The sequence below is a fragment of the Podarcis raffonei genome, chromosome 6, assembly GCF_027172205.1.
Source record: "Podarcis raffonei isolate rPodRaf1 chromosome 6, rPodRaf1.pri, whole genome shotgun sequence".
In the NCBI taxonomy this organism is placed as follows: domain Eukaryota; kingdom Metazoa; phylum Chordata; class Lepidosauria; order Squamata; family Lacertidae; genus Podarcis; species Podarcis raffonei.
Window position 1 is genome coordinate 6,090,529 of NC_070607.1, and position 241,667 is coordinate 6,332,195.

At 46.2% G+C, this 241,667-nt stretch overlaps 2 protein-coding genes and 1 long non-coding RNA gene across 7 annotated transcripts; 1 reads left to right on the top strand and 2 right to left on the bottom strand.

Moving 5' to 3' along the window:
- The first annotated feature begins 39,147 nt into the window (after positions 1-39,147).
- Positions 39,148-157,170, top strand: FAM163A (family with sequence similarity 163 member A). Its single transcript, XM_053391294.1, has 5 exons — positions 39,148-40,262; positions 136,349-136,443; positions 138,570-138,592; positions 147,262-147,376; positions 155,563-157,170. The coding sequence occupies exons 4-5, from the start codon at positions 147,284-147,286 to the stop codon at positions 155,968-155,970; spliced, it is 501 nt and encodes a 166-aa protein (XP_053247269.1). The 5' UTR covers positions 39,148-40,262; positions 136,349-136,443; positions 138,570-138,592; positions 147,262-147,283; the 3' UTR covers positions 155,971-157,170.
- On the bottom strand, positions 75,672-113,132 carry LOC128415275 (uncharacterized). The gene is made up of 2 exons (XR_008330905.1): positions 112,770-113,132; positions 75,672-75,831 (listed from the first exon to the last, which is right to left on the bottom strand). It is a non-coding gene; the product is annotated as an uncharacterized LOC128415275 (long non-coding RNA).
- Positions 157,171-167,429: 10,259 nt separating the features above from the next.
- On the bottom strand, positions 167,430-208,822 carry LOC128415276 (ADAMTS-like protein 2). Of its 5 annotated transcripts, none has more exons than XM_053391298.1 (18): positions 208,485-208,820; positions 203,339-203,481; positions 201,073-201,148; positions 197,326-197,428; positions 195,705-195,850; positions 193,843-193,966; positions 188,336-188,416; positions 186,643-186,818; positions 182,813-183,194; positions 181,282-181,705; positions 180,064-180,170; positions 178,412-178,538; positions 175,905-176,118; positions 173,395-173,550; positions 172,147-172,317; positions 169,927-170,103; positions 168,484-168,628; positions 167,430-167,918 (listed from the first exon to the last, which is right to left on the bottom strand). In XM_053391298.1, the coding sequence occupies exons 1-18, from the start codon at positions 208,569-208,571 to the stop codon at positions 167,800-167,802; spliced, it is 2,958 nt and encodes a 985-aa protein (XP_053247273.1). In that variant the 5' UTR covers positions 208,572-208,820; the 3' UTR covers positions 167,430-167,799. The 5 variants fall into 5 exon arrangements, with proteins under 5 accessions (XP_053247273.1, XP_053247272.1, XP_053247275.1 ...); XM_053391297.1 differs by having other exon boundaries at positions 182,783-183,194; XM_053391300.1 differs by lacking the exon at positions 201,073-201,148 and having other exon boundaries at positions 182,783-183,194; positions 208,485-208,573.
- Between the last annotated feature and the right edge of the window lie 32,845 nt (positions 208,823-241,667).

Genomic DNA, 241,667 nt, shown 5'->3' on the forward strand with positions numbered 1-241,667 from the left:
GAAGCTCTTGCAACCAATTGGAAGCTGCACCTCTGTTGTCGAAAATTTCAGAAGTCGAATGGGCTTCCAGAACGAATTACATTCGACAACCGAGGTTTGGCTGTATAAGCGCAGAGTCCAGCAGCAACCAGGACAGTCAGAAGTTACAGTTTTACCCGCCAAGTGTCAGGCCAGGTTCCTTGTTATGAGCCTGATACCATTGATTAGGGGCCTATGGAAAATAAAAACAAACAAAAAAATGTTGTGGGTGTGTTTGCTGCTCTGGAGTCCTTTGGGAGGAAGGGTGGGATATAAATTCAGTAAATAAATAAATGCCAGGTGGTGTTGGGTGGGACTTTAAAGGAGGAATTGGGAGCTTAAAGTGGGCTCCAGGTTGTTCCTTTGCTAGAGAAAGGCACACTCCCAACTGCCCATCAGTTGATGTGGGGTAGGAACATGCCTTGCTTGAGGAGTGGGGGGAGTGGTTTACATTCACAGGAAGCCACTTCGCCACCCCCACGATACTCCTTAAGCCTCCAATTTTTTGGGTTTTAAGGGAGCGGTGTGGGGCGCCTCATGATCATAGTGTTTATGGCTTCCAATCAAATGCAGAGGAAAAATTCCTAACATCCTTCACCTGGGGGCAGTGTTTACCATCTTTAGGGATAGCTTACATGGCCTCTGGAGCAAATTTGAAACCTGCTCATCCTCTTTCTCCCTGTGTCAGAAAAGTTACCTGAGCATCTAGATCAAGGGAAGTAATAGTGCCACTGTATTCTGCTCTGGTCAGACCTCACCTGGAGTACTGTGTCCAGTTCTGGGCACCACAGTTCAAGAAGGACACTGACAAACTGGAACGTGTCCAGAGGAGGGCAACCAAAATGGTCAAAGGCCTGGAAACGATGCCTTATGAGGAACGGCTAAGGGAGCTGGGCATGTTTAGCCTGGAGAAGAGGAGGCTAAGGGGTGATATGATAGCCATGTTCAAATATATAAAAGGATGTCACATAGAGGAGGGAGAAAGGTTGTTTTCTGCTGCTCCAGAGAAGCGGACACGGAGCAATGGATCCAAACTACAAGAAAGAAGATTCCACCTAAACATTAGGAAGAACTTCCTGACAGTAAGAGCTGTTTGACAGTGGAATTTGCTGCCAAGGAGTGTGGTGGAGTCTCCTTCTTTGGAGGTCTTTAAGCAGAGGCTTGACAACCATATGTCAGGAGTGCTCTGATGGTGTTTCCTGCTTGGCAGGGGGTTGGACTCGATGGCCCTTGTGGTCTATTCCAATTCTATGATTCTATGATCTTGAGCATGTATGACTGTGTGCTTTGTCTGTGTGCATAAGCATACTACAAGTAAACAGTGGGATAATCCCATGCATGACACTCAGATTTAAGCTATTTGGATGAATACAGATAGGATGAGAGAGAACCTAAGAGAATTCTGGTAGCTGAGATGGAAAAGCCAAAAAGTTTCCCTCAGTGTGATAAAATTATCCTTAAAAATTGTCAGTTTGCTGCCTGTTAATCTTGTCCGAGGCAGGCCATGGACACTGCCCCTCTCCCCTCTCCCAACTACCACAACCATTCTTCGGCCTGCGTTTTCACTTGGAGCCAAATTACATTAACTTTGTAGGGGCAGTTTCTGCCTCTATATAGAAGCTTGGAGTCCCATGGGGTTAGGCTCAAGGCTTTTTTTCAGCTGGAACTCACCTGCATCTCTCAGGTGGGTTCTGGCACCTCTCAGGTAGGTACCACTGACATTCGAATAAAACAAGGGAGGCGATCAGGGGGAGTTTCGGCACCTTTTTTCTAGAAAGATAGCACTGGGTAAGCGGATTACATACATGTTAACATGTCGGCACCCGTTGCCATGGTAATGTCCCACGTGATGCACCCATCACACATGATTACCAGATTTAGACATAGCTACTGCTGTGGTGTGGATCCATGCAACAGGTAATATATAAATTGGCTGACAGGTTCCTTTTAGATTTTGGAATCTGAGCCTTTAAATAGGGCTGTTGCCATGACCTTGCCAAATGCTGGCCACAGTTGGAGGCAGAACATGGGACAACATGGACTTCTATGCTGATCAGACAGGACTACTTGTGCTCCAGCTTCTGGCAACTAGATGGCACTCAAGTACAGGTTATCAGCCACAGGTGTGATGATCTCCTCTTTATACAGCTGTCCTAAGGTTTCTGAAGGATATGCTAAAATGTTTAACCTAAAAAATCTTAATTCGGGGAAGAACTGAATTCTTTACTTTGGCATATTGATGTTCCAAGTAGTAATAAGACCAGGAGCTAGACCTGTAAGGATTGCATGGAGGGTGTTCAGTGCTGTTTTGTGGTTTCCACCTGTGGTTTTAGTTGTCCCGTTCTGGAAGATGGGAAACAAATGGTTGGGTATTTTTCAGATGGCGAAAGCAGTTGACTTCACATTATAAGCAAGTCAGGAAAATTGTGTTTAGAACTGTTTCATTCTTTCATAGTTTAGCTCATATGAGGCAGATGTTACAAATCTCTGTGTTAATCATCTTCTTATGGAATATCCTGCCTGCAGGTTAGGGCTTAATCAAACATGGATGGATGCTGAACAATTAGCTTGATGTCCAATGGCTGAATGTGTAACCCGACTTCTCTGAGAGGCATTGTGTTAAATTAAGATGGGATAAAGTTCCATCTAAGGGATGCAGGTGGCGCTGTGGGTTAAACCACAGAGCCTAGGACTTGCCGATGAGAAGGTCAGCGGTTCGAATCCCTGTGACGGGGTGAGCTCCCGTTGCTCGGTCCCTGCTCCTGCCAACCTAGCAGTTCGAAAGCATGTCAAAGTGCAAGTAGATAAATAGGTACCGCTCCAGCGGGAAGGTAAACAGCGTTTCCGTGCGCTGCTCTGGTTCGCCAGAAGCGGCTTAGTCATGCTGGCCACATGACCCGGAAGCTGTACGCCGGCTCCCTCGGCCAATAAAGCGAGATGAGCGCCGCAACCCCAGAGTCGGTCATGACTGGACCTAATGGTCAGGGGTCCCTTTACCTTTACCTTTAAAGTTCCATCTGCTCTGTGCTTAGAGGTGCCTCATACGTGTTTGATGTGTGAAACAGACCATGTAGGGAAGGACTATAGCTTAGCCGTTGGCCGTATGCTTAACATACAAAAGAGTCGTTGTAGGTCTGGGAAGGACTCCTCTCTGAAACTGGAGACATACTGCAAGTCAGTATAGGCCAGAGATGGGGAGTCTGTGGCCCTCCAGATGTTACTGGGCTTCAACTCCCAGCCAGCAATGGCCAGTAGTCAAGGATGATGGGAGTCCTGGCCAAACAAACATCTGGAGGTCACACATTCCCCACCCTTGCTGTAGGCAGTACTGAGCTAGATGGACTAGTGGCTTGACATGGGAATGGAGGAAGCTGCCTTATACCAACTTGTCAAGATTGGACCAGAAGATCCACATTCCAACTTTCGCTCATCCATGAACCAGAGCAGGAGACTGTTTGTACATTGTGTTTTCTGAGCCTAGACTACCTCTCTAGGTTGTTAAGACAATAACAAAATGTGCAGCCTTGACTTGCTAGAGGAAGGGATGAAAACGTAATAGGGTTGTGGCCATCCAGTCTTGCACATGTGTAAAAGCAGCCTTTAGAATCTGAATATCAATCCTAAAACTCTTCAGAAGCAGATCCCACCTGAGATAAATGAAGCATACTCAGAAGCTTATAAAGGTGCCTTGTAAATACAGTGCAACAACTTTTTGGAAGACCCATTTTTTCATGGGGAAACACCAGTTGGAAGACGGTTTTTCAGTGCTAGTGATAAAGTAGTAGGCTTAAGTGCCCTAAACCCTCGTTTCCTCCTTCTTCATTTCCCTGTCTCTTCTTTCTGTCTCTAAGGTTGTGCACACATTACAGTTTACTCTGGCTCCAGTGTGCTTTCACTGCTGGTGTTTGGAGCTGTTTACACATGCTCTTAGCCATAATCCATATGTACTCTGTAGTTTCTTAAGAAAAACTCTACTTGATGTGTTTTGCCTGAAACCAGCTTCCACCTGAATTGAAAATTTAATACATACTCACTTCACAGTAAAGCCGTGGTGTGTACATTTAAGATTGCACATATGCATATGACAGCTTCGTGAACAAGAGTGTGTGTGAAGGCATCCCTCCTCCCTCCCTCGCTCTCTGGTGCGTACAGGTTTTGGGTTTAGGTACAATTGCAGTCCACACTTGCTCATACATGGATATTATCTCCCTGCCACTTCAGGAGATAAGGTGAAAAGATGGCCCAGTTGGGAAGTGTCCTCCTAACATTTAATACAAACAAACTTTTTTCTCATTAGGGTTGAGAGAAGCTTGTATTTTGTTTTGTTTTTCATAGGGGAGGGGACCTAAAGGCAGCTACAGAGAGTGTTGATGGATGTGTGATCTTATTTATTATTGAATTTATATACCGCCCTATACCCAGAGGTCTCAGGGCGGTTCACAGAACAATATCAACATAAAACGACAATATATATATATATATATATATATATATATATATATATATATATATAATTAAAGTAAAAACAACAACCCAATAACACCCCCTCTTCAAAAAAGAGCCACATTTTAAAAGGAAGGGTGTGGCCGACGCCATCATTGGGCATGATGGGGTATACATCTTGCCATGTCGGGCTGTAGCACCATGGATGAAAACCCCAGTGACTTCTCTATAATTACCATGTTGGTTTTTGCCAAAGACAAGGTGCTGCGTGTTGGTGGCTCACTGGCCTATAATCCAAACCTATCTTCTCAGCTCATGGGCTAAAATATTATAGTGCCTCCTAGCGCAGCCGTTGTCAAGCTGGTGCCCTCCAGATATTTTGGACTAGAGTTCTCGTTGGCCCCAGTCAGCATTGGGTGGGGTTCATGGGAGTTTTAGTCCAAAGTACCTAGTGAAGACTTAGGTTGGTGAAGGTCAGACTTACTTTGTACTCATTCCACAGTGTTGCTTGCACTTTGTGCTGAAGTGTGTTTAATTGTTGCCTCCCTTGTCCTGCTGCTGTTTCAACCAATCCGCAACTTGCACCCATTACGCCTTTCCAGAATGCCTATCCGCCTTCCTAGCATGGCTGCATCCTATATTTCAAACAGGGCAGCTTCACATTTTAGCCAAGCTCTCGCTCTCCAAAGGTTATCAGCAGCTTATTGACAGATTTGAGATAACATGCACTGTAGCCTTTGGTGAATGGAATTTAATTAAGTTGAGCAGTCTGCCAAGTTCTTTAAAAACACAGACGAAACCCCTAAAGCTTTCAGAATCGGCAGAGAGTATCTTTCCAAGAAAAGCATGGGCAGTTTCTCTGCATCCATCCTACCACCTCCTTGGAACTGTTGTTGATGCCAAAACTTCTCTGAATACAGCTAATCCTCATTTTAAAACGTGCACAGGGTAGTATGGCTTATGGACACCTACCTGACACTCTTGAGCAGAGGTGGCGAACCTTTTCCAAGGTCATCTTCCCTTCTGGGTGACCTTTGCAGAGTTGGAAGGGACCACAATGGTCATCTAGTCCAGCCCCTTGCAGTGCAGGTAGATTTTGCCAAACCTGGGGTTCGAACCCATGGCCCTGAGATTAAGAGTCTTACGCTCTGTCAACTGAGCACACATGTTACTTTTGTACAGTAGGTTAGCACACATGCACCTTTCCCTAGGCATCAGTGGCACAGGCACAGGTGGTAGAGGCAGTGGCACTGGTGGTAGAGGCACAGTGGCAGCGGTAAAGGCACAGGTGGTAGAAGCACAGGCGGTGGAAGCACAAACGGGCAGCAGCACAGGCGGTAGAGGCACCGGCAGTGGAGGCATCAGCAGCAGAGGCACAGGCTCAGGTGGTAGAGGCAGCGGCACAGGTGGTAGAGGCAAAGGTGGTGATAGCACAAGAGGCAGGGGCAGGGGCAAAAGCGGTCGAGGTATCAAGAGACTGTGGCAGCAGTATAGGCACAGGAGGCAGAGGCATCAGCTGCAGCCGCAGCGGCATAGGCACAGGCGGAAGAGGCAGCAGTGGCAACTGCAGAGGCGGTAGAGGCACAGATGGTAGAGGCAACAGGCGGTGGAATCACAAACGGTAGAGGTAACAGGCACAGCAGCAGTGGCAGCACCTCAGGCGGAACAAGCATAGGTGGCAGCGCCTTGTGGTAGAGGCACAGGCAGCAACAGCACAGGCGGTGCAAGAATAAGCAGCAGAAGTCCAGGTGGCAGCGGAAGCGGCACAGGGGGCAGCGGCATAGGCAGTAGAGGCACAGGCGATGGAGGCATCAGCAGCAGAGGCACAGGCACAGGTGGTAGAGACAGCGGCAAAGGTGGTAGAGGCACAGGCGGTAGCGGACAGGCGGTAAAGGGACAGGTCATAGAGGCACAGGAGGTGGAAGCACAAGCGGCAGTGGCAGAGGCATCAGCGGCAAAGGCACAGGCGGCAGTGGCAGCAGCACAGGCAGAAGAGGCATAGGCGGCAGACGCACCGGCGGTAGAGGCACAGGCAGTGGAGGCATCAATGGCAGTGGCAGAGGCATAGGCGCAGAGGCACAGGCGGCAATAGCACCTCAGGCGGTAGACGCACAGGCAGCAGCGGCACAAGCAGAGGTGGCAGAGGTGCAGTGGCAGCGGCACAGGCTGCAGCGAAACAGGCAGTAGAAGCACAGGCGGCCAAGGCATCAATGCTGCCACTGCCGCCTGTGCCTCTGCGGCTGATGCCTCTACCGCCTTTCCGCTACCCCTGCCGCCTGTGCCTCTACCATCTGTGCCGCTGCCTCTAACACCTTTGCTTGTGCCTCTGCTGCTGATGCCTCCACCGCCTGTGCCTCGACTGCCTGTGCCACTGCCGCCTCTGCCACTTTCTCTGCCGCCTGGACCTCTACCGCCTATTCCTGTACCACCTGTGCCTCTACCGCCTGTGCCGCTGCCACCTCTGCCTCTGCCACTGTCGCTTGTGCTTCCACTGTGGGTGCCTCTATCACCTGTGCCTCTACCATCTGTCTGCTACCGCTGCCGCCTGTGCCTCTACCACCTGTGCCACTGCCTCTAACACTTGTGCCTGTGCCTCTGCCCCTGATGCCTCCACCATGTGTGCCTCTACTGCCACTGCCACCTTTGTTGCTTCCACTGCCGCCTGTACCTCTACCGGCTATGCCTCTAATGCCTGAGCCTCTACCACCTGTGCTGCCTCCACTGCTGCTTGTACCTCTATCGCCTCTGCCTCTGCCACTGCCATTGACGCCTCCACCGCCTGTTCCTCTACCACATGTGCCTCTACCGCCTGTGCCACTGCTTCTAACACCTGTGCCTGTGCCTCTGCTGCTGATGCCTCCACCGGCTGTGCCTCTGCTGCCGCTGCCGCCTTTGTTGCTTCCAGTGCCGCCTGTAGCTCTACCACCTATGCTGCTGCCCCTGCCTCTTGTGCTTCCACCGCCTGTGCCTCTGCTGCCTGTGTCGCTTCCACTGCCGCCTTTACCTCTACCGCCATTGCCACTGATCCTCCACTGCCTGTGCCTCTATCGCCTGTGCCGCTGCTGCCTATGCCCCTTCTGCCTGTGCTGCTGCCACTGGTTCCCTGTAACTTGGCTTCTCGCAGCGAGGGAACTACCAGAAGGTCCTCAGCACTGGACCTCAGTGTCCGGGCAGAATGATGGGGGTGGAGACACTTCTTCAGGCAAACTTACTTAATTTGCACTTTCTTAAAACAATATATGGATTGCCACACAGGCATATTTTAAAAGTCACAGTTTTGTACTACAGTTCTGCAGCTAGTGATGTGTTCAGAAATGCATAGAGTTTTACCAGCATAAAGTGTGCATAAAAACAGTGTGTATGGGTGAAAATAACATACAAAAACAGTTTATTCTAGGGGGAAGTGCTTTGCAAAATTGGGAGTGGAATTCAGTGTCGCATTAAGTTGGGTATTCATGAGTGGAATGAGTGCCTCTCCCCAAAGCTGCTCTGGGGATTGTCCCAACCCTTCAGAGCAGTTTTAGGGGGCATGTGGGGCACAGAAGGATGAGAGGGGGGGGAAGCCCTGTACCTCGTTCTGTGTACAGACATCTCTCTACTTAACTTGCGCTCTACTGTGTATCTGCGCGACACTGGGAAATAATTAAATACATTAGTTTAAACTGCAAAAATGGCACAAAAAGAGCAGGAAAACAGTAGCAATCCCAGGAGGCCTTTGAGGCCTGTGAAGAGTTGGAGTTTGGGAAAGAAGGTTTGGAAAGAGCGATTGTGGGGGAGTTTGGCAGGCTTTTGTGGATTTGGGGCATAGTTTGACTTTTTAGATGGTGTTCCCTGCTATATGCGATTGCACGTACAGGCGGCGGCCGTTTTGCGTGTGTTCGATTGGCGCACAACTGCTGACACACACGACATTTCCGACACCGGAAGGGAGTGGACCAGGCTCTCATGCACTCTGCTGATGTGTGCAGTGACATGGAATACAACCCCTGCGCAAATGGCAAGTTGCCAGTATACGTGGGGTACCCGGGAACGTAACTGAAATATACTTGGAGTCGAGAGTGGATTTCATGCTCTTTATTAAGCTCATAGTGGTGAGGAGGAATGGAAGTTCCCCCAGAATGTCTGCTTTATATACATTATTTACACAATGGGCCCCACGTGATTGGCTAATTCCGGGATTCTCCTGTAGGCCAATCAGGTTGCGGATTCCCTTCCACCTCGAGCTGGATTGGGTGGCTCCTGTGGACCAATCAGACTGCTGCATTCTGGATCCCATTCTTCTAGGACCAATCAGACTGCTGCCTTTTGGATCCTATTCAACTCAGTACATAACAGTAACCCCGGGTAAGTGGGGAGCTGCCTGTAAGGCAAAATTGAGTACAAAAATGTGTGTATTGGGAGAAATTGGCGCTAAAATGCTGGTAAATTTCCACAAAGTGCTTTTTCTTTTTTTTAATCGCAAACTGATGTGGAAATGTGCAGAGCCGAACTTAGGATTGGACAAATGATAAACTTAAACTGAAATTTGGCATATTCACCCATCCTCAGTCACTGTATGCTTTGAATCCACTTGGGCCCCCAGCTTGGAACTGGCACCACTAAAGAGAGGAGAGTGGGAATGCCCTCCATCTTTGGCCTTGGCCAACAGAAGTGGTGCTGAATCTCTTCTACGGTAGACCATTTGGGGTTATGGTCTCCTACGCCAGCACTGATGCTCAGAACTCACTGTGGTGCATTGTGAGAACAATCAGCTGTGGGCAAAACTTGCAGCAAGTTAGTGCTGTAGCTGGTAACAGGTGCTATTTTAGCAAGCAGGATTATTGCATGGGCATTCCCTACGGGGGAAACAAAAATGTTTAAAGTGAATTAAAAATTGAACTTCAATAGAGTGTTCCCTCTCACTCCAGCTGTTCCTGAAAGCCAGGGCCTGGTAACCCCTAGTGAGGTGTGTTCTCCAGGGGAGCTTCTAATGGAATCCAGTGATGTGTGGGGTCATAGTTCACTACATTTATATTGATGTAGCCTTAGAACAGAGGTGCTCAGTGAACAGCCCATCCCGGGCTCCTCTGAGGCTACGTGTGGGGAAAGGATTTTGAGGGTGTTAGAGAAGCCGGTTTTGCTTCCTCCTGTCCGTGGTTTTTCACTTTGCTTTTTCTAGGGAAGTCTGTTGTTCCTTTCACACTTCTCAGAATGCCCTGAGGGAGAAGACTGGTGGACAAGTTTCTAGAGAGGAGGCGCTGTGGGTTAAACCACAGAGCCTAGGGCTTGCCAATCAGAAGGTCGGCGGTTCGAATCCCCATGACGGGGTGAGCTCCCGTTGCTCGGTCCCTGCTCCTGCCAACCTAGCAGTACAAAAGCACGTCAAAGTGCAAGGAGATAAATAGGTACCCCTCTGGCGGGAAGGTAAACGGCGTTTCCGTGCGCTGCTCTGGTTCGCCAGAAGCGGCTTAGTCATGCTGGCCACGTGACCCGGAAGCTGTACGCCGGCTCCCTCGGCCAATAAAGCGAGATGAGCGCCGCAACCCCAGAGTCGGCCACGACTGGACCTAATGGTCAGGGGTCCCTTTACCTTTACCCCCCCACACACACACAGAGAGAGACATTCATGTGCAACCCAGTCATGGTGAGCGTTCTCTATGGTGTGTTTTCAGGCCAGCAGTGAAACCCAGTGGATTTGTCTCCACTAAGCTGGCTCTCTGCACCCCTAGACCCCAGGTAGAATCAGTGGTCCAAATAGAAGAGGCAATGGAGATTTGTGAAATACCCAGCAAGGGACAGGAAGACTAGTTAATAAGGACTTAATAGTAATCTATTTCTTATACCCCGCCCATCTGGCTGGGTTGCTGCAGTCAATCTGGGTGGCTTCCAACAAAAATACAAATAAAAATGCAAATAAAACAAAGCAAATCATCATCATCAAATACAGTGGTACCTCTGGATGTGAACGAGATCCGTTCCGGAGCCCCGTTCGCATCTTGAAGCGAACGCAACCCGCGTCTGCACATGTGCGGGTCGCAATTCGCCGCTCCCACGCATGCCCGTGACGTCATTTTGAGCGTCTGCGCATGCGCGAGTGGCTAAACCCAGAAGTAATGCATTCACCGCGGAGCGCAACCCGAAAACACTCAACCCGAAGCTACTTGAACCCGAGGCATGACTGTATTAAAAGCTTCCTTAAACAGAGCTGCCTTCAGTATCTGAATAAGTGTGCATGCACACGAAAGCTCATACCAAGAACAAACTTGGTCTCTAAGATCAGATCAACATGGCTACCTACCTGAATCTGCCTTCAGATGTCTACGAAAAATTATATAATTGTTTAACTCTTTGACATCTGCCGGGAGGCCATTTCACAAAGCAGGCACCGCTACCGAGAAGGCCCTCTGCCTGGTTCCCTGTAACTTCACTTCTCACAGTGAGGGAACAGCCAGAAGGCCCTCCAGCCTAGCTGGACCTCAGTGTCTGGGCTGAATGATGGGGGTGGAGACGCTCCTTCAGGTATACAGGGCCAAAGCCATTTAGGGCTTTAAAGGTCAGCGCCAACACTTTGAACTGTGTTTGGAAACATACTGGAAGCCAATGTAGGTCTTTTAGGCCAGGTGTTATATGGTCCCAGTGGCTGCTCCGAGCTTTAGCATTCGTATTATGGATTACTTGTAGTTCTGAGTCACCCTCAAAGGTAGCCCCACGTAGAGCTCATTGCAGTAGTCCAAGTGGGAGATAACCTGAATGTGTACCACTCTGGTGAGACAGTGGCCAGGAAGGCAGGGTCTCAGCCGGCCTACCAGATGGAGCTGGTAGACAGCGATCCTGGACACAGAGGTTACCTGTGCCTCCATGAACAAGAAGAGACTTGCAGAATCAGGCCAATGGCCCATCAAACCCAGATCCAGTGGATGGCTCTGGCTGTCAGTTTTCTCCCCAGCCTCAGTATTGCCCTTTGTAGAACTCCGCAGGGAGGAAGACGCGGACAAAATCAGAATTAGTTGTCTCTGGCTGTTCTGTGCCCTGGCTCCATCTCCTGCTGGCCTCCCTGTCTTTCTGCCTTACCAATCTTCTTGGGCACCTGTCACCACTGGGCAGGGGCAAGTGCTGTGTGCTTTGGGTGCTGGTGGGGCCATGTCAATTTCTTTATGTCATCATCTTAGGGCACGGGAGTTGCATGTGTGCAGTGGTGATTGACTTTACATGGGGGACTGAGGTCCCTGCTGGGTGAATGTGCTCTGGTTGGCTGGTGGCATTGGGCTTGCTCTGGGTGTGTGTTTTGGGCTACTGCAAGGTTTGCTGTGGCCTTTCTGAGATGCCACAGAATGGAGTTCAGGTGATCCGATTTTTGTGCTGGTGGGTCTCCAGTGGCTGCGTCTTGTAGTCCATAGTTTGGATTGCTGTGTCCATCACTAGTTAGTCCCCTTACATCCTCCTGGACTGCAATTGACTAACAGCTCCATTTTAGGGTCCATGGAAGTCAGTAGGCTTTGATACATCTAGCTGGGATAAGGCCACCTGCAGCCACCACCTAACAAGGAGAGCAGTGTGCTGAAGCCCACTTCAGCTCAATGGGCTTCTGCAGCACCACAAATCCAACTCAATGGTGTAAGGTTGGAAAATGTTGATCACTTCTCCTCCCTGGGCAGTTATCTTTCCACAAGGGCTGACATTGGTGCCGAAATCCAGCATCGCCTGAGCTCTGCGAGTGCAGCTTTCTCCCGATTGAAGTGCAGAGTGTTTGAGGACCGCGACATTCGCAGGGAAACCAAAATGCTTGTTTACAAAGCTATTGTACTACCAACCTTACTGTATGCTTGTGAAACACGGATCCTTTATAAACACCATCTCCAACTTCTCGAAAGATTCCATCAACGGTGTCTCTGAAAAATTTTACACAACACTTGGGAAGATAGGCGAACTAATGCCAGTGTACTGGAAGAAGCAAAGATCCCCAGTGTTGAAACAATGATTCTTCAACATCAGCTTTGTTGGACTGGTCATGTTGTTTGGATGCCTGATGGTCGTCTTCCAAAGCAACTACTCTATTCCGAACTTAAAAATGGAAAGCGTAATGCTGGTGGTCAACAAAAGAGGTTTAAAGACACTGGCCTGTGAGTGCTCCAATTGCAGAACAGCCTCTACCAAAGGAGTCATGGGCTTTGAAGACACTCAAACTCAGGACGCAAGGGAGAAACGTGCCAAGAGGAAGGCACGCTTGGCAAATCCACACCGTGATCAACTCCCGCCCGGAAACCTATGTCCCCACTGTGGAAGGACTTGTGGATCCAGAAATGGCCTCCACAGTCACTTACGGACTCACTGTTAAGACCGTGTTTATGGAAGACAATCTTACTCAGCTATGAGTGATCGCCAAAGAAGAAGAAGAAGAAGAAGAAGAAGAAGAAGAAGAAGAAGGAAGAAGCCTGTCTCTGTGCTTGCCATCTTTAGCATCTTGAGGGAGGGAGAAAGATGGCAATTGGGACAGCAGCGCAAGGGGAAGGTCCTGGCTATCTGGAGTTGGGTGTACTGGCAACAGCATGAGAAGACTGTATGAGGACTTGGCAAGGTAGCAGACACGTTGAGAGATTGGGGGTGGGCGGATGTAGTGAAGCGGCTGAATCTTTGGTGCCAGGTGTCTTGGGAAAGGATAGAGGCCTTCGTACCATCTAACTCGTTTCTTCCTCTGCTGTTGCAGTCAGCAGTTATATTGCAGATATTGTAAATGGAAGTGCTTTGAGTTTTAAATGGGCTGTCAGAAAGCATTTGGCAGCGGCAGAAAGAGGCTGGGAAATGACAGCTCATTCCAGTTTTAACAAAGTGCTGCTGTTGCTGCCAAATTCTGAGTGCTGAGCGCTGGAGGCCACTCAGCGCATCCTTTTGCTCCTGTGGGAAGTCTGGGCTCCCCTTACTTGGCTTGTGGGGAAGATTGTGGTGGTGGTGGGGTGTGATCCCCTGATTCAAACAATTCAGTTTGGGGTCCCTAGTTTCTAAGGGTCTAAGCTCTTGTCTTGAGTTGGTCAGGTACATTTTGCTATATCAGATTTTAAGACAGAATAAAATAAAAGACCCAGTTTGCTGGCAGCTGCCTCATGTAATCCATGGATGCAAAACTTGTGGCATTCCAGACACTGGACTACAACTCCCATTATCCCTGACCATTGGCCATGCCGGCTGTGGATGATGGGAGTTTGAGTCCAACAAGATCAGGCTGGTCACATGTTCCCCATCCCTGATGTAATTCGGACCTGAAATCGTTTTTATGTACGGAATTGTCTTAGTTGCTTTAATTGCCGATGCTATCGTTAAATCACTCTGAGATGTTTTATAGGAAGTGATGTAAAAAATGGAATGGAATTATAAATAGATACCTTGTGATGTCTTCAGTTGCTCACCTCAGGAAAAGCTACTATTTTTGGTTTCCTGCCTTGCCACTTGAATGAGAGATTTTATGTAGCCTTAAAAAAACCCCTTCCTTTATAAAGATTAAAGCAAGTCCATCAGAAAGGACACATATCCTGGCATTCAATGGAAAAGTGGGATATCAATGGCTTTGGCAAATGAGGATGAAATAAAAAAGTCATCTGGAATGACTCCTTATTCCTCAAACAATGTCTTCTGGCTGATAGATTAAGCTCCCTCCCCCCCAACTGGTGTTTTATTGTGGGTATATTCTGCAGCACATTATTGACACAATGATACTGGTGGGTTTATTCTGCTTTTGTTCGTTCTGCAATGCTTCCCCAATGCTGCCACATTATTGCTGTCTGAAGGAGTTATAGCGCAACAGAAGTGGGACAAAAATAAATCAGAACATTAGTGGCATGCAAAGTTACGGGATTTCAGCAGGAAATTGCGGGATATGCACTGATTGAGAATGAAGCAGTGTGACTGCCCCAAAACCTTTGCACACACCAACAGTACTGGAAACGGGTTGTCCCAACAGCATTATGAGCAGAAATCATCATGACTGCTCAATAAAAATAGGGGCCCCAGGTAATGCTTCAGTGGTGCTTGAGACAATTCTCCCATCCCCCCACCCACATGCGCCAGGTTCGACCCATGTGAGAGCAAATTAAGTTCCACCTCTATTTCAGGCGTACAGTGGGGCCTCGACTTATGTACACCTCTGTTGTTGTTGTTGTTTAGTCGTTTAGTTGTGTCCGACTCTTCGTGACCCCATGGACCAGAGAACGCCAGGCACTCCTGTCTTCCACTGCCTCCTGCAGTTTGGTCAAACTCATGCTGGTAGCTTCAAGAACACTGTCCCACCATCTCGTCCTCTGTTGTCCCCTTCTCCTTGTGCCCTCCATCTTTCCCAACATCAGGGTCTTTTCCAGGGAGTCTTCTCTTCTCCTGAGGTGGCCAAAGTATTGGAGCCTCAGCTTCAGGATCTGTCCTTCCAGTGAGCACTCAGGGCTGATTTCCTTAAGAATGGATAGGTTTGATCTTCTTGCAGTCCATGGGACTCTCAAGAGTCTCCTCCAGCACCAGAATTCAAAAGCATCAATTCTTCGGCGATCAGCCTTCTATGTACACCTCTACTTACGTACAATTCCAGTTACGACCTTCAGTAGGTGCTTCGACTTATGAACTTTCCTCTAGATATGAATGGAGGCCTTGCCAGCAGCCCGGAGCTTGCCTGGCCAGCTGCAGATCAGCGCTGGGACCTCAGCCGCCGGGGAGAGGGCCCCCATCCCACCCCCGAAGCTGTGGAAGAGGTGCCGCCTGCAACAGGCACAGCAGGGCACACTGCAGCCCCAAACCCCACCGAGGAACTAACCTGAGGAAGTCCATTGAAGAACACGGCCCGGCAAGAAAAAAAAGTGACCCTGGCCAAAGTGAACCAGCTCTTTACTGACCCTTGCCCCCCCACCCCCAGCTTGTAGCCAGGTAAGCCCACCCACCTTCAGTGCCTGTAAGAAAATAAATAAATGTTAATTTTTTTCATCTACAATACTGTCTTATTTATTTTATAGTACAGTACATTGATTATTGCCTTCATTTTATGGATCTGTGGTCTCGTTAGACAGTAAAATCTGTGTTAAATTGCTGTTTTAGGGGGTGTTTTTCATCGTCTAGAATGGCTCAATTCACTTTTCTATTACAATGGTAAGGTAAAGGTAAAGGTACCCCTGCCCATACGGGCCAGTCTTGCCAGACTCTAGGGTTGTGCGCTCATCTCACTCTATAGGCCGGGAGCCAGCGCTGTCCGCAGAAACTTCCGGGTCACGTGGCCAGCGTGACAAGCTGCATCTGGCGAGCCAGCGCAGCACACGGAACGCCGTTTACCTTCCCGCTGGTAAGCGGTCCCTATTTATCTACTTGCACCCGGAGGAGCTTTCAAACTGCTAGGTTGGCAGGTGCTGGGACCGAACGACGGGAGCGCACCCCGCCGCAGGGATTCGAACCGCCGACCATGCGATCGGCAAGTCCTAGGCGCTGAGGTTTTACCCACAGCGCCACCCACTTCCCGCTACACGGGTTAAGTACTTAATTCGTTCTGGAGGTCCGTTCTTAACCTGAAACTGTTCTTAGCCTGAAGCACCACTTTAGCTAATGGGGCCTCCCGCTGCTGCTGTGCCGCAGCTGCACGATTTCTGTTCTCATCCTGAAGCAAAGTTCTTAACCTGAGGTACTATTTCTGGGTTACCGGAGTCTGTAACCTGAAGCATATGTAACCCGAGGTACCACAGTGCGCCTCTACTTATGTACGTTTCTAGTTATGACCGGACCTCCGGAACAGATTATGGTTGTAAGTAGAGGTTCCACTGTATTGGGGGCATGCGAGTTTGATGAGGCCGAAGACCCCTGCTACGTGTGCCAGGCAGTGAACCGCAAGTACACTTCTGTTTCTGAGCTTCTCTATGCCAGGAAGGTTTCTAACATCCAGTTTATACCTGGGGACGTATCTCCTCTGTCTGTACAACCCTCGGCATGTTTATTGAGAGATATGCCCTGCTGTGCCCTTCTCATGTTTACTCAGAAGTAGCCCCAGTTTGTTAAAGTGGGGCTTGGTCACTTAGTAAGTGCATTTCGGAGCACAGCCTGTATGTTGTTTCTGAAGGCAAAGACATCTTTAAAGACCTTTAAAGCCCTTCACGGCCTAGGACCCTTGTACCTACGGGACCGCCTCTCCCGGTATGCCCCACAGAGAGCCTCAAGGTCCATAAATAGCAACACCCTAGTGGTCCCGGGCCCTAAGGAAGTTAGATTAGCCTCAACCAGAGCCAGGGCCTTTTCAACACTGGTGGAATGCTCTGCCCCATGAGACCAGGGCCCTGCAGGATCTGATTTCTTTCCGCAGGGCCTGTAAGACAGAGATGTTCCGCCTGGCCTTTGGCTTGGAATCAACTTGATCCCCTCCCCCTCTTTCTTTTTTTCCTTTGTCCTTCTGTGATCCAAGTCCTATTTGGGGACTTCCCTTGTTTTTTTCTGGCCCATGTAGGACCAGTTTGGATAGTTAGTGTCAGGGAACTGCCATCGGAGCCAAGAGTGGAGGTAAGGCTCCCCAACGATGCAGGAGAAGTGTCCAGCAGGGAGAGAGAGAACACCTCCTTTGGGGAAGGAAATCGGCGTGACACCAGGAAGAAAGGGGAGCAGGGAAGGACTTCGGAGAGATGGCTCCAAGACTCTTCCACAGAGACCAGCGGGGAGAGCCCAGGACCTCCGTTGGGCACGCCCACTCTGCGCAGAAGACTTCCGCGCAGGGAGGCTAGGCGGAGACTTGGCGTCAAAGAGCTTTTATGTTGGAAGAAGTTCAGGAAACGCCCACTGGCGGATTCTGCCAGTGACTGAGACAGACGTGGAATCAGGACTGTCCAGCCAGGGAAAGGTTTAGCCAGACAACGTTGCCTAGAGCAGCAGCCCCCTTACGCACGAGCAACCCCAATTCCCTTTACAGTTAGCCTTGGTGAAGACTTGACGTTTTCATCCCCAATAAAGTTTTTGATTTGAGTTTCTACTGAAAGGAGGCTGCATTTCAATGTTTTATTTTAATCTTGTTTTTTAAGTTGTATGTCAGTCAATTGTTTTTATATCTGGTGTTAGCCGCCCTGAGCCCAGTCTTGAATGGGGAGGGTGGGGTATAAATAAATTATTATTATTATTATTATTTATTTATTTATTTATTTATTTATTTATTTAGCTAGCTAGCTAGCTAGCTAGCTAGCTAGCTAGCTAGCTAGCAAGGCAATAAATTTAACTTCTGACCTATACCTGTGATAGACCAGCAGGTGTTGAGGTGGTGGTGGGAGGAGGCAGGGACTGTGGGGGGGGGGAGAATGGGGCAGAAGGCTACACTGAACCAAATATGCTAGTTAGTTACATTGAGCAAGTATTTAGAAAAAGGGTTTTGGGGTGACATTTAAAAAATGTCCTTTCACTTACAGTGCTACTGACTTTGGCCTGCCCACTGTGTAATGGCTCATAGGAACCATCTATGACATGGGAAGAAGCAGGAAATTTGGAGGCCAAGTATGTATAGGGGAGCAACTACTGCAATGGCCAGGCCTCTAACTGATTTTTTAAAAGACTGAGGCAAATTCCTGGAAGATATGAACACCAGCAGCTTTTATCTAGGATGCTCAAGGCACCTGCCCTAATGCATTGAGTGTCCCAAATACCTTAAAATGCTGGAGGCTAGAGGTGGGCAGCAGAGAAATGAGGATTCTACCAGTACTATGCACTGTTAAAACCTCCTGATGCATTTACATTACAGGAGGAGTCTAGGGCTACATAGGGGTATAAACTAGTAGAGCTCTTCTACTAGTAGTGTGACGCGGCAGCTAAAAAAGCCAATGCAATTCTGGGCTGCATCAATAGGAGTATAGCATCTAGATCAAGGGAAGTAATAGTGCCACTGTATTCTGCTCTGGTCAGACCTCACCTGGAGTACTGTGTCCAGTTCTGGGCACCACAGTTCAAGAAGGACACTGACAAACTGGAACGTGTCCAGAGGAGGGCAACCAAAATGGTCAAAGGCCTGGAAACGATGCCTTATGAGGAACGGCTAAGGGAGCTGGGCATGTTTAGCCTGGAGAAGAGGAGGTTAAGGGGTGATATGATAGCCATGTTCAAATATATAAAAGGATGTCACATAGAGGAGGGAGAAAGGTTGTTTTCTGCTGCTCCAGAGAAGCGGACACGGAGCAATGGATCCAAACTACAAGAAAGAAGATTCCACCTAAACATTAGGAAGAACTTCCTGACAGTAAGAGCTGTTCGACAGTGGAGTTTGCTGCCAAGTAGTGTGGTGGAGTCTCCTTCTTTGGAGGTCTTTAAGCAGAGGCTTGACAACCATATGTCAGGAGTGCTCTGATGGTGTTTCCTGCTTGGCAGGGGGTTGGATTCGATGGCCCTTGTGGTCTCTTCCAACTCTATGATTCTATGATTCTTCTAGACTAGAGGGGACCATCTTTTCTAGACTACCTTGGGAAGCAACCACTGGGGAGGGGGGGGCTCTCCTATGGAGACCTCATAATCATGCTCAGAGGCCATGCTTTCTCCAACATCCACCACCAGAAGTGTCTCCCACTGATGTCCCCTGACGCTAGCAGCAACTCTTCAAAAATCGCCCTACTTAGTTCCTGGCGTCCCATATTTTTTGCCAGACTAGTCCCAAAGATTGCAGTACTTATGCATGGAGACTTATACAGGAGTCACCAGTGTCCACATCTCTGAATTAGAGTGGTTACCCCTTGCTGTGGATGTTCATCTTCTCAAGGAAGGCCGAGTCAGCATGCCACACTTTTCTGCAACAGCTTTTCCAACCATCTAGGCTCAGTTTTTAAAATTACACTGAAGTAGCAAGAAGAACTTTACCTCTGCATCATTGCACATTCCTCCATCTCATTCAAACCAGGTCTCATTGTCCTTACATACAACGTGAATAAGCCAGGGATCCTTGGCCTAAGATGTACGGTCAGTCAGCTTGGTGACCAAAATTAAAACTTGGTTCTGGGTGTATGCTGTGCCACTAAAGTAAGTGTTTCACAATATTTGCATGCAGTCAAGTAGTGGTATTTAGGATTTACCCATTGGTAGTTTGTGACCTTTGATGTCTGCCAGAGTGAAAACAAGAAATGCTAATGAGCCTCAAGCCCTTGAGTTTGGAGAATTGTTGACACAGTGGTGCCCCGCAAGACAAATGCCTTGCAAGACGAAAAACTCGCTAGACGAAAGGGTTTTCCGTTTTTTGAGTCGTTCCGCAAGACGAATTTCCCTATGGGCTTGCTTCGCAAGACGAAACGTCTTGCGAGTTCTTGCGAGTTTGTTTCCTTTTTCTTAAAGCCGCTAAGCCGTTAATAGCCGCTAAGCCGCTAAGCCGTTAATAGCCGCTAAGCCGTTAATAGCCACTAAGCCGCTAAGCCGCTAATAGCCGTGCTTCGCAAGACGAAAAAACCGCAAGACGAAGAGACTCGCGGAATGGATTAATTTCGTCTTGCGAGGCACCACTGTATCTCCCATTCTACTTTCAAAATACGCGTTTCATAATTGGAGCGCTGGAACACCTGATTAATTGCCAATACTCCCCCTCCAGCTCCATTTTGCATTACGGTGTCAAGCCCATTACAGTGGACACTCAGGTTGCGAACGTGATCCGTGCGGGAAGCACGTTCACAACCCGCAGCGTCCGCAACCTGCAACGCCGCGTCTGCTCATGCGCGGGTTGTGACTCAGTGCTTCTGCACATGCGCAAAGGCGTTTTAGTGCTTCTGCGCATGCGCAAGCGCCGAAACCCGGAAGTAACCCGTTCTGGTACTTCTGGGTTCTGCGCTTTGCGCAACCCAAAATCATGCAACCCGAAGCATCTGTAACCCGAGGTATGACTGTATTTTAAACTGAATCGTATGGGGCGATGAGTCTCTACTCTCTAATTCATTTGAGTCTTACCTGTGCCAGGTGTGTCTTTCTGTGCATCTTTGGGGAGGAGACCACTAACACATTTTGGCAAGGGCGAAGTCTCCTCTTTTCGTTCTTCTGCTCTCTTTCGCTTTTCAGCAGAGAAACATACTCCCTTTCGAACCCCCCACAAAGTCCTCTTTAATCATTCTGTTGGCTCCCCCATCCCCTGCCTATCTCAAGCAAGAGGTTTATTTTATGGTTCAGCTCTTTAAAGAAAGAGACTGATTGCTGGCTGATGAGATCTTACTCACTACTTTCTGGGCAGTGCGCTTGTGCTTTTAATCCCACTGCTGTCAAGCTCCATTAGGAGATTTGGGCATCATCCTTCTACCTCTGGGGCTCAGCCTACCACTAGCCGGGCTTGAAATGAGGACAGTGCTTTGGCCAGGAGAGTGATGGACAGATGCAGAAAGAGGTCTTAAAGCAACAGCACCCTGCCTCTTGTCTGCTAGGGGCACAGCTGGAGCTTTGGTAATTGCCCAGCTTCTGGCTTCTGAGACAAAAACGAACCAACTTAAGCATCCATGACAGATGGCCACCCAACCTCCACTTATAAACCTCCAAGGAAGGAGAGTGCACCACCTCTAGTGGGAATCTGTTCCACCGTCTAACAGCTCTTACTGTCAGAAAGTTCTTTCTGATTTTGAGCCAGAAACTCCCTTATTGTAATTTGAAGCCATTGGTTTGAGTCCTACCCTCCGGAGCAGGAGAAAACAAGCTTGCTCCATCTTCCTTGAGATATTTGAAGATGGCTATCTCCTCTTTTCCAGGATAAACATCCCAGCTCCTTCAAGCGCTCCTCGTAAGAATTGGTTTCCAGACCCTTGATCATCTTGGTTGCCCTCCTCTGCCCACGCTCCAGCTTGTCAACATCCTTCTTAAATTGTGGTGCTCAGAACTGGATACGTTATTCCAGTTATGGTCTGACCAAGGCAGAATAGAGTGGTACTATTACTACCCTTGATCTGGACACTAGACTGCATCACACTGTTGACTCATGTTAAGCTTGTGGTTCACCTCTAGATCCTTTTCACATGTACTACTAGTAAGCCGGGTGTCCCCCATCTTATATTTGTGCACCTGGTTCTTCCTGCCTAAGTGCAGAAGCTTACATTTGTCCCTGCTGAAATTCATTATGTTAGCTTGGGCCCGGTTTTCCAATCTGTTATGATCATTTTGAATTCTGATTCTGCCTTCTGTGACATTAGTTACCCCTCCCAGTTTGGTGTCATCTGCAAATCTGATGACTTTTAGGTGCCTCTGTTACGATGCGAGAGCTGACTTCATCCCAGGTGAGGCCGGTACTTCTGTAGAGCTTAGGTGGAATGCTAGGCAAGGCTGGATTTATTTCTTAAAAATATTTATGTACTCCCAACTCATAAAATATTGAGGTGGTGCACAGCAATATATACAATCACAATTTTATTTTATTTTAAAAAACACACCCACAAATCACCAGAAACCAGTAATTTTACAAAGCTTTGAAGTTTTGAGCCTTAGACTGAGTAGTCCTTTCTCTGCCTTTCCTGAAAGGTGCCTTTTCTGTTACAGGGTTCTTTTAAAGTCAGCCAAAGCAAGGTTAGCCTCTCCTTGTACCAAGGCTCCTGTGCTGGAATCCTCTGGGTCAGCAATGTGACAGCCTTGGGTTGGAAGGGCATCAGTGGCCCAAGACACTTCAGCGCCCAAGGCAAAATGCCTTGCTGCTGCTGCTGCCCCCATGACTGGAGGAGCGGTGTGAGGCTCTGCAAGGACTTCCCCTCAAGAAAGTGCCCTCGCAAAGCTTTGCTGCTGGGTGCAGGCAAACTCAAGAGGAAGCCTTTAGTCTCCTTACCCACCTGGTGGGTTGGTTATGCTTTGCAAGGGCTTCTCCCTAAGTAGTATCACTTATAAAGCCTCATCATCCCACCTGGAAGGGGGAGGAGATTCAGAAAGTTCTCCCTGCCTAGTAGCAGAGTTAGGGGGCAGAATACTCTGCTGCTGTGCCACTGCCCAAACCTCCCTTACCTGGGTTGCTTCTCCAGCAGTGGTGGGGTTTTCACCACCTGAGACGGCTGTTTCACCCCGGCTCATGGGCGGTCCGGTTTTGTCTTGCAAGCTCACCTGGCAGGCTTGCTTCTGGGGCCAGGCTGGCCTTGCCGACAGTTTCCCTTCTGTTGTTGTTTAGTCGTTTAGTCGTGACCCCCTGGACCAGAGCACGCCAGGCACTCCTGTCTTCCACTGCCTCCCGCAGTTTGGTCAAACTCATGCTGGTAGCTTCGAGAACACTGTCCAACCATCTCGTCCTCTGTCGTCCCCTTCTCCTAGTGCCCTCCATCTTTCCCAACATCAGGGTCTTTTCCAGGGAGTCTTCTCTTCTCATGAGGTGACCAAAGTATGGGAGCCTCAGCTTCACAATCTGTCCTTCCAGTGAGCACTCAGGGCTGATTTCCTTGAGCACTCAGGGCTGATTTCCCTTCTAAGAGTCCACAATCTCACCCCCTAGCAAATGGGAATCTGATCCCAGGGTCATGGCGGTGTCTAGAACCCAGTTTGAGAACCACCTGATAGAATGCATACAGACTTCCCCGAATGTGGCAAAATCCATCAGACATAAACACTTGCCCCCTTTTACAGCCCCCATTGAGTGCAAATGTTGGAGCCTCTACTTGACCCACCAGTGTGGTACATAACAGTATTGGACCCTGTTGCTCTGCTGTACCTTCTGAGGGCACCTCTGCCCCAGCATCGCCCCAGTCCTGAAGAGGTAGCAGAATAACCTCCATTTTGTGACCTACAGTGATCCTTGTTCCCTCTTCCTGCACACTTTCCGTTGAACATGGGAGTCCCCACAGCTTACTGGTTGAGCACATGGATTTGCCGACAGCTTCTCCAGTTGCAAGGGTCTTGGATAGCAAAGAGAGGGAACTCTTTGGGGTCACCTGTTTTACCCTCCTGCAGCCCCACATATTTCACTGTCTTTGAAAGATAGGGAAAGAACAGGCACCACGAGCTTCGCTAGTCAGCTTCCTATGTTTGTACATTTCCTGGGTTTGGCTTGAAGCAGTCGCTCATGGGATCTGGCTGGACATTTCATTAAAAGCTTGGAGCTGGAGTCCTGGTTGGCATGAAGTCTCTGTTTGTGACATAAGCTCCACCTCAGCCAAAGGATTTTGCATTAGTGGAAGGTTTGCTTTGTAACACAATTTGATGCCTTCCCCTTCCTGCCAACGGTTTCCAAAAGTTGCGCAGGAATTGGCTGAAAAGTAACTGATGAGCCATGGTCATTTTGGAGGTGACCTGCAATCAATAAAATAAGATTAAAAAAACAACAAAAGGACCAACATGACATTGGCGTTAGGAGCCAAACCTTTCCAATAGCTGAGATTACGCAGATAGTAGAGCTGTTCAAAGGTTTTCCTCCTTTCAAGGCAATGGCAAGCAGTTTGCAAAACTACTAGAAGACAAGTAAAATATTCACAGGCACTGGGTGGAAGCCAGAATTCTGGGCCTCCTCTGCAATGTTTACACTTGTCAGCTATGTAAACTAAGGGTTTAAATTAGGTGTATTGGGGTGGACTGATGGGGATGATTTAAAGGGTATGTGTGAAGAAACATTGGAGGAAGAGGCCCAAAAGTATTGGGAGAGAAATATGAGGGAGCAATAAGGGGTTTGCAGCTGTGGCTTAAACCACAGAGCCTAGGACTTGCTGATCAGAAGGTCGGCGGTTCGAATCCCCGTGACGGGGTGAGCTCCCATTGCTCGGTCCCTGCTCCTGCCAACCTGCCACTGGGTGAGCCAGTGTGGTGTAGTGGTTAAGAGCGGTAGTCTCTTAATCTGGGGAACCGGGTTCGCGTCTCCGCTCCTCCACATGCAGCTGCTGGGTGACCTTGGGCCCGTCACACTTCTCTGAAGTCTCTCAGCCTCACTCACCTCACAGAGTGTTTGTTGTGGGGGAGGAAGGGAAAGGAGAATGTTAGCCGCTTGGAGACTCCTTAAAGGGAGTGAAAGGCGGGATATCAAATCCAAACCTAGCAGTTCAAAAGCATGTCAAAGTGCAAGTAGATAAATAGGTACCGCTCTGACGGGAAGGTAAACGGCGTTTCCGTGTGCTGCTCTGGTTCGCCGGAAGCGGCTTAGTCATGCTGGCCACATGACCTGGAAGCTGTATGCCGGCTCCCTCAGCCAATAAAGCGAGATGAGCGCCACAACCCCAGAGTCGGTCACGACTGGACCTAATGGTCAGGGGTCCCTTTACCTTTAATAATAGAAGGAAACCTCTTCCAAAGACAGTGAAATATATGGGGCTGCAGGAGGGTAAAAGAGGTGAACCCAAAATTGTGTGTGTGTAGTGTAGTGTATTAATCGGTGGGAGGGAAAGTTCTTCCAAAGATGGGGTGGGTTGTGTAGGAAACTGCCTTATGTTTTTATAAACCCCTGAACTTCTACAAGTCCTGTTCCATGCACAACAAATTAGCTAGAGTGCTGTAAGAGACTATCCTAAATTGGGTTTGATTTTGCAAATAGAGATATTTCGTTTCACAAATGGATTACTGTCTTCATGCCATATCTGGTATCATGTGTGTAGTTCAAGTTTTTTTCTGAAATTAAGTTGTTGTCTTTGAAATTGGTTTCCATGAAACAAACTGGGAACAATGTGTGTGTGTGTGTTAGGGTTGCCATATGTCTGGGAAAACGCAGACATGTCCTCTTTTGGAGGCCAACATGTCTGTCCAGGCTGATTTTTACATTTTAAAGGAAATATCTGGGTTGTGGGGTAGGGCTTGGGCTCAGGCTGTTTTGCATGCCACTGCTGCTGCTGCCAGCCCGAGTTGGGGGAAAGAGGCGTACTGTCTCAGGCTGGCAGCAGCTCTCTTTTTTTGCTCTTCAAGATACAGCAACCCTAGTGTGTGTAATATTTATACGCACATTTTAAAAGCTTAGAAGAGAAAGCTTCGTGAACTGTAGCCTGCTGTGAAAAAGGCCCAGGACAATCTGAAGCTACAGTGACAGCCTGGAGCACTCAACTTGGAACTCCTTAATTTCTCTGAGTCACAGCCTTGCACACTCTCTATTCCCCATGCTTTTCAGTAAAGGCTGTGTTTGTCCTTGACAGTGTACAATGCAGCGCTTCTTCTGCACCCTGGGTCAGTCCCAGATGTCTGGCGGCCCCCTCCCTCCAACAATTTCTGTGACTCCTGCTTGCCCTCCAGTACCATATTCGGTAGTGCATTCTGGGATGTGAGCAGAGACTGAAGCCATATTAAACCACATGTCCCAGAGGGCTTGTTGCCTGAAGTTACTGATTTAAGCTACTGTGCCCACAAGTTTCTCAATGCTGATAGATGAGAATCTGCCAAGCCAAATAACATCTGTGGCTTGGCAGGCACAGGGAAAGAAAGTGCCGTACCCAAGGGCCTGTTCCTGTCTGATCAGCGTTGACCTTACTGAGACAGCCCTTCTCTCTTGTTTAGTCATGACTTCCCCTCCGTCTCTTTGTAGAGTTGTGAGCCAGCCACCTGAGTCTGGCCAAAGGTAAGGCAAACATGTTGGTCCTGATTGTCCTGGGATAGAGCAAGGCTGACACCGATCAGCTTAGGCACCAAAGAATTGCATGGCACCTTGGGTTTCATGTGAATAATGTATCTTAGTTCTCCCTTTGCCCCGATTCCAAAGCGGGTGTTTTGTTCTTAATGTGTAAAGGTAAAGGGACCCCTGACCATTAGGTCCAGTCGTGACCGACTCTGGGGTTGCAGACTCATCTCGCTGTAATGGCCGAGGGAGCTGGTGTACAGCTTCCAGGTCATGTGGCCAGCAGGACTAAGCCGCTTCTGGCAAACCAGAGCAGCGCATGGAAACCTTCCCGCCGGAGCGGTACCTATTTATCTACTTGCACTTTGATGTGCTTTCAAACTGCTAGGTTGGCAGAAGCAGGGACCGAGTAATGGGAGCTCACCCCGTCGCACGGATTCGAACCGCCGACCTTCTGATCGGCAAGTCCTAGGCTCTGTGGTTTAACCCACAGCACCACCTGCATTCTTAACGTGAGGGATAGTCTATTCATTTAGGTACCAGCTCTTTGGCTGCATATACAAAGTGACATCTTGCCCTCATAACTCAGCACTGATTTGATTAATTCTGCTTTTGGTACGAAGTGGCATGATGGGGAAGGGACTGTGCAGAGGGTCAATTATTCCAACCCCTCTGCTATCCTCATCGGACATTTGGGGATGTCAACAAGTTTAAGCAAACAAACAAGCAAAAACTTGCAAGAAACAGCAGTGAGATGGGAAGCAGAGCAGTTCTGTATCAATTAATCGAGGAAGTCCACAGCTTCCATGTTGCAAGTGGTACACTTTCCCTACATTATACTAAAGATGGAAGAATGTCTCCTGTTGAGACAGGCCAATTAGGGAATGGAGGAGGTAAGAGAGGCAATTTGTCCAAGGCTGCCAAATGAATGGCAGATTCATCTGAAATTTGGGCGTGGGTCACCCAGGTTACTGACTTAGCTTAGAACATGGGTAGGCAAACTTGTTGGGATACTGCCAGGGAGATAAAGTCCATCTGAGCCCCCAAGCTCCTCCCGGACGATCCATCGATCTCCCGTAGTCACGCAGTATCAACAAATAGCAACACGAAGCCTCAGAATAGATTGCCACATTCTTAGACTGGTGCACACTCTATCAGCAGAATTCACACAGCAAAAGATGCACAGCAGGAGAGCATATTTACAGTTTATTCAGCGTTGGTCAGAACAAAGAAACCATGACTGTCTGCTTCGGTCTGCTCAGACAACAAGAAGAAAACGAAAGGAACTGACAACATAAACATAAACATAAACATCCTGTGAGACAGGAAACACGCAGGCTGTGACACAAACATCCTGCTCCCTTTTAAGGTGGAACGGAAATATCCTAACAGGGGGGATCTGACCCAATTACCTTCTAAATCTGGCCTACGGATGGTCCAGGAATCAGTGTGTTTTTACATGAGTAGAATGTGTGCTTTTATTTAAAATGCATCTCTGGCTTATTTGTGGGGCATAGGAATTCGTTCATTTTATTCCCCCCCCCCAAATATAGTCTGGCCCCCCACAAGGTCCAGTGGACTGGCCCCCTGCTAAAAAAGTTTGCTGACCCCTGTATAGTCCAAAGGCTGTTCATCAGGAAATAAGGATTTGTTTTAAGGTGTTTTTTTAATTGTTTAACCACATCACTTAACATATACATATGCTATAATGTTATTGTTTTAGTTAAATAAATTGTTTAAATTTTTATTATGGAAATGATTATTTTCCTCCTTTACAATAAAGTACAGCAGAAAAGTTGTCGAAATATAAACAAGTGGACCGGCCCCCTGCTGGAAAAGTTTACTGACCCCTGGCTTAGAAGATTGTGTATTGCATTTTTTACTAGGCCAAACAGTTACTTCTAAAGAAAAATCAGCCAATATCTCTTCCTCTTCAGAACCTTTCTGTGGGACAATCTAAATGTGACACTTTTGTGCTTTCCAGAGAGGGGGTGCGTTTATGAATTCTGAAATAAACACACAGAGTTTTAGGAAAGGGCTTGCTATTTATTTCCTATGATGCAGGAGGAAGAGAGTGGGGGGAAAATCATGGACAAGAGGGGGAAGAAAGGGTGACTTGGCAAATTTCCAGTGATGCTTGTTAGGTCGAGAGAGGAGTTTCTGGCGGGGAGAAGAGGGAGATGACTTAGCAGCGAAGTGGGTGATTAGAAATCAATATTTGATTTCACCCCAGTAACCAAGAGTCGAGAAGAGATCCTGACAAGATGCAGACCAGTTCATGAATGAGCAACTTCTTCTTTTAGAGAGAGAGAAAAGGAATTCTATTTGTTCTCAGGTAAGCATTTTTCAAGAGAAGTAAAGGTACTTTGAAACAGGGGCTGCTGTTTGATGTGGATGAGCAGGACTCCCTGTTTCAGGCTCCCTTCAGCCTTACCTGTCTCCATCCTGAAAGACTGAGAAGGAATTGGGTTATCTGGGGTTAGTGATGGGGGATAAATCTGATTCAGTTCTCACTTAAAGGCAGATTTATCTCATTTGCATTTTCCAAAAGCATATCAAAGCGTGGCCATCCTGCCGAATTTGCGCTTTTCTGAATTTTGCAGTGCATTTCTCCAGCCAAGTAATCTGTCCAAAAAATGCAAATACCTAGGATGAAAGTGTGCATGTGAATGCATATAGTAAGGAAATCAACATATAAAATGCATTATATTACAGGAAATTGCTTTGCAAAAATATTAGGAAAATTACATTAACATGCACACCTCCTCGAGCTCCTTTGAGGATAAGGTGCTATATATGTATAATAAACAAAGAATAAAATGCCGATGAATTTTAATAATAATAAAAATAAATAATAATAATAAATTATTTATACCCCACCCTCCCCTACCCTGGAGGTGGAATGGGTGCCAGCTTGGGCTCAGATTTACTCCCAGCTGCCTCTTTTGAAAGTGGGGGCTCCTGTGTAACAGAAAGGCACCAGAGGCAGCTCTATGGCTGAAAAAGCTGAGGGGAGTGTCTGGAAGTGGGGAAATGGGTGGCATTGCTGAGAGTTTGCCTGAGTCTCCTTCAGAGGGTGGCTGGAAGCCTCCCTGGGATCGGACATCTCTTGGGGTTTGCAGAGTCTAGGACTTGCCGATCAGAAGGTTGGCGGTTCGAATCCCCGCGACGGGGTGAGCTCCTGTTGCTCGGTCCCAGCTCCTGCCAACCTAGCAGTTCAAAAGCACATCAAAGTGCAAGTAGATAAATAGGTACCACTCCAGTGGGAAGGTAAATGGCGTTTCCATGCGCTGCTCTGGTTCGCCAGAAGTGGTTTAGTCATGCTGGCCACATGACCCGGAAGCTGTACGCCGGCTCCCTCGGCCAATAAAGCAAGATGAGCGCTGCAACCCCAGAGTCGCCCGCGACTGGACCTAAAGGGGTCCCTTTACCTTTACCTTACCCCCACCAAACTGGGACCCTCCCAGACTGCATGCAATAAAACTGCTAGCATATTTGCAAAGCTAAGCAGGGTCCAGTATGGTATCAGATTGGACGGTGGATGGCATGTTGAGATTCCTGCATTACAGGGGTTTGGACCAGATGACCCACAGGGTCTGTCCAACTCTACGATTCCACGTTTCTATGGTTCCTCAGGGTCCAACCAACCCTTCCATGGCACCTCCAAGGGACTCATGGCATTATGTTCAAATGGAGTTGAGAGCAGTGCAATTATCCTTTCCCCCCTTTTTGACTACTGGTGACCCTGGAATGAAGGTGGAACTATAAACAGTGAGAAGTGAAGCCTCTCTTAAAAACATTGACTGTGGGAAGTGGGGAGGTGTTTTGAGAACAATTATGCTTTACTGATTTAGGGTCCCCATCTCTTTGGTTGGTGCATCCCTGAATTCCAGGCCATTCTGCTTGAGGATGCCTCTGTTGTTCTGTTGGCAGCTACACACCATTAAGAGAGGCTGCTTTGCCATCCCTCTGGCAAAGACACTTCTATAACCTAACCTCATCCTTCTAAGATCTGGAAAGAGCTTCTTCGTTCATCAAATATTAAGGCCTGTGTTCGTTAGCGGGGGAAAGAAACACACGTTTCCCTCTCAAGGTATACGTGACGCATGAGAATCAAGAGGGGATCGGAGGTCCCCCACCCCAGGAAAAAAGCACCAACTCAACTTTATTGTAAGTGGTCAGGTCTAGATCAAACCAGTTACTTAAGGCTCTTCATTCTATGCCTCCACCCTAAGTATTTGTAGCTTTATATTGAAAGCCATGGAGAAGAGAGGTTGCCTTGGAAGAATCAGCACCCAGGCCTTAAAACTCTTGACTCCACTTGCCTGTGTATCTCATTCACGTCTTACTGAGAAGAAGAAGAAGAAGAGTTTGGATTTGATATCCCACTTTATCACTACCCTAAGGAGTCTCAAAGCGGCTAACAATCTCCTTTCCCTTCCTCCCCCACAACAAACACTCTGTGAGGTGAGTGGGGCTGAGAGACTTCAGAGAAGTGTGACTGGCCCAAGGTCACCCAGCAGCAGCATGTGGAAGAGCGGAGACGCAAACCCGGTTCCCCAGATTACGAGACTACCGCTCTTAACCACTACACCACACTGGCTCTCTGTAGGTGGAAGGTAGTGAATAGACTTTGACGGTAAAGAATTGTGGATAGGACAACGCAAGAGCTGAAGGGAAGGGAATACTTGAAGGTACGGTGGTACCTCTTGGTTATGTACTTAATTCGTTCTGGAGGTCCGTTCTTAACCTGAAACTGTTCTTAACCTGAAGCACCACTTTAGCTAATGGGGCCTCCCGCCGCTGCCACACGATTTCTGTTCTCATCCTGAAGCAAAGTTCTTAACTCGAGATAATATTTCTGGGTTAGTGGAGTCTGTCACCTGAAGCATATGTAACCTGAAGCGTATGTAACCCGAGGTACCACTGTATATCTCTCAACCGGTGATTTGTTGTCCCTTAGCAGGCAGGAAAGGTCCCAGCCCACTAGACAGGTATGCACATTTTTAGTCCCGTTAGAACCAAAGGGGGTTTGGGATGCATAACTCTGAGCTGGATCATGGCCAGCATGTGCCTAAAACTCTGGGTGAGAAACTCCTGTTAATATTTGCATTACACTTGAATATGTTTGAGACTTTCAAAGCAACAGAGGAAATCTCCCCCCAGCTGCCTCACCTTTGCAGAGCTCCAAATGTGTGTTTATGAACGGAAATGCACATACAATCTAAAATTGGGTGGGAGGATCTGGATTGGTGGAGGTATTTTGGGGGAGAATCACTGGGCACGGGAAGGGTTAAACAGCCCTTTCTGATGTGAAATACTCCCTGCATTTTCTGCTGGCCAGCAAATACTTGTCTGCCAAAGACCTGTTGGTTGACATGAGGTCCAGTTGCACCCTGAGATAATTTTCACCCACAGGGAGGGTCCAGGGCCTCCTTCAACCAGTTTGTTAGATTTGGCATTATGGTTTTGTCCTTGTTTCCCCAAAGTTGTGCAGTGCAGATCTTGGCAGAGCTGAAGAGAAAATAAGGAAGATCTAATGTGGTGTCGTGTTGGGTTAGGACCTGGGACATCAGGTTTCAAATCCCTGCTCAGCCATGAAACTCACTAGGTAACCTTGGGTAAGTCACAAGCTTTACTTACCTCACAGGGTTGCTGCGAGAGGAAAATGGGGAGGAATAGAACGACACACACCGCCTTGAGCTCCTTGAAGTAAAGGTGGGATATAAATGCAATAAAGAGATACTAAATGAAACCATACAGCAATTTAACAATTAAATCTACTTTCTAGCCCAAATGAAGGATAACAATTCCTTCAAACAAACAAACAAACAAAATTAAAATGGTTTGTGTTAAGTTGTGGGTGAACATATCAGACGGCACAGCGATTCTTCAAACAGCTCTTGTTTATTCACAGGCCAGAACAGAACTGAACTGAAAGGTTCAGCCAGCCTGCTTATATAGAGCTCCACTAGAATGCAACAGTAACCATTTTCTGTAACTATCCAATCACTGAACGTCACTTTCGATCCCTTATTTGCATATGTGGACCTGAACTATCTACAGTATCCCCCTGCTGGCCCAGGGTGAGAACTTCAGTACATAACAGTTTGAGGGTGGAAATACTCTGTTTGCATTGCAGCCTAATCCTGTGCATGTTTACGCAGAAGTAAGTCCCACTGGGTCCAGTCTTAGATGGTTATTCAGCAGGATAAAGAAAGCATTTCAAGGGTACTGTTGTCAACCACACACTGCTAGCAGGCGGCTTCCATTTATTGCCATGAAGCTCTTATGCTAAGGAGGAAGGTTGCACTGCATCCTTCCACCTTCATCTTTATAAGATTACACTGAAGGACATTTCAGTGAGACTTTCTCCCTAGTAGGTGTGTGTGGATCCCAGCAGCTTCGATTCCCCCACCCCACCCCTTCCAGCAGCTGTTCTAGGCTGCAGAAAATCTTATATCGGGTTGCTGTCCTGCAGCAGGATTCTTAAGATGAAGTAGATAAACAACTAATGGAAATAAATGCCTGTCAATAAACAAAAGCCCAAATTATTTTATTTATTGTTTAGGATATTGCTAGCAGAATGAAATGCAGAATATGATATAACCAGCTACCTTGAAAACTTCAGAGATCCGTAGAGAGACTGGCAGCTTCTGGGAGAATAATTTAAACATTCCATTCTGGTAACGTATTAACATTTTAGCTAATGAGCACATTGACTCATGCATTTATTTAGGGGAACCTGTGAACCTCCTGATGTTCCTGGACTCCAGCCTCCACCAGCTTCAGCCAGCATGGCCAGTGGTCTGGGGTGATGAGAAGATGACCTTTGATGTGGGACCTTTGATGAGAAGATGACCTTTGATGCAGGGCCTGAGCCAGCCAATGGTTCAAGCACCTTGCAGTTCAGTCTTAACCATGTTTGCTCAGAAATAAGTGACTGGGGGGGGGGTCTACTTTCCCCAATATCAGCTATGCACAGAATTGCAGCCTTTATCTGAATGCAGAATTAAAGCATTCTAAAATTTATACAGATATGAAATGTGCCAATAGCCCACCATAAGCGACCAAAAAGCTGGCTGGCTATTGGCAGCTGTTGTGTCTATGTAAGTCAGATTTTGTTATGTTGTCTGCAGTTATTCCATTATTTCTCTGGTCTTCTGTGTGTATGTGTGTTTGTGTGTGCATGTGCAAAATCTCAGATGAACACACTCCTCCTTTCCTGTTCTTAAAAGAAATCTCTCTACAAGTACACGGAATGCCAGCCAATTTTTAAAAGACAGCAACCCCCAAAACCTTTAGTTCTTCTAATTCTTTATTACCCTGCATTTTCTGTAGTTCTTCACACCAGCACAAAGCAGCTATGAACTGCTGTCATCCTGATTTAGTAGTTCTCTGTGTTTTTCTGGCACTCGCTTTGACTGGTAGGAAATATCTCTGCAAGTGCCTGAGTAGCTGAGAATGAGATCCTATGGCTTTTAGGAGTAAAAATGATGAAATATGTCCTGGTTATCATCATGTGCTTCCTCCCCCCCCCCCCGCACGCACAGACTGCCTTCTTGGCAGTAGAAGATACAAGTGTTAGCTAAACCATTTGAAACTGCGAAGGAGAAGAGGATAGAGAATGCTAAACTGTGAGGAACTACAACTAGACAGCATTTTTAAACATATCTAGAGGTGCCAAATGGCATGAAAGGCTAGCAAAATATTAGGAATGGATTATGCTGCCAACATATGCCCATTCATCACTCCCGAGATGACTCAGCCTTATGAAAGGTGCATTTTAAATATGGCTGTAGGCTTTAAATGAGATCAGTCAACAAATGTAACGTAAAGTCTCAGCCTCACTGAATGAAACTGGGGTGGCGCTGTGGGTTAAACAACAGAGCCTAGGACTTGCCAATCAGAAGGTCAGCGGTTCGAATCCCTGCGACGGGGTGAGCTCCCGTTGCTCGGTCCCTGCTCCTGCCAACCTAGCAGTTTGAAAGCACGTCAAAGTGCAAGTAGATAAATAGGTACCACTCCAGCGGGAAGGTAAACGGCGTTTTCGTGCGCTGCTCTGGTTCGCCAGAAGCGGCTTAGTCATGTGGGCCACATGACGCGGAAGCTGTACGCCGGTTCCCTCAGCCGATAAAGTGAGATGAGCGCCACAACCCCACAGTCAGCCACAACTGGACCTAATGGTCAGGGGTCCCTTTACCTTTACTTTACCTACCCAATCAACTAAGGTTATACAGTGGTACCTCGGGTTAAGAACTTCATTCGTTCTGGAGGTCCGTTCTTAACCTGAAACTGTTCTTAACCCGAGGTACCACTTTAGCTAATGGGGCCTCCTGACGCCGCCATGCTGCTGCCACGTGATTTCTGTTCTCATCCTGAAGCAAACTTCTTAACCCAAGGTACTATTTCTGGGTTAGTGGAGTCTGTAACCTGAAGTGTTTGTAACCTGAAGCGCCTGTAACCCGAGGTACCACTGTAGTTGATTGGTTGTGGACCAATTTCATTTAGTGATGCTGAGAGTTTAGGTCAATCATAGGCAAACTCGGCCCTCCAGAAGTTTTGGGACTTCAACTCCCATCATCCCTGACCACTGGTCCTGCTAGCTAGGGATGATGGGAGTTGTAGTCCAAAAACATCTGGAGGGCCGAGTTTGCCTATGCCTGGTTTAGGTTACACTTGCTTGGGTTTGGGGGATATCGTGGTTCCATTAGGATAACAGGGGTTATGATTATATGTGGGTGTCCCAGATAGTGGCTCAGGTGTTTTATCCTGCCCTTCTAGAAATGTGCTGCTTCTCCCCATACACAATTATTTAGGCAGAGGTTTTCAACCTTTTTGAGTCCATGGCCCCCTTGATCAACTACATTCTTTCTGCAGCACCCCTGTGGGGCTCAGGAGCCCGGTTATGTCACCCCTTGCCTGCAGAGCTGGCAGCCTCTCTCTTTTTTTATATATAAAATTTTTTATTGGTTTTTCAACATATAGTATAAGACAATACAAACAACAAACACTAACAAACAAACATATAAACAGGTATAATTTCATAATTTTTTTCATATACCCAATTTCAGCGACTTCCCCATGCCTCCCTTTTCTGCATCCCTGTTTTAAACTTTTTTCAGCAACCCCTAGTCTAAATTACTTATAAATTCCTTTCTATAACCCTTTTCTTTCCTCTTTTCCAATCATATCGCTGCAAATCTGCTATTCTTTACCCATGACATTTTAACACTCAATAATTTTACAAGAATTTTTAAGATAAAGTTTAAATTTCTTCCAATCTTCCTCCACCGTCTCTTTCCCTTGGTCACGGATTCTGCTCGTCATCTCTGCTAGTCCCATATATTCAATCACCTTTGTCTGCCACTCTTCCAACGTGGGTAGTTCTTGTGTCTTCCAATACTTTGCTAGTAGCACTCTTGCTGCTGTTGTAGCATACATAAAGAACGTCCTATCTTTCTTTGACACCACTTGGCCTACTATGCCCAGGAGAAAAGCCTCTGGTTTTTTGTGAAAGGTACACTTAAGCACCTTCTTAATTTCATTATATATCGTTTCCCAAGAGCTGGCAGCCTCTCACCCTTTTTCAAACACCCTTCCTTGTAGAGTGTTCCCTCAGCCTCCTCTCCTCTCTCCTTGAGAGTCATCTGTGCAGCTGCTGCCCCGGTCTCTGAGCTGCCCCCTTCTGCCCCAAAGAGAGGTGCTTCCTCACACTGCCCCAGAGGGGCCTGGGACTTGTCTGTCCATTCCCAACAACAAGGACTGGTGGACTGGCTGGCTGGGTTCCATCACCCGCTAGCATGCTTGCTCCAAGGTGGCCTCAGTTTCTGGCAACCAGCACCCCCTGGCCAGCCCCAGAGACACCATTCGCCTGCGGAGCTTGTAGCCAGGGCTGCTGCAACGAACAGCCATGCAAGCCTTTGGGAGGAAGAGATGGGAGAGTGCATCAGAGAAGGGAGGAAAGGAAAGAGAGACAGAGGCCAGTGTTGCCCACGGCACCTCTGATCATCATTCAAGGCACCCCAAGGTGCCTTGGTATACTGGTTGAAAACCACTGATTTAAGAATGTATAAAACCAGTTCAAATATGTGTTGGAAATGTAAAGAAAAAGAAGGGACCTTCAATCATATGTGGTGGGACTGTAGTAAAATTTAAAAAATTTTGGGAAATGATATATAATGAGTTGAAGAAAATGTTCCAACTAACATATGTCAAAAAACCTGAAGCATTTTTGTTAGGGATTGTAGGAAAGGACCTGCCAAGGAAACTGAAAAATATCTTTATGTATGTGACAACGGCAGCAAGAGTCTTAATAGCACAAGGATGGAAGAACGAGGAAATCCCGACCAAAGAACTGTGGCAAGAAAAATTGATGGACTACGCAGAACTGGCAAAACTGACACACAAACTACATGACAAGGATAACTGTGATTTTAAAGATGAATGGGAACCCTTTACAAAGAACTTAAAGAAACAACAAAATGAACTGGACTCCTTGGCAGGTTTTGAATAAACATTCACAAACTTTTTATTGATAATATCTAGATAGATAAATTAAGGATCTGTACAGTTTTGTAACATGCAGAAAATAACATATGTTGATAAACCAGAGAGGAGCTGAGGGAAGTCCGGGGGGAGGGGAGGGGGGATATATTTGGGGGAAGAGGGAGGGGGAAAATAGGGGATTTTTTTTTAAGGATGAAATGTTTTTTGATAAAATGTTATGTTGAAATTACTATTATATATATATATATATTAAAGAAAACCACTGATTTAGGGGATCATGGCTTCCCATTTTTCCTGCCTTGCCAAAGAGCTGGCAGGGGCAGGCCTTGGTCTTTCACATTTCAGTGGCACTGTGTGAGCCCAAAATTTGGTGCCCTCCCGCCTCTGGCCTTCCATTCTGCTCAATTCACTATGTGATAGTTGCAATGTTCTGCGGTCGCTGGAAGGAGGGTTAGCCTCTCTGCTTCCACTGCCTCCAAACAAATTAAAAGATGCTAGTGAATGAGGCAGACATAATTCAGGTTAAAGTAACTCTTCCTAGTTAGCTGGTTGTCAGTTATGTGCAGGCTGGGCTTCTAGCTATGATGTCAAATGGACGGTGGTCGTTCCTGGAATGTCTCTGGAGAGGCTCCTTTCCCACTCTGCCTTAGCAAAAGGGCAGAGTTAATGAGGCAGTACCCAGCAACTATTTATCATTCCTCTGGCATGATTTCAGTCTCAGCCAGAAGAATTGCCCAGCTGCCCAACTTAATGTGCAGCATTGCCTTTGTATCAAGGAAAGAAGCGATGGTGCTGCCAGCTCTCTTTTGGTGATCTTGAGCTACAATCTGGCATGGCCGGTGCTTTTTCCATTTTGCGTGCCTGTTTTAGGAGCCTTCAAGCTTTATGATGGTCTTTCAGAATTATAGGCCTAAAAGTGGCTGGAAGGCTGTTTAGAAGGGTCACAAGCACTATAGATTCTTGGCGTACGGACATTAAACTGCTGGCACCTCACATTGTAGGGGTAGGAAAGTATATTGCTTGAGACCTGGGAAAACTACTACCAATCAAAATAGACCAGGCTTGCACTTTATGGCACGCTGAGCCAAACTTAGCCCACTAGGGACAATTGAGCCCACTAGAAGCTAAATTAAAAAATACCTGTTTTTGCTCCCTTTTAGGAACTGTAGAAACAGGCTGCTATCAAACACCTGGAAAACCACCAGCACATAATAATAATAATATTTTTTATTTATACCCCGCCCTCTCCAGCCAAGGCCGGGCTCAGGGCAGCTAACAAGCAATAATAAAAACAAGTTGAATGATTACAACTTAAAACAAAATGAAAATACAACATTAAAATATTGAAGCATTAAAATATTAAAATGTAGCCTCATTGCAGGAGGAGAAGGAAAAGAAAAAAGAAAGAGAGGGAGGGAGGGAATCAAATTGGCTCCAAGCCAAAGGCCAGGCAGAACAACTCTGTTTTACAGGCCCTGCGGAAAGAAATCAGATCCTGCAGGGCCCTGGTCTCATGAGGCAGAGCGTTCTACCAGGCCGGAGCCAGAGTTGAAAAGGCCCTGGCTCTGGTTGAAGCCAGTCTAACTTCCTTAGGGCCTGGGACCACTAGGGTGTTGCTATTTATGGACCTTGAGGCTCTCTGTGGGGCATACCGGGAGAGGCGGTCCCATAGGTACGAGGGTCCTAGGCCGTGAAGGGTTTTAAAGGTCAAAAGCAGCACCTTAAATCTGACCCTGTACTCTACCGGTAGCCAGTGCAGTTTGAAAAGCACTGGGTGAATATGCTCCCATGGCAGAGACCCCGTGAGGAGCCTCGCTGCAGCATTCTGCACCCGCTGGAGTTTCTGGGACAGCTTCAAGGGCAGCCCCACGTAGAGCGAATTACAGCGAATTACATGACTGTTGGGCTCACTTCAGCCCACTGTGTTTCAAGGAATGCCTAAAGTAGGCAGTGCTGAGCTAGACTTGGAACCAGTGCTCTGGGTCCCTTTACTGGCCTGGACTGGGGAATTGAGAAGAGGCCAGTATTAGATGGCTTTAGATGCCACAGTGGTACTGTGGGGATAAAGCCCAATTTTACCAGCCCCAAACTCTTTGGATAGTGTCAGCCACTACTAGAAAGGAAGGAATAAACAAAGGAGATTTGTAGCCATGCTCTTTCACCCTGCCTCTTTGGGGAATCAAAGCATTCTGATTGGATGGGGCTTTTCACAGCACGAGGGACCTTTGAAGGGATACCAGGGATGTAGTCTATTCCATAGATAGAGATTTAAGCAGAAAATAGCAGGCTTTGGTGTGCAGATTTAATATGCTCAAAAAGTCTGATATATTTGGCAAGAGGATAATAGAGTTGCGAGTGCACGTACTAATCTCTCTCTTTTAATACTATGACAAGTTTTCATTTGTTCGCTTAATCTTTCCTATTTCATCCTTTTGGGAACGTTCCATGGTACCTGAGCCAAACGGCAGGCACTGGGTCACTGCTTCCCTCTGCTTTTCCTCCGCCGCCCCCTGAAAAAAGATACTTGACGCACACTAGTGACCCGCTGTTGGGTGTGCAGCCAGAAAAATATGGGGCATTTTGATTTCAAAGAAACATGCGCGATCCTATAGGCACGTAGCGGATGCACAGACTCAAAGCAGCCAGCTTTTCTTTCGCTTTCTCGCATTGTCTTTATCCTGTTAATAAGAGAATCCGTTTATTTTGGTCCAGGCAAAAGGTCAAAAAAATAATAATTAAAACCCGGCCAAGCGGACGTAAAGCTTCATTTGCGATGATTGAGGCGAAGGATCAGGATGCGCGCCGCTGATGAGCGCCGACTAATGAGGTTAGAAAAGGATTTTATCCCCAATAACGAGCTACTGGAGAGCTTTCAGCACCACGGACAGCAGCCAAACGGAGGGCCGGAGCTGCCTGCTTAATCGCATTCAGCTGGCGCTCGCAGCAACTCCTCAGTTAGCATCTTTTGAAACGGACTCCAGAGGGGAGTTGGCAACCTGCAACCTGTTGGGCCAAATGGGCTCGTAGCTCCCGCTCTCTTTCCTTTTGAGCTCTGCAGCTCAAGCGAAATCTCTCGGGGCCTCCTTCCCTCCAGAGGCTCCACCCTTCGGATGCTTCTCAGTCACCGAGTCGGAGCAGAACTCGAAGTTTCCGTGTGTGTTTGTGTGTGTGTTTAAGCAGATGCTGCAGCTTTTTGGAGGTGGAAGATGCTCTGCAGCGCCTTCTGCCCTCTTTGCCCAGCTGAGCTGTGCTCAAACAAGGCGGCTGGCAGTTCTTAGCAGGGGCTCGCGAGGTCCCTGAAACCCAACCTGGGAAAACGCAAACCGCTTAGCTTTCTTTCCTTCCTTCCTTTTCAAAACGTCTTTTTAAACGTTGCATTGTTTCGGCGAACTTCAGTGATTTTGCTCTCCGCGCATCACAGTCTCTTAAACGGGACTGTTTGGAGCTGGCTGAAAACTCGGGGAGTCATCCCAGCAGATTGAGATTGTGGCTTCGGGCTCCCGCTGATCGCACCCCACATTTACCCCCCCCCCCACACACATTCGCATGCTCGTCTCTCCGCCTGGCATCTCGCAGTGCGCGTGGGCGGAGGAAGGGGGGTCCCACTCCCCTCGGCAGAGCATGAAGCATCGGCGCCCCCTGCAGAAGGGGGGGATCCAGCACACGCTTTTGGAGAGCCCGGCCAGGAAGCACGCCAGACGCGCCTCGGCGAGAGCTTGAGGGCGCGTGGTGCGCCACCTCCCTCCTGCCCGCGCCGCTGCGCTCCCGCCGCCTCTGCTGCCAGTCTACACACTTTCCATCCGCCACTGCCTTGCCTGCTGGAACCAGGGGTGCTCAGACCCTCGCAGGATAGGCAATCGGCCCATCCAGCCAAAACAGAGACGCCTCCCAGGTAAGTTGCTCTGGAATCCACGTTCGCCTGGGTGCATGTGTGTGTGTGTGTGTGTGTGTGTGTGTGTGTGTGTGTATTTTTCCTCTGTTGCGCCCCTGCCTCTCTGAAAGATCTGTTGGAGGGAATCTGCAGCGAAGTGGCGGCACTGTGGGCTTTGTGACACGAGGGGAAGGGAAGTCCGAAGGGCATTTCCCTGTAAAACGGCGCGAAGGGCTTGCACAGTGTGTGTTTGTGTGGTGTGTTTGTGTAGTGATAGGGTTGGGGGACCGACCCGTCCTCGCTCCCTCCCTTTTGCGTGGAGACTCGCGGCGCTTTTCCACCTATCTCCAGCTGCCATGGTCTTTCGTTTTGTCGGCTGGAGTGACACTCCACCGCCACCCCCCTCCCTATGGAGAATGGTCACTCGGTTTCCCCTAACATCCCGCCCCTTCTGAAGACAGCTTGCTTGTTCTGGGATCCACGGATCTGGCGCGATCGCGCCTTGAAAAACAAACCTGTGCGGCTCGGAGACGCCTTGAGGCTGCTTAGCATTCAGAGGGGTCTTCGCAGACCGAAGCTTTCTTCTGCTCTCTGCGCCCTTCCAGTCAGTTCCTGAAATATATATATGGATTTGTGTGTTTTGCTTTCCTTCCCTCTGGCTTTCCTTTGTTGGAGAAGGGTGTCTTTGTGCTGGAATTCTGCCAGTTGGGGGGGATGCAATGCAAATAAACACAAGATTGCTGAGTTATGCTAGGGCTGGTTCCTACCCGCTCCCTTTGACAGACCTCCAAGGCGTTTGGGCTAATTGAACTCTGTTACATTTCAGGTTTCTCTCTCTCTCTCTGTAAAAATTAGAAGGATCCTAAAATTGGGAGAAAAGAGGGTAACTCTTTGTAGCAGTCTCTGTAAACGAAGCTGGTCCTTTTGCTTGTGAGTTTATGGGTGGTGGTGGAATGAAATCCAGGCATCACATATAACTACAGAGGGGAGCAATTCAGTATTTTGTTTTTGAGTTACACTCAGGGGTTCCTTTGCCCTGAAGGGGGGCAGGCAGAGTGGGATTTCACCCACGAGGCACACTTCCTTAAGAAGTTTTCATTGAACATTCATTACAAAGGGGCTTGTACAATCTACTTCTTGGTGGATTGTATGTGATGCTGATGAGCAAGAGCAGAGCACACTCTCTGTGTTTTTATTTTCTTCCTCAGGCAGCAAAGTATCTCAGCTCAGCCCCGAGTCTGTTTTTATGTTGAATCCAGTTAAGTTGTTGGTGTGTTGTAGTCACTAAAGAGACCACATTTAACAGCTCTGCACACAAACTAAACCGCACCTGATTCTATCCCAGTAGTCATTACTATGGGATGTTAGGGGGGACAGTCTTCGTCTTTTGCGATCCCTCGTAGCCAAGTAAGATGGTCTTCCATGAACACGGTCTTAACAGTGAGTCCGTAAGTGACTGGGGAGGCCAGTTCTGGATCCACACATCCTTCCACGGTTCGGACATAGGTTTCCAGGGTGGGAGTTGATCATGGTGAGGGTTTGACAAACATGCCTTCCTCTTAGCACGTTTCTCCCTTTTGTCCTGAGTTTGAGTGTCTTCAAAGTCCATGACACCTTTGGTAGAGGCTATTCTCCAGTTGGAGCACTCGCAGGCCAGTGTTTCCCAGTTGTTGGTGTTTCTCAAGGCAAATCTAAAAAAAGTCTTTAAGCCTCTTTTGTTGACCTCTGGTGGGGGACATGTCATGCCCCTTCTGGGGGTAGTTTGTTCACATTTGGTTCCCACCTTGCACTCAGGTCTCACCTGTGGCTCCTAGAAGCATGTGACAGAGGCCACACCCTGAGAACGGCTCCAACAGGCCAGCTAAACCACCTGAGGGTAGCTGATGTGTCTCAGACCCTCAGTGAGTTAGGGACTTCTTCTGCATGCAAAGGCAGGCTCCAGCAGATTGAGTGGACAAGACCAGTCATGGGTCCAATGGTCAAGAAAGTGGTTTCTGCATGTGAGAAGAGGGAAGTGAGTTGGCAGATGGGGCTTGCCAACCTGGGAAGGGAGCCCATCTAGGGGAAGGAAAACTCTGATCCTAACCTCCACTGCCTTGCAGGATATCATCGAGAGAAGAAAAGGTTAAGGAGCAGGGCTTTCTCCCCCCTGTTCAGTTCCAGCACCTCTCAGGTGGGTAATGCCAACTTTCAGGTGGGTACCATAGGTGCCAACTCCCTGGGGCCCTGGGTGCCCAAGCACCCACAAAATTCCACATGAAGGCACTGTGCACCCACAGATTTCGATGCCAGGGCCACGCATGCTGCATGGCACCCACGACGGCCCAGGCACCCATGGTCGCGGGGCCAAGTTGGCACTCCTGGTGGGCGCCACTGCCATTCTAAGGAAATGAGGGAGGTGTCTGTGGTGAGTTCCAGCACCTCTTTTTCTAGAAGAATAGGAGTGAACCCTCCACAAATTCAGGGTCCCTAAGTTGTATGCCTCCTTCTGGCAACTCTTTCAAGCCAAGATCGTGCAAATGTATTGCTCTGTGTGGATGCACCCACAAGTAAGATAAGAGGTCTGAAGAAAGAAAGCTTTCTTTGGGTTTAAATGGTGGGATGCCTGAATCGCAGCAAACATGAGCATCTTAGGTGAGGCAATCCCTCCTGTCTGAAAGGAGAGGAAGGAGAGAGGCCTCTTCTTAGAAAGCACAGGCTTGCAAAAAATCCCAAACATCTTTTATTATTATTATTATTTGCTTGTTGAAGAACCGAGGACACACTTCTAAGTCAGTTAATAGATTCTGTAAATGTATTTATATTTCAGGGTTTTATACCACAACATGGATACAAAAGAAGGTAAAGCCATTAAAAACAGGACTGGCTACTCAAAGTTTTTAAAAGTCAACCTCTTTCATAGAGCAGCTCTGTGTGAAGTGTTGCCTGTGGATAAGCAGTTTTCACGGCTCAGTCTATCCTTAAAGGAAATGTATACCATAACTTTCTTTTGAAAGGAATGTCTGCGAATTAAAACTCATTATCTTGCTGAACAGAGATCTTGGGTTGCTGTCACCATTCAGCAGCCTGTAACTCGTTCTGGCGAATGTACCCTTCAGTCCTGAAAATTGGAAGGGGTGAGAGTTAAATGATTATATCTCTTAATAGTGTTTATAGCGGGGAGGGCTCAAGCTGGCAGGGGGAAGGTTTCCCTGGAAATATTTTATTTGTTTCCTTCTCCACATCCGTAACAGAAAAGCACACTCTGTACTGCATCGTGCTCTGCCTAGCCTGGTCATTTATATCACTCCAGTGCACAACTCCATATAATAATCTCTGTCTTAGGCTTATCATGGAATTCTAAATGCTGATTCTTGCAAAAGAGCACCTCTTCTTTCTTCTTCTTTCTTTGGCGATCACTTGTAGCCGATTAAGATTGTCTTCCATAAACACGGTTTTAACAATGAGTCCATAAGGGACGGTGGAGGCTAGTTCTGGATCCACACGTCCTCCCACAGTGGGGACTTTGGACCTATGAAAACATTCACCATATATTCTGGCTGCTATTTCTCTCCACAGTATTCATTGTGCATGATTCTGATTGTGTGTGTGTGTGTGTGTGAGAGAGAGAGAGAGAGAGAGAGAGAGAGAGAGAGGGGACTTTCAAGCATATTTTAGAATATTCTCTGTCTGCTGAGATAGACAACTTTATCTGGAGAGAGGGGTTTTTTTTTTAGCTGTAGTGTGATGCCAGTTGTAGGGCTTCTGTTATAGAACAGCATTCGGGTTTGCTCTGCAGCCAGGCAGCTGCTGTGATTAATATAGCAACAGAAAGCTTAGGTTGTGGTTCTTTGACTGAACATCTTTACTAGCAGTTTAAGGATTGTAATATACTTTGTAGGTAATTAGGAAAGAGCTTCACTTTGCAATAAAGCTAAAGGTTAATGATCAAACGGATTAAACAAATGCCGATGACACCTAAGGAGTATACCTGCTTTCACTGTGCGTAATAATAATCTGTAGTTACACAGGTCTTCACTTTAGCCAGAGATCAGTTTCAAAATACTGTTTGTTTGACTAGTAGCCTGCAGCCAAAGAGCTGACTAGTTGGTTCAAATCAAAACATAAAATGTATTCTCTGTGACATATAAAAGTGGTGGTGGCAGTGGCTTCTCTTGAGACTTCATGCTGCTTCTCCTTACTTCTCAGTCATCCGGAGCAGATCACAGGTGGAGCAGCCATAGCAATGCCACTGCTTGGAGTCTGCCGCCTAAGGCAGCTGCCACAGGTCACCTCATGTGTGGGCCGGCCCTGGCTATATAGCATTACACAACTAGCTGACTGTAGGTGACTCCTGTGCAAAAGTCAATTACCTAGGGTTGCCATATTTCAAACAGTGAAAATCCAGACAGAAAAGTATTCCAGATATGTTTGGGAAATTCTTGGCATATGGCAACCCTACAATTATCTTTTGGAACTTTTCTGGGCAGCCATTTGTGGTGTGTTGAACAAGGAGTAGCACGGGCTGTTTCTATGCGACCGGTGTTGATTCATTCCATTGTATTTCTAACTGGCTGCATTTAAAATCTGAATAAGAAGCGAAGGTCAGGGAGAGGAAAGGTTACATTTCTTTGTTTTTCTTTCCCCCCTTCCCCCTTCCTATTTATTTTTGCCCACAGGGTCAAAATCCTCCCAGGTAGGGACAGCATAATTCAATCCACGGTCACCTTCCCTTAGCAGGCATGAGTAAATTATGGCCTTAATAAAAAACTGTTCCTGGGCAAGATAATTTAATATCGGGATGTTGCTCTTGTCAATTTGCTGTTGACTCTTATGTGACTAACTGTTGGACTTCAACCAGCGTTCATTTAGAAGAATAGGAAGCAATAGGCAATCTCTTCACTGCAGTCTGATTTTTTTCTTTCTCTCTGTGTGTGCTTGTGTCAAATTTGACAGTGGAACAGTCTCCAACGAGAGGTAGTGGAGGATTTTAAGCAGAGGTTGAATCATAGAACTGTGTCATTGGAAGGCACTCTGGTCCAAACCCCTACGGATCCAGCCACTTGTCATGTATGATCCAGCTGAGATCCCTACATTTCAGGGGGTTGGACTAGATGACCATCAGGGTCCCTTCCAACTCTACAATTCTATGATTTCTTCCCCAAGCAATTTCACAATTTGAAGGTCAGAATCCTCAACATTAATGGGTTTGCTCCTGAAATGAAATATTTAACTTGGCTCCGTTACTGCCTCTTCCTTGAAAGTATGTTTCATGCTTCATTTGCCAGTGATGTTAAGAGATTTCATGCCATATTTTTTCTTTCCTCTCAGCTGGAAATCTGTAAAGAGTGTGTGCACACACTCATGAGACATGCAGAGGTGTGTGTGAGTGTATGTACAAATATGTTCAGTGACCATATGATGCATTCATCTGTGTGTACTTGAATCTTGCTGTACATTTTTTCACCTGTTTAATCTGCTTCAATGTGATACTATTTCACTGCAGAACTCCCCCCCCTCCCTGTATAAATGTGAATCTCCTGGGCAGTATCAGTGCCTAGTTTTAACAGAGGCCAAGGAAACAGTCATTTGGCGTGTACCTGTCAGTTGACTACTTTTTTTTACTATGGTCAGGTATTTCAATAATAGGTACTGCTGCGGCAGGAAGGTAAACGGTGTTCCCATGTGCTCTGGCTTCCGTTACGGTGTTCTGTTGCAGAACAGCAGTGGCATACACTGAGAGGAAGAAAGTGGTGGTTGGTTCAAAACAACAGCAGAAATTTCAGAGGAAGACAGTGATTTTAAACAATGGTAGAGGTTTGAGTAAAGTGCTGTGGAATCCTTGATGACTCCACATCCTTTCTGTCACATGAGGTAGCTGAAGAATGGAAGTGAGAGAAGTTTGAGTACAGTAAGACAGGGGAAAAGGCTGAAAGGGGGGGAAGTGGATGGTTTAAACCACAGTTGAGGTTTGAATGAAGCTTGTATGGAATAATACTGAGTGGCCATGTCAAACAACAGAGGTTTGGATAAAGCAGGAGTGGAGAGACACTGAAGGGAAAGTGCCATTTAAAACAATGGCAGACAGAGGGTTGAGTAGTAGTAGTAGTAGTAGTAGAAGTAATAATAATAATAATAATTAATAATAATAATTTATTATTTATACCCCGCCCATCTGGCTGGGTTTCCCCAGCCACTCTGGGCGGCTTCCAACCGAATCTTAAAATACAATGGTCTGTTAAACAATAAAAGCTTCCCTAAACAGGGCTGCCTTCAGATGTCTTCTAAAAGTCTGGTAGTTGTTTTTCTCTTTGACATCTGGTGGGAGGGCGTTCCACAGGGCGGGTGCCACTACCGAGAAGGCCCTCTGTCTGGGTCCCTGTAACTTGGCTTCTTGCAGAACAAGCAGAGAGTGACACTGGGGAGAGTGGCAGTTTAAAATAAGGTTTGAGTACAGCAAGAAGGGATTTTGGAAAGCCTCTGATCTGCCAGCTGTTTAGTGTTGGCTTCTGTGTGGCACCCATCTCTGCTATTTATCTTTGTTAAAAAACAGTTTTAAAAAATGACAACAACCTGTCTGTGACTCTCCATCCCAGCTTTACTCAAACCTCTGCTGTGCTTTAAAATTGCCATTTTCCTCTCAGTAATATTCCGCTCCTACTTTACTGAAACTGCTGCTGCTGTTTAAAACAGCCACATTTTTCCGTTCAGTGTCTTTCCCTTCTCACTCTACTCAAACTTCTGCCTCTTTCATTCCTCAGCTGCCTCATACATGTGAGAGAAAATATGAAGAGCCCTCAAATATTCCACAGAACCTTCACACAATGTATTTAACTCGTGGCACAGTGCTTCAACATGAAGTTCCAGATTCAATGTACAGTGGCACCTCGGGTTACATACGCTTCAGATTACATATGCTTCAGGTTACAGACTCTGCAAACCCAGAAATAGTGCTTCAGGTTAAGAACTTTGCTTCAGGATGAGAACAGAAATCGTGCTCCGGCGGTGTGACAGCAGCAGGAGGCCCCATTAGCTAAAGTGGTGCTTCAGGTTAAGAACAGTTTCAGGTTAAGAACAGACCTCCGGAACGAATTAAGTACTTAACCTGAGGTACCACTGTAGTAATTTAGAAGATATATTTTATTAACAAGCAAACACCCATATATGTACAACATTCGTAACTGAACTAGCTGCATAACGGAACAAGCTGACAGCTTGGCTCTTCAGATACAACAACATATATAATCATGGGTAAAGGTAAAGGTAAAGGTACCCCTGCCCGTACGGGCCAGTCTTGACAGACTCTGGGGTTGTGCGCCCATCTCACTCAAGAGGCCGGGGGCCAGCACTGTCCGGAGACACTTCCTGGTCACGTGGCCAGCGTGACAAGCTGCATCTGGCGAGCCAGCGCAGCACACGGAAACGCCGTTTACCTTCCCACCAGTAAGCGGTCCCTATTTATCTACTTGCACCCGGGGGTGCTTTCGAACTGCTAGGTTGGCAGGCGCTGGGACCGAGCAACGGGAGCGCACCCCGCCAAGGGGATTCGAACCGTTGACCTTTTGATCGGCAAGCCCTAGGCGCTGAGGCTTTTACCCACAGCGCCACCCGCGTCCCTTTTAACCTGAGGTACCACTGTAGTAATTTAGAAGATATATTTTATTAACAAGCAAACACCCATATATGTACAACATTCGTAACTGAACTAGCTGCATAACGGAACAAGCTGACAGCTTGGCTCTTCAGATACAACAACGTATAAAATCATGGGGTGTGGGCCCAAAAGAGGCTGCATAATAAGAGAGAGGATGAGCCATGGGCGTGGAGAGGTCTGTGTTCAAGGGAGAGTCGAGAAAAGCAAGGAGCAGATAATGAGTGGAAGTAAAAATGGAGGTGCAAAAAAGGAGGGAGTGGGAGGCATAAAGATGAAAGCGGAGGCATGAAAATGTCTGCAGAATTGAAGGGATGGTGTATTTATAACTGGGCAGAAGGTAAAAAGAGGGCTTAGTAGCTGCAGTGTGTGGGACAAAGAGGATGCAAGCCGTCTGTGTGCAAGGAGGGGTTGCACAAAAGGAGGGCGAGGAGGCATGGGAGTGAGAGAGATAACCGGTACAAAGTGGGGCTTCAGAATAGAAGGAAGAAGTGGCTTCAGAAGTGAGGTTGGGCTGTCAAAAAGTGAGCTTAGGTAGTTGGAAGGGGTGGGGAAAAGAAGCTCTAGAGGGTTAATGTGAAGGGAATAGCAGGGGATGGATGAGGCATAATAAATGATGTCATGGCTACAAAATTAAATAAATGACCTAACGGCTGCAATATCCAACTTAATTGTTTTGTTTTTCTTCATCCTCCCATCCCTTGCTTTGTGTAACATCCAGCCTGATGAAGAATTCTAGAGAGCGCAAAAGCTTTTCCTCTATTTTGTGATGGTTTGTTCAAATGGAAGTATTGACTAGCTATAGATTTTTGAGGGTTTCCCCTTTATGGACCAACATGCTTGCTTTTTGCTTTTCCTGTTCCTGAAGGTGTTTTGTCACTCTGTGTAATGTATAATATGTAATACGTACTGATGCTATACAACTTAGCTGTGATTGCTAACACATTCCTGTGTGTTTTATTCAGAAGTAAGTTCTACTGTGTTAATTGGGTTTACTCTCAAGTAGGTGTGCCTTGAAATACCCAGACTACCATCAGCTCTCTCTGTTGTTGCCCTGGGCTCTGCCTACCGTTAACTATGCTGTTGTCAACTCTGCCCCTCCAGCAACAAGAGGCACCAGCTGCCACAGATCCTGTGAACACAGCTCCAGAAGTTCTGGTTTGCGTCTCCCTCCGTGTGAATGGAAAAACAAACCATGAAGCGGTAGCTTAGCATTCTATCCAAACTCTGGATCGTGGGCTTTTTTGCCTTAACAAACCATGGTTGCTAGGCCTGCAACAAATGCTGGCTCCCCTTTGTGGTTTGTTGATCTACTTCCATGAACAGAAAAGTGAAGCAGAAGGGCTTGTCTGGATGCGGTCTTGTATGGTACAGTAAACCAAGGCTTTGCATTACGTACGACTGTGGCCAATGTGTTAAGTCATTTGGCAGTGATTTCCAGAACTGAACTTACCTGGCATTAAAAGGAGATAAGGCAAATTCCTCCATTGACATATCTCCCAACACCTGGTAGCTAAGTCTGCTCTATTCCGGTTTCTGCCAACCTAGCAATTCGAAAGCACACCAGTGCGAGTAGATAAATAGATACCACTATGGCAGGAAGGTAAATGGTGTTTCCGTGCACTCTGGCACTCGTCACAGTGTCCCGTTGTGCCAGAAGCAGTTTAGCTGTCTGTGGACAAACACTGTCTCCCTCTGCCTGAAAGCAAGATGAGCGCTGCACCCCATAGCTGCCTTTGACTGGACTCAACTGTCCAGAGGTCATTTACCTTTTTATTTTATTTTTTACCAGCTTCCAGGTACACTGATGCAGCAAAATAGCCCAGGTTTCCCACCATAACTTTCTGTGATGCAATATGGATATAACCAATTTGTTCATTGTTGGCAGGGCAGAAGTACTACATCTTATGTGTGTGCCTATTAATATGTAAAACGTGGCCTTTACGCAGGGCGTGGCCTTTACGCAGGGGGATTGGGACTGGATATTTAAGGGCAAAGACGTGCTGAAGTAGAGACAGCCTCTGCAAATGCTTTATGGAAGCCAGAAAGGTGTTGTAAGGATCATCAACCAATAGAAAGGCTTTGTTGATATCATGAGAAAACTCACTGGATATATGAGGCCACTTTGAAAGGGAGATTGCGTAGCTTCCTGGACTGCCTGAAATGACCAGAAAGTTGTACGTTTTCCGTGTGGAAAGTGGTACCTATTATATTTTTAGTTACCGTATTTTTTGCTCTATAAGACTCACTTTTTCCCTCCTAAAAAGTAAGGGGAAATGTTTGTGCGTCTTATGGAGCGAATGCAGGCTGCGCAGCTATCCCAGAAGCCAGAACAGCAAGAGGGATTGCTGCTTTCACTGCGCAGCGATCCCTCTTGCTGTCCTGGCTTCTGAGATTCAGAATAGTTTTTTTCTTGTTTTCCTCCTCCAAAAACTAGGTGCGTCTTGTGGTCTGGTGCGTCTTATAGAGCGAAAAATACGGTATTTATTGAATTTATATCTTTCCCTTTCTCTTGAAGGAGCCCAGGGTGACATACAACCATAGATAAATGGAGGTGAACGACAGCTGATTTTTATATTTTCTTTACAAATGGCACTGGTAGTCAATGTCAAATTTTTGGCGTCATGAATTAGCAAATGTTTTAGAATTCAAAGGACAGAAGTGTACCGTAGTTGTATGATGGATGGTGTTGCTGGGGGTGATGATTGATAGTTTTGACTGTAATCTTCTGAAGTGTCCTTCTCATCATTCTTAATAACAAATGTTCCTGATCATCCTCTGGAAGTGTATCTAACCAGTGATGAAGAAAGATTTGGAAATGTGGAGTTTGAAATATAATAATAATAATATTTTATTTAAAAATGTTATTTATGCCCTGCCCTCCCTGGCCAGAGCTGGGCTCAGGGTGGCTAACACTAGTAAAATTACAATAAAAACATAATGGGGTGTGTGGAACCAATTTAAAATACAGGTTAAAATACAATTTAAAATGCAGCCTCATTTTAATAGTAGCCCATAGATCAAAACCATAAGGGGAGGGAAACATAAGGGTCAGACTAAGTCCAAACCAAAGGCCAGGCAGAACAGCTCTGTCTTGCAGGCCCTGTGGAAAGATGTCAAGTCCTGCAGGGCCCTAGTTTCTTGTGACAGAGCATTCCACCAAGTCGGGGCCAGTACTGAAAAGGCCCTGGCCCTATTTGAGACCAATCTAACCACCTTGCAACTTGGAACCTCCAAAGTGTTGTCATTTGTGGACCTTAAGGTCCTCCACGGGGCATACCAGGAGACGCGGTCCTGTAGGTATGAGGGTCCTAGGCTGCATAGGGCTTTAAAGGTCAAAACCAGCACCTTAAACCTGACCCTGTACTCCACCGTGAGCCAGTGCAGTTGGTAAAGCACTGGATGAATGTCCTTCAGTTCAATGAACTCCTTCAGTTCAGATTTTGATGCTGCATTGCAAGCCAAGCTCAGATCTCTTCAGGCCCAGTTCATAAGAGGGTCTTCTCCTGTCATTGACAGTTTCCTCCATGGGCAAGCAAGCTCGTTTTGGCAAAGGGGGACAGGAAATGAAGGGCCGGCTGTTGCCAGTTTTCCCAGCACAAGACCTTCCTGCTGGTGCCATGATCAGTGGAGAAGGAAGGCAAGCAGGCAAATTTCGGGGTCTGTGGGAATTAACAGATTGGGAAAAGTTCAGAAAAGGGCAACTGAAATGTTCAAGAGGACGGAGCAGCTGCTCTATGCAGAAAGGTTACAGCATTTGGGCCTTTTTAGTTTGGAGAAAAGGTGAGTAAAAGGAGACATGATGGGCAAGAGTATTGTTAGCTCAGAAATGGAAACAAGAAGAAATACCAACGAAAGAAGAATGGCAGACAAAATTAATGGACTATGCAGAATTGGATAAAATGACAGGAAGGATTCGAAACCTGCAGGACCAGAGATTTACAGAAGATTGGAAGAAATATACGAATTATTTGAAGAGCAACTGTAATCAACAAATTATGCTAGTAGGACTACAATAGTTTTGTAAGGAGAAATATATGAAATATTGCAATGAAGAGAAAGAAGAGAGATATTAGTTATGAGACTTAAATGTAATAGTGAAAGTAAGAAATGTAAATTAAGTGAAAAGATTGGAAAATTTCTAGATGTGATTGATGGAAGTCATAAAAAAATTGTATAAGATATAAAAGTATGTTTAATTATTCTTGAAAATGATATGTTAAAAAACTAATAAAAATATTTAAAAAAGGAGACATGATGGACTTCTATAAAACTATGCATGGCATGGGGAAAGGAGCTAGAGAAAAATTGTTGTTTTTCCTGTCTCTCTCATAGAAGTTGTGGATGCCCAATGTAGCTGAATGTTGGAAGATTCAAGGCAAAAAAAAAGAAAATGCTTTCTCCACACAGTTAAAGCAGTGTCTCCTTGCTTGTGGAACTGTCAGGGTTGGAGTCAGGCGTAGCACAGCAACCAAAACAACAAATCACCCAAGGCCAGTGCAGTTGGATCTTTATTCAATTAAACAAAGCACAGCTCAGGCCTAGTGGTCTCTGCAGTTCTTTCTAGGAGGTCTTGCCCCACTGAAGCACCTGCCAGGACTGGCGGTCCCTGCCTTCCCAGTGCCCATCGAATCCATCATCGTGTTCTCATCATGGCAAAACAGTTGCCTGTAGAAGACCAGAACTCAGGATATGAACTCATGAGCCGTCTCATCTCCTGTGGTTTTCAGAAATTGGCCTTGCTGCCTCCAACTGCAGAGGCATAGCCATTATGGCAAGTGGCCTCCGTGAATTTGTCTGTTCCTCTTTGAAAGCCATCCATGTTGGTCGCCCATCCCTGCCCCCTGGAGCAGTAAGCTCCATAGTTTCACTATACCCTGTGTAAAGAAGCACTTTCTTTTATCCATCTTGATTTCCCCAGGATTCAGCTTTATTGGATGTCTAGTGTAATGAGGGAGGAAAACTTTTCTCCATTCATTTTCTCTGTGCTGTGCATTTTTTAAAATAACGATACGATAATCTTTATTGGCATTATCCCATACAGAACAACAAAATTGGAAAATCTACACCAGACATTCAGAAACCAACAAGCCTGCTATCCCAGCCTGGTTAGCCCCCTAAAAACTGTGATACCCCATAATTAAATACAATATACTCCCATAGAGACTCCTACACTGTGTTTAAAACCAAAATCGCATTTGAATAGAAACTGTTTCTCAGGCAGCTAGTCCTAGTCTTTATAACCCTGTACCTTCTTCCAGAAGGCAGAAGCTGGAAGAGATCATTTCCTGGGTGTGCACTATCCTGCGCTATCTCTGCAGCTTTCTTATGGCACCTGGTAGCATAGATTTGATCTAAGGTAGGGTTGGACTTCAGTCATGTCTCCTTTTCCTCACCTTGTTGTTGTTTAGTTGTGTCCGACTCTTTCTGACCCCATGGACCAGAGCAGGCCAGGCACTCCTGTCTTCCACTGCCTCCTGCAGTTTGGTCAAACTCATGCTGGTAGCTTCAAGAACACTGTCCAACCATCTCATCCTCTGTCGTCCTCTTCTCCTTGTGCCCTCCATCTTTCCCAACATCAGGGTCTTTTCCAGGGAGTCTTCTCTTCTCATGAGATGGCCAAAGTCTTGGAGCCTCAGCTTCAGGATCTGTCCTTCCAGTGAGCACTCAGAGCTGATTTCCTTAAGAATGGAGAGGTTTGATCTTCTTACAGTCCATGGGACTCTCAAGAGTCTCCTCCAGCACCATAATTCAAAAGCATCAATTCTTCGGCGATCAGCCTTCTTTATGGTCCAGCTCTCACTTCCATACATCACTACATCACTACTCACCTTATCTTATACTAAAAAGTTCAAAATGTTGCAACCTTTCTTCATAGGGGAGTTGCTCCACCCCTTTGGGTCATTTCAGCTGCTCTTTTCTATCTCTACAATATCCTTTTTGAGGTGTGGTGCCCAGAACTGAACACAGCATTCTGAATGTGGTCGCACTGAAGATTTATATAATTACATCAGTTTTATTTTCAATTCCTCTCCTAATGATCCCTTGCATGGAAGTTACCTTGGCACACACTGGGTCAACATGTTCATTGAGCTTAACAGGACTTAGCTTCCTCCTCTCCCAGACCCTGTTTCCCCCCTAAATCTGCTCTGGAGAGTTTGGGGAACCCCCCAAATACTTTTAGGGAGGTGTGAGGGGAGGAGGGGGAAATTCCTGTTGCACAAGTGGACCTCATCTCCCCCCCCAAATACCCCACATTTCTATATTGAATTCCAACTAACATCTGCAGGTAAAGTTGCACAAGAGCAGAGGCTGGTTAAAAACTACCAGTGCCCCAGCTGAGCTGCAGGATGAGTATTTTTTTCCATTAGATGACAGCATTCAGCTTCCACCTGGAGTGTAGAGAAGAAGAGGAAGAGTTTGGATTTGATATCCCGCTTTATCACTACCCGAAGGAGTCTCAAAATGGCTAACAATCTCCTTTCCCCTTTCTCCCCCACAACAAACACCCTGTGAGGTGAGTGAGGCTGAGAGACTTCAGAGATGTGTGACTAGCCCAAGGTCACCAACAGCTGCATGTGGAGGAGCGGGGAATCGAACCCGGTTCACCAGATTACAAGTCAACTGCTCTTAACCACTACACCACATGGCCCCTGAGACACTCCTGAAAGAGGCTTGTGTCTCTGGGCAGACATGCTAAGGTTGTTTGGTTACCTCCTCATTTAATATGGAAGTGCAGTTTCATCCAGAATATGGAACTGAGATCAGCACCTTTGAATAATGAACCAAGGACCGCATAATTAAGGGACTCGAAACCATTTCCTCCAGCTCATAGGCCCTATTTTGATTTACAAGTTCTTCAGGAATTAGCCTTGCTCTTTTCAAAGGTTTATCTCCCCCTCTGGCGCAGTGCACATGCACAATTAATATAAACTATCATTGGGTGCCACTGAAAGAGCCGCAATTACAAAACTTCAAACAGAAATATTACCACCCAAAAAGGTGACAGTTAAATATGGAGCCATATCAAAAAAATATTTCACAGCCGTCTAGACATCCGCGACTGCATCCCTTTAATTTGATCACCTACTATTTTAGGGTAATGCCGCTTCTTCACTAATGGAAAAGTAACTGGGGCAAAAAAAAGACCCCCCAAAACCTCCTGCTAAGGCCAAAGTGCACATTATATATTACAGTATAGACAAGCAGGTGTATTGAGTTATAAATGGCTAATGGCAGATTCAGTGTAGAGCACAGTAAAGGTAAAGGTAAAGGGACCCCTGACCATTAGGTCCAGTCGTGACCGACTCTGGGGTTGCAGCGCTCATCTTGCTTTATTGGCCGAGGGAGCTGGCGTACAGCTTCCAGGTCACGTGGCCAGCAGGACTAAGCCGCTTCTGGCGAACCAGAGCAGCGCACGGAAACCTTTCCGCCAGAGCGGTACCTATTTATCTACTTGCACTTCGTGCTTTCGAACTGCTAGGTTGGCAGGAGCTGGGACCGAGCAACGGGAACTCACCCCGTTGCAGGGATTCGACCCGCAACCTTCTGATTAGCAAGTCCTAGGCTCTGTGGTTTAACCCACAGCGCCACCCGCATCCCGTAGTGCACAGTATACTTAGACAAATGCTGGAGATGCCTTCAAAATGGAACTGCCTTGGATGTTCCTGGGCAAGGCACAAAGGCGTACAGTACTTCCCCTGCTGAGCTGAGGCTTCCTTTAGTTAAGCAAGAAGAAGAAGAAGCAGCAAATAACAAAGATGGACCACGCAGCCACCTCAACCTACAGTAAGAACTCTCTCGTCTGCACTTCTAGTAAAACCGAATGCTGCATCTGATGTTATGGGACATTTGGGGAAACTGGATACCACCCTGGGCAGCACTTGCAATACCAGTTTGTCTGGTGCAAAAGGGGACACTGGGCGCCCCTAGGGTCCAACCACACAGCGGTGGCGCTCCTGTCAGTGCCGCTGGATGGCTGCCACTTCCGGTAAGCATGCGGGGAAGTCTCACTGGGTGTTAGAAGCCCACGATGAGCACTTTCCCCAAGGCACGTTCAAATCTGGAGCTGTCCTTGGCTGCTTCTTCTAGGGAAGCATCCTTTTGATAGGGGTGAGGCAGAGGGCTATTTTCAGTTGAGAAGTGACAGATTGGAGGACAGCGTTCCGGTTGCCCTCTCCAACTCCAACAGAGTCATTTCCCTTCTATTGAGATCCAAGCAAATTTACCCTTGCAAGCACGCATCTGGCTTCCCTTGGATGGGAAAGCAGTTGGGTGGGGGGCTCTGAGTGGCAAAGCACAAAATGGGGGACAGTGACGCACCCCACAATCTACGCTTGTCAGCTGAAACTCTCCTCTCAAAGCTGCGTTTCCCTAGAAGCAGCAGCTGTTGGAGTCTTAATGAGCACGTTGGCATGCAACTGGTGTGTCCTCTGGCCCTAAGCCAGGGTTGCTGTAATTTGATATTGGCACCTAGGAATTTGAAAAATGTTTTTGGGATTAGTCTAAGCCGTGCAATGAGGTACAAATTAGATAAAGTGATACCACCCCTTCTGAGCAGGGCTTATGTTGCTGTATGAGTTGGCAAGGTTGTGTGTGATGTAAAGGTCACTGATATTTAAAACAGTATTTCTCACATGTCTGATACTTTCAGAGTCAGAATTACCAACCCTTGGAGACGCTTACACCCTGGGCCTGTGACTTACCTGTGCTTCTTTACCTGAAGGAAATATGCCTACAGCAGTGACTTAGGCAGGTGTACAAAGGGCAGAATCATGTATGATTGGTTCGCACTCAGCAGAAATCACCTGCCTCTAGCAGAGGCTGATTGGCTGCCCCCTGTCTAGTTTGGTATTTTGGATTCATTAAAGTCCAAAATTCATTAAGGGGACATCCATTGCTCAGCAGTAGATCACCTGCAATACAGTGGTACCTCTGGTAACGTACTTAATTCGTTCCGGAGGTCCGTTTTTAACCTGAAACTGTTCTTAACCTGAAGCACCACTTTAGCTAATGGGGCCTCCCGCTGCTGCCGGAGCACAATTTCTGTTCTCATCCTGAAGCAACGTTCTTAACTCGAGGTACTATTTCTGGGTTAGCGGAGTCTGTAACTTGAAGCATATGTAAACCGAGGTACCACTGTACACACAAAACGTCACTAGTTCAATCTCTCTCTGGCATCTCCAAGTTAGGCCTGGAGAACTTTTGTGTGCAACCCTAGACAACCTTTGCCAGTCAAGGGGAAACTTTAAAACTGTAGTTGTTGTTGTTTTGGAGGTAAAGAAGCCAACCAGCAGCTGTTTCTCATCCCATCCTCATCTGCAGCAGAGTCTGGAAAAGAGGGGTGCAGTGGGATCCCCAGCCAGGAAGCCTTCTGGAACCACCTTGGCAATGCCATCTTCTCTGAGCTTTGCTGCGTGGGGCGGGGTATCCTTTACTGGGCCAAGCAGAGGGAGTGGGGAGGGGCGGCTGTACTTGCTGGCTCACATGGCTTTAAGCAGGGAAAGGTCCGCCTGAGTTCAGAGGGGCTTACTGCCAAGTGAGTGTGTCTATGGTCCCTTCCCGTTTAATCCAGATTGTCCCTTTCTGATGTTAAATCCAGCAAGTAAAACAAACGGTTGCCAACGACTCGTTTGGTAATCTCAATGGACGATGTTCAAATTAAACCCCAGTCTGGAAGCAGCCAAAATCCCTTCACCTGAAACCTGGCTGTCTATCTGCCTAGCTCCCTACCCAGTTTAAAAACATCTCTTGGTGAAGCGACAGCGGTCTTGTGATAGCAAAGTATACAAGGAAATAAACAAATGCCAAAGAGAAGCAGACCCACATGGTGGTGTATTTGGCCACAGATTCTATTCCTGATTATACAGCAGCTCTGGTTCTAGCAATTTATTAGTGCCTTGTGGTTTAGTAACAGTAGTAGTAGTAGTAGTAGTAGTAGTAGTAGTAGTAATTGTTGTTGTTGTTATTTATATGCCACACATCAGTAAGCAGTAGACTCGTAATCTGGTGAACTGGGTTCGCGTCTCCCCTCCTCCACATGCAGCTGCTGGGTGATCTTGGGCTAGTCACACTTCTCTGAAGTCTCTCAGCCTCACTCACCTCACAGAGTGTTTGTTGTGGGAGAGGAAGGGAAAGGAGATTGTTAGCCGCTTTGAGACTCCTTAAAGGGAGTGAAAGGCGGGATATCAAATCCAAACTACATCTGACTGGGTTGCCCCAGCTACTCTGAGCAGCTTCCAGCAAAATATAAAAACACCGCCCCATTTCAAACATTAAAAACTTCCCTATACAGGGCTGCCATGTCTCTTGGTCCTACAAACAGCACTCTGGGCCTCCCCTTCAAAACACCCTCACCCAAGAGTCCTGCTTACAAGTCCTGCTCATGGTTTTAGAGCAAGAGGCTGGTTGACAGAATAAGCAAGGGTCGTTGTTATGTACTGAGTTGAATAGGATCCAAAATGCAGCAGTCTGATTGGTCCTAGAACAATAGGATCCAAAATGCAGCAGTCTGATTGGTCCTAGAACAATAGGATCCAAAATGCAGCAGTCTGATTGGTCCTAGAACAATAGGATCCAAAAGGCAGCAGTCTGATTGGTCCTAGAACAATAGGATCCAAAATGCAGCAGTCTGATTGGTCCTAGAACAATAGGATCCAAAATGCAGCAGTCTGATTGGTCCTAGAACAATAGGATCCAAAATGCAGCAGTCTGATTGGTCCTAGAACAATGCAGCTGTATGACTGGTCCGCAGGAGCCACCCAATCCAGCTCTAGGTGGAAGTGAATCCACAACCTGATTGGCCTACAGGAGAACCCCGGAATTAGCCAATCACGTGCAGCCCATTGTGTAATTAATGTATATAAAGCAGATATTGTGGGGGAACTTCCATTCCTCCTCACCACTATGAGCTGAGTAAAGAGCATGAAATCCACTCTCGACTCCGAGTATATTTCAGTCGTCTAGATCAGGGCCAGGTTTCGGGGGGGCCTTGGGCACAGGATATCCATGGGCACCTTGTCCCCTTGTTTTTCTCCTTGAAGCACCCCCTTCCCCCTTTGTCTCACCCCTTTGAAATCAAATCAAATCTTGACTAATATGGCAACCCCCTATTTGCAGGGAAGGTTATATCAGTGGTTTTTTAAAAAGCAAAAAAAGGTGCTGGCACTCACCATGAAGTTGTTACAGTAAGTGCCACACTTTTAACACTTTGGGAGGAAAGGTGCTGGTAATGTGCACCCCTGAATGCCCCCAGAAAAAAAAGCACTGGTTATAATCCATTTTGTGCCAATAATGCACTTTCTCGGGTCACATCCTGTTGGGGTACACTGCAGGGCTTTGCCAGTCTCCCTCACCAGGTTTAACTTGTATGTGAGTGAAATTTGTAAAGTAGAAAGCAGTATAGTAACTTAATTGCCTCTGGGTCCTAATATACTCTCGGCCCAGTATACCGGAAGGAGCGTCTCCACCCCCATCATCCAGCCCAGACGCTGAGGTCCCGCACCGAGGGCCTTCTGGTGGTTCCCTCACTGTGAGAAGTGAAGTTACAGGGAACCAGGCAGAGGGCCTTCTCAGTGGTGGCACCTGCCCTTTGGAACGCCCTCCCACCAGATGTCAAAGAGAACAACAACTACCAGACTTTTGGAAGACATCTGAAGGCAGTCCTATTTAGGAAAGCTTTTAATACTGGATGAATCATTATATTTTAATATTCGGTTGGGAGCCACCCAGAGTGGCTGGGGAAACGCAGCCAGAAGGGCATGGTATAAATAATATCTTAAATTGTTATTATTATTATTTATACCAACACACCAGTTTCCAGCCCCTCTCTTTCAGAAGCCTGCAAATAGTATTTTTTTTAAAAAAATTAAGTCTGTGGAAACACCAACTGAGAAGGAAAAAGAGAGCAACATTGCACACTAATTCAAAAACATGCCTACCTGTGTGTGTACACAGCTGTCACTTTAGATTACGTTATCACTCAAAGGTGTGTACGATTGCAAATGGCTGTGTACAAAAGGGCACTCTGCAAAAATGACCCCTGTCCATTTCAAATGCTACGTGTGCACAGAGCCTTGATGTTAGCCAAAAGACCATCCTGTACATCTTCAATAAGATGGAGTGACTAAAAAAAAAAAAGCCTTTCACAGAATCTTTCCAAAAACAAAACAAAACCTGTCCATTGATCCAGGTCTCAGGTCCTATGCCCGATGCCATGTGAGTGTAGAACCACACGAAGTAGCACTGTTTTCAAACATCTGGTTTAAGGATCATATTGCCTTATCAAGGATGGGAAAGTTTTCTAAACTGCTAGTTTCTCCAACTGCACAGTAAAAACAAAGCTTCCTGGGTAGAGATGTTTCTTTAGAGCAATTTCCCTCTTAGGGGCAAAGGCTAGGCTTTATTGCAGATGTCTAATCTTACACCCAGATCTTCTATTACTCTTTGTTTGTCCCTGTCCTTGTTCTTGTCGTGTTCCCATCAGCTTTTACTTAATTGCATTCGCTTGGAAATGTGAATTGTCATAGCTTTCCTCTGCATCACCATATCTGGAAAGGACAGGAAATTATCCGTGGTTTGAGAGAACTGAGTTGGTCAAGCTGTGATGAGGTTAGATAAGGAAATGGCATTAGAGATCTTCATTTGTGGGCTGATTGAACTTGCAGAGCAAACGGCTCCCTTGTAGTGGCCCAGGCCTCGAGCTTGGGGCGAGAGGGGAAGGATGAGCAATCTAAGGCTGGATCTAGACGCATCAGAAATGGGTTTCAGGAAAATGCGTTGTAAACCTCAAAGAGGGAAATCAATTTGGCGAAAGACAGGACTCCACTTTGGCCATCTGGTGTTGCAATGTTATAACGCATGTTGTTGTTGTTTAGTTGTTTAGTCGTGTCCGCCTCTTCGTGACCCCCTGGACCAGAGCACGCCATGCACTCCTGTCTTCCACTGCCTCCCGCAGTTTGGTCAAACTCATGCTGGTAGCTTCGAGAACACTATCCAACCATCTCGTCCTCTGTCATCCCCTTCTTTCCCAACATCAGGGTCTTTTCCAGGGAGTCTTCTCTTCTCATGAGGTGGCCAAAGTCTTAGAGCCTCAGCTTCAGGATCTGTCCTTCCAGTGAGCAGTCAGGGCTGATTTCCTTCAGAATGGATAGGTTTGATCTTCTTGCAGTCCATGGGACTCTCAAGAGTCTCCTCCAGCACCATAATTCAAAAGCATCAATTCTTCGGCGATCAGCCTTCTTTCTAGTCCAGCTCTCACTTCCATATAACACATATAAAATGCTTTTTCTTTGCTAATGTAGCTGAGTCCTAAGTCAGAAGCTGCTATGCTGATGGCTGAGGAACAGGCTCCTAACATGAAGGTGGTGCCCAGGAACCAGCTAAGTGAGGAGTTTGTGGTCAGAACTGGGGCTAGGACCCTGATGAACCTCTTCTCCCAAGCCTGAGGAGGTACCAGGAAAGTGCCCATCTTCAGGCCAGGGGTTTGGCTGTTAAGAATCCCCATTATTTTAGCAAGGGGGTGGAGCTTAAGAGAGGTAGACTGGTGGCAGGAGGTTTTAAGGCCTTTAGTCCAATCAGCTGCATAATTTGAGCCAATATGTGTTGGACTTTACGCATGTACTCTGTATATGCAAACATAATGATGATGATGATGATGATGATGATGATAATATATTATTTATACCCCACCCATCTGGCTGGGCTTCCCCAGCCACTCTGGGTGGCTTCCAACAAAACACTAAAATACAATAACCTATTAAACATTAAAAGCTTCCCTAAACAGGGCTGCCTTTAGATGTCTTCTAAAAGTTTGGTAGTTGTTTTTCTCTTTGACATCTGGTGGGAGGGCGTTCAACAGGGCCCTGCCAAGAAGGCCTCTGCCTTGTTCCCTGTAACTTGGCCTCTCGCAGGGAGGGAACCACCAGAAGGCCCTCGGCGCTGGACCTCAGTGTCCGGGCAGAACAATGGGGGTGGAGACGCTCCTTCAGGTATACTGGACCGAGGCCGTTTAGGGCTTTAAAGGTCAGCACCAATTCTTTGAATTGTGCTCAGAAATGTAGTGGGAGCCAATGTACTGGTAGGTCTTTCAGGACCAGTGTTATGTGGTCTTGGCGGCCGCTCCCAGTCACCAGTCTAGCTGCCACATTCTGGATTAGTTGTAGTTTCTGGGTCATCTTCAAAGGTAATATGGATGCCTTGCAGGCTAGAAGATGGGATAGTCATACTTGGTGGAGTGGGGTCAGAAAGCAGGATTTTATTTCCCTATCCCATGTAAGGAGAAAATGGTTCAAACAAGACCAAGTTTTGCCTTTGTACCGTTGCATTTAAGACAGAAAATTGCAAATGCTTTGTGTGACTCAGGAACTTGCATACTTCAGAGGCTGGTATTTTGTATCTCTGTTGTTAGACTAAGCAACTGAGGGCTCATCCACACATCCTTTTGTGTTGCATTTCTAGTCACAGATCTGGGCTTTCCAAGTCTGTTGTGTTTTTTTGGTCTGGCACTTTCCCCAAGGAAACCTGCGTTTTGCAGCTAAATCAGATCAAATGGCGATCGAGCGTGGTTTTGTTTTGTTTTGCTGTGGATTGCAAAGGTAAGTGTGGCTGAACCCTGAAGTACTCTTGACCTGTTTGAGCTCTGCAGAGACACTGTTTTGGATAGAGAATTAGGAAAGAGCACAATCACTTAGGCCCAAACATAGGATGTGACTTAAATAGATATTTTGGTCTAGGGTCATTTTAAACAGTTGGACTTCATGCTGGAGTTATGCAATGTCAAATCCTTTTGCCATCCTGCTTCAGTTTTCCAGATGGTCAGCAGGCAGATGGTTCTCGTGGGTCCGGTTATCTTCCCTCTCTTTCTCTTTCAGTTCTTCCTTTGTGCTGTAAAGTTTCCATTCAGACAATTTCCTAAACACACACATACATTTTATAAAAGTTTCAGTTCCATCTGTTAATAGCAGCTAATAATAAATACCTCTTGCCCAAGGGAGCTCTGAAACTTAATTAAAAAGTTTGTTTCAGTGTTTGAAGATCTCTGAATGAAATATTGCATACATGTACCTACTGCTTCGCTCAGGTGGCAAATGGTATTTCTCTATCTTATGGGAGTTGCTATCTACAAACAGCAGGAGAAAACGAACTGGCCATAATCATTTTTAAATGAATTTTAAATATTCTGATTTTCTTTGATGGCTGTAGATTTTGGCTTGGAGCAAGCTCCAGTGGCACCGTCTGTAGTGTCTCGTGTTCTTCCCCTTTGGACTTAAAAGGACCTCTTTGGTTAGAGGACTGGTCAGCAACTCATTTGAAACTGACTTATATGGAGTCAGATCGTAGGTCCATCTATCTCAGCATTGTCTGAACTGACTGGCAGTGGCTCTTCAGGATTTTAGGCAGGGTCTCATCCTAGCCCTACCTGGAGATGCCCAGGATTGAACCTTCCGCATGCCAAGTCACTGTTCTTCCACTGAGCTACAGCCCTTCTCTGTGCAGTTTTGAAGCCCAATTGTTTTGAACCACCAGGCAGAGGGCCTTCTCAGTAGTGGCGCGCACCCTGTGGAACACCCTCCCACCAGATGTCAAAGAGAAAAATAACTACCAAACTTTTAGAAGACATCTGAAGGCAGCTCTGTTTAGGGAAGCTTTTAATGTTTAATAGGTTATTGTATTTTAGTATTTTGTTGGAAGCTGCCCAGAGTGGCTGGGGAAACCCAGCCAGATGGGCAGGGTATAAATAATAAATTATTATTATTATTATTATTATTATTATTATTATTATTATTATCTCTTCAGAAATGAGCCCTCCACACTGTCTCTGCTTGCATGTTGCTTTTCCCCATGAGCCAAAAGCCTGAAGAGGAGGGCAGTGCCTAGGTGTCAGAAGCTGCTAAACCAGGGGTTGGCAATCTGTGGCCCATGGGGGTCGTTTAAACGGCCCCTGAGCCGCGCCGCCCACTTGATGAGTCCCCGCGTGCTGCGCTAAACAGGCACAACATGGAGCAGGGGCTCGCTTCCGCGGCACTGGAAATCGCGTCTGCGCAGACACAGACGCGATCCACAGAGCGATCTCTGTGGGAGTGAACCGGCCCAGGCGAGGTAAACCTTGCTGCCCCCTGTGCTAAACCCTGTCGCATGAGGTGTGTCACATAACTGCAGCCTCTCAGAAGAGTCTTTTAGGCTGACCATTGGCTCCTCCTGGCCAGGAAGGAGCAGGGCAGGCCCAAGACATTTTGGCACCTGAGGCGAACCACAAAATGGTGCCTTCCCCACCAGGGAAGAAGGGGTGAGAGGGGTGGCCCAATGGAGGTGGTGGAACCAACAGCAGCTCGCTGTGTCTTGTTTGCAAAGCGTCATGAGGATAAGATCCTGACTCCGCTGTTATAGCAGATGAGTATCATTGGGTGTCTAGAGCACTGTCTAGTCCTGTTGTCTTGGATCAGTTTCAGTTAGTAAGGCTGGAGGATGTGGTCATGGCAGTGGCGCAGCCTGGGGTGTGTGTGTCAGAGGGGCTGTTGTCCCAGGCGCAATTTTTGAGGGGGTGCAAACTAGGCACCCTCACAAAGGTGCCCCCAGCCCAGCCCTCCTCTCTGCCGATGTTGGGAGGAGTCACTCACCATGTTGGCCGCCGGGGCTTCCCCTTGGGCGGGTGGACAGGGGGCTCTGCATGGCCCCATTTTACTGGGGTGGGGTCATGTCTGGGCTTGCCGGAGCCCTCGGGGGGTGTGCACTGCCTGGGTGCCCCCGAAACAGGCTCTCTCACTAAGCCAGAGCTGTGGAGATGCAATCCGCTCCTGGCCGGGCCTTTGGGGCTAGGGTGGCGGTGGTGCCTCCTCTCTCCTTGTGGTCAGCTAAGGGATGCCCATGCAACGAGGGAGGGAGGGAGAATGCTTGGTGCAGCTCCCTGTCAGCAGTTAAGAGGTGAAGCGTGACCAGTCGCGGCAGCAGCAGCAGCCCATCCACGCACCCAGGCTGCTGTAGCCACTGTGCATGTACACTCCTTCACCCGCCAAGCCACCTCTGCCTCCCTGCGTACCAGTATGGACTCGGGCAGCCCCTCCCCCCACAACAGTCAAGGAGTGTGACTAGGCAATGGCTGAGGGGAGGGCAGGGGAGAAGGTGGCTCACCAACCCCCCACCATCCTGCTGCCACCATTGCAGAAAATGGTACAGGGTGTTAATGGAGAAATCTGAGGGCAAAAAAACAAGGACGCCGGCCAGGAATACCAGAGCAAAACAGCAGCCAGTAGGCTTGGTCTTTATTGAAGACTGTCGTGACAGGACTCCCACCTGCCACAAGGTGGAACAAGATGGAAGCCCCCAACAAAAGAGCCCCCAAACTTTTATTAGCTGCTAATCCCCATGTTAAAGGTAAAGGTACCCCTGCCTGTACGGGCCAGTCGTGACCAACTCTGGGGTTGCGTGCTCATCTCGCTTAAGAGGCCGGGAGCCAGCGCTGTCCGAAGACACTTCCGGGTCACGTGGGCAGCGTGACGAAGCTGCAGCTGGCGAGCCAGCGCAGCGCACGGAAACACTGTTACCTTCCCGCTATAAAGCGGTACCTATTTATCTACTTGCACTTAGGTGTGCTTTCGAACTGCTAGGTGGGCAGGAGCTGGGACCGAACGACGGGAGCTCACCCCCACCGCGGGGATTCGAACCGCCGACCATACAATCGGCAAGTCCTAGGCACTGAGGTTTTACCCACAGCGCCACCTGCGTCCCTATATAATCCCCATGTTACAGCCCCCCCCCCAAATTACACCACTCATACATCACGGTTACATCACGAAAGGGGAGGTCTGGTGGCAGTAATCTGAGCATCTTGGAGCCTGCCCCATGGTTCCCCTTGCCCTCCACCAAACACCCATCAAGTATAACAAAAAAGATATTTACATGTCCCTGTTTCCCAGCCAAGTTAATCACACCCTTTTGTCTTCTTCTGGGTTTGTTATTTCTGGAATGGCTACCTGTCTGGCACTCAGGTATCAGGAGGCCAGGGATTATCACTCAGGCAGAGGGGCTGCTGAGGAGCTGAGCTCACATGTCTGTATGAATTTCTGAAGTTTTCCCAGTGAGCCAGTACACAGAGACATTTATCAGTGAATTGTTATATTTGGTATCGTGCAGCAAAGGCCCTTTGAATAGATAGGAAGAAACTGTGATGAAGTGTTTTGTGGGGACAAATCACAAAAGTCACAAAAATGGTTGTTCTGATTTTGCTAGTGGGCTGCATGTGCATGATATCTGCTGGAGGGGCAACCCCCCAAACCTATACATAAATTCCTGCAACAAGGGCCAAAAAATGTGCAGTGTATGTTATGATGTTCTCCATGTTCCTGTGGAGGCGCATAGATCTTGTATGTGTAGCAGTTGATGTAATGCTAGACTCAGTTTTCCTGTCCAGTTTATGAGAAATGCAGTGATGCCTACGACTGTTCTTCAGGGACTGAAATGCTAATCTCTGTCTTTTAGAATGAACTGGGAAAGAACAGCTTTAGACAGAAGGTTCATGAGGTTGAGACTAGAGCTGGAAGACTTATGACACTCCCATAGAGCAGAATACCTAATATGCTGGAGGCTGTTCTTCTCTCACACTTCCCCCTGTGCTTTAGTACACTTCTCTCAACACCAGTTGCCGAGGCCTGGTTGGCACATCTTTATTTGGTTTTTTAAAATGTTGCTTCAAAAGTGGTTCATGCTGAAAGAGAAAAAACAAATGAAGAAAAAATAAACGAGTACAGCTCAAAATAGAAGCGCATTTAGGACACTTTAGGCAGCTGAGTTAAGACTGCAAATGCACATAATAAAAAACTAAAGTTAGGGGCAAACAGTGAGGTAGACAAGTTTGCTGATGATGCTGTTGTTTAGTCGTTTAGTCGTGTCCGACTCTTCGTGACCCCATGGACCAGAGCACGCCAGGCCCTCCTGTCTTCCACTGCCTCCCACAGTTTGGTCAAACTCATGCTGGTAGCTTCAAGAACAGTATCCAACCATCTCGTCCTCTGTCGTCCCCTTCTCCTTGTGCCCTCCATCTTTCCCAACATCAGGGTCTTTTCCAGGGAGTCTTCTCTTCTCATGAAGTGGCCAAAGTCTTGGAGCCTCAGCTTCAGGATCTGTCCTTCCAGTGAGCACTCAGAGCTGATTTCCTTCAGAATGGAGAGGTTTGATCTTCTTGCAGTCCATGGGACTCTCAAGAGTCTCCTCCAGCACCATAATTCAAAAGCACCAATTCTTCGGCAATCAGCCTTCTTTATGGTCCAGCTTTCACTTCCATACATCACTACTGGGAAAACCATGGCTTTTACTATACGGGTTTTCCCAGTAGTGATGTATAGAAGTGAAAGCTGGACCACATTGCTGATGATACCACATTGTTAAGGGCAGTTAAAATAAAAAGAGATGGTAAGGAGTAATAAAAGGATCTCTCAAGACTGTGTGAATGGGCAGCCATTGGCAAGTGTTATTCAGTGTAAGGAAGTGAAAAGAGATGCATGCTGGCACATTTTCTCTCTCCTAACTTTACATATGCATTCATGGGGTCTGAACCAATGACTGACTAGGGATGAAAGCTTGGGGTCGAAGTGGATAGCTCCATGAAGATGTCAACTCAGTGTGTGGCAGCTGTGGAAAAGGTGAATGCCATGCTAGGGATAATTAGGAAAGGAGTTGAAAATAAAACTGCCAGCGTCATAATGGCATTGTGAAAATCTATGGTGTAAATGCGCTTGGCACACGGTGTACAGTTCTAGTTGCCTCAACTCAAACAGGATATTGGAGAGGAAATGGTTTAGAAAATGATGACCCAAATTATTAAGGAGTTGGGGCAACAGCCCTAAGAAGAAAGGTTACGATATTTGGGAGCTTTTAGTGTAGGAAAAAGGTAAGATGGAGGTGCATTTAAAATCATGCATATTATGGAGAATGTGGATAAGGGAGAACAAGGGCTGTCTACCTCTCTCCCAGCACCAGAGCTTGACGCCATCCAAGGAGGCTGAATATTGGAGTTTCAGGATAGGCAAAGCGCTTCTTCTCAAAGCACACAAAGGGCACATAAACGGGAATCTGATACTGCAAAATCCACCAGCTTAGATGGCTTTAAAAGAGGATTAGGCAAATTCGTGGAAAACAACGGACTGTTCCGCCTCCACTGGTGGAAGCACTGTGCTCTGAATACCAATACCTAGGAATCACAAGCGTGGAGGTTGCTGCTGTGGTCAGGTCCTTTTTGCGTGCTTTCCAGAGGGTTGACCCCCCTGAGAGCAGAGTGCTAAGCTAGAATGGGCCTTTGGGTTGAACAGCAGGGCTCTTCTTACATTCTTGATGCCCTGTCACCCTTTGCCTTCCATTTTGCTTTCCTCTCAACTCATATTTCAAAGATTCCTGTACAGTGATACCTCGGGTTACATACGCTTCAGGTTACAGACCCTGCTAACCCAGAAATAGTGCTTCAGGTTAAGAACTTTGCTTCAGGATGAGAACAGAAATTGTGCTCCGGCGGCATGGCGGCACCAGGAGGCCCCATTAGCTAAAGTGGTGCTTCAGGTTAAGAACTTTGCTTCAGGATGAGAACAGAAATTGTGCTCCTGCGGCGCGGCGGCAGCAGGAGGCCCCATTAGCTAAAGTGGTGCTTCAGGTTAAGAACAGTTTCAGGTTAAGTACAGACCTCCAGAACGAATTAAGTACTTAACCCGAGGTACCACTGTATTGCAGAGGTTGGTTCTTCATGGTCCCTTCCAACTGTACGGTTCCATGATTCTGTGTCTCAGCTACTCTCAACCATTGGCTTAAATGGTTGTACCTACACAGTTTCACCCAAGTATCTGCATCCTTGACTCTTCCTGCCCCAGGGGAGGAAAAGTGAGAGCTGCCAAAAGAAAACAATGTTAGGAATCCAGGATTTTTGCCTAGCTGTGATTTGGAAGGGAACAAACAAATGATTTGTGTAAACAGAAGGGGATAGCGAAAAGGGGAGATCCTGCTCTCACTGATATTTAGTTTAGTGTGAACCTGGAAGTTCCAGACAGCAGAGTGAGTTATTCTAGAATTTCTAAATCTAGATCTATTCTAGAATTTCTAAATCAACTGTCACCAACTTTCTATAAGTCTTGGGGAATCACAGGTCCTTGTTCAGCAGTTTTGGAGTTTTCCTTTACAATTTGCAAATGTGTACATTTCCATGTGCTCAGGAGAGTCCTGCACAGGGGTGCCAACTTGAATAAAATATTGTGGGGGCACAGGTAAGCCACGCCCTGCATAATCGATGCAGTGCACACACACACCATTTGAGTGGGAAGGTTTGCCAACTTTCTGGGGTCTGCCCCCAATCTTTTATTGTGGGGAGTGAAGCCCCCACGCCCCCTAGGAGTTGGTTCCAGTGGTCCCGCAGGTGTGCAGAAATCACTGCCTTATGTTTTGGTTGCCCCATTTCACTTGCAAATGTACTCAACCATCACAATTATCTTTAGATGGAAGGAAGATGGTGGTGATGATAAGCATTCAACTATCACCCAGTTTGAAAAAAATTCCACACTTTCACTGAATCGTATGCCAGCTTTAGCCCTCTGGCTGTTTACAGGTCGCTACTTTTATATAGCATTTCCCCTAATTGCTCAAAACAGGACAGACACACAATACAACTTCCCCCTATGTAAAAGGCAACACCTCCTGCAAGAATCCATGCTCTCCTAATTCCCCCACATGTCTGGAGAGTGTAGTACACATTTGTATCTGTCACATCCTATCCTCACGCACTGCTGGCTTCTCCTCATGGCTCTTCCCTCCCTACCCAACCGGAACCCTCTCTTGGGATGGCCCATCACTAATTCATTTCTTTCTCTGTCTTTTTTTTTCTTTTCTTCCCTCCTTCCTTCTTTCTCCCTGCCTTTTAAATAAGTTGCTTGCCCTCTACCTGTCTGCGCTGCCTCCTAGAATAAAAGCATCAGCACTTCTCTGCTTAGGAAGAAAGAAGAAAGCATCAAATATTGAACAGGTTCAGCAAGGTGCAATCGCACCAGCTCCAAGGAGATGGGCTGTTTAGCTCAGTCATTGCAGGCTTCTGACATACTCATTGCTCTATCGCTACCTGAAGATACCAATCTGGACTTAGAATGGAAACAATTATCAATACAACAACCCCTTATTTTATCCTATCATGCACTGTCCAAATTTTCTGTCTTCAGCAAACCAATTAATGGTCTGATAGCGCTGGATGAGCTGCAAAGTTTTCATCCAGAGCCAACACAGAATTATAAGTCCCTTGTGATCTTCAAGCTGCCCATGTTTTGCAGCCTGGGCTTAATCTTGCTTTCTGAAGGATGCATCTGAAAATACCTTTGGGTTCTGGCAAAGGAGCACAGGTGACTTAACAGAGTGAATTCATCTAAATGTCTTTCTAAGAGCTTCTAACAACAGCACCATGCCAGAGGCAGAAATGGCACTTTTCAAAGGGGAAAAAGAGGCACCCAAGTTTGGAAGAGGGTTTCAGAACTTTGTGGGCTAGGTCTGGTGCACAGCTTCACTACTACTGATTTATAGCCTTGATGAGACGGATTGGAATCCCAATAATGGCAACTCTACTGCACTCTTCCAGACACTGACTTAGAAGCCCCTTCCCATCTCTCCACAACAGGTGCAAAACAGTGGCATCAGTGCACCAGGGCAAGTATCGGAATCAATAGTTCACATGTTCCCAAGCTCAGTTTGGTAATCTGCCAGGGGCAGAGGCAGACAAGCCTGGCATCAAAAGTGGCTGGGGCATTTCTTCCCTCCACCCCCTTTCAGACACCTCCTCCTTTCCCTCTTCCTCCCTGGGCAGTAGTCTGCCAGGAGAAGGACAGATCACTCTTTCCAGAAGTCTGAACTGATAAATTGCGGAGGGCTTTTGCAGACCTAAGGGATGTGGGTGGTGCTGTGGTCTAAACCACAAAGCCTTGCCGATCAGAAGGTCGGCGGTTCGAATCCCCGCGACGGGGTGAGCTCCCGTTGTTCAGTCCCTGCTCCTGCCAACCTAGCAGTTCGAAAGCACATCAAAGTGCAAGTAGATAAATAGGTACTGCTCCAGCGGGAAGGTAAACGGTGTTTCCGTGCGCTGCTCTGGTTCGCCAGAAGCGGCTTAGTCATGCTGGCCTCATGACCTGGAAGCTGTACGCCGGCTCCCTCGGCCAGTAAAGCGAGATGAGCGCCGCAACCCCAGAGTCGGCCATGACTGGACCTAATGGTCAGGGGTCCCTTTACCTTTACCTTTGCAGACCTAGGGCTCCAGGTTGTCCTTTCAGGCTCTAAAATGAGTGGTTTGGGTCAACTCATGCTGCTATTATTTCCCCCCCCAAAGTTAATCAGCTGCTGGAGAAAGTGATGCCATGATTATGGAGAGAGCTGCATATATAACCTAGAATTGTAAGGTTGGGAGGAACACTGAGAGCCATCTAGTCCAACCCCCTACAATGCAGGAATCTCAACTGTTTTGAGCCTTCTAACTGTCAGGCAAACTATGGTTTGCATTTGCTCTCCAAACCAAAATTGGAAACCCTAGTTTGAACAGGATTTATACTAAGCCAGCCAAACACTGCCGTAAACAAAAGCTGCTGGCTCTTTCTCTTATTGAAGTATGTCCGTATGTTTGAGAAGTTGCACAGTTGGTAAATATGCCTAAAGTAAGCAGGCCTAGTCTCCAAATAAAACATAGGTCCAACATAGTAAAAAATTTAAAGACATGGGAAAGCAGGCTGCTCCTCTGCTGTCTGCGGGCTGCTGTCCAAGACACAGAAGCCCTGCTGGTTGACAACCTTACACATATCTTTTCGGAATCCGTTCCTCCCGGGATAGTGCGGAATAAAGGGGGAAATTTGGTAGCCTGCTTGGCCCTTAAAACAAGGGCAGAAGCACGTTACCTTTATTTATTCTACATTTGATTCCTAAGGAAAACACAGGTAGCTATGAAAGGAGAGAGCTGCACAGAAAAAAGGGATTTAGCTAAGCTGTGTAAGTGATTAACTGATCCTGCCAGGCGCTGTGGCTTGGAATGTCTGAATCCCATCTGGCGGCTCTTTCGGCTAAATGAGGTATGAATTAAATTAGCTGCTCAAGGAAAGGTTTCATGAACCTGGCACGTTTCAATGCAAATACTCTGCTTCATCATTGGGGTGCTGTAGCCATCACCATACAGAGTTGTGCTGATTTAGAGGGAGGTGTAATCCTGACTCACTGGGATAAAAGCACCTGCAGCCTGTTCTGAGTCTGAGAAGTAGATGGTGCTGGAAACGGAAAAATGGAAGCCAGCTGGGAGGTGGAGAAGGGATTAAGCAATCACCATGCAGACGAATCCTCTGAAGGTTTATTAGGAATTTAAGTCCTCCTGTCTTGCACAGGGCTTCCTTCAAGGAAAGTATGCAGCCAGTCAGGACCCACAACTTGTAACCCCCTGGCCTGCATTCATGCTGAACAGATTTTGGCTGCTTTCATCCAATTTCCAGTATGCTCTTAACTGCTAGCTTTGGCACTGTCACTTCTCAAGGACTTGAATGGATTAGTTGCCCGTTTTGTTAGAAGGTGGTGCTCATAATGCCAAGGTTGCAGGTTTGAGCGCAGCTGCATATTCCTACATTGCTGGGGGTTGGACTAGATGATCCTTAGCGTCCCTTCCAACTCTATGATTCTGTGATAGGAGCATGCAGAATGATCAGGACTTCTTGGGAATCTGTGTTGACAGAAATGACACGTATTCTGGGTCATAATCTCCTACTGGTAACATATATTTGCAGGGCATTATACCTGACGACTGGGGAATAACAGTTTGTCTACTTATGATTGCTCAGGAATCTGTCAGAAACCAGAAAAATCCCACGGCACCCAGAGCCGTCTTTAGCATATGTGCCACCGGGGTGCAAAGATCTGCCCAGTGCCCCCAAATTTAGTTTAGCCCCCAAATTAACTTTTTTATGCTTATGTCACTATTATCATTTGATAAATAGCGCTCATGCCTGCACAGCTCCAAAAGGAGTTTTTTGTTTGTTTAAAACCAGCTTTTCTAAAGAAGACAAAGAACACATTGGGAGTCAGTGTAAAGACACCACGCATGCGCTTACGGTCGTAGGGAGGTGTCTGAAAGATGAGACAGGTGGGCATTGTGCTTGGGAGAACCATCACAGGCAGCCTTTCATTGTGGGAGCAACCTTATTTCTAGAGGAGTTGGCAAGGCCCTTGCGAGCGCGCATATATGAGTTCTTCTTGGGAAGGTTCTGGAGCCTGCGCACGCTCCCATCGCTAGATAGGCACGTTCTCTTTCTGTCTGCCTCTTCCCTGTCACTCCCTCTCTTCCCGGCTTTGGTGAGCGAGACTTTCCAGAGAGCTCTCCCTGCAGCAACATTAGCTTAGGCAGCGGTTTCAGTGGTGGGCGCCTGGCGCCCCCCAGAATTTGGCGCCTGGGTGGCCCACACCCATAGCATCCATGTGTAAAGACGGCCCTGGCACCACCATCTTTTGATTCCTCTTAAAGTTTGGGAAATGGCTTATATCTATGTCTAACTTTTATTACAGAAGGCAGACACAAAAGACAATAAATCTCTATAAAAATGTGTCCAACATATATAAAAACATAATAAAACATTAAACATTAAAAAGCTTCCCTAAACAGAACTGCATTCACATGGTTCAGGGTTGGATAACTCCATACACTCCAACATCTCTCCAATGAAAACAGACCCTCCAAGTGTCCGTATTTTCCTGATTTAGAGAAGCTGTCCTGGTCTGATTTGATTTCTGAGGATGTCCCTATTTTCACTGGAGAAATGTTGGAGGGTATGGAGTTATCCAACCCCTGAGCCATCTGAAGGCAATGCTGTACAGGGAAGTTTTCTTCATGTTTAATTATGTTTTTATATATGTTGTAAGCCTTCCAGAGTGACTGGGGCAACCCAGTAAGATGTGTGGGGTATAAATAGTAAAATTATCATTATGCAAGGGGACATCCCTATTTTCATTGGAGAAATATTGGAGGGTATGTGAAAATAGGGATGTCCAAAGGAAAGGGGGGGCATTCCAGGATCAAATTAGAAACTGGGACGGCTTCTGTAAATCTGGGACTGTCCCTGGAAAATAGGGACACCTGGAAGGTCTGAAGTATACATATACAGAAATTTGCTTCCACACAGTGTCGCTAGGTGGATCTGAGTGTACGCATACCCAACTTTTTTCCCAGTGGCCTCCACACAGCTGTTACTGCAGTTAAATTGGTCCATACTTTTACATCAGTTGTGGTTCAATTAAGCCAGCCCACCATGAAGACAGAGCAAACAGGCATGGTAATTTAGTATATACAGTAAACTATGTAGTAAAACCATACCCCCCCCCAAGAAGTGAAAATAGAGGGGCACATGCAAAATATACCCATTGCTTATGGACCAAGATTTATTCTTCTCCACTCTCACATGTTGCTGTCTTAACCACTAAGCTGCTGCTACAGCTGTTGAATAGTGGGTAGACATGGCAGACGACACAGCGATTTCTCCAAAGCAGCTCTTTATTTTGTAAGCTGGAACAGAAACTGAACAGCAAACAGCTCAGCCGGCCTGCTTTTATAGGCAGCCAGCTGTTAACATTGTAGCAACAACAACCCAGGGTTTCCCGCCTAAAATAACTGACGTGGACCTGAGTGAAAACTATCTACAGTATCCCCCTGCTGGCCCAGGGTGAGAACTTCAGTACATAACACCCCTCCCCACCGAGATAAGGCGTTAGTTACAATCGTAATGGTTTCCTTATATACAGCACTACACGTAATGGTTCAATTAGGCACAAAAGCATATCGGTTACATTTCCCATACTTAGACCAACAGTGATACATGTCCAACAACATAGTCCTTTAAATAAGTTGGGCACTTGGAAACTCTGCCAGACCGCCGGGGACTGGTAGCCAAGTCCGGGGGGCCACACAATTCTTGCTGAGGCTGTGGTGCGACCCTAGGTGGCGTTGAAACCAAATCCCCTGGATCCGCTGCTGTGGGTGGAGCCTCCGCAAGTGGAGTGGTCTGAGTCTGCGGTAAGTCTGGCAGACCCTCTGAAGCGGCTTGGTTCGGCTCCATGCTGGCAGTTTGCGAGGGAGGTGTAGGTGGAGCCTCGCCATCTGTAAGTGTCTCTTCTGGAGCCACAAGCGCAGTTGGGGGCACCACGGTAGTGTCCAAGTCCCCAACCCTGCGCCTAAGCTGGTCTATGTGCCGGCGCCACAAGCGTCCGTCTTCGAGTGCCACCTGGTACGAGCGAGGTCCAGTGACTCCCTCTCTGCCTGGTTCCGGTGGTAAAACGCATGGCGGGCAGCAATCTTGGACGGCTTTGGTGCGTAGTGGTTGCGGAGCTTCTCTTGGATCGTGTCCCATGGTGTTGCCTGGACTGCTTCAGGCGCAACCAATGTTCGGGCCGTCTCAAACACCTCAGGCCCACAGAGGCTGAGGAATAGGCCCTGCTTCCGTTCCTCTGATACTGCTGTCAGCTCGTTGGCTTGGAGGTAGCAGTCGAACCGAGCGAGGTAGGAGTCCCATGATTCAGAGGCTGGCGCAAACGGCGGTAGAGGCACAAGTGAAGCCATGATTCCGATGCCGGAGAGAAGGGCGATGGATGGAACACAGTGCTCTAGCCAGAACAGTCAGCTCTGAATTGGTTCTGTCCAGTGATTTCGCTCAGTGATTTCGCTCTGTGATTCAGCTCAGTTCAGAGGATGGCCGCATCTGGCTGTGCTCTGATGTCCACCGATCCCACCTTCGTCGCCAGTGTTGAATAGTGGGTAGACATGGCAGACGACACAGCGATTTCTCCAAGCAGCTCTTTATTTTGTAAGCTGGAACAGAAACTGAACAGCAAACAGCTCAGCCGGCCTGCTTTTATAGGCAGCCAGCTTTCAACATTGTAGCAACAACAACCCAGGGTTTCCCGCCTAAAATAACTGACGTGGACCTGAGTGAAAACTATCTACAGTATCCCCCTGCTGGCCCAGGGTGAGAACTTCAGTACATAACAACAGCAGCCATCAAAATTGACTTCACTGGTTTTTATGAACGTTCCCTCTGGTAGGTTTTTGTGTTGAGATGACAAGTTGCGGATGAATGAAAGCAACTCTTTGAGATCTGTTTAGGGCTCAGGCCGTAGGGCATGCTTGGGTGCTTGAACTTGTTCTGAACTTGCTGTGCTCTGCTCTTGTCAAGATGCCTGGAGCCCTCAATGTGTTAAACGAATTGTGGCCTCGAAGCTACAAAACCAAACAAAAACACCCACACAACAATGAACCCTAGGTCCTGTCAGCATTTAAATAGCCGTTTCCTGCTAGTTCCCCCTCAGGCTGCACATCTGTGAGTCTGGCAATGCCTCTCCTCAGAGATTCCCGCCATATTGTCTCCTTGGAACTCTTTGTACCTGTCACAGAAAACATGTCTTTAAAAAGCCTAGGATGGAGCAGTCTAGTGGAAAATGAAACAGCACACCTCCCCTCAGCCCAGGGATCCAAGAATTGTTTTGTGTGGCTTCCTGACAGCCTCACTGGCCTGGAGGTGACTTCACTAAAAAAATAAAAATAAAAATGGCTTCCCTTTTGAGGGCTTCAATTATAGGCCTAAATAAAGGTTGTGGTACTGGTCACTTCTTTCCAAGCTCCCTCGAGATTACAGATGAAAGGCGCTGTATAACTTCTCAGAGGTAAAGGTACCCCTGCCCGTACGGGCCAGTCGTGTCCGACTCTAGGGTTGTGAGCTCATCTCGCTCTAGAGGCCGGGAGCCGGCGCTGTCCGAAGACACTTCCGGGTCACGTGGCCAGCGTGACGAAGCTGCACTGGCGAGCCAGCACCAGCGCCGTGCATGGAAACGCCGTTTACCTTCCTGCCAAGTAAGCGGTCCCTATTTATCTACTTGCACTTAGGGGTGCTTTCGAACTGCTAGGTGGGCAGGAGCTGGGACCGAACGGCGGGAGCTCACCCCGCCGCGAGGATTCGAACCGCCGACCTTATGATCAGCAAGTCCTAGGCGCTGAGGTTTTACCCACAGCGCCACCCGCGTCCCTTTAACTTGTCAGAACTGGATGTCAAAGGAAGCTGCAAACACACAAGATTTAGTACAGTCTGTTTCCATTTTCTGTTGTCAGTTTCTCATTTTCAATTATCTGGGAAATGGGAATAAATTAGCAGCCCCTGGGAATTTAGAACATCCACAGCAAGGGGGGGAGAGAGAACAGCCTTGGGAGAAGTCATCACCTCAGCGCTTCCTCAATAGCTCATTTTATTCTCCCTCTGCTATACATCTCCAGATGTGTGTTTACTATTTGCTTTAATTTTGTCTGCCATAGTGCATAGGACCAGCAGCTTTTCCTCACTGGTGCTTTTTCCAGTATTGTTTATACTGTTTAACTGCCATAGTGTTTGATAGTTTTAATTGTGAATTGTCTTGATGGACTTCGGTTAAGCTGAAAAGTGCAGAATAAATAGATTTAAAAGACCTAAAATTCTAAGTTGTTGGGAATTCCCAGAAGAGAGCCTTTTGACAGGGAGACCATTGCTTTCTATGTGGGAAGAACACCTTTACCTCAGCAAAAACATGGATTTCTAAAAATGTGATTACTGCTATAACAGTGTTATAAGGCAAACATGAGTTTGGAATTCCTCTTTTTTGAGGTGGGGGAAGTTCTGGCTGGTATTTGATTATGAGAATTAAGCCAACTGTGTGATATTACAACAGCATTTTTCATTTTTCTGTTTTCTCTCTTTTTTTAAAAAGTGTTACCTTGCTTAAGTGTTATAACAATCAATACATCTATCTTTCTGGGGAAAATATTTGTAGGGATGGTGTTTGGGGAGCAGCCCAAAGCTTGCTAAATTGTAAACCCTTGTTTAATTCCTACACTGAAGGTCCTTGTTTAATCCGCAAAATTCTTCAGGATGAACAGATGTCTTTTCTGTGCTAGGCAAACTGGAATCGATTATGCACCTTAAAGTCCACAGTATCTTCTCCTGGAGAACACATTCTTGGAATCCACCATGACTTTAAAAATGTGTCTGAGCACCAGCTGAAATATAAATAGCAGAGGAAAAGCTGAGGGGAGAATTATAATACATCAACGCTGACATTAAGAACAGAAGGTTTAGCATCCAAGAGAGGCATTAATGACCCCCCCTCCCAATGTTAGGACTTCATGGGCATCCATTTAAAGCTTTCTGGAAGAAATCACCTCTGTTTGTCCTTACGAAGTAGATTCATGCACTGGATTACGGCCAAAGCTAAGAGAAGGATGCCAAATGGTTCCTTGAGGTCTCCCAACTGGGCATAAGGTTAGCAAAGGCACCATTCCACTAATGGAGATGAGGATGTAACCATTTTAGAGAGAGGGGAGCTATTCTGTAAGTACCCTCAAAGCAACCAGTCTTGGGTAGGAGATGGTAAAACATGGACTTCAGCCGTACCTGATATGCCTTTGTTTATAGGACACCAAACTAGTGTAGGATTATTGGCGATATAGAAGTTAAAAGGCCCTTCTTAATGACAGTCATTCAAACTGTTTCACATACTGCAATATCATCCTATTGTACCAACACAGCCTTGTAGGGTGGATCAGTATTATTATCTTCCGTGCTCCAGATACAGAGGCAAGACTAGGAGGGTACGACTTTACTCAGGTCGCCAAGTGAGTTCACAGCAGAGGCAAAATTTCAGCTGTGGTCTCCAAGACCCTGTGCTATATCGGCAATGTGTGATTTCATCTCGAATTTAGCAACCAAATCGCAAGCTTCCCCTTCTTTCTTTTCAAATGTAGGGCTTGGAATGGGAGGCCGCGAGGCAGCAGCAGCAGCAGCTTTTACCACCTGTTTTTCACAGAGTCCTTCTGATCACCACCCCTTCCTTGCCTTCTGTAACAAATAGGACTTTGAGTGTGCCGTACGGCAAGTTTAGGGAACGGGATGGACAGAAAGACTAGGAGGGTTGGAAGAGAATCGGCGCAACCCCCCCCCCCGCAGCTGCCTCTTCTCCAAATTTAGCAGCTTGTTTTAAAAGGCAAGGGTGGCACTGTAGGTTAAACCACAGAGCCTAGGACTTGCCGATCAGAAGGTCGATGGTTCGAATCCCCATGACGGGGTGAGCTCCTGTTGCTCGGTCCCTGCTCCTGCCAACCTAGCAGTTCGAAAGCACCTCAAAGTGCAAGTAGATAAATAGGTACCGCTCTGGCGGGATGGTAAACGGCATTTCCGTGTGCTGCTCTGGTTCGCCAGAAGCGGCTTAGTCATGCTGGCCACATGACCCGGAAGCTGTACGCCGGCTCCCTCGGCCAATAAAGCGAGATGAGCGCCGCAACCCCAGAGTTGGTCACGACTGGACCTAATGGTCAGGGGTCCCTTTACCTTTACCTTTAAAGGGCAGCGAGTGAGATGGCGTACTAGAGCCTGTACTTCAGTCATAAGAACTGGCAAGTCCTGGGAACTGCGAAACGAGCAGCCTTCCAGGTGCATTGAAAGGCCATCAAGAGGGAGAGTGGGGGCAAGTCAGATGGGAAGTTCATGCATGGGAGACTTGATGAATTCCCTTCTCCTTGCTGTGTGGAGCATGAAGAAGTTGCCTTGGAGCGATGGAGCAGGGACAGCAGCATGTGGCCTGGCAAGCTTTTCTTCCGTGCTGCCTTGTGAGCCGATGACTTTTACAAGTGAGAACTGGGCCTCCGGTTCTGACATTTGCTACAAGCAGGAGAAACTGAGTGGGGAAGAGAGAGAGAGAGAGAGACAGATATCCATCGAACAAATGCCTCTGAGTTTATATATATATAACTATATGCGCAGCTGCCCTCATGTTAAACTTTTCCCTGACAGATTGAATTCTCATCTGGACACCATAATGCATTTCCTGTCCATCATGAAAAGACCGAGAGTTTGGAAGTGGGAGGGAAGAAGTATCTGTAAGGAAGAATAATAAGCTTTATTGAGGGAAATCTGATTATTCATTTCAGAGAAATGTTGTGCAGAGAGTTGCAGCTGTGCCTGTTTACTAGGGATGAACAGACAACCCCCTTTTCCTGGTATCTATTCCTTATAAATCTTTGCATCTACTGGATATTTTGAAGAGCTTTTTTCAGACGCCTTATTACTTTTTGTTTGTGTGAGTGGTTTAAGTGGCCATGCCTCAGGTTTAGCTCCCGTGCCATAAAGGTATTTCTGTGTTTCCTCCAACAAGAGCAAATAGCACATAGATGGGGGGGAAAAAGGGTTTGAAAAATAAGGTAATGTTACAAGCTGTAATGCTTTAAATGAAGGATTTGCTGAACAAATAATCTTAATTGGGATACAAGAAGAAGTACGAGGAGGTCTGAGAAATGTGTTATTTAAAAGTACGGTTTATGAAATTTATGCTTTTGCTTAATGTTTCTGTTTGTTTTGTTTGTTTGTTTGCTTAAAAAATTGGAAAACTTAGTAAATATTCTTTAAAAAAACACAAAACAAAAAAAAACAAGAGCAAATAGCAGTGGGGGGGGGGAGTAAATAGCAGTCATGGGTGGGGCTTGGCTGGGGAATCTTCACCCAAAGGGATCATAACATGTAAAAAAATGGTGTGAGGGTGGGTTACAGACCCAGTCTAGGGCTTTGAGGGGATGATTTGAACATGCATGTTCAACAGTTGATAACTGCAGCAATAGATGGTGTTTTGAATATGGCAATGAACCCTCGCAGACCATATATTCAACTTTCATATACAGTGGTACCTCGGGTTACATACGCTTCAGGTTACAGATTCCGCTAACCCAGAAATAGTACCTCCGGTTAAGAACTTTGCTTCAGGATGAGAACAGAAATCGGGCTCTGGCAGCGCGGCGGCAGCAGAAGGCCCCATTAGCTAAAGTGGTGGTTCAGGTTAAGAACAGTTTCAGGTTAAAAACGGACCTCCGGAACGAATTAAGTACTTAACCCGAGGTACCACTGTAGCCACAAATGACCTATTCAGACAGTCTAAATCATGGGTAGGCAAACTAAGGCCCGGGGGCCGGATCCGGCCCAAACACCTTCTAAATCTGGCCTGTGTTCGGTCCGAGAATCAACATGTTTTTACATGAGTAGAATGTGTCCTTTTATTTAAAACGCATCTCTGGGTTATTTGTGGGGCATAGGGATTCATTATTATTTTTTCAAAACGTAGTCTGGCCCCCAACAAGGTCTAAGGGATTGTGGACCGGCCCCCCTGCTGAAAAAGTTTTCTGACCCCTGGTCTAAATCCCTCAGACACAGATCTGCCTCCTGTCTCCCTCTGCCTCCATGAATTGGAGGACACCTTCTGCAGCAAGGAAGCATTTTGTACTTATATAGGTTCCCCATGTGGTGTGCAATCCTGATTCAGAAATCATCTGTCTAATGCTGTGCTTTCAAACTTGGGTACCCAGCTGTTATTAGACTACAACTCCCATCACCCCTAGCTAGCAGGACCAGTGATCAAGGATGTTGGGATTTGTAGTTCAACAAAAGCTGGGGACCCAAGTTTGAGAAACACTGCACTCATCCTGCTCCCCACAGGGCCAGCATCATCATCATCATCATCATCATCATCATCATCATCATCTGTCCTGGAGTGTCAACACAAGGGGCTTGTGAAGAAGGCGCAGCAGAGACTGTACTTTTTGAGAATTCTAAGGAAAAACCATCTTCCGCAGAAACTGCTGCTTGCCTTCTATCACTGTGCCATTGAGAGCGTGCTCACTTAGGGCTTATGTGTGTGGTACGGAAGCTGTACTACCCAGGACAGGATGGGGTTGTGCAGAGTTGTTAAGGCAGCAGAGAGCATTGTTGGCTGCCCACTCTCCACCTTAGAGCAGATTTATGCCACAAGGTGCCATAGGAAGGCACTGGACATAGTAAAAGGTCCATCGCATCCTGGTCACTGTCTCTTCGAGCTCCTGCCGTCGGGACGGAGATACAGGATGATGAAGACAAGAACGAGCTGTCTTAAGAACAGCTTCTTCTCCAGAGCGATCTCGGCCCTGAATGGGAAGCCTGGACTTTGAAAGTCATCTAATCTTCCTTGCTGTACTATACTGTATTGTTTTAATTAGTGTGTTTATGGAGCAGTCAAGTAATTTCGTTGTCCCCGAGAGGGGGCAATGACAATAAAGATCTAATAATAATAATAATAATAATAATAATAATAATAATAATAATAATAATTTATTTATACCCCGCCCATATGGCTGGGTTTCCCCAGCAACTCTGGGCGGCTCCCAACCGAATATTAAAAACACAATACAGAATCAAACATTAAAAACTTCCCTTCAGATGTTTTCTAAAAATCAGAAAGTTGCTTATTTCCTTGACATCTGACGGGAGGGCGTTCCACAGGGCGGGCGCCACCACCAAGAAGGCCCTCTGCCTGGTTCCCTGTAACCTCACTTCTCGCAGTGAGGGAACTGCCAGAAGGCCCTTGGAGCTGGATATCAGTGTCCGGGCTGAACGATGGGGGTGGAGATGCTCCTTCGGGTACACATTAGAAAGAGTGGGGCAACAATCTCAGGTAGCAGATGTTTACAGGGGGCATGTAGCACCTGCAGCTTTGGTTGCCCCCTACTGTAAAGGTAAAGGTAAAGGGACCCCTGACCATTAGGTCCGGTTGTGGCCGACTCTAGGGTTGCGGCGCTCATCTCACTTTACTGGCCGAGGGAGCCGGCGTACAGCTTCCGGGTCATGGGGCCAGCATGACTAAGCCGCTTCTGGCGAACCAGAGCAGTGCACAGAAATGCCGTTTACCTTCCCGCCGGAGTGGTACCTATTTATCTACTTGCACTGTGTGCTTTCGAACTGCTAGGTTGGCAGGAGCAGGGACCGAGCAACAGGAGCTCACCCCGTCGCGGGGATTCGAACCACCGACCTTCTGATCGGCAAGTCCTAGGCTCTGTGGTTTAACCCACCACGCCACCCGCGTCCTACCCCCCTGCTGTACCCTTTGGTCAAAGAACTGAGTTCTCTGTGCCATTACATACAGCCTGCAGTGCACCCGAATAACTAGCTCACTGCCCTCAGTTGCGCTGCCATCCAGTTTTCCTTCTTGCCAGTACTGAAATCAGATTCTGCTGCCAGTCCATTTGGCTTCTATACATGGAATGGTGGGCAAAGCCTCTTATCCTTTGCCTCAAGCAGCAAAATGTCTTGGGCTGGTCCTGACTGTCATCGCATGAAGGATTTAAAACAACATGCAGTCCTTACAATTCATTCACAGAATCAAATATCGGGTGATAAGATATAATGTGGTAAGAAATCGAGCGAAGAGCATTTTGCATGTGCACCAGCCCTGAGAATCTTGGCCTACCATACCATGGCAGGGGCCGCCTGGCTAATATCACATAGCGGCCTAAGTGCCAAAATAATCTCAGTCTCATTTAAGTCATCCAGATCAGGGAGGGCTTAGACCTTTCCCTACTGTTTGTCAATGCAATCCGTTTTGAAAAGGTAGCCCCTCTTGCTATTTTTTCCAATTAGGCCTTTTAGAAGATTCTGGTAAGGCTGAAAGTGGTTTAATTTGACAGACAGACACTTCATTGAATTAAGAAAACACAATGGAGAGTGAAGCTGGAGCTGGGCAGAATGCAGACCTGTGGAAGAACAGAGGGGAGGGAGGTTTGGATGACGTGGGCTCGACTGTTCATCTAATATTCTTTATTACTGCCAATTTGCAATAAAAAGAGGTTAGTAGAGTTGGAAAACAAACAGCTCTCAGCGTTGTTTGCCAGCTGCAGTCCTTCAGTTTTGCCTCTGAAATGAGAGATCTCTGCCTCTGGGGAAATAAAACCTGTTTGCTTTCCGGAGTGGTCTTCATATGGAAGCAAGGGTGGATCAACTGTCCCAGCCAAATCCAAGATCCCCAAATGGAGGGAAAGTGTCCAGGTTCCCAGCACTGGGAAGACTAAATATTATTGGAATCTTGGGCAATGTGAGCAGCAGAATGCATTTTTGTCACAATTCATCAGCGACCCCAGGCAGCAGCATTCACAAACCTGGTGCGCTCCAGTTTGTTGTTGGACTACAATATTATTATTATTATTATTATTATTATTATTATTATTATTATTATTTGTATAACTGTGTTGGCTGGGGCTGTTGGGAATTGTAGTTCAACAGCATCTGGAGGGCTCCAGGGTTATGAAGGCTGCCATGTAGTTTTCCTTCAGAAGTTCAGGTCTTTTGTTACAGCCCTGAGCCACATAATCCACTGGGAAGTTCTTCTGTGGTTAAGATGCATCAGTAGCAGCACGAGAGAGAGAGAGAGAGAGAGAGAGAGAGAGAGAGAGAGAGAGAGAGAGAGAGAGAAAGAAAGAAAGAAAGGGAAGGGGTGCAGGGACAAGCTTTCTTCTCTCTCTCTCTCTCTCTCTCTTTTGCAATTCATCTTTATTGGTTTTTAACAAGATAAATGCTTTCTAAACATAAAATCACAGTATAACGTTTCCGTTTCTTGTTGATGTACATGTATTTCTAAATCATAATAAAGAAAAACAAAGACATATTCTTAATCATTCGACTCCTTAATATTCTAATTTCTTCTGACTTCTCTCCCCTTCTGACTTGGATCCTTTAGAGTTCTTGGCTGAATGCATATCATAATAGATATAGTTTATGGGCAACCAATTTTTTGCTACTTTTTGATGTTTCTCATTACAAGAGTTAGTCTAAACCAGTCAAAAAATTTAATTTTCCGCAGTGGTCTTTCAGGTATTGTTTAAATATATTCCAATCTTTACTAAATTTCTGTTTCACTTGATCTCTTATCTATCCTGTCAGTGTATCCATTCAAGCTTTGTTTTCACAGCACTTTACAAGGCATTAGAAGCAGAATACATTTCCGTTTGAGGAGTCCCTCCCTGCAGTCTTGCAATCTAATAGTCAACAATAAAATAACTCAATGTGCCGCAAGAGCCACAGCAAAAACAACCAAGCCTACATGTAGCACGTCTGACTGAAACAGTTGTGTTTTTCTTCCCTGATTACTTCTGCCATCTGCTTCCTCAGTTGCTTCCCATGTTAATTTTTCGATTGTAAGCTCCTCGGGGCATGAATCTGCAAAGCACCAATTGTGCTATATAAATAATTAGGTACCTGGGGCAGCATTTAACTCATGAGTCCTGAAGGAAGAAGCCATGTACAAGGACTTCCATTTGCTTCTTCAGACCCAAAAACCTCCACCCTAAATAAATTCACACATGACTCAAATATTGGTTGTGGTTTTTGGCAGAATTTAGGCCACAACTTTATTGATTACAGAAAGTGACTGGTTGCATAGGCTCTGGTTCGACTAGCTCCCTGCCATGCAGGTAGCGCTGACCCAGGGTTCCAGCATAGTTCAGCCAAGGGTGAACACCTGGATAAGCGGAAAGCCGGGAATGGGCTAACTCCGCCACCCAACTGTCCCCCTGGACTCAGGCACAGGCACAACCCCCTCTCAGGGGTTGACCAAACCACTGAGTCCCTGGATTCCTTTAATGGATGTGGTGGGAGTTTCCCAATTTAAGTTTCCAATTTAAGCACCAATTACTAATGTGAGAGTCCCACATTATGGTGGATTCATGGATGGTGGTTGTTTTTCAGATTGAATAACATGAATTTCTGAGGTGGGAGAAATATAGATGAGCGGTCTAAGAAAGGGAAGAAGGAAATGTACAGAGGAAAATAGGGAGGGAGTAAAATTATAAAAAGAACCAAGATGAAAACAGACATGACACAGCTAAGAATAAAGGGAAATGAAATAAGGCATTGGCAGCTAGAATATAGTAGAAAAGGTGTTTGAGTTCAAAGAGCAGCAATTGCTTAAAGTTAGAAAGATTGTAGGAGCTTAAGGAGAAAAGAAAGGCAACGACTGCAAAAACAAATTTTGTGAGGGGGAGAAAAGACTGTTGACGGCAGCGACTATGTTGAAGAAACGGAACAACTAGCAATTTAGGAAGTTAATAGAATAAACTCAGTGAAAGGAGGGAAGAAAACCTGTAACGAAAAGCTTAAAGGGTGTTTACGTTTCTGAAAAGTGACTCACATAGAACGGAGACATTGAGAAAGGGGAAAACAATGCTTGTAGATTACCAGATACTAATAATAAACCAATGAAGTTGGGGGAGGATTATGAATGTTTCTAAAACAGGCTACAAAATTGTAAATATATAATCAGAATGTGGCAGAAGTTCTACGATGCACGTAGCCCCAGAACGGCTGTCGTGCGGAACATCTGTAGCAATGAGCCTCAATGTGCAGCCCCCACAACACTTTTTGCCACAGTTGCCCCGTTCATGATGTGAGTACTGCCTGAAAAGAGCTCACCTGGAAACCAGAATTATAAAGAACACAGCAAAGGGCTCAGTTTTGTTGTTTAGTCATTTGGTCGTGTCCAACTCTTCGTGACCCCATGGACCAGAGCACGCCAGGCACTCCTGTCTTCCACTGCCTCCCGCAGTTTGGTCAAACTCATGCTGGTAGCTTCAAGAACACTGTCCAACCACCTCGTCCTCTGTCATCCCCTTCTCCTTGTGCCCTCAATCTTCTGAGTCTTTTCCAGAGAGTCTTCTCTTCTCATGAGGTAGCCAAAGTATTGGAGCCTCAGCTTCACGATCTGTCCTTCCAGTGAGCACTCAGGGCTGATTTCCTTCAGAATGGATAGGTCTGATCTTCTTGCAGTCCATGGGACTCTCAAGAGTCTCCTCCAGCACCATAATTCAAAAGCATCAATTCTTCGGTCTGTGAAAACTCATAGAACAAGTAGAATGTAGAAGCATTGTAAAAAAAAATGTCAGATTGACTGCAGACATGAGAACAGCAAAGGGAAAATAGCTTAACATAAATGCATTCGTTAAGAAAAAAATAAGCTGCAAAGATGTAGAAAATGGCAGTGTGGCAAAGTTTAATGAAAATGTTGCTAGTGTACAAATAGATGACTTTACTTGCTGAAAATCCCAGCGCCCATCACAGTGCCAGAGAAGCCATCAGGAGCCCTGCTGGATGAGGCCAGAGGCCCCTTCTAAGCCAACATCCTGTTCCCACAGTGGCCAGTGGGAAGCCTGCAAGTGGAACTGAGTACAACAGCACCTTCTCCATCTGTGATTCCCGGCAACCAGTCTTGAATGCCATCCTGCCTCAACGTCAGGGACTGGTTGGACACAGAGGAATGGTGGGAGGAAGCTGCTTGGGAAACCCCAGGGGAAGACGGCTCAGAGCCCATGGACTGGTGGAGAGACAATGAAGAGGGAGAAGGCATCCATTGGAAGCTGGAGAGGCAACAGGGCTTATTGAGCTGGGAGAGTCTGTAGCAGAGAGAAGTCCAGAATTAGAGGCAGAAGCTGGAGGAGGAGAGTGGGAAGAGGGAGACCAAGAGGCAGAGATGGGTCAACCTTGTGAAGAATCATGGGCGTCTCCGCTTCCTGTGTGACAAGCTCCCCACCCCACTTGTCTCCCAGAACCAGAAGGGGCGTGAAAAGGGTGGAGGAGAGGTTAACTGCATGCACCCGCAGTCTCCAATTGCTTGGGAGAAAACCCTGAAGAGGAAGGGAGGGGCAGCTGGGGGAAAGCAGGGACCTTCAGCCTTAGCAGCTGCTTCATGGAGACAAGACCTACCAGAGATGTGTTGCAGTGTTCATCCTTTTTTTGCTAACAAAGAGTTAGTTTCGACTTGCTCAGTGTGATTTACTGCTGGCTCATTCCTGTCACTCCACTACTAGAGTTAGTACAGCCATCATGGCTATTAACTATTGGTAGCCTTATTCTCCTGAGACATGGGTGGCGCTGTGGGTTAAACCACAGAGCCTAGGACTTGCCAATCAGAAGCTCAGCGGTTCGAATCCCCGCGACGGGGTGAGCTCCCGTTGCTCGGTCCCTGCTCCTGCCAACCTAGCAGTTCGAAAGCACGTCAAAGTGCAAGTAGATAAATAGGTGGGAAGGTAAACGGCGTTTCCGTGCGCTGCTCTGGTTCGCCAGAAGCGGCTTAGTCATGCTGGCCACATGACCCAGAAGCTGTACGCCGGCTCCCTCAGCCAGTAAAGCGAGATGAGCGCCGCAACCCCAGAGTCGGTCACGACTGGATCTAACGGTTAGGGGTCCCTTACCTTTAAACGCCCCATCTAGTTTTGCCTGCACATATCCCAGTCCTATTACAGGCCATAAACCACAGAGCCTAGGACTTGCCAATCAGAAGGTCGCCGGTTCGACTCCCTGCGGCGGGGTGAGCTCCCGTTGCTCGGTCCCTGCTCCTGCCAACCTAGCAGTTCAAAAGCACGTCAAAGTGCAAGTAGATAAATAGGTACCACTCCAGCAGGAAGGTAAACGGCGTTTCTGTGCGCTGCTCTGGTTCGCCAGAAGCGGCTTAGTCATGCTGGCCACATGACCCGGAAGCTGTACGCCGGCTCCCTCGGCCAATAAAGCGAAATGAGTGCCGCAACCCCAGAGTCGGGCACGACTGGACCTAATGGTCAGGGGTCCCTTTACTAGCCTTGTTCTCCATGAATAACCCCCCTTTGAAAGCCATCCTGGTTGGTGGCCATCACTATAAGAACATAAAAATGTACCCCAGGTGAGAGCTGGGGTGGGTCTTGTGTCTGAAATGTTTATGCTGTAAGTTTCTCTCAGTCTGATGTCCTTTGACATTGATTGGCACAAGATCTACAGTGGTACCTCAGGTTAAGTACTTAATTTGTTCTGGAGGTCTGTTCTTAACCTGAAACTGTTCTTAACCTGAAGCACCACTTTCACTAATGGGGCCTCCTGCTGCTGCCGTGCCACCGGAGCACGATTTCTGTTCTTATCCTGAAGCAAAGTTCTTAACCTGAAGCACTATTTCTGGGTTAGCGGAGTCTGTAACCTGAAGCGTATGTAACCTGAAGCGTATGTAACCCGAGGTACCACTGTATTGGCATTATTTTTGTTGTTGTTATCATATAGCTGTCTGTGTGTGGAGTGTCTTTGTGCTTTCGAAATGTGTCTGGAACGTGTTGTTTTTGACAAGACTGGGGGTGCCCTTTCTATCCCAGGGACTGTGGGCCAGCGAAGGTACAGCCTGGGAATGAGAGGATTATGTAAAAGGGGGGGGGGCTCAGCTGCTTGCACTGGATCCCTTTTCTTTTCTTCCCGCAAACACACTCTCTGGAGTGAAGTGGTAGACGGAGACTGACAATGAGGAGGAGCAAGAGGATTATATGATAGTGGGGAGTTCGAAACAAGGGATGCGGCTGCAAATCACCTTGGGACATATATGTGCTGGGCCCGGAGGTAACCCGTGAAACGTGGTCCAGGACCAGTCCAGAATCTGAAGGTTCTGCTAGGAGTCAGTCCGACAGGGCCAAGGCAGGACACCAGGCAAGGGCAGGTACAGGATCTCAGGCAGGATCTAGCATACAGCAATGTTGCTCCTGCAATCTGGGGCGGGGTCCGATGGCCTTTTATCTTTGTTGGGGTAGCGGCCGGTCCTGACGACTCACCTCCCTGTTTTGCCCAAAGGCGAGCACTCCTCCTGCGAGTACTCAGGTCTCTCCTTCTCTCAGACCTTAGTCTCTGCAGCTCGGAAGACATCGGTGGGTTACTAGACCCAGGGGCCACCTTAGCCTCTCCTGACCCAACCAGTAGTGGAGCAGCTGTAAGTGATGGCCCAGCTGAAGGCAACGAGGTAATCCCTGCATCTGGAGCCAGGGCAGGCTCAGGCCCCTGACTCGGCCCAGCTGGTGTTTGTTGCAGTGGAACCTGTGCAGACTGGGACTCTTCAGGATCAAGCCCCAGACTTGGTTCAGATGATGCCTGAGGCAAAGGATCCGGTGCGGACTGAGATTCCTCTGGTTCTGAGTCTGAGTCCCAGGCCATCACAATATATGTGGAAGGTGATTCACAAATCACCAAGGTTGTGTTCTACAGGGAGCAAGTTTCAGGTTTTCCTTTGTCAGTATCTGCAGCCACAGCAGGCACTGTAACCTTCCAATAGTTGGACTTCACCCCTGAAGGCGACATCCTCCATTGTCTTCTGAGTCAGATGCCAACCAATCTACAACAACAACAAAGCCCTGCTGGATAATAATAATAATAATAATAATAATAATAATAATAATAATATATTTATACCCTACCCATCTGGCTGGGCTTCCCCAGCCACTCTGGGCGGCTTCCAACAAAATATTAAAATACAATAGTCTATTAAATATTAAAAGCTTCCCTAAAGAGGGCTGCCTTCAGGTGTCTTCTCAAAGTCTGGTAGTTGTTCTTCTCTTTGACATCTGGTGAGAGGGCGTTCCACAGGGAGGGTGCCACTACTGAGAAGGCCCTCTGCCTGGTTCCCTGTAACTTGGCTTCTCGCAGTGAGGGAACCGCCAGAAGACCCTCGGCGCTGGACCTCCGTGTCCGGGCTGATCGATGGGGATGGAGATGCTCCTTCAGATATACAGTGGTACCTCGGGTTAAGTACTTAATTTGTTCCGGAGGTCCGTTCTTAACCTGAAAGTGTTCTTAACCTGAAGCACCACTTTAGCTAATGGGGCCTCCTGCTGCTGCCGCACCGCCGGAGCACGATTTCTGTTCTCATCCTGAAGGAAAGTTCTTAACCTGAGGTACTATTTCTGGGTTAGCAGAGTCTGTAACCTGAAGCGTATGTAACCTGAAGCGTATGTAACCTGAAGCGTATGTAACCCGAGTTACCACTGTACTGGACCGAGGCCGTTTAGGGCTTTAAAGGTCAGCACCAACACTTTGAATTGTGCTCGGAATCGTATTCCAGGCCCATCCATTCATACCAAAGACATATCTTTTTTGATATAGGCATTTTGATACATATTGTGACAATATTGAAAGTTTCAGGTGCACACAATGTGATGGTCATTGCAAAGCCTGCTGTCACAATGAAGGTCACTGCTGCAAGGTGGTTTTTTTACAAAATCTCTTAGCTGGCAAGCATTTTCTTTCGCAGCAATATATTAAGGCACAATTTGTTTTGTCCCTATGAGAGTCAATTTAAAAATTCCACCGAGATAGCGGATATTGTTTCGAATACTGTATATCATAACAGAACAAACCTATAGCCGGAGTGAAAAATCTCTGCCTGCCTAATCATATTTTTTTGATGGTGGGGAGATGGAATACAGCAAAAAAAAAAAAAAAACAAGTGCATGCAAAATACAGAAACAGTGAACTTTAAATTCACACTTGTAAAAATAATAGGTATCTTACATGTTTAGGTATTCTTGGTTGATTCAGGGGGTGGGGGCGGAATATGACTGCCAAGCAGTTATGTGAAATGACTGGACTGGTCATAACTTCGGATGGCTGGGGCAGGCCATTGGCTGCTTGCTGCTGCTGCCTGCAACCTTTATATAGCTTTCAAATCATCTAACATTTATTATCTCTATAATGTGACCTTATCACTTCCCCACAACCAACCCACAATACCAGACGTCTTTGCTGCACGCCCCCCCCCCTTCTGAAGTCACCTTGGCAAGGGCAGGAACATGAAAGAGTGAAAAATTCTATACCTGGGCAGCAGTGTCCATGGACACTAAGGATAATGGGAAGTGTAGTTCCTATTATTCCTTTTTTTACATTTTATTTATAGTTTTCAGTATTTATTAAAATCATCTCATTATCCCCAACTTCCCTTCCCTATCTTCTGTGGTTCATTAAAATACCCCCTATTTGACTGCATATCCAAAATGCTACTTCACTCTTTTATTTTCACCTTCAGTCTTATTTCATTTTATTAAACTTTCTCTGCTCTGATTATTCTAGTACTGCTAGTGTTTTAAGATGTTTACAATAATTCTTTTTTTAAAAATATATTTATTAAGATTTTTGAATTTAATACAATACAAAAAAAAAGTCAAAAAGAAAAAAAGAACAAAAAGCAGAAAAAATTAAAAACACATAAAGTTCACAAAATCTATTTTTCAATAACGTATTTCCCAGACCTCCTCATACCCCCCTTTCTTGTATTCCAATTCAAATTGTTAATTCAGCAAATCCTTATCCATAATTTTTAACCTATTTCTATGCTTAATTTAACATATTATTATTTCACTTTTTCTCTTTCATTCATTTCCTCTATTTATTTTTGCTAACCTTATTTTCCTTTAATTTAGTCCGTTTTAAAACAAACCAATTTTACCTTATCCAAACTTCAACATCAACACTTGTACCTCAATACACATTCTTAAAACATTCTTTCTAAAGTCGACCCAAATTCCCTTCCACGAATTTCCCAAATTTCATACACATTACCAAAACAAAATAAAAGTAAAAACACATTATAATTATGTACCCTTTGGATTCCCAAGCCCCACACCCCCCTTTCCCGGTTTCAGTCCCCCACAAATATCCACCAGTCTTAATCTAGTATTAGCCTGGAGACCTCACATCCGAGGCTCTTAATTCTCTCTCAATTCCTCTCTGCTGGTTTTTCTGATAGTCCTTAAAATTAAACACCAAATCTCGGAAAAGCTCTGGCCCTTCAGGATCCATATTTCTTCCAACCAGTCCTCCATACTTAAAGGTGGGGCCCAAATCTTGTTTCTTACTCCTTTCAAAACCAAATGTCCCCAAGGCTCCAACCTCCACCTTAAGCAAATTTGTAATCCTTAGGTCTTCAGATCTCCACATAAGGAAATCTCTCCTTTTTTCCATCTCCAATTCAGGCCAGATTTTCCACATCAAGTTCTTATTTTCCTTCATTGCCATCATGTCAAACCTCAAGTCCTCTTTCATCATCTGCAGAATTACAGTTCCTCCTTCCTTTTCTTCGGGGACAACATATGTCTCCTTCTCCAAGTTCTCAATGTTGTCAAGTTTCTCTTTCTGTTCAGTTGGATAAACTTCCTGATTCAAATCCTTATCAGGTTCCATGATATTGTTTACAGTTGAGTCCAGAGTTGTAACATTTATAGCCAAAACATCAATTTGGCCTTGTAACTTTCCCAAGAGAACAAAGACTCTGTCCAATTCAGCCTGAACTCTCCCTCCTCCAGCCATTCTTGTAATGTCCCAAAACCCCCTCTAGAGGGATTTTGGTTTCTTAATGTTCATTCCAGTTCAAATCCAAAAATCCAGTTAGTTTGTATCGGTTCTTCCTTGTTTTCAACAAATTGTAACAAAAATTGTAACAGATATAACCAGCAGAAGCAGCAGAGACAAAGTTCTCTTTTTCTGTCTTGACAGCTAATTTGACAGCTGTCAAGCTCTTTAGTACCTCATCAACAGGCTCTCTCGCGGAACACTCCCGGGTCCGGGAGGGTGACCCTTCAGCTCCCAAAATTAGCTCTTTTATCCTCCAGTAAGATTTCTTATACTGCCAAACCGTGAAATTAAAGTATTTTACCAAAGAAGGAAAAAATAGGTTCTCTCGACCTTAGTTAGCAGGTCTTTGCTTTAACTTGTTTACAAGACGAGGAGGCAGACTTCCTTTTTACACCTTCCCCGATCGTGCCTAATTCTTAAAAAAAAAAAAAATTTCCTTTACGATACCAATTTTCGTAGTACTCACAGGTTGTTACTTTTAGAGTCCAATTGTTCCAAAGAAGAAGTCAGCGCTCTCCGACCATGGCAATGCGGCTTCACTCTGCAGGAGAAGCAGTCGACTCTCAGCACCGCACCGCTCACCCCGTCCCCCGTTCCGAAGCCTTTAAAAAGGCTCCTTCGCAGGTCGGGGGGGCGCAAATGGTGCCCGCCGAGTCACCAGGTTCACAGGCTTCAGCGCCTGTGATTTCTGAGGGTCCCCGCGTCGCCGCAGCGGCAAGACCCGATCCTGCAGAGCCGATTCCCTCCGGAGCTCAGAGGGAATCCGCCATTAGTCGATGGCGCTAACCCGGAAGTCCAAGATGTTTACAATAATTCTTCATGTATTCCATAAATTTCACCCATTCTTTCTAAATAATCTCCTTCTCTTGGTCTCAAATTCTGCTTCTGAACTCAGCCAGTTCAGCGTATTCCCACAGTTTCACCTGTCATTCCGTTTTTGTCGGTGTTACTCCTTCCTTCCATTTCTGGGCATATAACATCCGTGCCGATGTCGTAGCACACATAAATAAGTTCTTTTGATCTTTTGGAATCTTCTCCCCCCTTATTCCTAAAAGAAAGGCTTCTGGCTTCTTCTTAAAAAATACTTTCATCCTTTTTTTTCATTTCATTATATATCATTTCCCAGAAGTCCTTTACTAATTTGCAAGTCCACCACATATGATTAAAAAGTTCCTCCTTTTTCTTTACATTTCCAACAAATATCTATTTAGCACTTACACATTTTCGCTACAGATAGGTAGCCGTGTTGGTCTGCCATAGTCAAAACAAAAAAAAAATTTTTTTTTCTTTCCAGTAGCACCTTAAAGATCAACTAAGTTAGTTCTTGGTATGAGCTTTCGTGTGCATGCACACTTCTTCAGATACACTGAAACAGAAGTTGCCAGATCCTTCTATATAGTGAGAAGGTGGGGAGGGGTATTCCTCAGAAGGGTGGTGGGAATGGGTGATTGGCAGATAGCTGTGATGAGCCTGTTGACGACTCTAACGACTGCAATAGGTCTTACAGGAAAAAGCAAGGGGTGAGAAGGTGAAAAATGGCTTTGTCATGTATAATGAGATAAGAATCCAATGTCTTTGTTCAGACCAGGTCTCTCCATGGTTCATGGAACATATATATATATATATATATAGATAGATAGATAGATAGATAGAACATTTTTGCTAGTTTACTAGGTGTTAAATACCACCGATACATCATTTTCATATAGTTCTCCTTTAGGCTGTGAATTTCAAATCTCTTTTCCACAGTCTTTCCCATAACAGCAATTCGATATTATGCCCAATATCTCTTGCCCAGTGTATCATCGCTGACTTTACCAGCTCATCTCTTGTTTCCCATTCTAATAGTATCTTATATACTTTAGAAATTTTCCTTTCTGTACTTCCTATCACTTCTCTTTCAAATTGTGAACACCATGGCAGAAATCCTATTCTTTTATCTGCTTTGAAAAGTTCATTAATTTAGTAATATTGGAGCCAGTGTATTACCACCTATTTCCTATGCTTCCTGGTTTTGTTGGTCACTTCTGTGTATGTTCTCAGCAGGATCCAGACCTCAACACTGAAGCCTTTCCTTAGGAAGTTTGAAGGCTGAAAAATCAAGTGCTGTTGGAAAGGCCCTGAGACAAATCTATTTCAAATTGTGTCTTTGATTCAGTGTGATCTAGGCAGGGTCTCAAAGAGATGAAATGGAGCCTGGGGTAAAACACAAGACTTGTTCACATGTTCCACAGAACTCAGGCTGAAAAACCTATGCCAAAAAAATGGGCAAAGTCATGCCAATGTGGCATTTTGGTCTGCCATCTTGATTCCAAATGGCACTTGGCATCCAACAGCTGCCTGCACTTCAGGAATCCTTGTGCTGAGTTTGAAGATGGTATCTCAAGAGGCAACCAAATCATGCCAAAAAAACAGGTGAAGTCAGCCAACCGGCAGCCAAACGCCAATGAAGACCTCCACTGTGGGAATCCTTGTGCCACGTTTGGTGGTGATATTTTGAGAGACAGCAGAACCCATGTCAAAAAACAGGTGAAGTCACACTGCACCCAAGTAGCATTTTGGTCTGCCATCTTGATTCAAAATAGCACCCAGTGTCCAAATGGCAAAGGAGTTTGCTGCCCTGCCTTGGGAACCCTTGTGCCAAATTTGGTGATTATATCAGTCAAATCTATGCCAAAAAAAGGTGAAGTCACACCAAAGTCATGTTTTGATCTTCCATCTTGGTTCAAAACAGTGCCTAGTGTCTAAATGGTGACTGAGCCTTGCACTCCCACCTCAGGAACCCTCATGCAGAATTTGGCGGTGATATCTCGAGAGGCAACCAAACCCATGCCAAAAAACAGGCAAAGTCATGCCAAAGCAACGTTTTGATCCACCATCTTGATTCAAAATGGTGACTGGCATCCAGATGTCAAAAAAATGTGCTTCCCCCACCTCAGGGATCCTCATGCTTGGTCTGGTGACAATATCCAGAGAGATACGCAAAGCCACAGAGAACAAAGAAAGAAACGGCCAAGCCGACAAACCACTTTCCGAAATATGTAGTAGATTTATTTATTTATTAAGAACATGGAATATTGAAATCATAAATATGTTATAGAGTTCAGTATGTAGCATTTAATTACGGCTATTTCATTGCTACTTATAATATCAATTATTATTTATTTCATTTATTAGTTTTTCTTACAAAAAAAGATTCAAAGCAACGGTAGAGAGAGGAAAAAGGACCATACGATCCAATTCAAGGAACTATAACATCAAAATCAATAATGGCAAACTAAAAGCAATCAGTAGTAAACAGCAAAAAGACTCTCTCCATCCTATAATACAAGATGACAATGAAAAATGCAAGTAAAAATAGCTGCAAAGACCACAGCAGCATTCTCACTCAAGTGCCTGGGAGAATAAGGAACTTCTTCACCTTGTGCCAAAAAGATGTCAAGGTCAAACCGGGGGGGGGGGGGATTCCACAAAGAGGAGGGGGCTGCTACTGAAAAAGCCTGTTCTGTTGTTACCACCCACCCAACTTCTCTTGAAAGGGCCATGTAGAAAAGGGTCTGACTGTGATCTCAGGGTCTGGGTAGGTCATAGCTGTCAACTTACAGATTTGAAAATAAGGAACCAGCAGCCTCAAAAATAAGGGATCAGCAGCCAAAATAATGGATTTTGGTCAACCAGCAGCCAAACGAAGCCTCAAGCGGTGGTTCCCACAGCGCAGCAACCCGGCAAAGGGGACGCAGCAAGGAAAACCACCATCACCTCTCTGCTGGGAAGCGCTGAGCAAAGGCGAGTCCCCAGGCAATGCAGCCGATTTGATCGGCACAAGGCATGCAAACTCCACCCCCTAGTCGTTCTTAGACTCCTTATTGGCTGAGCAATGCATCCAAGCAACACAGTTGGAGCCTCCCTCCTCCCTGGCCGGCAGTGAGGGAGGGAGAGGAGCTGCTTCCTTTGAAACCCGGGAAATTTAAGGGACATCATCAATAAGGGACAGCAGCAAGACACGGAGCTGGGATAAGGGACTTTCCCGCCAAATAAGGGACAGTTGACAGCTATGGGGTAGGTTCATAGCAGGGAAGGCAGTCTGCAGAACCGGTTTAAGGGAAGTGTGACTGGTTGCACTGGGCGCTAAGCCTTTGGGCCACCTCAGGAGAAGCTGCTGCTATGAATTAGAATGGAAGGCTGAATTTTGGCATCGATGAAGTTTTGAGACCCCAAGCTCTGCCACTGCGGTCTGTGAAGCACTGGGGTCCCAAGCCATGTAAAGATTTATATGGTTTATTATTGGGGGGAGATATTCAGGAGAGAAGGAAAATATCCTCTAAAGCAGGGGTCGGCAAACTAAGGTCCGTGGGCCGGATCAGGCCCAATTGCCTTCAGGATCTGGCCCGTGGATGGGCGTGGGAATTCTGTTTGTTCAGGCTGCACCATTCCATTTCCCCCCCTCTCCCTCACACACACCGCAACGGCGCCTCCTCCCTCCCTCCTCCTGGCTTCTCCCTGCCCTGCCTAGAGGAGGAAGGGGGCAGGGCTGAGCTGGCTGAACGCCATTTTACGCAGCCCCTCTCCAGAGCCAGCCCTTTCACACCGCTCATCTTCCCTCTGCCACCGCCCTGGTGCTCCTGTGGGCCAGAGAGCGGAGTGGATGATCTCGCTCTGCTTACCCACGAGAAGCAGCGGCAGTGGCAGTGGTGGTGGCAGCCCCAGGGAAGGTAATTGCAGCATCTGGGGCTGGGGCTGGGAGGTGGGGAGGAGGACTACCTGCCCCCCTCACCTCTTCTTCCAGCTCCCCCCCCCGCAAGTGCTCATTCTCCGGCCTGCCACAAGGTCTGAGGGACGATGAACCAGCCCACAGCTAAAAAAATTTGCCACCCCTGCTCTAAAGTGACCTGGACCCTATAACCCTTCTGGTTATGGCCTGTAATAAGACTGGGATATGTGCAGGCAAAACTAGATGGGGCGTTTAAAGGTAAGGGACCCCTAACCGTTAGATCCAGTCGTGACCGACTCTGGGGTTGCGGCGCTCATCTCGCTTTACTGGCCGAGGGAGCCGGCGTACAGCTTCTGGGTCATGTGGCCAGCATGACTAAGCTGCTTCTGGCGAACCAGAGCAGCGCACGGAAACGCTGTTTACCTTCCCACCTATTTATCTACTTGCACTTTGACATGCTTCCGAACTGCTAGGTTGGCAGGAGCAGGGACCGAGCAGCGGGAGCTCACCCCGTCGCGGGGATTCGAACCGCCAACCTTCTGATCGGCAAGTCCTAGGCTCTGTAGTTTAACCCACAGCGCCACCCGCGTCCCAGGATTGGGATACATGCAGGCAAAACTAGAAGGGGCATGGGAGACTTTCAAATAGGATCTCTATATGTATGGTGTTATGTACTGAGTTGAATAGGATCCAAAAGGGAGCAGTCTGATTGGTCCTAGAACAATAGGATTCAGAATGCAGCAGTCTGATTGGTCCACAGGAGCCACCCAATCCAGCTCCAGGTGGAAGGGAATCCGCAATCTGATTGGCTTACAGGAGAATCCCGAAATTAGCCAATCACGTGGGGCCCATTGTGTAAATAATGTATATAAGGCAGAAATTCTGGGGGGACTTCCATTCCTCCTCACCACTATGAGCTGAATAAAGAGCATTGAATCCACACTCGACTCCCAGTATATTTCATAGAGTATAAACAGCAACTGGGGCAGGGGCTACCGGTTCAGGCGGAGACCATGGTGCTACGGCAGCAAAGGAATAACCATTTCTCAACATTTCCTGGTTAAAATTGCTTCTCCCTTGAAACTACATCTCTGCCTGCAAGGCAAAACACACAGAGATATTAAGGCATCTCTCTATTTCACCTCCCCATCACTGTGAACTTAATCCATCCCACTCCTATCGCTTTAACGCTTGAAAATGAAAGAAAAAAGACAAGAAGCTCTGTTTTCAGGTCTCCCACACGTTGAGCCAAGTTCTTTGAATGGCAGGAAATGGAATGTTTAACACATAATGGTAAAACAGAGGTAGTTGCGTGTTTAGCAAGGAGCCTTTTGTTGCCCATATCTTTGAGCAAACAGGAGCAATTAATTCCATACTCATCCTTTTACCAAAAAGAACTGAAGAGAACAGGTGTTTATCAGCACTATGGAAGCCAAGAGCATGGAGCAATGGGTTCAACTCGTACCAAGACAGGTGCATGCTAGATATCCAGGAACGCTCCTTCATGGCTGAAAACAGTCATATTGTGGGAAGCGATAGCAGAATACTGCTTTCTATAGGGTTTTTGTTTTTTTTTAAGCAGTCCAAGCTACTCTGCTATTGCAGGAAGGATCAGGATGTCCAGAGGTCAATCATTTCTCCTAGCAATGGCCAGAATGTGATGTTACAGAGGAGTGCTAATAAATTTTAAAATGTCACTATTGTTGTCTGTTGCAACAAAGACAAGACGGATGGGGGAAGCTGGTAAGAGATGGCTTGAACCTGCCACTCCATGGAGAAGGGGAAGAGGCGACAAGAGCCTTTATGAAAGGTGACAGAAGTCGTGTGTGGCTGTAACTCAATTTGACCCAGCTTTTACAGACCAGGGACTGCTGCAGATAAAACTTTTTAAGTGTGTTGCAAAGTGCATTATGGAGGGACGCAGGTGGCGCTGATCAGGACTTGCTGATCAGAAGGTCGGCGGTTCGAATCCCTGCGATGGGGTGAGCTCCCGTTGCTCGGTCCCTGCTCCTGCCAACCTAGCAGTTCAAAAGCACATCAAAAGTGCAAGTAGATAAATAGGTACCGCTCTGGCAGGAAGGTAAACGGCGTTTCCGTGCGCTGCTCTGGTTCGCCAGAAGTGGCTTAGTCATGCTGGCCACATGACCCGGAAGCTGTACGCCGGCTCCCCCGGCCAATAAAGCGAGATGAGCGCCGCAACCCCAGAGTCGGCCACGACTGGACCTAATGGTCAGGGGTCCCTTTACCTTTTAAAGTGCATTATACAAATGTGGCGCTAGATGGCGATGGTGAGCTACAGCAAATTCAATATATATTTCCAAACTTTTTTTAAAAAAGTATTTTCACATTGAAAAAGCATTTTTATATGTGTGTAGATTCCACCCAAGTCAAAGAGAGTAGTGGCAGACCTCACTGCTCTTAGGAGACCTGTCCACCACTCCTTTGCCACACTGACCCTTCTGGTGCACATGAAGCCAAGGGAACTAACAAATATTTCTTAAGTATATTGTGCAGACTAGTGATCCTTTTTATATCCCTGAACCAAAAAAACCCCTGAACTTTCCCCCCGCTACTACCACCAAACTTAAACAATAAAAAGCTATTTTAATTTTTTTGAAAAATAATTTGCACACAAACACACACCATCAGTCCAAAGCCAGTTCAATGTTACAGAGACAACTGGCTCAAAGAGCTGTAGCCAGATTGTTGTTGTTTTTTATAAGATATTTATTAAAGTTTTCAATTTTTTATGCAAACAAAAAACAAACAAAAAGATTAAAAAAGACATATAGTTCATAATACAAACTTTTCAATAACATATTTCTCTGACCTCCTCATACCTCCCCTTCTTGTATTCCATTTCAAATTATTTGTTCAGCAAATCCTTAACTTAAAGCATTACAGCTTATAATACCACCTTATTTTCTATCCAAACTTTTTTTTTTCATATTCCTTTATATCATTACAGCTAGAAACCACTCAATTTCAATCCAACATCATTCAGCATTCCTTAATTTTACAATATTTCTGTAAGTAGTCCTTAAATTTTTTCCAATCTTCTTCTGCCGACTCTTCTCCCTGGTCACGGATTCTGCTAGTCATTTCTGCCAATCCCATACAGTCAATCAGTTTCATCTGCCATTCTTCCAGAGTGGGTAAATCTTGCGTCTTCCAATACTTTGCGATGAGTATTCTTGCTGCTGTTGTAGCATACATAAAAAACGTTCTGTCCTTCTTTAACACCAATTGGCCGACCATGCCCAAGAGAAAGGCCTCTGGTTTCTTCAAGAAGGTATATTTAAATACCTTTTTCAATTCATTATATATCATTTCCCAGAAAGCCTTAATCCTAGGGCACGTCCACCAAAGGTGAAAGAATGTACCTTCAGTTTCCTTACATTTCCAGCATAAGCTGTAGCCAGATTGTTGACCAGGGCTGGTTCTAGGGAACAGATGACCCCCTTGCTAGAAAAAATCCACCAGCTACTGGTCAGTTTCAAAGTGCTGGTTATCACCTACATGACTTAGTTCCAAGCCACCTGAAATACCATATTCCTTTATATGAACCTGCCCAGGTTTTGAAATCTTCATGCCTGGGGACCTGTCTCTCAGTTCCACCATCATCACAGCCATGGGGATGCAGGACAGGTCCTTCTCTGCGGCTGCTCCCAGACTCTGGAACTCCCTCCCAACAGCAGCCGGACAGGCTCCCTCCTTGCTGTTCTCTCTGCCAGTCTGTTGGAACAGACTTTCTTGTTCCAATAGGCTTTTGGGAGTCGGCTGCTTTTAATGAAAGGGCTGGTGCCATGCTGTGTTTATTGTAATTATTGGTATGTTTTGAACATAATTTATATATGTATACAGTCATACCTCTTGTTACGTTCGGTTCAGGTTACATCTTTTCAGGTTGCGTCCTGCGGTGACCCGGAAGTACTGGAAAGGGTTACTTCTGGGTTTCACTGCTTGCGCACGCACAGATGCACAAAATGACGTCACGCGCATACGCAGACATGGGTTGCATTCCTTTCAGGTAGCGAACGGGGCTCCAGAACGGATCCCGTTTGCAACCAGAGGTACCACTGTATAGTTTTAATTCTGCCAATGTTTAATTGCATTTTAATGATTGCTTTTGCTATGTTTTTAGCAGTTCTTGTTTTTATCTTTAAAGCCACCCTGAGTCCCATGGGGGGGGGAAGCGGGGGGCATGAAAAATAATAACTAAAACAACGAGTAAAAGTTAGGACAAAAGATTTCTGTTGGGGGGGGCTAAGGTTGCACTCCATTGTAAATAAACAGAGCAAATTGAAAACATGTTATATATTTAATATTGAATGATCTAGTCCTTTTTATCTGATGCTTCATTGTACTTATGGTTTATGTCTTAGTTACACCATTAGACCCATTAACTTGCCCTGAGCCAGTGTGGTGTAGTGGTTAAGAGCGGTAGTCTCGTAATCTGGGGAACCGGGTTCGCGTCTCCGCTCCTCCACATGCAGCTGCTGGGTGACCTTGGGCCAGTCACACTTCTTTGAAGTCTCTCAGCCCCACTCACCTCACAGAGTGTTTGTTGTGGGGGAGGAAGGGAAAGGAGAATGTTAGCCGCTTGGAGACTCCTTAAAGGGAGTGAAAGGCGGGATATCAAATCCAAACTCTTCTTCTTCTTCTTTGCAATTCAGCACTATCAGTGCAGATGTTTAAAGGCTTCCCAGGTGGATTGGAACTGATCTGGTCCTGGAGGTGAGCTGAAGAGATTACCAAACTTTTATAGGCTAGGGCTGGAGCCAGCCTGGCACAACTTCAAACACAGCTGAATCTGAATCTGAACTAAAATATTTAATGGGTTAATTTCCAGCTAGTCCTCACTGAATAATTGAAATATAGGAGTCATTAAAACATAGGACTCAAGTAGTATCCTATAAATATTACAAAATGGCCTTGTTCACTTAATTACTTAACATAAGAACATAGGAAGAGCCGGCTGGATCAGACCAGTAGCCCATCTAGTCTAGCATCCTTTATTCACAGCGGCCAACCAGATTCCTGTAGGAAACCAGGAAGCAGGATTTGAACACAGGAGCACTCTCTCCTGCTTGGGCTTTCAGCAAGTGGTATTGGGAAGTGTTCCTGCCTCTGACCATGAAGGCACAGCATAGCCATCCATGCTGTTGTTGTTGTTTAGTCGTTTAGTCGTGTCCGACTCTTCGTGACCCCATGGACCAGAGCACGCCAGGCACCTCTGTCCTCCACTACCTCCCGCAGTTTGGTCAAACTCATGCTGGTAGCTTCGAGAACGCTGTCCAACCATCTCGTCCTCTGTCGCCCCCTTCTCCTTGTGCCCTCCATCTTTCCCAACATCAGGGTCTTTTCCAGGGAGTCTTCTCTTCTCATGAGATGGCCAAAGTATTGGAGCCTCAGCTTCACGATCTGTCTGTCCTTCCAGTGAGCACTCAGGGCTGATTTCCTTCAGAATGGATACGTTTGATCTTCTTGCAGTCCAGGGGACTCTCAAGAGTCTCCTCCAGCACCATAATTCAAAAGCATCAATTCTTCGGCGATCAGCCTTCTTTATGGTCCAGCTCTCACTTCCATACATCACTACTGGGAAAACCATGGCTTTTCCCATCCATGCTAGTAGCTGCTAATTGCGTTGATATCAGGGGCTGGTCTGAGGAGGAATGGTGAGAGACCTGCCCCTTCTCCTGAACCTTCCCAAGGGTGGGAGGACAGTATTCAGGGACGTCTTTACCCGGGGGTGCAAGGGGTGTGGTCACCCGGACGCCGAATTATGGGGGGCACCAGATGTATACCTACTGTATACTGGTCCCTTTCGATCGGTGGCAGTGAAAAGCAATGGAGCGAAAGTCCCTGCCCCTCTTCTCCATTGCTCTGTTACTCCATAGCATCAAATATTCCCGCCGAGGCAGGAAACAAAAGCAGTTACTTCTGCTGCGTCATTGTTTCAGGTGAGCGATTTCAGGTCAACAACTTTGGCTCCCCCCCCCCAAAAAAAAAATAAAGGTCAACAACTTTTGTTCCTCATCCCCCCAAAAAATCTGGGAGCGGCTAAACTAAATTTGGGGGCACTGGGCAGATCTTTGCACCCCTGCAGTGCATATGCTAAAGACGGCCCTGACAGTATTGATTTAGAACAGTGGTTTGCAGAAGGGCATAGTCCAGAGAGGAAAAGCTGGGAAATAGTGGTTGAGGAACAGCTCGAAGAGGAAACACCAGGAGAGAGACAGCTGGCAGAGTCAGTGTCCTTGGACAGCGTTCCTGACCCCCCCCCCACTTTCGCCTAAGACTAGACAGGCTTTGAGAGTGATAAAACAGAAAGTTCAGTGGTAACAAACTCAGATTACCTGATGTAGGAGTGATGTAGATTAATGGGGACAGAGGGGGTAAACCTTTACTGGGAGCAACGCCATTTCTAGAGAGATATGCATTCCTTTGTCTCTCGCTCTGATTATTAAAGAAACTAACTGGTAAGAACACTCCTTTCATTTGATCTGCTTATTTACTGCCACCAGGGGAGGGATCTGATTCCCCAAAGCCTGACAGTTATCCTCCCTGAATTTGTCTAATCCATGTGGTGCATGGAAAAAGTCCTTTATTTTATTTGTCCTGAAACTTCCAACCTTCAGTTTCAATGGATGTCCACAAGTTCTAGAGTCAGAGCGAGAGAGAGAAACTTTTCTCTATCCACCTTATAATTTTATGAACTTCTATCACGTCCCCTGTTACCTTTTCTCCAAACTGAACAAGTCTCAAATGCAGCAGTATTTCATGGCAGGGAAAAATCGAATGTTCTGGCACATGCTGCAGTTCCTTCCCATAAAACTCTGGCAACTTGGAGGCACCCTGAGTCTTAATTTGTAATTTAATTTGTGACTGTGTGTGTTTGATTCCCATATCCCTCTTCCGGTTCAGAGATGCCTGCAGCTGTAGCACATGACCGGGAAAAGATGGTAGGCCCATTGACTTGGGGCTTGTCCACACTTACCTATCCTCCATGCTTTCCAGGCCCAGTCCACACTTTAAAGCTCCATGTCCAATCTCCCTTTATTTTGCCCAGTGAAAAGCTGCTCTTTAAAGCTCAGTCGAAATAAAGAGCAGTATGTAGAAAACCTGAGATGCCATTTGGTCCGGTTCAGCTTTAAAGAGCAGGTTTCCATAGGAAAACCTTGGGGCGGTGGGAGCTCGGACGTGGCCCTAAAAACGCAGGCCTGTACTTGGAAAGAGCTGGGCAAAACAGCAAGGCTCTTCAACATAAAGGAGGGAAGGCAAAACAAGCTCTTGTGAGAGACCTGGGTTTGTCTGGCCCTACAAGAAGATCCTGAGAAGCAAAGGGACCTTCCCTCTTGCCACTGCTGTTAGACGCCCCCATAATGCAATTAAGAAGACGGGCTGCCAATTACACAAGGACGTTCTTGACTACATACAGAGTAATTAGCAATATTTGACCACACTCCAGTAATAACTGTTCAGTTGCCAATATTTAACCGATCAAGTAACCAGCCTTCCAAATAGATTGTTTCTGGGTCTTGCTGGGACTTTTAGTGTAATGAAAGAGCAGAGCAGGCCCTAATGTCTTAAAACTATTGTGGGTTATGCTGTCTGTGCCATGACTGTTGGCAAAAGCTCATATTGACTTGCATAGTGTGCACATTTTGGCATAGACGTCATTGGAGGAGAATAAATATAGAACATCACTGTGTTATTAATTTACAGAGTCACTTTTCGGAGCATAACTCCACATTAGAGTGCAGCATCAATTAAAGCAAATGTATCTCTGCACCAACTGGCCCCAGTGGACTTTAACACCATTTCCATTCTCTGCCATGGATTGCCTGCTCTCCCTCCCTCCCTCACCCCCTCCCTCCCTCCTTTTAACTCCTTGTGTGCTATCTGTTTCATTATTTCTGAAACCCCCAACGTAAAAATGCAGATAAATAAAGGTAAAGGCACCCCTGCCCGTACGGGCCAGTCTTGACAGACTCTAGGGTTGTGCGCCCATCTCACTCAAGAGGCCGGGGGCCAGCGCTGTCCGCAGACACTTCCGGGTCACGTGGCCAGCGTGACATCACTGCTCTGGCGAGCCAGAGCCGCACACGGAAACGCCGTTTACCTTCCCGCTAGTAAGCGGTCCCTATTTATCTACTTGAACCGGGAGTGCTTTCGAACTGCTAGGTTGGCAGGCGCTGGGACCGAACAACGGGAGCGCACCCCGCCGCAGGGATTCGAACCGCCGACCTTTCGATCGGCAAGCCCTAGGCGCTGAGGCTTTTACCCACAGCGCCACCCGCGTCCCTAAATAGCCATCTTTAAATCAAATATGAACACGGTGACCTTTCTGAATTGCAAACAGCAAAAATGTTTTTACAGACACGTGAGCTTTCCTTCTGGCAGGGCTTCCCCCCCCCCCAGGGGGAACTCACAACCACTCAGTTCCATCACCTCTCAGGTGGTTTCCAGAACCTCTCAGGTGGATGCCATTGCCATTCTAAGAGAAGGAGGGAAGCATCCATGATGACTTCCAGCACCTCTTTTTGTAGAAAAATAGTACTGCCTTCTGGATCAGGGCAAGGGCTATGGGGTATAATTCCCTATATGCCTAGGACCCTCGTACCTACAGGACCACCTCTCCTGGTATGTCCCATGGAGGACCTTACGGTCCTCAAATAAAAACATCTTGGAGATCCCAGGCCACAGGAAGGTTAGGCTGGCCTCAACCAGAGCCAGGGCTTTTTCGGCTGTGGCCCCAACGTGGTAGAACGCTCTGTCACAAGAGACTAGGGCCCTGCAGGACTTGACATCTTTCCGCAGGGCCTGCAAGACAGAGCTGGTCCACCAGGCCTTTGGCCAAGGCACAGTCTGACCCCCTCTCTCCTTCTGTAATCTTCATAGAACTCTAGCCCATTGGTTGCCATTAATTTGATTCTGGACTGATTTTAGAATGTATTTCAATTAACTGACTGTGATTTTATGTAAACTGTGCTATTTTTACTGTTGTTAGCTGCTCTAAGCCCAGCTTTGGCTGGGGAGGGTGGGATATAAATAAATAAATGATTATTATTATTTTTATCTCTGGACATTGACCACACTGGCTGGAGCTGATGGAAGTTGGAGTCCATTGACAACTGGAAGGCAACACAGATTCCTCATTCCTTATTTGTTTCCTACAACAGCCAACCATATGCCTCAAGAAACTCACAAGCACAGGGGCATAGAGGTGAAGTTTTCCACCCGGCAGCATCTGGTATTCAGAGGTTTACTGCCTGTGCACATGGAGGTTCGTTTAGTTCTCATGGCTGTTAGCTACTGCAAAACCAATCCTTAAAAAAAAAAGAAAAAGCAATCAAAAGCTAGAGGCCATTAACTATGTCTTGTAGTGTTGAATTCATAATTAGAAAAATAGAATTGTAGAGTTGGAAGGGAACTTGAGGTCATCCAGCCCAACCCCCCTACAATCCATGAATATACGAGGACTGAACCTGTGCCCTTGGCGTGATCAGCACCACACACTAACCAACTGAGCTAACTTCTATTCACCAACTGAGCTAACCTATTTTGTACAGTTTCTGAAGAAGTACTTATTTTGCCCTTCCTGGATATTTTGCCAGCGTGCATCGCTGGAAGATTCTGATTTCTAATATGAAAGGAGGATAACTGTTTTCCTTTTGGTACAAGAACTCAGAGCTGCTAAATGAAATTGATGAGCGCTAGTTTAAAAACATGGGATGCGGGTGGCGCTGTGGGTTAAACCACAGAGCCTAGGACTTGCCAATCAGAAGGTCGGCGGTTCGAATCCCCGCGACGGGGTGAGCTCCCGTTGCTCGGTCCCTGCTCCTGCCAACCTAGCAGTTCAAAAGCACGTCAAAGTGCAAGTAGATAAATAGGTACCGCTCCAGCGGGAAGGTAAACGGCGTTTCCTTGCGCTGCTCTGGTTCGCCAGAAGTGGCTTAGTCATGCTGGCCACATGACCAAGAAGCTGTACGCCGGCTCCCTTGGCCAATAAAGCGAGATGAGCGCCGCAACCCCAGAGTTGGTCACGACTGGACCTAATGGTCAGGATTCCCTTTACATTTACTAGTTTAAAAACAGACGAGCACTGAGCTTGTCCTAGCCAGCTGCCAGTTGGACTTGGATCGATAGGCTCTGGGCTGAGACTTGGCACTGAGAATCAGAGGGCATAGCTTGGGAATTACCCCTTCTAAGGAAGTGACTTCCAGTGCTAGGTCACTGCTTTCTCTCCCGTGTGTTAACAGCATATTGTTGTGGCTGGCCAGTTTCTTGATACAAAGAGCTCTTTTGAATGTTTTGAATGTGAGACGGTTCTGCATTTGGGAACATGAACCCCCTCGCTAAGGAGATGGTGCATGTCAGACACAAACACTTTGGGAGTAAACCCTGAGGAGCAATCTGTACTCGCTGCCTTGCAGGACATCTTTGGGAGAAGACAAGGCTAAGAAGTAAACCCTACACAAATCTGGAGTCCCTAAGGGGATTGGTTGTCACCCTGTACGCCTCCTTCCAGCAACTCCTGTTGCCAGATTTGTTGTTGCTGTTGTTTAGTCGTTTAGTCATGTCCAACTCTTCGTGACCCCATGGACCAGAGCACGCCAGGCACTCCTGTCTTCCACTGCCTCCCACAGTTTGGTCAAACTCATGCTGGTAGCTTTGAGAACACTGTCCAACCATCTCGCCCTCTGTCGTCCCCTTCTCCTTGTGCCCTCCATCTTTCCCAACATCAGGGTCTTTTCCAGGGGGTCTTCTCTTCTCATGAGGTGGCCAAAGTATTGGAGCCTCAGCTTCAGGATCTGTCCTTCCAGTGAGCACTCAGGGCTGATTTCCTTCAGAATGGAGAGGTTTGATCTTCTTGCAGTCCATGGGACTCCCAAGAGTCTCCTCCAGCACCAGAATTCAAAAGCATCAATTCTTCAGCGATCAGCCTTCTTGATGGTCCAGCTCTGACTTCCATACATCACTACTGGGAAAACCATGGCTTTAACGATACGGGCCTTTGCTGACAAGGTGATGTCTCTACTTTTTAAGATGCTGTCTAGGTTTGTCATTGCTTTTCTCCCAAGAAGCAGGTGTCTTTTAATTTTGTTGCTGCTGTCACCATCTGCAGTGATCATGGAGCCCAAGAAAGTAAAATCTCTCACTGCCTCCATTTCTTCCCCTTCTATTTGCCAGGAGGTGATGGGACCAGTGGCCATGATCTTCGTTTTTTTGATGTTGAGCTTCAAACCATATTTTGCGCTCTTCTCTTTCACCCTCATTAAAAGGTTCTTTAATTCCTCCTCACTTTCTGCCATCAAGGTTGTGTCATCTGCATATCTGAGGTTGTTGATATTTCTTCCGGCAATCTTAATTCCAGCTAGGGATTCATCCAGCCTATCGCATGATGAATTCTGCATGTAAGTTAAATAAGCAGGAAAAAATATACAGCCTTGTTGTACTCCTTTCCCAAATTTGAACTGCTCTGCTTTCCTTTGAACCACATCAGTAAGGCTGAGAGGGGGGTCTGGGCAGTCCAGGACCTCCAGACACTCTGCCCAGGTTTGCGCCCCAGGGAGGTCACATTGGTGTGTTTGTAGAAACACCGTTTTGGCGGGGATGGAAACTGTGGCAGAGTGTGTTGAGCGAAGGCACCACGTGGGGATCACAATTGAAAACAGAGAACTGCCCTTGGCTGGAAGTGCACACTGCTTGCTTCCGCTTCTGCTTCTGCTTCTGCTCAACCTGTATTTTTGTAAATAAAGTAAATATTACAAAAGCACCATACGTCTCTCTTTGTTGGTGCTGGCCCTTGAACTTTTTTACCACTCGCAGCGAGCAGTAGGCAATAACAAATCTGTTGTATCTGCATTTGCATCTTCCCGACCGTCGCTTCTGCAGAAAGAGAGAAAAATAGGCTGTGTACACACTTAGGTCTTCAAAGCACACTCAGAGAATATTCTTTCCCTGTAAGGCTCATGGGAGCTGAAGTTTGCCAAGGGCTGCTGGGAATAGCAATTCTGCCAGGGGGAATTATTTGAGGAAAAGAACGTCCTTCGAATTTGCTATCAAGTTGCTGTCAGAATTTTATGTTGTGAACTGCCCTGTGATCTTCGGATATAGGGATATAGCATCAGTATACAAATTTAATAAATAATAATAATAATAATAATAACAACAACAACAACAACAACAACAACAACATGCCAGGAAAACTTCCCCTATCTTTCATCTCCCTCTGTGCTCTTCCCAAATCTGATCTGGAGGGTCCAGGGTTCAGAATCGATTCGGGGGGCACATCCAGGGAGGAGATGGTGGGGAAATTGCATCACACAAGTGGAATTCCTTGGGTGAAATGGGATGACTTTGTAGGATACAACCCTGTTGAAATAGTCGTCTTGTGGGTAATGGCTGTTTTCAGAATCCCTTCCCCCCCACACCCTGGCCACCCCTTTCTCAAACACATGTTTTAGTAATAGAAAACCAGACCATATGGGACTTGCCAGGACATAAAACCCATTTTCTACTTATCATGGATCAAGCTTCTGAAGTCAACTGATTTACATCTTCTTCTTATGCTTTTGTATCATTCCTGATGCATTACAGCAGCAGTCCAGGCCAGCAGATTGGCTATGTCAGGTGCAGAAGGGAGAAGGAAACAGTGGTTTTGCAGCTGCTAAAAATGCTACCCAGTTTGGGGAAAAGGAGGCCTCTCCAATGGTTGCTAGTTAGTCACTGGGTGTCTCATGCCACATAACAGGCAAAGCTGATGCTCAGGACTGAAGCACAGTGGAAACTCGATAAGTAAGAGGATGTAAGTCATGGGTAGGCAAACTAAGACCTGGGGGCAGAATCCGGCCCAATCGCCTTCTAAATCCGGCCCACAGACGATTCAGGAATCAGCGTGTTTTTACATGAGTAGAATGTGTCCTTTTATTTAAAATGCATCTCTGGGTTATTTGTGGGGCATAGGAATTTGTTCATTCCCCCCCCCTTCAAAATATAGTCCGGCCCCCCACAAGGTCTGAGGGACAGTGGACCGGCCCCTTGCTGAAAAAGTTTGCTGACCCCTGATGTAAGTATAGTGGTACCTCAGGTTAAGTACTTAATTCATTCCGGAGGTCCGTTCTTAACCTGAAACTGTTCTTAACCTGAAGCACCACTTTAGCTAATGGGGCCTCCCTCTGCCGCTGCTCTCATCCTGAAGCAAAGTTCTTAGCCCAACGTAAAATTTCTGGGTTAGCGGAGTCTGTAACCTGAAGCATATGTAACCTGAAGCGTATGTAACCCAAGGTACCACTGTAAATGACATTTTAGAACTGAAAATCTGGGTTGTTCTTACGCTTTTGTTTTCTCATGTTGTTTATTTTAATGTGGAAGTACATCGCTAATGGCAAAGTTGTGCTGTATGTTGTTAATCAAAAAATCAACTAAGAATTTGGGGGGGCAGGGAGAGAAACAAAATAATAAGCTAGATAGATTCACAGTTCAATATTTAGGTTGTGTAGACATTGCTGTTCTGCGTTTTAAGCTGCTCATGTGTATGTAGCCTTAGAGGTTCCACTGTGTTAAATACGTCTGTGAAAATGTAGCTGGGACACTCATTCTCTCATGAAGCAGGGATGAAAAATAGCGTCTGGAGGGCCAGAACAAATTGGGCCCCCTAATCTGCCAGCCAAATGCTCAGTTTCTTTTTCATCCACAGACATTTGTGTTTCCTTTAATGGTTTCCAATGGTGACATGACGTTTTGTTTACTTTGATTAGAGCAAAGTTAGATCAAAGCATATGATGGAATCCAATCTCAATATGTGATATTTTAACGGCATCTGTTAAAGACGAGAGTGTCTGGGGCATTAGGGAAAGCATAGGTCATGCTCCCACCTGTGGCTCCCAGAAGCTGTCAGCATGCAACAGGAGAGGATATATTGTTTATTAATATCCTTCCTAACTTGCGCTAGCAAGTTCTTTTACATAGCAGAGTTTTACATTCCCTTTTAAACGCACAACGGGTAGCTGGTTGCAGGCTTGTGTAAGCCTCTCGCTATCATACAATTCAGTATTGAATTGTATGTTCCTGGTGAGTTCCCTTTTATCCCTCTTAAAAGAATAAACACACGGCAATCTTATTTAAAGTCAAGAAAAAAAGTTTACTCACAGCATCAGTTCACAGTTGGATCCCTGAAGACAGACAGTTACAGATATGTGCGCGCGGATCTACCCCATAGGGAGGAATGATCCCAGTGCCTCTGCTGGTTAGCAGAGCACTCCTAGCTAAAAAGCTGGTCCAACGATGGATGGAGTCAAAAAGAGAGAGAGTGTGCTGCGTGTCCTGTCCTTTTGTGTTACCTGGACAGGTAAGGTCACGCCCACCTCTAGTCACATGCAAAGGAAGTATGTCCCAGCCAGGAGGAAACAGGAAGTTTTCGGCTGGCTGGACCAAACATTCCCCTGCATGTCCACTCTAGGAAAGCAAGGAATGTTGTACTTGACTGCTACTTATGTATCACATCCCACAGGGACTCCCCCTGCATGTCAAGACAGGCTCCAGGGGATTGAACAAACAAGACCAATAGTTGACCACCACTGGTCAAGAAGGCAGTTTCTGCACATGCTGTAGAGGGAAACGAGGGGCACCTTGAAACAGACAAATGCCAACAAATATTAAAGATAACAGGCAAAAGAGAGTTTTTTTTAAAAAAAACAAACCATGTTCCAATGCATCACCTAAATCAAAACAATTGTTTCCCACAATGCTATCACTTCTAAATGTTTTGCTCCTACTAAAATCGAAATATGAATCCACATTTTAATCCACAACCAACCCATGCACTAGTATATTGACTGCACAAATAAAGCTTTTATCTAATGACCCAGAGCGGTTCATTTGTTTATTTCTATGCAAGTCAATGGACTGAAAGTTCTAGTCTTGGAATAAAATGTTCAAATGTTAATAACATCATTGCCCTCCCCACCTCACAAATGCAAAAAAACCCCACTGCAGCCAACCATAGATAACCAACTACACCCTGCTCCCCAATACCTCTCACTACCAAGGAAATGTAATAAACATTTATTAAAGAGAACATACCCAGTTGACGCTGACACAAACCCCACATGTACACTATATAAAAGAAAATAAGCCTCACCCCCCCTCTCCCACTGTCTTCTTCCCCAATCTTATACTGTAAAGGTAAAGGTAAAGGTACCCCTGCCCGTACGGGCCAGTCTTGACAGACTCTGGGGTTGTGCGCTCATCTCACTCTATAGGCCGGGAGCCAGCGCTGTCCGCAGACACTTCCGGGTCACATGGCCAGCGTGACGAAGCTGCTCTGGCGAGCCAGAGCCGCACACGGAAACGCTGTTTACCTTCCCGCTAGTAAGCGGTCCCTATTTATCTACTTGCACCCGGGGGTGCTTTCGAACTGCTAGGTTGGCAGGCGCTGGGACTGAGCAGCGGGAGCGCACCCCGCCGCGGGGATTCGAACCGCCGACCATGCGATCGGCAAGTCCTAGGCGCTGAGGTTTTACCCACAGCGCCACCCGCGTCCCTTTATACTGTACTCAACACTAATGCCTCACAACAAAAGTAACTGATCTGTAAGAAAGACTGTAAAAGGTAAAGGGACCCCTGGCCATTAGGTCCAGTCGTGGTCGACTCTGGGGTTGCGGCGCTCATCTCGCTTTACTGACCGAGGGAGCCGGCGTACAGCTTCCAGGTCATGTGGGCAGCATGACTAAGCCGCTTCTGGCGAACCAGAGCAGCGCACGGAAACACCGTTTACCTTCCCGCCGGAGCGGTACCTATTTATCTACTTGCACTTTTTGGTGTGCTTTCGAACTGCTAGGTTGGCAGGAGCAGGGACCGAGCAACGGGAGCTCACCCCGTCACGGGGATTCGAACAGCCAACCTTCTGATCAGCAAATCCTAGGCTCTGTGGTTTAACCCACAGCGCCACCCGCATCCCAAGAAAGACTGTACAAACTGCAAAAAGAGACAAGGCATGTACTTTTGTAAACCAAGAAAATCTTTAATAAAAATACTAACATCAATGGTGGTAGAAGATGGGAAAGTAGCTTTCCCTTGAAGTTACTAAGGCTGCAGTCCTATCCATGTTTACTTGGGAGTGAGGTGAACTGAACCTAGGCATCGGATTTAACTGTTAGTCCTTTTTGAAAATTTGCTTTGCAAATACATAATCAGTACTTTTGAAAGCAGGTGAACTGACACTGTACATTTGCAGAGTAAGAGGTGGGTAAAATGTTAAGTGGGTTAAACCACAGAGCCTAGGACTTGCTGATCAGAAGGTTGGCGGTTCGAATCCCCATGGCGTGGTGAGCTCCTGTTGTTTGGTCCCTGCTCCTGCCCACCTAGCAGTTTGAAACCCCGAAGTGCTAGTAGATAAATAGGTACCACTCCGGCGGGAAGGTAAACAGCGTTTCCGTGCACTGCTCTGGTTTCACCAGAAGCGGCTTAGTCATGCTGGCCATATGACCTGGAAGCTCTACATCGGCTCCCTCGGCCAATAAAGCGAGATGAGCGCCGCAACCGCAGAGTCGGTCACGACTGGACCTAACGGTCAGGGGTCCCTTTACCTTTACTTTAACCTCTGGATAGCCAGAGGTTCCACACTATTGCACTGGAAGGCAACAGAATAAGTGGAACAGAATGTTGGGAACTGGCTTTTGTATAAAGAGCAATATGTTTTTATGCGATGATGATGATGATGATTGCAATGATGATGATTTCAGTTGTTGTAGACTGCCACGGAAACCTGCAAACAGGCTAGGAGATGGGGACATATAATTTAAAACAACATGAAAATAAATAATGAGCACGTTTCCTATACAAAACTGAAATTAATGAGCACCATACGAAAGCCTAGCTCCATGAATTTCAGTAGATCTGTCATGTGGCGGCAGCTCCCAATGAGTTGCGCTAATTATCTCCAATCCAAAGACAGCATCTTTGAAGCATCTATATGGAATATTGACTGATGTAGCCTAGTATCCTTCCTATCGGAAAGTTATGTAATTCTAAAGTGCTCATCTCATTACTGCTGTGTGCCACTCAGTGAGCATTATCCCATCCCTCTTATTGCAAACATTATTTGACATTTCACCCTCGTCTTTTTTTTTCCAGTGAAGGGGAAAAAAAGCCACCCACACCGACATTTATACTTCATAGATTATTTTCACATGTACCCAAGTATAAATTTGAATTGTGTGGACATTGGCCTGCCTTGAATGACCAGCTGGTGGGGTGGATCTGCCTGGGATAGGGTCCTGTAGAAGAAAGACAGTCATGGAACCAAGAAATTACACAAAACAAATGAAATACCGTGAAAATCCCTGAAACGAGAAGTAATCAGCTAGAAATATTATCTTATAGAATTAAACCAAATAACAAAAATCAAAAAGTTTAAGGAAAAAATTAGAAAAACATAGAATTGAACAAAGCCTTAATGGGATGCCGGTGACAAACCTCGTTGCACTGAACTATTCAGTTTCCTCAGAAGGAAATAGAAAAATCATAAACCTTAAATGACCAAATTCAAAGAAAGGGGATAAAACTCCCAAAAATTCTGAAGCATTATAATCCTAGCTCGACCTAGGTGAAGCGCAGTAATAAAGGACTGAGGACTCAAAGGTACAGTTTCTAAAACTGAGTTTACAAAAAAGGTTTGAAAACCTAAATGGCAAGTTTTAGACACAGCCCAACTTGAAGAAAGCCAAACACAGTAATAAAGAGTTGAGGACTCAGCTGTGAAAATTTTAGTATTGCCTTTACAAAAAGCTTTAAAAAACCTAAATAGCGCAAATTCAAAGAAAGGAATATAAGATAAAGCTGTTTTAGATTTTAAACAACCTCAAGAACAGGTCTAGATGTTACTGCCCATGGTCTAGATATTACTGCTGATGTTAAAGACTGATGAGTGGAGTGAGGTCAGTATGGTGCAAAAGCACCACCAGGAGCTCCAGATTGGCTCCACCACGAGAGCCAGTGTGGTGTAGTGGTTAAGAGCAGTAGACTCGTAATCTGGTGAACCGGGTTCGCTTCCCCACTGCTCCACATGCAGCTGCTGGGTGACCTTGGGCCAGTCACACTTCTCTGAAGTCTCTCAGCCCCACTCACCTCACAGAGTGTTTGTTTTGGGGGAGGAAGGGAAAGGAGATTGCTAGCCGCTTTGAGACTCCTTAGTGTAGTGATAAAGCGGGATATCAAATCCAAACTCTTCTTCTTCTTCTTCACCATCAGTGTGTTGGATCTCCGCACTGCCTCCCCTTTCCCTCCCAGTAAGCAGCAGTGACCCTCCTGCTGGGAAGTTAGAGTTGTGCCTCTGCCTCACCCAGCAAGCCATTTCTAGATGCACATGCATGCAAGAGTCCTTATCGCTACAAAGTGGAAGAGTGATGAAATCCCCACTACCCATGAATGGATCCAAAAGCTAACAGATTATGCGGAGCTAGATTATCAGAAAAAATAAAGAACAAACCAAAACAGGAATTTATTTCAAAATGGGAAGTCTTCAAAGTTAATTTGAAAAACAACTGCAATAGTTTAAACTCTGTCACAGCATTTGAACAACTTTAGTAGTAGATTTAAGAAAGATATGAAATTTAATATAAACCAATAACTAGTTAATTTAAGATAAAAATGTGTTTTTGGCAACAAACAATAGATAATTGAAACAAGGGATGGATGGGAGGTCAGGTCTGTAGTTTAAGGACTGCTTTTTGCTTTATTGATTTGTAACTAATACTGTCTTTATTACTGTTCTGTTTGTATTCTTGTCTTGTTTTTTCTTTTTTTGAGTATCATTTAAAAAAAAAGATACACATGCATGCAACACAGGCTGTTGATATCTATATCTGTATTCTACAGACCAATATCCTGATTCATTTTCCTTCTGTATCTAACGTTCCAGGAGTGGGCCAATTTCCCTAACCTAGTTTGCTTGCTTTGTTAACGGCCAGATGCCATGGACCACAACACTCTGTTCCTGTGCAAACATAGTAGGGTTTACCACCATACCATTGTGTTACCCACTTCTTGCCACCACCCACTTATTTGCTACCTAGAGGAAGGACTGCAGGATTCCCAGTGCCTTACAGTCTATTCAGGAATAGGAGGGCTGCCAAATTCCAAATCTGCCTGGCATTTTCAGCCAGAGACCTTCCTAATGTCCCATCCAGCATTGGCTAAAAAATAGTACCAAAAATAGTCAATGTCAGGTGGTACCTAACACCAAGAAAACTAGCGCTAATATGCCCAGGAACCTCACCAAAATGCTGGAGAGGGTGCACCTCCACAGGCACATACCTCCACATGTGGTGGGAGTGTCCCAAAATCCAACTATTCTGGACAACAGCCATACGAGAAATATGTAAAATAACTAAGCAAGTATGAGAAATCACCCCAGAATTGGCCCTACTAAACATCTTCCAAGACAACAATGCCCGTTTACACCACAAAGAACTCATAACCCACCTACTTTCAGCAGCCAGAAACATCATAACCAGACACTGGAGAGACCTGTCAGGAGTAAGCATGGACCAATGGTACCAAATAGTATGGGAAACAGCCCAACTAGAAAAATTAAGCAATAAACTGAAACTGACACGGGGACAATTAGAAGAAGATGTCTTCACCCCAGTATGGCTCCCCTTTATCACATACACAGCCCAACAAGACAATGACAAAAATCCACCAACAACATACAAATCAATATGGCTATCCTGATCCAAAACACCCACCTACCCCAGTCACACATGAAAACAAAGATTAACACAGCCAATCACAAACAAACAACCACACCCTAGGCCAACCCCAACCTCTCTCTCATCACCAAAGAAACACAAGTGAATAGCAGAGAACCTGCACAAGTGACGCTGACACAAAAACCCACATATATTAAGTAAAATAGAAACAGTGCAACCCGACCCCACCCCCACTCACCTTTCCCCCCCACCTCTTTCCCCCTTTTCTTCCTAATGTCTCAACAAATGAAACTGATCTGTAAAAAATGTTACTTGAAAAAAAGAGAGAGAGAGACATTGCACATACTTTTGTAAACCAAGAAAATCTTTAATAAAAATACATTTTTTTAAAATAGTCAATCTTCCGTTGGCTCTCTCGGCTCCAACAAAGAACTTACTCCGTGTTCTCGTGGGACCAACACATGCTCTGCCTTATGGGCAGGGATACCTTGCTTGCGACATCATGATATTGTGCCTTTCCCAGACCTGTCAGTCATAGCCAATAATACTGAGTGGGACGGTAGGGAAACAAACAACATTGCGTGATGACACACCCTTTTCTCCAGAGGGCAAAGCAGTTCATGGAACAATTCATCCCAGCCAGATAGTCACCGTGCAGCAGTAGGAGCTGCCCCCAAAGGCTGTGCCATAATGTAAACGATGTTTGCAGCTGCAATTGCTGCTGCCCAGGCTACTTCCTGTGGCCTGGCATTCTGCTGCTTCCCTCTCCCCAGCCTCCCTGTGTGCTTTCTCCGCTGCCTGCCTGCCTGCCTGTTTGCTTGCTTGCTCTGAACCTTGGGATAATTGCATGCTGTTCTCAGAACTCTAAATCAAATCATGGCTCCTGTGAAATGAAGTTTTCTGGATGCAAAGAGCTCCTGGCTCCATAAATCATAGCCTGTTCTTGGACATTGCTCACTCGAGGGAAGTCACCAAAGGTCACTCTCTGCTGCTGCCTCCCAACGGCTTGCAATTACCCTTCCTTACTATCAAAGCCATTTGAAAGCTGCTAATCTAATGGGCATCTCTTCTCCCCTGTGCTCTTTCAAAAACAGAAGGGCACAGCTTGGCCATCAAAACATGTTTGTCCCAGCCTCCCCACCGTAGCTCGTTCTTCGTCCTACCCTGCTTTTTCTTTATTAATGTAATGTTTTTAGGAGACGTGTTTCTTACAGTCCTTGACTACTGTTTTCTCCCAGCCGTCTTGTCACATAGACAAATGACAGTGGCTCCCATTTCACAGATGACAGGGGGAAGAGGGATGAATTGAAGGTTCAGAGTACCAACTGCTCAAGGTACAGATGCACAAAGTGCATCCAAACGATTCTGTGGGTTGTATCTCCATCTTGCTTAAAAGCTGCATCACATGTTCAAGAAACCTCTCCTCAAAAATAGATAGGCAGTTTCTGATAAAGTAGTGTTTTCCCAATTCTTACTAGTTCACATGCCAGCATGATTCATTTAGCATTGCTCTTCATCCAAATGTGCAGAGACTCATTTTATTTGCTTATGGTTCCTGACGGAACAGCATAAAAACAGCTGCTGTGCATCCATTTGGTCTAAGTGATGCTCACCACAGACTCCCATTCAAAGCAAGAAGTAGTCAGTTATTGTACATGCATCCAGTCTAACTAGTGTTCATTATAGCTCCCTCTAAAATTGCTGACTGACTTCTTATTGGGCAAAGTGCAAGTCTAGTGGTCATCCGAGGGCCAAACTAGACTTGATATTAAGCATTTGACTTACCCTTGTGTGTTTGAGGCCAGTTTGCTAAGGGCACTTCCAGACTCTGGCTATTTTCATGTAGGACTCAATCACATACCAGGAAATTCAGGTTACACAATTATAGTCGACTGGGAGCTCTTACGCAACAAACCCACTTCCCCAAAATATGAGACTTCCTGAGATAAGGAACCTGATAGGGAGATGCAGTGGGAAGTGTGGGTTGACACTGGCCTTGACACAAATGTTATCTAACTTTGCTGCAAGGAAATCAGAAGGAAAGCTCCTTACATAGCCAGCATCATCTAGTCTGCCTGCAAACGTATATCAGGACAAATGCTCAATAAACAGGTTGCCTGGAAGTGCTCTAAATAGCAGTCATTGCCCAAAGGAGGCTGATCTGGAACAAGGCCATTTGGGGAAAGAGGATTTAACCCTTTGCCTGCAATGTGGTCCCGATTCAGATCACCTCACCCTCTTCAGCTGCTATTTGCCCCCAAATAAAGCTGGACTGAGTGCCATGCAGTTTTCTTCTGAGCACAAATAACAGCAGTGGGGTGGGGTGAAGTGGGAGGGAATCCAGATTGAAACCTGGTAGAAAAGGGTTAAAATCCTGCTCCCCACAAGCTATGGTCCTGGTTGAAAGTGACTTCCGTATCCAGTGCTTTTTTCCCAAACATTTAGTGAATCTAAGTTTGGCCTCATTGAGGGGCAGTATTTCAATATGAGTAGGAAAATGAGAGTACCCCTAAACAGTTTTTTAGAGAGAAAAAAGCACTGGCTGCTAATTAGCAAACAAAACTCAAGTGTGAAAGACTTGACACCATCCCTATTTTGGCACGTAGTTCCAAACTACTCAGTAATAGGCCAGGGCCCTTTCCAGGTGCACGTGTTGCACAAGTCGCTGTCTCCCATCTTTCCTGCCCCCCCCCCGACTCCTCTTTGGCAGACCCATTGTAACTTCTGGTTGCTATATGTGGGACACTTATTCATAGCAAATATTTTCAAGCACATGGCTGATGCATGGAATTGCACCAGTGTCCTTAAAATGTAACATGAGCTTTGAGATGCAATTATAACCTGCATAGATTGGATATATGCTATGGAGTCAGATATGCAGGAAAACGTGTTGAAGAACTCACCTTACCCATTTACTGCTGATGTTGACACAAGAAAACTCTTTAAAATCTTCTGACGAAATGCAACGTGACAGAAAAGGCAAAGGGTCATGGACCAGTTTCCAAAGAGCACTGATAAGATGCTTTTACCTTTTTTCCAGGTGTCTACATAGCCAGATCCTCCTCTTAACACTGTTCAAAGTGGGTCCAGTAGTTCCACCCATCTCTGTGTAATATACCTTGCCATAGTAGCTTTTCATCTTTCCATTTCATCAGCTTCCTCTAACAAGAGGGAAAGCTCAGAACAAAGCACACCTGATGAAGTTTGACTTCCTCTGGCAGCTGGTCCCACCATAAATCCTTTTGTGCAAATGCTTCTCAGAGACCTCTTTTAACGAAATGGAAAAGGAAAAGAGGAAACTCACTTGGGGATTCAGCGAATTGCAAAATGTCTCGAGGCAAGAGTGGATTTACTTACAGAACTGGCAGTAAATCCATTTGTTCACTTTCATCTGAAAGAGAGAGCAGGAGCGAGCTCTTCTGCCTTTCCTTGTCAAAAGGAAAAGATCTGGGGGCAGATGTAAATGCCTTCCGACTCTTGTTTTAAGTAAGGAAATCTTTGAAAAAAGCAATGCCAAGCTACATTTAGTGGAGAATTTGAAGTGTTTTAATTCACCTGCAAAATTTTAATCTCCTAATCGCATTCTGAAAAAGGAACTTCAACTTCCAAGGTCACCTATGTCTTTTGGAAAATGTTATTCTGAATAAAATGTTCATTTGTGTCTTTTCCATTCCCTCTTGCACTGGGCTTGCCATCTAGATCGCTAAGTGGCCAATTTGGCCCAGTTGATTGGGCCCTGTGGGTCTCCCCAGCATCGGTGTAGCCAGGACTTTTGTTGGGGGGTTCCTAACAATTGGAGTATCTTTATATTGACCATTCAGAAAGCTACCATGGGGGAACTCTAAAGCCTGCTCCGGTTAGATGACTTCCAGCAGTAAACTTGTGCTTAATTATTGGTGCAAATGCAGCCAATCGCGCTGAGTCTACATCTATTTGAAGAGCAGGTTGTTGTTTTTAATGTGAGCCATTTCACCCCTAGCATTGCAAAGCTTGTTTTAGAACAGAGCATGACTTGCTGCTCCATGATGGTGCTGTCACACTTTTGCTAAGGGCTGAGAGCTGGACTTGTTGCAGGTGTTTTGAATGCGGAGGCCTTGGGCGCGATGACTCCAAATCTGTCCTTGACTCATTCTAGCCAGAATAATCTCTTCCCCTTAGGTTGCAGAGAAGAGGAGGAAGGCATTCAGATAAGTGCTTTTAAAAAGAGAAAGGGAGAGGTAATGAAAGCACTGGCTGCAGCCCAAGGCCTCAGCCTTTTGGCTGGGCAGCTGTGAGTGCCTATGAGGGACTCTTGCCTTAATGCAATCCAGCTCAGACTGGATCTGAATGGGTCCAGCTGCAACCGAGTCATCTTCTGCAGAGCATGCCACAGGGCCAAGGTTTCAGTCTATTTAACCAAAGGGATGATTTGGCACCTTCTCACCCCACGGGAGTCTCACCTGATGCCTTTGCTTTCCTTGCCACAGATATCCTTTCAGATTTGCCTAGTGGATTAAATTAAATTAGGCATCAGGAGACTGGCTTAGCCATGCCTAGTGTGGCACAATCATAGGCTGGAAGCAACTTGCGAATCTGGGCTCAGACCACCACAGAAGGATGCTGGCCAGAAGCACCAAAGGATTAGGAGGACCACGCCATGTGTGTGAGGTTGGGAGGTGCCAGGGGTGGAGCCAAACGCGGCTGGGAGGCTGCTTTTGCCCTCAGGGATGCAGGAGAGGATATATTGTTTGATTATATCCTTTCCAACTTATGTTAACAAGTTCTACAATTTAGCAGAGTAACATCCCCCCTTTTAAACTTGCATAGCGGATGCGTTTGCTCAGGCTTGCTAAAGCCTCTATAATAGGTTTCATTGGTAATTTCCCCTTTAAAAGGTAAAGGTACCCCTGCCCGTACGGGCCAGTCTTGCCAGACTCTGGGGTTGTGCGCCCATCTCACTCAAGAGGCCGGGGGCCAGCGCTGTCCAGAGACACTTCCGGGTCACATGGCCAGTGTAACATCGCTGCTCTGGCGAGCCAGAGCCGCACACGGAAACGCCGTTTACCTTCCCGCTATAAAGCGGTACCTATTTATCTACTTGCACCCGGGGGTGCTTTCGAATTGCTAGGTTGGCAGGCGCTGGGACCGAGCAACGGGAGCGCACCCCGCTGCGGGGATTCGAACCGCCGACCTTTTGATCGGCAAGCCCTAGGCACTGAGGCTTTTACCCACAAATTTCCCCTTTAGTCCCTCATAAAAAGATAGACACGACACAGTCTTCTATAAAAGTATAAAAAGAGTTTACTCACTCACATTCTGTTCACAAATGGATCCCAGAAGGCAGACTTAAGTTAGAAAAGTAATATACCTGGAAACTATCCCATAAGGAAACAGTCCCTTTAGCATCTTAGGCTAAGCAGATGTTGCTCCTTTGACGAATGTGGTCAGAGAGAGAGAGATGGCTGACCGGTCCTGCTCTTTTGTTACCTGGGCAGGTGAGGCCACGCCCACCTCTAGTCACATGCAGAGGAAGTCTGTCCCAGCTTAGGAGAAACAGGAAGTTCTGACTGGCTGGTCCAGACATCCCCTTTTATGTCCATTCTAGGGATGTTGTACTTGAATGCTCTTGTGTTTCACATCCCACAGACCCTCCTTCCCCTCCATGTCAGGAGGAGAAGGAGTTGGCCACAGGAGCCACAGCACACCATGTTAGGCCTCCAGCACCTACCATGGGTAAAAGGACTCAGCCTCCAGGAACCACACCAGCAGTAACACAAAGGCACTTCAGGAATTTTGTGTATCTTTGCAGGACGGCCTGAGGGAAGAGGAGAAGGACCATTGAGAGCAGACACCCCCATCAAGCCCTGCACTTTCTCATTCATGGGTTATTCCACTTAAGAACTTCATTCCTTCTTCTGCATCAGATGAAAGGGACTTGTAGCATAATGTTGCTACTATTGCTTGTAGGCTCTGGCAACGGCCTTTTGTAAAACTGCCCGTTTACATTGAGAAGGCTGGTTTGTTTTTATTTTATGTATAAAATATCAAGGTATTCATCACAGCGGTTTACGACGATACAAAAACAATGTGTGCCGTTGGATATTCCTGGTCAATTAAAAAAAATAAAAATTGCTAGTTGAAGCTGTATAGTCTGGAAAACATTGTTATCGTACAATTAGAAAACCAGCCCCAACATAATCTATCTGCACAGGAACCAGACTGTTTATAAGTGGCAGAAAAGCCAACCTCTCACTGGCGTTCTACAGAATGAACAGATGATTACTTCTCAGCATGGACAGACTCAGTATAATGAGAAGGCTTTACCTACATACGCATTTGGCAGAAACATGATCGTTTACAGCAGGGGCTGGGAACCTGTCACCCTCAAATGTTATTAGACTACAGCGCCCATAATCCCTGACCGTTAGCCATGTCCACAATGTCTGGAGGGCCGCATGTTCCTCATCCTTCAATTTTAAAAAGCATCCTTACGTAGGAGAGAATTGCAGGTGGACTTGGGAGGTGGGAGAGTTGGGTGGAACATCAATGACAGGAACTGGAGTGAAACAAGTAGATGTCCTGGCAAGAAGCATGAAAATGGAGCTGGGAGTAAGCTTTTGAGTACCACCAGTTTTGATGGTCACCAACATTCACCAGGCTGGCCCATTTAAAAACAAGTTGCACAGCAATTTGCCCAAGATGTAGGAGTTGGAAGGGAGGGGAGAAACATGCAATATATGGCAATAATAGTTCACCTGGAATCTTTTAACCTTTGCTAGAGTATTACTGGCAAAGATCTGGGAAAATAAACACTCACCAGAAGAGTGAGGCTGTCTTACAAGAGTTTGGGGCATCATAAATGTTTCAACCCATCACATACAGATTTGGTTTAAGACGTTTTAACTTATGCTTGGAGTTTATTGTTTTTTGTTCTTCATGGAATGCCTGTATTGTCAAGGCAAACTTTGTATTCATCTAGTTACCTGTGGCATGTTGAGAGTTGCTTACAGGTGAGCAGACAGAGAAGCTTTGGTAGATAAGAAGACAGCTGGTTCTCTACGTAGTTTTTTCAGGCCATTGACGTGTTACCTAACAGGTATATGGGAAACAGGCAAAGTAGTTAAGAAAGAAGAGTGTGTTAATACGTTTTGTGGGGTTATTTGCAAGAATGGTGGCAAGAGCATATGGGTGGGTTTTTTGGAAAAATCAATTAAAAGATGAAAGAATGCTTTGATTCTCATAGATTCTGCATCCTGTCTTAAATACCTACTTAATATTCTTTGAATGTCATGTGTACAGAATAATGGCCCAGCTAATTCCATAACTGTTCAATCGTCTATATCAATAATCTCCTACATTTGTACCAATAAACTGCTCAAAAGTGATGTTGTCAATTCAGAAGGGCAGGGTGGATATGTTCGTATTCTCACACCTCCTTCTGTGACATCACTGGCTAGAAAGGTCTGTCCTGAGGAAAGGGAATTCTCTTGGGGGCAGGACTTTCCATTCTGGAGGTCAGCTCTGCGAGAGAATCCAAGACTGCAAAAACGGAAAAAGAGAAATTAAAAAGGCACTGACTCTACTCTCTGAATAAATCTTCTCCTGCAGCAAAACATACAGGTCACCTCCTTGCTCAGAAGGGAGGATAAGAATAGAATTGTACTGTGATACCTGGGCTCTGGTTTCTTGAAGGAAGTGGCCTCTCGTACACTGGGAGCTAATTTTGGGACTTAAACTTTGCAAGAGAGATGGGGACTTGAGTTCCCATGGCAACCAAAGGAGGGGCACCCTAATTGCTCCTCTTTCTGCCGGTTCCAGTATTACTGATTGGGACAGGAGGATTGGTAAAATGAAAGGACAGTCTTCCAAGGTTGCAAATTATGTGTTGATGCTGGTGAATAGGGGGTGCAGCTAACTATATCGCAGTGACGCAAGTTGTGGGAGTCCCAGTGCATTACTGTCAGAGATTTGGGGAGGGGGGCGGTCAGAGAACACCTCCAGGGAGTTGCTGTTCAATCTATGCCACAAAACTGGCATAAACCTGATATCAATAACTGTCATGTCTTCCCCCCCAAAGGACCCTGGGAACTGAGATTTCTATTTAAAACCACAAATGTTAGGGATGCTTGGGGAGAAGGAAATATCATTAAACTAATTCATGAAATCCCCTTCATGGATCACTGCCTTGCCGTGGCGAAGGGGCTTGAAGAACTCAGAGAAGCTATGAACTACGCCGAGCAGGGCACACAAGATGAACAGGTCATAGTGGAGAGTTTTGACCAAACGTGATCCACCTGGAGGAGGAACCGGCAAGCCACTCCAGTATCCTTGCCAAGAAAACTCCATGGACAATAATACATCATGCGAAAGGCTGGGCTGGATGAATCCCAAACTGGAATTAAGATTGCCGGAAGAAATATCAACAACCTCAGATATGCAGATGACACAACCTTGATGGCAGAAAGTGAGGAGGAATTAAAGAACCTTTTAATGAGGGTGAAAGAGGAGAGCGCAAAATATGGTCTGAGGCTCAACATCAAAAAAACAAAGATCATGGCCACTGGTCCCATCACCTCCTGGCAAATAGAAGGGGAAGAAATGGAGGCAGTGAGAGATTTTACTTTCTTGGGCTCCATGATCACTGCAGATGGTGACAGCAGCCACGAAATTAAAAGACGCCTGCTTCTTGGGAGAAGGGCAATGACAGGCCTAGACAGCATCTTGAGAAGTAGAGACGTCACCTTGCCAACAAAGGTCCGTATAGTTAAAGCCATGGTTTTCCCAGTAGTGATGTATGGAAGTGAGAGCTGGACCATAAAGAAGGCTGATCGCCGAAGAATTGATGCTTTTGAATTATGGTGCTGGAGAATGGTCCCATGGACTGCAAGAAGATCAAACGCATCCATTCTTAATGAAATCAGCCCTGAGTGCTCACTGGAAGGACAGATCGTGAAGCTGAGGCTCCAGTACTTTGGCCACCTCATGAGAAGAGAAGACTCCCTGGAGAAGACACTGATGCTGGGAAAGATGGAGGGCACAAGGAGAAGGGGGCGACAGAGGATGAGATGGTTGGATAGTGTTCTCGAAGCCACAAACATGAGTCTGACCAAACTGCGGGAGGTAGTGGAGGACAGAGGTGCCTGGCGTGCTCTGGTCCATGGGGTCACGAAGAGTCGGACACGACTAAACGACTAAACAACAACAACAATTCATGAAATAGAATCGGAATAAAAACAGACAACTGTCTCTCTGAAAATCAGGGGTCCAGATTTTTGCGGAAACGGCTCCGAAACTCTATGGTGGTGGCAAAAGCACATGAGCAGTATTTGGGATGTGCCCCGAACATAAGATTTGGTTCAGGAAAACAGCCTGAGTTACCTCTCACAAGTTGAGAGACCGCTTCAACTGCCATCCTTGGGGGAGCATAGCACTGCTCCCTTATTTGCACAATATCCAACTCACTTAGGGAACTCTTTACCACAAGATGTAAGTATCAGACAGATTCATGGAGGACTAATCTACCAGTGATCATTAACCATATAGCTTAATACATTTTCCAGACTTAGTGTGCCTCTCTGAGTAGCAGCTGCTGGAGACCAGCAACACGAAGTATTGTTCCTCATCCTTTACGATGCCCTGTTTTGTGAGTTTGCTGAGGCAACTCTATGGCCAGAGGAGGATGCAGGTATCACCTAGGCCATGGGGGCCAGATTTGGCCCAATCGCCTTCTAAATCCGGCCTGCGGATGGTCTGGGAATCAGTGTGTTTTTACATGAGTAGAAAGTGTCCTTTTATTTAAAATGCATCTCTGGGTTATTTGTGGGGCATAGGAATTCGTTCATTCCCCCCCCAAAAAAAATATAGTCTGGCCCCCCTCAAGGTCTGAGGTCCAGTGGACCGGCCCCCTGCTGAAAAAGTTTGCTGACCCCTGATGTAAGTATAGTGGTACCTCAGGTTAAGTACTTAATTCATTCCGGAGGTCCGTTCTTAACCTGAAACTGTTCTTAACCTGAAGCACCACTTTAGCTAATGGGGCCTCCCGCTGCCGCTGCTCTCATCCTGAAGCAAAGTTCTTAGCCCAACGTAAAATTTCTGGGTTAGCGGAGTCTGTAACCTGAAGCATATGTAACCTGAAGCGTATGTAACCCAAGGTACCACTGTAAATGACATTTTAGAACTGAAAATCTGGGTTGTTCTTACGCTTTTGTTTTCTCATGTTGTTTATTTTAATGTGGAAGTACATCGCTAATGGCAAAGTTGTGCTGTATGTTGTTAATCAAAAAATCAACTAAGAATTTGGGGGGGGGGCAGGGAGAGAAACAAAATAATAAGCTGGATAGATTCACAGTTCAATATTTAGGTTGTGTAGACATTGCTGTTCTGCGTTTTAAGCTGCTCATGTGTATGTAGCCTTAGAAGTTCCACTTTTGGCTGGTCTTTTGGCTTATCTTATCTTGAAATCATTGTAGGAATAGAATTAGAAATGAAAGCAAAACAAACATGAGGATGGATATTTTATAATGTGTGCTGAAGAGTGCAGCACCAAGCTAAAAAAAAGGAAAATAAGGAGAGTCATAGAATCGTAGAAGTGGACCATCAAGTCTAGCATCCTCTTTCCAGCAGTGGCTAAGCAGATGTCTATGGATAGGCCAAAAGCAGGACATCTAGGAGCAGAACTTTGGCAGTGGAGTTTGGTCTAACTGCCCCCCCCCCGCCCTGCCTTCTTACAAAAGTTCCTCCTGTCAGTTTCCTCCTCCTCAGTCTCAGTGCTGCAGTCCCAAAATTCTGCAGGGAGGAGGACAAAGGCAAAGCTACAGTTGGTTGCTCTGCCTTGCCTCTGGCTCTGGTTCCACCTACAGTTTGGGCTCCCTGCCTTCCACCCCACTGGGCACCAGACCCTGCTGAATTTTGGCAATAGCCCTCTCCCTCTGCTGCACTCATCCTGCATACTGAGGAATCCTCGAAGCAGTATATAGCCATCATGATGAGTAGCCACTGATACCTTTTATCTTCCCTAACTCTGTCAAATCATTCCCCTTTTAGAGCCATCTAAGAGGGTGGCAAGGGATGTGGGTGACTGTGGGTTAAACCACAGAGCCTAGGACTTGCCGATCAGAAGGTCGGCGGTTCGAATCCCCGCGACAGGGTGAGCTCCTGTTGCTTTGTCCCAGCTCCTGCCAACCTAACAGTTCGAAAGCATGCCGGTGCAAGTAGATAAATAGGTACCGCTCTGGCGGGAAGGTAAACGGCGTTTCCGTGTGCTGCTCTGGTTCGCCAGAAGCGGCTTAGTCATGCTTGCCACATGACCCGGAAGCTGTACGCCGGCTCCCTCGGCCAATAAAGCGAGATGAGCACCGCAACCCCAGAGTCGGCCACGACTGGACCTAATGGTCAGGGGTCCCTTTACCTTTACCTTTAAGAGGGTGGCAAATTCCATAGTTTAATTATGCACTGTTCCCTGTCCCCACCACTTCCTGTCCTGAATCTTATTCTGCTTCTTATTCTGCTTTATTATTAGAAAGGGAGAGGAAAAAAACTTCTTTCTTTCCATTTCCTCCACGCTATGCATAATTTTATATGCTTTTGCTGTGCCTCCCCTTGCCATCCCCCCCCCCTAAACTAAAGAATTGCTCCATTCCTTTGGCCATTTTTTCTGTACCTCTCCCAGCTCCAGAATATCCTTTTTGAGATGCAGAGAATTGATGTATTCTGCTACTACAACATTTGCTCCTACGAATTGCTTCCTGCAGAGTAAATCCTCACGGAAATGCAGTTTATTTATTTATTTATTTTTTTGTAATTAATTTTTATTCAAATTTACAATAACCAATCCAGTTACAATTTAACATCCAATTTAACTTATACATCTTATAGACTTCCGTCAGCCTATCTGACAATTTCCATATTTTTCACAACTTTTCACATTCCTTAAATTTGTGTTGCACTTTAACAATCCTTATTTTATCTTTTCGTTTAAACAACATTCCTTACTATTCTCTTCACAAAGCTTCCTGAAATCCAACAAGCGTTATTTCCTGATCTGTAAATTTGTTCCAGTCCTCGGTGAACCTCTGATTGCGTTGGTCTCGAATTTTACATGTTAATTTGTCCATTTCTGCGTATTCCATCAATTTCATTCTCCATTCCTCCCTCGTTGACATGCTGTTACAGGCATGGCCAAACTTGGCCCTCCAAATGTTTTGGGACTACAATTCCCATCATCCCTGACCACTGGTCTTGTTAGCTAGGGATGATGGGAGCTGTAGTCCCAAAACATCTGGAGGGCCAAGTTTGGCCATGCCTGGTATAGAATCATGGGACTCTTTCATAATACAGGATCTGTGAACAACCTACGTCCAGTCTCCTTGCTAACCTATTTACAGACTGGCATGCATCATCCAGACCAGATAGGATTTATGCCTGACTAAATCAGAAGGTCGGCGGTTCGAATCCCCGTGACGGGGTGAGCTCCCATTGCTTGGTCCCAGCTCCTGCCAACCTAGCAGTTCGAAAGCACGTCAAAGTGCAAGTAGATAAATAGGTACCGCTCCAGTGGGAAGGTAAACGGTGTTTCCGTGTGCTGCTCTGGTTCGCCAGAAGCGGCTTAGTCATGCTGGCCACATGACCCGGAAGCTGCACGCCGGCTCCCTCGGCCAATAAAGCGAGATGAGCGTCGCAACCCCAGAGTCGGTCACGACTGGACCTAATGGTCAGAGGTCCCTTTACCTTTTACCCTAAAATCTTGTAGGTTCCGTTGTGTAGGCCGAATTGGAAGATTCTGTGCCAGAAAAAAGTGCTGTCAATGTGTTTTTGCCATTAATACAGATTATATTCAGGTGTGCATTTGTGTGCAAGTATGCATTTTATGAATGAATAAATGCACACTGTGTTGTTGCATTGGGAATCTGCTTCTTAATGAGAGGCATATAGAAAATTATTAGTATCAATTTGCAGGGTGCAATCAGTATTTTAGTTCCAGACTTCATTCCCAACATGAAGAAAAAGGCTTTACACACATAAGACACATATGGAGTATATTTCATATGTCCTTTAAAAAAAAGAAGAACTTTGCTGCACTGGAGGGAAGGAACTTTTGCACATGGTCAGAGGCATTCTGAGGCAAGGTACCAGAATTATTTGGGGCGGGATGGGGTGGAAAAGGTGACAAATTTTTTTAAAATACACCTGAAATGGTGGTTTTCTTGCTCATATTCATCCAACACCTGAATATATAAGCATGTGAACTTAACAGCTGAGCTAGATTATGTCAAAACTGCTCTTGATTATTTTTTCACTGATTCTGGTGTAATCTACACACATAAAAAATGCTGTGAAAATGCTTTTTTTAAAACGTTTTGAAAAATATATTGAATTTGCCATAGCTCACCATCTCCATCTAGTGTCAAGTTTGTATATTGCACTTTACAACACAATTGAAACATTTTATTTGCAGCTGTATAGCTGAGTCCTTTATCTACACAAGGCTATTACCCAATGAGACAAATTCCAATGAAACTGCCTGTCCAGTCCAGAAGAAAGAGTAGAAATCAATGCTAGGGCATGTTGGATTTTTCAACTTTCAATTTCCCCAAAGGAGGGTGCAAAAAAATTGTGAAATGACTTTGGAATTCAAAAGATATTTTGGATAAATTACCAATTTAGTTTTGCTTGGTTGGTGAGTAAAGCGTGTGTAAAATGGTGTAGAAATTGTTAAAAATGATTACCAGGTACTGGCAGTTATATATAGTGGTACCTCAGGTTAAGTACTTAATTCGTTCCAGAGGTCCATACTTAACCTGAAACTGTTCTTAACCTGAAGCACCACTTTAGCTAATGGGGCCTCCTGCTGTTGCCGTGCTGCCAAGGCACGATTTCTGTTCTCATCCTGAAGCAAAGTTCTTAACCTGAAGCACTATTTCTGGGTTAGTGGAGTCTGTAACCTGAAGCGTATGTAACCTGAAGCGTATGTAACCTGAGGTACCACTATACAGTGGTACCTCGGGTTACAAACTCTTTGGGTTACAAACACATTGGGTTACAAACTCCACTAACCCATAAGTAGCACCTTGGGTTGAGAATTTTACCCCAGGATGAGAACGGAGATCGCGTGGCAGTGGAAGGCTCCATTAGCGAAAGGCCGCCTCAGGTTAAGAACGGTTTCGGGTTAAGAACGGACCTCCAGAACAAATTAAGTTCGTAACATGAGGTACCACTGTATTAATATTAATGTATTGATATTTTGCCTTTCAGAAGGTAAAATTCAATTTCTTTGTTTTTCCAAAAGCAGTTTATGTGCTTCTTCATCAAACGTAGACTTACAAAGCTAAAAGTTGTGCAGTCACAAAAATAATGTTGTGCGGTCACAGCAGATTGAATTCCTCACGCTCAAAAATGTGTTTTTAAGACCCCACACTGAAGAAATGTGTCAAAATTATTTTACTTTCCCCATGTATAACACGCCCCCATCTATAAGATGACCCCTATTTTTTGGGACCGCAACAAACAATTTTGAGGAGAAAATTGCCCAGAGTTGTTGAGCTTTGTCTGCATACTTGCAGCCAAAACTCCACCTGCCCACTTGACGCAACCACAGACAATTGCACACATAAAGGTAAAGGTAAAGGGACCCCTGACCAGTGGCGTAGCGTGGGGGGTGCCAGGGGTGCCGGCCGCACCGGGCGCAACATCTGGGGGGGCGCGAGTCCAGAGGGAAGGGACAAGCAATCGAAGCTTGGTTGGGGTGGGGGGTCGTCGTCTCCGCCACTGCTTCTGTTTCCCGCGCGCCGCGCTGAGGCGAGCTGGGCGCGGCCAGCCATGCAAGCGCGGCGCCTGGCCAAGCGCTCCAGCCTGGGGAGCCGGCACCTTAGCGGCTCGCCGTCGGCCGCGCAGCCGTTGCCCAAGCTTGACAACTCGTGGAGGCCGCCCCGGCGGGAGGGCTCGGCGGCCGCCCTCGAGAAGGAGGACGCCGACGCCGACAAGGCGGAGGCGGGCGGCGGAGGAGCGGGAGGCAGCGGCAGCCCGCCACTGCCGGCGGAGCATGCCGAGCCGGGCAAGGGCCACGCGGCCGCCCGGGGGAGCCTCAAGGTGCGTCGGCGTCGCTGGGCGGGAAAAGCACCGTCGAAGCCGCCGCTTGCCTGCCTGGGCCGGCGGGGTCGTCGTTCGTTGCTCTAGTCTCCGGGCTGCGTTCCGGAGGGGCTTTGTAGGGCGACCTCTTGGAAGTTGCGCGGGAGGCGGGCCTCGCTTGCGCCCCCACTTGCTTGCAACCCCGAATTCCAGCTCTGCGTAGGAAGAGAATGGGCGGTTAAGAAAGGGGAAGGGGGCATCGGGGCATACGCAGAGTGCCTTCCCAGCACGAGGCTAGAGGGACGGGGCACCGACTCCATTGCAAGGCAGGCTTGCACATCTGACTGCCCTGCCAAACTGGACGGGAGAACCGCCGCATACCACCCCCGCTGCATAACTGTCCCACCCACCCACCCACGTTTATTGCGAGGGAAATCTAGCTGTCTGCAGGGAAGGGGTTGGGTGCATGTAATGTGTGACAAAGGCATCAGGTGTACGTCTACCGTATTAGGTGGAAAGGGTATAAGGGTGGGGAGGTAGAGTGCATTTAAAAAAACCAAAACATTGTGGATTTAAACAAGGAAAATGTAGCATAATCTACTGTTTGTAAGGGCCCTTTGGGATTGGTTTTACCCATCTCAGACAGTTAGTTCATAGTGTAAATAAAGATGGCTGTTGTTTACATTTTTTTAATAAAAGAATCAACAACGATCCTTTTGCACGGTCTGTTGTGCTGTGTTGCAGAACTTTTTGCAGTTGCAGGATTAGGGATGGTGTTCTGTGCTACAGTGGCGTAGCGTGGGGGTGCGGGGGGGCCGGCCACACCGGGCGCAACATCTGGGGGGGCGCGCTCCACGGGTTAGGGGGCGCAAAATCCACGGGTTAGGGGGCGCAAATTACTTGCCTTGCCCCGGGTGCTGACAACCCACGCTACGCCACTGCCCCTGACCATTAGGTCCAGTGGCGGACGACTCTGGGGTTGTGGCGCACATCTCGCTTTACTGGCCGAGGGAGCCGGCGTACAGTTTTCGGGTCATGTGGCCAGCAGGACTAAGCCGCTTCTGGCGGACCAGAGCAGCGCACAGAAACGCCGTTTACCTTCCTGCCAGAGCGGTACCTATTTATCTACTTGCACTTTGAGGTGCTTTCAAACTGCGAGGTTGGCAGGAGCAGGGACCGAGCAACGGGAGCTTATCTTGTCACGGGGATTTGAACCTCCGACCTTCTGATCGGCAAGTCCTAGGCTCAGTGGTTTAACCCACAGTACCACCCATTGCACACATACCTCTCCACTAAGGTAAATCAACTGCCCAATTGCCACGGCTGCAGCAATATTCTGTGTATATTTTTTCTATGGAGAAAAATATCATCTTATACAGAGGGAAATACGCTCTCCCCTCCACTCCTTCTGCGTGCTGTTCTGAAGGTTCTATTGATCCTCATTGCTAAGTGGGACCTGCACTTTCAGAGACGGTCTGAACATCGGGGGTCAGGGGTAGGCAAACTAAGGCCAGGGGGCCGGATCCAGCCCAATCGCCTTTTAAATCCGGCCCACGGACGGTCCGGTAATCAGCGTGTTTTTACATGAGTAGAATGTGTCCTTTTATTTAAAATGCATCTCTGGGTTATTTGTGGGGCATAGGAATCCGTTCATTAATTTTTTTCCCAAAATATAGTCCGGCCCCCCACAAGGTCTGAGGCACAGTGGACCGGCCCCCTGCTGAAAAAGTTTGCTGACCCCTGAGCTAGATGGACACTTGGTCCAGCAAGCTTAGCATATTGTTAATGCATGGCAGAAGTTTATGCACAGTTTATAATTTTCACTTCTGAAGATTGGAGGTGCAGGTGTGGTTTTTGGTTTTGTTTTGTTTTTGTTATGTACTGAAGTTCTCACCCTGGGCCAGCAGGGGGATACTGTCGATAGTTCAGGTCCACATATGCAAATAAGGGATCGAAAGTGACGTTCAGTGATTGGATAGTTACAGAAAGTTGTTACAGTTACGTTGTAGTGGAGCTCTATATAAGCAGGCTGGCTGAACCCTTCAGTTCAGTTCTGTTCCGGCCTGTGAATAAACAAGAGCTGTTTGAAGAATCGCTGCGTCGTCTGATATATTCACCCACAACTTAACAGTTTTGTTTTGTTTTGTAATGTAATGGGAACACCCATCTTGGGCATTTTATCCCTTTTGAGTAACGAAGAATTCTGTTCGAAAGGGAGATGAGGGGCCAGTTTGCTGTTTCTGTCATCTGGGCTGCTCAATCCGTTTCACGAGTCAATAAATAAACTGCAAGGGAAACTTTAACTGTGTCCGATAGGAAGGAAATCAGGCCCTTCAGTTTGCGAGTGTGACTCAACAAGAGGGAAGGATTGTTAATTAAATGTGACTACATCAGCTGGGGCCAACTTTTGCAGTACTAGGAAATAAATGAAGCTGACATGCACTGTGTGGGACTGTGTCAGTCAGCCTGGAAATGTAAGCACTTTTCTTGCTTCTTTCACCCCTTCCATTAGCTTCAGCCCACTCCAGTGTAGCTGAAATGTATGCCAAACAGGTCCCCAAAGTCACTGTCGCTTGATGTTTTCCTGCACAGACTCCAAGAGGATGGTGGCAGTCTTTCAGAAAGAGAATCAAAAAAGGGGGCGGGTGAGGTTTTCCTGTGAGAGAAGGGTTAGGATGAACTGCTCGGCTCTCATTCATTTCAGCGGAACTCCTCCCAGTGGAGGTTGCGATCTAGATTTTCAATTAAAGTACTTCTAATTCTAACTGAGAATCTGGGGCACAACCTCATTGAAATGAACCTGAGCCATGCAAGATTACTGGAAAGATTGTTTTTTTTTAAAACAAAACAAAACAAAACCTCACAACGTAACATAACTAGGGTGGAATCTAGACACATATAAAAAATCCGCTGTGGAAATACTTTTTTAAAAAACGTTTTGAAAAATATATTGAATTTGCCACAGCTCACCATCGCCATCTAGTGTCAGATTTGTATAATGCACACTTACAACGTTTTATTTGCAGTTGTATAGCTGAGTCCTAGGTTGGGGTGGTGGAGGTTGATGTTACAGAATTCAAGGGTCAGCAAACTTTTCCAGCAGGAGGCCAGTCCACTGTGCCTCAGACCTTGTGGGGGGCCAGATTAGATTTTTTTTTGGGGGGGGGAGAATGAACAAATTCATATGCCCCACAAATAAGCCAGAGATGCATTTTAAATAAAATCACACATTCTACTCATGCAAAAACACCAGGCAGGCCCCACAAATAACCCAGAGATGCATTTTAAATAAAAGGACACATTCTACTCATGTAAAAACACACTGATTCCCGGACCGTCCGTGGGCCGGATTTAGAAGGCGATTGGGCCGGATCCAGCCCCCGGGCCTTAGTTTGCCTACCCATGTTACAGATAGTAGACAGTAGGTGACTATTACACTCGTGCAGCCTCCTTTGTGCAACTTAACAAGTTTATCTGGTTTTGGGTTTTTTTAATTATTTATGTTTATATTGCATTACAGATATTGATAGCTATATCAAATATAATACAAAACCACCTACAAATATATTGCAATGATTGCTCGGACGCCCAGCTGTCAATCTGTGTAAGAGGATGGCTTTAGTGATTCACATTTGCACCCACTGCAAAGAATGTACACCCTGGATTGTATGTTGCAAAATGGCCACCTTCACCTGCTGCATATGAAGGCAGCAGACTACATGTGTGTAAAACTCCAGGCATGTTCAGTCCCGACCAAACCAAACAATGGAACAGAAAATCTGCCAAGCGGAATTGTTTTAGGATGCATATGTTTTTTTAACTATGTGCATTTAAAAAAATAAATCAGGAAAAATACCAGTATTCTTAAAACGTTCACAAGGCAATGTTTTTTGTCCAAAGTTGGGCTTGGGGAAAAGCAGCCATTTGGTAAACCTAATTTCTGGATTCTGCGGTAAATGAAATGATGAGTTTCTAATTGTGCTTTGCTTTCTCCTCTGTAGAGATGGACTGATCTCTGTGGGACGATGTGGAGCTTTTGACAGCAGCCTGCACCTCTCAGGACCATGTGACAGGTGCCATTTGAGATAGTTTCAGAGTAAGGACTTAGTTTGCTTGTCCTTTCTATCATATCTTCATTTGGGAGCCCCCCATAGCTGTCAAGTGTCCCTTATTTGGTGGGACAGTCCCTTATCCCAGGGCCATGTCCCACTGCTGTCCCTTATTGATGATGTCCCTTAAATAAGCTACTGAAGGTAATGGGGCCCTTTCTATATCCAGCTGTGCTTTGTCAACAACAAATTGTTGCTGTTTTTTTGTGTTGAATATATGCTATATGGTAATTTATAGACCTAATAGGTATCAAAGCCATTTGCACGCAACAAAATATGTATTTTATCAAAGTAATTGTTGATCCCTTATTTTGGCTGCTGATCCCTTATTTTCGAGGCTGCTGGTCCCTTATTTTCAAATCTGTAAGTTGACAGCCATGGAGCCTCCAGCAGTAAAAGAGTGCTAAGTCAAAACTCATTTCCAGACCAGAGTTATTTCCTCTGAGATCTGCAGGGCCCCAAAGATTCAGCAGGAAATCGTTTGTTGGGAGATCTGAGGACTGTGGCGGCAGGAGGGTTGTACCTCAATGCCTCTTGCACTGTGAGGCAGGGTCACCCATTTGGCACCCACACAGGCCTTCACTGCTGTCCCTGATCAGGGTCCCCAGATTCTTGAGCTTTCATTTAAAATACCGTATTTTTCTCTCCATAAGACGCATTTCCTCTCCTAAAAAGTAAGGGGAAATGTGTGTGCGTCTTATGGTGCGAATGCAGGCGGGAGGCTCTGCTCAGCGCTCCCTTTCATGAGCCGCGTGGAGCGTGTGTTCTTGGGGGCTTTTCCCTGAGGAGGGAGAAGGGCATAAAATTTATTTATGTTTATATTGCATTACAGATATTGATAGCTGTATCAAATATAATACAAAACCACCTACAAATATATTACAATGATTGCTCAGTTGCCCAACTGTCAGTCTGTGTAAGATGACGGCTTTAGTGATTCACATCTCCCTCTCCCTCCTCGGGGAAAAGCCTGCAAGCGCTACACACAGGCTCCACACGGCTCGTGAAAGGGAGCGCTGAGCAGAGCCTGGGATGCATATAGGCTCTGCTCAGCGCTCCCTTAAAAGAATTTTTTTTTTCTTGCATTCCCCCTCTAAAACTAGGTGCGTCTTATGGTCTGGTGCGTCTTATGGAGTGAAAAATACGGTAACAACAATAAGCATTCAGTCCTTTTAGAAAGAAAGTTATCAAGCAAAATGTGCAGGTATCCTTCGAAGCAATTTCTGCGAAATGAGTCAGCCAGCCAGTGTTTTTAGCCAATGAGTGAAGTCAGAGCTCCTCCAGCCCTATGAACTGCAGGCCTCTTGTTCCATTCGGTGACTCCATCCAGTCTGCCTTGCTGCCTGCTGTGCTTGGAACTCTCTCTCAACATCAGTAGGTGTAAAGGGAATTTGGGTTGCTTGTGCGTAAAGGGTGCTGCAGCTCTAGGCAACGTTGCCTGGCTAAACCTTTCCCTGGCTGGACAGCCCTTTCTCCATGGCTGTGTCAGTCGCTGGCAGAATCCTTCAGTGGGCATTTTCTGAACTTCTTCCAACATAAAAATTCCTTGACCCCAAGTCTCCTCCTAGCCTCTCTGCATGGAAGTCTCCTGCGCAGAGTGGGCGTGCCCAACGGAGGTCCTGGGCTCTCCCCGCTGGTCTCTGTGGAAGAGTCTTGGAGCCCTCTCTCCGCAGTCTCCCCTTGCTTCCTGGTGTCCCTCCTATTTCCTTCCTCAAAGGAAGTTTGCTCTCTCTCCCTGCTGGTCCCTTCTCCTGCATCGTTGGGGAGCCTTACCTCCACTCTAGGCTCCGATGGCAGTTCCCTGACAGTAGGATAGCACAACTGCGCTCTTCGTTCTCAAACGCTACCTTAAGCAGCCATGCTTTCCTCTGTCTTCCATTTTCCCGTGGCCGGCTTTTAGGCTACCAGTTCCTTCAGGCAGAGCTTGTTCTTCTTTACCCCCATGTTACTCTGTCAGGTACCATCTATGCACTGATGCCATATTACAAACAACAATTTGGTGAACATCTAGCTAGATCCTAGAGGGTGGCGTAGCTGCTTCCCACCGCTGATAAGAGATCAGAGAATGAAAGAATGAGATTGATTTATCTGTCGCCTCTGTTCTGTCTTGCAGGCCCAGCGCACCCTTCACTGAACGTAAGTACCCCATAACATTTCAAATCCTACTTTCCCTTGGGTTGTGTATTAGTTGTTGATTCCAACCATGAGCTGCTCTGTGAGCTGTTGATGGGCAGAATGGCGGGGAATAAATGTGCAGACAAATAATTAAAAAAACAAATACAAATATAGAAGATTGGCTTCATGGAGGATAGGCCTACCGGTAGCTATATCATACCCGATCTGTATCCTATACTCAAAGTGAGCTCATTGTCTGAGTCCTGGGTCCTTATGTAGCCAAAGCATCGCCATCCAAATACAAGCTTGGGAGAACTCAAAGGTTTGCAGAAGTCTTTGAGAAAAAGACCAAGAGGGCAAGAAGAAGAAGAAGAAGAAGAAGAAGAAGAAGAAGAAGAAGAAGAAGAAGAAGAAGAAGAAGAAGAAGAGTAGTAGTAGTAGTAGTAGTAGTAGTTTGGATTTGATATCCCGCTTTATCACTACCTGAAGGAGTCTCAAAGCGGCTAACATTCTCCTTTCCCTTCCTCTCCCACAACAAACACTCTATAAGGTGAGTGAGGCTGAGAGACTTCAGAGAAGTGTGACTGGCCCAAGGTCACCCAGCAGCTGCATGTGGAGGAGCGGAGAAGCGAACCCGGTTCACCAGATTACAAGTCCACCGCTCTTAATCACTACACCACACTGGCTCTCATAATAATAATAATAATAATAATAATAATAATAATAATAATAATCCTTTAAGGGACTGAACATGCTCCGTGGCCATGCTGGTTGTGTGTGAGTTTGGATCGGAATGGAGTATTCTGACATAAGGCATAGCTGGCTGGCTGAAACATTCAACAGGAGCACTCCACACCACAACATTTTGTTGGAGGTCCCACTACTAACCCCAGAGTGGCTGGGGCAACTGAGTCAGATGGGCAGCATATAAATATTACAACTATCTTTATTACGGTCCAGAGACCCAACAAAACATTACAAATCAATACAGATTCCAAGATGGCGTCGTCGTTAGTAGTAGCGTCGACTTGAACTCCGCATCAGTTGATGCTGTTTTTATTATTTTTATCAGTTTTTATTAGCTTTTTTATCAGTTTTTATTAGCTTTTATCAGCCTCAGTACTTCATCTTTGTTAGTTGGCAGCTATTAATTTACAAAGCTTAGGTCAAGGGCCTGAGTTACAGAAAGTCTGGAAAGCTCCGGAGAAGGCCCTAATTAGCTCCAGCTCAGCAGGAGTGGAGATTAGACGCCCTATCGTGGGTAGACGCCGAGCTTCCTGATTTACAGCAGAAGCTGCTCTGATATACAGCGGCTCTATCCCTGGAAAATGCCTAGGAAAAGGAAACGACCGGCCTCATCTCCAGAAGGGAGCCCACAGAAGAGCAAGCAGAGCAAAATGGACGATTTCGTAAAAGCACAGAACTCAGAACCTACCACACCAAATAGAATTCATTCCCAGGTAGGTGGGGATGCTTTAATGGGTGGAGATCACCCAGGGGAGAATGCTGAGATGAGCGCTCATGAATTATCCCATGAACTACCATCTGAGGGGGCACCGCTCTATGCAGAAATACTCGCGGACCACTGTCTGCTGACTGCAAGAACAGTGGAGGAAATTAACATATAAATATTAAAATTTGCTTTTTTTAAAAAAAAAAAGATTGCTAAATAGAACCTTCTTGCCAAGTAGCCCAGTCCTCTGTGTACCCCAAAACTGCAATGTTCTTTAAGTTCCATTCTACAGGTAGCTGCAGAATGAGTGTTTCCTCTTTTCAAGCAGAGGAAGCAACCCATAACCTCACTGAAAGGGGATTTATTGTCCTCATCATCTGACTGAGAAGCACAAGAACTCTGGATGTATGCTAATCCCTTTTATACACCCCAATCTCTTTGCCAATTGCCAACATTGTTTTAGGGGTAGCCAACGCGATGCTATCCAGGCATAGCTGTCAACCGTCCCTTATTTGGCGGGAAACTCCCTTATCCCAGCACCGTTTCCCGCTGCTGTCCAGATTGATGATGTCCCTTAAATTTCCCGGGTTTCATGCTCGCCCGGCTCGGGAGGGAAGCACCGGCTTGGGGTCCTCTGCCTCGAGAGAGAGAGCGCACGAGCTGCCGCGTCTCCATCTCTCCCCTTTCCCCTTCAGGGGCGCGTCATGAGGAGACAGGTGGCGGTGGGCGGGCAGGCAGCCCCTCTCTTGCGAGACTTCTGCCACGCTGCCAGGGGAAGCCAGAGGTGGCAGCGGCGGCTGAGGAGGCGGCCTGAGGGAGGAGGAAGAGGAAGGGATGGGGAGGGATGCAGAAGAGCGGCGCTTAGCGGCCATCACGGTGCTGCAAATTCATAGTCAGTCACAGCCAAAGCAGCATGGCTCCATCAGTGCCGGATTTCTGTATAAACAAAGCCAAAACCCCTAATTTTGGCTGCTGATCCCTTATTTTCGAGGCTGCTGGTCCCTTATTTTCAAATCTGTAAATTGACAGCTATGCATCCAGGTGTTTTGGACTACAGCATCCATCATCCCTGACCATTGACTATTCTGATCGGGGCTGATGGGACTCCATTAGCCCACTGGCAAGTGCAAGTGTCTCCTTCTGACACTGCCCCATTGGCAATACAATCCATATCCATTTGCATATCTTCAAATTAAACATACTCACTGCCATTTCTCACATGACACATCCTGAATACTCAGGTCTTGGGACCCTTTGCCTCAATTGGCTTTGCCCCTCAAGATTGTCCAATCAGACTGCAGCCGGAAACTCGTTGTAGTGACAGCGACTCTGCTAATTTTCCTGTTGTTTCAGAGTATCCCTTTCACCCAGCTTCAGTTTAATCATCTCTTGTCTCAGGTAATCCGTCCCACTGCAGATAACAGACACTTCAGGTTTTGTCCCAAGAGGCCACGTTGTTCAGTTTTCATGCAATCTCACCTCACTGTTTCATAGCTGTCAACTTACAGATTTGAAAATAAGGGACCAGCAGCCTCGAAAATAAGGGATCAGCAGCCAAAATAAGGGATCAACAATTACTTTGATAAAATACATATTTTGTTGCGTGCAAATGGCTTTAGATACCTATTAGGTCTATAAATTACCATATAGCATATATCCAACACAAAAAAACAGCAACAATTTGTTGTTGACAAAGGACAGCTGGCCATAGAAAGGGCCCCATTACCTTCAGTAGCTTATTTAAGGGACATCATCAATCCGGGACAGCAGCGGGACATGGCGCTGGGATAAGGGACTGTCCCGCCAAATAAGGGACGCTTGACAGCTATGCACTGTTTTAGGCTGGCAGAACCAGCCCTCCCTGTGAATGACGCTGAGGAGATGATGCTGAATGATCAGGAGGGCAGGTAGGAATGTGATCTCCCTCATCCACCTCTCACAGGGCCGGCCAGCCACCTGCCTGCCTTGACTGACTGGCTCATAGCCAGCCAACACAGCCAGTCTAGGGTGTGTCATTTGAGGGGCTGAAACTTAATCTTTGCAAATTTCTTCAGTCATAAAAATATGCTCTGGGGCGTGAAGAATGCAAATCTGCTGTTGATTTTTTGTGTGTCTGGACAACGTTTAGCTCAGTAGGTTTATGTTTGATGAAGAAGCACACACAAAAACTTTTGGGAAACTCAAGAATGTTAATTTTACCTTCTGAAAATGTCGTGCTAAATAAGAATATAAATCTATAACTGCAATCACATTTGATATTTAATATGCAATTTTACACAGGTTGCGACTTACCAAGCAAAACCAAATTACGTTAATTTAACCAAAATATCTTTTGAATTCTCAAGTCATGTTACAACTTTCTGGCACCCCTCATTTTTGGAAGTTGAAATGTTCAACATGCCCCCCGCACTGCTCCCTGCTAATGCCCTCTTCCTCCTGCGTTCCTCCTTGTGCACCTGAAAAGGTAACAGTGGCATGGATGCCTCGTTCCTCTCTCTGAGGAAGTGATCCTCTGACGATTCTTCCTCAAAGTGAGGCATTGAAGGCAAAGTCACCTGGAGAGCACCTGGGCTGCTGCCAGTTTGGTGCAATGGTGGGAAATTGCTTTATAAAATAATCCTAAAACTTTCAAGTTATTTATGAACGATAAGCATTTTATCCCCGTTTCTGATGTGTGGCATGAAGGCTCATAGTTCAAAACTGGATGAGGTAATTACCGTATTTTTCGCTCTATAAGACGCACCAGACCATAAGATGCACCTAGTTTTTAGAGGAGGAAAGAGCGATCCCTCTTGCTGTTCTGGCTTCTGGGATAGCTGTGCAGCCTGTATTCGCTCCATAAGACGCACACGCATTTCCCCTTACTTTTTGGGAGGGGAAAAGTGAGTCTTATAGAGCAAAAAATACGGTAGGTAAAGGTAAAGGGACCCCTGACCATTAGGTCCAGTCGTAGCCGACTCTGGGGTTGCGGCGCTCATCTCGCTTTATTGGCCGAGGGAGCCGGCGTACAGCTTCCGGGTCATGTGGCCAGCATGACTAAGCTGCTTCTGGCGGACCAGAGCAACGCACGGAAACGCTGTTTACCTTCCTGCTGGAGTAGTACCTATTTATCTACTTGCACTTTGACGTGCTTTTGAACTGCTAGGTTCGCAGGAAAAAAACCCGGTACCTTTCCTTAAATAATAATAATAAATAATAATAATAAAAAGCCTGTTCAGAAATGTGTGCTCTGTGATGTCCTCTTCACAATAAATTACTCTTTATTGGAAAAAGCCATATCCCTGCTGTTTTCTAATGGAAGGGCAATGTTTCAGATCTCTAGATGCAACCCAACATTGAGAACAACCCCTGACATAGTCTGTCGAAAGCCACATGCTACCAAGGCAGTAGTATAAAATCTGTATTAGTTTTGGAGACCCTTTATCTTGCCATTTCAAGACTCTTTGGATTTGTCCCTGGAGTATCTAGAAGATAAGGAACTGACCATTCCAGGAAGCAAGCCCCAGATCCAGGGCTCTTGCAGAGGAAAATCAAATACTGCGAGATGTTTAGTTTGTTTTGTAACAGATTGATCGAGGAATCAATACAAACTTTCATTTGCTTTGGCTTTTAATGAGACTGATGTGCTGTGCCTCAGCTGTTCTTTTAATTAGGAATAAAGGCATTACACAACCCGCAACTCAATGGAATAACAGACCAGCTGCTTCAATGGGGGTGTTTCAATCTAATCCTCAACGTCATCAGAGCTAAAAGTCATCTTTAATGTTTCCTTTTACATTTCCAATTCCAGCAGCATCCCAGAACCGTTACCACACTAGACAGACTAACAATATCTTTAACTCTTGATCCCAAAGATTAAATGTGGCTCTCGCTGGTTAAAACTTGATTCATCAGTGAAGCTTCAATAGATTAATCAATTGACTAAACTGGTTCAGCCCACTGCCTTTCTAAAATCCTATTTAAATGTAATTTTAAAAAGCCATTTTAAAAATAAGTAACAACATAAGACAATAACAGTAGAGAACAGCAGCAATACTTGGAGGCATCAGGGCAAGAGTGGGAAGATTTCATGCTTGTCTGATCTTTTGTTGTTGTTTAGTCGTTTAATCGTGTCCGACTCTTCGTGACCCCATGGACCAGAGCATGCCAGGCCCTCCTGTCTTCCACTGCCTCCCGCAGTTTGGTCAAACTCATGCTGGTAGCTTCAAGAACGCTGTCCAACCATCTTGTCCTCTGTCGTCCCCTTCTCCTTGTGCCCTCCATCTTTCCCAGCATCAGGGTCTTTTCCAGAGAGTCTTTTCTTCTCATGAGGTGGCCAAAGTACTGGAGCCTCAGCTTCAGGATCTGTCCTTCCAGTGAGCACCCAGGGCTGATTTCCTTCAGAATGGATAGGTTTGATCTTCTTGCAGTCCATGGGACTCTCAAGAGTCTCCTCCAGCACCATAATTCAAAAGCATCAATTCTTTGACGATCAGCCTTCTTGATGGTCCAGCTCTCACTTCCATACATCACTACTGGGAAAACCATAGCTTTAACTATACGGACCTTTGTCGGCAAGGTGACCTCTCTGCTTTTTAAGATGCTGTCTAGGTTTGTCATTGCTTTTCTCCCAAGAAGCAGGTGTCTTTTAATTTCGTGACTGCTGTCACCCTCTGCAGTGATCATGGAGCCCAAGAAAGTTAAATCTCTCACTGCCTCCATTTATTCCCCTTCTGTTTGCCAGGAGGTGATGGGACCAGTGGCCATGATCTTCGTTTTTTTGATGTTGAGCTTCAGACCATATTTTGCGCTCTCCTCTTTCACCCTCATTAAAAGGTTCTTTAATTCCTCCTCACTTTCTGCCATCAATGTTGTGTCATCTGCATATCTGAGGTTGTTGATATTTCTTCTGGCAATCTTAATTCCGGCTAGGGATTCATCCAGCCCAGCCTTTCGCATGATGAATTCTGCATATAAGTTAAATAAGCAGGGAGACAATATAAAGCCTGATCTACTTTGGCTTTTTTACTAGCACCCCAAGGCCAACCAAGGAGGAGTAAAGGAGACGCAGGCTGCTTCCATAATTTTTCTGTTTTTGAGTGGGATTCAGTCACATGTCTGCAAATTTTGGTTGCACAGCTGTAGTTGACTGGGATGTCTTGCACAACAGATCCCCACTCCCCGAGGGAAATGCACAGGGAAGTGTGGGAAGACACTTGAAGCAACATCATTTAACCTGCCCACAAACAGATCAGAATGAATGCTCATTAAATAGTCAATGTCATCTAATTCCCTGCAGACAAGATAGTGAAATAGTGCCAAGCACACAGTCTGAGCTTCTGGTGAGCAAGCGCAGGCATGTCCTACCTTGGTAAGTTCACTTAGTGAAAAAGAACGAACCAAATTCCAAATTGCAAAGCTGTAATGGTTCTAGGGGTTGCTTGTGCGTAAATCGGCGCCACACCTGGCTGGTTGCCTGAGTGAACCCTTTCTGTCTGGACAGCCACTAACCCGTGGCTGTCTCAATCGCTGGCAGAATCCGTCAGTGGGCGTTTCTTGAACTTCTTCCAGCAAAGAAGCTCTTTGACGCCTAGTCTCCGCCTAGTCTCCCTGCGTGGAAGCCTTCTGCGCAGGGAGGGTGTGGGCAGCGGAGGACCCGTGCTCTCCCCACTGGTCCCTGGCGAGGAGTCTTGGAGCCACCTCGCCAATTCCCCCATCTGCCCCCCTTCTCCACTGGTGCTACGCTGATTTCCTTCCCCAGAAGATGTGCTGCTTCTCTCCCTCCCGGGACGCTCTCCGGAATCCCTCTGGAGCCCTCCCTCTCCCTCTGGCTCCGATGGCATTTCCCTGACAAAAGCGAACTATTACAGTCAAATAAAAAAATTATATCGAAAATGTACAATCTACTCCCTGAGCGGGAATTGAAAGATGAAGTAATAAAAGAAACAATAATAAAGGGGTCACAAGTTCTGGGCAAGACAATACATTTAGATAGGTGGGAAAAATTATAAATTTCACAGCTTGTTATTTGATAAGAGAAAATATAATGAAAATGTGTTATCGTTGGTACCTCACCCCAGTCAAATGGGCAAAGATCTATAAAAAATATTCAAACCTTTGTTGGAGATGTAAAGCGGAGGTGGGAACAATGCACCATATGTGGTGGGGGTGTAAGGTGATTAAACAATTTTGGACCAAGATACATTAAGAGTTGAAAAGAATATTTAAAAGCACAATTCTCAAAAAACCAGAATCTGATAGGCTTAATAACCAACGATATCCCCAAAGATAAAAAGAATATATACCTCTATGTGACAGCAGCAGCTAGATTACTAGTGGCAAAAAAATTGGAAAACAGGAAAAAATACCAGAATTATTAGAATGGAGAATTAAGATCTGTGAATTTATGGAGATGGCAAAATGAACAGCATCGATTAGGGGCTGTCCCAAGCAAAAAATTAAGAGAGAGTGGGAGTGTGTACATGTACATGGAAATTAAGTTTAACATAAACGTAAAAGGAAAAACTTGCAAGGATACAAGATGATATTATAAAGGATATGACTATTAAGTAGAAATAACTGCTAACACAAGAAGAAACAATAATACAAATGCCAATAAAATCTCACATGGGTGAGGGGAATTTGGGGGGGAGGGAAGCAGAGGGTGGTACTTGGAAAATTATTGAGAATGTGATATAAAAGCAAAATGATTGTGTTTGTAATTTGAATTATTTTGAATGATTGTGGGGCTTTTTTCTAGTTTTTACTTCATTTTCTGTCACAAAAACTTTAAATAAAATTTATTTAAAAACAAACAAACGAACCAAGGAGGAAACATAACTTCCTTCCAGGTGAGGAATGTGAGCTAGCTGAGTCTAGGAATACAGTTCTATGATCTTAACCCCTTCATGCATTAAGTAGCACTAACCTTTCTAGTTATATTTGACTGCCATTTCCCACAATTCAGAGGCATATGGTCTCCAATAGGGGAGGCAGAACACAGCCAGCATGACAAGTAACTTCTGAGGTTGTCTCTGAGCACATTTTGAAGTGAAGAGTCCACTCCTGGTTACCCTAAGCTTTCTTTATTTCAGCAGTCTTGGAGGGGAAAGCCACTTTTTTTTATTGTTGCTGAAGAATTTTAGATCTACGGCAAATCCCCCAGAGATCTACTAGTTGTACACCTCAATCTTACCTTCTGCCTCCCCTTGCTATAGGGATTCTGAATTGTTACTGGTTATCTTTGTTGCTCTTCTAGAGTTTGATGGAGAATCGGTCGGATGACAGCAGGAACTGTTGTAATCACTGGAGGAATACTAGCGACAGTGATCTTACTGTGTATCATTGCTGTTCTGTGCTATTGTAGGCTACAGGTAAGAATCTATGCTTTTATGGGTTGTTTTGCTCCTGTATCCAAAGAAAGCGTCATATTTTAGGCAAGAAACAACTCTACTGCAGGTGCACCAGAGTGACATGGTCTTTCAGCAAACATCAGAAGGATGGAGACCATGCGTGGCCCAATCTGGATTCATGGCTGTTTAAAGACACATGTCCATGTTTGTTTGTTTGTTTTTTAAATATTTATTAAATTTTCAAAATTTTTTAAACAAACAAACAAAAACAGAACAAACAAAAAAATTAAAAAAAACATATAGTTCATAAAACATACCTTTCAATAACAAATTTCTCAGACCTCCTCGTACTTCTCCTCCTCGTATTCCAATTAAAATATTTGTTCAGCAAATCCTTCACTTAAAGCATTACAGCTTATAATATTACCTTATTTTCCAGACCCTTTCCCCCCCCTCTATGTTCCTTTATATCATTACAGCTAGAAACCACTTAGTTTCAATCCAACACCATTTAACTTTCTTTAATTTTACAATATTTCTGTAAGTAGTCCTTAAATTTTTTCCAATCTTCTTCTGCCGACTCTTCTCCCTGGTCACGGATTCTGCTCGTCATTTCTGCCAATCCCATACAGTCAATCAGTTTCATCTGCCATTCTTCCAGAGTGGGTAGATCTTGCGTCTTCCAATACTTTGCGATGAGTATTCTTGCTGCTGTTGTAGCGTACATAAAAAAAGTTCTGTCCTTCTTTGTTTTTTTTTTTTTTATAAATTTTTTTATTGCTTTTTTCCAGAATCTAAATCCATCATCAATAACACAACAAAAGCGGTTTTACAGAAAGAAAAAGAAATTAAACAAGAAAAAATTCATTTTTCGAAGTCTTTTTTTTTTTTTTTTCATCATCCACTGGACTTCCCCATCTCCTCCATCCCTGCATTCTTTATAATAAATATAAACAGCAAATTAATACCTTGTTTCCTGTGTTTTTGTATTTTCATCTAATTATTCACTCTGAAATTAAAACTTTTCTCAATCATTAACTTTGTTTCTATCAACTCCGAATTTCAATACTGAAGCATATTTACCTCAAACCTTAGCAAATTTTTAACATTCATATATCTTATAATGTTTTTGTAAATAGTCCTTAAATTTTTTCCAATCCTCTTCCGCAGCCTCTTCTCCCAGGTCTCGGATTCTGCCAGTCATTTCGGCTAGTTGCATATAGTCCATCAGTTGTGTGTGCCATTCTTCCAGTGTGGGTAGCTCCTGTGCCTTCCAGTATTTAGCTATGAGAATTCTTGCTGCAGTCGTTGCATATAGAAAGAAGGTTCTGTCTTTCTTAGGTATCCTCTGGCCCACAATGCCCAAGAGGAAGGCCTCTGGTTTCTTCTGAAAGGTATACTTAAATACCTTTTTCAACTCGTTATAAATCATTTCCCAGAAGGCCCTCACCCTCGGGCATGTCCACCAGAGGTGGTAAAAAGTTCCTTCAGCCTCCTTACATTTCCAACATTTATTATCAGACAAATGGTATATCTTTGCAAGTTTGACTGGGGTCATGTACCACCTGTACATCATTTTCATAATATTTTCCTTTAAGGCACTACATGCCGTAAATTTCATACCGGTGGTCCATAACCTTTCCCAGTCCTCAAACATAATGTTGTATCCAATATCTTGTGCCCATTTTATCATGGCTGATTTGACTGTCTCATCTTGAGTATTCCATTTAAGCAGCAAGTTGTACATTCTTGAAAGCACTTTCGTCTTAGGTTCAAGTAATTCTAGTTCTAATTTTGATTTTTCCACCTGGAAACCAATTTTTTTATCTTTTTTAAAGATCTCTAAAATTTGGGCATAGTGAAACCAGTCTCGCACCTTCCCTTTCAATTTTTCAAAGCTCTGCAACCTCCAAGTGTCACCCACTCTTTCTATTATTTCACAGTATTTTGCCCAGCCACCCCCCATATTAAGTATTTCCCTTTTCGAAGGTCCTCCCCGTGATCGTTTAGGAATTTTTCTTGCTCTTCTGCTGTTCTGATTCTCACCTTCTTCCCTTTCAAATTAAAAGATAATCCTTGGGGGAATTCCCACCTGTAAGGGATTGTGTTGTTTCTTAATAATCTTGCCAGATCCTTGTATGTAGTTCTTAAGTCCAACAATTGTTTTGGTATGTCTCTGAAGATTTCTGCTGTCTTTCCCTGTATCACCAATGGGTTTTTAAAATGTAGGCCAAGTATGTTGTCTTTTTCTTGCTTGTATCTCAATATGATCAAGCAATCCCTTGGTTTATCTTTCTTGGCCACTCTTCCCGATCTAAAAGCGGTGACGATTTTGAAGTCTTTCTCTTCTGCCAAACCCCAGAACTTGGATATTTCTGCAGTCAAAAAGCCAGCCAAATCTTCCTTTTCTAGTTCTGGAATATTTCTAATCCTAAGATTACTTTCCCGGTTTTTCAGCTCCGCCATAGACAGATAGGCCTGTTGTTCAGTGACCTGTCTACTCAGTGGTCTTACTTCCCCTCTTAATTCCTCAATCCTTTTTTTGTTTTGGTCTGCTTTCGTGTTTGCGTCCTCAGCTAATTTTCGGTTCTCTGATATAGTCTTTTCAAAATTTCCTATCGCCTGTGTGTTTTGAGCAACTTGGTCTGTCAACTTATTAATCGTTGCTGTAACCTGGTCAAATTTAGCCGCTTGTTCATCAGCTTTCTTATTTAATGCTGCCAGTTGATCCAATATTTCTTTAGAAATAGGGTCTAATCCTCCTGCAGCCATATCCTCCAAAACTGGCTGTTTAAATTGTCCTTCTTGCAGACCTGTCACAATTGGAACAGATGATCTACGTGGCTGCACAGGCAAAGTTGATTGCAATAGTTCAGTTTGTTTTGCTTTCTTGGCAGCCCTTGTTTTTCCTGCCACACTCATTCCACAACTGTCTAGGTTTCAAGGTCAAATTGTAAATCCCATGGGAAAAGCAATCATCCAGGCAAAAAGATTTCCAAAACAACCAGCAGTTCTCAGAGGTTTATATTTCCACAATCCAGCAGGGGGAGCTCCCCAAAAGTTTCCACCATTTAATTCCCAAATATGGTAAAATCCAAAATAAGGGGGGGAAACCCTCTAAATTCACTTTAAACTGCAGATGATAAAGGTTCTTTGCGAAGGTGTGAACAACAGTTCCTTTTTTGTAACTGCAAAGTAGCCCAATGTAACTTTATGTCTCTATACACAGTTGCCACAGTCTGATGTTACTTTGTATCCAGGCAGCCCGTGAGCTGGGGCTTATAACTTTATAATCCACAAAATATAGAGAGGTATAGCACAGTCTCACAATCAAATCCAAACTTGCAGGGTAAGTTCCAACTTCTTTTAAACTCCTTTCAACGCTTCCGCTTTAAAAAAAACTTTGCTCAGTACTTTAAACAGGGACGGAAGACTGACTTCCTTTTTAGCGTCTCCCGCTTTCAGCCGAAATTCACCAATTTGATGTCCAAATAAAGCCTCAAATTTCTTACTCACGAGTTTGTTGTTTCCAATCAAATGTTCAAAGAAGAAAGGTCAGCGCTCATCAGCAGCAGCCGCGCGGCTTCGCTTCCGCGGAAAGAGCGATGGATTCACAGCACCGCTACCCCCTCCACGTTCCGGAGCCCCTTACGGGGTCCCTTCTGCGTATCCGAGGTCGCTCCTGGTGCCCGCCGAATCCCACGGCCACGGGCTCACTCTACCCGTGGTTTTCCTAAACGGGTCGTCGCTGTGCCGCAGCGCACGACCCTTTTCCGCGGAGCCCCTCTTCAACAACTGAAGAGGACCGCCATTGCTGTTTCGCGCCGCCTCCGGAAGTCCAAAAGTTCTGTCCTTCTTTGGCACCACTTGGCCGGACATGCCCAAGAGAAAGGCCTCTGGTTTCTTCAAGAAGGTATATTTAAATACCTTTTTCAATTCGTTATATATCATTTCCCAGAAAGCCTTAATCCTGGGACATGTCCACCAAAGGTGAAAGAATGTACCTTCATTTTCATGTCCATGTTTGAAGGCCATCCACATTTTATGTTTGCTGTGGGAAACATGGGAGTCACACCAGTATTTCAAATCTATTAGTTCAGGTTGCAATCCTGTGAGTAAACGCCACTGAAAAGTAGTATAGTAGTACTTGTTTCAACACACATAGGATTGTTCTGTTAGCAGTTTTTGTTAGAGACAGAGACTGTGACACCATGAGACCAGTGTAAAACCAAACCAAATAAAGGTTTTATTTCAAAACAACAAACAGCAAAGCTTGTGGGTGTTTTTCTTGCAGGCAAAGTTCAAACTGCAGCTTTTATCCTTTTGTAGTCATGGCCAGCTGCAACCAATCAGCCCAGAGCTCACAAAAACTGTTCTTAAAGGTACAAACATCTTTACTGTTTCTATGCAGAATGACTCCCAATAATTTTTGCAGGAGTCCTGTAAAGTAGGTCAGTATTATCCCCATATTACAGGTGGCTAAGGTTCAGAGAAAGCATCTTGGTCAAAGGGCACCTGGGTGAGATGACAGTTGAATAAGGGCCTTCCCAGGTCGCAATTCACACTCTCGGCCACCATCAGGGCTGGTCAGACAATTTCTCTGCGCGGATACAGAATTGTGCTAAGTCCAAAGAACCTCGTTCCAATTATGGGTGCGGTGGAAGGCAGAAGTGGGAGGGGCAAAAACCAGGCGAAAGAATTAAGTAATGTAACACAATATGAAGTGAATAAGAAAGAAAATTTTCTTTTTTTTATATATAAATTTTTTTATTAGTTTTTCAACATATAATATAAGACAATACAAACAACAAACACTGACAAACAAACATATAAACATGTATAATTTCATATTTTTTTTTATCATATACCCAATTTCAACGACTTCCCCATGCCTCCCTTTTCTGCATCCCTGTTTTAAACTTTTTTCAGCAACCCCTGGTCCGAATTACTTATAAATTCCTTTCTATAACCCTTTTCTTTCCTCTTATCCAGTCATATCTCTGCAAATCTGCTATACTTTACCCATGACATTTTAACACTCAGTAATTTTACAAGAATTTTTAAGATAAAATTTAAATTTCTTCCAGTCTTCCTCCACTGTCTCTTTCCCTTGGTCACGGATTCTGCTCGTCATCTCTGCTAGTCCCATATATTCAATCACCTTCGTCTGCCACTCTGCCAGTGTGGGTAGTTCTTGTGTCTTCCAATACTTTGCTAGTAGAACTCTTGCTGCTGTTGTAGCATACATAAAAAACGTCCTGTCTTTCTTTGACACCAATTGGCCTACTATGCCCAGGAGAAAAGCCTCTGGTTTTTTATGAAAGGTACACTTAAGCACCTTCTTAATTTCATTATATATCGTTTCCCAGAAGACCTTAATCCTTGGGCACGTCCACCAAAGGTGGTAGAAAGTACCTTCAGTTCCATTACATTTCCAGCATTTGTTATTGGGCAAATGATAAATTTTCACAAGCTTGACTGGGGTCATGTACCACCTATAAATCATTTTCATAATATTCTCTCTTAAGGAATTACACGCCGTAAATTTTATACCGGTGGTCCAAAGAAAGAAAATTTTCTTCCAGTGGAACAACTTAAAGCAAACCAAAATAAATTAGAATAAAAACAAATATTTTATGGTACTTCTCTCTGGTAGATAGCTATCTGTCCCTATTTTTGCTTTGTGTATTTGAAATATACTCGGAGTCGAGAGTGGATTTCATGCTCTTTATTCAGCTCATAGTGGTGAGGAGGAATGGAAGTTCCCCCAAAATGTCTGCTTTATATACATTATTTTCACAATGGGCCCCACGTGATTGGCTAATTCCGGGATTCTCCTGTAGACCAATCAGGTTGCAGATTCACTTCCACCTGGAGTTGGATTGGGTGGCTCCTGCGGACCAATCAGACTGCTGCATTCTGGATCCTATTGTTCTAGGACCAATCAGACTGCTGTATTCTGAATCCTATTGTTCTAGGGCCAATCAGACTGCTGCAATTTGGATCCTGTTCAACTCAGTTCATAACAGTATTTTTTTTCATTACAAGAAAACATTGTTGACAGTGCAGGTCTTTGCAAGACTGTAATCTTAATAATAATACACAACACTACCAAACTACGAAACACTATAAACTACTGCTTCATTCAGTCCAGAATGTTTCTCCAAATCTCTTTGCAGAAGTCAAAAGGCATTATATATTAATTGGCATCTTCTGTATACATGCATAATTAACATATAGAACATTTAGACCTATAAATGTTGCCACTGATTTTCATGCATAAACTTACGCAGGGGACCTTTTGCCTCTCCCAGTTGGAATGGAAGGAACTTCGGTATGCTCAAGTCATGGCCTGCCATTTCGTCCTGCATGGGGAATCTTTGCCCTCAAACACAGAAGCGCCACATGTGCAACGCATATATTCCTTCCTTCCTTCCTTCCTTCCTTCCTTCCTTCCTTCCTTCCTTCCCTCCCTCCCTCCCTCCCTCCCTCCCACAAACTCACGTTCACATACCCTCTCTCAAAACCTCTTCCGGCAGTATTCTAGAGCCACAGAGCTCACAGCCTGCAGTTGTCTTAAGCCTCTGTGCATTGATCTCTCCTACTGCCCTCCCCACCACACTCTGAGCCTCCAACGGCATCTCAGTGGCGGGAGAACAAAGGGAAGGTGCCTGGCAACTGGCCAAACTTCTGTGCCCAAGAAGGGGTTTTTATGTAGGTTCTCTATCGGTAGGAGAAAATAACAGAGGCCAACCCGAGAATATTGAGAAGCAAGCCTGATCTTAGCAGGGACGCGGGAGGCGCTGTGGTCTAAACCATGAAGTCTACGGCTTGCCGATCAGAAGGTCGGCGGTTCAAATCCCTGCGACGGGGTAAGCTCCCGTTGCTTGGTCCCAGCTCCTGCCAACCTAGCAGTTCGAAAGCACGTCAAAGTGCTTCCAGCGGGAAGGTAAACAGCGTTTCCGTGCGCTGCTCTGGTTTGCCAGAAGCGGCTTAGTCTTAGTCATGCTGGCCACATGACCCGGAAGCTGTACGCCGGCTCCCTCGGCCAATAAAGCGAGATGAGCACCGCAACCCTAGAGTTGCTCACGACTGGACCTAATGGTCAGGGGTCCCTTTACCTTTAATCCTGATCTTTATCAAACTGTTGCAACAGGGTCCCCACTCCCCACATGTAGGAGGAAGGAGGAACCCAGAACCTTGGAGTGCAAGCTCTTATGTAGACTTTTGAAATTGCCTACCCTGGAGCCCAAAATGCCCCCCCCGAAACATCATACATACATCACAGAAGCAGGCGGTCAACAGCAGAGGAGGCGGTCTACAGCAGAAATCCTGTTTGCCAGGGTACCTAATAATGGTCACAGATTGCATTACCTGGGCAGCCTGGCCATTCTTTTGTGATGGTAAATACTCAATTCCTGAATCCAGGTCACAGGCTCACCCTATTCATACACAGATGCGCCCTTAAGACAGGATTTGTGAGCAAAGAGACAATGGGGAGGTTTCCCCATTTCCTCAGAGAAACATTTGAGGTCAATTTGGGAGAGTCAAAATTGTTTCAGGGCTATTTTCCCGTATTGTTTCAGACAGGTGGTTTATATATTTACGTATGTGTTTGCCTGGTGCATTTATGAACATTTATTTTATATCTTAAACCTTCTAATTCTCATAACACCTGGCATCATAGTATGCCTGGGGAGAGGGTTTGCCCAAAACGGCCTCATGGGCTCAACAGAGAGACTATGGTGGCCGCCACTATACTAAAGGTAAAGGGACCCCTGACCATTAGGTCCATTCGCAGACAACTCTGGGGTTGCGGCACTCATCTCGCTTTATTGGCCGAGGGAACCAGCTTCTGGCTCATGTGGCCAGCATGACTAAGCCGCTTCTGGAGAACCAGAGCAGCGCATGGAAACGCCGTTTACCTTCCCGCCGGAGTGGTACCTATTTATCTACTTGCACTTTGATGTGCTTTTGAACTGCTAGGTTGGCAGGAGCAGGGACCGAGCAACGGGAGCTCACCCCATCATGGGGATTCGAACCACCGACCTTCTGATCAGCAAGCCCAAGCAGCACAGTGGTTTAACCCACAGCGCCACCCGCATCCCTCTTGCCACTATACTAAAGACATGCTAAGCATTATTATATTTTTAATGTCCTTTTTTTGCGTGTGCCACCTAACCCCAGTTCTTTCCCTCCTGCTTTAGTATTATTGCTGCAAGAAGGATGACACTGATGAAGAGGAAGAGGAGGAAGAGGAGGAGGAGCAGGAGGAGACTGACCTTCCTTCACACTCGCACTATGCCATGTGCAACGCTTGCAACTCTCGCATCATGGACGGGCAGGGCAACTCCTCTTTCCCGCCCCATGAGATTAACAAGCCAGGCAATCGGAACCATTGCCCGACCTGCTCCCCCTATGGCTCCCCCTTTTACATACGGACCGCTGACCTGGTGCGTAACGGGGGCGAGAGGATCACCTACATGCCTACATGCTGCAAAGAAATGGGGCTGCCCCTCAAAATGGCTGGCCTCCAGAGTTTCCCGGTGACCCATCACCATTGCATCATACATGAGACCTTTCCCAACTCGAGGGCTTTCAGTACAGAAGTCTGATCACAATCGGTTACGGCCGTAGGGTGCTTCGGTTTGATCCCCTTGGGGCAGCGGGGATTGCTACGGAAACCTTTCAACAAAAACGGAACGTGCATCCAAGACCCAACATTGTTCCTGATCATCGCAGCAAGGCTCTTCTTACTAAGAGGGAAAGTGGTGACATTGCGCCCAAGACATTGAACTTGGCTGTTTCTGAACCTGCAAACAGTGTTGGGTCCACTGAAGGGTCTTGTCTAAGGAGGGCTATGTACAGTACAAACTAACTTGTATTTAAACACTCTTGCAGGTCCACCCTGACCCCCACAAACATATTTGGTGTTTACCTGTAGAAAACCCTATTTGTCTCTCTCTCTCTCTCCAAAGCAATAGACACTGGTCTCCCTTGACAGGTCATATGAGTGCATACTAAGTCAGCCAACACACCATTTATTGTACACTGTCCTACCCAGTAATGATGGTGGCATTAGCGAGAAGGATGGCAAAATCCTTGCTAAACTCACTTCCAGTGCTGCTGTTCATTGGAAGTAGAGAGGAGGAAAACAAATAAATGGAATTAATATCCTTGTAATATAATAGTTACAAACGGAATGCTATTCTCTGTACTAGAATGTAAAAATAGGTGAACCATTCTCTGCTTATTACACAAACACACCCACACACCCACACACACAAGCACGTAATATGCAAAAGATAAAGGAAAGGAACTGGGAGATTGGGAAGTGGTGCAATTACTAGCATTCTGCATTTGGGTGGCTTTTCTATTGCAAAAAAAAAAAAAAAAAGACTCTGTTCTCTCAATTTCCTTAACTCTCACAGGCTTTCATAGACATGATGACTTCTGACATCCACAAACTGCACCACTGAGGAGTTAGTGGCCTCTCGTCCACCTCCCTTTCCCTAGTATTCAAAGCCCATGTTTAGGGTAACCTCCTGATACACCTTTGATGAAACTGCAAAATATAATATTTTTTTATAAGTAAGTCCTGATATGGAATGTGGAGGATGACTACAAACCATGTTTCACAAGGCTAAGAAGGGCCACGGGTGAAGTGAGTGTTGAAAGCTAATGCCAAGCTTGAGAGTTTCAAGAAAGTTGCAAGACAATATCATGCGCCTCTTTAAAAAGAACTCTGGATCTGCGGAAGGATTTGTACAGGGTTATGTTATGGATTTGTTTCTCTTACAATGTTTGCAATTTCACCCTTTGTTATTTGTCAAGTGTTGTTTCTGTATTTGAATTACTAAGGGCTTGATCCACCCGGGAGGGTCTCTCAGAGTCCTCCATCACCAGCTTTGCATGGAAGGTGTCTCAGTTTGCCAGTTTCCCCAGCTGTTTGGACCCTGCCCAGCTGAATAAGCACAATGACCCACTGCCCTTGAGCGCTTAAATGTTGGCTCTCATCATTTATAGCACATTGAAAGCACAAGGTTTTGCCTAAAGGATCCTGGGAACTGTAGCTTACCCCTCACAGAGCCACAATCCCCAGCACCCTTAACAAGCTACAGTTTCCAGGATTCTCAGGCAGAAATGATGCACTTTCAGTGTATAGTGTGTAAGTGAGATGGGCATGATCTGGAATCTGGATGGTAGCACTTCACCCTGATAATCACGGTTCCACTGGTGATAAAATAGTTTCTAGATGGCCACTTCAGATTGCATATAGACCTAGCATGTCAGCGGGAAGCTTTCGTTCCAAGCAAACACTTTCTCATGCAAAAACTCCTTGCATACAGAAAACGAGAATGTTAGGGAAGGGGGAGGAGTACAGCACACACATTGCAACCACAAGGTCCCAGATTCAATGCCAGTCATCTCCAGATAGGACTGGAAAAGTCTCCTGTCTAAAACCCTGGATAACAGCTTCCATTCAGTAGAGACAATGCTGGACTTTTCAGGATCTGACACAGATGGACCAATGAGCTGAGTTAGGATAAGATAGCTTTCCAAGTTCCTAACCAGAAGACTAGGTTTTCTAAAAATCATTTCCAGTGTAAGAAGTCCCTGCCCACAGAAAATTAGTTCTGCAATGTAAGAATATTTTTGGAACAGTCATACCACCGCCTACTTGCACACTGAAGCGGCAGCGATTCTAACACCCAATGAGCTCTTTATAGAGTTTCTACACAAGTGGGAGTTCTGATGTATAAAACTGGTGGCTTCCATATGCGGGAGAAGTCTCTTGGGCTTCTATATGCAAATATGCCCAAACAAGGCTTGGTTGGTGAAACACTAACATTGGCAGCATGGTAGGTAATTGGAAAGGGGACGCAGGTGGCTCTGTGGGTTAAACCACAGAGCCTAGGACTTGCCGATCAGAAGGTTGGCGGTTCGAATCCCCGTGACAGAGTGAGCTCCCATTGCTCGGTCCCTGCTCCTGCCAACCTAGCAGTTCGAAAGCACGTCAAAGTGCAAGTAGATAAATAGGTACCACTCCGGCGGGAAGGTAAACGGCGTTTCCGTGCACTGCTCTCGTTCGCCAGAAGCGGCTTAGTCATGCTGGCCACATGACCCGGAAGCTGTACGCCGGGTCCCTCGGCCAATAAAGCGAGATGAGCGCCACAACCCCAGAGTCAGTCATGACTGGACCTAATGGTCAGGGGTCCCTTTACCTTGACCTAGGTAACTGGAAAGACTGAAGCGAGTGTGTGAGTGAGAGATTGGGCTGGAGGCATGGATGGATGGATGGACTGGGAGAAGCATTCCCTTCCTTCACCGCGACTGCGTTCCCAGTCATACTGGGTGTGTTCCGCTGGCCACATAGCCCCTCCTCTCTTCCAAACTTCAGCCCCTAGAACAGTGGTCCCCAGTTAGCTAAGTACTGTAAACCCTCTGCTTTACAAAAGGCAAGCTACAGACCCCCTACTTTTGAAAGGTTTTCTCTCTCTATGGTGGTTTTCATGATGTGAATGGTGCTACGGATCCCCTGGGTGGGTTACATGGACCCCCTGAGATGTGCGGACCACAAATTGGGAACCACTGCCCTAGGGGCTTCCCACAATCTCTTGCTCAAGGATGCATTTGTCAAAGCAAGGCAGTTTTCTGGACTTGTCTGAAGTTCAGGGGTGCGAGAAGAGGCACCCAGCAAAGACCTTGCCCATCTTAATTTCTCAGAGGCATATTAACATATGCAAATGCCATGTGAAAAAATTGTGCCCTGGGCCTTGTTTGGGGCCCCTTTAAGTACCTACTGACACCTCTGCACATACTGTACTCCAGGCGTAGGCAAACTCAGCCCTCCAGATGTTTGGTACTACAATTCCTCATATCCCTGACCACTGGTCCTGTTAGCTAGGGATGATGGGAATTGTAGTCCCAAACATCTGGAGGGCCGGAGTTTGCCTATGCCTGCTGTACTCGTAGCAAGCTCAGGGATGCGGGGGGGGGGGTGTTTAGATTTTTGAGACACTTGAGACAAGAATTACATAACATTCACAACCTGGTTACACAGAGTTGCTCATCTGGAGAGCCTGGTGTAGAGTGAGAGCAACCATTTCACCCAGAAGTCAGTCCCATTGCCTCAGCTGGGATTTACTATCAGGAAATGTGCATGGGATTGCAGCCTCATTCTGCTTTATCAAAACATGCCAAAAATCTTTTGGCACTTGCAAGACATTGGGGTCCTGAGCTTTGAGCCTGTTTCATCAGATCCCTGCAGAGGTCTAGAATGGGTTGCAGTGGGCGGGGGGGGGGGGTAGCAAATGCGCAAACAAGAGCCTCAAATGTACATTTAGAGTGACAGGTGATCTGTCCCAAAACAACCTGCTAATTTTGCAAATCCACCCAACTGCGTTATGTACAGTTTTGTGAGCTGTCAACAGTTCTTGGAACCTGCAAACCATCTGAGGACTCACTGAACTTCCTCTGTGGAGAGTTTTTTACACACACACACACACACACACACACACACACACACACACTTTCCACACTGAATATTTCCTTGCTGGGAAAATAGGCACAATCCACCAAATGTTAGTCATGACTAACACCCAGAAAAATGAGGTGGTTAACTGGGCCATGCTGCCAATCTGCATTGGAAGGATGCAATTTTAAAATGTCCCTGTTTTGTTTTGTTTTGTTTTAAACCTGCACTCCAGGAGAAAACTAACCTGGCAAAGAGATAGGCTTTATCTTAGCTAGTTCTACCACCTCCTCCTGACTTATACTGAATGTGTAGCTCCTGCTAAATTCCAGTGAAAGCAACACAATGGGACTGACGGAAATCCATTACATACATCGCGCTACATGAAAATGAAGACCGACCCACACATAAAAATGGCTTCCAATTGGTTTCTGGGTACGATTCAAAGTCCTCAAACTGACCTATTTGCCCCAAGCCAGCCTTTGTCAACCTAGTGCTGCCCAGATGTCCTGGACTACAAGTCCCATTAGCTCTAGCCAACAAGGCTGATAGGAGTTGCTATTCAAAACATCTGGAGGGCATTAGGTTTGTTAAGGCTGCCTTAAACAGTCCGGGAGGAGGGTTAACCTTCTCCCATGTGATCCTGCCAATTACATCATTATTGGAGACCTGCTTTGGATGTCCTCACCATCAGAGGTTGGGTGAGTAGCAAGCAGGGACAAGGCCTTCTCATCTCCTCAAAATGTCCTCTTGGCATCCACTCTCCTTTCCCAGTGCCAAGTAAAAGGCAAATAAGACGACTTTTCTTAAATCACCTTTGCTGCTGTTACTCTGACTGCTTTGTCTGGTACGCCATTCCTCAATAGTTGCATTGTTTTTATTTTATTTTGTCAGCTGCCTTGAGAAATGTTTTAAATATCTAAATAAGAATCCTCCTTTCATGATGCACATAAAGGAGAAGTTTTTTAGCTTAGCCGTTTCCCTGGTGTGCTAAATTAGAGCATGATGGGAAATTCTTGGTTTTTTAAACTAAAATAAAGACAAAACAAGGCACACATCCTTCCACTGGTAGCTGGATATGGTACAGTTCACACCCCTCCTACCTCCTGCTGAGTAGTCACATTGCGGTGCCATCAGAATTGCAGCAGCCATCGAGGTACCAAAGGACTGGCATTGCAAGGACAGGAGCTGCAGTTTGGGTTCCCGCCACACGGTCCAAGCCTTCTCACATTACTAAAAGGAGTGTAGCTGCACAGACTCATCTGCCTCTGTTGTAACATGGATACAGACATTGCTGGACTACAACCCCCTCAAAACAAATTCAATACCTTGCTACGCAAATACAGTTATCACAATACACAAAGTGCAACGGGCTGAATAATAATTACTGTGAACGTTTTATTATTTCCTAACGTAAAGGTCTAGCCCAGGATGTGCAACATATACAGTTCATATATATATATGGTATATGTTGTTGTTGTTTAGTCATTTGGTCGTGTCTGACTCTTTGTGACCCCCTGGACCAGAGCACGCCAGGCACTTCTGTCTTCCACTGCCTCCCGCAGTTTGGTCAAACTCATGCTGGTAGCTTCAAGAACACTGTCCAACCATCTTGTCCTCTGTCGTCCCCTTCTCCTTGTGCCCTCCATCTTTCCCAACATCAGGGTCTTTTCCAGGGAGTCTTCTCTTCTCATGAGGTGGCCAAAGTACTGGAGCCTCAGCTTCAGGATCTGTCCTTCCAGTGAGCACTCAGGGCTGATTTCCTTCAGAATGGAGAGGTTGGATCTTCTTGCAGTCCATGGGACTCTCAAGAGTCTCCTCCAGCACCATAATTCAAAAGCATCAATTCTTCAGCGATCAGCCTTCTTTATGGTCCAGCTCTAACTTCCTTACATCTTTTCTTATTGTTTCTTCTTGCGAGTTCCTGTATAACACGATCCTTAGGTGAAAACAGAAAAGTCCTCAAGGTAACGAGAACAACACAGCTGATGTAGACGGCTGGCACAAGCTGACTGGTGCAGCTACAAACCTCAGGATTGTGTTATACAGGAACTCACAAGAAGAAACAATGAGAAAAGAAAAGAAGAAATGAACTATCATAGGTTATATACCATATATATGAACTGTATACGTTGCACATACTGGGCTAGACCCTTAGGTTAGGAAATAATCAATAAAATGTTCACAGTTATTATTATTCAGCCTGTTGCGCTTTGTGTATTGTTGACTACAACTCCCATCATCCCTGACCACTGGCGATGCAGATGGGGCTCATGGGAGCTGAAGTCCTACAACATCTGGGGGGTGCCGTGTTGGCTACCCTGATGCAACATGTGGATCACATGGCTACCCAGCATAATGGGGAAAATGGTTGTTAGATAACAGATTTCTCACTCAAAGTTGATTGCTTTCAGCAGTATTTAGTGGCAACTAATTTCATCTGAAGCTCAACATCAAAAAAACGAAGATCATGGCCACTGGTCCCATCACCTCCTGGCAAATAGAAGGGGAAGAAATGGCGGCAGTGAGAGATTTTACTTTCTTGGGCTCCATGATCACTGCAGATGGTGACAGCAGTCACGAAATTAAAAGACGCCTGCTTCTTGAGAGAAGGGCAATGACAGGCCTAGACAGCATCTTGAGAAGTAGAGACGTCACCTTGCCAACAAAGGTCCGTATAGTTAAAGCCATGGTTTTCCCAGTAGTGATGTATGGAAGTGAGAGCTGGACCATAAAGAAGGCTGATCGCCGAAGAATTGATGCTTTTGAATTATGGTGCTGGAGAAGACTCTTGAGAGTCCCATGGACTGCAAGAAGATCAAACCTCTCCATTCTGAAGGAAATCAGCCCTGAGTGCTCACTGGAAGGACAGATTGTGAAGCTGAGGCTCCAGTACTTTGGCCACCTCATGAGAAGAGCCCTGGAGAAGACCCTGATGTTGGGAAAGATGGAGGGCACAAGGAGAAGGGGGCGACAGAGGACGAGATGGTTGGATAGTGTTTTCGAGGTTACCAGCATGAGTTTGACCAAACTGCGGGAGGCAGTGGAGGACAGAGGTGCCTGGCGTTCTCTGGTCCATGGGGTCACGAAGAGTCGGACACGACTAAACGACTAAACAACAACAATTTCATCTGGGTTGCATCCAATAAAGTTTTCTACTAGTCCTAGGTAGAGAACTGAGGTCAGCGGTTCTTAACAAGTGTATTAGTGGACTAGATGTATGCAGAATTTATTTTGGTCCCCTGGTTACTGGTTTCTACTCAAGCGAGTATTTCTGTGGTAATATCGCTCCTGTTTGACCCACATGCCTTAATTTAAATCCTATTTGCAAGGTCTAAGAGAGTTGTTCTGATGCAGAAGGGAGATTTGTGTGCGGTTCTGCATGGGAATATTCATCATGCTGCTCACCTGATCTCCACCGCAATTAGCTGAGGTGTTGGGTGCTGGTGCACATTTTATTTTTATCTTTATTTATTCCAGCTATGTATAAACCGCTTGATCACCCAAGCTTCTAAGTGGTTTTCATCTCAGGCCACTCATTGCACACAGCAAAGTGCAAACAGGACTGGATTGAGGAGGTTTTTCAAGCCAACAGCTCATGCAGGAACATCAGCCCATTGCAGTAAATATAGTTTGAGAACTACATTTTTCTTGGAGCATGGTTTAATGAGGCTTAAAACTACTGCCAGGTATTTAAAGATAGGTTCAAATCAAGGCCAGATTGCAACTCGGCCATTGTGACCCCCAACTTCTAGAATTAAAATGAGCCGATATTACGCTCGTCCAAACCCTGTCACAATTTTTGTAGAGAGAAATGATTATTTCGGTGCTGAGTGGCCTTTTGCAGACACATCCCCACCTTGAATTAAAAAGGTTCCTTCAAAATCTTGGCAGAACAAAATCCCAGTAGTGTCTCCGCTGTATTTGCCATCCTCCCCAATAGCAGTGGGCACATTGGGGTGGGGGGAGGCCAGATAACCAAGGTGCACTGCTCCTTGCCTTGTGCGGCCACCCAAACTCCTGAATCCAAACTTGGAGTGTTGACATTCTGCACTGCATATCTCTCCTGGGTGCGTCAAGGGTGCTGACCCTGAAAACCTGTTCCCTCTTTGGCACACATGGGTGTGTCCTCTTTTCCAAGCCACAGGTGAGGTTTTTTTTTTTGCTCAAGGTGCTGATTCCTCCCCCAATCTCCTCCCCTCCCTTCTTCATTGAAGAAAACTACCAACCATAACCTTTTGCACAGCTTCCGTAGCACGTAGAGGAGAGGCAGGGGCAAACAGTATCGATACAAGAAAGTATGACTGAAAGAAGGTCCCGATCCGTTGTTTTTGTACTTCAGAACTGCTGTTTGCCTTCAACGTATTTCCTTGGTTGCTCAGCAAAGGGGCCAGGTTAGAAGTTAAAATGAAAACAAACAATAATACAGACTTTGAAATTCTAAAGTAGATGTCTGATGTCTTCCATTACATCTACCCATTTGTCCATTGCTGGATCAAAACCTGTGGCTTGTGGCTGGGACCCCTGGTGGTGTACAAAGCGTGGGCTTCGCCTTGGTTGGGCTTCCAGTGGCCAAGCTCCACGCAACCGTCATGGCTTTTCTCAACGAATCTTGGGAACTGGGATTTATTAAGGGTACTGAGAGCCCTGAGTGCTCACTGGAAGGACAGATTGTGAAGCTGAGGCTCCAGTACTTTGGCCACCTCATGAGAAGAGAAGACTCCCTGGAGAAGACCCTGATGTTGGGAAAGATGGAGGGCACAAGGAGAAGGGGGCGACAGAGGACGAGATGGTTGGATAGTGTTTTCGGGGTTACCAGCATGAGTTTGACCACACTGCGGGAGGCAGTGGAGGACAGAGGTGCCTGGCGTTCTCTGGTCCATGGGGTCACAAAGAGTCAGACACGACTAAACGACTAAACAACAACAACTGAGAGTTGTACCTCACCCAGCTAGTTTTCAGAGTGGTTTAACTACCATTCCCTCTTAGCAGGGAACTCTGGGAACTGTAGCTCAGCGAGGGGAATGGGGCCTCCTAACAACTGTCAGCACCCTTAACAAACTGCGGTGGCCAGGATTCTTTGGGGAAAGCCATGACTGCTCAAAGTGGTATGATACTGCTTTAAACATATAGTGCAGATGGAGCCAGACTCAGATGCGTTCTTCCGCGCATCTGAAGGCCAAACCAGCTCCACCAGACTGTAAAATCCTGGCCCCTGAACCTGTCCTTCAGTTTAGCTAACTCGTCTCATAGAAGAGAATGTGGCACAACCTTCCTATTCTCAAAATGAAAGGAAGTAAACAAATTCTCAATGACAATCTACCAGTCTAAGCTCCCCCAACCATTCTGTCCTGCTCCAACCTTAGGAATTCAGCCTCCTGTTGGTGTCTTCTGCTGCTGGCTCTTCTAGGTCTTTGTTTCCTATTTTTAAACTGGAAGTGTGCCACTCTGGCCCTCGGGGTGGGCAGGCAACTTCCCCCTGGAACTGGAATCCTCACCATTTGCGGCCCTGACATCTACCTGGGGCTGTGGGTCCTCAGGTATCAAAGTCCTCTTCAGCCACAGAAGGGAAACTTAAGTGTGCAGTATCAACTGCTTTGAGTGTGAAGCCTTTGGACAGACTAGACTTGGTGTAAATACTAAGGGCCTGGCCTCTTCTTGCCTGAGTCAACAGAACCATACTTTCGACCAGGTCTACTGTAATTGCAAGGGATGCGGGTGGCGCTGTGGTCTAAACCACTGAGCCTCTTGGGCTTGCTGACTGGAAGGTCAGCGGTTCGAATCCCCACAACAAGGTGAGCTCCCGTTGCTCAGTCCCTGCTCCTGCCAACCTAGCAGCTCAAAAGCACGTCAAAGTGCAAGTAGATAAATAGGTACCACTCCGGCGGGAAGGTAAACGGCGTTTCTGTGTGCTGCTCTGGTTCGCCAGAAGCGGCTTAGTCGTGCTGGCCACATGACCCGGAAGCTGTACACCGGCTCCCTCGGCCAGTAAAGCGAGATGAGCGCCGCAACCCCAGAGTCGGCCACGATTGGACCTAATGGTCAGGGGTCCCTTTACTTTCTTCAATTGCCAACTAAAGCTTACACTCCAGTTACATCAACTGCCCTCGCAGATTTGGGAAACCTGCTTCTGGATTGGGGTAATCTCTGTTGTTCAGTATAGACCTGGCAGACTTGAAATAAGCCAAACACTGTAACAGACTAGCATCTAAACAGGTGGTGCAGACATGGGCACGTCAAGCTGTGTTGGAGAAAGCAAGTATGGCCTTCTCACCTGAGGTTTCCACATGATCGCCAACCATGTCCTTATCGGCTTACTTCCCTTTGTACAAATTCCCACAAATCTTTCACAGGAATGATGGATACTGGTAACTGAAAGGAAGAGTGCACAGCCTCTGGTCTGTGGGGTTGGGACGAAACAATGCTTGCAAAAAAGTGAGGCATTTCTGTAGGGGATCCTTCCAAGTAATATTTTCCAAGAGGCCTCAAAGAGGGATATTAAGCTGCTTGTAGACCCCCTGTGTTCTCTCCCAAGGTCACAGCTTCATCCTTGGAAGAGCCCATCTCAAAAGGCTCATCCTTATCAAGAAGCGTAGTTGCGCATGTCTTGTGTCTACCTTTGGTGCGAGATATGTCCCCATCATTCCAGGCCAAAATCCCACCCAGCAATTTCACAGAAACATTGGAGACCTTCTCCCCTCAGATTCCCAAGTCAGCCACCTCCCCATTCCTGCTGCTTCTTGCCACGGACGTGCAACTTCCATTGCACGGGCCCTTTCCACCCACCACAAGTCTCCTCACATTGTGAAAGCACAAATGTGTTGTTTCCCTCTCTCTCTTTATTGTAAAGTGATTTTAAAAAAGATTTTGTAGATTAATCACAGACAACTTGCTATATCTATAGGATGGAACATTCAAAGCATCCACCTTCTCTCTCTCCCCTTTTGTTTATTCATGCTATGGCATAACTTTCCTCCAAGCATATGTCTGCACATGAGATTCCTGTGTACCAAGTTCTAAGACTGACGCTTGGCAGAAAACTTGATGCACCCTAACCAAAGAATGTTTTTGAGCAATGCGCTGCTTCTCCTGCCCTGTATGGGTTGCTCCTCTCGCCCCCATGAATTCCCAACTGCCATGCGCAATACCAGAGGCATCGTATGGGTGGTATAGATGGATACTACGCAGCTTGCAAAAAGACTGGGTTGTGCAGAATTGTTGCACTGGCACTGCTCCGAAAAACTCAGCGAGCACACGCTCCCGTTTTCCTTTTGGATTCATGAACTCTCCAGGTGGCCTTCAGCAAAGAACAAATTCATGAAGGAAAGTCCTATCAGGTGGTACTAGGAGAAAGGTCTCTGGAGACCCAGAGCAACAGCAGGAGGAAGCCATCACGTCCGGTTGGTGAGCTTCCCAAAAGGAATCTGTTGCCCAATGTGAGAAGTAGAATGCTGGACTAGATGGAGTTTGAGTTTTTGGTTTGATCCAGCAGGGCTGTTCTTTACATCTGAATGACTGCAAAATGCTTCTTACAATCTGATGCACTACATAAATGCAAAGGCCTGGATTCACCTAGATGCCAATATCAGCAGGCTAAAGGAATAGGAAGGGGTGGCAGTTTATTAAGCCCCAGGTGTTCCACAATATGGGGGAGGTCAAGGATTTTAGCATTTCACGTAGCATGATGAAGTACCTGCGAGGGGCACTCTGAAATCTGATAGTTACATGTTGGTACTGTGGTATCTAGAGACCTGATGTCTTTTTTTGAAAGGCTGTGTAAACAGGGTCCTTTTGACTGCTACATAAAAAAAAAAATACTTGCTAGCTGGCTAGGATGTTCTCTAAAGTTGTTGCAAGTCAGGAACCATGGCTTCCGGTCTAGAATGCAGATTTCAGTAAAGTCTTCTGGTGCTTAAGGACATTTTGCTCCTTGTTCTGGGCAGGGAAGTTACAACAGCCAGATGTGGAATCAGGGGGACTTGCTCCTGCAAGATCTACAGCAAGCCTTCCTGTAGTACCAGTGTGAGCAGAGCTTCACTTTTAGGACCAGAACACAGTTAGCTGTCGTTTTGTCTTCACAGTCTTCATCTAAAGAGTGGAAATAGGACAACAGGCGTCAGTAAGAGAGTTGCTTGATACCTCCCTGGCCATCCCACAAGGACTAGGCTAATTTATTTCCAATATGTGGCTGACTTCAAATTTATATGGGGACCGTGGTCTTCCTTATCTCTGCAGTTCTTGGCCAACATGCACCCTTTATTCCATTCTCTTCCCTAGTTTTCCTCCTCCTCCTCCAATCCTTTCCTCTGGCCTTCCCTTCTGCTCATTTGTCAAGACCACCATTCCACAAATCCTGCCATCCTGGACCCAATGTTTCACCACTGTGCCATTCTTTTCTATGCACCTGCCTGCCCTCTCTCTCTCTCGGAGCTAAACCGGTCCTCCAATGGCAACCACAAACCCTCCTGCTTGCATCACCCTTCTGTGACATCACAGCTGGTCAGCCAATCGTTAGCAGAGCCAGTCAACGTTGCCGTTCTGCTTCTCTACCACACAATCCCCACATGCATTACAAAGCAAAAATAGCTGTGACCCTTCTCTCTCTCCAGACTGAGCCCGCAAGGCCACCCCCTGAGGAAACTGTCCCCCTTACCTGGGGCATCTGTGGGACACAACTGGAGCTGGCATGTCTGCTTGGCTTCAGGCTTCGAAGCTGACTCACAGCCTTGCCCCAGGACTTCTCCTTGGTAGCATTTCACCTCACGAAAACGCAGGCCTGTGCCACAGGTCTTGCTGCACTACGGGAGGCAGAGGGGTGCGGGGTGTGTGTGTTAAAAATCAAGATAACTAAATGTTCCCCAGTGGCGGGAAAGGGGGATACGGAGTGCAACATTTATAGCAACAGAGGCGGCATGTCAAAAGGGATCCCTGGAGGCTGTCCTGAAATGATGGAATGCTCTTGCCCTGAAGGGACTTGAATTTTGCAGAGCTGGCTTAAGCTGGCAAAGGGCTGTTGTAGCAAAGCAGCACTGTGAAATGTAAATTATTATTTGGAGCAGGGTTTCAGTGTGCACAGAAGCCAGGGTGGCTTGCATGTGGGCCTGATCAGATCAAATCTGATTCTGGCCTGGGAATCACTCTAGCCCAGGGATAGGCAAACTAAGGCCCGTGGGCCGGATGCGGTGCAATCGCCTTCTCAATCTGGCCCGCGGACAGTCCAGGAATCAGCGTGTTTTTACATGAGTAGAATGTGTCCTTTTATTTAAAATGCATCTCTGGGCTATTTGTGGGGCCTGCCTGGTGTTTTTACATGAAACAAATGAAATGCTGTGAAAATCCCTGCTCTTGAGTTTGTTTAAAACCATTTAAAATCATTTAAGGTTTTTAATTTCTTTATTTCCTTCTGAGGAAACTGATTAGTTCAGTGAAACGAGTTTTGTAGCTGGCATCTCGTTAAGTCTTCCTTTAATTCTGGTTAATTTTTTCCCCTTAAAGTTTTTGATTTTTGTTATTTAGTTTAACTCTATAGTCGATTACTTCTCGTTTCAGGGATTTTCACGACATTTCATTTGTTTTGTGTAATTTCTTGGTTCCGTGACTGTCTTTTTCCCACAGGTGTTTTTACATGAGCAGAATGTGTGCTTTTATTTAAAATGCTTCTCTGGGTTATTTGTGGGGCATAGGAATTCGTTCCATATATATATATATATATATATATATATATATATATATATATATGTATATGTATATGTATATGTATATGTATATGTATATGTATATGTATATATAGTCCAGTCCACCACATGGTCTGAGGGACGGTGGACCGGCCCACGCCACGGCTGAAAAAGGTTGCTGACCCCTGCTCTAGCCCCCTGCTTAAGGTGATCTTATCAAGGCTGGGTGATGAACAGGATGAGCCCGCACAGGTACGTGTGGTTCCTCATCTACTGAGTGGATGAGACCGATAGTGGGTCCATCAGTTAAGAAGGCAGTTTCTGCATGGCCTGTAGAGGGAAGTGAAGGGCAGATGGAGTTCATCTACCCTCTTTTCATCCCTATCTTAAGCCCCACCACAGAACTACCCCCCTTCCTCTACCTGGGACCAAGAGGTGGAGAACCAGGTGGAACAGGGTCTCTTGAAGCAAGACGCCTGCACTTCTGGCTTGGGGAGAGCATCACAGCGCTTCTCGGGGTACTCCTTGTACAGTCCATTTTCCAGCCCCACACACAGCACTGTCCGCATCTTTACGCCTCGGCCACATGTCGCATTGCACTGGAAAGGAGGAAGAGGGGTTTCATTCAGTCGTCAGCATAGAATCTTGCATGGGGTTATGCTGGCAGTTGCCCCGTGGAATCGCCCATCATGCTTCTGACTGATGCCAGTTACCAGCTCAAGATGTGCTCTGGCGAGGCAGGTGTTGGAAGGCAAAGGTACAGTTGCCTCGTTTAAATCTAGCACATAGCAAAAGTTAACTTTTATTGATTCGAGACTCGATCTATTCCCATTTTCATTATGTCTACCCTTACTGCAAGGATGCAAGTTATTTTATGTTCATTATAAAATTTCCAATCCACTCAGTAAATATTTTTTAATAATGATTTTTATCAAATCTTCCAAGTTATTACCCAACTCCAATCATATAAATAGGGGTGCTTTGCATTGCAAATTTTCTTTTTGACTTCCCACCCCACCTTTGTTGATGTTTTTGTTTTTATTCCCCCTTAATAGCTGTACCCCACCAAGGACTCAGCTACACTGCCAAAGGAAAAAACACTTTGTGTGTGTTGTTTGTGCAGGCTAACACTGGGACGCCAGATGGCGCTGTGGAGTTCCTTTTTTGCCAACCCGATTTCTCATGCAAAGTTTGCAAAGCATTTAACCGAAACACTTCTTTGATGTGTCTAGATCCATTCTCAGTAAACTGGAGGTAATGCAGTTTTGCTTTCTGTTTTGTTTGCTTTTTTCATAGCCCTTTTTTCACTAAAAGGAAAAACAGAGCCAGTTATCTCAAGAAACATGAAATATAAACAGCAGTCTCTATCAGCAAGCCAATGGGCTGATGGGTAGGGCCGACTTTGGCGGGGAGGGGGGAGGAGAGAGGATGGCAAAAAGGGAGAAATCAAAGCACATTTAATACATATTTGGACACGGGTAGCACTGTGGGTTAAACCACAGAGCCTAGGACTTGCCGATCCGAAGGTCGGCGGTTCGAATCCCCGCGACGGGGTGAGCTCCCGTTGCTTGGTCCCAGCTCCTGCCAATCTAGCAGTTCGAAAGCACGTCAAAGTACAAGTAGATAAATAAGTACCACTGCGGCGGGAAGGTAAATGGTGTTTCCATGCGCTGCTCTGGTTCGCCAGAAGCGGCTTAGCCATGCTGGCCACATGACCTGGAAGCTGTACGCCGGCTCCCTCGGCCAGTAAAGCGAGATGAGCACTGCAACCCCAGAGTCAGTCACGACTGGACCTAATGGTCCTTTTTAATACATATTTAAAGCACATGACATCCCTCAAAGAATCCTGGGAACTTTAGTTTCCCCCTCACAGAGATACAATCCCCAGCACCCTTAACAAACCACAGTTCCCAGGATTCTTTGGGGGGCGTAATGTGCTTAAAATGTGTGTTGGATGTGCTTTAAATTTAAGGTGTGGCTCTGCCCAGAAAGAAATCCAGTTTTTGCTCTGGCGTGCAGCTACCCGCAATAGTTTACTCCCAAAGCGATGCGGCCCTGGAAGCTCCTCACCTTTAGCTTAGAGGCAGGCAGATGGTTTAGCAGAAAAGCAGCCTATGAGCAGTGGAGACTGAGGAACCAGGCCAGCATCAGTAGCTGCACAGTGCCAGAAGGGATACCACTGACTGCAGTTGTGGTGATGGTGCTTGGACCCGAAACCATATTGATGCTAGTGAGGTTTCTCCTTAACTATGGAAGCTACCTCAAATCCTGGTTTCAAATCTTGGTTAAGAGGGAACCCGAGTTGAGGTTGGTGAATTGGGGACCAGGGAAGGGAAGGAGGATGCAATCCTATGGCTCGCTGTCATCTGCTTATAAAAGTGTGGTTTATTATTAAAGTTGCTATTTCTCCCCCTAAATCTTGTTTTGTGATGTGCTGATTTTATGCAAGCTGCCTTGTGTCCTTTTATAGAAACTGGGGGGTGGGGGTTATAAGAGAAACAAGGAACCCTCTGCTTTGACACCTCTGATACCCTACAAACAGAAAGCTCAAGGGAGATCAGAAGCAGAAGGCAAAGCTTTTGTGGGTGGTGTTGGCAAGAACACCCTGTTCATATGGAGAGCGTGACCAAGCGCGGACTCACCTGGTCCCATTCCTGCTTAACCCAATGCGCAGGGCAGTTCTTATCTCCACAGGGATAGATTGCTAGAGGCTTGGTGTTGGGATTGCACAGGGAGTCAGAAATCACCTTCCCCTCCAAATTGCGGCACGTGACAAAGCGGATCATTCGTCCCTCGCCACACAAACCTGAGCACTTGGAGAAACAAAGAGGCCTTTCAAGGTAACAGTGGCTGAGCATCAGTCTCTAATCAGGAAGGCATTGGGACATCTGTAAGACTTTGGACACATTTATGGTACTGGTGTATTCCATGCAGCCACAAGTACTATGGACGGGATGCAGAAATTGCCTTCTTTTTTTAAAAAAAAGTACCTAACTAAAGTTACCAGATGTCCCCGTTTCCCAGGGACAGTCCCCAGATTTACAAATCATTCCCCATACGAAATCCATTGAAGTTGAAAAGTGTCCCCGGATTAATTGAAACAAATCTGGTAACCTTAACCTAGACCTCACAGTTGCAGAATAATTTCTAAAAATCTGCATGCAGGGTCTGATCCAGGTACAGGGCTCCCAGGCTAAGAAGATCTTATTACATGAACACTGTTCCACGGCATTTGATATTTTCATTTACATACATGCATTCGAAATAAGATGGGTTTATGAAGCAATTCTATATCCTCCCACCACGCTGACGAAGAATTCTACAAAACAGTAGTCAATATTCGGAATCACTGTTCAGTGTTGGACATCATATTTGCTGAATACAGAAAGCTTCACAGTTTGTCTTTCATCGTACAAAGTCTGGTACCTCGCTTCATTTAAAGATTTTCAGAGACTTTGAGACTAAAGATTTCATTTTGTACTGGTTTGAAGGAATTCTATAAAGATTGTCTGTTGCGTATGTACGTGGTCATCGTGTTGCCTAGACATTCCTGACGAAGCTTCACAGAAAGACAGTTGTTCTGCTTCTGCCAACCTTGCCCCGAAACGTATACAGAAAAAAGATGAAAGCATACTCTCATTCCAGGGAGGCAGCAAGTCTGACCGGGAACTGAGTTTGTGACATGCTGGGATCCTTTGCCAGCCTATTTCCTTGGTTATGCAAGCATGCAGCAAAGAGACACGAATTGGTATGAGTTGCCGGCTGCCCACCTCAAAACCCACAGGCTCCCCACGGATGACAGACCTGTCACCTCCATGCCCTCTTAATCCGATCCTCTAAGATGGGGAGGGGAGAGGAGGAGAAAATAGAAAGAATGTTCTGTGACTCACCGGCCCCCAGTCAGAGGCAGTCCAGTGCCAGTCGCAGGGGGGGGCTGAGCATTGCCGCTCCCCGACAGGCCTCAATGACTCACTGCACAGATTGGGCTCTACAGAGCAGCGCACCTCCCTCTTCATTGTCCCCGGGCCACCGCATCGAGCAGAACACTATAAAGATGGGGACAGGATGATATGGGACAGAGAAAGTGAAAAACAGCGTCAAAGATGCAAGCCCCGAGGAGGCAATTATTCTTCTGTGGACAAGCTTGTTCCTTCATAAACAGTATGGGATCACCCTTCCCACTCAGGAAAGCAACCTAATATTCCCAAAGTGATTAATATCGCAAACAATTTATGTCAGCTCAAGGTCAACATGCATGCCTTCCTAACAGAGCCATCTGCCCCGGGCAGCAGAATTTAAGCATGGTTTAAAAAAGCAAATGGTAGCTAATTTATTCAAAGTACAGTTTATTGTGGGGAGGGGAAGTTGGGTTGTTGTTGTTTTTTGCCTCAGATGTTGAAATAATAATAATATTAAAGAATAATGACAATAACAATTATTATTATTATTATTATTATTATTATTATTATTATTACTACTACTACTACTACCCCGCCCACCTGGCTGGGTTTCCCCAGCCACTCTGGGCGACTTCCAACAGGAGGTTAAAAATACATTAAAACATCATTCTAGTTACATGTAGGTAGCTGTGTTGCATGCACACAAAAGCTCATACCAATAACAAACTTAGTTGGTCTCTAAGGTGCTACTTGAAGGATTTTTTTAATTTTATTAAAACATCAGTCATTAACAACTTCCCTAAACAGGGTTGCCTTCAGATGTCAGATAGTTGTTTATCTAAACAACTAATGTCTAAATGTCAGATAGTTGTTGATCTCTTTGACATCTGGTGGGAGGGTGTTCCACAGGGCAGGCGCCACTACCGAGAAGGCCCTCTGCCTGGTTCCCTGTAACTTGGCTTCTCACAGTGAGCCTTGGAGCTAGGCCAGAGCCCAATACTCTACATAAACACAGTGGTACCTCTATGTAAGAACTTAATTCATTCCGGAGGTCCGTTCTTAACCTGAAACTGTTCTTAACTAGAGGCGTATTTTCGCTAATGGGGCCTCTTAATGCCACTGCGCCGTCGGCACACAATTTCTGTTCTCATCCTGGGGCAAAGTTCTCAACTTGAGGTAACTCTTCTAGGTTAGCGGAGTTTGTAACCTGAATTGTTTGTAACCTGAGGCGTTTGTAACTCGAGGTACCACTGTAATAGTTGCTGTGTAGTCTAAGATCTCACGGTTCTAGCCACTGCCCCCCACCCTGGCAAGAGCATACTGGAAATTATGGTCTAGATTTCAGATTACAGTGGTACCTCAGGTTACATACGCTTCAGGTTACATACGCTTCAGGTTAAGAAATAGTGCTTCAGGTTAAGAACTTTGCTTCAGGATGAGAACAGAAATCGTGCTCCAGCGGCGCAGCGGCAGCAGGAGGTCCCATTAGCTAAAGTGGTGCTTCAGGTTAAGTACAGTTTCAGGTTAAGAACAGACCTCTGGAACGAATTAAGTACTTAACCCGAGGTACCACTGTACTCAGAAAAAGCAGAAAGGGGCTGAACATGTCTTTCTTTTATTCCTTAGATGGGGAGGGGAAAGGCAGTAGAAGAAGAAGAAGAAGAGTTTGGATTTGATATCCCGCCTTTCACTCCCTTTAAGGAGTCTCAAAGCGGCTAACAATCTCCTTTCCCTTCCTCTCCCACAACAAACACTCTGTGAGGCGCGTGAGGCTAAGAGACTTCAGAGAAGTGTGACTGGCCCAAGGTCACCCAGCAGCTGCATGTGGAGGAGCGGAGACGCGAACCGGGTTCACCAGATTACGAGTCCACCCCTCTTAACCACTACACCACACTGGCTCACACAGTACAGGTGGATGACACGCCAGTAGACTAAACTTGCGTTTCCTTGGCTTTCTGAATACGTGTGCTAATAATTGTGGAGCCACTGAGCACTCATTCCGAGTGAAATGAGACATTAGGTTATTACCACCACTGGTTTATTGTTTACTATGCATTGATGTTCAAGGAGCAGTCCCTGGGTGGGGAAATATAGAAAAGGTCCCATAGGGGGCTGTGAATGTGGTTGAAAGAGAAGCAGAGATGCATGGATTGCTTTACCCTTTCCTGGGAGTTTGTGCTGTTGGGCAAGGAAATTTACTGATGGAAATAGAAATAAATGAAAACAGGTAACACCAGTTTGACCCTCACACTTGAGCCCACCCCGCTTCAAATGATAATAAAATGCTAAGGCTGCTATCTTCCTTAAAACGGATTTCATGCCCGTGATTCTATTGCGGAAGATGAAGGTAATCAGGGTTAAAACCTCACAATTCTCTTCTTTTCCTCCCCAAGTGCCAAAAAGGACCTTTGTCTTTGCGCTTGCAGAGAGGCTCGCTTAGCTATTTCCCCCGGCCCATGCTGTAAACCTTTTTTTGCTTCACTTGCCAAAGAACCACATACCTCAGACCACTCTGACAGCTCCCACTGTGGTCCACAAGGTTTGTTCTTGCAAGATTTCCGCTCCATGGGCCTGGCTAGCCCTGCCGACTCGCACATGTCATCGTAAACGGAGCTGTCAAAGCCGGGAGCCAGCATCTTCCAGCAGCGCACCGTTCGGTACTGATAGCCTTCGCTGCAGGTCCTGGAACACTCGCTCCACCGGCTGGTCTCCCACCTGCAGGCAGGCGCCAATGGCGAGAGAGAAGAGAGAGCAGCCATGGCTTAGTCTGAGCAAACTTGGAAGGTCAGAGCAGTAGAAACAGTAGAAAACAGAAGAACCTTCCAAGTTTCCAAACTACATGAGGCTCTATAACAGGGGTCAGCAAGGCTTACCGGGCATGGGCCGGATCACTCCCGCAGAGATCCTCCGTGGGACGGACTGGCGCAGCGTGACACCGGAAATCGTGTCAGCACGTCTGCGGCGCCGGAAACCATGCCTGCACAGAAGCAATTTCCAGAGCCACGGAAGAGAGCCCCCGTGCCATGCTGTGCCAATTTACTGCAGCGCACGGAGACTCACCGAGCAGGCAGCTCGGTTCGGGGGCAGCTCAGGGGCCGGTTAACCGGCCCTCATGGGCCGCTTCCGGCCCGTGGGCCTTAGGTTGCCAACCCCTGATTTATAACCACACAAGAGTGAAATGCATTTCCCACTAAAAATATCAACTCTACAATTCATTATACAGTGGTACCTCGGGATGCGAACGGGATCCATTCCGGAGCCCCGTTTGCATCCTGAATAGAACATAAGATGCGACTGCACATTTGCGCATGCACGGGTCACGTTTTGCCGCTTCTGCGCATGCGCGTGACGTCATTTTCAGCGTCTGTGCATAAGCGAGCGGTGAAACCCGGAAGTAACGCGCTCCGTTACTTTCGGGTTGCCGTGGAGTCTAACTTGAAAACACTCAACCTGAAGCACATTCAATCCAAGGTATGACTGTATATCATTTCCCAGTAAGCTTTAACCTTACTGCAAGACCAACACATGTGATAAAAAGAACCTTCTTTTTACATAATGAATTGAAAAGGATGTTCAAAATAACGTTGTTGTTTTTTTAAAGAAAACCCAGAAGCTTTTCTTTTGGGAATTATAGGGACAGAACTACCCAAATTGTATAGAAATTTATTTAGGTATGCTACTACAGCAGCAAGAATGCTACTCGCCCCAAAGTGTAAAGAAGCAGAAGTTCCAGCAAAGGAAGAATGGATACAAAAACTTAACAGAATATGCAGAAATGGCAAAACTTACCGGAAGAACAAGAAATCAAGATAACAAACTTTTTATAAAAGAATGTAAATGGTTTATTGAATATTTACAGATAAATTTCAAACAGATAAAAGCACTGGCAGGATTATTGCAATAACCTGCAGTTTCATAAGAGTATATATTTAAAGTAGATAATGAAATGAATTTGGATATGCAGAAGGTATTTAAAAATAAATTAAAGGAACTGCAGAAAGAGAGGGAAGGAAGTCAAGCTTAGAAATTATAAATGGATTGTAAAACTAATAAAATGCATAAACTTGAAAAGTATAAATAAAAAATTTATATATATAAACTCTGCAGGCTGAATTTGGTTTACCAATTACCGTATTTTTTGCACCATAACACTTACTTTTGTCCTCCTAGAAAGTAAGGGGAAATGTCTGGGCGTGTTATGGAGCGAATGCCTACGGGTGGCTTGGGGGGGATCTGCTGCAGTTGTGAGCAGAGGATCCATGGTTCCCCTTCCTTCCCTCCTCCGTGGCTCGCTTTGAAACAGTCTGGTTGGCTGCTTTAAAGCAACCGTGCTCTCTGTCCTTCTCTCCTCCCCACTCAGCTCGCTAAATAGCAGCAAAGCTTTTCAGCTCTCTAAGCCGGGGAGGAGGGAGAGAAGCAGAGGCTGCTTGTTTTAAAGGAGCTAAGCGGGAGAGGAGAGGAGCCTTCTCCCCTTATACCCCTCTCCTGCATTATTAGCAGCATCCTTCTCCACACACCCCACGCATGCTCCTTGTCCCTTGAGTGCTTTTCCTTCCCTCCCCACTTAAAACGTGGTTACAAAGCACGGATCCACATGGATCCTCAGGATTTTTGCATTGGGCTACCCCAAACTCACCGTCAGATCAGATGTCTGTGGCCACAGCATGAACCACAAAAATCATACATCCACTGTTTCATTTAGAATATTTTTTTCTTGTTTTCCTCCTCTAAAAACTACGTGTGTGTTATGGTCAGGTGCGTGTTATAGAGCGAAAAATACGGTAAGTAAGCAACCACAAAGCAGACCCGTCCTGCAGTTGTTTATAATTTCCCCAGCATTTTGCAAATGTAAAGTTTCTGCATTTTGTAAAGGAAGACAGAAGAACATTACAGTTAACCACCTTCCACCAACCTCAAAGTATAGATTTCATATTCTGGTTCCGGATTAAGATTGCACACCTACAATCCCACCCCAGTCCCGTTCTGGGAACTGGCTCCTGTCACTCACCTAGGCTGGCAGTCTCTGCCTGTGCAAAACTCATGGGTGGGCTCAGGGCGCGTCAGGGCGTCACAATACGCTTCTTCCACTTCCACGCCGTCATAGCGGACGCACATGGCGTAGGAGCTGCTGATCCCTGGGTGGACAACCAAAAGTGTTTCTTGTTAAGTTGTGGGTGAACATATCAGACGGCACAGCGATTCTTCAAACAGCTCTTGTTTATTCACAAGCCTGAACTGAACTGAACTGAAGGGTTCAGCCAGCCTGCTTATATAGAGCTCCACTACAACGTAACTTTAACAACTTTCTGTAACTATCCAATCACTGAACGTCACTTTTGAACCCTTATTTGCATATGTGGACTGAACAGTATCCCCCTGCTGGCCCAGGGTGAGAACTTCAGTACATAACATTTCTTTTTAGTCCCTGTTCATTAAATGGCCCCTAGCAGCTTCCCTGACAGCTGCTAAGCAGCCTAAGCGACTGATATTTTCCCAGTGCAGTGCCGCAACCAGCACTTTTCCAGATCTCATCTGATGGGAGAAGATGGCCTTGCTTCCACAGGGAGACCAGCATCCTGTCCCCACAATGCCCATCTTGCCAGAGGGACTTTGTAGACCTCTGCTTTCCAGAGAAGATCCAGGAACATGGGAGGGCAAGCTACTCGTGTTTCCTTTCTCATCTCTTCCTGAAGGGGCTCTGAGCAGCAGAGCTGGACAGCATCTTAAAGCTGCACAGTTAATGCTGGGATATGAATGAAGAATCAAGGCTGTGCAATGAACAATTATGTGATTAAATTTAATTTGCATCAATTAATTTAAAAATATGATAGTTTATTGCCTATGTGCACTGTGGCGGGTTAAATGCTCCAGGGCAGCTAGCGAACAAACGTGCTAAAAAGTCAGTGGTTGTGCCATATGGATGCGCAGAGTGGCTTAGAACGGGGATGGACTGAGGGTCACATGTAGGAAGGTCCAGGTTCAGCCCCCACCAACCCCAGGGATAGGTCAGCAGGGAGGTCCAGCGCCGAGGGCCTTCTCGGTAGTGGCTCCCTCACTGCGAGAAGCAAAGCTACAGGGAACCAGGCAGAGGGCCTTCTCGGTAGTGGCTCCCGCCCTGTGGAACGCCCTCCCATCAGATGTCAAAGAGATAAACAACCACCTGACATTTAGAAGACATCTGAAGGCAGCCATATTCAGGGAAGTTTTAAATGTGTGACATTTTGATGTATTTTTAATCCTTGCTGGAAGCTGCCCAGAGTGGCTGGGGAACGCAGCCAGATGGGCGGGGTACAAATAAATAAATAAAATAATAATATTTAGCACTGCCTGTCCATGCAAGCAACAGTAGACTAAATGGACCAACTGGCTGTGCTAGGAAGGGCTGATGGGAGTTGTAGTCCAAGACAGCTGGAGTGGCACCACCTTTTGAGGGGCTGCTCCATGCAGAATTTGTGGTTGAAGAGTTAAGAATGCAGAGGCGACGTACACAGCCAGCGGATACCTGAATGAATAGCAGGTGCATTGCTGTTAACCTACAATACCAGACTTATTTCTAGAGGAGATCTCTCTGGGTGCTAGGAAACGAGGCACATTTAAGCAGAAGATTGGGTCCCTCGCGAGAACTGCTCTCGAAAACCATCACCTTCGAAGCAAAGCTACCTGACGTGCACGTTGTGCTGCAAGGGGCGTAGGCCGATACCTTCCAGCGATACATGTCAGCCAGGCTGATGTCGTCGTGGCTGAGGGGATTCAGCTCAAAGTCGTTGCTGCAGGGGAAAAGGAGCTTGCATGAACACACAGGTGGATGGTCTACTCTGGGAAGGAAAGGCCATCCTTTCTGGGATTCTGAGGGGATTAGGAAAGGAGGCCGGGTGTGAATGCAGTCATTGCTCCCCCAGAGTCTGGTGCATACCAAATCTGACGCATTTCAAAACTCAGGCGCTGGTGGCCTGGCAAGGATGCCATTCTTTAGGCCAGTACAGTGGTACCTCGGGTTACATACGCTTCAGGTTACATACACTTCAGGTTACAGACTCCACTAACCCAGAAATAGTGCTTCAGGTTAAGAACTTTGCTTCAGGATGAGAACAGAAATCGTGCTCTGGTGGCATGGCGGCAGCAGGAGGCCCCATTAGCTAAAGTGGTGCTTCAGGTTAAGAACAGTTTCAGGTTAAGTACGGACCTCCAGAACGAATTAAGTACTTAACCGAGGTACCACTGTAATTCCCAAAGAATGCACTCAGACAACTTAGCATGCCACAAGGAAGGCATAAATGAAGAAGAAGAAGAAGAAGAAGAAGAAGGGGAGGAGGAGGAGGAGGAGGAGGAGGAGGAGTTTGGATTTGATATTCTGCCTTTCACTCCCTTTAAGGAGTCTCAAAGCGGCTAACATTCTCCTTTCCCTTCCTCCCCCACAACAAACACTCTGTGAGGTGAGTGAGGCTGAGAGACTTCAGAGAAGTGTGACTGGCCCAAGGTCACCCAGCAGCTGCATGTGGAGGAGCGGGGAAGCGAACCCGGTTCACCAGATTACGAGTCCACTGCGTAAGCAGGGGAAAGCTTCAGTGGGGGCTTGCAAAAGAGGCTGCCCACTGCGCCCCTAGGTGGGTCCCTGCTCTGGCTTTGCGGTCTTCCCATTGGCCTTCACTGTGACCCACAGAACTATCATTGATGGGTGGGTAGCCGATCTGAATCCTGGGGTTTGGGGTAAGACCGAAGTCAACATGCTGGTGTGTTTGTCAGCCATTCAGATGGAGAAGCTGAGAGGAGGTGCTCTCCCCCATGGCGGAGGTGCTCTGCTGGGAGTTCGCATGACATCTATCTTCCCCCTAAGAGGACATTTGGTCCTTTGCTCCAGGAAACGCTCGTTCTACTTGCCTTTCAGTGCCAGGAGCCTGAAGAGGTTCTGACAGGAGTTTGCTCCCCAAACCGGCCTGAACGCTGGTGCTGGAACTAGGCTTGGATGGCATCGCCACAACCGTATCGTTCGCTGCGCCGTCCACCGCATGCGCTTCCGCATTCGCATCCTCCAGAAAGTTCTTTTTTGCAGGTGGCTTGTGCAGCCCTTCGGACCACTCGACCAAAGGTTCGCCCCAAAAGCCCACTGTCGAGTTCTTCCTCCCCAGCTTGATCGCTAGGTAATGCAATTCCCTGCAAAAAGCAGCGTTCTGGGGGTCCTGGAGACACAGTTTCCTGAAGAGACGTAGCCTGGATGGCCCCATCCTGCTCGCCTCCTGGAGCTCAGGCCTCGCTGCACCGTGGGGAATCGCTGTGCTGATTGTGAGGTGGTTGAGTCTGAGGGCTTAAAGAAAACACAGGATAGCGACCAATCCAGTTTAAGGCATTTGTTCCTCAAGAGACATGGGACAAAGCTCGTTTCCCCTGTTATGCTCACAAGACAAATCTTCTGGTGTGATTTGGCATGTGGGCAGTGCAATCTAGCATCTGGTAGAAAGTTTAAACAGGACACACTCTCAGTGCTTTTAAAAAAATGAGTTTATGTATGCTACAGCAGCAGCAAGAATACTCATCGCAAAGCATTGGAAGACACAAGAATTACCCACCTTGGAAGAATGGCAGATGCAAATAATTGACTATATGGAAATGGCTGAGATGACTGGCAGAATCCGAGACCAGGGAGAAGAGTTGGTGGAAGAAGATTGGAGGAAATTTAAAATTTATTTACAGAAGTACTGTAAAATGTATGAATGCTGATGACATTGAAATAAAATGAAGGGGTTCTAGTAACAAGAGATAAAAATTATAAATTATAAATTTGGGAGGTAAAATATATAAGGACAAAGTAGTAGGATACGAATTTGCTGAACTAACTGTTAAAAAGGGATATAAAAAAGGGAGGCGTGAGGAAGTCAGGAAAATAAGTTAATCAAAGATGAACAATTAGAAAAGAGTGATTTGTGTTTCTTCCTATTCTATTTTTTGTGTGTTGACTGATTTTTTCCCCCCTTGTTAGGTTAAATGTTTGTATTTTATGTATTGTGAAAGCTTGTATTGTTGTGTTTTTTATTTTCCCTGTGTTTTTACTGTTCTATGTTTGGTTGTATCTTTTTACTGTTAAACTTAATAAAATATTATTATAAAAAAGAAAAGAAGAAGATGATCTCAGGGACCAGGTAGTTTGATATGGAAACCAAGTAAACCCACAACCATTATTTACTTCCTCCCAACCTGCCACAGAAGGCTCAGGTATATGGGTCAGGAATAAGGCATTACCTAACTAAGAATAGCAATGCAAAAAAAGCACAGGTTTTCAGTAGGTAGGACTGGGAAGACATGGCTACCCTGCCCCACCCCACCCTTCATGTGGGGGCAGAAGGAATCCAACACTGCAAATATAGTGGCAAGAAAATATACCAACCCAGATCTGTTTCTATCTTTTCGTCATCACCTGCTCCGTTGGTGTGGTAGACACGTTGGACTTGGAAACCAAACTTTTCATCCTCTGCCCCATGCTTCCAGCCCCAGTCCTTGCCTTGCGCAGTTGAGTTAAATGGGAAGAAGCCCTGGCTTTTGAAGGCCACCCCTCCGTGCTCCTCCCCCCGTGGGAAAGGTTCCCCTACATCATCCGGCGCGAGAGATAACCAAGTGGCGTTGAAATCTTGGGAAACGGGCGGGACGGCGTCCTGGCGATTGTGGCTGGGCTCCGGCAAGTGAAGGTACAGCGTTGGCATCTTGATGGCGGGGGAAACGGTTTGAAGAGCCGGCGACAGCACCCTGGGCACTGTGTAGTCGTATGTCACATGGGGGACTTTCCCATTGAAGTTATAGTACTGGGTTCAACAAGGAAAAGGAAAAAAGCAAAGGGAAACAGAATTAGTCCATCGGCACTAGCACTTGGGCATAGTAGTAATAATAATTTATTATTTATACCCCGCCCATCTGGCTGGGTTTCCCCAGCCACTCTGGGTGGCTTCCAACTGAATATTAAAAACAATACAGCGTCAGACATTAAAAACTTCCCTAAACAGGGCTACCTTCAGTTGTCTTTTAAAAGTAAAATAGTTGTTTATTGCCTTGACATCTGCTGGGAGGACGTTCCACAGGGCAGGCGCCAGTACTGAGAAGGCCCTCAGCCTGATTCCCTGTAGCCTCACTTCTCGCAGCGAGGGAACTGCCAGAAGGCCCTCGGCGCTGGATCTCAGTGTCCAGGCTGGATGATGGGGGTGGAGACGTTCCTTCAGGACTACAGGACCGAGGCCATTTAGGGCTTTAAAGGTCAGCACCAACACTTTTAATTGTGCTCGGAAACATACTGGGAGCCAATGAAGATCTTTCAGGACCGGTGTTATATGGTTTCGGCGGCCACTCCCAGTCACCAGTCTAGCTGCCGCATTCTGGATTAATTGCAGTTTCCGAGTCACCTTCAAAGGTAGCCCCATGCAGAGCGCATTGCAGTAGTCCAAGTGGGAGATAACCAGAGAATGCACCACTCTGGCAAGACAGTCCGCGGGCAGATAGGGTCTTACCAGATGGAGCTGGTAAACAGCTGCCCTGGACACATAATTGACCTGTGCCTCCACGGACAGCTGTGATTCTAAAATGACTCCCAGGCTGCGCACCTGGTCCTTGAGGGGCACAGTTATTCCAAGCAAGTTAACTCCCTGACCTGTTATAGCTGGAACCTGTTCCTGCAACCTAATTCCATTGCTGGATAAATGGAGATCATTCCTCTCTTGGGTGTCAGGGACTGGTCAGAGGAGGAATAGTGGAAATCGCCTCCCATCCTGACCCTTCCCGGCAGGAGGAAGAGGAAGACAGTATAGATTTACAACAGGGGTTTGAGGGAGGCAGCAGCTCAAAGGCAGATGGGAAAAGCTGGGAAATCATGGGGGAGCCGGAATAACACTCGGCTGACAGGTTGTTATTAGAAAGCATCCCAGACCTTCCATCTCCCAGAACCCGGCGAGCCTTAAAAGTAGGAGAGCAAAGAGCTCAAAGACAGAGGGCACATAGCAGCACCTGTAGGAGAGACGGTGAGAAAGACGAATGAGGAAATGGGAGAGACGGGGTGGGGTGGAGATTCACTCAGGACAATGCCATTATCCAAGAGGCTGGGTTCTATAGCCTCTCTCTGTAAATACTAAATAAAAAGTGGATGGTAAGAACATTCCTTGTCTTTGTTACGAAAAAGGAGCAATGCAGCTGAGTGCTCCAGATGGCTGGAAAGCCAAACAGGATGTTGATGTTTTGGGACTGTACCGTGGGAACAAAGGACAGTCTATTCAGTCTATTCAGTGTACTGAGCACCGGATGTTAGCTCAGAGTGTCACATGATCTGTACTGGAAGTACATGGGAGGAGTTTTCTCTCTCTGCTGTTGGAGTTAAGAGAGTACAGACACGATTCTCTGTACTGCTGGAAAGACAGAAATAAAGGCATGTAAATACATTTCTGTCTGTCTCTTTCCCCTCCCTGGGGATGGAGGGGAGGAGTGGTGTGTTCTTCTCACGTTGAGTAGGATCGCCGATTGAGACCTTGCCTGCGCCTGCTGGATAATGCAGCCAGGGAGGTCAACAGGGAATCAAGCCGAGTGCCTGGAGATTGGCAAATACCTCTGAGATAAGGCCTGATCCTGACAGTCTTTGCACGTTCCTGGGCAACCAGCCGGGAGCTCCTGATAGCATCCAGACAATGGGTCTTCCTTTGCAGGTATATAAGGCATAAAAAGGTAAAGGTACCCCTGCCCGTACGGGCCAGTCTTGACAGACTCTGGGGTTGTGCGCCCATCTCACTCAAGAGGCCGGGGGCTAGCGCTGTCCGGAGACACTTCCGGGTCACATGGCCAGCATGACATCGCTGCTCTGGCTAGCCAGAGCCGCACACGGAAACGCCGTTTACCTTCCCGCTAGAAAGCGGTCCCTATTTATCTACTTGCACCTGGGGGTGCTTTCGAACTGCTAGGTTGGCAGGCGCTGGGACCGAGCAACGGGAGCGCACCCCGCCGCAGGGATTCGAACCGCCGACCTTTCGATCGGCAAGTCCTAGGCGCTGAGGCTTTTACCCACAGCGCCACCCGTGTCCCCAATACAAGGCATACAGACCAGGAAAAGAGGGTATTGTGTGGCTGGGTGCTTATTACAAGATTCATTACATGTCATAAATGCTATCTAATAGTCTATCCAAGAATTACAATTCTGATGTAGGGGAGCCTTCAAACATGTGATTCTCACTGCCTCCTTCTCCATCTGCAGTCTGAAATATTACCAGTTTATGGCAACAACATCTTCTTGCACATCCTTTCATTGTTACACTCGGTATCAATTAATCTATAATTAAAACTATTACTGTTATTGTCATTAATAAACCACTTCACAGCATAAAGCTAGCAAAGCAGTGAGCGTTGTCAAAACAGAATCAAGCACAAGCTCTAAGAACAATGCAATTCAAGAAACTCCAGAAAAATAAAACTATCCATTCACACTCTGAAAACAACAAAGATAATCTCATCTGATATAAAACTGATCTTCCATAGTTTGCAATTCGACCCAAAAGGCAACTGAGCTTGGGGTTTTAACAGATTCAGTCCACGTGAAGGTAATGTCATGGACTGATTGGCTGCAGAGGAATGGTGGGAGAAACTAGCTGGGGAACCACCAAGGGAAGAAGGCTCAGAGCCCAGGGATTAGTGGTGGGACAACAGTGAGTGGTCAGAGGGAGAAGACTGGGAAGAGGAGGTATCAGAAGCTGAAGGGGTAAAAGGCTCAGTGAGCAGGGAGAGTCTGTGGTGGAGAGAAGTCCAGAAGCAGGAGCAGGAGAGCAGGGAGGCCAGGAGGCAGAGATGAGTCAGCCTGGTGAAGAGTCCCAAATGTCTCCCCTTCCTGCTGCAACCAGCTCCCCGCTCCACCTGTCTCACAGAACCAGAAGCGGGCTGAAATGGGCAGAGCAGCAACAAGCTGCATGTAGGTGCAGTCTCTGATTGCTTGGAGAGCAATCAGAGACTGGAGAGGAGGGGGCGAGCCCAGGACTTTCAGTCTCAGCAACTGATCTATGGGGCAAAGGTACTCCGCCAAGTCTGTGCACATCGTGTTCTTGCTAATAAAGAGTTCGTTCCAACTTGCGCGGCGTGATTAACTGCCACCTCGCTCCTGACATCTAACGCGATTTGAGAACTTTGCCTCAACCCACTGTTGCGGATCAGGCCCCTTTAACTTTGCGCTCCCATTCTTGGGGCTGACACAAGGAGCAAGAAAGCAATCTTTTTGTAGCCTCCATCGCTTACCATGGCGTTGAGAGACTGGTTGGTGGGCCCCTGTGCAATAATGTACTCGAGGCCATCTGAGTGCAGGCTGGAAGGCCGGCGGTATTTGAACACAGTGCCAGCTACTCGGAAGTTCTGTGGGTTGTCGATAGCCGAATTCCCATTGAAGAAGAAGCGCCCAGTTTCGTCCGCTAGCGCTAGCAAGGAGACAGAGAGGGGATGAAAGACAAAGGCATCTTCCTTGCAGGTGCTTGCAGGGGCTAGGGCACGTGCCTGTTGCATCCTTCTCAGTTGCCCCCCACCTAGAGGCTCACAGTGCCCTCCCAAAAGCAATGCTGGGCTCCCAGGGGTCAGGGCACAAGCCTATGTTGGGATACTGCCAGGGAGGCAAAGTCCATCATAGCCCTCAAGCCGGCTGCCGGACGATCCATCGATCTCCCGTAGACACGCAGTATCAGCAATCAGCGACACGAAGCCTCAAGAATAGATTGCCACATTCTTAGGCTGGTGCACACTCTATCAGCAGAATTCACACAGCAAAAGATGCACAGCAGGAGAGCATATTTACAGTTTATTCAGCGTTGGTCAGAACAAAGAAACCATGACCGCCTGCATCGGTATGTTCAGGCAAGAAGGGGAAAAAACGAAAGCAACTGAAATCATAAACATCCTGTGAACAGGAAATACGCAGACTCTGTGACTCACAAAGCCTGCTCCCTTTTAAGGTGGAACGGAAATATCCTAACAGCCTATTGCATCCTTCTCAACTGCCCTCCAGCTGCAGGGCACCAGGGTGTTGTGATGTGCCCCCCCAAAAAACTGTGCCCAGGGTGACGGCCCCCTCAGGCCCCCTCCCTCCATGCTATGCCACTGGATAGAGGCTCTCCCAAGTTTTCAGGTCTCAGGACAAGCCCTGGATGTGCTAGAGATTACAAAAAGTGTAACTCAATGGTAGCATTTTGGGGCATGTGCCCTACTAAAGGTAAAGGGACCCCTGACCATTAGGTCCAGTCGTGACCGACTTTGGGGTTGCGGCGCTCATCTCGCTTTATTTGCCAAGGGAGCCGGCGTACAGCTTCCAGGTCATGTGGCCAGCATGACTAAGCCGCTTCTGGCGAACCAGAGCAGCACACGGAAATGCCGTTTACCTTCCCGCCAGAGCGGTGCCTATTTATCTACTTGCACTGGTGTGCTTTCGAACTGCTAGGTTGGCAGGAATGTGCCCTAGTACTTTTGTTAAAATATTGTACCAATATTTGTTATGTCTGCCATGTGCCCAGGAGTGGGAACCATCATAGCAGAGGGGTTGGGTGTACTCCACAAATGTATCTTAGATATATTTCCCTCCTCCTTCCCCTAGACATAATCTAGGTTAAATAGGCAAGGGATTTTTATAAATAAAAAAGACAATGCATGCATTGAGAGTTTTATTAAGATGCCCCTCTAACTAAAAACTTGCTTGGTCAGAACCAATTCATTTCTTTAAAAGTTCTTGATAAAAAGGCACTGTAATTTTAAGGCTTTCCTCTTCTTTGACGCCACGGAAGCTGAAATCAAGGGATAGCATTTACTCTGAACAGATTGGTCAAGAACAGAAAAGCCCTCTCCTGAATGCTCTTTAAGGCTTGCATGCAGTAATTAAGTCAGTTAAGCACTCTCCTTGCTGTGCTGCGGGACAAATTACCCCAGTGGAGCATTTCTGTCCATCGCTTACCTAGGATGTTCTCTGTTTTCCTTCGCTCTATAATGAGGATGTCTGTAGCACCAGCGGGGATGTTGGTGATGAACACATAGCCTAGGAAACAGGAACCAAGACAAATCAGAAAGCGAAAATCAGGGGAACTAGCATTGCTCCATGAAGCAGTTTCTCTGTTTCCACTAGGTCACAGGTGTTAATTTAGTTGAGTGTGTCTGGACCATTTCACACATTGCACAGAGGCAAACCCAGGTTTGCCAAAGACTGGATGCTCAATAAGGCACTGCAGCCAGTGACTGAATAGCGGTACCTGTAGGATATACATTTTTCATGCATTCCTTTTTTAGTTGTATATTTAGGTTAGCTGTATATTTAGACCATCCGAATATGTCTGCCTAAATGGCCTTGACCCAGTATACCTGAAGGAGCTTCTTCACCCCCATTGTTCAGCCCGGACACTGAGGTCCAGCACCGAGGGCCTTCTGGCAGTACCCTCGCTGCGAGAAGTGAAGTTACAGGGAATCAGGTAGAGGGCCTTCTTGGCAGTGGCACCCACCCTGTGGAACGCCCTCCCATCAGATGTCAAGGAAATAAACAACTATCTGACTTTTAGAAGACACCTGAAGCAACCCTGTATCGGGAAATTTTTAATGTCTAACATTTTACAATTTCTTGTGTGCTGTAAGCAGCCCAGAGTGGCTGGGGAAACCCAGCCAGATGAGCGGGTAAAAATAATAAAATTGTTGTTGTTGTCATCTGCATGGTGAAAGAGAGTGGGGAGGCCATTTCTCCACCATGAGAGGGTCCAACATAATGTATGAACTGGCCTAAGTTACTGGGTAAATCTGCCAGTGTGTTCTATTCTAAGGATTCTAATTCATGAGCCTTCTAGAACGTGCATATGTGAAACACATGTCTATTGAGGAAGCTTGCAAAGGGCAAATAATAAAAAGGACACCAGGACAGTTAAGTCGAGACAAATTTGACTATGGGTTGCTGCACTTATCTCTGCTTTCAGGCCGAGGGAACCAGCGTTTGTCCACAGACAGCTTTCCAGGTCATGTGGCCAGCATGACTAAACCGCGATGTGTGCCAGAGCTCAGAGAAACACTGTTTACCTTCCTGCTCCAGCAGTACCTATTTATCTGCTTGCGCCAGTATGCTTTCGAACTGCTAGGTTGGCAGGAGCAGGGACAGAGCAACGGGAGCTCACCCCATTGCACAGATTTGAACTGTCAACCTTATGACCTGCAAGTTCAAGAGGCTCAGTGGTTTAGACCACAGTGCCACCCGCATCTAACAACAACAACAATAAAATGATCCTCAGCTGAAAATTGTTTCAGCTTTAGCTGCCATACATATGCATATTAATATTGTGAGGGGGGGGGATAGGGACAAAGACTATAGAAAATGCTGATGAGTTGATTGAAAGGCGTAACATTTCTATCTCTTGACAAATGGCTGTCCCAGCTAAACTTTTGCAGAGCATGCACCTTGAGGTGGATAATTTCAGAAAAGCAAGGTGCATGCTCTCAGTGACAAAGCAGGTGTTTTGATAGCATAAGATCCCACGCAACTGCAGTTTGCAAGTCTGGGAAAAACCTTTGCTTGACTTCATGGAGAGCCTCTGCCGGCCAGAGTGGATAATATGTATTGTGCTGGATGGGTGACTGGCCCAACATAACAGAGGGCAGCAACATATCTATTCTTCATTGCACATCCCATAAAATGAGAGGCACAAATACAAGATGGGTGACACCTGGCTTGAGAGCAGCACATGTGAAAAGGATCTAGGAGTCTTGGTTGACCACAAACTTGACATGAGCCAACAGTGTGACGCGGCAGCTAAAAAAGCCAATGCAATTCTGGGCTGCATCAATAGGAGTATAGCATCTAGATCAAGGGAAGTAATAGTGCCACTGTATTCTGCTCTGGTCAGACCTCACCTGGAGTACTGTGTCCAGTTCTGGGCGCCACAGTTCAAGAAGGACACTGACAAACTGGAACGTGTCCAGAGGAGGGCAACCAAAATGGTCAAAGGCCTGGAAACGATGCCTTATGAGGAACGGCTAAGGGAGCTGGGCATGTTTAGCCTGGAGAAGAGGAGGTTAAGGGGTGATATGATAGCCATGTTCAAATATATAAAAGGATGTCACATAGAGGAGGGAGAAAGGTTGTTTTCTGCTGCTCCAGAGAAGCGGACACAGAGCAATGGATCCAAACTGCAGGAAAGAAGATTCCACCTAAACATTAGGAAGAACTTCCTGACAGTAAGAGCTGTTCGACAGTGGAATTTGCTGCCAAGGTGTGTGGTGGAGTCTCCTTCTTTGGAGGTCTTTAAGCAGAGGCTTGACAAGCATATGTCAGGAGTGCTCTGATGGTGTTTCCTGCTTGGCAGGGGGTTGGACTCAATGGCCCTTGTGGTCTCTTCCAACTCTATGATTCTATGATTCTATTCTATGATTCTATCTCCCTAGGATCCTGTTTCCCAATTAGCCCCTTCTTGTTTCCCTGCGGAATGTTTCCTGGCATCCAGCATGCAGCCCAGAGACCTCGCTTATTGCAGGATCCGGGATGCAGGGATTTGAAAATAAGTGAATACCTGTCCTTCAACAGCCTGCACAAGATACCACTGCCTGCAACTGGAGGAACACTACCAAGAACCCAGAAACAACACGGCACTTTGGGCCTTGAGGCACCAGGCCTTCCTGAGCTTTCAGAACAAGTGCAAGACGGCTGATGATGTGGGAAGAGAGATTTCAACCTGGAAACAGGGCGATATGCCCTAAATATAGATTGTTGGGAGGTGTGATTTATATGGCTTCTGTGTTGGTATCAGTTTTGTGTGCCTTCATTTATAAAAGGCAAAACAATTTGGATCTGCGCTTTATTTTAACACAGAAATAAATGTCGCTGTGCACAAGGAACAGTACTCTACCCCCATCTAGTGCTGGGATGATCATTAGAAGAGTCACCGATTTGGGAGCCTTAGCAAACAGTCCCAGCTATCTATGTTTAAAGGACAGGGGGGGGAGGGGAATTTCCTGGTTTCTGTGATTCCACTTCTGCCGAGCTCACTATCTCCTGCAGAATCTGGAGTCCTCCATTTCATCTGTCTCTAATGTTTCCCAGTCCACTCAGAGGGAAAGAAAAACACAGGTAGGATATTGTGCTCAGGCAACATTGCTGCACTTGCATGCAGGGCTTTCTAACTCCTGGCTATCCTATGCCTCCGCTCCAAATTGTCCTCCAATTCCTTTCCCGCCGATTCCCATAAACTCTTTCACACTTACACAAAAATCTCACGTTTGGCAAAAGCACAAACACGTAGTGCAGAGTAATGTCTGTGTGTTTGCAAAAGATCTTATGGAATTGTTTTAAAAACAGAATCTGAAGGTTCGTTGAGGTCACCAACATTAATTTATTAAATTAGTATACCACCCTACAAGGACGCAGGTGGTGCTGTGGGTTAAACCACAGAGCCTCTTGGGCTTGCCGATCAGAAGGTCGGTGGTTCGAATCCCTGCGACGGGGTGAGCTCCCGTTGCTCGGTCCCTGCTCCTGCCAACCTAGCAGTTCGAAAGCACGTCAAAGTGCAAGTAGATAAATAGGTACCGCTCTGGCGGGAAGGTAAACGCCATTTCCGTGCACTGCTCTGGTTCTCCAGAAGCGGCTTAGTCATGTTGGCCACATGACCCGCAAGCTGTACGCCGGCTCCCTCGGCCTGTAAAGCGAGATGAGCGCCGCAACCCCAGAGTCGTCTGCGACTGGACCTAATGGTCAGGGGTCCCTTTACCTTTACCTTTACCTTTATACCACCCTACAGCCATAGATCGCAGGGCATCAGATATTAACATCCTGGAAGTGAGCTCTCTCCTAAGGCAAAACTGCACATCATGTACAAACGCATTTAACAAACTCTTCCCAGCCATCCCAAATCAGCTTTGGAAAGAAAAATTCTGGAGCAGTGCAGAGGTAAGAAAGGGGTGCAATAACCCTTCCTCTGCCTCCTGCTTTTCTGCTGAAAATGTCCACCAACGCTGTAGCTGCTTCCCCCCTTCTCAGGACTGTAGATGTGTGTTTGCAAGGTAAGCATGCAACTGGAACCCCTTAGGGTGGGAGATGGTGACAATCCCCTAACCTTCCATAGAAAAACAACAGGCAGGTGAAGGATTAAGCGCCGCATCCCATTCCTCGGCTTTAAATTACCCCATTCTGAAACCGCTTTTCCTAATCAGGAATTGCCTTTGGGGGTTTTGTCGTGAACCTTTGTATGTACAGTGGTACCTCGGGTTAAGTACTTAATTCGTTCCGGAGGACTGTTCTTAACCTGAAACTGTTCTTAACCTGAAGCACCACTTTAGTGAATGGGGCCTCCTGCTGCTGTGCCGCCAGAGCAAATTTCTGTTCTTATCCTGAAGCAAAGTTCTTAACCCGAGGTAATATTTCTGGGTTAGCGGAGTCTGTAACCTGAAGTGTATGTAACCCGAGCTACCACTGTAATGTGTAGTTCTGCTCTTAAGCTAACGTGATTTCTCAGTTCAGTTCTGCACCTTCTAGCACAAAGACTCAAGGTAAAGGTAAAGGTAAAGGGACCCCTGACCATTGGGTCCAGTCGTGGCTGACTCTGGGATTGCAGCGCTCATCTCGCTTTACTGGCCGAGGGAGCCGGCGTTTGCCCACAGACAGCTTCCAGGTCATGTGGCTAGCAGGACTAAGCCGCTTCTGGTGAACCAGAGCGGCGCACGGAAACGTCGTTTACCTTCCCGCTGCAGTAGTACCTATTTATCTACTTGCGCTAAGATGTGATTTCAAACTGCTAGGTTGGCAGGAGCAGGGACTGAGCAATGGGAGCTCACCCCGTTGCGGGGATTCAAACTGCCGACCTTCTGATTGAGAAGCCCTAGGCTCTGTGGTTTAACCCACAGCGCCACCCGCGTCCGCACAAAGGCTCAGTAGCACCCAACTATATTTTATGTTAATTCTTCAAGCTCCTTCTTGGTTGTTGCTTTGGCTTCAGGTATGGGGTTGGCTTCAGGTATGGGACGCGGGTGGCGCTGTGGGTAAAAGCCTCAGCGCCTAGGGCTTGCCGATCGAAAAGTCGGCGGTTCGAATCCCCACGGCGGGGTGCGCTCCCGCTGCTCGGTCCCAGCGCCTGCCAACCTAGCAGTTCGAAAGAACCCCCGCATGCAAGTAGATAAATAGGGACCGCTTACTAGCGGGAAGGTAAACAGCGTTTCCGTGTGTGGCTCTGGCTCGCCAGAGCAGCGATGTCACGCTGGCCACGTGACCCGGAAGTGTCTCCGGACAGCGCTGGCCCCTGGCCTCTTAAGTGAGATGGGCGCACAACCCTAGAGTCTGTCAAGACTGGCCCGTACGGGCAGGGGTACCTTTACCTTTATGGGGTTGGGGGGGGAGCTCCTGCTCTAGTCTAAGTGATTCTTCTGCCAACTTCCTGAGGAGAAGCAAGAGGGGTACCAAGATGCAGTGCAGGAAATAGCTTAAGTGCTGTTAGCAAAGTGTACCTAAATGCGAGATCCCCTTTCGGAAGCTACCCGAGACGCGGTAGCAAGTAGTTCCATCCCCTCCGCATACTTGACACCGATCCATCACCTGGGAAGAGTAGAGGCTGCCATCACACCCGATTGGCTGGAGAGAGAGAAAAGTGGGGGCAGACTTAAGAGTGCGAAAACTTTCCGTGAGCCTAATCCATACCCCAGACGAGAAGCCATCTCTTCTGAACCCCTTTAATCACTTTCAAAATTGAAACGCGTGGATCGCTGTGCATTTGCTCATGTTCCATTCTTTGTACAAAAGACTGTAAGAAGAGCCCATCTCGTTCAGTGTGCTGCTCTCACTGTGGCCAAACAGATGCCAGTCCGACTGCTGCCAGTGGCTGCCACGGCCGGTTGCCCAGGAACGTACAAAGATAAGGAATGTTCTTACCGTCCACTTTTTATTTAGTATTTACAGAGAGAGGCTTTATAACCCAGCCTATTGGATAACACGAATATGGCGGGAGGGACAGGGAACATGTCCACGGGCCGGTTACGTGGCTTCCTTCCTGGAAATGGCTCCCAGTACGTTTCTAAGCTGACCTTCAAGGCCCTAAATGGCCTCAGTCCTGTATACCTGAAGGAGCTTCTCCACCCCCATCATTCAGCCCGGACACTGAGGTCCAGCGCCAAGGGCCTTGTGGTGGTTCCCTCACTGCGAGAAGTGAAGTTACAGGGAACCAGGCAGAGGGCCTTCTTGGTAGTGGCGCCTGCCCTGTGGAACGCCCTCCCATCAGATGTCAAGGAAATAAGCAACTATCTTACTTTTAAAAGACATCTGAAGGCAGCCCTGTTTAGGGAAGTTTTTAAAGTTTAATGCTGTATTCAATCAATCAATTTCCTTTATTCGACCGATAGTCAGAAATAAAACATTACACAATAATTATAAACTATAACATCATAGGGGTACATAAATAAGGTAGGGCCACAGTACTAGACCTCTCACAGATAACCCACATCAAAGCATTCAGTTATACGTTTCCGACACTTGAGTGCCAGGAAAAGGAATTTAGCCACTGACAAAGTTGTTTTCCCAGAAGACTTATTTAGCAGATATGCTGTCTGCTTTCCTCTTTGTCGGGAACTGAGCTGGGGTAAGTGTGGAGTTATAAGGTACTGTCTTAAATCGTTGTAAATGGGACAGCTCAGTAAAATGTGCTCTGTGGATTCTACCTCACCCAATGCACAGTGGCATAATCTCTGGTCATATGGGACTCCTCCATATCTTCCCTTCAGAACCGCCGAGTCAAGAACATTCAACCTAGTTAATGCTGTATTGTGTTTTTAACATTTGGTTGAGAGCCGCCCAGAGATGGGCGGGGTATAAATAATAATTATTATTATTATTATTATTATTATTATTATTGGCATTGTCCCAAGTGACTCTCTAGCCCCACCCCCGTCTCTCCCACTTCTGCATTCATGTCCTCTAGGGGTGCTGCTAGGTGCCCTCTGTCTTTCAGCTCTTTGCTCCCCTACTTTCAAGGCTCGCCAGGTTCTGGGAGATGGAGGGTCTGGAAGGCTTTCTAAAGACACTGTGTCTGTCAGCTGTTGCCCGCTGGTGGTGCTTCCTTCTCCTCCTCTCCCATTATTTCTGCCTCCAAGCTGTGACCTCCCTCAAACCCCTGTTGTAATTCTAAACTGACAATGTCCCTGGCAATGCCTGTGGGAAGCTTGCAAGCAGGGCATAGGTACAGCAGTGCACCCCTCAGCCCTTGTGATTCCGTGCAACTGATATTCAGAGGCATACTACCTCCAACAGAGAAGGGAGAACACAGCCATTGTGGGTCATCCCTGAGTCCAGGAGGTGGGTCCTCCTTACAGTGCTTTACCTCACACTTCCCACTGATGCAGACCCCTTGGTAGGCCCTGTCCTTGCACGACGTGCCATCCTGGGCTCGCGCCATCAGCTGCCTCTCTCCGTTCCTGGTGGTGCACTGGAGATCGCATGGCTTGTTAGAGATGCTGGTGTAATCATCTAGAGCAGAAACAGAGGAGAAAACTGGAACACAGGGTGACATGGCAGCGGTCCAGGAGAAGAGAGGCAGAAGATGCTCTCCTCTAAGGACCAATGGGATCAGGCTGACTCTGCTGGAGCTTTGTGCAAGCTGGGTGCTAAGGTCAGTTAAATGATTTTAACATCCACTGCCACCCAACTGAGACATTGGGCGAACCTGGGTGAGGAAACCTATCGGCTGAATTTATGCTACCGACGTGGTTTTCGCCATCGCTCCCGCCTCAACCCAGGGCACCCTGGGCACTGCTTGTTGCAGCTCCTTGAAAGGGTAGCAAGCTTTATTGTGGAATGGCTTTTTCACGGACTAGAGCTCACTTTACTCAGAACAGTGATTACACACTGATGGTAACACATTTTCCAAGCTTTCAAATCCTCTCCCATTACCTGAATTAAAGAAGCATAAGCTGTGGGTTAAACCACAGAGCCTAGGGCTTGCCGATCAGAAGGTCGGCGGTTCGAATCCCCGTGACGGGGTGAGCTCCCGTTGTTCGGTCCCTGCTCCTGCCAACCTAGCAGTTCGAAAGCATGTCAAAGTGCAAGTAGATAAATAGGTACCACTCCGGTGGGAAGGTAAAAGGCGTTTCCGTGCGCTGCTCTGGTTCGCCAGAAGCGGCTTAATCATGCTGGCCACATGACCCGGAAGCTGTACGCCGGCTCCCTCGGCCAATAAAGCGAGATGAGCGCCGCAACCCCAGAGTCGGCCACGAATGGACCTAATGGTCAGGGGTCCCTTTACCTTTAAGCAAGCTTAAGAGGGCTGTGTTATCACCAGTGACTGATGTTGGAAATGGTCCCAATCTTGTTCAAGAATTCCATCTGATCTTTAGCCTACCACCGCTTCTCTTGCATTTCGTTCCCTTTTGGCCCCACCATTAACACTTTCTGTCTAATCTGTATATCTAACCCCGTGTGTCGTTGCGTGCTGCGGTTTCTAGTCTACAAAAAGTTAGGTCACAATGAATCTCTGTCTTTAAAGTGCCAGGGGACATCTCCTAAAGTGCCAAGCTCCTGCCGGACGATCCATCGATCTCCCGTAGACACGCAGTATCAGCAATCAGCGACACGAAGCCTCAAGAATAGATTGCTGCATTCTTAGGCTGGTGCACACTCTATCAGCAGAATTCACACAGCAAAAGATGCACAGCAGGAGAGCATATTTACAGTTTATTCAGCGTTGGTCAGAACAAAGAAACCATGACCGCCTGCATCGGTATGTTCAGGCAATAACAAAACGAAAGCAACGACACAACAGAAACATCCTGTGAGACAGGAAATACGCAGGCTGTGACACAAACATCCTGCTCCCTTTTAAGGTGGAACGGAAATATCCTAACAGTTTTGCTCCAAGAGTCTGACGGATTGAAGACTCCACCAAGCCTTGTAAGTGCAGCAACTTCATCCGAAAGCTTCTGCTGAGTAACTTAGCGAAGGCAAACCTGGGTAGAGTGGCATCCACTGATAGTGCTGCTTTCCAAAGGCCTTGGCGTTGAAACTGGCGCACTGGTACTGCTTGAAGCTGGCGGTGTTGGCAGGACAAAGCTGGAGGGAGAGAGAAACTCAGCTCATCACGGAATCGCCTTTCCTCTCAACGAAAGGCAGGCCAGGGTGGGTCTCATCTTAGCTGTCAACTTACAGATTTGAAAATAAGGGGCCAGCAGCCTCGGAAATAAGGGATCAGCAGCCAAAATAAGGAATTTTCCAGGCACAGGTATGTTCAACTTCTGAGCCCCTCCGAGCCAAAGGCTGAAAGCCCAGCCAGGAGCCAAACGAAGCCTCAAGCGGTGGTTCCCACAGCGCAGCAACCCGGCAAAGGGGATGCAGCAAGGAAAACCACTGTCACCTCTCCGCTGGAAGCGCTGAGCAAAGGCGAGTCCCCAGGCAACCCGGCCGATTTGATCGGCACAAGGCATGCAAGCTCCACCCCCCAGTCGTTCTTAGACTCCTTATTGGGTGAGCAACGCAGCCAAGCAAAACAGTTGGAGCCTCCCTCCTCCCTGGCCGGCAGGGAGGGAGGGAGAGGAGCTGCTTCCTTTGAAACTCGGGAGATTTAAGGGACATCATCAATAAGGGACAGCAGCGGGACACGGCGCTGGGATAAGGGAATTTCCCGTCAAATAAGGGACGGTTGACAGCTATGGTTCTCACTGTATTTGCAAAGGCTCTGAACTTCAAGATTTCAAGCAGGTGGGGCTTTTAAGATCTCCAGATAAAAAGAAAAAGACTCAGGGCCAAAGTAGGACAAGATGCCAGCAATGCTATTGCAAGATCAGCTTTTTAAAAGCAAGCCATTGTTGGGGGGGCGGGGGCGGTCTGGATCCTGGCATGGCAAGGAGGCCCACTGTGGTCTTGATCCAGATGGTGCCCCAATTGAGAAGCAGTTTCCATATGTACCGGAGGGGTGGGTCAGATTTTTTCTCCCCCTGCTATGCTAAATTACCTTACAGGGTTGTTAATGGAGATAACAGAGGACCACGTGGGCCACACATGGCTTCTTAGAAGGGTGGGATAAAAATTAAACAAACTCCTTTATTTCTGAACTCTCTAGAGCAGCGGTTCTCAACCTGTGGGTCCCCAGATGTTGTTGGACTACAACTCCCATCATCCTTGAGCTCTGGCCTTGCTAGCTAGGGGTGATGGGAGTTGTAGTCCCAAAACATCTGGGGACCCGCAGGTTGAGAAAGGCTGCCCTAGAGCCTATGGGTGCCAGGGCACTCACAAATGCTTCCTGTAGCACCTGTGAAAGGTCTCTGTAAACAACCCCTCAAAAATCTAAAATGCTTGAGACGGTTCCTTCTTCCCACTAAGCTAAGTTTGACCGGCTCTGCATCGTCCTGAAACATGCCCATGTTTCACTGGGGAGCAGGATCAAACCATCACCCACCCTTTCCTTTTGAACAGAGGGCAGGTGGAAAGTGCTTATCTCTGCAAACGAATTTAATGAGTGGGGCAGCCCAGCCAGATTGGCGGGGAATAAATAATAATACAGTAATATGTGTGTGAGAGAGAGAGAGAGAGAGGGAGAGAGATGTGGGCGGGGAGGGCCACAGTATTTTGTGGCCCTGTCTCTTTTAGCTGTGGCAGCTACCGTATTTTTCGCTTTATAAGACACACCAGACCACAAGACGCACCTAGTTTTTGGAGGAGGAAAACAAGAAAAAAATATTCTGAATCTCAGTAGCCAGAACAGCAAGAGGGATCTCTGCGCAGTGAAAGCAGCAATCTCTCTTGCTGTTCTGGCTTCTGTGATAGCTGCGCAGCCTGCATTCGCTCCATAAGACGCACACACATTTCCCCTTACTTTTTAGGAGGGAAACAGTGAGTCTTATAGAGCAAAAAATACGGTATTTTGTGTTCTAACATGGCCCCATAGTGCAGCCCTTTCTCCTCCCTCCAATTGTGCCCACTTCTTTCAACCATCATGCATTCATTTCCTGTCACTCTGTCTCTCATGAATTGACACAAATACATAAGCACCCACCCTCTCTCTCCCCTTCATTCACCCACTACCCACTCATTCATTCATGTTCTCTCTCTCTGTCTCAGTTTAGGGGTGGCCATTTGGCCCCCAGGTTGCAGATTTTGCCCATGTAGTCTAGGAGGATCTAACCTCACTATTCCTTTATATCCCCCCCACCCAGAATGCGGGAGGGGGATTACTGCCAGATGTTCCCAAGAGTACAGTGGTACCTCGGGTTAAGTACTTAATTCGTTCTGGAGGTCCGTTCTTAACCTGAAACTGTTCTTAACCTGAGACACCACTTTAGCTAATGGGGCCTCCCGCCATAGCTGTCAACCTTCCCCTTTTTTGCGGGAAATTCCCTTCTTCCAGTGCCATTTCCCGCTGCTCTCCCGGATTGTTAGATATCCCGTAGACTGTCCCCGGGACAGGTGAAGCTGCTGATCCCTTATTTTTGAGGCTGTTGAACCCTTATTTTCAAATCTGAAAGTTGACAGCTATGCCCCCTGCTGCTGCTGCTACGCCGCTGGAGCACGATTTCTGTTCTCATCCTGAAGCAAAGTTCTTAACCCGAGGTACTATTTCTGGGTTAGCGGAGTCTGTAACCTGAAGCGTCTGTAACCCGAGGTACCACTGTGATCTTTGAGCAGACTTGAGCACCCTTCTGAGGCTGCAGTCCTGGGAATAAGCCCCGCTAAACTCACGGGAACTCAATGGTGCTCACTTTTGATTGGTGCATATAGGACCAAGCTGCAGCTCGCAGCCTGGCAAGCCCAATAACACGCTCTCAAGTTCCATACATATTGATGCCTGCATCTAGATAGTAGTAACCAACCAATTGCTAGTTGAATTCTATTTGATTTCATGCTCATAGCAGCAGGGGCGGAGGAAGGGGGCGGTGGGGGTGGTCCGCCCCGGGTGTCATCACGGAGGGGGGTGACATTCGGAGTGCCACCCACCCACGACTCCCAAGCCTACCCCGAGCAGTCGGGGGAAGGGGCAGAGCTGTGCCACCTTGCCAGCGGCCTTCTCCCCTTCCCCCTTAGTTTCGACAGCTTGGGGGAGGCTTGGGAGTCACGGGCGGGTGGTGTGGCATTGCGCCCTGGTCCTGGGCTGCTTCGGGGGGGAGTCTCCCCCGAGCTGTGAAAAGGAAGAGGGAAGGGAGGAAGGCTGCAGGCAAAGCAGTGTGGCTCCCCCCCCCCGCCCAGGAAGCAGCCCGCCATAGGCGGCTTGCCCCCTGGGACACTCGCCCCATCCCCATGGCCCCGCCCCCAGGTGCCAGTGGGACATGGGGGTCGCTGTGGGTTAAACCACAGAGCCTAGGGCTTGCCAATCAGAAGGTCGGCGGTTCGAATCCCCGCGAGAGGGTGAGCTCCCGTTGCTCGGTCCCTGCTCCTGCCAACCTAGCAGTTCGAAAGCACGTCAAAGTGCAAGTAGATAAATAGGTACCGCTCCGGTGGGAAGGTGGACAGCGTTTCCGTGTGCTGCTCTGGTTTGCCAGAAGCGGCTTAGTCATGCTAGCCACATGACCTGGAAGCTGTACGCCGGCTCCCTCGGCCAATAAAGCGAGATGAGCGCCACAACCCCAGAGTCGGCCACGACTGGACCTAATGGTCAGGGGTCCCTTTACCTTTACCTAGGTGCCAGAGTAGCTAGCTCTGCCTCTCCACAGCAGCCCACAGAAAGAATCCATGTCTAAATAAGTATCCAGGAGACTTGCTCTTACCTGCTGCTGGCACAGTTGGTAGTGCTTGGACTGACCCAGGCACATGCTACTATTTGTCCCCTGAGAAACTTGCAGCCTGCAAGAGAAAAAAGCAGTGGAAGTTTTTGCTTGCCGGGCTCAGGGGCCCCATAGCCCAGGCACAGGCAAACTCGGCCCTCCTCCAGATGTTTCGGGACTACAATTCCCATCATCCCTGACCACTGGTCCTGTTAGCTAGGGATCATGGGAGTTGTAGTCCCAAAACATCTGGAGGAGGGCCAAGTTTGCCTATGCTTGCCATAGCCTCTCCTTCTATACAAGGTTTGAAACGTCATCGCAACACCCGTAATAATTTCTGTTGCCCTTCTTTGTCAGTTTGCTACTGCCATCATACACAACCCAGAAGTGGAGAGCAGAAGCCATCGTCTCCAAGACTGGGAGGAGTGTAAGGACTCCCATTCCTGGGCTTCTATCTGAGTTCATTAGACCTGTCCCAGAACCTGCTTTCGGTCCTGGAACATGATCAAAGTGCCTCTGAACATGTGCAGAGTGCAAAGATGGAAAGATACAGTCTTGCCCACTGCAGAGGAATGGCTGATTTAAAAAACTTTTGCACTTGGCAGAGATAGCAAAGTTAACATGTTTAATTAGAGAAAAATCATTACTGATGCTTCTTAAGGACTGGAAATTTCTCTTTGGACTTTTTGCGTGAAAGAGAAAATTAACTTGTAATATCTGGATTTGAACACTGAAAAAATACTGGTGTATAGAAGATAGAACGGTTGGATTTTAATGAATGAATACTATATTTGGCTGCAGGAAATGCTTTTATCTTTTCTTCTCTCTCTAGGTTTTTCTTTTTCTTTTCTTTTCTACTTTCTGCCCTTTTTCTTTTTTTATAGGATGGTATTATAAAAAGATAATCTGTAATGGATATGTATTTCTGTTTATCTTTGAATAAGCATCAATAAATAACTCTTCTTCTTTTTTTAAAGAACATGTGCAGAGTGCTATTTTCTCAGCAATAAGTAGCCCCAGCCAGCACAAATGCATGCTGCAATTAAAGGTAAGTCGGGAGTTACTAAGTGTGTCTCGTCTAGACAGGCACAAGAAGTAGGATAATGCCTGTAACTACCAAAAGCAACTACCAAAAAAGAAAACCCCACAACCCAACACTCCAAACCCCTGAAAAAGCACAGCTTTCCAAAACCACCATCATTACTGGCCCTAGATCTATGGAGTCCTTTAGAGCAGACTTCCTGATCTGAAGTCAGGAGGCTGTAAGGCTCAGCTCTGAAGGACTGGAAGGACCATGGGCAGAAAGACAGACGCCTTCTTCAAGCGCCTGGCTTTGTGTAGCTTCTTTTCATAGTTCTGTTGCATGAACTCGGCGGGGCTTTGATGCACAAACCTGCCCCTCCTTGCTTGAGCGAATACTGTCATTACATTCCATGGAGTGTGCATAGATAAATAGAATTTTTTAAAACGGGGTGACTGGAGCTGTTAGCTGGGTTTGCTGTTTTTAAGAGAGACACTGGGGTGCCTTGTTAAGGGCGCAGTTTATTTCAAAGTATGTTTGAGAATCCTGCCATCTCCAGACGGAAGGCACCTCGGCGTATCTGGACCCTAATTATGCAGCCAGCCAGCCCACATAAAAGAAGCTTTCCCCACCTTTCCTTTTGACGGAAGGAAAGAGGAAAGGAAGGGGGGCCTTGATCAGGCTTCCACCGCTCAGATGTGCGTTCATGCAGAATAGAAAGGAGGGATTTGGGGGTGGGGGTGTGTGAGGCAAAGCATATTGAGTTCTTGGTTGGCAGCCCTCATTAGCGTCATGGGATCTGGAGTAGCAGCTTCAAAGAGGTGCCTCTTCAAGGCTTCCCATTCAGCTCCTCTTGGGAGAGGAGGCAGGGGCTTCTGCAAAGGCCTCGCAAGCCAGTTCTGGACGGGAATTTGAGTGGGCGGGCCGCGGACGGGAACGCGGCTGGAATTCGTGAGAACGAAATCTGTCATCATCATTGTGCAACGCCTCCCCTTCCCTTTCAGCCGGGGAACCGGCTCAGGATGTGAGTTGTTGTACCTCAGGAGGATGAATAGACCCTGGCAATACAATGATATTCAAAGGAGAAGGGGCGCAGAATAAGAACGGAGAGGAAATGAGAGGAAAAGGGCCAAACACAGGGAGAACCTCGGCTGCCGGCAACTTTTCCCTTCTCTGCTCTTTTTATACTGCGGTGGCGACAACAGCTTCAGCTATTTGTCACAACGTTCGTGCCAAGCTGGTACTTACCTCTGCCGTAAGCAGTGCCTCTCGCGGGACATCACCCCCCCTCCGCAGGTGCGCGAGCAGGTCGACCAGGAGCCCCATTCGCCCCACCACTTGGTGACCTCTTCGTTCCAGGTACCGGCTCCTTCTGGTGCATCCCTACTGTCCTGACAAAAACAGGGAATGGTTAGCATGGGGACTCCATCCTCCTAACCACACAGCTCTGCCGCTTTTCATATACACATGCTTTTTGAGCTAGCCGGGGGGTTTTGGTTTTATTTTTGTGGGCAGCAAATGAAGCATCTTATTTGGTCGAGACTGAATCACGCCACTGGAGAACGCTTGCCGCATGCCCTGCGTTTTGCTTAATTTCATGATATAATAATAATAATAATAATAATAATAATAATAATAATAATAATAATAATAATTTATTATTTGTACCCCGCCCATCTGGCTGGGTTTCCCCAGCCACTCTGGGCGGCTTCCACAAAGACCAAAAATACACTAATATATCATACATTAAAAACTTCCCTGAACAGGGCTGCCTTCAGATGTCTTCTGAATGTTAGGTAGTTGTTTATCTCTTTGACATCTGGTGGGAGGGCGTTCCACAGGGCGGGCGCCACTACCGAGAAGGCCCTCTGCCTGGTTCCCTGTAGTTTTGCTTCTCGCAATGAGGGAACTGCCAGAAGGCCCTCTGCGCTGGACTTTGGTGTCCAGGCAGAACGATGGGGTTGGAGATGCTCCTTCAGGTATACTATTCATACTATTCAGGTATGATATATTTTGAGTGCAAGGACTTGCGTTCCCCTGCTGTGGAACTGTGGGTTTTAAAGTTTGGGTCCCATTTGCCCTATGCTTTTAAAGCTGTATCATATCACTAACAACTCTCGGCACTTGTATCAAACTAGAGTTCCCAGGACTCTTTGGGGAAAGCCATGACTTTTTAAAGTGGTAAGATACTACAGTGCAGATGGGGCCTTCAATGATTTTAAGATTTCAGTAAACAGAGAGTGAGTAGCTCTAAGTATGATTATATTGACATATTGTCCAACGGTAGTAAAAAACAAAAACAGATTGTCTTTTTCTGAAACTCCCATAATGCTTGCTGCTCTGATTCAGCTGTGGATTAAATTATTTGTCCGGAACTCCAGAACTTTGTGCTGGTATTCTCAGTCTCCATCTTTCAGGCCTTGCCCAAGACATTTTGCTACCTTCGGTGGAGAAATACATACACACCGCATTGCATAGTACCCAATTTGTTTTGGAACCTGAGGCAGTGGCGTAGCGTGGGGGGTGCAGGGGGGCTGGCCGCACCGGGTGCAACATCTGGGGGGGCGCTCGCACTCGCAGCTCTCTGCCCCTACCTGGCTCACTCACTCTCTCTCACTGCAGTGCTGGCTTGCCCCGGGTGCTGACAACCCACGCTACGCCACTGACCTGAGGCAGAAAATCTCAGTCACCTCTCCCACTCCCTGGCAGGAAAAGCGCAACAAACTATATTTTAAAGCTTTTTTCTTTTTACCCTTTCCTGAAACCCAAAATCTACCCGAGGCACCCATCACACTCTGCCTAATGGCAGAACTGGTCCCATGTGGCACCTAGTTTCACCAATCCTACTGAGCCCATACAGATAACCAGATGTGTGGTGTAAAAACAACAACCTACACACAATTCATTGTGCAGGATAATACAGAGACTAAGCTATTCTAAGGTGAGAGTGTTTTACACCACGGCAGTTTGGTTATCCACTCGGTTTGTCACAGGCTCAATGGATAAGAGAGGCTAGCAATCTGCAAGGGATTATCAGCAATCCGAAACTTCGCTCCTACTTCTTGAACACTCCAAGAAAACATGGCAACTGGATGTACCAGTCTGCAATCCATCTTTGTCAAAGTACACCTGCAAACGTGATGTGGAACAGCTTGACTTCAAACACATTGTAGGCATGCACCAAGGAGCCATGACCATCCACTGTTCCTAGCCCTAGTCCTGAGTATTTTGAAGTTTACATGCATCCTAGCCATGGTAAAAGTGTGAAACAGCTCCAAATTCCTCTGTGTGGACAAAATGTGTTTGTCTTGGTCCTTCTGTCTTTCTCTTGTCTCCTTTCCGAAAAGCTCAATTGCGTCAGACAATGATGAGTGGATAGAAGCCACTTGCATATAAAAGAATGGAAGAATATGTCCACAGTGCAGTGTCCGAAACTCCCATGGTTCTAGGCGCATTTTGCGACAGGGAATTTCAGTAGCGCAAGCAGTTTCTGAGCTCCGGCCATAGTACTGCGCCTGAGATTTCAGATTAAAACTGCCGAGTGGAAGGAAAGGAGGACCTTTTTCTGCCTCTCCACTTCCAGCTACTCTCTGAAGAGAAGAGGCCCTCTTAAGAATATTTGGGGGGGGCGGGCAGAGGAAGACTAGATCATATGAAAAATGAACTTGTCATATTTTAGATGCAGTTCAATTCATTTTCAGCTTTGTATTCTTGTTATAAAAAAGTTTGGCAAGACATTCCGTTGTTGCGCCCATGACCTCGGTTTAAGGTGCCATTTAGCTCCTAGTTTTCATATCTCTGTTTCTAACACTGCCATAGTGGGAACATACAGAGCACCATGATTAAGGTGAACGATGTGCCAATATTGAACCAATATTGAGAAACCGCTTAATTAAAAGTTTGAAGAATCGCTGTGCAGCACGGGACGAGCCTTTCTAACCAGCTTTTTCTAAGGACAGATAATCTGCTGAGTCTATCCATCGGGATTGCCACTCACAGAGGAGGCCACCTTGCACTTCTGCGTGAGTCCCTGCTCTGAGCATGCCTCTTCCCAGAGGCACTTCTACAGCAGCAACTCGCAGAGAGATGCAACATAATACCTCCGCATGTGCGTTTAGCAAGGCAAGATCCGTAGCAAAGTAAATAGTTTGTGGAACAACAGGGAAGTGTGCATCCAATTTATTTCAGGCGAAGAGTGCGTCTCGGCTGCCGGAGGTTTGCGGCACGGTGGCAAAAGAGAACATAGGCCTCATTTGAGAGGGGGCGACAACCCCTCCCAACCTAGACGCGGAGAGAGATGTCTCCCTCTGGCTATTCACAGTGAGGAAACGGCAAAGGGCTTCCTCACAAGGCTCTGAGAAACAGGGCCACAATGGGTGCAGTGACCCATGAAATCTGGGAGGCTCAGGCAAGCTGATTGAAGTTAGTGGGGGGCGGGGTTGCCTCCCCCCGTTTAGAATAGCAGAGGTAGAGCTTGCTGGCCTGGCCTCTGAATGGGTGTTCTGTAATAATGAGGAGGATTTGACAGAGTTTTTACAGCTGCAGGGAGACAAGTGTTATTAAAGAGCACAGAGCTCTAATTAAAGCTTCTCTGTCAGGTCCGAAGGTGTGTCTTTGCCTCCCCCCCCAAATGAATGGCCCACACCTGCTGTTAATGGGGAAATGGCAGAGGGAAAGGAGGGGTGCTTAAGGCTAGTTTACCCCAGAGAAAGAAGGTCCAGGAAAATGGGGGTGGGGGTTTTCTGCTGCTTAAAAAAAAACCATCAACCTCAATTCTCTTTCCAAGGCAAGTGGTTTGTAGCTGAGGTTTCACTTTATCCAAACATCAAAACGTCTACCGCTCTAGATTCAGCCCAGCAGAACATGCCCAACTGATGCGATTTAGAGTGGGTTATATATTTGGACCACTGCTAAGGCATTCTCGGCGGCAGCACCCCCAGTGTGGAGCCCCTTCCCAAGGAAAGGTGGGCACTCCCCCCTCCTCACCTGCATTCATGAAGCAGGTAAAGATTTCCAGGATTTTGGCCGATAGTGTTATATTAAGTTTTTCCACTCCTGCTTTTTAACGGCTATCTACAATGATTTGAATTGTTTCATACAAAACTATTGTTGTGAGCTGCCCTGAGCAAAAAAGGGGAGGTGAAAAAAATGAAATAATAAATGAAGAAAGAATAGTCGGATGCTAAAATAGGGTACATAGAAGTTGGAGCAATGAAAGTGCATGGGATTGATCCTGCATGTGAACTAGGCTTCCTTCCATAGAGTTTTCTTACCACAAGTGGCTGTACCAACCACACACCATCTAAGTCAGTCCTGGGATCCCATGCAACAGCACAGGAGGTGCTTTGGTTATGTGTGCATGCAATCCAACCGCTGCGCTGCAGCAAGACTGTCTGCAAGGGGGATCCTGATGGTGTGGGCTTCTCAGTACAGCCACTTTTCTGGGAATAATGCAGTGAAAATAGGGATACAGTGGGAAGTTTGCATAGCACTGTAGTCTAGGGTCCTCCCCACCTGTGAATTGCCCTCATTGCCACATAATGTATTTAGGACCAGGATTTTGGACGGTCCAGATGTCAGCTTGCATTAAGGGCTACAGCTTCCTTTAGATTCTGTTTCCACACATTATTATCCAAACCAGGCTTTGCTCTTCTCCAAGTCTCTAACTCAAATGCAATACAAGTGCATGGTTTTTTATTATAAAAAACCCTCCTGTACGTTTTTTCCATCCGGCATTAACGTTATTCACACGTGAGCAAAAACAGCCGGAGAGGATCAGAGGCTGTTCTTCGTGCCATGTGTTAAAAACGCCTCGACTTCAAAGGGAAGACGACTTGGTAGCTGAACCGGCCAAGGGGAAAGCAAGAAGGGGGTCTCCGGAGCCAAAGGAAATCCTAGCAGGGGACTTTTCAAAGCATTTCGCTTTCCGGGTCTCCTAATCCCTTGGGAATCCAAAGCAGCGAAGGGAGTGGCTGGCGCAAACTGCTACCCGTTCCCCTCTTCCTCCTTAAATTCGTGATAAAATGATCTCTGGCTTGGAGAGGGGCTGGTTTTCGGGGGCGAGGAAGAGAGGGAGACCAACAACAACAAAACAACAACAACAAAAACCCGGGCGCGTCAGACTTTGGTGATACAGCGGCTGGGGAAAGGAAGGCGCGCGCTGGGGCGCATTTCTTCGGTTCCCAGGCCCTGGGCGCAGTGGCCAGCGGCTGGGAGCCGACTGCGTTTGCCCTCCCCAGTCCCGGGGGCTGAGCCGGCCAAGGCAGCCAGCTGCCCCCCTGGCAAGTCGCCTCGCAGAGGATCCCCCGGGGAGGGCGCACCAACCCGGAGCGCGCCCGGGCGCACGGCAGCCCAGGATCCCCGCGTCCCTGGCGGTGGCCACCAGCCCCCTTACCTTAGCGCCCAGGGCGCCGGCCAGCAGCAGAAGCAGCAAGGGCGCGGCGAGGAGCCGGCGGGCAGAGCAGGCGGGAGGCGCGGCCATCGTGCGCGCTGCTAGAGCTCCATGGACAGCCAGGAGGCGGCGGCGGCGGCGGCAGCAGCAAAGCCCCGGCGGCGGCGAGAGGAGCCGCCTGCGCGCAAACCTGCATGGCCGAGCGAGTAATTAATGGCTTTCCAACCTGTCGGGCGGCGGCGAGAGCGCGGCGCGCAACCCGGCGGCTCCTGGGCGGCCGTGATTGACAAGGCGACCTGAGAGCCACCCGAAGCCGCGGCAGCCAGGGGGGCGGAAGGAGGGAGCCGGAGGCGGGGGGAGCTGGGTCAGCCCCCGGCGAGACCTCGCTCTGCAAAGGGAGACAAAGGAGCCCGGCTTAGCAGCATCCTTCCTGCCGCGGCTTCTGGGGGAGGAAGAAGAGAGCGCGGTGGGGGTCGCATCCTTTCCACCGGAGGGGGGTCCTTAACCATTCCCCCCCCCCAGAAAAGTAGGGTAATAATTGGACTTTTCCGTGGGATCCGGCGCGTGCAGGCTTCCGAGTTTAACAGAGCTCTTTGTCACCAGCGCATCCTTCACTAATTCTGAAACATTGGCTCTCAAACTTTTCCTCCGCGGGCCACACTTAATAGATATTTGCTCGCGCCATGGCGACTTCTTTTATTGGGAAGAAATAGGCAGAGGTTTTTAAGCTTTTAAGCAGACGTCGGATAGCCATCTGTCATGGATGCTTTAGCTGAGATTCCTGCATTGCAGGGGGTTGGACTAGATGACCCTCGGGGTCCCATCAAACTCTAAGATTCTATATGAAATACATTGGGAAACCAAAAGAAGCCACTCCTAGCGGTGCTCAAGTCTTCTCCAGCGCTTTGCACTGCGACGATTCTGAATCACAATTAGGATTGTCTGCAGTGTCACTTAATGTTCCTGCTGTCCTTTAAAACAATATTTAAAAATCCGTTTTCTGAAAAAAAATTAAGAAGTGTTTTGATACTATATGAAATGCTTGTTTTGTCCTTGAATCTTCCCACCCCGGTTGCCACCCTCTCATGCCACACCAGTGTGGCAGCTGCTGCCCCATTTGAGTAACACTGTTCTGAGATCACCACCACTGGATTGGTGGATTGTTGTGGGTTCAATTATAGTAGGACCCTGTTCAGCAAGAGAATTCCTAGAAGACCGTTCTGAGAAGAGGACGAAGAGCAGAAAGTCCCCCATTTGCCCCTGGCGCACACAGACATGACGCACCCCTTCCAAAAGTGGCTGTGAAGATGTCCCATTGCTGTTTCCACCATTCAACACTCTCTCACACAGAGACACTTCTGTTCTCTGTATTGACAGTTAAAGGGACATCTGGAATTTCTCTTAGCCAAATTTAGCCCCGCCGGGGTCTTCAGTTGCTGATATCTGGGTAAGCTTCACTGAGATAATGCATAAGCACTTAGAAGAAAAGCTATATATACCCTTTGTGCTTATGGGTCACCCGCTTCCTTTGCTCCCCCCCAAAAAAACAGCCCTGTGAGGTAGGTTATGCCAGGCGACTACTGCATAAAACAGAGTGTGTCTCCCCCCTCCCACTTTTGTTGTATTTCTGCAAATGTGGACCTGAGCTGTCAACTTTTTATAGACGTTTGTACATCATGGAGAGAGCAGTCTTGTTGTCTGGGCAGCCCAGGACCTCCCTACGCACTGCCCAGGCTTGCGCCCCAGAGGGGTCACTTTGGTGCTACTAACACAGCAAAAACAATGTGGTTGACAGCAGTTTATGAGTCTCTGCAGCTACAGCAGGCGCTGTGATTCTCCAGGGGTTTGACTTCACGTCCACAAATGCACTCCATTGTCTCTCGAGATAGGCAGATGCCAGCCAGTATTCCCAGCTGTTATGTACTGAGTTGAATAGGATCCAAAATGCAGCAGTCTGATTGGTCCTAGAACAATAGGATTCAGAATGCAGCAGTCTGATTGGTCCTAGAACAATAGGATTCAGAATGCCGCAGTCTGATTGGCCCTAGAACAATAGGATTCAGAATGCAGCAGTCTGATTGGTCCTAGAACAATAGGATCCAGAATGCAGCAGTCTGATTGGTCCACAGGACCACCCAATCCAGCTCCAGGTGGAAGTGAATCCGCAACCTGATTGGCCTACAGGAGAATCCCGGAATTAGCCAACCATGTGGGACCCATTGTGTAAATAAGGTATATAAAGCAGACATTCTGGGGGAACTTCCATTCCTCCTCACCACCATGAGCTGAATAAAGAACATGAAATCCACTCTCAACCCCGAGTATATTTCACCAGCATTAACTGGATGTTGCCAGTAACCAAAAAGAAGAAGCTGGAAGCAGAAACATTTTGGCAAATCTCTAGTGGTTTTTTTCAATCCTTGAAATTAATGATATGGTTAAAAGAAATCTTGCCCTATGTGTACAGAGGACCACTGTGCTGAAGAGCTGTAGTTCAAAGGTGCCTTTGCAGGTCCCATGTTCCCTCTCCAGGCATGTGTGGCAGTGGTGAACCTACAATTTTGGGCCCCGAAGCTCGAAATGTTATGGGGGCCACTCCTGTCACAACCAGGAGGTCTGGGAAACCACAGTTATCTTCTTCGATGGGGTTGTTCCACAACAGATCAGCACAACTTTTTCGCAAGTTTGCATTTTTGGTATCCACTTAAATTAGGGATGCCATATTTCAAAAAGTGAAAATCCGGACACAAAAGTTTTTGAGCTATTTCTAAGGATATTTGCCAAAATCTAGACTTCTGATATGGGTTGCCATAGTTGGGATTTTCCTGGACATTTCAGCATTTTCCGCCTGGACACTCTTTCTGACTGCCATTTTCTGGCTATGTCCGGGAAATTCCAGACATATGTAACCCTAATTTAAATACTTTTGTGAACTCATTGTTATTCCTCTAGGGTGTTGACCCCTGTTAAAAAGGGGGTGGAGAAATTAGCCGCAGCACAACAGCCTACCTACTGCAACATTCCACCTTTACAACATCTGTGCTACTAACTCTCAACCTTTGAGATTCTTGAGATATACACAACCAAAAAAGAATCGTTTGAGCAGGGGTAGGCAAACTAAGGCCCGGGGGCCAGATCTGGCCCAATCGCCTTCTAAATCCAGCCCGCAGACGGTCCAGGAATCAGCGTGTTTTTACATGAGCAGAATGTGTCCTTTTATTTAAAATGCATCTCTGGGTTATTTATGGGGCATAGGAATTTGTTCATTTTTTTTCTTCAAAATTTAGACCAGCCCCCCCCAAGGTCTGAGGGGCAGTCGACCGGCCCCCTGCTGAAAAAGATTGCTGGCCCCTGGGTTTGAGTCATGCAACTCAAATTGGGTCTATTAGACCCCAAGATTTTAAGCAATATGAACTAAAGTTGCTTCTGGGGCCCTGAAGCTTAAGCTCCATTAGTTTGAAAGGAGATCCACCCTTGATGGCTGAAAACGCCATTTCTCTGAAACTCAGTCAATGTTGGTCTTTGTTGGTTTTTAGCTCTTATCGGTTTTAATTATTAGTTTTTTATCTATCCATTATCTGTGTTTAATCTTGTATTTTATTCGGATGTTTTATGCCTGTTTCCTTGTCCTCATTTGGCCTAACAATTATCCCAACTGCTATTTTATCTATATGCTTTTCTTAATCCTGGTCTGTGACCGTAATAAAGTTCATTCATTCAGTCAATGTGGACAAACTTGAGTTGGTTGGACCAGAAGTCTTCTTCTACACAAGTCAGTGTCCTTTGTTCCCATGTGTAGTGTCATTCATACATTAACCCTTCTCTGTGAATTCTCTGAGCTGGTTCACAGATTGGGGGGGGGGGCATGTGTCTTATCCAGTAGTGATGTATGGAAGTGAGAGCTAGACCATAAAGAAGGCTGATTGCCGAAGAATTGATGCTTTTGAATTATGGTGTTGGAGGAGACTCTTGAGAGTCCCATGGACTGCAAGAAGATCAAACCTATCCATTCTGAAGGAAATCAGCCCTGAGTGCTCACTGGAAGGACAGATCCTGAAGCTGAGGCTCCAATACTTTGGCCACCTCCTGAGAAGAGAAGACTCCCTAGAAAAGGCGCTGATGTTGGGAAAGATGGAGGGCACAAGGAGAAGGGGACAACAGAGGACAAGATGGTTGGACAGTGTTCTTGAAGCTACCAGCATGAGTTTGACCAAACTGCGAAGGCAGTGGAAGACAGAAGTGCCTGGCATGCTCTGGTCCATGGGGTCACGAAGAGGCGGACACGACTAAACGACTAAACAACAACAAGAACAAATGTGTCCCATGTTTCAGAAGACAGCCCTCTGAAAGGCTGTCTTGTCCTAGTTTGATTTAAAGATAAGAGAACCATAAGAAGGGAGAGCAGAGGCCTTAAAACTTCCCTCCAAAAGTTAGCACCTGAACAGCATATTAAGGAGGCACACAGGTCACCTGACGACACTCTCTTGCCCTAGGGTCAGATGTATTGGATTTCTTTGTAAATATTAGTACACTGGTACCTCTGGATGCGAACGGGATCCGTTCCGGAGCCCCGTTCGCATCCTGAAGCGAACCTAAGACGCATCTGCGCATGTGCAGATCATGTTTTGCCGCTTCCGTGCATGCATGTGATATCATTTTGAGCGTCTGCGCATGTGCGAGTGGTGAAACCCGGAAGTAACATGCTCCGTTACTTCTGGGTCGCCGCAGAGCGCAACTAGAAAATATTTAAGCTGAAGCATATTCATCCCGAGGTATGGCTGTAATTATTTTGAAAAGTGCAGATAGACATATAAATTAGCATATGCAAATATATACCCCTTTTTTGAGTAATGCATAAGTGTCGCCCCCCGCCCCCCCCCCCGGTGCATGTAATCACTTGCTTATACTTGATGATTGACACATTGAATGTCTGAACTAACTCCATGGGAAAGTTCTTAATACAGGAATAATAAAAAGTGTCTGGGACAGTCTTATGCAGGGGTAGGCAACCTAAGGTCTGCGGGCCGGATCCGGCCCAATCGCCTTCTCAATCCAGCCCGCAGACGGTCTGGGAATTAGCATGTTTTTACATGAGTAGAATGTGTCCTTTTATTTAAAATGCATCTCTGGGTGATTTGTGGGGCATAGGAATTCATTCATTTCCCCACACACACCAAAATATAGTCCGTCCCTCCCCCCCAAGGTCTGAGGGACAGTGGACCGGCCCCCTGCTGGAAAAGGTTGCTGACCCCTGGTCATATGTAAAGATAGTGACATGGTCAGCCAAGCCATCTTTGTGACTGGAGTAACCCCATCAGATGGCTGGGGTGCTATTAATAATAATAATAATAATAATAATAATAATAATAATAATAATATATTGAGTTTACTTGGCACTGGATATGTGTGTGCATGTCTGTATTTTACCAGGAAAGGCTCCCCATATATCTCAAAGGGTCATTGGGAGGATGAATGAGATTATGCCACAAAGCACTTTGCACAGTTAAAGAATTTCATCAATTACTAATAATAGCAGAGGCTGGGGAGGAAGAGGGATCTGGTTGCCAGATGTAGCGCTGGCTGGTGCAGGAAGTCGGTCTAAGCTTCACCATCTCCCCCTTCCTCCCCCAAAAGGTCTTGGCCTCATAGACACAGCAGAAAGAAAGATGAAAGATGTTTGTGGGGATCCTGCGCTGGAAGGAGGTGATACTGGAAACCATCCGTCTCAGGGATGTCCTGGAAGCCAGGGCTGTCCGAGAACAGCTTCTCCAAAGCTGTTCCTAAACCGATAAATTAATTCATCTGCCCTATGCTGTCTGATACCAAGCAACTCATTTGCTCCGTAAACCTCTCCCTGCTCCATTTTCCTGCTACAAATCCTCTCTTTGTTCTTCACCTGGTCCAATGCAAAACCCTATTAAAATGAATGGAAGTGGCAGAAGTGTAGTCGTGTGCCGTGCATTTTAATGGAGCTTGGCTTGTGCCTGAGATCTTCTTGGTAGATTGTGTCTGTGGATCCTAAACCCACTGGCTTTTCCCAAAGGCTCCAAATATATATGGTCAGATGGAGTTCATTTATCTGAGTATCCCTGAAGATAGAAGGAAAACATCGCCATACCTGGCGTGGAAATATGCCGTATTCTATTCTATTCTATTCTATTCTATTCTATTCTATTCTATTCTATTCTATTCTATTCTGCTAAGCAAGTAAAGTTTGGCTAGACTACAATCAGAGTGAGTGTTATCTGCAACTTCCAAATGCATTTGCCCCATCATTTCCCTTATCCCAAAAAGTCCAGTATTTTGAAGAAGCAGGTTTGGTGTCCAATCTAAATTTGCTGGCAGGTGATTGAATTCCACCTGAAAACAGTGGCAGTCTGGAAGCATCCTTTGTGTTCCAAAATGGTTCACATCAATTGACAGGGGCAGGCAGGCAGGCCCTGCCATGATGAGGCTTACACACCAAATCAGGGGTAGGCAAACTAAGGCCCGGGGGCCGGATGCGGCCCAATCGCCTTCTCAATCTGGCCCACGGATGGTCCAGGAATCAGCGTGTTTTTACATGAGTAGAATGTGTCCTTTTATTTAAAATGCATCTCTGGGTTATTTGTGGGGCATAGGAATTCGTTCATTCCCCCTCCCCAGAAAATATAGTCCGGCCCACCAAATGGTCTGAGGGATGGTGGCCTGGCCCATGGCTGAAAAAGGTTGCTGACCCCTGGACTAAAGAGACAAGACACACAAGGCAAAAGGGAATAAAGGGGGAAATGGGAAGCTTTGCCTTCAAGGCCAGGCCAAACTGCTAAACTACTGACTTATTTGAGAGAGAATTAAACCCTGCAACTTTACTCCAAACTAAGATTTCTTTACCTTCGATGTCTACAGTGTGCATGCAAAGAAAACGCAAGGTTCTTTATAGCACAACCCTACACATTGAGTTCAAACTTGCTCCTCGTCCCATGGAAGCATGAAACCTTAGTTTCATGGCAGGCTTCATTTTGGACCAGTTTGGACCAGACACCCTGTCCTGCCATCCAGCTCACAATTACAGTTATAGAGGGCTGTGTGTGTGCAGTATAGTCTGTGTGCGAGTTTGAAGTTGTACACTGCTAAGAATATCTTTCCAAAGAAAATGAAAATAGACTGTGGTTCTTCCCCCCTTTTCTTTCTTTCTTTCTTTCTTTCTTTCTTTCTTTCTTTCTTTCTTTCTTTCTTTAAAAACAGAAATCAAAGAGTGTTGCACTGCATGAATGCACTGTTAGGAGATCAAGAGAGCAGAGGAGTCTCAAGAGCTTAGCTCAAGAAGGACAAAATATTTCCGAAAAGGGGCCTTCAAGACCTTGAACCAAGACCTGGAGGACTCTAGAACGTCTGGCTCACTAAGCTACACCACACCCTTCTTGCCAGATTTGTAGAATTGTAGAGTTGGAAGGGACCATGCAGGAATCTTTTGCCCAAGGTACAACCTTAAGATTAAGATAAGGTTACCATATGTTTTTCAATGAATCCAGGGACACAATCAATCCTACACGTTCGGGATGTTGATGCTGCAGCGATGGCGGTGGCAGAGGGGCGGCCACCACCTTGACCTCAACCGCCACATTTCCCCTTCCTCCGAGGCTTCTATCTCCTTTCTCCATGAGCCTGGGCGCCCCTGAGTTGTTGGTTCTTCCTTGGTGGTGGTGGGGAAGCAGTGTGCAGTGGGTCAGGCATGGAAGGCGGAGAAGGAGGGCCGAGAGCAGCGGTGAGGCTCGGGCAGCGCGATGCCTCCCTTCCCATTGGAGCAGCCCCAATCCTACTCCTACTTGCGTGCAAGCAGGAGTGGGCGGGGGTGCCTCAGCTGGGAAGGGAGGCTTCACACTGCCTTTTGGAGCAGCCCCATCCCAACTTGCGTGCAAGCAGGAGGGGGCAGGGATCTCTCTGGCAGCGCGATGCCTCCCTTCCCATTGGAGCAGCCCCAATCCCATTCCTACTTGCGCGCAAGCAGGAGGGGGTAGAGATCCCTCAGCTGGGAAGGAAGGCTTCCCGTTGCCTAACTGAGAGATCCCTGCCCCCCTCCTGCTTGCACGCAAGTAGGAGTTGGGAGGCGGTTCCGATAGGCAGTGTGAAGCCTCCCTTCACAGCTTAGTTGGTGGGGTCAGGGAAGGTGGAGGCAGCCCGGAAGCTGCATCTGAGAGCCCCTGCACCACCATCATATGGGGACTTCTGAGCAGCTCCTGAAGCCAGCCAGAGCCAACTGCTCCGGGCTGCTGAGACTGCCGCTGCTGCATTTCCCGGGGACATTAGATGAAATCCGGGGACATTCCGGGGATGCAATTTGTCCGGCGACTTATTCGCAAATCTGGGGACTGTCCCCAGGAAACAGGGACATCTGGTAACCCTAGATGAAGAGTCTCATGCCCTGCTGAATGAGCTACCTACCCTGTACGATTTACGCTGATGGGCTTTCATCCCAAACCTCAATTCTTTCCTCAGTGTGAGGACTTGAAGCATGAACCTCACAAGCTCAGGCTAGTGAGCTGTATGAGCTCAGAGGCCAAGAGCCTTCTCTGGTCATAAGGGCAGTATTATACAAACAAAAGTTGTTGAATCTAATACTACTGATCAAGCCATGGTTGTTTTTTCTTAATGTTACCTTGGAAATGCTAAACAGGGGGTGTGTCTTATCCAGGGAGACTCCTTATGAGGTCCCAGTCCATCCCAGAAATCTGAATCCCTCTTCTCATTAAACTGGCTTTCTCTTTAAAGCAGAGGAGCCAAATAACCGCCTTCTCAATGCCTGTCTCAAGCATATAAGCCTGCAAGGTGCATTAGGATTTGACAGCAGCCGGCATCAAAGTTTATGGCTGCCAATCCATGCAACCCCAAAGGACTGGAAGAGAACATTTTTCTAATGAGTCCTGATGGGATTTCCTTTCCCCAGGGCCCATCTGGGCATGTTGTTGTTGTTGTTTAGTCGTTTAGTCATGTCCGACTCTCCGTGACCCCATGGACCAGAGCACGCCAGGCACTCCTGTCTTCCACTGCTTCCCGCAGTTTGGTCAAACTCATGCTGGTAACTTCGAGAACACTTTCCAACCATCTTGTCCTCTGTCGTCCCCTTCTCCTTGTGCCCTCAGTCTTTCCCAACATCAGGGTCTTTTCCAGGGAGTCTTCCCTTCTCATGAGGTGGCCAAAGTCTTGGAGCCTCAGCTTCAGAATCTGTCCTTCCAGTGAGCACTCAGGGCTGATTTCCTTCAGAATGGAGAGGTTTGATCTTCTTGCAGTCCATGGGACTCTCAAGAGTCTCCTCCAGCACCAGAATTCAAAAGCATCAATTCTTCAGCGACCAGCCTTCTTGATGGTCCAGCTCTCACTTCCATACATCACTACTGGGAAAGCCATAGCTTTAACTATACGGACCTTTGTTGGCAAGGTGATGTCTCTGCTTTTTAAGATCCATCTGGATATACAGAGATGTAAAAGGTCTTCAGAAAGCAGTGCCCCTGGATTATAAACATTGGAACTCCTTGAGATGCACAAGAGAATTTAAATGGTACCTATGAAGTTCTTTGGGTCTATCATTCTTGGCGTTCAAAGCACAGTGTCTCTGATTTTAAAACGCCGCATGGGAGACGCCGGTCTTCCTTTCCTAGCAGGTTTAACTTTCCGCTCTCCCTTTCCTTCACTCTGCTTCTGCTTTCTGTTCTTCTCATTCTTGGGGAGATGTAGTTTCCAGAGCCGTCATTTATACAGAGCAAAGCAAGGAGGGACCAATTTCAACACTGTAAAAAAAAAGGCAGCGGTGCTGCTAAGGCAGGTTTTGGAGCAGAAGTCCAGGACCGTACTCAAAAGGAGGAACAGGAAGGTCCTCAAAGGCAGCAGGGCTGGCTTACCGTATTTTGAAACAAAGAGATTTGAAAGAGGTGGGTCCTTGTAATAATATTAAAGCCAGGGTCTAAAATTACCTAATTACCCTTTGAGAATCACTGTCTTATTCAGACAGCTTGAATGGTTTCAGCAGACTTTGGCAGACTTCGGCCCTAAACGATCCTATGTTCAGACATTGTCCACACCCTTTCAAACATATATTGGTAACTGTACAGTCTTAGAAATCTTTTTTTTTTTTTAAGTAAAAGCTAAGATGCATGCAACTTTGAACATAGGTTGGGAGCTAGCATTGATTGTTCATGTTCTGTGATCTGACTAGGCAAAATCTCCGCAAAATCTAGTCTCTGTGGCACAACTGAGATGATGGCTCTTGGTTTCCATTTAAAACACAGCAAGTGGCTAGTCCACATGATGGCTGGCATATGTCTGAAGACGTAAAGGTGGTCAATGCAAATAGTTGTGAGGAGTCCCAGCTTTTCACTGCCCCTCCCCTTCAAAGCAAGGCCTAGGATTTCAGTTCCATTAGAAGTGTGAAATCTCTCTCATGTAGATCAGCATTAATTAGTGCTAACACGGTTATATGTGCCTGCAGTTTGTTGGTAGATTTTAGGTAACTTTGCTTGGGGTGTCTCCTCAGTTATGCATCTCCTCAGTCCATGGGGCAAATCTACATACATTCGTTAGTTATAATGTAAGAAATGCGTTATAAAAATGTGACACCAGGAGGTGATCTGCCGGCAATGTCGAAATGCATTGAGCATTATATAACATTATTTAACGTTATTTTTACTAATGTTTTTACAGATCCATGTAGATCCAGCCACGCATGTATACTGATATCTCAAGGAGTTCTGCAGTTTCATACACCACAAGGATCCTACAGAGCCAACATGTGCAATGACCAATGTGTGCATTCTCTGGGACCATTCTGTTCTCCAAAGAATGACGTGTGTGTGTGTGTGTGTGTGTGTGTGTGTGTGTTTCACAAACCAACTTCTTCACAGGTGGTCAGGCTCCACAATAAAGGTTTGTATCATTTTGCAGTAAGGCCTTTAAAAAAGAACGCATGTGTTTCAGGCACAGTGCAGACATGTGCGCCTACATATTTTATAACTTATTGCATGCTGTATCCAAAATGATTTAACGTTAAGAAGCGGATTTTCTCTATTTCAGGCATCCTGGGAATATTTATAGTCTCTTTATGAGTGAAACTGTCAGCACTTTACCAGACTGACTGTGGGCTGCCAGCTGGCCATTTCCGTTGCAGAATCCTGATAAGATCTGTGTGGAAAACAGGCCTTTCCTCCCTTTTGTGGGGAAAGTAAAATATATTAAGGCCAACCCCAAATCACAGTGCAGTAAACAAACACTTGAGTTCCCCAAAATTCTTACGTGGGCAAGATATTAAGCCAGGCTTCCTCAACCTCAGCCCTCCAGATCTTCTGAGACTACAATTCCCATCATCCCTGACCACTGGTCCTGCCAGCTAAGGATCATGGGAGTTGTAGGCCAAAAACATCTGGAGGGCCGAGGTTGAGGAAGCCTGTATTAAGCAAAGGAAATAAAATTAAATTAAACAACCAGCCTGAAGAAGAGTTTGCACGAACTTAAAATGAACCTGCCATTTTGTGATTTGGAGTTGGTCTTAAAGTACTACTGTCTTACAATCCCTGTATGGGGTTCCTCCCCGCATTGGACAAATTCTACTCCAATCTGTACTGTACTGTGGAGGCAGCAACCTTGAACTCCCTAAAATGCCTTTTAAAGGATTTGGCACCAGCTTGGCTGCAGGTGTTGCTGGAAGGAGGTTACAAAGTGCCACCCAACCGTCTTAGGAATTGCACTCTGGGTTTGTATAAGGTTTGCTTCTTAGCCTTTTATTCTCCCTTTGGCCACAGGTATAGATTTTTTATATGCCTGTTGTCTTTGTCCATGGAGTTTTCTTGGCAAGGATACTGGAGTGGCTTGCCGGTTCCTCCTCCAGGTGGATCACGTTTGGTCAAAACTCTCCACTATGACCTGTTCATCTTGTGTGCCCTGCTCGGCGTAGTTCATAGCTTCTCTGAGTTCTTCAAGCCCCTTCGCCACGGCAAGGCAGTGATCCATGAAGGGGATCAAACGCATCCATTCTTAAGGAAATCAGCCCTGAGTGCTCACTGGAAGGACAGATCATGAAGCTGAGGCTCCAGTACTTTGGCCACCTCATGAGAAGAGAAGACTCCCTGGAGAAGACACTGATGTTGGGAAAGATGGAGGGCACAAGGAGAAGGGGGCGACAGAGGACGAGATGGTTGGATAGTGTTTTCGAGGTTACCAGCATGAGTCTGACCAAACTGCGGGAGGTAGCGGAGGACAGAGGTGCCTGGCGTGCTCTGGTCCATGGGGTCACAAAGAGTCGGACACGACTAAACGACTAAACAACAACAACAACAAATAGATTTTTCCTCCAGGTTTACTCCCGAAGCCTTTTTCATGGATGAGTACAGTGGTACTTCGGTTTACAGACGCTTCAGGTTACAGACTCCGCTAACCCAGAAATAGTACCTCGGGTTAGGAACTTTGCTTCAGGATGAGAACAGAAATCGCGTGGCGGCGGCAGTGCTGCAGCAGCGGGAAGCCCCATTAGCTAAAGTGGTGCTTCAGGCTAAGAACAGTTTCAGGTTAAGAACAGACCTCCGGAACGAATTAAGTTCTTAATCCGAGGTACCACTGTACAGCTGAAAGGTAGTGGAAGTGTAGGATCAGAGTTTTCCTTCTCCTAAACCACTGATGAAACAATCAACTGACCACCCCAGGCAATTAAGCAGTAATTGCCTAACATTTCTTGTTGTTTAGTCGTTTAGTCATGTCCAACTCTTTGTGACCCCATGGACCAGAGCATGCCAGGCACTCCTGTCTTCCACTGCCTCCTGCAGTTTGGTCAAACTCATGTTCGTAGCTTCGAGAACACTGTCCAGCCATCTTGTCCTCTGCCGTCCCCTTCTCCTTGTGCCCTCCGTCTTTCCCAACATCAGAGTCTTTTCCAGGGAGACTTCTCTTCTCATGGGGTGGCCAGAGTATTGGAGCCTCAGCTTCAGGATCTGTCCTTCCAGTGAGCACTCAGGGCTGATTTCCTTCAGAATGGATAGGTTTGATCTTCTTGCAGTCCATGGGATTTCCTTCAGCACCATAATTCAAAAGCATCAATTCTTCAGTGATCAGCCTTCTTTATGGTCCAGCTCTCACTTCCATACTTCTCTACTGGGAAAACCATAGCTTTAACTACACGGACCTTTGTTGGCAAGGTGATGTCATTGCCTAACATAGGAATTGTTAATCAGCCACCATAACAATACCCTTATTATGTTTAGTAAGAGTGGATGTTGTTTAGTGCAGCCTTACTAAGAAGTTCTTAAGGGCAACTAACTGTAAGGACAGCTGTAGCTTCAAAAAACAACAGCTCCTTTGGCAGGGGAAGAAAAGGTAAAGGGACTCCTGACCATTAGGTCCAGTCATGACTAACTCTGGGGTTGCGGCACTCATCTCACTTTATTGGCCAAGGGAGCCGGCATACAGCTTCCGGGTCGTGGCCAGCATGACTAAGCCGCTTCTGGCAAACCAGAACAGTGCATGGAAATGCCATTTACCTTCCCACCGGAGCAGTACCTATTTATCTACTTGCACTTCGTGCTTTCAAACTGCTAGGTTCGCAGGAGCAAGGACCAAGCAACGGGAGCTCACCCCGTTGTGGGGATTCGAACTGCTGACCTTCTGATCGGCAAGTCCTAGGCTCTGTGATTTAACCCACAGCGCCACCCGTAAACATAATAGTAAAAAAGATATATAAGATATAATAGTAAAAAAGATATATAATAGTAAAAAATATATATAATTTTGTCTGCACATACAGCACATAGACTGAGTCTCCAAGAACAATTAATTATAAATTCAAAGTGATAATGATCCAGCTATACCCACCCATCCCCAAAAAACATTAATATCCCCCCCCCAGCTTCTCAAGGGAAAATTCTTTCATCCCAGTCCTCAGGTCCATCACCTCTTGAATGAAGAGTTTCCACCTGCAGCATCTCAAGGACTCTCAGTGCTGGTGAAATAATGAGAAACACAATGTTTTGCCTAGCCTTGAGAGGAGTGGAATGTTACCAGGGTTGGTTGCTTAGTTGGTAGAGGATGAGGCTCTTAATCTCTGGGTCGTGGGTTTAGACCCCCATGCTGGGCAAAATATTCCTGCATTGCAGGGGGTTAAACTAGGTGGCCCTCTGAGTCCCTTTCAACTCTATGATTCTGTGATCTGTGATTAAGATATCTGTTGTGGCAACAACAACAACATATTAACATGATTCTGTGATCTGTGATTAAGATATCTGTTGTGGCAACAACAACAACATATTAACATATTACATATACCCCGCTCATCTGGCTGGGTTTCCCTAGCCACTCTGGGTGGCTTCCAACAAGAGATTAAAAATACATTAAAACACCAGTCATTAAAAACTTCCCTAAACAGGGCTGCCTTCAGATGTCTTCTAAACATCAGATAGCTGTTTATTTCTTTGACATCTGGTGGGAGGGCGTTCCACAGGCTGGGCACCACAAGAAGGCCCTCTGCCTGGTTCCCTGTAACTTGGCTTCTTGCAGTGAGGGAACCGCCAGAAGGCCCTCGGAGCTGGACCTCAGTGTCGGGGTAGAACGATGGGGGTGGAGACGCTCCATCAGGTATACTGGGCCGAGGCCGTTTAGGGCTTTAAAGGTCAGCACCAACACTTTGAATTGTGCTCGGAAACGTACTGGGAGCCAATGTAGGTCTTTCAAGACCGGTGTTATGTGGGCTCAGCGGCTGCTCCCAGTCACCAGTCTAGCTGCCACATTCTGGATTAGTTGCAGTTTCCGGGTCACCTTCAAAGGTAGCCCCACGTAAAGCGCATTGCAGTAGTCCAAGCGGGAGATAACTAGAGCATGCACCACTCTGGCGAGACAGTCTATGGGCAGGTAGGGTCTCAGCCTGTGTAACAGATGGAGCTGGTAGATCGCTGCCCTGGACACAGAATGTTAGCTTCTGTGCAGATATCCACACTACATTTCTTGCAAAAGGAGTTTATTGGGCTCCTGTTGTTTCCCTGTTTCATAGGAAGAATACAGGAAGCTGCCTTCTATTGGATCAGGCCACAGGTGCATCTAGCTCAGGACTGAGTACCCTGATGGGCAGTAGACTGGCACTGCCAGTCCCAGCCCGCCCCAGAGATGCTGTCGATGGAGGCTGACTCCTTCTGCCTGCAAAGCAGATGCTCGATTGCTGAATCATGGCCCTACCCCCAAACTTCAAGGGGTCCTTCCATCCAGCACCAACGGCTGAGAATCTATCCCAGACTTCCTCCTCTAGCTGGCCTCCAGATGTTCTTCAGCCCCAGCTCCCATCACTTGCAGCTGGACTCCAAAACATCGGGAGGGAACCAGCCTGGGGAAGCCTGAATTCAATCCCGTATTCTGCCGCTGGAAAAACCTGCAGCACTGGGTACAGCAAATGGCTCAGAGAGGAATAGGATAGGATTTGCCATATTTCAAAAAGTGAAGATCTAGACACAAAAGTTGTAAGTTGTTGAGCTTTTTCTGGCATAGTTGTTGAGTTGTTGTTTTTTGCAAAGTCTCCAAAAGAAATGCCTTAGGGCTGAGAGGTAAGATATAAAGTTTGAAATAAATATATCAATAACCCTTAATAAAAAAAAAAGCAGGAACATGCCTGGGCCATGCCATCATGCCCTTCTTGGTGGGTGGGTGTGTACACATATATGGTACGTGTGTGTGTGTGTGTGTGTGTGTGTGTGTGTATAATATGGAGTTTTTTTGTATCCCTCTCTTCTTCCATAAGGGATGCGGGTGGCGCTGTGGATTAAACCACAGAGCCTAGGGCTTGCCGATCAGAAGTTCGGTGGTTCGATTCCCCACGATGGGGTGAGCTCCCATTGCTCGGTCCCTGCTCCTGCCCACCTAACAGTTCAAAAGCACGTCAAAGTGCAAGTAGATAAATAGGTACCACTCTGGCAGGAAGGTAAATGGCATTTCCATGCGCTGCTCTGGTTCGCCAGAAGCGGCTTAGTCATGCTGGCCACATGACCCAGAAGCTGTACGCCGGCTCCCTTGGCCAATAAAGCGAGATGAGCGCCGCAACCCCAGAGTCGGCCACGACTGGACCTAATGGTCAGGGGTCCCTTTACTTTTACCTTCCTCCATAGATGTCAGGACTAACAATCATAGGCTAATTTCCATTTTATCCTTGTAAGAATCTTGTGAGGTAGGTTAGGCTGAGCGATAGTAACTTGAAACTTAGCAGTTCCAGTTGTTCATTTCACTGCAGTTACTGAGCTGAAGAGCTTGGTCCTAACAGGGAGAACAGCCACATTAGCTTTCAAAGACTAATCTGCGTCTCTTCTTTTCCCGAAACCCCTTTATTACCTATTTAGAGCTAAACAAATGCAAGATCCTCCACACTTTCAGAGTTTGCCATTCTAAATATAGCGCTAAAACAAAAGGCAAGACAAGGCATGTCTAGAGGGATTTAGCATAGGATGACAATGATCGACACAAACCCTTTACCATAATTCTGACTCTAATCTGTTAACCAAACTTCTTTTCTTCCAGGCATTTTCCAGAACGTTTAGAAATTGCAAGCAGTAGGCCTTCTGCAGAGAAGGAGAAGTGTTTCCCCTTCTCTCTTTTCCCCCTCCTGTGCATTTAAGAGGAAATCTAATCAAGTCACCCCCAGCCCCAACTACAGATGGGAAAATCATTATTGGATTAGATGGCTGACCTGCAGAGGTTGATGGGTTCTGCATGTGTGGTCCAGGAAATAATCCATAATGCAAAACAAAACTTGGATGGCAAGGCATTGTGTCCTTTAAAGGGCATCGACATCAGTTTGATTAATGGCACTTGCCTGCAATGCCCTTCGTAGGGCCCTTTGTTCTTTGGCTTACTATTGGCATCTGCTAAGGCACATTATCCTCAAAAAAAAAAAAAAAAAAAGGGAGCTACAGGAGGTGGAACAACATTGGTTGGTTTTGCCTCCCCTTAGTATTCCCTAAGGGACGCAGGTGGCGCTGTGGGTTAAACCGCTGAGCCTAGGACTTGCTGATCAGAAGGTCGGCGGTTCAAATCCCCGCAACAGGGTGAGCTCCCGTTGCTCGGTCCCTGCTCCTGCCAAACTAGCAGTTCGAAAGCACGTCAAAGTGCAAGTAGATAAATAGGTACCGCTCCGGCAGGAAGGTAAACGGCGTTTCCGTGCACTGCTCTGGTTCGCCAGAAGCGGCTTAGTCATGCTGGCCACATGACCCAGAAGCTGTACGCTGGCTCCCTTGGCCAATAAAGCGAGATGAGCGCTGCAGCCCCAGAGTCGGCCACGACTGGACCTGATGGTCAGGGGTCCCTTTACCTTTAGTATTCCCTAAATGTTTAGGTAAGATCCAGCGGTGGGATGTTTTTGCTGCCAGCTGAAGACATACCTGTTCACCCAGGTTTTCCCTTGTCCTTCACACTAGTCATTACTGCGATGGCGTTACTGATTTTGTTGCTGCCCATTGAGATGGTTATTTCTTTATTATTAATATTGTGTGAACTGCTTTGGCATCTCTTTGTGTAAATCAGGGGTGGGGACCCTGAGGCCCTTTTGGTGTTAGGACTCCCATCAGCTGGAATAGCTAAGTCAGTAGAGCACAAGACTCCTAACCTCAGGGTTGTGGGTTCGAACCCCACGTTGGGCAAAAGAGCCCTGCATTGTAGGGGCTTGGACTTGTGGTCCCTTCCAACTCTACATTTCTATGAGTTTCTTCGCTCCCCATCACGCCCAGCCAGCATGGGCTATGGTCAGGGATGGTGGGAGATGTAGGCCAACAACATCTGGGAGGACCACAGGTGGTACCCGCTGCTGCTATAAATGGAAAGACGTACAGAAATATTTCAATAAATAAACATGGAATGGTTGTGCCCTTTGAAGCATCTTGTACGGAGCTCCACAGCATGCTACACCTCAGTATACAACAATGTCCACTAGCTTATGTGACTTTACAAAGGAGTAGACACATTCATGTAGGGACGCGGATGGTGCTGTGGGTTAAACCACAGAGTCTTGGGCTTGCTGATCAGAAGGTCGGTGGTTCAAATCCCCACGACGGGGTGAGCTCCCGTTGCTCGGTCCCTGCTCCTGCCCACCTAGCAGTTCGAAAGCACATCAAAAGTGCAGGTAGATAAATAGGTACTACTCCGGCGGGAAGGTAAACGGCGTTTCCGTGCGCTGCTCTGGTTCGCCAGAAGCAGCTTAGTCCTGCTGGCCACGTGACCCAGAAGCTGTATGCCGGCTCCCTCAGCCAATAAAGCAAGATGAGCGCTGCAACCCCAGAGTCGTCCGCGACTGGACCTAACGGTCAGGGGTCCCTTAACCTTTACCTTTTAGACACATTCATGGATATGGGTGAACTCACAGACTGTTGTAGTTCAATGGAGAACTCATTCTCGGAGGCAGCTGTTGGCATCCGTCTGTCTCAAAAGACAATGGAGTGCACCTCCGAGGGTGAAGTCAAACCACTGGGCTAGCAGCACTGAAGTGGTCTCCCTTGGGCGTAAACCTGGGCAGTGTATATGGAAATCCTGGGCTGCCCAGATGACAAGACTCTTGGCCTGGCTGATGTGGTCCAAAAGAAAGCAGAGCAATACGTTTGGCACCAGCTTGGCTGCAGCAGTTGCAGGAAGGAGGCTTTCAAGGCGCCATCCAATCGTCTTAGGCAGCTGCATAGCATGGGTTGTTGGTGCCCGGGGCGTAAATGTGCACAGTGGGACAAGGGGGGTGGCCGCACCAGCCCAAAACCTCACCACCAACCAAGCCGCAGTGGTCTGACGGGAGATGGGGGAGACTGGGTGGCGTGCATGAAGTCAGGTGAAGCAAAGGGAGGGACAAAGAGGCTCAAAGCTGCCCCACAAGGATGGCAAACCTGAGGGCTGTGGCGCTCTGCTCTCAAAGGAGGCGGTTGCCAGAGCCTCTCCTTGGTGGGCAATAGTGGTGGCATCCCCTCCCTCCCTCTCAGCTGGGGGGGGCACACATGGGTTGTGCTGGTCACAAAGAGAAGGAACATCTTCACTAGCCCTGAAGGCTTCCTTGCAGAACTTATGATATCTGGTTTTGAGGATTGAAGATAATGTTGCTTTATATAAGTTGGGTTTCTTGGGTGTTATCTTGAAGTAGATGTGTTGAATAATTTTCTTTTCTTTTTTTAAAAAGTTTTTATTATTAAAATAATTCAGCATTAATACACACATATTGCGAATATACAAACATACATTTCATACAATCCTTAAAAATGTTCAAACATTGTTGTTGTTGTTGTTTAGTCGTTTAGTCGTGTCCGACTCTTCGTGACCCCATGGAACAGAGCACGCCAGGCACCTCTGTCCTCCACTACCTCCCGCAGTTTGGTCAAACTCATGCTGGTAACCTCGAAAACACTATCCAACCATCTCGTCCTCTGTCGCCCCCTTCTCCTTGTGCCCTCCATCTTTCCCAGCATCAGTGTCTTCTCCAGGGAGTCTTCTCTTCTCATGAGGTGGCCAAAGTACTGGAGCCTCAGCTTCACGATCTGTCCTTCCAGTGAGCACTCAGGGCTGATTTCCTTCAGAATGGATGGGTTTGATCTTCTTGCAGTCCATGGGACTCTCAAGAGTCTCCTCCAGCACCATAATTCAAAAGCATCAATTCTTCGGCGATCAGCCTTCTTTATGGTCCAGCTCTCACTTCCATACATCACTACTGGGAAAACCATGGCTTTACCTACACTCAATCCCACAGATAATTCCTTTCCCCATCCCCATCTACCAGCCCTCACCCCACCTTTGTGTTAGACTTCCAATCTACTCAATTATTATTATTTTTTTTGTAATAAATTTTATTAATTTTCATCCAGTTATACATTTTGTCCAGAATACAACAAATTATGACTGTTTTGGACTTCCTTCAGCGTCTCTGACAATCATCCATAATTATAACTTTAGTACACATTCCCTTCTTTCGTACTGCCATTGTTCCTCCCTGCTCTCATTATTTCTAATAAACAATACTTTTTTTTTTTTACAGTGCCTCTTGAAATCCCACTAGCGTTGTATTTACACCACATATGTTTTCCAGATAATCCACAAATTTTCCCCAGTCCTCGATGAACTTTTGGTCTTTGGTATATCTAATTTTCCCATTTAATTTATCCAGTTCCGCATAATCTGTCAGTTTTAATCTCCACTCTTCTACCCTTGGTATTTCCTCTTGTTTCCACTTCTTTCGTATACCACTCCAACAATATCTTATACATTTTTGACAGAGTTTTGTACTCATTATTTATTATGTCTTTTTGGAAATTTGATTCTTTTTCCACATAACCTTTTTCCTTCAAATCTTTTTTAAACATTTCATTTACTTGGAAATAATGCAGCCAATCATATATATACTCTTTAACTTGTTCATATGGCTTCAGTTTCCATTTCCCTCCATATGTACCCCATTTTTCTTTCATATTAGTCTTCTTAACACTCATTACCTCTAGTGGGGACAACCAATGTGGGACTTTTGGTTCCAATATATTTTTATATCTGACCCAAACCTCTGTTAATGAACCCCTGAAGATGTGGTTTCCAAATCCTTTGTGAACCCTCTTTTTATCACACCATAAGTACGCGTGCCACCCAAATCTGTTATCAAAACCTTCAAGGTCTAATAATTCCTTGTTTTCTAACTTTATCCATTCTTTTAACCAACATAGACATGCTGCCTCATAATACAGTCTCATGTCTGGCAGGGCGAAGCCACCTCTTTCTTTTACATCCATCAGTAACTTAAATTTTATTCTAGGCTTCTTCCCCTGCCAGATATACCTTGAGATCACTTTTTGCCATTCTTTAAAGATTCCTATACCCTTTATTATGGGTATAGTCTGAAATAGAAATAACATCTTTGGTAGCACCGTCATCTTTACCGTAGATATTCTTCCCCAAAATGATAGTCTCATTCTGGCCCACACCTCCAGATCCTTCTTTATTCCCTTCCAAACTGGGATATAATTATTTTGATATAAGTCAATATTCTTAGGTGATAACCAAATTCCCAAATATTTAACCTTTTCCACCACCTCTATCTCCGTTCGTTGCTGCATTAATTCGATCATATCTTGTTCCATATTTTTTGCAATCATTTTAGTCTTTCTCTTGTTCAGTCTGAATCCTGCTACCCTTCCAAATTGTTCCATCTCATCCAATACCTCCTTTACACTTTCTATTGGTTCTTCCATAGTCAATACCAAATCATCGGCAAAGGCTTTAAATTTATACTCATTTAGACCTACTGTTACCCCTTTTATTTGCTTGTTTTGTCTATTTGCATTTAAGAAGACTTCCAGAACCGTTATAAATAACAATGGCGAAAGTGGGCAACCTTGTTTTGTTCCTTTAGATATTTTTATATCTTCAGTAATAACATTATTCACTATCAATTTTGCTCTCTGTTCTGTATAGATTGCCTTTATGCCATTGAAAAACTCTTGTCCCACCTCCATATGTTCTAAGTTTTTCAACATAAATTCCCAAATTACGTTGTCAAAGGCCTTTTCCGCATCCACAAACATTAAAGTTGCTTGTTTATCGCCCCTATCAGACAGATATTCTATAACATTAATTATATTTCTTATGTTATCTCTCATTTGTCTGCCTGGTAGGAAACCTGCTTGATCTTTATGTATAAGTTTTGTTAATATCTTTTTCAGTCTCTTCGCTAGAATTCCTGCAAAGATCTTATAGTCTGTGTTCAGTAATGAAATAGGCCTATAATTCTTAACTTGGGTTAGATCCGAATCTTGTTTTGGGATTAATGTAATGTATGCTTCTTTCCACGTTTCTGGAATGTCTCTTTCTTTTAAGATGTTGTTCATAACTTCAATCAACGGGGTCATCAACACATCTTTCATTTCTTTGTAATAACTAGATGTAAACCCTCAGGACCCGGTGCTTTCCCTCTCTTCAGCTCCTTTATCACCTCTTTTACTTCTTCTTTTTCTATTGGGGCATTCAGCTGGCCTTTTTGATCTGTCGGGGATCTTCCGCACCGTTTTCTCTCTTAGATATCTTTCTATTTTCTTCTTATTGTTCCTTTCTTTATTTCTGTATAATTGCTTATAAAAATCCAAGAATCCTTTCCTGATTTCTTTCGGATCGGCTGTCTCTTCTCCATTTATCTTAATTTTGTTAATTGTACTCTGCTGCTTTCTCTTTTTAAGTTGCCATGCAACTGATTTATTTGCAAACTCGAAGTTTTTCTGTCTTAGCCTTTTGATGTTCCATTCAACTTCTTTGTTTATTATCATTGCAAATTGAGTTTGAAGAGTCTTTATTTCCTGCTTTATCTTCAAGTTATTCGGTTTTTTTATCAATTTTTGCTCATTGTCCATAATCTGTCTTAAAATCTCTTTTGTCCTTTTTTCCTTGTTATTTTTCTTCAATGAGTTCTGCTGGATAAAGAATCCTCTCATTACTGCTTTGCTTGCGTCCCAAACAATGCTTATTTTCATACCTTTGTTGATGTTGTCCGTAAAGTATTCAGATAATTTCTTTTGTGATTTTTCAACAATCTTCTGATCATCCCACAGATTATCATTCATTCTCCACCTAAAAGTTCTTTCTTCAAAGCCTTTTAACTCCAATTCTATTGGATTGTGATCTGAAATCACTTTGGCCTGTATTTCAATTTGTTGGATTCTTGGGGTCAATTCATTCGATACCCATATTTGATCTATTCTTGACATTGACTGATTCGGTTCTGAATAATGTGTGAATTGCTTCTCCAATGGGTGTCTGAGTCTCCAAATATCAATCAAGTTACAATTCTTCATCATCGTAAAAAATGTCTTAGGCAACTTCCCTTCTTTGTTCTTTACTTCTCTTAATCTGTCCATTTCCAATGATACCACACCATTCATGTCTCCCATTATTATAATTTTTTGATCCATGTGTTCAAATAATTTTTCCTCCAATGATCTGTAGAAATCAGTCTTATTTCCATTTGGTGCGTAGATCCCGACAATTATCAATTTTTCGCCTTGCCAGTTGATTTGAACTGCTATGATTCTCCCTTCTTCATCTTTGAATAATTGGTGAGATTCAATTTTGTTTTTGATATATAAGACAACACCTGTTTTTTTCTCTTTATCCGAAGATATGAATTTGTTCCCTAATCTTTTGTTGATCAGAATTTTCCTGTGTCTTTTTGCCACATGAGTTTCTTGTAAGCATATAATGTCCAAATTTTTCTTTTTTAGAAATTGTTCAATTTTATTTCGTTTCTTCTTATCATTCATCCCATTAATGTTCCAATTCCATAATTTTAACGCCATTCTTCTTCCAATTAAATAAATTTGATTTATTACCTTATAATCTATCTACCTCTTCTTCTTCTTCTTCTTCCTCTTCCTCTTCTTCTTCTTCTGATTTTTTTCCATTCTGTTCCTCTTCTTCTCCTGATTCAGACTCCTCCTTTGATCTTGCTCCTCCCTCTGCTCCCTTGACCTCTTCCTCTCCCGCCTGTAATTCTTTGTATCTCCTCGTAAATTTCCCTATTTCCTCGGGGCTTGTCAGTCTTCTTTTCACACCTTTGTAGAAGAACGAGACTCCTTCCGGAAATTCCCATCTAAAGTCAATCTTATTTTTCTTAAGGATTTGCACCAGTGGTTTGTAGGCTTCTCTTCGTTTCAACAGTCTTATTGGTATGTCTTTAAAAATGATTATATAATTCCCGTCTATGTATAACCTTTTCTCTCTATTTCTTTGTAGAATCAGATTTCTCATCTCTCTGTCTTTAAATGTTATCAAACAATCACCCGGAAATTTCTTTGTTTTGCTTGTCCTTATTTTCATTCTAAATGCATTTTGTACTGTTTTTGCAACTTCTTCCTCTGATAGCTCCAACCACTGCGCAATTTCCTTTATCAGTCTCTCTCTTATGTTTTCATTTTGTATTTCCGGAACTTGTCTCAGTCTCAAATTTACTTCTCTCTGTCTCAGTTCATTCATAGCGATAGAATCTTTTATTTCTTCCTGCACTTTATTTAAATCTACCATCTCACTCTTCATCTTCTCCTCCTCCTGCTTCATCTCCTTCATTTCCTGTTTTGTCCTCTTTAGCCCCTCATCCACTCTTTTTGATACCTCTTTGATCTGTCCTTTCAGTTCATTAACTGTCTCATCAATTTTTTTGTCCATTTTCCCAATTTTATTATCTACCTGTTCTAATTTTGTCTCCAAATTTTTCTCACTTTGTTTTATTTCTGCGAACATTTTCAATATTTCTGTTCTAAACTCTGTTTCCTGCTTTGAGGCTCTCCTATCTGTTGGTGTCCCCCCCTCTGCCCCTTTTTTCGGCAAATGTGACATTTTCTTAAATATCAAAATAACATCTATACAATACAGTTCCTGAAAAATTACAATTAAAATGTTAGCAAGATACAGAAGGAACAACAGAATACAATTTCCAAATATTAATCCAAAGTTTTTAGGGCAGTATGGGGAGGTTGATATGAATTCCAACTTTATAAACGGGGACTCTTCCACAGCAAAAAATTAAAGAAAAGCCAATTGTCTGTAAACTATTTATCTTCTTGCCCCCACTCGGGCTAATCCTCAACAGGTCAAAGAGGTAATTAAATTGTATTCCAATTTAAAATTCCAGTTGTAATCCGAGGGGTAATGCAGAGGCTCAAATTAAGATCCCAAATTATAATCCAGTTTTTGTAATCCAAACTGTCTGGAAATAATTTGTTAATCCTGAGAGAAAATGTTTATAATGACATGCAATTTATGAGAGACTCCAACAAGTCATCCCTTAGAAATAAGGTAAATCAAAACGTTTCCAGGAGAAGGAGGTCCTACAGGAAGCAGTTATTCCTCAAATCCTAAAGTATCCATCAACAACAGGAAATTCCGAAAAACAAATTGTAGTGTCTCATTCCATCCGCTGGGGGGATCAAACCTTCCTACTAAGTTTTATGGAGAAATTGTCACATAGGTATTTCAGCTGCTCACTTTAACTTTTTCCAATTTTTAAAATCCAAAACAAAGGGAAAAAAGAGGGGGGAAATAGCCGAAGTCCACCAAAAAGACACTGAAATAATTCTTCTTTCTCTGCCAGTATACCCCTTATAATCGGTTAAGATGGCGTCGAAGGCTCTTCTTTAACGTAGCAGTTTATTTACAGATATATGAACGGGGAATTAGCTCAAACTCTCTATATCCTCAGTTACATCTGAGACCTCTGCTTTGTCTCACAGTCCTCCTCTGTTCCCCCTTAATATTTTCCCTCTTTTCCTTCTTATAAAGAAGTTACTTTTATCCTTTAACTTAATTTGCAACAGTTTCTAATAGTTAGGGAGAAACGGAAACAATAGCCGCTAGCGGCGACTCACTTTCACTTTCTGGCTCTGCATACAGTCCTGCGTCTTTGTTGATTCCAAACGATTGCTGAACTCGATATCTTCCCTTTATTAATTCAAGACTTCCCTTATATTTTCTCGCCAAATTCGTCCAATTTAAATATTACAAGTCCGAATTTCTTAGTTTCAAGAGCAGAGCGCTGTTCCCCACAAGCTCGGGGCTTCGCTATTCAGCCGCAGCAATGGCTTCCCGATAGCCAGCTATCCCATTCCGCCGCACTCTTCACCTCCTTTTCGGAGGCTACCTGACGGCCGGACGGGCAGCTTTCAGGCACCGCCGGGAACCTGGACCTCTGGACACCCACCAGAGGTTTAGCGGGGGGGGTTTTGCCCTAAAAACCCCCTTTTTCGTCCGAAATAGCCATGGCTTTCCTTCCGAAAAAATTTCCTCTCTTGTGTCGGGTTCACGCCCCACCGGAAGTTCAGACTTCCAATCTACTCAATTGCAATTTCTTTCCACTTCTATTACTTTCTTTCACACACCTTTAACCTAATTTCATGCTCCTTTTTCTATTACACATTGTTATCCATCTTATCTAGTATTTCAGTATTTAAAACGGAACTTGTTTATTCTAATAGGAGTTCTGATTTTTCAATACGGCTTTGCAAGTATCCTTTAAACACCTTCCAGTCCCTGTCTATCTTCTCTTTTGAGATCCTTCCAATTTCTCCCATTGTTTTGGATATATTGTAATACTCCAATAATTTGACAAGCCACTCTGTTTTTGTCGGTATAATACCACTTATTTGGTATTATACTGAATAATTTTCTATAGATAGCTGACAGATGAAGAATCAGAAGTTATCTTTCTCTTTCTTGTTGATTTCTTTTTCTTTCCCTCTTTCTCCCCTTCTTCTCCTCCTCCTCCTCTCTATTTCTGTGTGTTTTTATTTAGCTTTTTAGTTTTGATAAAAAGATATCCAATATTAATCTTTGTATTTCCCCCCCCCAAAAAATGTCAATTTATATATATTTTAGAGACAGACAGATGCCAACCAATGTATGTCAACTTTATTCTCTTTTGTAGGCTACCTTGGGAGGGTTTTGCCCTGAAAGGTGCTGCTGCCATACTTAGAGAAATAAATACAGTCTTGCAAAACATGTGGAGTTGCAATCCCACTCATAAATTACAGGGTGTGGGGTGGAAGCTCCACTGAAGGCAGTGGGATGTTGAGTAGACATGCGTGCTGTTGGAGGAGTTCAAGGGTTTAAGGGGGGGCAGGAATAGCATGATTTATCTGGAAGACGCAAGATCTACCCACTCTGGAAGAATGGCAGATGAAACTGATCGACTGTATGGGACTGGCAGAGATGACGAGCAGAATCCGCGACCAGGGAGAAGAGTCGGCAGAAGAAGATTGGAAAAAATTTAAGGACTATTTACAGAAATATTGCAAAATTAAGGAAAGTTGAATGGTGTTGGATTGAAATTGAGTGGTTTCTAGCTGTAATGATATAAAGGAACATAGATGGGGGGGAAAAGGGTTTGGAAAATAAGGTGATATTATAAGCTGTAATGCTTTAAGTGAAGGACTTGCTGAACAAATAATTTTAAATGGAATACAAGAAGGGGAGGTATGAGGAGGTCTGGGAAATTTGTTATTGAAAAGTATGTTTTATGAACTATATGTTTTTTTTTTAGTTTTTTTGTTTGTTTGTTTTTGTTTGTTTAAAAAATTGGAAAATTTAATAAATATCTTTTTTTAAAAAAAGGAATAGCATGATTTATCTTTGTGTTAAAATAAAATATTTTCCTAATTAGCTATGGGAGCCTTTCAGAGCCGAACATGCTAGCATGCAAATGCCATAGCAATACAGTGGTACCTCGGGTTCAGTATTTAATTTGTTCCGGAGGTCCGTACTTAACCTGAAACTGTTCTTAACCTGAAGCACCACTTTAGCTAATGGGGCCTCCTGCTGCTGCCGCGCCGCCAGAGCACGATTTCTCTTCTCATCCTGAAGCAAAGTTCTTAACCTGGAGCACTATTTCTGGGTTAGCGGAGTCTGTAACCTGAAGCATATGTAACCTGAGGCGTATGTAACCCGAGGTACCACTGTAAACCAGTGTTTCTCTACTTCGTGATGCTCTCATTTGTTTTTGTTTTTTTAATATTTTTTATTAAGGATTTTCTTGTTTTACAGAAGTGTAGTGCCTCGTATTTTTTTCTTCTTCTTCCATGTAACATTTTTACAAATCCGTTTCATTTGTTGAGGCGTTAGGGGGAGAAGAAAAAAGAAAGAAAAAAGAAAGGGGGGTGGAGAGAGGGAAGATGGATGGGGGTGGGGTCGGGTGGCGGTGTTTCTATTATGTTTAATGTATGTAGAGTTTGGTGTCAGCGTTGCTTGTGTTGTTCACTTGCGTTCCTTTGGTGGTGAGAGAGGTTGGGGTTGGCCTAGGGTGTGATTGTTTGCTTGTGATTGGCTGTGGTGATCTTTGTTTTCATGTGTGAGTGAGGTGGGTGGGTGTTTTGGATCAGGTTAGCCATATTGATTTGTATGCTGTTGGTGGATTGTTGTCATTGTCCTGTTGGGTTGTGTATGTGATAAAGGGGAGCCATACCGGGGTGAAGGCGTCTTCTTCTGTTTGTCCCCGTGTCAGTTTCAGTTTATTAGTTAATTTTTCTAGTAGGGCTGTTTCCCATACTATTTGGTACTATTGGTCCATGCTTACTCCTGACAGGTCTCTCCAGTGTCTGGTTATGTCTGTTCATTCAGAAATACGCGGTTTTGTTTTGCTCTCAAGCAGAGGAGCAGGGCGCCCTCTTGTGGGCAGGCCTGCACAGCCCATGTTGATGGATGGTGGCCTGACCTCCACAGGAATTTCCGTTGTGTTGCATGGCTGTGCCACCTGTGCCTCTTCGATCTGTTATATCTTTAACAGTGGAAGCTGCTTGGTACAGGTCCAAATCAAAGGACAAAAATAGGAATGGAGTCAAGTGGCTGGAGCAGCGAGCCTGCAAGGAAGCATGCAAACCCTGCTTTGCAGCAGAGTGCTTTTCAGCTCGCTTGATGGGTTGGAAGGGAGCTGATCTCTGCAGAAGCTGTGTTTTAATCTCATTTTTAATAGGCATGTTCACTCATTTTAGAAGCATAGTAAAGCATACAACAGTGGAGGGGGAGAACTTCATTACAACGAGCAAGCTACACGCAGAGCGGTATTATGGTTACATTACGAGAATGTAGGGACACGGATGGCGCTGTGGCCTAAACCACTGTGCCTTGGGCTTGCCAATCAGAAGGTCGGCGGTTCGAATCCGCGCAACAGGGTGAGCTCCCGTTGCTCAGTCTCAGCTCCTGCCAACCTAGCAGTTCGAAAGCACGTCAAAGTGCAAGTAGATAAATAGGTACTGCTCCGGCGGGAAGGTAAACAGCATTTCCGTGCGCTGCTCTGGTTTCGCCAGAAGTAGCTTAGTCATGCTGACCACATGACCTGGAAAAGCTGCCTGTGGACAAACGTCAGCTCCCTCGGCCAGTAAAGCAAGATGAGCGCCGCAACCCCAGAGTCATTTGCGACTGGACTTAACTGTCAGGGGTCCTTTACCTTTACTAGAATGTAAAAGTTGTGTGTGTCAGCCTTTCGCAAAGTACTGGAAATCTGGCTGTTGCTGAGAGGGTGATCCAGGCTAAGAGGTTCCCTTTACTCTTTTGTAAGTGGGAACTGTTTGTGATGTTTGTAAAATAACAACCATTGAAGTAAGCCCCTGTGAACTCAGTGGGGAGACTGCCGTTCTTAGACTGCAGTCTTAGCATTATTTGCTGTTTCCTCCCTAAGAGGCATGCTATTTGGCAAGCGCTTTCCTCCCCATTGCAGCACTGGACTAGGAGGAGAGAACGCACCTTAATCAGGCTCTCCGACCCCTTTTCCCCTGAACCTGGGAGGCTAGCAGTACCTCAAACTTCCCTGGGACAAAAAGGCCTCTAATTTCAAGCAAGCTGAGCCTATATAGTCATACCTCGGGTTACAGACACTTCAGGTTGCGCGTTTTTGGGTTACGGATGTGCCGAAACCTGGAAGTACCGGGATGTGTTACTTCCGGGTTTTGGCGCTCATGCATGCACAGAAGCACTAAATCGCGCTTTGCGCATGTGCAGAAGCGCCAAATCACAACCTGCGCGTGCGCAGACGCGGGGCTGCAGGTTGTGAACGGGCCTCCCGCACAGATCACGTTTGCAACTCAGGCGTCCACTGTAGTAGGGCATCACTTTGATAAGAAAATGGGAAATTATAATTTTTTGACTTTTTGTTCATATTGTTGTATATTTATAAAACAGGACAGAAAGGTAAAAGTAAGTAAGGATGGATTAATGTCAACAGTCCATCACCATTCATTCATTTCCATTCTCTGTGTAAGTCCCAGCATTCTAATCTTAAGGCAGGCAGGTCTATCAATCTTCTCCCTTCTCCTTTGTTCTCTACCATCCTCCATGGAGACCTTGGGGTTCACAGATGGATTTAGGGGAGTGTGACTGGTTCGGAGCCTCAGGGGCACCACAACTATGATGTAGAATGGGAGTTGAGAGGCTGCTGGTGCTGAACTTTGGTGTTGCACAGGGTGCCACTGAAATTTGAGACTCCAAGGTCACTGTATCTTTGCTAGGAACTCATACATGTCAACAAGGCCAAGCAAAGTTGCTTGCAATTCCAACACAGGCTCCGAGATAACATTGTTGTCTCTCAAAACGTATCCTTGGGGAAAGAGCACAAGTTTACAACTGGTTACAAAACGACTTTCCTCTGGCTTTCTTTGGAGACTTCAGTCCTCTGATAAATGGCAAAATAGGAGGTGCCATCTGCTACACATCTCCTGTGCTCTGTCACTAATCGGCACATATCAATGTATACATACAGGCTCACTCGCTGGATCATCACCTTGTTGTGATGAATGGGCTTGCATGTTCCTATGACCCTTGTGAGCGAAGCCATCAGGAGTCTCTTACTCCCAGCAGGGTCACCCAAGGCAGTAAGGTCAAAGGGGAGGAGCTAGACAAAGAATGATCCAATAAGTCCTCAACGGACTTTCTTCAGTATCAACTTTGTTGGACTGGTCATGTTGTGCGGATGCCCGATTATCGTCCTCCAAAGCAACTACTCTATTCCAAACTTAAAAATGGAAAGCGTAATGCTGGTGGTCAACAAAAGAGGTTCAAAGACTCTCTCAAGGCAAATCTAAAAAAATGTAGTAAAGACTGAGAAACACTGGCCTGCGAGGGCTCCAACTGGAGAACAGCCTTTACCAAAAGTGTCATGGGCTTTGAAGACACTTGAACTCAGGACGCAAGGGAGAAACGTGCTAAGAGGAAGGCACGCTTTGCAAATCCACACTGTGATCAACTCCTACCCAGAAACCTCTGTCCCCATTGTGGAAGGACGTGTGGATCCAGAATTGGCCTCCACAGTCACTTACGGACTCACTGTTAAGACCGTGTTTATGGAAGACAGTATTACTCGGCTACAAGTGATTGAAGAAGAAGAAGAAGAAGAAGAAGAAGAAGAAGAAGAAGAAGAAGATACCTACAGGCTGATGCACTCAACTCACAAATACACATGGTCCACTCATACCCACTAGGCAGGCAGGTACATGTATGCTCAGAGGAAAGAGGTCAGAAAAGCACACACAGCAGATGATGTGAGTTCCTCCCCATTGTGATAATAATAATGATGATGATGATGATGATGATGATGATGATGATGATGTTCCTCTCTTCCTGGCCCAGCATTGTGGTCTTCTCTGCTGAGTGTGTCTGTTTTTATACCCCCACCTCTGCTAAAAGTGTCTTCCTGTCCATCTGTCCATCTCTGTGTGTGATTTCTATGTGTCCTGCATGTATGTACTTGAGAATAGTGTGGCTTGGCCGCTCCACCATTTGAAGGGGAGGCTAACCCCCAGCTTTCAGAGAACAGGCAGGCCAAAAGCAAAAGTACAGTGTAACACTACACATAGCGGAAGAGATAAGACTGTCTTCTGTTCCCACACTCTCCCAGACAGGCATGTGAATTACACCAATCACATCTGCAGCATCAGAGGCATGAAATACTAACAAAAAGGTGCCTGTATTCACCAGAAAGTGCCACACTTTTGACATTTTTTTGCATTCCCTCGAGTACCACCAGAAAAAAAAGCACTAGGCATGAAGGCATGTAGAAACTACCTTATCCTACAGAGGAAAAAAATTATATTTCTTGCCCATTTTGCCTCTGGCCCTGTCCATTTCTGAAGATATGCCTGTGTTAGCAGAGACTCAGTTCGTTTGGGGCAAAAATGAGTGGTCTGTTTGACCGGACAGCGCCACCCTAGATGACGTCCCAGGATCCTCAATGTTCAGGTAATCTGCGGCAAACATGCAAGAGCTTCTCAGCGGAAAAGTTCAGATGGGAATAGGGGTTCCCTGAAGGAAGGAAGTTTGAACACCATGTGCTTGACACTGCAGACTTTTGAAAATAAAACTTTAAAAACTGCAGTGACTTTTTTTTTTTTTTTGAAGAATGGCAGATGAAACTGATTGACTGTATGGGATTGGCAGAAATGACGAGCAGAATCTGTGACCAGGGAGAAGAGTCGGCAGAAGAAGATTGGAAAAAATTTAAGGACTATTTACAGAACTATTGCAAAATTAAGGAAAGTTAAATGGTGTTGGATTGAAATTGAGTGGTTTCTAGCTGTAATGATATAAAGGAACATAGATGGGGAAAAAGGGTCTGAAAAATAAGGTAATATTATAAGCTGTAATGCTTTAAGTGTAGGATTTGCTGAACAAATAATTTTAATTGGGATACGAGGAGGAGAAGTATGAGGAGGTCTGAGAAATTTGTTATTGAAAAGCATGATTTATGAACTATATGTCTTTTTTAATGTTTTTGTTTGTTCTGTTTTTGTTTGTTTGTTTAAATAATTGGAAAATTTAATAAATATTCTATATAAAAAAAAACTGCAGTGACTTTTTGCGCTGAGCAACAAGTGGAAAGAAGGGCAGAGAGGATTCTCCCTCTATCTTTCACAGCTCTGGGGAAGAGGGACTTTCAGTAGGTGAGAACAGCTAAACATAAATGCCTTTTTCTGCACAATTATTTAAGGATCAGGAAATCGGTCCTCTTTTGCTTCTGGCCAACACAGGGCAGGATTGCAGAGCTTCCAGCCTGCAAAACCACATCACACCCCCCCCCAAATCCCCCACGCCTGTTCATCAGCTGATGTCACTGTGTAGACTCAGCTGATCAGCAGGAGTGGAGCCTGGTTTGCTCCAACTTCTTGGATTATCCTCATACTGAGTAAGCCTAAATTTACAGGGGGAAAGCATTGAGAATGGTGTTGTCTGAGGGTAACGTCATGTATGCAAATGAAACGGGAACACAAACGGCTGCAAACACACAGTAAACTGTGGACAATACCCAAGTGTCACTAGTAATAGTTGATAACTTCCACTTTGACTTTTATTTCACACAAAGATCAAAAATATTTTTAATGCACTTCATTCTTATCCTTTATTAGCTCATATTTATTTGACTAGATTTTCAGTGTTACTTAAAATGACAAATTGCATTTGCTGTCCAGTAGTGTTGCTAACTGATCAAAACGTACTTGCTTTTGTGCCTTTAGCAGCAACTTGATTCGCAGAAATCAGAAGGCAAAGGTTTTTTATAAGATGGATGTGCTCATTGGTACAGTTCAAACTCCTGTTAGGTTGGCAATGCTATTCGTGTGGCTCCTTCAGACTGCAATTCCATGTTCAACTTTAAATCAAAAATAATCTAAGTGAGTTGTTCTTGGCTCGGCAGCCAAGAACCTGAACTTGCCTTCTGAAGAGAGAGACACAAAA

Bases quoted from the DNA above. Each gene is read 5' to 3' on its own strand.
- LOC128415276 (XM_053391297.1), bottom strand. From the start codon at position 208,571: ATGGCCGCGCCTCCCGCCTGCTCTGCCCGCCGGCTCCTCGCCGCGCCC. The intron at 203,482-208,484 runs GTAAGGGGGCTG...TGTTTTTGTCAG, and splicing joins CCGGCGCCCTGGGCGCTAAG to GACAGTAGGGATGCACCAGA. The intron at 173,551-175,904 runs GTATGTGGTTCT...CCATCTTTATAG, and splicing joins AGCTGTCAGAGTGGTCTGAG to TGTTCTGCTCGATGCGGTGG.
- FAM163A (XM_053391294.1), top strand. From the start codon at position 147,284: ATGACAGCAGGAACTGTTGTAATCACTGGAGGAATACTAGCGACAGTG. The intron at 147,377-155,562 runs GTAAGAATCTAT...CTCCTGCTTTAG, and splicing joins TGTGCTATTGTAGGCTACAG to TATTATTGCTGCAAGAAGGA.